General features: G+C 46.5%; 4 protein-coding genes across 8 annotated transcripts; 1 reads left to right on the top strand and 3 right to left on the bottom strand.

Moving 5' to 3' along the window:
* Positions 1 to 23,568: 23,568 nt before the first annotated feature.
* SPARC (secreted protein acidic and cysteine rich) lies at positions 23,569 to 48,471 on the bottom strand. Of its 2 annotated transcripts, none has more exons than XM_073355297.2 (10): positions 48,274 to 48,471; positions 35,461 to 35,530; positions 32,194 to 32,241; positions 31,369 to 31,453; positions 31,114 to 31,235; positions 30,688 to 30,808; positions 27,498 to 27,631; positions 26,963 to 27,111; positions 25,836 to 25,984; positions 23,569 to 24,278 (listed from the first exon to the last, which is right to left on the bottom strand). In XM_073355297.2, exons 2-10 carry the CDS (start codon positions 35,515 to 35,517, stop codon positions 24,250 to 24,252), a joined length of 894 nt encoding a protein of 297 aa, XP_073211398.1. In that variant the 5' UTR covers positions 35,518 to 35,530; positions 48,274 to 48,471; the 3' UTR covers positions 23,569 to 24,249. The 2 variants fall into 2 exon arrangements, with proteins under 2 accessions (XP_073211398.1, XP_073211397.1); XM_073355296.2 differs by having other exon boundaries at positions 32,194 to 32,244; positions 48,274 to 48,470.
* A 28,678-nt stretch (positions 48,472 to 77,149) lies between these two features.
* ATOX1 (antioxidant 1 copper chaperone) lies at positions 77,150 to 85,064 on the bottom strand. The gene is made up of 4 exons (XM_073355295.2): positions 84,883 to 85,064; positions 82,780 to 82,855; positions 79,403 to 79,578; positions 77,150 to 77,406 (listed from the first exon to the last, which is right to left on the bottom strand). Exons 1-3 carry the CDS (start codon positions 84,886 to 84,888, stop codon positions 79,454 to 79,456), a joined length of 207 nt encoding a protein of 68 aa, XP_073211396.1. The 5' UTR covers positions 84,889 to 85,064; the 3' UTR covers positions 77,150 to 77,406; positions 79,403 to 79,453.
* A 6,443-nt stretch (positions 85,065 to 91,507) lies between these two features.
* On the top strand, positions 91,508 to 128,113 carry G3BP1 (G3BP stress granule assembly factor 1). Of its 3 annotated transcripts, none has more exons than XM_073355292.2 (12): positions 91,508 to 91,621; positions 109,454 to 109,567; positions 113,775 to 113,856; positions 114,703 to 114,876; positions 117,757 to 117,847; positions 118,215 to 118,305; positions 118,685 to 118,889; positions 120,399 to 120,500; positions 121,135 to 121,246; positions 121,675 to 121,800; positions 121,898 to 122,028; positions 124,432 to 128,113. In XM_073355292.2, exons 2-12 carry the CDS (start codon positions 109,473 to 109,475, stop codon positions 124,636 to 124,638), a joined length of 1,416 nt encoding a protein of 471 aa, XP_073211393.1. In that variant the 5' UTR covers positions 91,508 to 91,621; positions 109,454 to 109,472; the 3' UTR covers positions 124,639 to 128,113. The 3 variants fall into 3 exon arrangements, with proteins under 3 accessions (XP_073211393.1, XP_073211395.1, XP_073211394.1); XM_073355294.2 differs by having other exon boundaries at positions 91,509 to 91,621; positions 121,919 to 122,028; XM_073355293.2 differs by lacking the exon at positions 91,508 to 91,621 and adding an exon at positions 91,730 to 91,876.
* A 16,077-nt stretch (positions 128,114 to 144,190) lies between these two features.
* Positions 144,191 to 212,128, bottom strand: GLRA1 (glycine receptor alpha 1). Of its 2 annotated transcripts, none has more exons than XM_073358120.2 (9): positions 211,210 to 212,128; positions 188,367 to 188,497; positions 177,736 to 177,803; positions 164,944 to 165,167; positions 156,642 to 156,724; positions 155,435 to 155,572; positions 154,579 to 154,793; positions 153,541 to 153,687; positions 144,191 to 144,749 (listed from the first exon to the last, which is right to left on the bottom strand). In XM_073358120.2, exons 1-9 carry the CDS (start codon positions 211,263 to 211,265, stop codon positions 144,459 to 144,461), a joined length of 1,353 nt encoding a protein of 450 aa, XP_073214221.1. In that variant the 5' UTR covers positions 211,266 to 212,128; the 3' UTR covers positions 144,191 to 144,458. The 2 variants fall into 2 exon arrangements, with proteins under 2 accessions (XP_073214221.1, XP_073214222.1); XM_073358121.2 differs by lacking the exon at positions 144,191 to 144,749 and adding an exon at positions 150,702 to 151,000.
* Positions 212,129 to 226,090: the final 13,962 nt, after the last annotated feature.

Raw genomic sequence — 226,090 nt, 5'->3', positions numbered from 1 at the left:
ACTGAACTCCACAGCTAGAGGCATGACGTTTTCAGAGGAGCTCAGCTTTAAGATTCATCTCCTTCGCTTGTCTGACGAAACTGGAGTTTGTTGATCTCAGGCCTCGCAGCCTGGTCTCATCTACCTCCTCAGGCTGCTTCTTGTAAAGTGGATGGGGAGGCGGCCTTGCATGTATCCTCGGGGTATGGGATTCCATTCTAAGCCAGCTTTTATCGGTTGTGTTCTCTAGCGTGTGGTGATTGTAATTTGCTGTAAACAGGCCCTGAAATGGAGATGGGTGCCTCCTTTTCTGAACCTTCGTAATGACTACATGTGGTGGCAATTATATCCTGGCTAAAGGAAAGAAGGCTTTTAAGGTAAGACAGTGCTGCTGCATTCTTACTTCTGGGGTAAATGTCAAGAAGGCCAGTAGTGTAAGCATAGCAACCTTGATAGGGTGCCATTAAGTCTAAAGGATAATTTAGGTTGGAGCTGGAGGCAGGGAAAGGCAGCTGCAGGAGCCTACATTAGAGAGACAAGGTGGGTGAGGTCATATCTTTTATTGGACCAACTTCTAAAAGAGGTGACCTCACCCGCCTTGTCTCTCTAATATCCTGGGACCAACACGGCTACAACAACATGGAAACTACCTTTGGCATTTTTTCATTTTTCTGCAATGTGTTAATAAAAGTTTGGTTTAGCCATTCCTGTGAAGAACAAGCTGTTGGCACCTTTTGTTTCCCACTGTCATGGGAGGTGCAGCGTTCTCACTGACTTTTTGCCATATGCGTTGCATGTATTGCTTTCCATTTTTGGACTGGTATCCTCACGTGAACAGTACAGGTGAGACTCAGCGCAGGACTGGCAGCCCTGGAAGTTGGAATGCAAAAGCAATCAACAGAGAGAGGCCAGGTGCACATATCCAGGCATTATGAAACGCAAAAAACTAGCATAGAATCATAGGACTGGCAGAGAACTCGAGAGGTCATCTAGTCCAGTCCCCTGCACTCATGGCAGGACTAAGTATTATCTAGACCGTCCCTGACAGGTGTTTGTCTAACCGGCTCTTCAAAAATCTCCAGTGACGGAGATTCAACAACCTCCCTAGGCAATTTATTCCAGTGCTTAATCACCCTGACAGTTATGAATTTTTTCCTAATGTCCAACCTAAACTGCCCTTGCTGCAATTTAAGCCCATTGCTTCTTGTCCTGTCCTCAGAGGTTAAGGGAACATTTCTTCTCCCTCTTCCATGTAACAACCTTTTATCTACATCCCAGTTACAACATTGCAGTAGTGAGTGCTCTAAACCCGACAGTTCCAAACGCCTTTGAGTCACATCTACTGGTGACATGTTTTGAAATTGGCACAGAGACTCAAATGTGACCACCTAAATACTGTCCCCAGGTCTCCTGGCTGGACACCCAAATCAGCACTGAGGCCAAGCAGTGTCACCTACATTTGATAATTGGGCCCATTGGTGTTCAAGGGCTAGCTCAAGAGGTGAAGACACAGGACTGGGTCTAAGATCATTATCTCTGGGGTTAAGGCAGAGATTTGCAGGTCATCTTGGGAGGGTATTTTTGGCACAAGGGCTTCAGGACTCCTCATAAAAATGCAGCTGATGTAAAATTCAACCCCCCTGGCACAGAAACCAACAGACCTAAGAGGGTAATTTCATGAAAAGTGTCGATTTACAAACAGTACATCTAATAGCTTCTTATATTTTGAGCGGGATCTTGCTCATTAATTATAAGGCTGTGGAAAGAAAAGTCTTGCTGGAGGGTGAGAGGAAGAAATCGGGTGGTTTCATGCAATGCTCTTGTGCTTCTGGAGCGCTGGGCTCAAAATGTGTGGCCTCAGGTATGAGCCATGTGAGCACGCTGGTCTTCAGTGAACTCCTTAGGTGCCATGCTGCAGTATAAAGTGAAATCGGAGGTAGCCCCAACCAGGGGCTGCCCATTAGAGTGGGGGTGCATCCCTGGAGCTGTGTTTGGGGAGCCGAGATAGCACTGATCTGCTCTGAGTCCGTGATCTCGGTCCCTCCTCTTCGCACGTGCTCCGGATTCGCTGAACTTACCTACAATGACTGACACACAAGCTCAGTGGAATGAAAGTCCCAGTGTTCAGTGGGGCAGCTGCTGCTCCACTCCACAGCCTGGCTTCATGTTTCTTGCTGGGGGGGAGCCCGGGCATGTTACTACAGTTCTGCCCTTACCACACACAAAATTAACACTTGCAAAATGAGGCAGGCAGAGCAAACCTCAGGACAAACCAGGACTCGTTCATATGGGGGAGCAGGAAAGGGCAGGAAACAGGACTGGGGTGAGGGCTGCATCGAGTGACTGGTCCACCCGACGTGGGCAAGCAGGGCCTGTCGCTGGCACCTGGCTTTTCCCCTCCTGTCCCATCTCCCTTGAATGGTGATCAAGAACACAGGAATCACTTGCAAGATTATTTTTAATTTCATACCAGGGCAAGTTGGGGGAAAGGGTGTTAAAAGAACCACAAGGGACCTAGGGGCCTTGCCCCTGGATGCTGATATATACACTCCTCCTTAGGAACGCCTCCAAAGGAGGTTGCTTATGCGGTTGCCACCCAGGATGCAGCATGTTGTTTCTCAGATGTCTAAAGACTTATCTGAGGAATGCTGTGCAGCAGTGAGGTCCCCAGTTTCCCCTTCTCTGTGTTTTAACAATTTCGGGGTCCCATTCCACCTGGGGTCTCATGCCCCTATGCACGTGCCAGGAAAACTCTGGCCGGGGAGGGAGCCGGGGCCTCTGAATCCAAAGAGGAAGGATTTTGCTAGCCCTCTGGGTATTCCAGGGCAGAGCCTCAGGTGCAAAGGGCACTTCCTGTATGTTGAGGTGTATATACGCCCTCTTATTCAGCAATGGTAAAGTCCTCATGCATTCCCAGCCCCGTACAAATTACTTCAGCTCCCTGTCTCTGGTTGGCATGATGCCCCTCCCCTCCCCAGGCTTCAGAGCCTGAGCTCCAGTCTGAGCTGGTTTGAAAGCTCTGTCTACACGGTTATTTTTAGAGATCCTCAGTAGGTCAAGTTTCAGAGTAACAGCCGTGTTAGTCTGTATTCGCAAAAAGAAAAGGAGTACTTGTGGCACCTTAGAGACTAACTAAATAAATTGGTTAGTCTCTAAGGTGCCACAAGTACTCCTTTTCTTTTTTCAGTAGGTCAAGTTGGTCAACTGGGGCTGGGAGGCTCGCTCCGGCTCGGTCCAAAATGCTGTGTAGACAGACCTACTCCAAAGCACTACCTCAGTGCAAATCAGTAAGAATAGCCATAAAAATAACAACATGTACTAACTGTCCTAGTGAGCCTAAGTATGTGGATTTATTAATAACAGATTTAATACAGGCTATAATAAATCAGGTGACTTCTTCACAAGAAGTTCATGTGGAGGATGCCAAGAGGTTCTGGGTAAGGGTATTTTGATAACTATGTCACCGCTAAGCAATCGTAATTGGCTGGTTGGGGAGGTTTGCTTCTCTTCTGATGGAATATTCCATGACGCCTCGGGGGCCATTCCCTCGCAAACGTATAATTTTTAAAAAATGCAAAGCAAATTGGTTCTGCAAAGAGACTAAAAATTGGGACCGTCTGTGTGAGCAATTAAGACAGGCCAAGGGCTGTGCTTCACTCTGCAGATGGCACCCCTTGGGGTGAGATTCACCCATGCAGAGAGACAGCACAAGATCTAGGTACCATTCACATCCCTTTTAAACCCTTCTTTCTTTCACCTACCTAGGGGAGTAATTTCTGCTTCAGCTGAGGAGATGGTCTTGTTGCTGGCAAACCGCTTGGATATTCCAAGTGCCGGAGTCAATCAGAGTGAAGGAATCTGAATATTCATAGTAGAGTGACTGAGAAATAATCATTGAGTGATTATAGGAAGCTCTGCATTCTGATTGGCCTTTGATGGGGGTCATGTGGGTACCTAGCTAGATGTCTGTTATCTGATAACAGGTGTCAGCGAAAGTAGACACAGAGATTTACCTACGGTTCAGATATTGTTGTGAAATAATCCAACAGCCATCTTGCAGATCAGACACAAGCAGTGTGCAGAGAATTGTGCAACGGCGTAAAGTAACTATACATATACACATCAGTCACTAAGGATCCCACTCCAGCCCAATTCTGCGTGACACACCACATAGCGTGCGCTGCCTTGACCAGAAGCTTTCATTTCCAGTTCATGTTCTTAGCTTCTAGACATCAGGGGACCGACTCTGGGCCCTGTCCCTTTGCACTGCTCTGATGGCAAAAAGGAGACAGAGAGGTGCCTTCACAGGGCAAGTGGAGATTCCCTCCATGCAGGGGATATCCTGGGTGGACTAAAGCTGGTGTAGCTGCCTCTATACCTCCTGCTCCCTCTTCCTCCTAACTCCAAGATAGGGAGCGCTTGGGATGGACATGAGGCAGGCGGGGGCATGTGTGTGGCATGCTGCACTCATGCAATCTCCAACTGGTCAAATGGTCCCTAGGGGATCAGTCTTGTCAGCATAATTTAGAGCTACCCATAGGCTTCTCTATTTTATGCTGAGGGCCAGTTTGTCCCCTGACTGGCTCCAGGCTTGTGGGGAACTCAGATGAGTCTAAGAATCGCTCCCCCCTTCACTCCCCAACCTTGGGATCCTGCAGTGAGCACAACTTGGCTGGATCTGGGTACCAGGCCCTACAATATCCTGTCTTTCATTAACTTATTATATAGAACTTTAATTGTAAGTCCTGTGTTTTGGAACTTTCTACTTAATATATCATTTTCGTCTGGCTTCCCGGATGGGTCAAGTGATGACTAGTCCTTAAACAGGCCTATACACAGTATTCACATTGCTAATATTGATCTTATTACTCGATAAACTAAGAAATAGAATTTATTTTAGAAGTTATTGTGTGCTCATCCAACAGTCTCATGGTGTACAATAAATAAAGTCACAATGTTAACAATGTACGGTATCCTTGACCAAGTAGGAAAGTATGAGGCAAAACTTTGCAGACCGTCAGCAGTTCTAAGGATTTTCTTCTGCAAGAACAAAGCTATATGTTAATGGGACAAATTATAAAGGGATTAGGAACAAGTGCAGTTTTGCTATAAAATGCCATCTGACAGGTAGGCCTAAATATAATAGGAGTTAGTCTTTTTTCTTGTGCGCCTTATACACAGTAACATGTAGGTACAGGATAAACCCTAGCACCAGATAAGAAGACCTATTATGAAGCTATAAAAACCTGAAGAGTTTCTCTCCAAATGATCCGTGTGCTTTAAAATCAAAGCATCACTCAGACACTGACCTTCATGGCTTCTTGAACCGAGGGAGAACTGGGTGCTGTGGAACTGACTGGGAAAGAAATCCCACGGCCCAGGAGGAGCTACAAATATGGAATATATTTTGGAATGCAATTACACATCAGGGGCCTGAATCTCAGTTATGCTAAGGGCCCTTTAAGCCATTGTGGAAACATCAAAGGGCCTAAAGTGGATGGAAATAGCCTCCTGAGATTATCCACTGCATAGGGGGCCTCTGTTGCCAATATAGACTTGGTGTAAGGGCCCAGTTCTCAGTATAAGGGATGAACAAGGGGCCTGTCCAAAGTACACTGAGCTATGACTACTATCTTCTTCCCAAGACCCCACAGGGAAATATAGGAAGCAGAATTAGAGCAGCTTTGAGGCTGCTATAATTTACATTAGTGTCATGGGTCCAGAATACAGGGAGCACAAAGGTGACTTAAAGCCCCCTTCCTCCCACCACCACTGCTGCAAGGAAAGGACAAAGTGAGCATCAGGCCCCAGCTCCTAAATAAATGCATGATAGAGACCGGGCCTGCGTTGTTAATGGAGCGGCCAGACCAAGTGGCCTAAAGCACAGCAAGGCCCTTTATAGCGGTTCCCATGCTGGTGACTTAAATTGCACAAAATGGGGGTAAATGCTCAGATTTTGGCTGAACTTGTTAATTTTCTGTTGGATGCGTGTACATGCAAACCACACACACAGTTCCCAAAGCACAGAACAGAAATATTTGCAATGCAGCTGCAGCTTCCAAGTTTTGGAATTCTGGTTCCTTTTTATTTTTTGTCAGAATGGGAGAGTATGGATAGTATAGCAAGCTCCGCTAGATCTAATTGATCTCTGCCCTCCAAATGCCTGAGATCATTCAGGAGAGGAAAAAAGCCTCTTATCTGATTGCTAGCCGCAGTGAAAGGGCCCTCTATATTGCCTTTGTGTTTGTAAATTCCAAGGTATTTCACTTCTCGCTCACCACAGAAACCACAAAAGTCTCCTGGAGAACACGTAAACAACCAGATGTACAGAGGACAACAAAGCTCACTCTCACATGGACGGTAACAGGCCTAGGCATACCCATGTCATTCAGAACATGGATAGACAATGGGCATGCAAGAATGTCGGTGTGACTGACAAAAATCCCACGAGCACCGGCGTGCATGTTCATACTCAAACATGTTTACCCAAATCTTCATACATAAAATGGCTTGTTCCTCATGCACGTTTATGCACGTGACGGTCACAGTAGAAATAGTGTAATGGCACAGCACCACCAGGTGGTGCTATTACACACAAACGGCTACATTCTCTTTCTTCTCATGCGAGCAAGTTTTGACTCTTAGGAAGACATGGTGTGTTGGTGTTCGTTTAGGGTTATGTAAGGTTTTGATGCAGCGGTAGCTTCAGGAGAGAGGGAGCAGCAGGAGAGTTTGCTCTCTGCCATGGGCTCTGATTGGAGTCGATTTGTGAGGCAGAGTGAATCCCTGGGAACTGGGCACTGGAATTGGGCTGAGATTCCTGGAAGAAGGCATTGCCCTGCATGCTATTTGACCATCTCATTTCAGGATTTCAGGATTGGGGTAGTGTGTGTAATAAAGCCAATCACACTTAGACTCTGCATCCTGATTTCTCCTCCACGAGGACACTGACATTTGCTGCCACTCAGCAGAGGGCTGACACTGGTGTTGGAAGAAAGGGCAGGTGTGTGTGTGTATATTTGTGTACATATATAATAGATATGTGTCAAGCTGGCTTCATATAAGGCTCATGAGGGAATAAATATAGGTTTTTGCAGTTATCTATGTGTGCATAAAGACACCTATCATGACACAGTATGAACATGACTAAGGACGTTTGTGCTAACACACACGAGTAAGGTTATGTGTGATTATACACTCTTGTAAACATGTCTTCGGAGACAAACCCAGGTACAGGGACAAACGGCTGCAGGTGTGGAGAGCCATATAAACACACAAATAGAGAATCACATCCCTAGAGAGCTGTTCAACCCAAGTCCTGGTTTGTTGAGGTTTTCTATGGATGTTTAATGTCTTTGGGGTAATAATTAGAACTCTGTTTGGATGGTATTGATCTCGGTTTTACACTAGTCTGAAAAATCTTTAAGCAGTTGGCAATTTGTGGCTAATGTGGGTGTCAAGAATGAGTGAACAAATCCGCATAGGAACAAAGAGATGATGCCACACAGCTCTAGATGCAGGTTGTCTTAGGCCCCCAGCTAAAGAGAGGCTGGTAGGGAGAGATAATAATATGTTACTTTCCACTTATAAAGTCCTTTTCATACAAGGATCTCAAAGCACTTGATAACTAGAAATGAGTTAAGCCCTGTCATGGTTCCTCCCCCACTCTGAACTCTAGGGTACAGATGTGGGGACCTGCATGAAAAACCTCCTAAGCTTATCTTTACCAGCTTAGGTCAAAACTTCCCCAAGGTACAAAATATTACACCTTGGACTGGCCGCTACCACCACCAAACTAATACTGGTTACTGGGGAAGAGCTGTTTGGACGCGTCCTTCCCCCCAAAATACTTCCCAAAACCTTGCACCCCACTTCCTGGACAAGGTTTGGTAAAAAGCCTCACCAATTTGCCTAGGTGACTACAGACCCAGACCCTTGGATCTTAAGAACACTGAACAATCCTCCCAACACTTGCACCCCCCCTTTCCTGGGAAATGTTGGATAAAAAGCCTCACCAATTTGCATAGGTGACCACAGACCCAAACCCTTGGATCTGAGAACAATGAAAAAGCATTCAGTGTTTTACAAGAAGACTTTTAATAAAAAATAGAAGTAAATAGAAATAAAGAAATCCCCCCTGTAAAATCAGGATGGTAGATATCTTACAGGGTAATTAGATTCAAAAACATAGAGAAACCCTCTAGGCAAAACCTTAAGTTACAAAAAAGATACACAGACAGAAATAGTTATTCTATTCAGCACAATTCTTTTCTCAGCCATTTAAAGAAATCATAATCTAACACATACCTAGCTAGATTACTTACTAAAAGTTCTAAGACTCCATTCCTGTTCTGTCCCTGGCCAAGACGACTACAGACAGACCCAGACCCTTTGTTTCTCTCCCTCCTCCCAGCTTTTGAAAGTATCTTGTCTCCTCATTGGTCATTTTGGTCAGGTGCCAGCGAGGTTACCTTTAGCTTCTTAACCCTTTACAGGTGAGAGGAGCTTTCCCCTGGCCAGGAGGGATTTCAAAGGGGTTTACCCTTCCCTTTATATTTATGACAAGCCCCATCCCTTTGAAGTAGGTGGTGTTACCCCATTCTGCAGATGGAGAAACACAGGCACGTCTAACCCTCTGCACAGCTGCAAAGAAACAAAGATGGAGGGGGAGAGAAATGGGATCAGAGGTGGAAGCTGTGTGAAGGGGCAGAGAAGTGAAGCAGAAAGAGGTAGCAGAATGGGGGTAAAAATTGGAGTGTGGGGGAAAGGGGGTAAAAAAACAAAGGGAGGAGGAACAAAGATGGAGAAAGCAGACCCGAGTCTTGACGAGAGAGCTAGGGACAGGGAGAAGAAAGGGAAAGGGTGGAATGAAGAAGAGAAGGTGGCAAGGAAGCAGAGGGTAGAGGAAGAAATCTGTGCAGGAGGCTGAACAAGGAAATGGGAGGAAGGAGTGGGAATGGACCTATTGTCTAACTATGAGAACAAGCCAAAACCAGTGCACCTGTAGCCACCGTTGTTTGCCGCAGCCAAGAAAGTTCTGCTCTGTGGTGCTCTCAAGGGCACCAGTCCTGACCACGCATCTGGGAGCGAGTTTGAGGAATGACTTGCCCGCACAAAGCCCCTGCCTGCTAAGCTCCTCCTGGCAGTAAAGGGGCCTACGTGGAATTGCGGGAGACACCTGTATTCTCTAGCGTGCACGTGACCCTGCCAGCGTGCTCTGACGCCATCCCTCCAGCAAGATCCTTTGGCTAACGTGTGTTCGGGGCTTGGCAGGGCAGGGCAGGTGACCAAGCAGCAGCAAGCAGATGGCTGAGAAACTAACACAACGTGCAGAAGACGTGGCTGCAATGGGATTGAGGCTGAGAAGCCACGTCAAGCTCTTGCCTCGGCAGTTTCTAAATATCACACATGCTGAAACAGGGTGTTTGGTAGGCCAGGCCCAGGGGACAGCAAGGCCTGGTGTGGTCAGAGGGTGGAGTTTGGCTTTTTATATGGCAAACATTTAAAAAGGGGACATGAGTGTGTACTGTCACGAAGAGCCAGATGTTGCATGGCTGGCTCCCTCCGAAGTGGAGCCACTAGGAGTTTTAACGAGAGAAATTAGCACCCGTCAAGCCTGCGTCTTTGTGGTGCTGTTGGCTGGGCAATAAGCAGCAACGCTTGTTTGTGGATTTCGAAGGTCAGAAGGGATGGGCGCAATCATCCAGCCTGATCTTCTGCGCAGTACAGGCTGGAGAACCTCTCTCGAGCTTCTGGCAAAGGAATACAAGTTATGAAAAGAGCGATGCCAACCTCGATTTCTTTGCTTCTCAGGCCTGGACTGAAACAGGTCAGGGGTCTGCAAAACAGTTTTGTCCTAAGCCCATGGTTTTGAGATGCATCCTTGTGGTGAAGGCAGCGGCTTCACAAACCTGGCAGAAGAACAGCCATGTCAGTGGCGACTTAAAAAAATGAAAATACACAAGAAAGTTCCTGAACCCACCTAGCAAGAAATCAAACCTTGAGAATGCAAAGGCCGGGGGAGCTGCTGGGCCAGACCTGTAGAGGAATTGTAGTTGAGGAAGGCTGGTCAGGTGATTAGAGAACCAACACTGGATTTGGGAGACCTGGGTTCAGGCCCATGCTCTGTTACAGATGTCCTGTGTTACCTTGGGCAAGTCACTTAGTGTCTCTGTGCCTCAGTTTCCCATCTGTACAGTGGTGATAATAGCACTGCCCTGCTTGACATGTATGTGTGAGGATAAGTGCATTAAAGATCATGAGGTGCTCAGATATTGTGGTAGCGGGAGACATAAAAGTACCTAAACTGGACAGTTACCAGTATGGTCCCGCCAAGTGGATATGGAGCTGTCATAGTACCTGGCAGCCCTGTGAATACCATGCTCGGACAAGGAAACATGCTGCTTTCTGGCTTCTGTATTGTCATTAGGTCATTTATTGGAGCTCCCCCAATCACACAGCGCTCCCTCCTACATTCAGTTCCGCCCTGCTGAGGACATCTGTGCTGGTTATTGCTACTGATGATTTCCCAAGAATGCCGAGAGTCTGATATTTTAGAGAGTGTAATTTGCCCCTTATCAATGGGAAGTATGGCTGCTCATCTCCGTGGATGGCTGGGAAGGTAAATGGAGGCATGAGGATCCTGGGTAGCTTTCTTCCCCAAGGTCAGGAGAATGTCAAGCAATTGGAAATAAGCCAAAACCAGAGGGAGATTTTGATTTCTGCAAGTCCCCATCGGTTAGATTAGTATTTTGCCAAATCCGAACCGGAGTGTTGTTGGAATCTAGGTTCCACTGTGAATAAATGGTTCTGGTTCTGGTGTCAGCCCGTCTCCAATCCCTGTAAGTTCTCTGCAACAAATCCTGCCACTTTTTGTCTTAAAGCCCAACCTAGCACATCAGGATCAAGCTAAAGCTACCTGGATGAAAGCTCTAATTCCACAGCTAATCCCAAATCTGACATACAGGAGCCCACATGTGCACAGATTTGAGCAGCTGAGATCCTTTAAAGCCGCAGTCATGGTCTCAGACACACACTTCCCACCCAGACATTAGACATCCTGCCAGCCGCAGGCTGAGAGAGGACACAGAAAGGCCATCGTTGGTAGAGCCATAGTGAAGGGAGCCTGTCCAGACAGTGCCAACGGCTGAACTACGGGGGGGTCAGGGGGACTGCAGGGGAAGTGAGACTCAACACTGTAATGAACACGCAGGCCAATTCAGGAACAGCCAAGCGGTGTGGAGTTCGGTGCCCTGATTACCTACAGGGCAGCAATGTGTGAGGAGCAATGATCAGCAGGGATGAGAGGGAATGTATTGCTGAGGTTGCATAAAGGGTTTCCAACTTGGTTTGGTCGTGTGCTCCCTCATGGCCCACTATGCAGGGCTCTGGTTACTGGGATTGAGAGCCAGAGACAGGGGGGCCTGATCTCCCCCCACCCAAGGGCTTTGGGGGTATGTGTGTGGGGGGGAGCACACTGTGGATCTGGCAGGGGGCAGGGCCTCCCAAACCTGCAGATCCGGGGATCTGTGAGTAAAAAAGATCACCCACCTTAAGTGAGCGGGGCTGGAGTCTGCAGGGCTGGCTGGGGGACCCTTCTGCACAGCCTTGACTATCTCCTCTTTCCCCCGCCAGCATGGCTGCCTTTGATTTTAATATCAGCCCAATGCAGTGCAAAGGGTTCACCCGTGGCTGAGAAAGAAGGTTGATGAGACTAAGAAAGAAAGAGGGAAAAGAGTGGGAAAGAGAAAGGGAGAGTGAGAGAGTTGAGTTAAAGGAGGCAGGAGAAGCACTTGTGGTAGCAAGAGTTACACGTGATGGGAACTATCAGGGTTTAAACTGGGGCCCTCCCGCACTAAAAACCCAAGTCACAATAGCTGAAGTTAGAGCCAGGCTCTGTGGCTGCCTCCCGGCCTCTGCGGAGCCGGCACAGAGAGGCTTTCACTGCTCGTTGGTCAACAGGAGAGTCCAGCGCACAGAGCTGAGGGCATCTCGTGCTGGGTTACAGCAGCCCAGGGGTAACTCCACGGGAGTGAAGGGAGCTGCACCAGGCCAGAATTAAACCGAATACATGGAATGAGTTCATGAGAAATGCCAGAGAGAGTGAGGGAGAGAATGTGCAACCATGTAAGTAAATAAACAAGAGGAGACTTGTCGGGGAACGTGGCGAGCTCCGTGTGTGTGTGACGGATTGGCAGCGGCAGGGCACAAACAGTCGGAGAAAGCAGAGTTTGCTGATACATTTCACAGAAAACAAGAGGAAGCGGTTTTAGATGAGCCCCAGTACAAAGGACACCCAAGGTGTTTTATTCCATCTTGCAGTCACCTTCTGCAGGCTCAGTCGCTGGCCGCACCCGATGCTCCTTGCGAATGAGCTTTCAGAATCAGAAATTACTCAAGCTGCTCCCCCCGCCCCACCCTCCAATGTCTGTTGCTCCCTTGCCCACCTGTTAGAATTGATTTCTTACTGGACTGTTGGCTCCTCCCAACTTTTCTTTTATGAATGTTTTTATTAGAAGGGGGCTAGGCCAGAAAACTGTGCCCTCCCAATGGCCTTATCCTGCAGTTCATCTGCTTCTTCCCTCCCAGATGGAACCTGCACCGCCTCCTTTGCCTGCAGCCGCATGGCACTGAGCAGCCTGCTTTTGCCCACACATGTTGAAGGTACCGCCAGAGGCGAAAAGCAGGAGAGCCAGCCACAGTTCTTGCTTGCAAATTGCACAGAGAAGGACCCAGTGCAACCATAAGCACAACCCAAGCTTAGAGCTCAGATTCTAGCAGTACTGTGAAATAGGTATCATCTGGCAGGGTATTCTGGGTCCTGAGATGTGTGCAGCCTGGGGTCTGCTTTGCTTTGCTATTCCAGTGCCCACAACACTTAACTTTTCAGACTGGAGCAGCATTGCTCGGGCCGAGCATGCAACCAAGGGTATGCGTTTCATTTTGCAAAGGAGCATGGCCCTGGTGTAGCAATTGCTCCTGCTGTGTGTGAAGAGGCTTTTAATGTGCTCGGTGCTAAAATGAGGGAATGAAGCCATTGCACTTCACGGGCTTGCAGGTCGGCCTGAAAAGCTGAGGAAACGGCTGAGTGGGAGGAGCTGCTCTGAATCTGATATCCAAGAGAGGATGTATTGGGTGCACCCGCTCCTGCCACAGGCATCAGAGTCGGGGTTTGCACCTGCAAATGTTTTATTCTGTGGAATATGAGTAGCTTCTCCCGTGGCCGCTCATTGGGCATGGTGCGGGGCCAGCTGTTTTAATCTTGCCCACGAGACAGTTGTGGAGTGTCAGATACAGGAGCTGTCTGTGGTCAGGCAGAAAAGCAGCTCAGGGGAGGAATGCAGGTTTCTCCTGCCTTGACTGTGCTGTATCACTCTATGCTCTTTATACTCTATTTGTACCACAGTGTTTTGGGAGGCCAGCTTCAAGGCTGGAGTAAATCTGTGAATTCCAGGGCCTGCGTTATGGTCAACACACTGAAACAGGCCCCTTGCCCCAAGGGAGGTGCAGAGCTGAAAGGCTCTGGATTACCCTGTGATTACTGTAGGGTATCCTCCTGCCACATATACCAAGCAGTCAAGCATCGGTCCACAGACAGGGCTGGGAAGGGGTGCAGAAGAACATAGCTAATTTAAAAAGCCCTGCTCAGCCCATGCTCTGAGCAGGTGGTAAGAGAAAGGAAGTTGCCCATTTCAGAGCAGAACAAGGAGTCACTGTAATTGACCTCCTCCAGCTGTCAGCCAGGTTTGAACCTGACACTTCAATGCTAAAAGCACGAGCCTCTACCACTTGAGCTAAAACACTGGGGCCAAGATTGTCAAAGGTATTTAGGCTCCTAGCTTCCATTGAGTTCCATAGGGTTAGGTGTCTAAATACCTTTGAGAATCTGGATATAAGTCCATTAGCCAGGAGCCATAGCAGCCTCCTAAGGCTTTCATGCATACCAACCACTAGAGAGGGACAAAATGCCCCGCTCTACTAGTGTAGGTCACACACAACCTCCATCGTTTGAAAGTAAAATCTCGAGACGTTGCGTTTAGCTCTTGGAAGGAGAATTCCATTCCTGTAGGCATCAGCAGAGCAGAATCTAAAATCCAGGCACTAGAAAAAGTGATTGATTATCTGTTGGGAAAATCTGGAAAAGAAATAACAAGAGACCCATGAACTCTCCAGAGACCAATTGAAACATCAATTAGAGAGACGATGCAATTAAGAAAACATATGGAGAATGCACATAAATAATGTCACCTAAGGCTAGTAACCTTCCCAAGAGTCACTGAAAGTCTTGGCCAAACGTGATGCTTCTGTCACGCTGGTTCTAACCTGGGGAACAACCACTGGCTTTGTAGCTAGCAGCCCTTGCAAGGGAGAAGCCACTTTACCTCTTTGCAGCTCAATTTCTCTATCTATGACATGGAGCTAAATAATTACCTACCTCACAGGGGAGTGGTGTGGGTTAATGAATGCTTGGGAAAGACTGTGGCCCTAGAATGAAAGGCACGATGATCTATAAATACAGCATTTAATTCTAAAATTAACCGGCATTGCATTTGGTGTGCTACACCAGCGTTAGGTGTCTGTGAGAGGGACCCAGGGGTAGTTCAAGATACATTACCGTTACCTTTACCAGTGCCGCTATGTCATACGTAGCGGACGAAGCATGGGAAGGACTGCATGAAAGCTCTTTGAGCGCCTTAGATCCTCCGGTGCTACATCAAATGCAAAGTGCTGTTAGATACATACAACCCACAGGAAGACGTGTACACTTTTAGGGGCAGAAATCAGCCCGTTCTGTGTCCGTATGGAGCCTAGCACTATGGGGTCCAGGCATGGATCCAAGGTATTACTGTAATAAAAATAAACTATATCTATTTAAAACAAACTACTGGGCCAGTTCCCTTGAGGGAGTCCCCTCATCACCTCCCACAAACACAGGTGCCACTATTCTGCAGTGCCCCCTTCTGGCCTTGAGTGTTCCTGCTGCACCCACCTCAATTTCCCTTCCCCCAGGAGCTCCTCAATAAATCTGCTGAGGCCTGAATCACATCCCTTCTTGGGGACTAGTTTAGTAACATACAAGAGCTTCAAACACAGTCTCCTTCCCCCTTCTCCCATGGGGCACAGGCCCTCTTTTCGGAGCTCTGTCTCTTTTGCGGCTCCAGTCGCAGTCTTTCTTCTCTGAGCTCTGGCTTCAATTGTCCCCAGCTAAATCCAGGATTTCAGCCCTCCCCGACTACTCCTTAATCACACAGCCCTTAGAGTCGGGGGGTCACGCCGGCCCCTCTTCATGGGCCTGTGCTCTCTGGGGGGCTCAGGCTGCTCCTTCCCCAGGAGCTGGGCCCCAGCTTAACCAACTCTCTCTACGTTTTCCTCCTACAGCCTAGGTTTGATTCCTTATCTGCATAGTTTTTGAGGTTTCTTTTGCTTATATTGTATGTTTTCCTTCCTTCCTTTCTTTTTTTCCCAGTGATTTATTTTCTTTGTGAAAACATAGTGTCTTCCCCAGCTCTGGCCATGGTAGAGCTGCCACGTGCCATGTCTACCAGCACGTGGTAAAGAAAAAAATACAGAAATGAGGCTGCTCATTATGCCAAAGGGCCCAAAGCACCCCTGGAGGAGCAACAGCGCACAAATCGTCAGCCAAATCCAGCTGGCACCAAAGTCCTGGGCTGGACGCTACTGTGTTAACCTGGAGATTTTGGTTCTTGGGATCCAGGTGAGGAAAAGAATCTAGTCAGGAATTAGCTGTACAAGTCTCAAGGGAGAGAACTGCACACATGGTAAATGTCCCTGTTTAGGAGGGACCATCCCTCGCTTTGGGCAAGATTGATCAGTGCCAGTTGCTTGTCCACTCTGGCCCCCCCACTAGTCCTTTCCTCGTGTAAGGTCCCTGTTTGTATGACAGAGCCCATGCTGGAGTCAGATGAGGGTGGAACTCCCCTGGTCCGTGCATTCATGTAAACTGAAGAGGAGAAACCAGAGCTGGCTGGGTTTCTGCACAGTCTCGGTACAGTTCCTGGGACTAAAAGAATCTGAACTGAGTCTCTGTTCAGGCCCAGATTGCACCGGGACCTAGGCACAGGCCAAGCACATGGGCTTCTGGGAGCCTAGCAGCTGCACAAGGTGACATGGCTCTGCCTTCCTCTGGGCCTAGTGCCGGAGGTAGGAGAAATCCAATGCCGCACTCCCTGCCCTCCTCGCTATCAGATGTGATATTAAGCACCATACTTCTGAAGACCCCATAGTTACAGCCTGGCAAATGTCCTGCAGTGCATTCTGGGTGCAGCTCTTTGCCCTGCTTTAGGTCTGTCTCCCAGGGGATATTTATTATGTCCTGAAACAGTTTTCAGGACCCGGCCCGATAGCGGGTGTCATAGTCCGGTGCCAGCCAGAGGATGGGCCTTCCAGTGCTTGCTTTCTCTCTGCAGCAGCCAGACACACATTCCTTGCTGTCTACTGACACCTTGTGGCTCCACAGGTCCTGAGTGATAGTTCAGTTCACCCAGCATGGCTGGCCCTGTGCATGTTTCCTCTGCTCCCTTGTTGCTCTCCTGGATCTTCTGGGGTCCTCACAAAGTGGCCGCTTTGCTTATGTTCTAGTTATTTGACAGACTGTTTATGGGCAATGCTCCTGCGTCTCTGTTCTATCAGCAGAGAACCTAGCTTCATCATGGTACTGCTCATGGACCTTGATCAAAACCAACCATAGATTTTATTCTTATTCATTGTTCTTTTAAGGACCACCTGTCTTTCCCCCTCTCTCAGAGATACGAAGGGCTCTGAGCATGATAGCAGTGAGGTTTACTCCAGATTTACATCAATGTTGCTGAGAGCAGAATTTGGCCCCATATATGAAGGACCAGATCCTCAGCTCATCTAAATTGTCACGGTTCCAATTTATTTCAACTGAGCTAGGATGACTTACAAATTATGGGCCACTTGTGTATCAGTTAAGGTTACTCTGAAGTCTTCGCTACACACAGAAGTTGTCCTGGGTAAACAAATCATTTTTTTCACTGGTGCAAAACCCAGTATGGACACTTTTTTCTGTTCAGGTGTGTGGTTTGTTTTGGTTTAGTTTAAATTTGTTCCTAACCAAAATCAGCCTGGTTTAAACCAAAATAAGTGTCCAAATAATTTTGCACCAGGCTTAATTAAATCCATTTAAAATGACACATTATGTTAAACTGGTGTGACTTTCCTATGTAGACTTGTTTTAAGATAAATTGATGTAAATCAGGTCTATATCATCTTAAGGGTGTCCACAATATCCTTTGCCATTGGTTTAACTCAACACACCTGAGAATCTTGAACCTTGAAGTCAATGGAGTTGTGTTAGCATAAAATTGCAGTAACAGTGGTGATCTAGGCTCCTTATTTTTTTTTTATTGCCTGAATTTTGATGGTTTAAAATGTAAAATTAACATTGCATTCATGTCAGATTTGTCCTGAATTTCCCTGTTTTATAAGGGAAAAAGAAAGAGGAGATTAGTGTTTTAATCTCTGTATTTAGTTTGCTCTAATTCCAAAGGTACACAGTAAAAATCTTATGCAGTTATGGTCATTCCCAATGGAATAGCAACTCAAAACTGCCCCAGTGCAACTATGGACAACTTTAACTCTGTGTGTTAATGTATTGTCCTGTAACTAGTAACATAACTTTGACGTCAGAGAAAATTTCATGCTGCATTTGTGCCAAACTGACATTTCCCAGATGTAAATATTGGTTGTTTTGAAATTTTTTTTCAGCTTATGAAGTTCAGCCATTTTTTTCTTCTTGTGCATGTACAAAAGGCTTTGTTTTCAGTAGAATAAGAAAAACAATATTCTTGTAAACCCTCCTCGCCTGTCTGAAAAAACAATCAATAATCATCTTTGGTGCAAGGCCAGCCATAAAGGTGACTTTTTTCGGAAAGTTGTAAGCAATTGAAAACTAGGGGCTTATAATGAAAGTCTCAGTGTAACTTGAACTGTGGCATTGACTATAATCCCATAATGGTAATGAAATTCACATGCCTTTTGCCCGGATATATCCTGCTGTGATTCTTGTGTCAGTGTTCAGACCAAATTCAGATCTGGTATAAAGCGATTACAATGCTATTGAAACCAGTGCAGCTGTACCTACTTACACCACGTCTGAATTTGACCCCGTTGTGTCATATTAGGCCAACGTCATGCATACATTGCTACTGTCAGATAAGGGCTGATTCCAATGAGAGACATGCAGAACAAAATGCACAGCCCTAGCCAACACAGCTACACCACCTCTGCATACAGGCCTAGCCAGGCCGTCCCTGCCCCGGCAATGGAAAGCTTGGCAGTTCTCATGGAAATCCCACAAGGTGGAGCCCTCTCGCTTCCCAGCACATCCCGGTGCTTTGGGTCAAAGCAAGCGAGGCAGACTCACATCCATCTCAGCCCTTGAAAGCTTTCCCTTGAATGGCTAGTGTGCGGGTTCTTGTTATTGGCTGGGCTGGATAAAGCAAACGGCGCACCCTTGGAAGGAATTCTCCCCTTGTTTTGGCCGCTGATCCAGGCCTGGCTTTTCTGGCTACGAGGGAGCGACTGGAAAGCAGGTTCTCAGAGCCAATCACTCTGTGTTGTCATCCGTCCATCTCTCTGTTTGTCCCTTACCCAGAACCCTGGCAAATATTGCTCAGGGATAGTGAGTGAGAGGGTGGCCTGCTTCCCAGCCGCTGCGGGTGCCTGGAGCTTTGTTATCCCAGCTGATTTTGTACATCTTTGTGGGGTGTTGGAGCTGGCTGGACCTCTTGGAAAGGAACAGAACTCTATCTGCTGGCCGAGGCCCATGGGGAAGGGGGTGGAGGCCACTCCCCCAAAGGAATCTTGGACCAGTTGTGCCATCTCAGTCCAGAAGGTGGAAGATGCCGTGGCGAATAAAAATGACAAGCTGTAGGGAGGGTAGGGGCAAGGGTGGCTCTTAACTGTGGGGAAACCAGCGACACGTAGTTGCTCATGGAGTCAGTGTGGCTTAGCGGCTAGAGCACTGGACTGGCATGCGGGAGACCTGTGCTCTGTTTGCAGCTTTGCCATGGGCTGGCTGGATTTCTCTGTGCCTCAGTTTCCCAGCTGTGTAATGGGGATAATACTGCACTCCTTGCTGTGAGATCTTCTGATGAGATGTGCTCTATAAAAGCTAGAGATTATTATTATTCTTATTACACTCATAGATTGGGTATTCTCACCCCTTCCAATGACCAGTGTAGACTCTACCCCGGCCCCCACTCCCCAAACACACACACTTGTCTTCGAATGAGTGGGTAAAATTGTATTTATATTCACCCTCAGCACAGCCAAGAACACCAGATGTTGCCAGTTGCCTTGGGAGCTTCCTATAGCATCGTAGATGCAGCCTGCCAAAGGAAATTGGGGAATTTTCTTTCTTAATTCAGGAATGGCAGCAATCCAGGAGCATGCCACTGATGTCCTTTGAAAGCTTGTAAAATACCTGGGGACAAACTAGATGAACCAATGGGTCTCCACGCCATCAGTCCCCCAGAAACGAACACACCTCCTCCACACTTCACACATCTCCTTGTGGGTCATTGCCAAAGATGGAAACACCGATGGGAGTTCTAAGCTTGAGAACCAGGAACTCGCTGCATGCAAAGCCAGCTTGGTATAGTAAGTCACTCTGAGTCAGGAGCGACCCAGCGCCCTGGTGCTCAGGGACACCCTGTTTCTGGAAGTGCTGTCGCTCAGATTAGATGTAAAACCAACATCTTGACCACCCACGGTCAGTGAAATCCCACTGTGCTTTTCAAAGGGGGAAGGGGCTTTCCCTGGCAGCCTGGCCCCATTCCCAAACCATGAGTTACTCCAGTCTGCCTACTTAGAATTTCCCCCCTACAGGAATTTCCCCCTGTGCTGTTTCATTTGAGGGTTGCTCCCCTGAGGTGGGATTGACTATGACTGTTCTCACCTGAGTTCTCCCATCTCGGCTCTGTCCCCATCTGATTCTCGTTCTTTCCCTCCTAGGGCTGATTTTCCATGTCCTGCTCAGATGGACTCTGGCTGTTGACTTATTTAGCTCCCAGAATTGCCGGAGAGGGAAGGCAGATGGTCCGATGGTTATGGAACTTAACTGGGAATGGAGCCCCCCTTCTACATGTTTTCTAGCCTTGCCTCTGTACATCATGGAACCTCACCGGGTCTCAGTTTGCTCCATGACAGAAAGGACCCTACCGGGTCGTTGTGAGCCTAAATTCTTTCAACTTTTCAAGGTGCCTTGAGATCCTCCGAGGGAAGGCACTGCAGAGTTGCACAGGGCTAGTGTTATCCAGGGATGCTGTCTGAAGAAAGTAACATTTTTGGCTTAAACGGGTCGACAGTGTCCCTGTCCCTTGGAGACACTCAACTCATGCAACTTTCCCAGTCACACCCTGTTAGTGTGCGACTGCTGCCTACAGGCAAATCTGCTCTGGAGGGAAACAGGCTATAACTGCAATCCAGTGGGGAAAACATGAGCCCGGGGTTATGGCTCCTTTTCCCCGTCCCTACCTTCTGAGGAATAAACCTTGCAGGTGGCATTGTACCCCAGGCACGTGGCTGGGTACGGAGGAGTTCTCTCAAAGCTTTGAGCCGAAAGCCTGGAGGCTTGGTTCCTTTTTTAAAAAATCCTTGGTTATTTACAGCTCTTGACTCAGTGAATGACCCAGCTTTGATGGCATAGGCCTACAGAACGCTGCCCGTCCTGGGAGACACCAGCCAGCATGTGTGCAGAACATTTCAGGGCAGCTTTCTGTAGTCAAAAGGAAGGGCGCTCCGACAGCTTTCACTCCTGACTAACTGTGGGTGATGTAATCATTTACCCAGGCCAACAGAGTCCCCAGCTACCACTCAACGACTCATATTTTTGGCTGTGTTTATTTTTATAACAGCGCTCTGTGAATTTGAGGGCTCATGAAGGTAAGGGGCTTAGATCTGCGACCAGGTAGGTTCTGTACAAGCTTCACACACACATGCAGCTTTACCAGGGCACCTCTGACCTGACCTGCATGCCTCTTACCTTCCCAGGCAGTGAGTATCCATCATGTTGCTCTCTGCTGTGGTTTGGATTAGGCTGAGACTGGGACTATTTTAACTTGTGACTGAAACTAGATCGGGACCCTGGTCTGGAAGGAAGGTTTGCTTGTATTTATTTAGCAAACATGGGCTCACATTTATGTTCAGATCTACTCACATGTGCATCTGTCCATGTTATCATGAAACTGATAGCAAGTATACTGTGTGTGTGCGTATGGTGGGGCGGTGCTATGTATTTACTTTAGGATTACCTAGATCTTATCCTGCCGCTAGATACAGTACCGCATGTACCTAAAAGTTTAAGCATGATCTTTAACACAGCTACTGCCTAGCTTTATTCCCATGGGACATCTACTGCTGGTACAATCTGCAGCTGTCCAGGTAGCACAGAAGTGATTACGCTGTAACTTTCCTTTAGTTCTGTCAATCTTGCATAGATAATCTCAGCACTGATTGAATGAGTCTTACTGGTAACTAGTGTCAGTGATTTCCTAGTTCCTACCAGCTCTCTGCACAAGCATCCTCTCTGTGGATAATACACACAGCACTAGACAAAGCTATAGCATCACTTTTGTCTTACTTCCATCTCAACCAATCCAACCGTCATGTTTGGTAGGGACCAGAATTTTACCTTCCATGTTTTTTTCCCCTTGCATTGGTTGGTAAAGTCCATGGCCAAGATTTTTAAGAGAGGTGAGTGGCTTTGACTCCCCCATACCTTTGCCGTGAAAATCAAGTCCCTTGACAGTCTTGAGCTAGGCATCCAAAATAGAAAGACACCCAGAACCCCTGATCTGGTGAGAAGAACTTGGCTTAGGTCACTCTCAGTTAAAACATTTCACATCAAAGTCTTCATTGTTCTCTTGTTCTAAAAATAATTTATAAAGGGCAAGGGGAGGGGGAACCCAACCACTAAAACCAACAAGAAGTATTGCCAGCCATCTAGCCCTCCCCTCAAAATAAGCCCGCCAATGACAAGGCCAACAACATGTCCATTAGAAAATAGAATTCACAGGGACTCTTCAATTCAACTCTGGTGTGCGTGTGTGTGTGTGTGGTGGGGATGGGTTCATGAAACCCATGTGTGTTTGGGGGGGGGAGGTGAGAGAGAACCAGTTTCATCCCACAATGTCAGCTGGTCCCTGCTCTAGAGAAAGGATGTGGCAGAATTGACTCAGAATAGCACGGGCTAGAGGGCTTTGGAAAAGAAAGAAATGCAGAAGATCCTGACTCCCAAGGAGGAAGAATGGGCGGGTGGAGGAGGGGTTTTGGAATAAATTGCTTACAATTTAGAAATTAATTAATTCTGTTAACTGGGTTTATCCTTGTACCTTCATAGAATCCTAACAAATGTTAACATTAATATCTCTCTGGAGAGAACACTCTGATGATCATGGTACTTTACTAATCGAGCTCAGTTGTGGCGAACCCCTGGGGAGCAGCAGCACCAATGGAGATCATTAATACTTTGTGACATCGGGTCACAGACGTCTAAACCAAGACCTGATTCCAAATCTAGGGCAAATAACCTTTGAATAACAAAGAGCAGCACAACCTTCCAACAACCAAGTGGTCAGGGAAGGCCACATTAGAGCTCCATGCACTCAGAACGCCCAAATCACACCAGGAAGGGGACTGAGCCTGGCACATGCCGAGCACTCGGGCTCTGATTCAGCAAAATGCTTTAAGCAGGTGAGGAGACCCGTTGCTTCATGGCACTGCGATTAGGCCCCAGCCAGAGGTGTGACCCACAGCCTGGGCTCTTTAAAATTCTACCGGTTCTGTAGAAAAACGGTTTCTTTATTCCAAGAACGTACTGTTATTCAGTGAGGTTCATCATGCAGCGGGAACGTTAAGGTCCAAGGTTTGTGACTGCAGTTCATGGGGGAATTAGCTTTCAAATGGCACCTGGCGTGACCTTCAACTCCTAGAAGTTGACCTGGGTGTTCCGCTTTGACCTCCAAATGAGGATGACAAGAAACAGACAGGGAGACCGGAAATAGTGTCAGCTCGTTTAGTGTCACGGTTTCAAATAATTATCTTTTATTACGAGAGACTCGTCAGATTGCTCACACTGTGGCAAGAATTTAATAATAAAAGGCACTGGGGAACATTCAGAGGTAAAAAGAGTTCTCAGCCTGCGAGATCTAACCATCTCCTGTGAGTCTGTAGAGACCCACTCCATTAAAAACCCCAACGAAAACAAAACAAAATCGAAACACCACAACAGCTTCAAAAAAAGCAAACACTTGCTTGTCTACGTCACGCGCATCTTTCTGAGCAGGAGCTTCGCCTCCACATTGAACAGAGCTTCCCTGGTGGAGCAGGGCTGGAATTTAAGAGTGGCAGAGGCTGGGATGGGAAGTGACATGCGGGGGACGTGAAATGTCGCGAAAGCCACAGAGACCATTGTCTTGGCTCCAGTGGAATCGCATCAGCAAGGTCAAATAAAAATACCACCACCAAACATGTCAGCACCAAAAGCTAACTTTAAAGCATGGAAAACACAAGAACAATACAATCACCGAGTAATAATAAAGCACGTAGCATTTTCAAACCTTTATTTTTAGAGGGGATTTTACATGATGGGTTTTAATTAATTTGTGCGTTTTTTAAAAACTATTTGTGCCCAATTATTAATAAATTCAAGCCCTGGGAATTTTGCCATTCTGGATCTTCAGTGTCTATCCCACTCCCTTCTCCATCCTCCCTAACAGGAACTAAAATCCAGCACTCCAAACTTTCACCACCAATTGCTCCGCTAAACTTTGGAAAGCCCAATCTTCTAACATCCTCTGGATACATCTGCCCTCACTTGCTGTCTGGAAATCAGGGAGTTAATCCTCTGGGATGGCTTTCCTTTACATTGAAACATCTGAAGAACATGTTAGTAAGGAGTTTGAAAAAAAAAATCCAAGAGCGGATACGAAGAGGGAGTAGCTATTTAGCACAGGAACAGGGCTGGTTATTGTAACGTCATTGTCGAATCAGAGAGCAGAGAAGAACACACCAAAATGGATGAGTGAGCAGAGTATTCTAGTGGTATTCATTAGGCTACTAACCATAAGTTGTTGTCTCTTTTAGCACCGTTAATATACGTTTAGATCTATATTAGCACCTTGTCCCCCTGGGAAAAAACAAAACAAAAAAGGTTTAAAAATAAAAGGAAACAGGAGGTAAAAAAAGAAAAGAAAAGAGGAGGCAACAGAGAAGGAAGCTGCTGGCTTAGATCACGAGGTCCTTGTCAATGTCCTCTGCAAAAGGAGAGAGAGAAGAAGTTAAAGTCTTCACTAGCATTCAGACTATGCTGTATGTAACCCAGGCTAATGCCGCGTGGGTCTTTGTCCCCCTCTAGTGGTTACATCGCACAGAGACGTTAATGACTACTACTGCCTTCAAGCTATCAGACTTTCACCCCTCTTCTGACTCCTTTCTTGTTCAGTAAAAAGGCTGGAAAGGCATGGAGGGGCTCCAAAGGAGGAGGAAGATTCCCCTGGCACATGCCCTTTGAAAGCTCTGGCACAGGCGTGCCAGGGGGCAGAGCTGGTCATGGAAGGGGCATGTTGTGGGAGGGATCACAGCATATAGCACATGCTTAATTTAAAGCCACTTCAGCACCCTTCTCCTCCTAAGGTGTGAGTTCTGTGCTGCTGAAGGCTCTCAGGATGGGTGCTTTTAGCTCATGGGGTAAAAGTTCCTCCTTTTAGACCTAAACTTCCCAGGGATTCCTTCCCAGGTTCAGTCTCCACGGCAGATGACCCAATTGGGAGTCATTCCACACCCAATTGTTTTGTGGTGGATGCAGTGATCTGCTGGGTTTTGGCAAAGCTAAGCAATGACTCCCAGGTATGTGGGAAGTTAACAGGCAGATATTCACTCAGCAACAATGACATCTAGGCAAGGTTAAGGGCAGGGGGGTCACTCAGGTGCTCTCTGAAATAGCAACCGTCATGTTTATTGCCTCTGAAGCACTGCCATCTATTCTGATATTCTTCACTAGCACACGCTTTCTTTGGGGCAGGCCTGCTATTTCCTACGTATTTGTACAGCACCTCACACAACTGGGTCCGGCCTTGAGGTGCTACCACAGTAGAAATGGTAAATCATAATAAACAAGGCCTCGGTTGAAGGCCTGGGGGTTCGTTGTGCTGGGGCTCATCAGCCTAATGAATCCTGTGCGGTTCAGGAGATACGCCATCTTTATTAAATAGGACTAGCGGGAATATGAACTAGATCCCTTTCAGTTTGCACCCGCAGCATTCACACGGGGCAGTTACAATGCAGCGCAGTACTGAGGGCTGTGGTTCCCTCCCCTCTACTCCAAACTGCAGGGCCATGTAGACAAAAGCCCTAACGCCAGAAGGGGAGAGCTGGGCCAACGCTGAGCACTGAGCACTTTTGAAAATCCCACCGCGGAGGAACCAATAGATCTTTTCCCCCCTGTCCCCATTGCCTAAGCTTCTAGGATTTTCTCCGCCCTGTTTGTGGCCGGGGCAGAGGTCACCCCAAGTAGGAGAGTGTTTTGACAAGCAAAGGCATTAATTCTATTCGTGCTGTTATTTGTTTAGTGGCCAAAGGGTGCCTGCCGCTTTCTGGGCTGACAGGGAAAGATGCCCCTCACAGATTAGGACCAGGCTTTGTAAATGATGCACAAATCACCCCCTGCCTTTGCTGCTGCCTTCTCTTTAGCCCTTGGTCAGCGAGGATCTCTGAGAGCTGTCTTCGGACCAGTCCCACCCTTCCCTGCATTCTGCCTGCCCCTTCCTCTACTGTCCCCAGCTGCCACCAGGGCGGGGACAGCAGCTACTTACTCTCCTTGATGCCAAAGCAGCTGCCCCATTCCTCCAGGGCGATGTACTTGTCGTTGTCCAGGTCACACTCTTCAAAGAAGCGGGTGGTGCAGTGCTCCATGGGGATGAGAGGCGCTCGGAGTGGGGCCAGCTCGGTGTGAGACAGGTATCTGCCAGGAGAGCCGAGATGGTCTGAGCCCCAGGCCAGACTCCCCCCAACAATGCACCACAGCCTTGCTCTGCTGATGGGGCGGGGAGCGTCGCTGCACCCTCCTTCCCCACCCCCCGTGTGTGGCTTCTGGTACGTGTGTGGCTCAACTCTGCATCCTCCCACCCGAGAACGCTCTCTGGACCAGCTCCAGGGCCCAATGGAGTTAATGGAGTCCATTGGCTTCAGTCTGCGCTGGGCCAGGCCTGGGCAGTGGGTCATGCGGCTGACATGGGGTCTGGCTAAGAGCAATGCCTTCCCTTGGAAACTGTCCACCGGGCGGTCAGTGACCTCATTCCCTCGACCACTCTCTGGCCACCTGAGCCGTCCAGCGCTGTCCCGACAGCAACTCAGACACATGGGTGTTTATCCCGTCACAGCCCAGTAAAGGCAGGCATGGAGCACAGAGCGCAGAGGGTTAATTCTGGCTCACAAATCTCCCCCTCCGCTGCATGTATTTATAGTGTCTTATCATCCTCATCTTCACGGCGGGGCTCGGCATCCTTTTCCTTGCACAGCCCGTTCCTTCCTGCTAGCCTGCCCGTGCTGTGATCTGTCGCCATCTGGATCTGAGCCAGGCAAAGGGCAGGCCTCTCCCCGGCAAAGCTCTGCTAATTGAGCCTTGAATACCTCAGCCCTGCCAGTCCCGAGCCCCAGGCCCGGCTTGCTGAGTTCCCTGCAATCCTCCCCTGCATCGCCTCCCGCCATGCCAGTGCTGATCCCCACCCGGCTGCTTTGCCGGTGCACCGCAACCTGAACCTACCGACGTCCTGCCCGCTGCTGGGCTTCTCTGGAGCACAGAACTCCTGCAACCATGGGGCTGGGATAAGACCGAGACACCCATTGCACTTGTGACCCGATCTGAGTGTGAGCCCAGCAAGCCGGCAGGGAAAGGCCAGGGAATCAGCCCGTAGCCCCGGCTGGGAGGGGAGCTCCGTACCCGTCAATGGGATGCTGGTCCAGCTGCCCGAATTGCCAGTGCACGGGGAAGATGTACATGTTATAGTTCTTCTCGAAGTCGCGGGCCAGCAGCTCCACAGTGTGGTCGCCGGCTTCCAGGCGCTTCTCGCTCTCGTGGATCTTTTTCACCTGTTAAAGCAGAGACCTCGTGAAGCTGCCTGGTGACTGCGGCTGGGAGCCCGCCTCCTGGACAGAGCCGCTGCGGGGCTCACTGTCAAAGGGGGGCAAAGAGGCTGGCTGGGCAGGGGCTTGCTCTAGGACGATGGAGTGCGAACGAGCAAGAGTATTACTGGCGGGTGTGCGGACGGGGGCGTTCTGAGTTGCTCGCTAGGGTGAGCTTTGGGTGCACACACCAGCCTGCAATTAGGCTGGGATTCAGGGGCGCACCACCGTGTGCTGGCTGGAATCCACCTTGGCATTAGCGGCGCTCCCTGCAGGCACCAGGGCACACGGGATTGGGTCACGGCGGGCCCCGGGGAGGGCTCCCCACACGCCCGGACACTGCGTCCACTCACCTTGAGCTTCTGCTTCTCCGTCAGCAGGTTGTTGGCCTCGTCGCGCTCGTACAGGGTGACCAGCACGTTCTTGAGCCAGTCACGCATGCGCAAAGGGAACTCGGTCAGCTCCGTGTCCAGGCAGGGAGGAATGTCTGGAACCCAAGCACAGAGCCATCAGCGCGGTGCCCGGCCCGGGCCTCTCCCCTGTGGGGCCCTGCCCAGCTTCCCTAGTGGGACCTTAACAGGACGCCCATTCAAGACAATGTCGCCTCCTCGGCCCTTGAGCCGCTGGGTGGGGCTTCACCTCGGCTCTGCTGTTTGCTGCGGCCTGCTGCAGTTTATGTATCCAGGCATTTTTCTGCTGTGTTCGTGGTTGCATTTCTTCCCCCGGAGCAGCACATGCTCTCTTGGGGACACCCCTACCTCCCTCGGGGCTGCTGGGATCAACCCTTCCATGCAGCCCCACTGGTGGGGACCCATGAACGATCCAGCCATGGTGGCGGAAGGGGAAGTCTCCTCTAATTCCACCATGAATCTGTGGGCTCAGTGCAAAAACCACCAGGCGGAAATCCTATTGCTGGAGGTCAGACTCGATGATCATAGCAGTCCCCTCTGGCCTTAACTTAGGAATCCATAAACCTGGTGGCTCTGTGCTGTTGTCTGCCACAGTCAAGCTAGCGTGAGCCTGCATTCTGTTTGCTGTCGCCCAGCGAAACCCCATCCCACCCCCTCTTGCTTCCCATCCTGCCACCAGAAACGGCGCCTGGGGCTATGGTTTAATCACTTGAGCTTTCTGCTGCAGCTACTATGAGACGCTGTGAAGGAATCTGTTGCCCGCACAGGACGGGGATGCTGCGGGAAGCAAAACACACCAGCCGCTGTGCTGATCAAGCTTGTTTTGGAAAGAGCAAACCACCGATTTATTGGCAAGCTGCAGCCATCTGGGCCGGGGGTGGGGGGGGGGGGGAATGGGAGAGGCGTCGGAAAACTCTTTATATTTAGAAACAATTCAACGGTTCTTCTTGATCAGCCCCCTGCTACCTGGGATGTCTTCCTGAATGTCTTCTCCTGCTTGAGGGGCCTGCCAGCTCCTGCCACCTATTTCTCACCTGGAGTCCAAACCCTCGGTCTGTTCCCTGCCAATTGATTTCTGTGGAAATTATTCCGTCGCCCACAGAGGATTAAGGATGATCGAGTAGGGAATAAGCAGCAGGAGCAGATGAAAATCTGATGGTATACAGATTCCATTTTCCTGCAGTGGTCCCTTGTGGCTAAAGAACATGCAGATAAATGTAGAGAACTGATCATCTGACATCTGGGTTTGTTGCTAAAGAGATTCAACATCCCTCCACCAGGTGTCAACGGCCCTACGTGGTTTACTTTACGTTGTCCTTAAATGCCCGTGAGTTTAGCACCTGGCTCCTGTGTAAAACGGCAAGTCCCTACATGCAGCCCGTGTGGGCAGCTGGTTCTTTGGGCACCAGATCATCACTTTGAAACTCCCACTATCAGCAGGTGGCTGGTGCTGCTCCTAGAAACCCCAGCAAATGCAAATCAAGGTGCTTTCCCATATAGCCCTGTACATGAAGGGTCTCTGCATGAAGCATTGTGTGATAAGCTGCTGTCTACAAGCCTTCCCACCCTTGCCCCCTGAATAACACCAGCTGCAAGAAATCCAGCAGCATGTGGCTTAAGAGAGAAGTGCTGGATAAAATACAGAGGCCTCATTGTCACCTGGAGTTCTCTGTTGAATCATACTCCTGAGCGGCCTCCTATCCCCTGCTAGGTGCTGTCTAGCAGAGACACCGTGATCACAATAAGGCTATTATGCAAGGAGAGCTCGGGGAGGGGGGCGGGGAGGTGGGCAGGTCTGAACAGAACCCGGCTTTGCATTTGAAATGGGCATTCCAGGATGAAACAATCTGCTCCTTTCAGGCCTCCCGCCTTTCAGAAGTGCTGAGCCAGCAAAACGCTTAGCGGTGGGGCTCATCTAGTGATTGCAATTCCCTCTGCCCTGGCAGCTCCAATGAGGCCGCAGGCCGCCTTCCCTTTGCATTACATAAGCTGGCAGAGACCCTAGGGCTGGCTGCACCGGTTGTGAGGTCTGGGCACGTGGGCCGGTCACGGGCCAGGCTTGGACGGTGGGACCAAATGGAGAGCTCCAGCCCGCAGGGCACGTTGCGCCGTTGTCAGCGCCTGTTGTGTGTGCTTATGAGATCAGAGGCGGGGGAGAAACGGTGCTGCCCGCGCTTGATCCCAGTGGCCTTCCCAAGGATAGATGAGCGGTAGGAAAAAGCACGACCCTTAAGGCCAAATTCTGGCTGTTTCCCTGGGAGGAATGCTGGCGCCAGGCTGTAGTGGCCACACAAAGGTACCTCAAGCTCTCGTGCCGGTGCTGGGCAGAGGCAGGCAGCCAGCTCAGGGGGCCCAGTCCAATGACACTTACTGCTGCTTCATAAATGAGTAGCAGAGCCCTGGTCACATCCCCAGCCTGGCTGGTGCTGCGCCTTGGGCCCAGGGAGTGCCACAGGCTGGCGGCATTCTACCTGGGCCAGGGCGGGTGCCCAGGGGGGGCTGAGGGACAAAGAGAGTCCCAGCACGCCCTTCCGATCTCCCATGCAGGAGTGCCCAGAAGGTGCTGATGGCTAGGTTGTCACGGTGGTGGAGCTGGACGCGGGTACCCATTTAGGACCAGGAAATGCTGCAGGAACGTACGTTCTCCTGGCAGTCCCTGTCTGCTTTTACACTGAGAACTGGGGAGAATTTCCTGACCGCAGCCCATTCGGTGGGGCAAGCCCCATCAAGGGCCTTAGGGGACAGGGGATGTGCTATCTTATTAAAAGGCAGGATCAGGAACCCCTGGCACAAACAGATGATCGGCCCTGGTCAGCCTTGACTGTGGGACCACTCCCCTTAAATGGTTACCTCCTCTCCCAGCTCATGGGTTCTAGTGGAGGGAAGAGGAAGGGTCTTTCCTGCAGCCCCTTTGCCCTTTCAGGATTTGGTTAGAAGGCAGCAACTGATCCTTGGCTTGTGGGTGCTCGGCACCGGGAGTCTATACTCCAGCACCATGGACGAGCTGCAGGGTTGCAAGCCAGACATTGGAGATAACTGGTTGTTGAGCAGCAAGTAGATGTGCCATAGACACCTGTTAGGAGCTATGTGGGGGCCGGTTGGCCTCCTTACCCCTGTGAAGGTGCAAACTCACATTTGCAGGGCCCGATGTAGTCCAGGTGGAGCTTGTGTCCCTTCTTGGTGCCCTCCAGGGTGCACTTGGTGGCAAAGAAGTGGCAGGAGGAGTCATAGGTCTTGTTGTCAGTGCCACACACCTGCGGGGAAGGGAACAGAACATTAGAGAGACTCACGGCGAGTCAGCCTGGCGAACTCTTGGCCCTGACGCCTTCCCTACAGGAACGAGAGCGAGGCAACGAACTTATTTCAGATGGGCCACCAGATTGAGGAATTAGTGACTGGGGCCAGAATCAAACCTGTGACCCCGGGGGAAGACTCCATCTCCTATGATCAGTCTCCTAAGCCATTCAGGGCCGCGGACTAGTCGCCATGTGACGTACAGGCAGCAGCTCGGCTTCTCCCATCCTTGTCCTCCTTAATAGCGCTTCATTTCTCGGCTCACCTTCTCGAACAGGCCAACGCTGGGTGGGCAGGTGGAGGGGTCTTGGCACACGCACATGGGGGTGTTGTTGTCGTCCACCTCGCAGATTTTGCCATGCTTGCAGTGATGGTTCTGGCAGGGATCTGAAAGGGGGCGGGAACGCAAAGTTGGATCTGAGCCCAATCCCCCATCAGGAGGAAGGGACAGATGTCTCTGGTCCCTGGGCTGGGATGCTGCAGAGCAGGGCGGGGAGTGGGCAGGTAGGGAGTCACTTACTCTCAGCGACGATCTCCTCCACGTCCTCGGTGGGCTCCTCGAACTCCCCAACCTCCACCTGGACGGGATTGACTCCGACAGGCTCCTGGAAGGCAGGAGACTGGCTCAGCCACAGATTGGCCAGTGGGATACGGCGCATGGTCACTATGGCCAGAATTAGCACGAGAACTCGGCCCCCAGTGAGTGGCCAGATTTGCAGTGCTGGGTGCTGAGCTTGCTGGGAAATCTGACCATGTGCCATTTAGCAGGTCCCACTGAAAGAGGGTGGGAGGGGTTCCACACAGAAGCCAAAGCTTGGACAGATAATTTACGGCCGGTGATGGGACACTCGATGGGGAGGGCTCTGAGTCACAACAGAGAATTCTTTCCCAAATGTCTGGCTGGTGGGTCTTGCCCACATGCTCAGGGTCTATCTGATTGCCAGATTTGGGGTCTGGAAGAAATTGTCCCCTGGGTCAGATTGGCAAAGATCCTGGTGGTTTTTCGCTTTCTCTGTAGCATGGGGCAGGGGTCCTTGCAGGTTTAAACTATTGTAAATTGTGGATTCTCTGTAACTTGAAATCTTTAAACCAGGGTGGGCAAACTACGGCCCATGGGCTGGATCCGGCCCACCAGTCATTTTAATCTGGCCCTTGAGCTCCCACTGGGGAGATGGGTGTGGGCCTTTCCAGCATGTGGGGGAGCGCTACGTGGCTCCGGGAAGCAGCGACATGGCCCCTCTCCAGCTCCTACACGTAGGGGCAGCCAGAGGGCTGCACGCTGCCCCCACCCCAAGCACCGCCCCCAAAGTGTACAAGAGAGAGGCAATGCTGTGTCATTTCATACCACGGTTGTAGGATCCTCCACTACTTCAATCTCATCTGGCAGGGCTTCCTGCTGGAAAGGAGGAAGAAGGGGGAAAGTGCTGTCAGAAACGTGACCTCCCCCACATCTCACATCTCCTGCCCCATGGCCCCCTTTTCACAGCCGAGCCCAGATCCTCGTGTTGACAGGTCAGCATCCTCAGGAAGGGGAACCCTGCCGGCTGGGGAAGCCATGAAACAGTGATGCCTTTTGTCTCTATTTCCCGCACCTTTGCACTTCTACACGCTCTGCCTGTATACAGAGAGGGCCGCCGTTTGGTACTCAGAGCTGTGCCTGGCCCTTGTTCGCTTCGTCAATGCACAGCGTCACTGGAGCCAAGTGGGACCTCTCCTGATGGAGAGAGGCAGCCATTCCCACGTTGTTGACATGGGACGCAGCCGTATCTCACCCCTTGTTGAGCTGCGGGAATTCTTGAGCTCTTGGTCAGCGTAATAGAAATGTTGTGTGGAGTCTGGTAGGGGCATGAGATGCCCGGTGGGCAGAGGATGAGCGGGGGTCTATGTCAGGGCTGTGCCAGATAAGAGTTTGGCTCGAAGAAAAGCCTTCCCCATCTGCTGCCCTCCGAGCAGCTCCAGCTCCACTCTTCAATGCAGAACAAGGGTACTCTTCCCAAGGGCCCCCGCCTGGGAAGAGGCATTTGGGGGTGTCAGTGAGGCCGAGTCCCCTCCCACACAATTATTAATTACTGTTATTATGTATTCATTCCTTGCATTGCAATAAGAGCCCCGGTCACGGAGCAGGATCCCATTGTGCTAGGTGCTGAACAAATGATAAGAAAGAGGGTCCCTGCCCCACAGAGCTTGCAATCTCAGCTTGCTCTTCACTTCCTCTCACTCAACCCTCTGGCAGCAGCTCCCTTGCTGGCAGTGCCTCACTGCCTGCATTCCCCCTGACCCAGTGGCAGGGTGGCAGCTCGCAGAGAACCTGTGCTTGCAGGCTAATGGGCTAATAACATTCATGACTCCCAATGTGCAGAGGAGAGAGGGGCACCTCCGTGGGCAGCTTCTCTTGGATCTTTGCTTTACTAGTGGAGACCCTCTTAAGATCTTCCCTACCTCTGACTTCACAAGGGGCATCAGGTTTCTCCAAGGGCCACTCTTGGAGCACCGCTTGGGCTAGACGCCCCAGTGGACTGGGTTACTGAATCTGAACTAATGTCTTAGGAGTTAAGCCTGGCTGAGGACGTTCCAGCTCCTTTGACTCACATTCCGGCTGTATTGGAATTTCAGGTGCCAGGCGTCTGATTGCTAAATTACCCTCCCTACCATGTGGCTACTGGGATCCCAAGTGGTACTGTTCGGAGCAGCTCCTGATGGAATGCGTGTTGGTCTCCTGGTCCCTTAACCCCTTCACCAGATGTCAGATGGCCCATAGCCATTTCTGGCTATCCAGGAGGAGCATTTTCTCTTCCTTCTTCCCTTCCCGGTTATTTCATTTAGAATCAAAAGTGTTAATGGCCATGCAGACCTACCTTTTTGGCCTCGGCCCTGATTTGGGCTGCACCCCCTGTGAAATCTCCTTGCCCTGGGGCGTGAGTTTGTGCAGGGGCTTAGAAGGCACATAATCAGTAAGAGTGCCATTCCTGTGGGATTCTGTTCTGTTCCCCCATGGGCACTTGTTCATGTTTTATTCTAAACCTCCCGCACAATGGCTCCATGGCTTTCTCCCCTCTGCAAGGGTTTACTGGGAGACAGAGAAGCATTTCATAGGAACCAGCAGATAAAGATCGGGCAGTGACCATAGTACCACAAGGATGTGGGTGATGGTTGAAGATGAGTTAGGGTCCCAAACCGGTGGGAAAATGGGCCATGAGGTTCACATTAGCTTCAGCAGCTGCGAAAAGGGGAGTCACAATGAGGCTGTTACAGTTAGGGTCAAGTCAGTGCCACGAAGTGGAAAAAACCCCACCCAATACAGGATTTTCCTGGGCATTTACTGGGGAGGTGTAAGCAGTGATGCGCTGCCAAAATCTTAATAACCGGTTCCCTATAGAATGTTCTCATGTAAGGGACGTGCCCCAGTATGTATTTTTTGTACCAACCGGGTGACCATACGTCCGTATTTTCCCGGGAGGAATTTAAAAATTCCTCCCGGACGGCGATTTAAGAGGCTGCAGGAGGTGCGGTAGGGGCTGGCTGTAGGCAGGGGGTGTGGGGGTGGCTGGAGGCAGGGGCTGGCTGCGGGCAGGGCAGGGGGTGCGGAGGTGGCTGGAGGCAGGGGCTGGCTGCGGGCAGGGCGGAGGGTGCGGGGGTGGCTGGAGGCAGGGGCTGGCTGCGGGCAGGGCAGGGGGTACGGGGGTGGCTGGAGGCAGGGGTGCTGGAGGCAGGGCAGGGGGTGCGGCAGAGGCTGGCTGCAGGCAGGGGGTTGCGGGGGTGGCTGGAGGCAGGGGCTGGCTGCAGGCAGGGGCTGCAGGGGGTGGCTGGAGACAGGGGCTGGCTGCGGGCAGGGCAGGGGGTGCGGCAGGGGCTGGCTGCGGGCAGGGGTGCAGGGGGTGGCTGGAGACAGGGGCTGGCTGTGGGCAGGGGCTGCAGGGGGTGGCTGGAGGCAGGGGCTGTTGCGGGCAAGCCAGCGGGTGCGGGGGTGGCTGGAGGCAGGGGCTGGCTGCGGACAGGGCAGGGGGTGCGGCAGGGGCTGGCTGCAGGCAGGGCGGGGGGTGCGGGGGTGGCTGGAGACAGGGCTGGCTGCGGGCAGGGCAGGGGCTGGCTGTGGGCAGGGGGTGCAGAGGGTGGCTGGAGACAGGGGCTGGCTGCGGGCAGGGGGGTGCAGGGGGTGGCTGTGGGCAGGGTGGTGGGTGCTCGCGGGGAGAGTGGCTCGGAGCAGCCCGAGCAGCAGGACGCAGCCCAGGCCCAGCAGAGCAGCCGGGGACCCACCCGGCAGCAGCGGGAGCCCCAGGGCCAAGGGTCGGGGGAGCAGCAGCAGCACCAGGGCTCGTGCCCAGGGCCAGGGGGCAGCCCACGTGGCTCCTGCAGTGCAGCGCCCCCGGCGGCCGGAGGAGGAATTACATCACTTCCCGGCCGGAGCCCATGAAAGCCTCAGCGCCCCCTGCAGGGAAGCGGGTTAACAACCTGTTCTAAAACTGCTCCAAGATGTAACAACCGGTTCGCGCGAACCGGCTCCAGCTCACCACTGGGTGTAAGTTAACAACCTTCTACTGGTGGCAGGCTGGCACAGCGACTGCCTATTCTGGGAAGGGAAGGTGGCAGGATGAGGGTCAGGCAAAATACTTACAGGTGTTGCCAGTGCCGTGCCAGCTAGGCAGAGAAGGAAGAAGATCCAGGCCCGCATCTTTCAATGAAGCCTGGATAAACAGGAGAGAAAAAGAACAAGGGTTAGACATTAGCATTACCGAGTAAAGCTTTATCACCTGCAAAATTCACGGCAGGAGGGCATCTGGGTCACTGATTCCCCGGGCTGGGTCTGGAGAGAGCTTGGATGGAAGGTGGAAAAGGCCTTCACAAACTAGGAGTCCAGCTAATAACCATGAACTCATGTCTGCAGTGTTTTTCATCTAAGGATCTCAAAGCACTTTATAATTATACAATGGCCAATTACATTTTTTTAAATATTCCTGCAAAAAAAAAAAAAAGTTGGCTTTTGGGTGCAAACCTGAAATCGAAAACTGTCTTCAATGGGGGGGGGGGAAACGGTTTTTGAACATTGAAAATTTTATGGGAAAAACATGGTTGCGTTTTTGGTTTCCATTGTTTCCCTTGAAAATTGCAGAAAATTTCCCAGAAAATTGGAATCAGAACGAAAATCTTCAGCAAAAATGTTTATTTGGGGCAAACAGTTGTTTTTCATTGAAAAAGATTAGACCAGCTCTAGGTATAGCATATACAACTTCATACAGCATCATATGTCGTTCCATTCAGAGAAGAGAAACTGGGGAACAAAAGAGAAAGAATAAGTCAGAGTGAGACCGGATGAGAGAGGAAGAAAGAGAACACTCCAGGATGAAGCTCTAACCTCTTGTGAACCCTATACAACTTTTCCAGGTGTTTTAGAAGTTTCAAGAAGTCCCAGAATTCTCTAAGTTCTCTCTCTCTCTACAGGTCATTAGGCCTCAAACCTACCCTGAAGATGTTTACCTTCGAGACTGCGGTAGAGCACTTTATTTTAAAAGTCAAGCTAATCAATCCTGACTCCCTGCACGATGCAATGTAGGCAAACCAATGTCCAACCTTTTGCCTGTAAAACATATTGGAGGATCTACAGTCTCTGCATCTGTCTTCTAAGGGGGCTCAGTGGACTTTGTGCGTGTATCTCAGATGAGTTCATGAAGGCTCCCACTTATTTCCCAGTACCGTTGCTCACTCCCAGGGCTTGTCTATGCAGTGATGTTAGTGCTCAGTGACCTAGGGTGAATTTGAAGCGCACTAACTGTTCTGTACTCCCAGTCTGGGCGCTCTCGCTGCACACTGGCGCTCCCTCAGATGGGTTAGCTCACTCCACTTCCAAAGAGCGTTAAGCTAATACGCACAAAGACGCTTGTAGTGCACAGTAGGAGTGTCCACACAGGAGTCAATGTGGAGAAGCTAGTGCACACCAGCTACTGCAGGCTTTTCCCCCCGTATAGACAAGCCCTTAGTCCCCTCAGTGGGCTCCCGAGGCACTTTCTGCTCTCCAGGCACCAGCACAAACTGACTCCCAGAATGAACTGATAGCCAAAAATGCAGGGACTCCAATATCCTGCCTGTGCAAGTCCCCTGCGCTATCAACAGGAGAAGCTGGGCCCAGAGCGGGGCTGGAATTCAGCTGCTGAGGACAATGGCAGGGCATTCTCTGCTCTGGACCTGCCTGCATTAGCAGCCAAACCATCTCCCCCCTGTTTGAAAGGACCCTGGTCAAAGGGGCTGGGGCATTGCCCAGATCATTGCCCAGATCAGGGCCTTGGTGTTTGCCGAGCATGGCTGCTGGTGTGTGAGCGGAGGCAGCTCACCCCGTCCCTGCATTCCCAGAGGGCTGAGATCTTTGTTGCCGCTCTTAACTTTTTATCTCCTGTTGTTGCATTCAGGCCTGCAACCTGCCTGGCCTTCCCCGGCTGAGTAGTGTCCCAGTCCTTAGACAGACAGACTGAGGGAAAGCCAGGAGACTGATGCCCTCTGTTGATCCAGAGACTGCAGCAGTGCAGGCTGCCCACACTGCCCTGCCAATGGGCCTCAAAACTGACTCGGAGAGACTTTGAGAGGACTCTGGGTTGTGTCCCGGGCCGGGGTGGGGGCTTGACACCAGCTTTGCACCCTGCAGAAACTGGGCTGCTCCAGGTACCAGAGTGGTGTAAGATGGAGCAGCCTGGTCTGCCGATGGGCCTTCATGACGCCCAGAATGTCCATAGTGTTCCATGCTATGGCCCTGCCCCCTCTTCCGGTCACTCCTCTGCCCCCAGCCCATTTCGTCACTGGGGCTTGCACTGGGGACAATGCAAGGCTGCCCAAGGCGACCCTATGTAATGCTTGCACTTGGGGAAGTCTCCCCAGGCTGCTTGCAGGCGCTTTGCAGCCCCTGTCCACCGCTGGAACGGAGCACAGGGGCAGGAGGAGGCGGCAGAATCCTTCCCCTTCCCCCTAGGACTGAGAGGGGAGATCAGGGTCTCAGGCCCATTCAGTGCTTGGGTTCTCTGCAGGGCCTGCCAATAGCGGGCCAGTTAGCGCCAGCTGCAGTGAGTCTTGTTTTAAATCCATCCAAAGCGAGAGTGGCAGCTGGGAAAATCAATCAATCCTTGTTTCCCCCCGCTGCTTCCTGTGTGGAGGGATCAAACCCCTCTGAGTGTGGAAAGGAGAGGGTGGAAAGACCTAGGCTGGGTGCTGAATATGCAGGCAGAGGCCTCACATATGACGGTGGGATGGAGCAATGGTGTGAGCGGAAGTTCTCGCCGTTGCCTCCCTCTTGGGAAAGCAAAAAAACCCAGCGTTTGTCCCACGCCTTCCAAATCACTTTCCCATCCACCTGTCTCTGCTGGCAGCTGTCTAGGCTGTGACGCTCTGAAAGAGAGCTCCCCCCTGGTAAGGGGCAGAGAATTACTCAGAATAAAAGTTCCTAAGCTGGTTCACAGCCCTTGTCTATATTGATGGCCACCATCTCTTCGGCAAATCCGCTAGAACCCCACATTTTCACTGCTGCAACCTAACCCTGCCTGTAACAGGGATGCACTGCACCAGTGCAAATCCCGGCTGAGAGCAGCTTTGCTTGTTTACACTGGGGGGTTGGAATGGTGTGTCTATACCAGTGGTAACTGGAGCTAATCCCCAAGGTAAGTGAGAGGTGAACAAGTCCTGTGTTTTAGGAGCGGCAATCAAGAGTCCTTCTCAATGTCTGTCTGTCTTTTAGCAGCTCAAGGATGACGGCTCCTGCATAGCCCTGCCCTGCCAAAAAGCTAACGGCCGAAGACCATCTAAGCAAGGCTGGCTTAACTCAGATAGATTCTATTGCTCTCTTCTTGCCTAAAACAAAATTGGAGCATCTGCCTTTCATAAGAAAAAGGAGATGGGAGCGCACAGAATTACACCGAGCTGTGCCCAGAAAGGCACTGCCTGCTATGGCTCATTGCTTAGCTAAATGTAGCTGCGTGACTATTTAATTCACCAATTACTCCAGCCAGGATCACTTCCCGATTGCATTGGCCAAAGGAGAATGCCCAATAGATTCCCTATGCACAAAATGATATCTCACCTAGCCACAGAGCGGCCTGTTTTCATGCTTTTTAAAATGCAGGCCGTTTTAGCTACAGGTACATTGAAATCTACCTAAAATAGCATGCGGGCCTGTAGCATAAGTGGGAAGACTTGCTGAGAATGTAATATTTCACAATTTATAGACCGTGACATATTTTACACAGGCGTGACAGATGTATAGATATACTCCCCGCCGGGATGCGAGAGAGCCGTGGTACCATGGATTTCGGTGAGTCTGCACGGTAGCCAATCTCTATAGAGCAGCCGCTGACATTTCGGTATCAGAGGCTCTTGTGCTGAGAAGCAGGGGGTGGGGGTGAAGGGGAAATCTATTTCCTGCAGTTTGGCTGCTGCTTAGTGCATACAGGGTCCTCCCTCCGCCCCCATCCTCCTGTTCCGTACACCAAGTCCCTTCCTCTCTCCTTTATTTGCTCTGGAGGCTGCTGAAAGCTCTCCTGGTTGCTGCCAAGACCTGAAACTGAGGTCACTAGTTCTTCCCCTTTTGATGGGCGTTTTGGGTGGAAAAGTACAGCCGATTCTGGCTGTTTCCTCCACCGCTGCCATCCCCTGGCTTGTGAGGGCTTCTCTTGTGTCTCTCTTAACAGGGGTTGTTTGGCTTGGAAGTTGCCTTTTGCTCCATTCTGTCCAAGGCATGGAAACTTCACCGTGCTGAGCACAGAGGAAGGGGGAGTTGAATGGGGAGAATGGGCTTGCGTTGAAAAAGTGCAGCCCCCCCAACCAACCTGGATTGCATGTAGATCATGTCCCCATCTCTAAACCCGTCCAACATCAGAGGATTGTGCTGAGCCGGGGTCTCTGAATCGGATGCTCACTAGAAGCCAGGAGACGCTCTGAGGTCCCACTGTTGTGTTTGGAGGAAGGGGGGACTTGAATAAACTCTCCAGGCAAACAAGCACTGCATAGATGTCTCGCGCCCAAGGCAGGAAAACAAGTTTATTTAAAAAACAAAATTAAAATAAACTCTCATAAACCCCCAGCCTTCGAGAGGAGCTGCACTGAGACTTTGCACTGAGGACTTTTCAGGGTCTGGAAGACCCGTGCTGCTTAGCAATGCGATGAATGGCCCTTCCTAAATGATGAGTGGGATGGATCACTTGATGATTACCTGTTCTGTTCATTGTCTCTGAAGCACCTGGCACTGGTCACTGTCAGACTGGGCTAGATGGACCTTTGGTCTGACCCAGTCTGGCTGTTCTTATGTGGTAATATAGCCCCTCGGCAATAGCTCCACCATGCTAGTGCTGTAGCAGAAGGTTTTCCACCATGGTGTGAGTCACAGAGGATACTTTCCCAGTTCTCTACCTACCATGGAGAGGACAGGGGCAGCACAATCTTCTTTGCAGGCTCTCAGGGTATCTATTCATCTCACCACGTCCAATGCATGTTCCTGTCTCCAGTAAGTTCCGCCCTGAGTTTCAGCAGACGGTGACGCTCGGGCAATGCTTGGGCAGCTGCAATGGCTTGTTCAGGTTTCCACTGAGTACCTAATGCCTTCCCAATACTACATCTTGCAGGTTGGTGCAATGGACAGAGACTGTGACCAGACTCTGAGGGCAAGTCAAGGTGAGGATGTCTTGAGAGCCCTCATGAGATGAGAGAGGAATTTCTGAAAAAGCCCATGGGATATCCCAGGAGCTCAGTGACCTAGGCTACCATGAGAGACTTGGTACCCCTGCCTGGGAACCCCTGGCTCTGACCCAGCTGTGGTTGGAAGTGCCTTGAACCAGCAGAGGAAGAGAGAGCCTCACAGGGCTCAGCATTCACCTCTCTGAAGTATTTGGAATTGCCATTGCTGGGCTCTGCTCTTGCACGTGGCTCTCCTCAGCCCTTAGGACCGGGCATTAGAGGCAAAGGTGAAGGGATGTAGCATAGGGATACTTTGGAGGGGATAAAACAGGGCTGGTGCTGAGATCTAGCACGTCGAAGGCTCCGTTCCTGCCCAGCCCACAAGGAACAAATGAGGAAAATGAAGCTGACCCAGCAGCATCACACATAGGAACAGCCTGGGTCAGATCTATGATCTGTTTGGTCCAGTATCCTCTCTCTGACAGTGTCCCGTACCAGTGTCTGTCTAGCCCAGTATCCTCTTTCTGACAGTGTCCTGTACCACAGCTTCAGGGGAGAACACTGACAACCAGAACCTCTCCTCTCCCCCCAGCATGGCTGCTGAACTCCAGGTGGGTCTGGGAAGAAGATGGGTGCACCTCCTGTGGATTTCAGTGGCTGACCCACATACAGCGCTTATCCAGGATCACCAGGCCTCTGATGCTCATGAACAAGGCTGGCTTCCTGGTAGCCGTGGTCATGACTTGCTGAGAGTTGCTTGTCCAGAACAGCTAGCACCGTTCCTACTATGTTTGAATATCACTGAAGTCTGGGTATAAACAAGCCCGACTCTGTGGCTAATTGACAAGGTGTTGGGGCAGCCAATGCTAAAAATGGCAGGAGCCTCTGGGTTAATTTATCCCCTGAATCTTTTCACAAACCTGCGTTTTGTTGTTACTGTTTATGGTGTTTATTACGGCGGTGAGCCGAGACCAGGGCCACGCTGTGCTGGGCCCAGTTCAAACCCAGCACAGCTGAGATTCCAGGAGCCTGATTCTGTGCTCTGCCTCTCAGAAGGTGCAGCCTGGGAGTGGCGGGGGGAGAGAGGATGGGCACTGAGGGTCAAATGCTGCGTTTGCACTGCCCTTATGCTGGGCTGCTCCTGGATCCAGCCAGGGCTATTCTAATTCACAGCAGCCGCCATGCCTGGCGGCCTATAATCTGCTCTGCAGCTCAGAATAGCCAAGCTCTGGACATGCTCCCACTTTCCATGACACACGTCCTCTCATCATTGGCCATGTCCCTGCCATGCCCTTATGGGAGCTGCACAGCAGGGCCACTTCCTTTGGCCTTATGCTGCCCCTGTGCTGGGGGGAACTCCCCTGCAGTTCAAATCCCCTGGCAGAAAGGTTGGGGAGAACCAGGGAAGGGGCAGAATCTGCCCCATTGTCTTTCAAATTGTTCACGAATTTACTGCTGCCTTCGTGTCGGGGATCAGAAATGTTTGTCGTTTGCTTGTCTGCCTTTCTCAAGTGGCTATTACTATAATATCTAGCTGCTCTGCATTATAATCCTGCAGCGGCCCTGTGTTGTCTCCCCCCTTGGCCTGGTTTAGTTTTTTCTGTGCTCAGCTGGCCCCATTTGGCCTCTCCAGGATTAGCACCTCCCCTCATCCTCATCTCTAAGGGATCCTGCCGTTCTCCTGACCCTCACCACCCCTCTTTGCTGGTGCCGCTGCTCCCTAGACTTTATTATTCTCCTACATGTTTGAACTTCGCCATCCATCTGCCACAATCCTGGCCCCAGGGGGCTGCACATTCCAGATACTTCCCTTTCTTTGTTTAGAGAAAGGCAGTGTGGTCTAGGGGCTAGGACACTAGACTGGGACCCAAGAGACCTGCCTGCTGTTCCTAGCCCTACTGCTGAACTACTGTGTGACCTTGGGCAAGTCACTTCACCACACTGTGCCTCAATTTCCCCTCCCACCCTATGCTCTGTGGGGCAGACTGTTTTCATTTAGTGTCTGCACAATGCCTAGTAAAATGGGGTCCTTGATCTCAGTTATCATAATATAAAGGATAATACACTTGTGTCATTGATAGCGGATCTTTTTTTATTATGGGGGTTTTATTTTACCAGCAAGAGTTGTGCATAAACCAGGATTTTGCTAGTGAAATATCATCACTGTTAAACCCTGAGTATGACCCCTAGTTCCTATCCTAGGAAACCTTACACTAATGAGGAACTAGGCCTAGATCCCACTTGTTCATCTAAAAAGACACTCCTATATTCCTCCCTGGGGATGTTACTTTAGGAACATAAGGGCATCAGGACTTGCTCTGCTAAACTCAGGAAATGCTGACTGCTCTGTATCCGCTCAATCAACCTCTAACATAACTCATCAGGACTAGCCATGAGCCTGTCTCCTCACCTTTCCGAAAACACTGAATCTCTCACTGGCTGTTAAACACAGCTGCTACGTTTCACTCCTGAGGTGGCTGCACTTTGCTGGTTGGCAGAGTGATTCCAATAGGTGCAATGCATAAAATCAGGTCATTAAATGTATAAAGCACTTTGGGTCAAATTTACCACTCTCTAACATAAGGCCTAGGCAACACTTGGCTCCCACTTAAACCCTTTCAGAATTCCCATTTGGATAGGAGTCACCACATAAAGATACGACCATCATTAGCTTAGCTCCCTCCTGAACCAATCACCTTTCACCACTGTTTGAAATATATGCATACTGCGAATAAACTTAGAAGAGCACAAGAGTTGAGATGGACAAGGCTTCCACTAAGTCAACTTTGTCTTGGTGTGAGGTCACCGAATTCACAGCCAGATGAGACAACTCTTCGGAGGCTGGCCTCTGCCTTGTTGGCGGGTTTGTGTTAGCTCATAGCAGATGCTAGCAGAGAAGTTGTCATGTTCTTTATCATCTGTTCTGTATAAGAGACCCTCAGACTGGAGGCCTCGGACAGCTGTAGGCACTGGGCCAGCAAAAGAGGTTTGCTGATGGAAAGGTAGTCTCATGGGCAGGAATTAAAACAAATCCACATATCCCTTCAAATTAGGCTCAAAATGGCAACTCCTTTACTGCTTTGAAGCTGCTCACTTTTTTAATTCTACGTTATGTTTTAGTTTCGTTGGTTTGTTGCTTTTAAAATAATCAAAAAGCTTTCCCCCCACCCAATTATATCCTGAAATACGGGGTACATTCTACTCTGCATTTATTTTATGTTGTTTTACTGTTTTCGGACAAACTAATTTTGCACTGAGTTCTTTTCAGAAGCAAGTGACTCTGAGGAGACAGAACCCAAATATCTTGCCCCCCTCTGCCTCTCCTCTCTCTGGATGTTCTCCTGGAGGATGAGAAGGAACATCTGGGGGCGGGACAGCTGGACAGCCTTACCAGAGGGGAGTCATTTGGAAGCTATGACGTAGTCCATGTGGCAGACGCCCTAGGCCAAGGTTACGTAAGTCCCCTAGGATGCCACGTTTAGTTTTGGGTGAGGGGAGGAGAACGGTGCTGCTCAGCCTATGAGAGGCTTCCCCCTGTGGTCCAGTTCAAGATATGCAGACAGGACAGAAAAGCCCAACCCTCCTCCAGCCTGAATCAGTTCCTCTATGTGATGCACCAGTTTAGTGCTTTGAATAAAATCTCTCAATGCCTGCCCCTGCTCCATTTACAGTCCAGGGGAGTTTTGCCATGGAGCTCAGTGGTAGCTGGAGTTGGCATGTGATGAGCCTGGAAATGATCGTCTGGCTGGGTTCCTTGACAAAGTATTCTGGGTGTTTTAGAGAGTCTAAAATGATCCTTTGTTGCTTTTCCTTTTGAGCCTAATCAGCAAGACCTGGGGCACCCCCCTCCTCCTGCACTCACATAACACAGAAGAGCCTGAGTGCAGGCTGGGGTTACAAGAACAGCACATTGCCACCTGTGGGCAGCAGTCTGCAGCTGATAGCTCGGGATCTGAGATGATCTCACAGCTCAGATAAAGCTGCTAGGGACTAGGAAAGCTGTTGGTTAATGTATGGCTTGATGGTGCCATTTTTTGCAAACTGGATGATCGATACATTTTAGAAGTAACTGCAGTTCAATTTCATCTGCTGAAACAGCTGAGAAATAGATGAATGTAAAGATCTATATCGCCACTCTCTGCTCGTGATGTCCTTAAGGAGTCTAGGCAGAACCTATTGCTATTATAGCATAGACTGCTGTTGTGGCTGAGAGCAGAGGGTGTGGTCTAGTGGTTAGAGCAGGGTAAGTTAGTTAGGTGATATGGGTTTCATTTCTGACTCTGCTCCAGATTAGTTTTGTGACTTGGGGCAAAATCACATGTTAACTGCTCTCTGCCTCAGTTTCCCCTCTGTAAAATGGTGATAATAATACTCACCTCCCTCTCTCAAGCTCTTGAGGGTCAACATATTAAAGGTGCAAGATATCATTGATTGTGTGTTACTAATATTGCCTTAGTATTTATTAGTGATCAAAGGCTCTGCAGCTTCTATAATAAATTGCAGCTCCTCAGATCAAATAAAAGGGGATGAGGATATCAGTGAAAAAAGGCCAGCATGTAGAAGTATAGCCATATACCAAGCACGTCAAGACACAGGAGGAAAACAACCATTACATAAACATAACGGGAGCACTGTGAACCCACTGCGGTTGCAGAGCCTGAGCCATGCAAACAAGGCTCTTTCTCAATTTGATTTAACAAATCGGTGCTGGGGTAAAACCAGGTTTTAGACTAAGTTGTTTGCTGTAATAAATGTGAAGTTCATGTTGAACAGTCTTTGGTTTGACAGTATTTTTGGTCAGGTCCCTGTTCAGATTCCGTGCCAGCGAGCCCAGCTGTTTCACGGGGGGCTGTCAGCATTCAGCACCAAATTTCAGGAGAGAAGAAGCTGGAATTTGGGGTTGGATGGAAGCCTGGATGGTTCCCAACACCTGCAGAAACTCACCTCACCTCACCAGCACACCCACACCTGCACTATACTTAGAGCCAGGTGGAAAGGCGGCAGCCACATCCTTAGATTAAGACTGACAAATGGCTTGTCCATAAACAAAAAATTGTACTGCCATAGGGATACCAGAAGAGTTAAAGTGGTACAAGCCCTCACGTGTGGCTGCAGGAATACTGGGATAAGGGTGCTTACAAAGGCATAGCTCATTCCTCTTTCCTTACAGGAGTAAGGTATAAGAGTACAAGCACCTTTATCCTGATGTAACTTTGTCCACACTCGGGGTTGTGCCGACGTAACTAGTTCAGTCGAAAATCACGCCCCCTTGTGGGAATAGTTAAATTGATCCCAAATCGGTGTAAGCCAGGCCTAGGCTATCAGTCAGGCGGAATTAACACCCACGCGGTTTAGCCCTGGCTCTTAGCTTAAGTGGTAATTGAGCCAATAGTGTCACAGCCACATGGAACAGTGACTTGTTAATTTCTCTTGGAACGCGATTGAAGAGCGGGTTTGAAAGCAGCCCAGGTCAGAGGGGACTTTCCATGGACCTCGGCAGTCGGACTGTTGCGTGCTCTCAGGAGGCTCACAACATCATGCAGGATGGAGCCCTCTGTGAGCCACCTCTCTGACTTGGTTGCTTCAGGAGGTAGGTGCAATCCGTCTGTCAAGCTCTGAGACTGCTAGGGCTAAATGGATGGGGGTTAGCTTGGGAGAGGTGGAGCCAACTTCAAAGGGAGAAGAGAGGGGTTGTGGTGAATTGCAAATAGTTAGCGCTACATTTCTGTGGGCTGGGTTCCTCCACCCCCTACTCACCGTGAGGAGTACTTTACTCCACCGTTCATTTCAGCGGGACTCCCTGTAGAGCAGGGCACTACCCAACCCTGAGTCAGGGGGCAGAATTTGGCTCTATCTATTTTCTGATCCATTTCTTGGACTAAGCTACCCGGTATAAGGAACCAAAGTAAAGTTGAATCCTTCCCAGTGAATTACTGCCCTCTGCCTGGGACACAGTCCCTGTGATGAGGCAGAAAATACTCTCATTCACTTGGGCTGGACTCCTGTCCTCATTCATACCAAATGCAGCATTCCTAGGGTGGAGGTGTCATTCACCTCAGAATAAGGATATTTCAGTGCCTATTGCAAAAATACCCAGGCCCTGTTGCCTCCTTAGGTGTTAGAATGTGACATCTGCTCTGAACCAGCGTACGCACACTTGAGAGGAAAAGCCAGGAGAAGACTAGAAAGGAGGAAGGGGAGAGACGAAGAGACGGCCCATTAAAGCCTTTTGGATGCTGCACAGAGACACCCTTGGACTTTGCAGCTTCTAGACAGGTTGCAAAGGCTCAGCAGAACGTTCCCCCAAGGTCCCTCTGAACATCCCTTCCCCGCCTTCAGCAGCTTGTCTGAGCGATAAAGGCTCTACATCCTGGCTCCAGCAGAGGACCCTGCAAGGGTTTCCATGGGAGCCAGCATTCCAGTGGGGTGAGTCATGTCAGAGGAGAGGTTTTTGCAGGAGGTGGGGCTTGCAAAAAAGTTTGAAAAGTTGGTCCTCCTCTTTCCCCCGTTTTCCCCCCTCCCCATCTCCTGCCTCTGCCTATGTGGCAGACAATGCTTTGTTTTAACTGTTTCACAGAACACTGCAGCCATTTATTTCCATTTAAAGCTATTTCTCCCCCCACCCCCCGTCTCTTCCACCCTTCCAGGAGAACAATCTGTTGCAGTTTCCAGTTTGTTCCTTTAGGTTTGTTTTGGGTTTTTTTCCTGGTGTTTTAACTTGATAAAGACAAAGTACTCAAATTCAAATTCACTGGAAGATCCTGCCCTTCAGTCTAAATGGGAATTTAGCCACCATCCAGCTGAATTTTCTTTTCTTTGCGGTAATAATGTGTCCATGCTTCTGAAACAAAGTTTTTCTTCTGGGTTGTGGGGGAGGCAGTTGGACTGCTAAGGCAGCTGCTGCCTTTAAAGAAAACAAGTGGTTTGTTCTTCTGGACAAACATAAATAACGGAAGTGTCTGATCCTTATTTTTAATGCCTCTCAACTGGGCTTTAAAAAAAAATAAATTCTGTTTTCTCTTCTGCGGTCCCTGTCCTTTACAATTTAGCTAGAATTAAACAAAACAATTAGAGGGATAAGAAGAACCTGACATAATTTCAAAAGCTGTTTGGAAGAAAAAGAATGAATAGAATATCTTTCTTTGAAGGGAAAAGAAAAGAAATGAAAAGGAAAAAAGAAGTGAATGTGGTAAAAGGTTCAGGAGAACAAAATCTGCAAAACTTTGTTTTTTCAAAAGCATGGGACACCAAGGTATCAAATGACAGTATGCTGCCCCAGGACTTAATTAATCGGGGCTGATTTATAACTAAATCTGATTCTCAGTGCAGTAAATGTGATGTGCCTGCAAGCTGGTACTTCACCTCTCTCTAAACAAATAAATCAACAGATATCTATTTGTAGCAACCGAAAAACAAAAGAAAGGAACAAGGATAAACTGAACCAGCTCAGAAAAGACTGCAAACTCATATACAGTATTTCTGATCACATAACAGTTAACACTGTTAATCTGCAACTGAAAGGTAATAAGGTTTTCAGCTCTGGAGGAGAAAGAATTCAGTGAGTTTTAGATAGATAGATAGATAGATAGATAAAGCACTGGTTTATCAACAGAACCAAGCATGCCCCCTCTATCTAGGAATAATGGGCAGAACTTTCTGTACAGTTAACAGTTCAGACTCCTGTAATTAGACGCTTTGCAGGAATTGATCATATTAGCAATAATGAAATGATGAGAAATAATTGAAATAGAGAAAGGACAGGGAGAAGGGTTTTGTGCCATACCTCGCAGACAGGGCAGTAGAGATGAGAAAACTTCAGGCTCTCTGAAGGTCTGAAGGAATCTGGAGGTTTTAGAACCAGGCAAGAGGAAACCGTTCAGTGCACTGGGCAGGGTTTCGGTCTCCCTCTCTCCTCCTCCTCTATGTTTTCCAAATCTGTCTCTTGCTCTGCTTCACTTTCTCTCGGGTGGGCTGTCCTTACTCCCCCTCTCCTCTGCTTCCTCCCAAAATGTATTCTGAATCCACAGCCTAAATTCAAAGGATAAGACCAGAGCAATCAGAGGAAAATGGGGCTGTTAGAGGATTCCCAGGGATGCCCATTGCCTCATTTTCAGCTGAGCTATTGCCTGCAGTGCTGCAATGAGTTTGCCAGTTCTCTGGGCAGGCACTGTATCTATGCCTATGTTTGTGTAGTGCACAGGACAATGGGGCCCTTATACCCCTTACAGCCCCTATATTCTACCGCTATACGAATATTAAATATTGTTAGAAAAACATTCCAATCTGGATCCGTTTGATGGCTTAGTCCATCCTTTGGGATACCTAATGGGATAGAGCATAAGGGTTCTGAGTGCTCGGACGGTGTTGTCTGTTCTTGTGGGCAGTTCTCTGAAGACATCTGCTCCTGTGCAGTGGCAGTCAGACAAGCTAACCATGCTGGGAACTACTAGGAAAGGGATAGAGAATAAGAAAATGTCATAATGCTACGATATAAATCCATGGCACAGCCGCACCTTGAATGCTGCGTGCAGTTCTGGTCACCCCATCTCAAAAATGATATCTCAGAATTGGGAAAAGTACAGAGAAGGGCAACAAAAACAACTAGGGAGATGGAACAGCTTCTATGTGAGGAGAGATTAAAGAGTGGGACTGTTCCGTTTGGAAAAGAGACAACTGAGAGGGGCTATGATAGAAGTCTATAACTGACTGGTGTGGCGAAAGTCAATAAGGGAGTGTTATTTACCCCTTCACATAACACAGGAACCAGGGGTCACTCCATGACATTAATAGGCAGCAGGTTTAAAACAAACATACTTCACACAACTCAGCGAACCTGTGGATCGTGTTGCCTGGGGATGTTGTGAAGGCCAAAAGTATAACCGGGTTCAAAAAAGAATGAGACAAGTTCATGGGGGATTGGTCCATCAATGGCTATGAGCCAGGATAGTCAGGGACATAGCCCCAGGCTGTGGGTGTCCCTAAATCTCTGACTACTAGAAGCTGGGACTGGAAAACAGGAGATGGATCACATGATAAATGCCCCATTCTGTTCACACTGCCTGAAGCACCTGGCACCGGCCACTGTTGGAAGACAGGGCACTGGGCTAGGTGGACCATTGGTCTGACACAGTATGGCCGTTCTTATTAACTCTGCTGTTATTGATACTACCGAAGGTCTATGGGGTAGGGGAGTGATACCCTTAATCCCAGAGCTCCTGCAGGGTAATCCCTGGCCATCTCATATACTTTGTACCACTAGATAAATACTTAATATGGAACCGCAGCCCCTAACATGTCAATGTTTGACTTCATCTACATCTTTCTTGGGCACCTCCCATTGGATCAGATGAGCCCATGTTTACTGGACAAACCACACAGGTTTGTATCCTGTAAATTACCGGGCAATTAAATTTTATGGCATCTCCAGGCTCCTTTCCATATTTTGATCCTTCAGATTATAACTCAGCAACAGCAGTAACTCACAGGCAAGGGTAAACTGACAAAAGGAGGTGCCTTCGTGTCCAGTATAAAGAGTGGCTTCTCCCTCCCAGTGTCAGACCACTGGCGCTTCCCTTCGTGTGGGCAGACTCCTTAGTTCAACTCCTCTTTCCCCATGCTTTGATCCAGCACTGCTTATGGCAGCCCAGGACAACACAGCCTTATTGGTCAGTTATGTCGCAACATAGGGAGAAAGTAAGGGTCAAGGGGCACTGTCTGCATTGATGTTAGGGTAATGGAGCTGAGTGGAATTGGACTGGTCCCTAACAGTACTATAACCTTATAAGGGCCCTCCTGAGAGCTTTAGACCAGAAGTCCAGGCTGGACATATGTACATAAGAACATAAGACTGGCCGTACTGGGTCAGATCAAAGGTCCATCTAGCCTAGGGTGACCAGATGTCCCAATTTTATAGGGACAGTCACGATTTTGGGGGATTTTTCTTATATAGGCTCCTATTACTCCCCACCCCTGTACTGATTTTTTACACTTGCTATCTGGTCACGCTAATCTATCCCAGTATCCTGTTTTCTGACAGTGGCCTATGCCAGGTGCCCCAAAGGGAATGAATAGAACAGAGATCCATTCCCCTTGATGGTGTGTCCTATGTGATGGTGCATTTACTTTACACGAGCCCTGGGGCTCAGAAGGGCCAATTAACCTTCACGGTTGCACCTGACTGGGGGCCCCGGGGATTTATAAATATTAATGGCTGATGAAGCCCAGCTGGGAGAGATTATGAAGTGAGGAAGTCTGCAGCAGAAAGAGGCCACTGGGGGGAGAGGCTGCAGTCACTGTCTGGGCACAGAGAGGTTGGTAGAAGGAAATCCAGAAGGAGCAAAAGCCCTGGGATCCTAGCCCTGCAGGGAGGGTTTATCCAGATGAGCTGTGGGAAGAAAGCCTGTGGAAGGCAGAGTAGGAAGAAGCCAGGGAAACTGCCATGCAGGTTCAGGCTGTGCGGGCCTTGGCTGATGATTATAGGGTCCCCAGGCTGGAACCCAGAGTTGCAAGCAGGTCTAGGTTCCCCTGCTAGCCACTGGGGAAGTGGCACAGGATTGGAGAAAGCAGCAACTAGACAGATGGAACAGCAAGATGTCAATGCCCCAGAAGGAGAAAACTCTGTAGTGTCCTGGTGGGAGGGCTGGGTCATGAAGCGAGAGCACCCTGAAGCCTGGAGATGAGAGGGGCTGCAGGGCAAGCGAGCAACAGAAAGGGACGCTAGCCCGGATGAGAACTGATCCCCAGCCACAAGGATATTTCTTTGGGAGAGCCACAGCAGTGAGTGAACCCCATTTCAACATAGTACAGCTCATTTAACACCCCTCAATAATACCAACTGGAATGTGAAGCTCCATATGTTTGTAACACCAAGCCTCCATGCCATGACTCTGAATGGCCCTCCCTCACTTATGGATAACACACACAGCCAGAGAAAGATACAATTACTCTTCAAGGGACCTTTGAGAATCAATATGGCTCATATCATCCGCTCTGGTGGCTAGGGTTGGACTTGGTAGAGGTAGCCCATCAGGTCAATGGGTACTAAGAGGCTTACAATAGACAGTGGGTACCAGGAACCTAATTTGGACAATACAACACAATGGTATGTAGCTTCCTGGTCAATCGTAGTATCAATTTAGTACCTAATAGGGGACTATAGACCAAATTTGGATGGAATGGACACCGTGACTCAATGGACTCTAGTAGTCCTTTTCTATCTTTGGTGCCCAGGAGTCTGTGATCTTTCATTAGCCTGGCTCAGATATCCTTTCTCGCAGCACTTTGCAACAAATGAAAGGCGCAGATGGGCGAATAAGCATTAACCGTGCTGGGGGAGGGCAGGGAATGGTGTCACAACAAAGCTTCAGTAACATCTCAAAATCAGAAAGGCAAGAACTCCAGTGTGGCGGAAGGTTTAATATTGGAACCCATCACTGAGGATGGGAGCCCTGGCCTCCAAGGACTTCATTTGAAACAGTGGGGCAATCGGAGAGGGATGAGATTCATCTAGGGGCTCCCCTTGAAGAGGTGGATATTAGGAATGTAGGGCCAGATTTTGAAAGGTATTTAGGTGCCTAAAGATGCAGAGAAGGGCCTAATGGAATTTTCAAAGCTTTGAGGTGTCTAATTCCCATTGAAATCTGCACTAGGCCACGTCTCTGCATCTTTAGACACCTAAGTACCTTTGAGAATCCAGCCCTTTGTGCTGACATGCAGATGTTAGCATCAACCAGCACCACTGGCAGGGCAAACCAGACCGACATTTTAGGGTTTGTGAGGAGGGGCTCGTCCAGATATTTACTACGATCCAGGGGGGCCAGCCTAGCATGGCCAACCACCCCCTCAGAATGTTGAATGTCTTTTGCCTCAGCCATTAATGTGGACAACTCACAAGGGGAGCTGGGAGTGAGATACCATGAGGAGATTTCATGCTGGCTCTAGAAGTCATTTTTTCTGAGCCTGCACTTCATTATCTTTGTCCCTGCAGAGTTGAATCTTCTCTGCACTGGATTGGTCATGCCTCTCAATGAGCGAGCGTTGAAATCATGCAGCTGTTCATACTTGTCCTGTTGAGATAAAAAACATCTGGAAAAAAATTTACTAAAGAAAAAAGAGAAGAAAGAAAGGCACCACCCCCTCTTCGTTCTGACAACGTGGCAACTGCTCAGTGCTCTCTATTCTGGCCTAAAGCTAAAACCTCCTCTAAGGAGAACCAAATGACAGAGGCAGTGAGATAATTATAATAGAGATTTCTTCATATACGTGGCGGCTAAATGCTGATCATGCACAAAAGCAAAAATCAACTTGCCCTGACTGTGCATTACATCAGAAAACATGACATGGGCTCATGGCTATAATGTCACAATGTTTGCAGTTGGAGTCTTAGCACACATGCCCGTTTCCAGCTGGTCGGGTTTGTCTAATGCAGGAAAGAAGCTCCATCCTCTGTGTAAATTGCAGGAGCAGAGTTCAGGATATCCAGCAGATATAATGCTTGACAGGCACATTGCTAGTCCTGGATTTATTTTATTGTATTGGGTGGGTGTGGATTGCCTTGCCCAGGAAGTGAGAAGTTGGCCGAACTGGCTAAACCCTCCAAGCTCACCAGCTTTATGAAGACCCGTGGACAACTCAGAACTAGCAAAGCATTCTTATGGAAATTTCTCAGGGGTATTGTAAGGCTTCCTGAGGCCACAAAATAATATTTTAGATGCGGGAAGGATGTGTCTGGCTCACTGAAGAAAGATTAGGTCTTCTATGTGGTAGAAGTTGCATCTTATGAGAAGGTGATCGAACACTCAGAGAACAAGATGGAAGAAATGGATAAAGCTGAGAAGCATTTTTCAATGGCATAAGAAGAAAGGAAGGGATTATATCAGTCTTTGGATCTCCTATATCTCTGACAGTGCAACTCATTCTGCTGTGTAATACTCTCTGCTGCTCCAGGCTTGAGCCCCTACAAACAGCATTGTCAATGCATTTCACTTTTAACCTGCAGCATCCCCTGCTATTCCTCTCCTGGGTCCCTACACAGCTGTTTGAATGTACCTCAGTCCTGACTTGCATCACTCCTTGCTGTCATAGCCCCAGCTTCTCCTGATCAGAAACTGTCAATCATTTTGAGAGATTCATGATAGAGCCAAATATCTGCTAGGGACTAAGATGGAAGACTCATCTAAACTCATTTTCACTCATAACCTGAGTCAGGATTTGAACTCAAGCCTCCAAACATGACAGTAACCCACAGCACTATCACACCTCCAGCTCTGTGGCATAACATGGCTCTGTCTTTACATGGATGGTGAGGATAAGTCCTGAGTGTGTGATAACACCACTCACTACTGCTTCACTAGCAATCCAATCAAAGAGGGCTTGGCTCCTTTGACTTCACTTCCCCTACTATCCCTCTTCTATCCAGATACCAGGCTGAAATATACAGCCAGCCCTTGACTTTTCAAGGGTTATGTTATTCTGAAAGATCTCCGTCAGGCTGTGATCCTTCCAGTCTGAGGGGCTGGCTCGGAGCCCTCTGTGAGGCCATACAACACTGGCAATAAATCACCATCTGTAACATGCGAAACAGTCTGTGGTTCGACCACAAATGTTTTTGCCTTGTTGACAGACAATTTCCATTGATCCCCTGTATGCAGAGGAACCCATGAGCAGACTCTTTGCCAATGCAAACTGGTTTATCTCCATAAAGGTCAATGAAGCTGTGCCGACTCACCCAGCTGACAATCGGATCCTTACCATGTACTCTTAGAGGGCTGCCCATAGGTTCTGGAACTAGAGGTGCTGGGGCTGTGGCAGCCACCCCATGGTGTGAAGTGGTTTCCATCATATACAGGATTTACAGTTTGGTTCAGTGGCTTTCAGCACAAATTGTTCCAGCACCTATGGGGCCGTGGGCCTCTCCGTCACAGCCCCATTGCAGTTCTTCAGAACAGTCCTGTGTGTGAGGCCATGTGGGAAGGGCCACAGGACAGAGAATAAAAAGGACGGACTCTCCCATTCACAAATCCACCAGTACAAGGAGCGCTTCCTTCCTTCAGCTTTGGAAGAATTTCCCTAGCGACTTAGTTCAAGAGCAAATGGAGTGACTGTCTCACTCGGCAGCCCATGAGTGGGCGGTATATAAGGCAGGGCATATATAAATAAATACAACACTTAGGGACCGCTTTAGGAATGTCATTGGATAGATCAGCCTCTGATTGACATGAGTCTGAACACTAGATGTCTTGCATACACCATGCAACCGTCCCAGAATAAATCATCACTGCTCAGAATGGTTTATGCTTGTCTGGTGAGGACCCATAACCCTGTAGATAAGAAAGAGATCAGAAATAGTAAATGCAGAACAGACAGGACTCTTAGAATCATAGAATCATAGAATATCAGGGTTGGAAGGGACCCCAGAAGGTCATCTAGTCCAACCCCCTGCTCGAAGCAGGACCAATTCCCAGTTAAATCATCCCAGCCAGGGCTTTGTCAAGAGGTTAAAAACCTCTAAGGAAAGAGATTCTACCACCTCCCTAGGTAACGCATTCCAGTGTTTCACCACCCTCTTAGTGAAAAAGTTTTTCCGAATATCCAATCTAAACCTCCCCCACTGCAACTTGAGACCATTACTCCTCGTTCTGTCATCTGCTACCATTGAGAACAGTCTAGAGCCATCCTCTTTGGAACCCCCTTTCAGGTAGTTGAAAGCAGCTATCAAATCCCCCCTCATTCTTCTCTTCTGCAGACTAAACAATCCCAGCTCCCTCAGCCTCTCCTCATAAGTCATGTGTTCTAGACCCCTAATCATTTTTGTTGCCCTTCGCTGGACTCTCTCCAATTTATCCACATCCTTCTTGTAGTGTGGGGCCCAAAACTGGACACAGTACTCCAGATGAGGCCTCACCAATGTCGAATAGAGGGGGACGATCACGTCCCTCGATCTGCTCGCTATGCCCCTACTTATACAGCCCAAAATGCCATTGGCCTTCTTGGCAACAAGGGCACACTGCTGACTCATATCCAGCTTCTCGTCCACTGTCACCCCTAGGTCCTTTTCCGCAGAACTGCTGCCGAGCCATTCGGCCCCTAGTCTGTAGCGGTGCATTGGGTTCTTCCGTCCTAAGTGCAGGACCCTGCACTTATCCTCTTGCTTATCCCAGGGAATGTTTGCACAGCCCAGGCCTCTTTGCACAGCAAGAGTGTGTCATTAGCTCCTGGCTGCGGGTTGTTTCCCCCTTCGCCTCATTTATAAGAAACTTAGCGGGCTGGGCAAGGAGATTGGCCGGACTTGTGAGAAAGCACACGGCTGCCCAATGCTCTCATCACACGATTGCATGTGCTGTCATCATGGGGACGGATGAACCCATGCTAGCCAGTCAGCTGGATCCTCGTATGGCTGGTACAAGGGGAACTGGCACGGCAGCATAATCACAGCAATTAAATTAAGGGGTGGGACAGAGCTACTAATCCACTTAGCCCATCCAGCTACCACTGCAAGATATTTTCTAGTGCTCGGTCCAGTCTAGTGAGAGCCTGAGGGAAACCATTGCTCTGCAGATAGCCTTGGGGTGGCATGCCAAGCATTAGGTTTTAAATTCTAATCAGAACATGGATAGCGAGCGGGGCTGCTGATTAGTTAGAGAGCGATGCAGCAAAATGAGCAGATGTTACTGCAACACCATAGGTTTTCCAGTGGCGTGCCAGGGGCTTGGGAGATGGGAGGGAGGAATCCAGCGGTGCATGACTGTGTGGTGAATCATGATCTTTGGAGAGACTTGTTTCTGCTGCTCAGACCCAGCTCCTCATTACTGCGGGATAGTTCACTTTTTCCATGGGGGGAGAGTCACAGCCCACATTCCTCGCTATGCATTCTACCCTGTAGCAGGGCAGATCTCTCATTTCCCCTGTCCTCTCCTCACAGACATGAAACATGGACATGTTTGAATGAGAAGGCTGTCTCTTCTCTCTCTCTCTCTCTCTCTCTCCCTCTCTCAAACACACACACACCTTCTCCACCATCTCCTTCAACTGCACCTCCTCTCCCAGCCAGGAGTTTTGTGGAGCAGCAGTTTGGGGGGAAGTTGGACCCATGTCCTCTGGAACACAGCAGATCTCAGAGCGGCGCTGGCATAAGACCCCCTCTGCGCCCACATGTTCAGCTCTAACTTCCTCTCAGCTTCATCCAGAGCCGGGTCTCAAATATAGCCAGCCATTAAACTCCTCCCTGCCATTGGGTAGAGACTGAGGTATCAGCCTCCCTTTCCAGGCAGTTATGGACCTAGCTGTCTGCTGACATAACTCCACTGATTTCACTGGAGTCACCCAGCGGGCAGTCAGGCCTGCAGACCTTTCGCAGGTCCTGTTCCTGGTAGGCAAATGTACTGTAAACAGAGGCTCCAACCCCTGAACTCTTCTGTGCAGCCTATAGACCAGACGGTGCTGCCCCCTGAGTGCCCACATCATGGCTGTGCGCTGCCCCCTGATTCATCTGCACAGGTTAGCCATACTGCAGACGCTTTTGTGGGGCGGGGGGAGCATCTCTGGGAGAATTTTGATAGCCCCCCCACCCCAACTATGCTTCAGGCAGGGAACGGGTGAAATCTTGATTTCTGTCCCTCCCGCCATGTACTGTCTAGTGCAGCTGTGCTGATGCGCCAACAGATATATGCTGAGCCAGGCATAGGGCTGGGGGAGGGCCTATCCCAGCCGAGACAGGAACTGGGAGTCACAGTCTGCTTCCTGGCAGGCTCCCAGGGCCGCGTGACCAGCTGCGACCCCTTGCTCAGAGCAAAACCCTGGTCAGACTCTGGGCTAGCACCACTCTCTCCCCTCCATGCCCCTGGCCTTTAAAATGGGTGACGAAGGCTCAGTGTGAGGGACCCAACAAACAGGGCAACGCCTGGGCAGCCCCTTCACCTGGCCCAGATTGGCCTGAGAGCCCTTCCAGGCTCCTCTGTGGACGCACGTACCGTACGGCCAGCATTTGAAAGCTATGACTTGGAGGCGATAAACAGGATACTCATTGAACGCCCTTGACGTGCATTGGACTAGGAGAGGTGTCTGGATGGAGAGGGGATAATGATATCTGCTGTGCCTGGATAAATAGGACCTGGCCCTTCTAAAAGGGAGGGTTGATGTACACACCAGGGTGGGGGCCATGCCTCCTCATAACATCCAAACATTGGCCACCCGGCCTCTGCCGGCCAAAGCGGCAGGAATAACAAGTAGGAACAGTTTAAGTTACAGAGTCTCTTGTTCTTGTGCTGGGCAGGCGTGTGCCTGACAGTTAATTGCTTGTCCTAGGGACAGCGGGTGCATGCTGTGACCAATCCTCACGGGTGAGAAATGGCAGGTGGCGCCTGTAATGAGAGGAGATGCCCTGCGGGATGGGGAGAAAGGCGGGCGATATTGAGGTGACGAGAGTGGTGTCCAGGAGAAACAATCAAGCCAACGGCTTTGGGACCTTGCAAATTTTGTGTTGGGAAGGGCGAGTCTCTGAAAAGACCAGCCCAGGAGAGAAGGCGCAGTATGTGCCCACTCCTGAAAGATGCTGCTCCCAGGTGGTGCTGAGCTCTCAATTCCCATTGAAGTCAATGGAAGCTGAGGTTGCTCAGCACCTTGCAGGACTGGTCCCTATGGGAGACACCACACATGTGTTGTGGCCTCTTGTTGCTTCCCCTTAGGAGTCCAGCTAGTCACAAGAACGGGGCCAAAAGTGCCTGTGTGAGCTTTCCTGCCAGGAGGGCAGTGTCCTGAAGTGAGGGATGTAGCTGCTTAGGAAGGAGCTGGTGAAAGAGCAAAGGCCTCCAGACGAAGGCTGTTGGCTGGGCCCATGACACCGACCCCCCTTTGATTCACTCAGGTCTCCCTGTTGCAGATTCCACAGTGACCTTTGCAGCCAAAGGCCAAGATTTGCCAAAGTTTCTGTTGCGCTTGAGTGCCTCCATTTTGGGGGCTGCCACTTGAGAGCCCTTAAAGGGGCCTGATTCTCAGAGGGCAGGTGCTCTGCACTTACTGAAGATCAGGCTCTATTTAAGGCCTCTCAGTATGCTCCCCCCCAAAAAAGCAAACAAACAAAAACCCACCCACCCACCTCCCAAAAAACCAGCAGCAACCCCAAATTACTCGAGACTTTTGGAAATCTTGGCCTAGGCTTGGAAGTTCTGGTTTCTTGTGGTGCTAATGGAGAAGTTTGCTGCTTTGAACCAGAACAAAACAGAACAGAAAACCTGTGTTGGGGCCTGTGCATTGCTGAAGACAAATGAGACTAGAGGCAGCTGTTCGGGGGATGTTGGGTGCGTGATTTTACATGAAAATGAAACTATAGCCTGGAAAATATAATAATTCCCTTGTGGTGGCTGGAAGGCGGGACTTTATTGTCCTTTTAATAACACTCAGCTTCAGTGAACGCTTGTTAAATGCTCCCCCCTCTCGCCTCAGCCTGTGAGTAGTTTAGCGACTGGATTGCACTGGGTGTCTCCTGTGTGAATTGTCCCCCACCCTCCCTCCTTCCTGTGTTTGCCAGCTGTACAAAATGGCTGCCCTGCAGCTGGGGACGGTGCATGTCCATATCCTGCCCAAGGGGCGTGGTTCTGCAGACGTGGTTGTGTATGCTGGGAGATACAGCTTAAGGGATCCCAGGAGGCCACGTCCCCACTGGCATCACTCACCGTCAAGCTGTTATGAGTGCGCACGGAAGGGTAACCGGTCTGTGCGTGAGCAGTAACGTTGGCTCATCCCCAGACACAGGCTCTGCAGCATGGTACACAGATTCGGGCGTGTGTGTGTGTGTTTTTACAAGACATACCACAGGCACACTGGCAGAGGGTGTTTTTATATCCGTGCATTATGTGAGTAGAATTTGTGTTGCTTATGTTACCGCTTTGGGCAAGTACGTGCTTAACCCTCTCTGTGGCTAAGCAGAATTTCCATCTTTAGGGCTGTCACACCAACATCTTTGGCCAATTAAAAGTGCTGAAAAAAACCTGAGATACACAGAGCAAAACATCCTGCTTCCGAACTCAAATGGCTCCACAAGTGGAGAGCAACTGATTGATTTTGGTCAAACAAGCTCAGCATATGTGGCAGGGCCCCACATCCCTGTTTAGAAGAAAGAGACTGAACACATTGTAAACACAGCACAAGCTGATCCCTCCGGTTAAAAAGGACCCCAGGCATCCTTGGAAAGCCATCGGCCCCTGGCTGAGTGTTTCCTCTCAGGCATAAAGCAGTCGGGTTGATGCAGAGAGCTGCTGCGTGCTCATAGCTGCAATCGAATTGCGAATGCTCAGTATCTCTCAGGAACAGACCAAAAACCAATAGAGTAAGCAGGAAAGCCCCGGCGTCCCTGTCCCATGTATCTTCAAGCTCTCTCGGGCTCTTCTCAATACTGTTATGAGCCATTATAAAATCTCTGGCTAGGCCAGTGATTCACGTTGACTTTCTAGTTGGGGAGAGAAAAGTGCGAAGAATTTGATGTGCATAAGAGTTCTTGTGCCTTTGGCAATCCATTGTTGTATGCAGTGTAGCTGTAATGGTGTCAGCCCCAGGGTATTAGAAAGACAAGGTGAGATATAATATCTTTTACTGGACCAATTTCTGTTGGTGAGAGAGACAAGCTTGACATTACCTCACCTGCCTTGTCTTCGGCCACCCAGATATTTATGACCATGCATAAATATTTCATTCCATGCATGGAATAATCAACCAAGAGACTACTTGCTTAATCCGAGTGGATTTAATTTGATAAGATTTCTTTGATAGGAAGGCTAAAGAAATCTGAAAGCACAGAAACATGGAAACTTAGTCTGGTTAAAAATATAATAACCCAATAGAATATATTAACACACATGAAATACTTCAGCTCCTTTACTATGGAGACAGCAACATTGGTTTTTAAGTCATTGATGATGCAGAAAGGAACCCGTTGAGTACTGGGTTAATGCACCAGCTCTTCGCTACTGCAATGAAATGTGTTTGGGTGGGTCTCAGACTAGCCCCTCCAGCAGCAGTTGTTTGCTCATATGTATCGGCAACCACCAGAGTGTGGCACGATTTGGCAAGACTGGTGCTCTGTCCATGAGATGCTTGGGACGGATAGAACAGGGGCTGTCGCATGCCTCGGGACAGAGGTGCCTCAGCAAAGCTGAATGTGTTTGTGTGGCCAGAACTGAAATAGCAAGGGTGCTGCAGGACTCAGCGGCACTGGTAGAGCTGTGTGAGTGGAAGTTTGCCCCATGACTGTCCATGCCGTGCCTGCCTCTAACTAACTCTGTGATCCTTCCATTTTAAGATTGCTAAAATTAACCATATTACACACTGAAATTAGTTCTTTGCCACTGGCATTGTCTCTCCTTGAAGCATCACTAAAATTAGGGTGACCAGATGTCCCAATTTTATAGGGACAGTCCCGATTTTGCAGTCTTTTTCTTATATAGGCGCCTATTACCCCCCCACCCCGTCCCAATTTTTCACTGTCTGGTCACCCTACTATAACCCATGACTCACGCCCTCCGCGGAGACCCTCCCTGAACTGATCACAGCTGGAGAAGTGCAGCTGTTTAAATAAAGTGTGTGTGTGTGTGGGGGGAGAAAATCCACTATGAGCCTGGCAAACATTCCGCCTCCATTGATCAGCATGTGAGGTGAAACTGGAGTGAGTTGTTAGCCCAGGTCCCAGAAGCCTGGTGAATTACCAGCAGAAGGAAATGCCCAAAGATCAATAGTAGCGGCTTCCCATTCCCCACCAGGAGTCACTGTCACTGCGTCTTTACCCATCACCATTTGCCAGTCCAGTCTGGAAAGAAATCAGATTAGAAGTGGGTCTGAACCAACCCACCTGCATCCAAAGAGCCCAGAGCTTTGGGGAAATTTGGAGCTAACTCCAAACTATGTGGCCTGGGTCCAGATCCCAAGTCACAGGACAAAGACTCCCCCCATGGTGAGCTCTCTTCCTGGCCCTGCAGGGATGGCTGCCCTCGCCCTGAAATTCAGTCTGGCAGCTGTTAATGCCTTGAATACAAGTGCTGACTCTCCGAGCTGTCCGCCCCCTGGCTCCCCACAATAAGGAGCTGCCGGGCCAGAGTTCAGCAGACAGGGGCTGCTTGCAAGTTATTTTTTTGTTTGTTTGTTTAAAATATCGGGTCCAAAGGGAGTTTTAGAAATACGGTTTTGACATTACGCTTTTGTAACAACAGGTTAAAAAGTCTCATCTGTAGAGTGGGAGCCTTCACTAGCCAATCAGAATCATCCGGTCCTAGTGTTTGTTCCTGTTCATTAGCATCAACTCCTCATCAGCTGAAGAATTTTTTTTTCTTGACTTGAGAGGTGGAAAATTTTGGCGGTGGGGGGGGGAGAGAAACACGTTGGTGATGTTTCTTTCCCCCCCCACCCCCCACATCCCCAGTTCCCATAAGGAGCAACCCCTCTGCTGCTTCTCTGGTCCAGCCCAGCCCCAAGAAACCTGCCTCATTCCCTCACTTGTATTAACCTGCCTGCCTGAGCCATGCTCTGAGTGCGAGAGAGAATTTGTAACTGGGATTGGAATCCCAGCTAACTCTGCCGGTGTATCACTGGGGAGAAGGCGCATCGCTAAAGAGGTAGGAACATACCAACTCAGCCTCAGAGGCTGGATGGTAGAGTCCTAATCTGCTGGGTTACACCCGTGTAAAACAGATGTAAGATCAGAATCAGGCCCTAGCTCTAAAGCAGGGCAGGTGCTCAAATCTAGGCAGTTTACGACCCTCTTCTAGAGAAGTTTCCCTTTCTCACACACACACAGACCTATCCAGAGACTAACTAGGCGTCCTTTCCCCTCCCAAATGAGCTGAGGGTTGGGCAATTGTGTTGGCTTGCTGGGATATGCCACAAGCTACCTGGCCCATGCTACCCTGTTCCAAGTGAACTTTACAGAGAGAAGATCCCAGCCAGCCAGCTCTCTGCAGTGTGTCCATCTTTACTGTGACATTAGTGATCTCAAGTTGCCGCTCCAACTTGTCGCCTTCCAGGGAATTAAAAATTGAGGGGTTTAGTGAAGAATCTGGGAAGGAGTTTGTTTTTCTGCTGGATGGCAAGTCAGAGATTAACCACTTTTCTGTCTTTGCCTGCCCCAAATCTCTCCTAGTTTAATGTAGTTCAATAGAGTTACAAAGCACATCCCCATTTTTCCCCCAGCTCTAGTCTCCCTGTTCTTAGCATTCCAGTCCTGGCACGCATGGGAGAGGGAGAGAGAGATTTCATCTCTCTGCATGTGCCTAGCGATAACTTGCATCTGGAATGAAAGCAGATCCCTATGATCACAGGCTGACGTGTCAGGGGGTTGACTCCCAGCCTCCTTCTGTTCCCAAAGGCAAGTTCTACCCTGCAAACTTTCTGACAACGCGTCAGTGATAACGAGGAGCCAGCCGAGAGATCCCTGCATGTTCCAGGCTCTGAGTCTCCCGTCCATTCTGCAGGGAGATGCAGGGCACGGAGTGGCTTTTTTTTTTCTGGCCTTGATTTTTCCATTAATCAGCAGCTCCCAGCCTATTGCCATCCTAGGCCTGGAAAGAAGAGCTGGAGAGGTTTTTTTTTTGCAATACACGCTAGGGACATGTTTTAAAATCACACACCCAAGTGTCCCTAATTCTTTTCCACCCAGAGAAAATAGATGATTCTCTAGTAGGGCCTGCCCATGTTCTCTCTTTCTTCCGGCATCTGTCCTTTTAACACAGTCCATCCATTAACCAATGTGCTTTGTAGCCAGGCAAGAGTTTGCATCTCTGCTGCTGCTGTTTGCTGTCTTCTTTGAATGCACCCCTCTCATGCTATGTAATAAGAGCTTGGTTTTCAGAGGGGCTGAGCGGCACACACTGTTCCCATGGACACTCTGAGCCCCGGTGGATACCTGCCCCAGTGGAGATGCTGACATCTTGTTGTGTAGATGGTGTAGGTCTCGGTGATGGGACAGAGAAGGGAAGCAGCTACAGGGGCAGAAGGAATTGGCAAGACTTGGTGCTGAAGATTGGAGAAGCCAGACAGGGTGGGAAGGGCCAGATCCCTAATTTAAGACAGCCATATACAGCAGTGGACAGGTGTCCACTTCTCCATTACCTTGCTGGAGACCAAAGATTCAGTGGGTCACAGAGTCTGAACTGCCGTCTTCTGGCCAGGACTGAGGGCTGTGGGCAGGACGGTGCAGCTTGGGGTGGCGCAATCGATATCACTGAACCTGCCCTGTGCCGAGCTTCACTCTCCAAGATGTTCAGTCTATCACCTCTTACCCTCACTACGCAAACAACCCAAGGCGGGCTGGGTTGCCCCTTCAAAAGCAATTGACCCTCCCCCAAGAAAACCCACCCTCGCCTCTGTCAGCTGTGTGTCTGCTTTCCTTGGCTTCTCCCCAGCAGCTGAATTAAGAAACCAAACGGAGAGGAAACCATGAAGTAATAACAGTGGCACTGTGAAAGGAGCCCCACACTTGTCCAGGACGGGCCTGACACAAGCATTCATCCCACTGAATACGGCCCTGGAAATTAGCTTTTTCCCACTGATCCCCCTTCTTTGTTATCTTTTGGCTGCAGCTCGGAGGGCACAGGTGTTTTAATACCGGACCTGGGGACAACATAAATAAGGGGAAATTACGTTAATTCCAACATATTTCTAGGAATTTTATCCATAAAAGAGAAACTTCAACCTCGTTTTTCGCTTGTAGAATAAAGCCTAGTGGGGTGGAGTTAGGGGCTGCGGGACAATACAATGGCATGGAAGGCCAGCCTAAACCCCACTCACCTGATTACTAGTCCTTTATCATGCAGCAACCCAATGAAATGGCGTTAGCCTCTCTCTGTATGTTGGTAACACGGCCCAGCCTTGCAGCTATTGCCAGACACCAGGTAAGAGAGACCACTCCCTGCAGAGCACCGTTTCTCAGCCCCTCGTGTGCTGTCACAGACAAGGCCATTTAAGACTTGGATCCTTTTTAAAAAGGTGCCTGTGTTAATAAGCCCAGCTGCTATTAGTAGCCCAGAGAAGGACTTTGGAAAGGCTATGGGGCTGGATCCTGGTCCAGTCCATGCTAAGGTTCCTTTGTGCCAGTAGAAAGGCTGCCCTAAATTGGCATCTCAAGATGCCCTCAGCATGGGGGATTCCTTGGCTGCCCTAAAGCAGGGGGAGCTAGCTCTACACCCCCCAGCTTGGGTGGGTACTGGGGGTAAGAAAGGGCATGATGGTTTTTCTGGATGAGTCTCATCTGAGTTGTTTGAGAATACAGCAGACCCCTCCAGCCAAACATGGGCTGTGTTGAAAAAACACCAGATGAAAGCCTGGGGCCCCCTCTCCCCTGCCCCAACAACATCCCACTTCCTTCATTCCACCGTGGGAAGGAAATCACAGGGCAATAAGCTGCCAAGATCCCCGTAGGCATGAACTTTGACAGAGGCCAGAGAGCTGAATGAATGATTATTATCCTGCAAGGAGAGGAAACCATAAAAAGCTCTTTGGGGAAGGGGGCATCTTTTTGGTCTGCATTTGTACTGCGCCTAGCTCAATAGGTGCTCCTAGGTGCTACCACAATACCAATGAATAATAGCTGGCTTTGCCTGTTCTGCACTTTCCCAATGTCTAGTGCCCCCCCCCCCCAAAGGGATTACAGTGAGAAACACCAGGAAAGGTCCCTAAATCTGCCTTCATCTGTTCCCTGACTGCAGGACAATCTCATTTCCGGACACTCCTGCTACGTGTTTCACTTTCACAAGAGACACAAGTGTAACAAACAGAGAATCCCCCTGAGACTGAAAGACTTGCAAGGACGCTTACAGCTAGTACCTGGCACGAGTCGATCAGGGCTTGTCTACCTAGGCCTGGCTTGACATGAGTCATTGGATGTGGGGGAGAGAGGATTAAGGAGGTAAATGGATCACCAGGGTGGAAACAGACTGTCTGTACTAAAATAAGCATTTTTCTGTCCTAAAATTTTCCACCCTTGGTGCCATAGAGTTCAGCTTCCCCCATAGCAGAAGGGATTAAAAAAATGGTAGTACCTTTCCAAGCTCTGCCTATAAAATAAACCCCACCTGCTGGAGATGCTGCTCAGGGTAGGTTATGTAGATGTTTAAAATATGATCACACAGGCTCTCTGGGCTTCAGAGGGCTTGCCTTGTGAGGTGAGATGGATGGGGCTGTTCACTCCTCTCAGAGCCAGGCCCTTGTTTCAGGCTCTCTGCAGGCAGACATGACTGCATTGGTTACACTCTCTTCACATTTTCAAGATTTTTTTTGGAGCCATGGCAACTGGAGACTGGCTTGATGAATTTTTCTAAGTGAAAGGTGAGATCCTGCTGCACAGGATGGCACTTGGGAGAGGTGCTAGTGTGCTCCTGCACCCTATGGTAGCAAGCCTGAGAAAGGAACCTCATTAATGGGGGTAAAGGGCTGGCAGGAAGGCAGGATTTAGGCATATATGCATCTTGCAGGTTTTCGGGGCATTTTAAAAATGATTCACCAAGATCGAAAGAAATTGCTCATCTAGGATCCCAGAACATCAATCCAGCAGTGCCTGATGCTTCAGAGAAAGGTGAAAAGCCCCATCATGTCTCTGGCCAGAAATGCAATGATGCCCATGAGGGGAAAATGCCTCCGGTTTCCTGTGGCAATCAGCTGATGGCCTGAAACCTGAGATTTCACTGTTCCCATTTTAGCACTTATTAGCCCAAGCTCTTGCTTTTGTTTCAGAGCTGAAAGCCAGCCGGGCTGGAATGCAGGCAGGAGAGGCCCAACTGTTGCCCTCCCAAAACAAACAGAAGATAAGAACTGCTCAGCTCAGGGAATTGTTTTCATTCTCCTCTGTCTGGCTCCAGCTAATAGAAAAGTGATTGAGTGGTCACACTTTGCACTCACTTTGCAATCTCTTTGCTTTACTCAGCTCCCGGAAAGGTGGATGTGAAGATCACAGTTTTTCAATATTGGGAAAACCAGGCCCAGAGAGCGTCAGTGACTTACCTAAAGTCACAGATCACGTGAGTGAGAGAGCCGGAAAGAGCACACAGAAATCCTGATCCCCCGCCCAGTGCTCTCACTCTGAGCGAAGCTCCCTCGGATGAATTAAATGCTTCGAAAGGCCTTTTTAGTTAATAATAAAAGTTCTTTTAGAAAATCCTCCCTTTCTCTGGTGTTAGAGAGGAGACCTGCAGAGAAGATTCTGACATGAGATGACCCTGCAGTTACAGACTGGATGCCCCTGTTAGTAAAAAGACAGCTGGCAAAGTTATTTGTATGGTCCCCACTACTGTAGCACTTGAATACTTGCATCATTGTTAATATATTTATCTCTACAACCCTCCTGGGGGAAGTGGAGCACAGGAGAGAGATTACTCACCGAAGGCTAGCCAGCAAAGCAGCAACAGAGCCAGGAATTAAACCCAGGTCTCCTGAGACCCACTCTACTGTCATATCCACCAGACCACACTGCTGTCTATGGTTCTTGACCTCCATTCCTATAGAGACAGCATTTAATATATTATTATTATTATTTATTATTATATCAAAGACAAAGTGGGTTCTGCAATTTGTTTGGAGCGAGGCAAGATTTGTGGTCACGCTAATCTCTTGTGGAAGTGAGTTCCACAGGTCAGGACCAGCTACCAAAGGAGCTCTCATTCCTGCATTCATTAGCCTCACCCTTGTTGTTAACAGCACCGTTCCTTCTGTCCTGGTGGTACAAACAGAAGGGGTCTTTTAGGTGAGCCATGCTGGCCCCTTAGATGGTTTTGAGGATTAGCACCATGACCTTGAATTTGACTCCCTGTTCCGTGCAGTGAGCTGAGTGCCAGGGTGAAGAGCTCTGAGTGGTGTGTATCATTTACTAGATGGGCTATCACATTCTGAACCAATCAGCGCTTTTGTCAGTATCCGAAAAGTAACCTACTGCCACATAGAAGCCTGGAGATCCCGGATGCCAGGATCCCTGTGGGCACGTCTGTATCTGTAGCCTCCTGACCAGCCCTAGGGTGAAGAAGGTCTTTTTAGCAGCCATGGGTAGCTATTTGAGTAACCACTAGCAATGATGGGTCCTGAAGGACCCCAGGGCCATGGACCATTCTGATGATCAAAGGCCAGATGCCCTCAGCGGAGGGTGATCTTGGATTGGTGGCAAGTTTTCTAGCAATTTTGCCCCACGTCTCTTTTGGCTAGGTTTGGCTTCAGCCATTTGCTCTGCATGCAGGTGCTGATATCTCCCAAACTCTATGGTTTGGAAAAGTCTATTAATATTATCTCATACCCTTTATTCATGCAAAATATGTAAAGGGAAAACAATGCAACACGGCCATATCTAAAAGCAGGGCATATTTATTTATTTCTGGCTATTATCTTGAGGCACCAATCATCTTAGCCGTAACAATAACATACTGTACAGTGTCTCCAAGCTATCTGTATGGAGAACCTTGATAACAAAGACCTCTTTTCACTTAGGGAGGTTGAAATTTACATCTCACTTGGTTCCTGTCATTTTCAAGGCTCTCAGAGCCGCTCCGCACAGCCCAATCCCGAGCAATCTGTGCTGTTATCCTCTGCTCTGCACTAGTCACTGTCTGTGTTAAGGCTGCAGTCAGGTCGCCCAGGTTTTTTAACACATTTCTGACCAAATCAACGGAATGATTCTGACAATAGCTGCACGCTTTGTTAGTGTCGTACGTGATGGATTAAACAAGCGACTCCTGTTTTGATTACTGGGCATTGTGCACCTAATCCCAGCCTGCATGATGTTGACAACAGGCTTTATGGGCCGAACTCTGCCCTAAGAGGCCTGTGGATGGCTAAATGGGACTTCAGTAAGAGCCGTACAAGAGCAGCTGAGCAGGGAATTTAGCCCTGGGATCTAATAGGGAGGGCATAATGTCGGATGCAATAGATTCCTCTTCCTCTCTTCTTCTGCAGGGGAACAAGCTGTATTTTCCATGCATTTGTCAACTCTCTATCTGTTTAAAATATGTGACTGGATCTCGAACTCGGAGATTGTATGGAAGAGATTGTATTGCCCCGGGAATTTTATAACAGCAGGGAAGCTGGATGGTTTTGTTTTAAGCATTGCGTTGCAACATTCCACTTACCGTTGGCTAAACTTTGCTCTTAGCTACCCACCGCAGCTCCACTGACTACTATTAGGATTGCCTGGGTGGAAGGAAGGGCAAAATGTAGCCCTACTTATCCGTAGTGTCAGAGATTGTTCTAAAGCATCTTCCACACACACCGGAAAGTGCTACAGTAATGAGTGCAATGTGTATGCATATAGATGGTAACATAGGAATTGCCAGATGGGCTCAGACTCGCGATCCATTGAGTCCAGCGTCCTGTCTCCAAGAAAAAAGAAAAGGAGGACTTGTGGCACCTTAGAGACTAACAAATTTATTTGAGCATGAGCTTTTGTGAGCTACAGCTCACTTCATCGGACGCATTCAGGCAGCTATAAAGGTGCAAGAAACCCTGCTGTAGGTAGCTATGGAACAGGCTATCCATAGAGAAAGTTTCTTCCTAAGTTACATTAGAGACTGTCTTGTGCCCTGAAACATAGCTAGATAGATAGTCCGTCTATGTATTGTATTGGTTGCAGTGGCGAACTTCCTTCCTAGCACAGCAGCAAAAGCTCAGCACGTTCCTTATATCCTGTGAAGCCTCCCAGAGAACTGAACCACCTCTGTGAGTCAGGAAGAGCGGGATGCTTGGCAGAGCACCCAAGGCTTTCGTGCCATTCATTTCTATTGATCATTCATGAGAGACGTCTCCCAAGCTGCTATCCACTGCCACCCGACATGCCACTTCCTGCGGCAGCTGCCTGGCCGTGAAAGCAGCCACGCTAATCAGCACCTGTGGAGTCAGATTCATTCTCTGTCAGACCAAGGACCAAAGAAGTACGGGGCTTTTACAAACGTATCCCGCCACAAGAGCTACATTTCTGCATCTCATTTTGACTTTGTTTGCTTTCCCTCCCCATCTGCTCTCAGCAAAATGGTTGAATAGCTTCAGTTTCCACAGTGGGAATCCGAAGCCAAGCCCTGAGCTAGACCAGGCCAAATTGCCAGAGAAAAGAGAAGCAAAACAACAGCTCTTCACGGTGCTTCTACATTCCACAGCGGCTGGGAGACGTGATTTCTGCTCTTTATTTTTAACTTGGCCCTGACCACCTTTCCTAAGCCTTTTATAGAGTCACTCTGAAATAAAATATTTGCACACTGGCTTCACTGGTGTGTGTGTTTCCATATTCTGACACCATTAATTAAGCTTGTTTAATAGATGTTCTTTTACTGATTTTAGCATCTGTTTGGGGGTGGGCCTGTAAGAGATGTTTGCGAAGTTGTGTCCTTGTTCCCCTCTTGTGCTACCATTCATAGCACAGAAAGCTGCCTGGAACGGTCAGAAGACAGTGCATTGGCATGGGCATCTTGGTATGCCGGCAATCTCATCTGGGATTCGTGTGAGCATCAGGTGCAGAGAGATAACTGACCAGGTCAGCATGATAAGGACATAAGAACATAAGAATTGCCCTACTGGGTCAGACCAAAGGTCCATCTAGCCCAGTATCCTGTCTTCTGACACTGACCAGTGCCAGGTGTCCCAGAGGGAATGAACAGAACAGGGAATCATCAAGTGATCCATCCCCTGTCGCTCATTCCTAATTTCTGGCAAACAGAGGCTAGGGACACCATTTCTGCCCCATCCTGGCTAACAGCCATTGATGGACCAATCCTCCATGAATTTGTCTAGTTCTTTTTTGAACGCTGTTATAGTCTTGGCCTTCACAACATCCTCTGGCAAGGAGTTCCACAGGTTGACTGTGCCTTGTGTGAAGAAATACTTCCTTTTATTTGTTTGATGGCAGGTAGAGAATATTCTGAGCCTGGTCCTGTCCTTGGATTGGCTCTTTGTACTCCTCCTTCTCTTAAGCCCTGGGTTCCCCCTTGTAGGAATGGGCGAACCTGAAGGCTGTGAAGTTCAGGTTCAGGTCAGAGAGGCAGCCAAAAGTTTTCCAGCCAGTTTCCCTGTTTGAACCCCTCCACCTGGATCTTCCACCGAGGGAACATGGACGTGTGTTTTGTCATGTTTTGTAGAGCAACCTGGACTGGTGTTTATAAATTATGACAATAGCCAGCAGAGGGAAACACGTGCCTCTGACTGCACATCTGTCCTGGCTGAACACTGCTCCAGTTCCAGAGGCAACTTGCCAGAGTACTGCTATACATGGCAATGCTGAAGCAAAGTGGGGAGGTGGGGGGGTTTGCGTGTTTGCCTGCATGTTGAGCATCACCCACCATGGTTGCTCCAGAGCAGCACTAGGGGGGCGGAGCTGTGAGGACAAACTGGAAGGTGTGAGCCTGCCTGTGTGTCACACTGAGCATGTTGTTTTATAGCATAAATTTAAAAGTGAAATTTTAATAGGCAAATGCCAGAAAATCCCGTCTCAGTTTAATGAATCCCGCATTGTAAAAGGCTGACACTCATTGCCTTTCACACCACGTGCCAGTTGGATTGTTACCAAAGGAAGAAAGCCTGAGATTCCCATAAGCCAAACCATTGCTCCTCTTTCAACAAGATCATTAAGAGTTTACAGTTTGCCCCATGTTTTCACTTCCAGACCTATCAGAAGGACCATTTGTCTGTGTGTCTCCTTCCTTTGCTTTACACAGAGGGCAATGTTATTTTGGAAACTCTCTCATTTCCTGCCTGTTCCACATGATCTAACTGCTCCTTGCCCTACACCAGACCCACAATGTCGCTTGTTAATTACAAAGAGTGGAAAATCCCAGTGTTCCTTAAACGGTTACAGAATAGCCAGTGAGGCTGGCTTTTGCCAATGCACGACTGAGCCCCGCACACATTTCCATCAAACAAAAACAAATTCTTGTTTTAAGACTGAAAGGTAAAAGGTTATCCACCCGCTGACGCCAGGATGATCATAGTGTATCTTTAGACTACACTTTTGGGGAAGGACAGGTATTGGATGAGCAATCCCGGGAATCCCTAGAGTAGTGGGTTATAAAATACAGTGGTTTGCTGGTAACTGAGACAGCGAGAAAACTAAGTTCCCACAAAGGCTTATTATCTTATCAGAAAGAACGCAAGGCGGCGAGGAAGAGGGTGTCCTTGTGGTTGTTGTGAGGACTGGATGAAATGCTCTGTCCCTTTGATAAGCTTGCAAGGTTGTGGGACCCTGGGAGCCGTCCCATTGTCCTGCAGGGCCAAGGCTCTGCTCGGGGTAGAGGTATGCAGCGAACCAGGCTTGCGCTTCTTGCTCTGCTCTCACATAAACATTAATCCTGCTGAATTCTTTGGGGATTTTACATGAACATGCTCGGAATGCCACCATGCTGCAGCGTGAGTTAACGGCCACCTGGTACGAGCCGCTCTGTGCTGGGGGGAAGGCCTGCTGGGCAGCATGCCCCCTCTGGGGCAGAAGGGGTTATGGAACAACGAGCCCTCCAAGTTCTGCTCCCTGGAGGCAGGAGGAGAGGGAGGCAGCGAGCAAGCAGTGGGAGGATCTATCCCTTTGCTCCTCCACCGGCGAAGGGCACATATTGCAGCGAAGGGACTGTGAGAGTGGGGGCTGTGCAGCCCCATGCCCCCTCTCAGCCACAGCTAGGCAAAGAACAGGTTACGCCTTGCCTGACTTGCTCGTCACACAGCCCCTTGGCGCAGGCTACACGCGGGGCCAGGGAAAGACCCAGGGCCTGGCAGGATCTGAAGTGCATGGGAAGTGAGCAACGGATGCCTGTCCAGTTCCAACCAGCCAGGAGCACACACCACCATTGGCAGAGTCTGTTCTCGATGGGCACAAACACCCCACTCCTCTCTCTTGGGCCCTCCAGTGGTGTAGGAGGGGTGACAGCCCTGGGGAGAATGTACTGCCTCTGCCCGCTCTGCGCCTACCCAGGCACGAGAAGACGCCAACCTCCGGTGCCAGCTAAGTTTAACACAGAAAAGCACGTCGCTGTGCAATGCAATTCCACCCACCAAAGGGCTGGGAGGGTTTGTCTCCATAGCAAGCTGCTGTTACCGGCATCTCCACTGGCACAGAGGCTGCTGCTGGAAGCCACCAGGCTGAGCGCAGCAGGAAAGTTATAGAGGCCGTAATGACAGGGTTTTGTTCTCCTTACGAGATAATAGCAGGGGGAAGAGAGCAGGGTCCGAGGATAACCGTCGCCTGCTACTAGACACATCCAGTGGCATTTATCAAACTCCAAAGCAGATAGGGGCCGGGGATGGGCATCAGCCCCGGGACATCGGTTCACTACAGTGAATTTTATGTTAACTGCATGCAGGCACCAATGCTGAGTCCGTCATGCACCCGCCGCTCCCAGCCGACGCTGGACCGATAGCGAGAAGTCTGCACCGTCTGGGGGAGTCAAGGAGTTGTTCCCAGCTTCACACACACACAGCAGCTTAACCCCAGTCCAGGCCTTATCTCCTGCCCCAAACAAGCCTACTGGCGTTTAAGGAATAAACCGGCTTCCCCTTGCCTGTGTTTTTAGCAAATGAGAGGCAGGCCTAAGGGGCAGATGTTAATGGCATCTGGGGGGATTGTGAAGTGCTGCAGAAAGCTGGGTAGTCAGAGAGCCCTTTGTATGCAGGGCACCCCAGAGTGCTCTGTAAGACAGGCCAATACTCGGTCTGACACATGTCACAGCCATGCTGTGCTCAGCCACCACTCACCCAGCCCCTCGTCCCTCTGAACCTGTTTTATCCACAGGGGGAGGCTCCCACTTCATTTCCAGTTAACTGGAGGTGCTCTGCACCTGGCTTCCGTGTACGTCTGCAAATGGGGGCCCAAGGAGAGCTCCCAAGGGGCTGCCCATCTCTCCGTGGGTGGAGGCTAGGCACATGGGAGCGAGTGAGGATGCTGTACCAAGCTACCAGCCACAGTGGCACATCAGGGTTCACAGAAACTGCCTCAGGTGAGCTCTGGGCAGCACTGAACCTGCCCACTGCCCCACTGGCATGGGGCACCACGCCACCAGTGCCATGGCACAGTCAAGCCCTTGCTGTGCCTTGTGCTTTTTGAGATCCACTGCTGTGCCGTCGGTACTGTAGACGGGACCCATAGGTGCATGGCCCTTCTCATGGTGGGCAAGAGCTTAGGGCAAAGTTAGACGCCTCCATCCACACGGACGTTGATGGGAGCGAGGGTGCCAGCATCTCTGGGAACCACCAAGGGGAGAGGAAAACAAAGGAAGAGCTGGGGAGTGGATTCTGTGGCCAGGAGCAAAGACATGAGAGAAAATTCTCTGATTTATAATGGGAACGCCCGTGACTTTCCTCTCCAAAAGCAGCAAGGCCGCAGCACCTGCTGGTTTGGCAGGGAGGGCTAGCTCCTTAAAGACTGCTGTTTCCACTTAACTACCACCGAGACAGAGCTGGTAGCTGTGCCTCCGTGCCACACTGTTCCCTTCACCTTCTTGCCAAGCTAACGCCAGACTTCCCCGCCCCCTCATAAGAGAAATAGCCAACGCATGTCCATTATGACTGGCTGCAAAATGAATGCCCAGCTACGTCTGCCATACCTAGGCAGGAAGGAAATCCAAAGCAAAGAACATCGAGTCAATAAATAAAGCTAGTTAACGTAAACCCAACGGTGAGGTGAAGAAACTGGGTGCGTAACGGGCAGGAAATTCCAGAAGGCTAGGTTTCACCCACTCAGTTAACATGGCTCCAGTGCACATCCTGTGTAGTTCTTAGGAAAGATTCCATAAATACTAGCAGTGTTCGTATTTGATCATAGAATCAATTATGGAATTAGAAGATTAGGGTTGGAAGAGACCTCAGGAGGTCATCTAGTCCAACCTCCTGCTCAAAGCAGGACCAACCCCAACCCAATCATCCCAGCCAGGGCTTTGTGAAGCCGGGCCTTAAAAGCCTCAAAGGATGGAGATTCCACCACCTCCCTAAGTAACCCATTCCAGTGCTTCACCACCCTCCTAGTGAAATAGTGTTTCCTAATATCCAACCTAGACCTCCCCCACTGCAACTTGAGACCATTGCTCCTTGTTCTGTCATCTGCCACCATTGAGAACAGTCTAGATCCATCCTCTTTGGAACCCCCCTTCAGGTAGTTGAAAGCAGCTATCAAATCCCCCCTCACTCTTCTCTTCTGAAGACTAAACAATCCCAGTTCCCTCAGCCTCTCCTCATAAGTCATGTGCTCCAGCCCCCTAATAATTTTTGTTGCCCTCCGCTGGACTCTCTCCAATTTGTCCTCATCCTTTTTGTAGCGGGGGGAGGGGGGGGACGCAATTGAGGAGGAAAGAGGAGGGTGTTTTTTTTAGTAAATAAAAATACAAGATGTGTGTCATGCAGCCAAGGTAACATTCTGGGTGGAACAGTTGGCTAGACACTCAGGGTACATCACTGAGACTCACCGCCATCTGGGTGGGTTTTTTCTGTTTGTTTGTTTTTTGCTGTGTAGACATACCCTTGGCAGCAGAGCTGGTGGTGGAAGTTAGGATGGCAAAAGTGGCTTTAACTCATCTCTGCATTTCCCCAATACTGGGACGGCTCTAAATTACACAGGCTACCCCAGCCCCAAGGAAGTCAGACCAACGCAGCGATTGCCAAGTGCAGGAGTCATCTGGCTGTGCCCACTTCCCCTGGGGAAGTTGCCCCTCATTGTGGGCTGGGAGAAGGGTGGTGCACAGGCAGCCGTGCCAGCACTAAGCCACCTAGAGATTCTCCTGCACTGGGGGAAATCCTCAGCAAGGCAGATCAGCTGGGCTCTGGCTGCTGGAGCGGCACAAAGCAGGAGGAACGGGGCAGGGATCTAGCCCTTTAGCTCTCCTGACATGTAGGTGCTTTATATCATAACTTTAATGTTGCATTAATATTAGTTTTCAGCATTTAGTTCCCATGGTTTTTTAAGAGGAAAAATTGGGCATCCATATCAGAGACATGCTCCTTAACTGAGGGCTTATAGCAGTTTAGCCACAGCTGTGGAATATCTTGGATCTGAGCTAACGTGCGTTAGAGAAAAGCCAGTGTTCTAAACCTCTCTAAACTTGGCGTGGTCACAACTCAACGGACACAAATATGCATGAACAAAAATGTCCATGACTTAAAATTCTAAATGGATTGCCTTCAAACTTGAGTTGATTTTCCTTCCTTGAGGAAGGCTGTAAAACAAGCCAAGTTTGATGTTTCCAGCTTCAGAGAATTGCCAGAGCCAAAAATAAGAACATAAGAATGGCCATACTGGGTCAGACCAAAAGTCCATCTAGCCCAGTATCCTGCCTTCCAATAGTGACCAATGCCAGGTGCCCCAGAGGGAATGAACAGAACAGGTGATCATCAAGTGATCCATCCCCTGTCGCCCATTCCCAGCTTCTGGCAAACAGAGGCTAGGGACACCCTCCCTGCCCATCCTGGCTAATAGCCTATCCTCCATGAACTTATCTAGTTTTTTTTTTTTAAACCCAGTTATAGTCTTGGCCTTCACAACATCCTCTGGCAAAGAGTTCCACAGGTTGACTGTGCACTGTGTGAAGAAATACTTCCTTTCATTTGTTTTAAATATCAGAACACATGGCAGTCTACTATACTCACTCCCCAGCACCAAAGTTCATAGAACTCAAAAGCAGCAGAACTGATTTTACTCAGAATTAGCTTTTGGCTGGAAATGACTGGAAAAAATGTCGGGCCAAGAGGAATTTCTTGGCAAATGCCATCAGCCTCTGAAAAGGGGCTCTTCGACTGGAAACTAGGGCTCAGCCTTAACTAGAGGTTCTGTTGCTGGTCAGAGCTATAAGAAGGGTTAATTCAGTGATGCTCACAGAGAAGCTGTACTAAAAGAAATGCCCTTTGCCCCAGGAAGACTCATGGAGATGAATAAAATGGCACAATGTGCTACAGGACCAGCCATTGACACACCATCCATGATCTATCATAGGCACTGGTGACTTTCTAATGGGTTCGGATGTCAGGAACTCAGCCACAGTGGCTGAAAGATGGTGCACAAGGGAGGTGCTAATGGCCAATGATAATAAATGCAGCTGGGAGGTAGCAGATGCGGGGAGGGGACAGACAGGTGGTGCTGGAACAGGAATCACAAAGGAAATCTCAATTAAACAGCAGGGGGACACTATTGTGGGTTAAGAAGCAATGTGGGCTAGTAAATGGGACACTGGACTAGCAACCAGGAGACCTGGGTTCTGTTCCAGTCTCACCCACTGACTTGCGGTGTTACCTGGAGTATGGGGTCTGTCTCTAAGCACATATATGTTCAGCACCGGGTCCTGATCTCAGCTGGGATCACTATGTGCTACTGTAATATAATTGTTCCCTTGGGATAGGGGGAAAATGATACTGTTCAAAGGAAGGGACTGATTCCACTGTCCAAAGGATCCACTCAGCAAATCTTGTGCTTCTCTCACATTTTGAGGCCCCGCTGCAAAGTCTGACTATAATCAAGGTCCATTGAGGCACCAACTCATGTCACTTATCACTTAATCAGCATTTGAACTCGGCTCTCCAGAGACATTATCTCAAGCCGACTCTGTAGCCAGCACACAGGGCTCAGTGCAAGTTCCCTGGAGAACAAACAGCCTGGAGATCCTCTCCTAAGTAACAAGCAATCTCCTGTTTCTAAGAGCCCTACCTATGCATCAGCCACCTCCCCCGGCTGAAGAAAACACCAGGCACCAGAAACATGTATTTGAAAATAGAAGCGGCTCCTTCGTTTACTGCAAGGCCAGAGAGGGAGAGCGCACCTGAACTCTCCATTTCAAGAGGGGAGTTTTACAAACTATGGTTCAAGTAGATCATGGTCCTTTCCCTCCGAGGGTCCTTCCTCCTCCCAGCCTTCTTCTTTCCAACAGCTGTCAGGGTAACCGGGGTCAAATGAGAGAGGGTGTCAGCAGATGTGTATACAGGCCATCTTCTCACTGAAGCGATCATGTTAGCGTTCCTGCAAAAACAAGGACAGTGAGGAGGGGAATTATACTGGGGTGCCCCCTGCTGGTTAAATCCTAAAGGAAACTCAGCAAGTTGACATTTAGTCAATTTCAAAATAGGAATTAAAGAGTTCCAGGTATTAACTTCCCCCAGGACTCCCCAGCCAGTGCATGTGGTTTCACAACTAGTACCCTCAATTTAAAGAAAAAAATCCTCTCCCTTCTTGCTGTGTGTAATATATGCAGGAAGTAACGGGCTGTATGAAAAGCACGGTGTCAGATGTAAAGCAAACTACCTGAAAATAGAGGAAAACATTTAGGGTCCTCTAATCCTCCAGCTACACTTATCTAAGAGGTTCGTTGTAACCAGGGTAGACAAAGGATTTTCTAAGAGTGATTTTCAAGGAGCCGGTGCCCATTTAAACAGCAACAAATATAACGTACGTGATCCAAGTCCACTCTCTACCCAGTGCTTTCAATTGTCAGAGTGCTATACCAAAGATAAGGGCCAGATTTTCAGAGGCAAAGGGCACATGCAGCTCCCACTGACTGCAGTAGGATGGGTCAGTGCTCAGCAATCCTGAAAATTTAACCGTAAGCAAAGAGTCCTCCAGGGTGGATCGATTTAAATCACCAACTGGAAAGCCTCAATTTAAATAATCAAGTTTGATCAACTTTTCCATTTGTCCTTCAGGTGCATTCTCATTGGTTGATATAACCACTAACACATGTTGATTTACAACTAAACAGAGCCTTTACAATAGATTTGGTCCATCTTTTTGTTACCTAGGAGGGTATGCTATAATTATGTACATTTATTTAAGCAATTATATAAGTAAATATTTTCCAATTCTTATTAGTTGTACATTTAGTATGTTAGAAAATAGTGACTGGGCGGAGTCATAAATATTAAGAATTTGAGGACTTAGCCAATCAGAGCTCGGGTAGGGAGAAGCTATAAAATAACAGTGTGAGAGGGAGACTGAGTCATAGAATCATAGAATATCAGGGTTGGAAGGGACCTCAGGAGGTCATCTAGTCCAACCCCCTGCTCAAAGCAGGACCAATCCCCAACTAAATCATCCCAGCCAGGGCTTTGTTCCCCTGTCACATCTCACATGCTGGCATGGAGAAGGGTGTCACTCAGAATGAGGGGCCATGTCCCTTCTGCCCTAGTATTAGACATCAGGAGGAGGAGAGAGCCCCTCTCAGCCTCATCTCTCCCCCTGCACACACACAGTTTGGTCATCTCGGGGTGAGAAAGGGAAGGAGCCACTCTCTGCTCCCCTGACACCCTGCTGGAGCAGAGTCCAGGGACACGCAACCCCCCGCAAGCTTGCCCTTTGAACGATCACACGTGGCTGCTGAAGAAGCAAACGGTGATGCGACCACAGTGGGGCAACTGGTAGTGCCAAGCTCACATTTGCAAGCTGGCGGAGGGAAGCCGACAGGTTTCCAAATGTAAAGTCTGTGCAAGCTTCCCCCAGGAAACAGCAACCGCTCTTTAACTTCCCTCAGCCCGGCCCTACACGCGCACTGCTGCGGGCGTGTCCACTCAGCATTCAGAGGGGTCAGTCTATAGGCTTCTGGCTGTGCTGGCTGGTAATGCTTCCTCCTCAGATAGAGATCCCATCCCGGATGGGGCCAGGGGCTGGTGCCTTTGGCTCAGGGGAGTTCTTAGTGCCGCTGCCCTGTGGCAAGGAGGGCAGGGGAGTGGGATGTTACGGTGGTTTTTGCTCCCGTGCCACAACTGAGCACAGGCCACACCTTCCAATCTCGACACTGGCAGTGACTCCCCAAGACCCACCTTGTTGGCATCACAGCTCAGCCTGCTGCCCAGCTCTTCACCCTGGAACGTGCCCAAACCCTGCTGCCACTGCACTGTGGGGGCTGCCCTGACCCAGCATCACTTCCTGTGGGACCTTGGGCAGAGCGGGTGAGCTCAGGGTTTCTCCTCAGCGTCTTGCATCCACTAGCTGTGTAAGGAGAGCCCTTTGGCAGCAGACTGACCTTCTTTGGGGTGTGGAGAAAGCCTGACCCTCAGACCCATCGGCTCAGGGGTTATTTCTCCCCCAGGTAGGAGGCACTCTTCCCGGTTTTCTTCAGTGTGGCCAGCAAGGTGTCGACGCTGTGCTCCGAATTGATGCACACCTTCTTGTTGGGCAGGTCGATCTCAAACTGGACACCTGGGGGAGGTGAAAGGATACCCCGCGTGTGAGAAGAACCCTGCAGCCTCCAACCAGAGGACCCGCCATGGCCACCGCCCCCTGACTCTGCCCCCTCCCTCATGGATGGGTTAGAGCTGATGCACTGAGTATCCCATTAAGAACCAGGTGAGCAGTCTGAAAACATAAACAAGACTTAGGTAGTGTGTGCCCATCCTTGCTCTGATGCAAACTCAGACATCACCCAACCACTGCTCCTGCTCGGACATCTCAGTCCTGCCCCACAGGTACAGCCCCCAGCCATGCAGCTTCTCATGCTGCTAACTCAGCCTTTTGACTTCACTGCAACATCAGGAGAGGGCACAAATACCCCTCTACTGCATTTCTTCAGCACCTTTCCTCCACAGGTCTCAGAGTGCTTTGTGGGGCTCCTTCTCTGCCCAGGCCTCCAACCACCAGAAGTCCTCGCCCCCTTGGTTTAAAGGGACAATCCTTAAACGTGCGACTGGCGAGGAAAGTGCTGAGAAGCGGGCGAAGGGTGCAGGGATGCAGGATTGAGCTGAGAGACAGGAATTTCGTTTCCAGCGGCCCCCCCAGAGCAAAGTCCCTCTCTGTCTGCTGGGGTCTGAAAACAGATGCTCAAGGCACACTGTTAACTAGAAAAACTACCCCCAGGATACATGGAGTACATCACACAGAGCGGGCAGTCAAAGGATATTCTGGTGACACAGGTTTTGTGCGCCTCCAGCTGGCATGTCAGCATATTACCACCACCAGGCAAAAACATTGCAGTGACCTATCCGCTCCAGAGCTCGCCTCCCGCCTCCTGCCTGGCCCTTCCCTTCCAAGGGAAGCACTGTCCGTGGCTCCAACGAGAGGCTAAGTAGCAGGGCTGGACTGATCTAGTTCTAGCACTGCCATCCTGCTCGGAAATGGCATTTCCCTGGTCTCTTCCTGAGGCAGCAGGGCCACACAGGGTGAGGGAGGGAGAGGCATCCATGAGAAACCAGAACTGGCATGAGCCACCGGCGCTGGGTGCATTCGCATTCATTCAGAGCGCTCTGAGGTTTCTTTGCCCTGTCAGTTATTGTTCCGCCTGTCATGTTGCTCGGGAGCGGCCATCTAGCTGTCCGGGAACTCCAGCGCGGCTCTCTTGGTAAATACAGCTCAGCGGACATCAGCGTCAATATGTGATTTTATTTTTGAAGTCTGTACTAAATAAAAGTTCAGCTCCAGCAGGCCCACTGGCGTGCCGGGCGTTTCCCTGGTGGTCTTAGCTCGTCAGCCGAAGCTTGGGCTGGCCCACTCTCAACCAAGCTGAACAAAGCTGGGCTTTCCATGAGGAGTCGCTCCTCTACTGCGTAGGGAAGGCAGCTGCCAACTTACCCACCCCAGGCTGACTCCACTCCTTTGTAATACAGATGGGGCATGGGGTTTATCGTTTGGAAGAGCTGGTAAAAGCACCTGGATGGAAAAGCGCAGGCTGCTTGATCAGTGGCTGGGAAGGTCATCCTGTTTCTCCATAGCCACGGCAGTGATTGATTCCCTGTGCTTGGCAGGGCCGCTGTTCTGACGCTGGCAATATCCCTCAGGGGAATCACGACAGCCATCCCTACGGCAGCAGTGCAGAGGCAGGAGTATGCTAGATGCACCAGGGGCATCAGGCCCCTGCTCCTTCTGCTCTCGGGGCCTGGTCCAAAGCCCAGCGGAGTCCGTGGAAAGACAGGGATGTCAGTGGGTTTGGGAGGAGGCACTGAAAGGAGAATAGAAACGGCTGCAGTCTGCTGACTGCAACTTCCTGTAGTCACAAGAGAGCTCCGAGCAACTTCCCTCCCCCCACCTCATCAAAGGTCACAGATTCCAATTAGACATCTTGCCACTGCAGATCAATAATTCGTTACTGACTAATCAGCTGCAGCAGCGGCTCCCACAGGAACAGGGTGGGTGGCTGGCTTTCAAGGAGCGGCTTGACTCCCAGCTCATCTGCAGGGGGAGGGCAAGACCGAGTTTGGAACAGGCAACCCTCCAGCCCCCAATCGCTCCTCTGCGAGCGTGGTTGGGCAACACCATGCTAAGCCGGCCAAAGTCCTTTCTGCTTCCCTCTGCCAGGAGTCTTTCCCCAGGCCTGGGCAGGCAAGTGCCCCAAGAATGGGCTTGAGAGGCCCCATCAGACTACAAAGGAAGAAGGATCTGGCTGTGAAATAGCCAGAAGGGGTGGGGCAGGGTGGATTTTAAAAAGGAACGGGCAGTTCGTGTTTTAAACGTCGCCCGCATCTTTGCCAAGGCTGCCCAGAGAGGAGCTGCACAAACCCCCTGCAGGGGCTCTGCCCCTCGCTGTCTCTCACAGGTACCGCATTAATGCCACTGCTTCACACCCCTTCTCCTGGCTGCCCGGAAATGCTGCTTTGCCCAGGCAAGTTTCTCTCAGGAGAAGATCACCTGGCAGACTCTTGTCTGTTGCCAGGAATGCAACCGGTCAGTGACAGAAGGGCCCCAACTGGGCCAGAGGTGCCAGCCTGAAGGTGTTCAGGTAGCAGCAAGAGTAGCCTGAATATTCCCTGGAACCAGTCCTGAAATGGTGCCACATGGCGAAGAGCAAACCGAATGCTAGGAACAAAAGCGGGAGCCGGTTTTGCAGAGAGGGGAGCAGGTGAAGGCTGTAAGTGAGGACCCAGTTCTTTAGGGAAATCATTTATAACATACAGGGTGAAATCCTGGCTCTATTCAAGTCAATGGCAAAACTCCCCTGGGGTTCAGCAGGGCCAGGATTTCATGGCTCTTCATCCAGGTCAGACAATCCACACTTTGCCTTGGCAGGGGCTTATGCTGGCTATGCCACCTGCCAACAGAGCAGCTCCCTGTTTGTGGAGGGCGTTGTCTGGCATGCCAGAGCCTCCCACGCAAATGCCACGGCTGGTCAGTCCAAAGCAATACTCCTCTCCTGGGGGGGTTGCACGGTCTCTTACCAAAGGAGGAGTCAGAATAACGAGGCCTTCCCTCACCCGTGGGGATTGAGAACTACCCCCAGCGATGGGTGACTTTGCCAGGACACATAGCTTGAGGCGGGGGCCCGTAGGAGTGGGGCACTTGGACTACAGTTTCCATTTCACTGCCATAGGAGCCGTTGGTCCCTTAAGGCTAGTATGGAAACTCCCACATCCGTGAAAGCTGTTTGCTGATCCCTGTGCAATTCTACACCTGGCTCAGAGCAGTGCCACTCACCTCCCAGCTTGTTGAGAACGCGGGTGACCGCATTGGAGCACCCTTCGCAGGTCATGTCAACAGAAAACTCATGCTTCTGAAATAAGGAAGAGAACGGATTGGAGACAACCAGGAGCCCTTCTTGCTTTGTCAGCAATTATCCCAATACACTGACCCAGGCCCTCTGGAGACCTGGATTTGAAACCCTCATGATGTCGCATACAAAATATGCTCTCACCCCAATCCTACCAGACACTGATCGTAATCCAAACACTGCAAACGTCCTCTAGCATAAAACCAAGCTTTCTGCAAACTCCAGCTTATCTAGTTACTTTATCTCATTGTTTCCTTGTGCTCCACAACCTGTCTGTATTCACCTACTGTGTTGTCTTAGACTCTTAGCTCTCTGAGGCAGGGGCTTTCTTTTTCTTACTCTGGCCTAGTGTAATAGGATCCTTATCCCTAACTGGGGCTCCTAGACATGCCACTGCAATACAAACAATACTACTGTACTTTTAAAACATGATTAAAGGGACATGACTGGCACATTGTTAGAAAAAATCACATATTTTTAATTATGATCCTAGCTGCTACTAAAAGAAACTCTATCAGTAACATAAAATGTATTTACCTGTGTTATTAATTAACATATTCAGTTATTACAACCAAAAGAATCCTAAATTTCTTTTTTCGCACTAACGCTGTATGTTCACTATTCAGATAAAAAAAACCAATCAGCTTCATTTTACTGCTGCTTCAAGGCCATGGGCTTGTTGATCCTAAAAAATTAGGTTGACTGAGTTACATCATTTAGGGGTGTGAAAAATCCACACACCCCTGAGCAATATAGTTATGCTGATCTACGTTCCTGTGTAGACAGCACTAGGTCAACAGAAGATTTCTTCCGCCAACCTAGCTGCTGCCTCCCGGAGAGGTGGATTAGCTAAGCTGACAGCGAACCCCTCCTGTCAGCATAGGTCGTGTCTACACTGAAGTGTTGCAGCTGTGTTGCTGTAGCGTTTTAAGTACAGACAAGCCCGTAGCCAGTTTATGTCTCACTCCCACTGTGTCTGAGTTCCCAAGGCTCCAAGGGAAAGTTTTCATCCAGAAAGACAACAACAATTTTGGTTCTCATTGACATTTTAAAAATTCATTAAGGTTAGTCTGATTTTGGGAGAATTTTCCCAAATGAAAAACTCTGGAAAATCCCCAACCCTCCCCCCCTAGAATTAGTGGATAAGGCCCCACCCCTTCTGTTCAACTGGGTACAAACAACTGGATGGCTGCAAGAGGTATAAATAAGGGGCGTGATGGACCAAGCCCTCCATTGGGCCAGGCGTTGCACAAACCCAGCCCCTGCCCCGAGGAACTTACAGTCTAAGTGCAAGACAAACAGAGAACACACGCTACAGACAGAGCGGGGAGCAGAAGGACCCGTTGAGAACACTGCTCAGCGCGATGACAAGCAGTGGGCTCAATACACCAGCAGCCTGGCCGTCAAGCCTTTTGCAGCCTCTACAGCAAAAGAGAATTTTAAGGGTTGATCTGGAGGAGGAGAACGAGCTAGTTTTGCAGATGTTTGGCTTATCCCAGGCGTGAGGGTCAGGATCCCCCCCCCCCCAAGTCAGAAAACCAGGTGCCATTAACCTGCGCTGATGACTCTCCCCCATAGGCCCCCTAGCCCCAGCAGGCCCGAGCGTGCCCCACTGTAGCTACTAGTAACAAGTGATCTGGCTTTCAGGCAAAAGCCCGGCCTACAACGAAGCGGTTCTCCCTGGTCCCTGCGGGGCGCAGCATTCACCGGCGTGAGCTCAGAGAGGGGCTGAGCCCGAACCGCTGACCCACGGCCCCCCACCCAGGTTTGGGGGGCGCCTGGATCCGCCTCTGAACCTTATATCCGGACCAACCCCCCCACCCCCGCTCTCTAGCGGGCCGAATTCGGAATTCGGCAGGCTTCGGGGCGAATTCGGATCAGGCCCCTCCCCACCCAGCGGGGCTCAAGGCAGGAAAGGGCCCGATTCGCAGAGGCGTGAGCCCGAGTCGGGCGAGGGGCCGCTGGCCCCGCCGGGGTCCGTGCCCCAGCAGCCCCGGGCCAGGCGCAGCGAGCGCGGCCGCAGCACCCACCGGCATGGCAGCGGCGCAGGGCGGCCGGTGCCGCTGCTCCTCTCCCGGCTCCGCGCGGACTGAGGCACTAGGGCGCCGGTACGTGCCCTGCCCAGCGCCGCCGCCTCCGCCTCCGCCTGCCGGGGGCAGGCTGCTCGCCCAGCCCCTGCGCGCCCCGCTCCGTGCCGCGGGAGGGCGCGGTGCGCGGCCGGCTCCCTGGGCGGAGGCGCGTCCCAGACCCGCTCCTGCAGCCGGCCCCAGCCCTGCCTGGCTTCCCCGCTCTGCCGGGAGAGGGTTTGCCTCCCCTCCACGCCCCCCGCCTTGTAGGATGAATATAATCCCCCGTGGCGCTTTCTCCAGTTCCCCCCCCCCCCCGTAACCCCACAGGCAGGCTGAGCCCCCTGCACAGGAGCCCAGTGACACTCAGCCATCCCTACTTAACCCCAGACTTGTAGGGGGTGTCTCAGGAGCATCCCCTCCTCCCCCAGCATTTTAAGCTGTGGGCACCGGGGCAGGGAAAGGTGAGAGCTCCTGCCTTCTTGGCTGCCGGCCTGGGGATTGAACTGGGGAACCTCCAGAGCTGACAGCATGGGCTGGCAGAGCTCCAGAGCCACCCTACGGGGGGCTATAACAGACCCATAGCTTCCGGGGCTGAGCACAGAAGGGGGACTTGTAACCCAGAGGAAGAATAACCCAGAGGAAGAGTAACCCAGGCAGGCCATAAAGAAAATGGAGAGCCCCTGAGCTTTGGAGCCCTGTAGTTGTCCAGATTCACTTAAAGGGAGATGCTGTTATTCATTTATGTTTAAGTGATTGTTACTTTTTGGTTTGGGACAGCTGAGAGTCTTGGGGAAGGCCCTTCACAGGCATGTCACTGTGTTCCCATCACCCTAAGGGGGCCCAATAATTGCTAATGTGCATCCATGCAAAGCATGGACTTGCCAGGAGTACTGGGTGCAAGCCTCACAGGCCAGACTCTGCCAAGCCAAGTTGCGGTGACTTCTGCGTATCTATCCCACAGTCCCTGTTCCTCTGCAGCTCCAGAAGCAGTGGATTCTGGGAGACTTTGCAATGCCACCACGACACCAGAGGGCAGTAGCCAGAAACCCTACGTGGAGGTTAACTGAACAGGGAGGACAAATCAAAAAGTTCAGGGCAAGGACGGAGATCAGAAGTTATTTGCTCCTGAGAGAGAAAAGGTAATTGTGGGAGGACTGGAGTTCTGGGATCAAATTGGTTTAGAGTGAGCTGCCCTGCATTTAGGCCTGCTGAAAGCAAATGTAATCCAAGCTATATTTGGCATGACGCATGTGCACTATTTGGAGCACTTTTGTGGAGGACCCAATGTTTCCTTAGTGTGCCCTAAGGGTATGTCTACACTATACCTAAGGTTAGGGGGGAACCCTGGTAAATTTCTTTAGTGTAAATGAGACCCAAATGTCACCCCACCCACTTCCATTTCTCCTCCCTTTTCTACAGAGCTGTGACTGGGACAGTAAATCAGGGTTTGGACAATTTAGGATGAAGGGTGAATTTTTTTTTTTAAATAATGAAAGAGTTTTCACTCCTAATTAGGAAATGGATTAAAGCTGATGTCAACTGTGCCGATACTGAGAATCTGATTGGGTTTGGGGAAAGGATATTTTCTCCCAGCTGGACAAACTGCTCCATAAGAATTTGTATGTGAGAAAGCAATAGAAATACCGGCTGCAGATTTAAAAGGGGGTTGTGGATATGGGCGGGAGTGTAAAAGAAAGAAGTTGGTGAAACAATTGGGAAAGTTCTGAATCAATGGTGGATACTTAACAGCTGTTGGGGAATTCCACCATCCTTAGCACAGAGCCACATGCACCCTGGAGCGATAGTCCTCAGCACTGGAATAAAAAGGGTGCTGGTGGCTGGGGGAAGGTCCCACTGGTGGGGAGATAACAGTGAGGATTAGATGCCTAATGGGCTGGAGGGAGCTGGCTTGGCTTGGGTGCATCAGGAAACCACCCTTCAGCCTATGAGTTGTAAGAGGTTATTGAAGTGTATAGGAGCAGGAGAACCCTCCAGCATGGGGTAGAGCATTGAGTGAAAGCCTGATAGATGCTCTGGTTTTTCTGCTCTAGAATAGGTCAGGTGAAATGACAGATAAAAATCCACCTGGGAACACTATCTCCTAGCCCCTCTGGAATTGCAAGTATCTCCCAAGCGCTGGCTAGTGAGGTGGTGATTCCTGGTTTTGGCCCCCATCCCAAAGCACTGCACTAAACTAATCTTTGGAAGAAATGGAGTGGAAGAAATCTGCTTTGTAAATCTGAGAGTAGGGTGTGATGTAAAGGAGGTGATGCACGGTGGGACTGAGAGGCATGGGCAGTGGTGTAGATAATCGATGTAGAAAGTGTGACAGATCAGGATTGAGATGCATTGGTAGAGCTGCCTGAGGAGCCCAGGACTGGAATAGAAAGGGATGCGGCAGGTCGGATTAGAAGAAATGTCTGAGTCGTGCATGGGGAGCTGAGGACTGGAATAGCAGGCCTGCTGCAGGTCAGGAATGAAGTGCGCTGGCAGAGTTGTGTGGGACAAGACAGGAAGTGCACTGTGTAGGAGGGAGTTACAGACAGCAACTGACCACTGTATGCCTGGCAAGAGCACCAAGCTTCAGTTGGATAAATAATCTGAATGGGGAGCATCTCCTGCAGGCCCTTGGCCAGAGCAAGCTAAATTGCTTCTTAAAGCAGTCATTCTTTGAATCAAACTTAACAGCAGGTTCCAGTTGCGAGTCATGACGTTCACTCTCCCTGAATTAGCTGGACATGGGCCCGCATCAAGGGAGGCAGGGTGGAAGATGATACCAGCCTTGAGGCCCAGTAGCACAGGGGTCAGGGTGGATCCATTTCACTGCACATGAAAATGTCATCTTGTTTCACTGCTGTAAAAGTAGGTGCTGATGTGATCCTTTTTATAAGAAGAGCGGTTATCCGAGAGACCACGCTGCTGCACTGTGCCTTGTGCCTCTCTCAATCTGTATCACAAGTGTCCCAACTGTGGGGCTGGGAGAGGGGTTATTTTACACGGCTGTCCGTCCCTTGGCTTGTATTAAACTCTGCAAGGGCCTTGCTACTGATTTATGAGCTGGCAGCTTGCAATGTGGTTCAGGATATAAATAGCAAAAAGAAAAAAAGGGAGGGGGGATATTAATGTTGGGGATGGCATAATGCCAGCTGTAAATCTCTGTACAAGAGAAGGGGGGAGGAGGTTTACACAATGGCTTCTTAAAAGACTGCCCGCTAGGGGAACAAGAGGCATTAAGTCCCTGCTATAGGGTCAGACGTTACCCTCGCTTCCACACCACCACTGATTTAGCTGGGTTTGCACAAGATGCAGGTGAAGGGAAATTTTGGCCCTTTGGAAGAAGAGTCAATTCGGTCCAAGCAATTGTCCGCCTCCTGGCCACCACCTCCACACAGACTTGCTGAGATACAGCAAAAACAAACACATGCTTTAGGAAACTGACCTCAAGCACTGACGGCTTTTACTTTGTTAAAGCGGGGATGTGGTATGAAAGCTGCTGTTACCTTATGGGGCTCTTTAACCCTTTTAGGTGACTAAAGGCAATGTGACTTGGATTTTATGTGATGGATCAGTACCTGGGCATCTCTTTCCACTTGGAGAGTGATATCTTTAGTGTAGAGAGGTGAAAAGGCAGTGCAAAAAAATGAACCCCAGGCTCATTTTGATGACTTGTTTCTTATCAAAACTCTAAGAGCAAGTTTTAGGTGGATGGATTTCTCTGTTTATTTTGGTAAGAGACTGTGAAAGAAGAATGCTAATGTACAAACAGGTGAACTAGGCTATTTGTCTTCTCTTCCAGGTGCTCCTGCACTCAACTCCGTTTGAGGTGGGCACAGATCTCCAGTCTGTGCTTTTCTCGCTGTGCATCGCGGGTGATCTTTACTGATCTGATATCCAAGTGGACTTGTCACTTGGGACGTTTGCTGGGAAATTCCCAGGATGGAGTTTTGTGTGTAATTGGAATGGATTTGATTATATTCCTATGCTGAAAATTCTTAAGAGCAGGTCCTTCACTTTCCCAATGGGTTAAGGGAGCAGTGAAGATCACGCACTCCTGCCTCACAAGCTGGCAGGGCTGTAAACTCAGGGAGCCCTGGGTCAGAACCATTTAGAGGATGCAGTATCAGCCCCAAGGCTTCAGTAATGATGGCACTGCTGAACCTTGATACTGCATTACACATTGTGGCAGCCCCAGGGAAATAAATGGGAATGGAGACGGTTTAGTGCTTTGCACAAAGTGGAGCAGCATCAGGAGTCTTCCAGGGAGACTGGAATGGTGGGGAAAAGCACTGATACACCATGATGATCAGTGCAGCACACATGCCTAGATGAAGACAGGTGGCAACAGTGGTGTGGGCCACACTGTGGAATGGAGACCAGGCAAGGCCTGGGCCCAGCGGGAGGCTGGCCGTGCAGGGTTCCGGAGGCTGAGGTAGGCAGGTTCAGCGGGTGACTGAGCCGTGCTGGATTTGGAGGCTGAGCAAGGCCGGGGCCCAGCGGGTGACTGGGCCACGTAGGGGTCCGGAGGCTGGATGCAACGGGTTCGGTGGGTGACTGGGTCGTGCAGGGGGCCGGCCGCAGCGGGTTCGGCTGGTGACTGGGCTGTGCTGGGTTCTAGGAGGATCCCTGGCTCTGTAGAGGCCCCCACGGAGCCAAGGGGGCAGGAGCCAGAGGAACTGGGGTCGGGACGAGCAGGCTCTGGCTCTGGATTCACCAAGGGCAAGTCATGCCTGACTAATCTAATTGCTTTCTATGACGAGATAACTGGCTCTGTGGATGAGGGGAAAGCGGTGGATGTGTTGTTCCTTGACTTTAGCAAAGCTTTTGACACGGTCTCCCACAGTATTCTTGCCAGCAAATTAAAGAAGTATGGGCTGGATGAATGGACTATAAGGTGGATAGAAAGTTGGCTAGATTGTCGGGCTCAACAGGTAGTGATCAATGGCTCCATGTCTAGTTGGCAGCTGGTATCAAGTGGAGTGCTCCAAGGGTCGGTCCTTGGGCCGGTTTTGTTCAATATCTTCATAAATGATCTGGAAGATGGTGTGGATTGCACCCTCAGCAAGTTTGCAGATGACACTAAACTGAGAGGAGAGGTAGATACGCTGGAGGGTAGGGATAGGATACAGAAGGACCTAGACAAATTGGAGGATTGGGCCAAAAGAAATCCGATGAGGTTCAACAAGGACAAGTGCAGAGTCCTGCACTTAGGACGGAAGAATCCCATGCACCGCTACAGACTAGGGACCAAATGGCTCGGCAGTAGTTCTGCAGAAAAGGATCCAGGGGTTACAGTGGACAAGAAGCTGGATATGAGTCAACAGTGTGCCCTTGTTGCCAAATGCCTTGAGGCATTTTGGGCTGTATAAGTTGGGGCATTGCCAGCAGATGGAGGGATGTGATCGTTCCCCTCTATTTGACATTGGTGAGGCCTCATCTGGAGTACTGTGTCCAGTTTTGGGCCCCGCACTACAAGAAGGATGTGGAAAAATTGGAGAGAGTCCAGCGAAGGGCAACAAAAATGATTAGGGGTCTGGAACACATGACTTATGAGGAGAGGCTGAGGGAACTGGGATTGTTTAGTCTGCAGAAGAGAAGAGTGAAGGGGGATTTGATAGGTGATTTCAACTACCTGAAAGGGGGTCCCAAAGAGGATGGCTCTAGACTGTTCTCAATGGTAGCAGATGACAGAACGAGGAGTAATGGTCTCAAGTTGCAGTGGGGGAGGTTTAGGGTGAATATTAGGAAAAACTTTTTCACTAGGAGGGTGAATGTGTTACTGGAATGCGTTACCTAGGGAGGTGGTAGAATCTCCTTCCTTTGAGGTTTTTAAGGTCAGGCTTGACAAAGCCCTGGCTGGGATGATTTAGTTGGGGATGGGTCCTGCTTTGAGCAGGGGGTTGGACTAGATACCTCCTGAGGTCCCTTCCAACCCTGATAGTCTATGATTCTATGGGCTGCGGCCGGGGCCCAGGAGGCTGGGGGGGGGCCTGGGCCTGGTGCTGCAGGCCGGGAGAGCCCTGGTGGGCTCAGTGGGCTTGCAGCAGCCCGGGACAAGATGGGAAGCAGGCGGCCCTTGCCTCCAGCAGGGGGGGCGCTGTCTACCCGGCTGGGGAAGGGCAGCCCCTTTGTTAGTGGTGCGTTTCCCTTTAAGTGGCTCTAATCTCCGGCCTGTCAGTCACGCCCAGCCATGCTCCCTAATTGGTTATCGCGCTCACTGCCGGAGTGAGTGCCGCCCCGACCGAAAACGGGGTTTACCTTGCTAGATTTCAAGGGCGCCGCTGGACGACGCAACCACACTACTAAGACTTAGTCCCCACCTCCTCCAACTCTCATCTAATAGCGAGAGGTACGTGGCCTCATTGGCCAGCGGGGGAGTCAGTTGAGCTTTGTCCCACCTCTGTGGCTGAAACGACAACGTCTGTTGGCTGGTACTTACGTCGCTCACTTTAACGTCCGCCTGCCTCAAGGCAGTGGGATAGGGTGGGTTGGCTGCCACTCCATAAGCACCGCCCCTTTTTCGCAGCACTGGCCAAACGGCGCCCGAGTAGGGAAGGGCGGCGCTCAGCGATTGGCTGGCGGGTTGCGGCGGGGTTAGGCTGCGCGCCGGATATATGTAGCCGGCGGGTGAGCACGCCGTTGCGTGAGGTCTTTCTATTTCCTGGCCGGCCTGCCTCCTGCTCCAGTCCCGCTCCGTCCGCAGGTAACGCGGGACGGGGCCGGCCGCGGCCTCGGCCTCCCCTTCGGGCTGCCGGGAGCGGGGCGGCTTCGAACGGCGTCACGTTCCTCCCGGGACGGTTGCGCCGCCTCCCAGCGTCACAGACGCGCGGGCCGGGCTCGCCCGGGCCAGGCTGAGCCGTGGGGCTCGGGGCCTCTCGGCTGGGCGGGCAACAAATGGGGAGGGGAAGCTGCTGTTCTCTCCCCCCCAGGCCTGGCAAGGTGCCCCCGAGGGGGAGCTGTAAGTCGCGGGGGGGGGCGGGGGTGTGTCTGTGGGAAGGGGGGGCGGCTCGGGGCTGCAAGTCGCTGGGGGGGGGTCGGGGGTGTGTCTGTGGCAACGGGGGGGTGGCGGCTCGGGGCTGTAAGTCACCGGGAAGGAGGGGCCGGGGGGGGGGGGGGTGGCGGCTCGGGGCTAGGAGGGGCCGGGGGGGGGGGTGGCGGCTCGGGGCTGTAAGTCACCGGGAAGGAGGGGCCGGGGGGGGGGTGGCGGCTCGGGGCTGTAAGTCACCGGGAAGGAGGGGCCGGGGGGGGGGTGGCGGCTCGGGGCTGTAAGTCACCGGGAAGGAGGGGCCGGAGGGGGGTGGCGGCTCGGGGCTGTAAGTCACCGGGAAGGGGCGGGGGTCTGTGGGAAGGGGGGATGGCCTGGGGCTGTAAGTCACTGGCGGGGGGACGGTGGGGTGGCCCGGGGCTCCCGCAGGTTCCTGACCCGCAAGGCTCAGCGGGCCCCATGCACACGCGTTAGAGACGGGGGCTGCCTGTGCTGGACGTGGGGATAGCGAACCTCGAGCAGTTTGGGCTAGAACAGCGAAACCGTTTTACGAAACGGTTCCTCTGATTTGAAAGCCCTTGTATGTTTGGTATCCGGTGAGGAAGAACCTTCCTCTAGCCCCACGGAAAGGAGTGACGCTATAGAAACAAGTGAACGTTGTTGGGATCGTGGAGGATAGTGTTCTCGCTGAAGGCAAACATTTAAAGGGAGGGGGGGCAGTTCCGAGGAGGGATAGAAACGGGAGAGAAGGAAATTTCATTGTGTGAGGCTAGATACAAAGCTGCAAGCTTTGTTCTGTACTTTACATTGCCTGTGTGTTCCATCAACTATGTAAAATGCCCCCATGTAGTAGCTAGGCTGCAGAGTTTCTTCCTGGGTTAAGGTGGCATGGAAAAATATCCACCTGAGACGATAATGCTTAGCATTTATGTAGCCTTAGTCACCTGTAAATCTGCATTGTACAAAAGAGGGTAAGTTTCACCCCTCTTTTGCAGATGGGGTAACATTCTCCTCTCTGTGGCATTAAATGATTTATCCAAGGTCACGCAGCAAGACAATGGTGGAGCTGGGATTAAATGCAGAACTGTGTATAGAACAGTGTGTCTGAAGAGCTCCCAGTCACTTGCGAGGCCCCAGACCTACTTGATTGTGAAAGCCCTACCTGTATTACTGTTCATCGCTTTGGATGCCTTCCATAGAGTTAGTTTGCAAGATTGTACTTGGAATTATTGGTACATGGATGTTATCTGTGTGGTGAGACGTCCGCATTAAGCATTGTGTCTGTAATGACAGGTTTCAGAGAAGCAGATGTGTTAGTCTGTATCCGATGACGTGAGCTGTAGCTCATGAAAGCTTATGCTCAAATAAATTTGTTAGTCTCTAAGGTGCCACAAGTCCTCCTTTTCTTTTTGTATCTATAATGTATTCCATGTGAAGGAAGTGGCATCTTCCTATTTAGATGTGAGGAGTGTTTGCACCAAACAGCTATGTTTCCAGTCTGCTATTTTTGTCAGGCCTATCCTTTCACAAACTAATGACAGCTTTAGGAAATGTAGAGAGGCAATCAAGTCCTGAACAGTAACCTCCAGCTGGTATAAATAAAATCATTTGGAGTGTATGTTAGGCCATTATGCGCATCTTATCAACCATGTTTCAGCTACTGAGGCTTACTTTCTTCTCTAGAAAATAGCAACTTCTATTCGCTAAATCAGTCACTTTCACTTATTCATGGGCAAAAGAGGTTAAGAAAACATGCCAGGTTCTCAAATAGGATTTCAGGGAAGATGAGAGTAGACTACAACATATTTGCTGACTGACTAGGATTCTCAGATGTTTATGGCAGTGTTATTGGCTGTGGTAGAATGTTCACACTCTTCACATTTTTCCAAAGATACTATGCATTTCTCTGCTGACCTGAAATAAAATCGAGTCATGACTTGCAGCAAAATGTCTAAAGTGCAGCTGCTTGTTCTACCCAGTTACACCTGAATGTCATATTAAACTGCAAGTTTACTTTAAGTATTTGGATAACTAAAGAGTTCCCTGAAACAGAGTAATACTATTGTGTGAAGGAGAAATTCATACATTTATGTTCCCAGGTATCAGAAGTGTGATTTAAACGTTAAAATGTGTCCTTCAGATTAATATGCCCTAAGAGCAATTTCTAAATATCTTATATAAGCATGCAAAATATACCTGTTTACTTATTTTCTTGTGTTAGAAGTTAGTTGTTAGAAAGCAGGAGTACATTTCAAGTTTCTTTTGATTAAATCGGTTATCATAAGGTCTTGGCTTAGTAGGAAGATGGGGAAACCTTCAGTGTCTGATTTGGTGAATTTACATTAATACTTAATGTAACCAACTTGAAAGCTAGAAGATGGAAGCAAGGAAAGGAAAAATACTTGCCACATGTGTTCCTGACATTCCCAAACTCCCTGGCAAAACGTGAATCTTTTGTAGGAGCCCTAATATGGAATGACATAGCAAAGAATCCTTTGTATGTACCCTTTCATGGTCCTGGGCAGCCACAAAAGCAGCGAAAGTAATAAAGGTACAAACATAGTGTCTTGTCTTATGTCTGTTAGTGACAAGAGGACATTTTTTTTGTATAATAGTTCACTAGTCTGCAATTGGCTATTTGTCCATTCTGCTGCAGCCATGGTATCATATTTGATGATGACTGTCAAGGATAGTAATGACACAAATTTGAACTTTTTGTCTGTTTTTAAAATCTACTAAAACTTCTGAAAATATTTTTGAGAAGTCCATTATTTACCTAGGAGCTGTAGTCCTGATATTCTTATCTATTTGTTAAAGTACCAAACCAGGCTAGAAGCTCTCTCAGGGGAAATAACTACACCGAACCCTCGCTAGAACACACGTCTATATTGCACAAATTCGCATGTAACGCAGCCATGGATCCCAAATTTAATTGCTTTAATTGGAATTCATTTTAATGTGGTCCCCGCTATAACGCGGAACTGCGCATGGATCCCAAATCTTGTGCTCTAGCGAGAGTCCGGTGTATATTCACTTTAGTCTCAAACTTCCATAAAGGTTGCTAGAAATAATGTGAAGTACTTTAAAGACTCACTGTATTGAGTCTACCTCCTTTAGCTCAGTGTTATCAAACAGCATTCTTAAGGCTGAAATTTAGACCAAAAAATCTTTTCCTATTAACATTTCGGTTCATGCTGCAGAAAAACATCTCCCAGGATGGCTTTAGCACATGTCACCTGCTGAGAATAGTTGAGAACTCCACTGAAAACACATGCTAATTGAGGTTGTTCTTTCCCCTTGCACAGTGTGTATACCAAATTATACACGGAGGAACACTGGTTAAAGAAAGTATAGTTTAAAAAAAACAAACCTGAGGGCTAGTTTCTCAAACTGTAGGACAATTGTTTGGTTTTTGGCCTTTAACCCTAGTGACTTTGAGAGAGAGCTGCTGAAATTGACATATGACAAGCCCTGTTGGATGAGTTAGGAAACACTTGTAAACTAACTGCTGCAGCTTTCCAATGACGTAATCCAAGCCTTTTTCGCTGCGTATTTTTAAGTGACATGGCAGGTGGGAAGTTGAAGAGGAGAAGTCAGAAGGTGGATTAAAATGGAGTGGGTCTCAGATCTTATGACAAGTGATGCTGTCCTGTGCACATACATGTCAGCTACTGAGTTTGTTGCACTTCATCTTTGGTTTCATTTATGTAATGAGACTTTTTTTCCCACAAAGTGTGGGGATGTGTACAGTTATTGACATGCATTTTAATCAAGTGACTGGTATTGAAAGTCTTTAGCATTGGATTAAAATATCAGTCAGAATTGTTTCAGCTAAAGCTGCTGTGTTGGAAATGTCTCCAGCTGCCTTGACTAGGAAAAAAGAGAGGTCGGATATTAAACACAAACTATTAAATGAATGGATCTGATACTACAACAGGGGTTCTCAAGCTCTTTTGAATCGTGACCCCCCAACTTTACAAATATTTTTGGAGGCACCCACAATATCCTACACATTTGTAATGATATGTGTAATATTATCCTTTAAAATCACCCTCTAAACTTTGGTCACTATCTTGCATCTTCTGTCATATCCCAGACCACTTTGGTTCCAATTTAATTTATTAGTGCTGTTGTGCTGACTATTAGATGAAGGAAAAAACAGTGTTAAGCACTGTGAAATTACCCAAGGTACAATCTGAACTGATGAACAGCTGTCTTCTCAGTTCTCCAACATGGGGAGCCTTTTACATTGCTTTGCTGTGAGAGCTACCACTCCTGGTTTGCTCACTCACAGACTCTAGCATGTTATTTACAGTTAAGAGTCTGAGTGCTATAGCCAGCCACTCATGAATTACACTGGAGAACAACACTAGGAAATTCCAAGTCCCAGACTTTCCCCAGAAGTGTATGTCTTATGCTATCCAGCTCTTTACTGGACAATGCATGCTCATGTAAAGTCGGTCATTTTAATAATAGAAAATGATTTGCACAAATCCAGTAATCCCAAATAGGGTTTCCCAAACATACTGTTTTAAATAAAACAAGTTTAATAATTACAGAAAGATAGATTTTAAGTGACTGCAAGTAAGGAGGCAAAAGAGTCGGAATTGGTTACAAGAAAATAAAAGTAAAATGCAACTAATGCCTAACTTAACAAGCGAAGTGAATTCAAAGCGGGAGGGGGGCTCACTATGTTTTGCAGTCTTACTGGCTGAATGTCTTTCAGTCAGAATCCCTCCCCCAGTCCAATGCTGCTTCCTTGTTCCTGAGGTCTTGTCGATGCTGTGGGTAGAGAGAGAAAGGGAGACAGAATTTGGGGCATCTGCTCTCCCTTTTAGTTCTTTCTTTTCAAGAATCATCCCCAGCTGAGGTCCAGGAGATACCGTCTATGTTGATGAGAGCCCCAATCTGTTTTTGTCAAAATGTAGATTTATTTTTTTCACTCACACCTTCTTTCCTGCCAAAGAACGGCCACTCAACGATGGTCCACCAGACTCCATTTGATACCTGACTGAGGTGTCAGTCACCCCCCTGTCTCCGTGGAGCTGGCCCATGACTGCTCTCCAGACCTGGAACATGTCCCAGCAACATCACACAGTAGAATTCTGCAGCACTACACACAATGCTGCCATACACATCCCACCAGGACAACAATGATCACTCTCAAATGATCTCTCACAAGGCACACCCTGCACAAAATTTATCATCTTGTAAAAGGGGTGAATATGGGGTACAGCCTGTCTCACATCCATTTCAAAACTTCTGGAATCCTGTTTTCAAATGACAAAAACATTTTTTCATGTCTAAAGTCATGCCAGCATTGACATGAGGACAAGAGCAAGATGGTCAGGATAACCTGCTTTTTTAAAGTGTGCATGTTGCCTAACATACTAAAACCTCTTTTCCATATGCTTGTCCAATACTAATTTTGTCAATATCTCATAGCATTCATACATAACTCTAACATTTGTATTGCTACTTAGTTCCCTCTTAAAGTGAAATCTGAGGGGCTACTTGTGTTAACAATAAAACAGGACTGAAATAAGACCCCGTGTCTATATTTAGAAGAAGCTGCGATGGCCCAATGAATCCAGATGGAAAAATTGTGAACCTAATGATGAATGATTTTTCTTCTCTTCATTGAGCCATTGTAGCTGCTCTTGACTGTCAAAACAACTGGTTATTATGACAATAACATAGCAATAGCCACTGTCACTTTGGTTGGTTGAGGGAAGTGCAGAAAAGGTAAAAATACTGAAAAAAGCTGACTTATAGGAGTATTGAAGTACTTTAATTAGCGCATGGTACACAGAAAATACTGACTCTCTTAATAAATTGATGCCTCATGCTTCTAGGCTCAAATATCTTGTGAACTGTCAGGACTAGAAACACTAGATCAGGGAGGTCAGACTATGGCCCACATGCTGGATCTGGCCCATCAGGGCTTTCAGTTCGGCCCATGGGATTGTCAGCCCTGTGGCGCAGCAGGGCTCAGGCAGGCTCCTTGGCATCGCTCTGCTCCTGGCACCACGTCCCTTCGGCTCCCTGGGTGGGGTCAGGGGCAAAGGGCTTGGTGCGCTGCCCTTGCCTGCAGGCACTGCCCCCCGCAGCTCCCATTGGCTGGGAATGGGGATCTGTAGCCAGTGGGAGCTTCAGGGGTGGTATGTGCAGGTGAGTGCAGCATGCGGTTGAGCCACCTGTCCCACCCCCAGGAGCCACTGCTGGACATGCTGGCCACTTCCAGGGTTTAGTGTGGGGCTCGGGCCGGCAGGGGGCCTGCCTTAGCCCCGCGGCCTGCTGCTGGCAGCCCGGAGCTGTTTGAGGTAAGCGGTGCTGTGCCAGAACCTGCACCCCAACCCCCTGCCACACACCTGCACACCGTACCCGCCTCCTGCACCCCAGCCCTACATTCATGGCCCTGCATACAAGTTCCCCACTCAGGTGTGGTCCTCGGGTCAAAAATTTTGCCCACCCCTGCACTAGAGAATCAGTACAAATGGTTTTAGGATCAGTAAACTTCTGCAGGCACTGGTCCAGTACCACAGATCAGAAGTTTCCTATGCCTGCACTAGGACCAGCATTTGTGGGGGGGATTGTGTCCTAGGATTTTACAAAACCTAAGGGTAATTGAAATTTCTATGAATTTTCTGAAGCTCTTTTACTCTTTCTGGGCATTTAGAAGGCAAATAGGGTTGGAGATCTGCTTTCATGTTGAGTTTACAGGGAGATATGCCAGTAAAAAAACCAGACATTACCCAGTAGTGTTTACAACACGTGGTACAGCCTTGTGCTAGTAGCAGGAGAACCTGAAAGTGAAACTTCTTAGTCTGTGGTACATCTCATTTTGGACAAAAAGTTCTCCTTGAAGAATTTGCCAAAAAAATTAACATTCTGCATACAATATTTTAAAATTCTATATATATTTTATATATCAAAATAACACAGAATAATGGGACTCCCGCTGCCAGCCCTGGGCAGGAGTACTGGGGGAAAAAATAAAATTCTGCACGAAACATTATTTCTGTGCAAATTATGCATTACACAGTGGTGCAGGATTCCAGCAGGAGTAAAAAATAAATAAATGGTGAAATAAACTGAGTCTATGAATTTTTTTTTTTTTTGTCTAGAGTGTAAGTAAAACCCAAACCACCTTCTATATAGCAAGCACTCAATTTTTAACTCTCATGATGTCCCTTTATTTGACCCCTTGTATCCAGATCTGCTAGGGAAATTTATCTTCTGGTGAAAATAACACTAAATATATTAGTCCTTTTTTGAGATTGGTTCTTTTGTTCACCTGCTGACTGACCATTCTTGTTGACTCCAGCAATATAGGGAAGAGTCTGTTTAGCATAGTAAACTAGCTTCCAACCTATTGTATATTTCTCTGAAAAAATGAACACTATGTAGGTTAGTCCTTGTTGTTTCACTGAAATATTGTAACCTCTAATACCACTAGTATCTCCAGCAGCACTGTATAGCAATGTGGTATTTGGGCCAGGGTATGAAAAACTTACTAGATGCCTATTAGGTAGAGCCCATTATGAAATGTCATGAGGAAGCTCAGTCAGTGGGGTCCAAGGGCAACATCTTGAGCCCTGCTATCCTCAGCTGCTGATAATGGGAGAAAGTTGGGATTTCTACCAGGTTGCTCTCTCTGAGCCCTACTTGTGTGGGACTATGTCTTTAATATAATCTGCCTTTAGCTAGTACGGGTGGTGATAGAGTGAAAGCTGCACCCTCCCATGCTCCTAGCTGCAGGTGGCGGGGGTGGGGGCGTGGATTTTTTTGGTCTGTTTAATTTCTTTCCTGCTAAGAGCTTCTCGGCTTCTCTGAGGGGAGCAGGTCTCCACTACTCTACCTTATCCTTCATATTCTGGGGTTTCTTCTCTTATGAACATCCTCCTATGCCTGCCTCTATAGCATGAAATTAACATTCTTGAGCCACTACTACTCTCGGATTCTAAATAGCAGCAATGAAAAGCACTGGTTAGTTTAGCTCTTGCTGCTTGTCAAAACTGCGAACAGCAGCACAGACACTGGGTTTTGTCTACAAACTGGCAGACAGTGCTGCATCTATTTACTCTGGGTTCGCATTTGGAAAGTTTATTAGCAACAATGATGACTAGAAAGTGTAACTTCTGTAGAATACAAGTCATTTAGGAAGTTTGGCTTATTTATTCATATTGTATAGAGGCCTGTCTGGGAAGGTTTCCCCTCTGCCATTGGCAAGTGGTGAAGTAGATCTCTTCCTCTTCCCCCCCCCCCCCCAAAGTATTGGTCGGGGCAATGCTAACTTTAAACTTAATTTTGAGCTGTTTTGCATGTGTTTTACATGTGAACTTTTTAGCATGTGTCATTGAGCAAAAAAGTTGCATCCCTATAAAAAAGATTTCTGTGTGGTACAAAGCATATTTTTCAAGGACCCTTTTTAAAATTTAGATTTTTTTTCCTGTCATGTTGGTTTGGCTATATTATTTCAACCAGGAAATATGCCTCTGGTTCAGACCCCTGCCCCCCAGCTGCTAGTGTGTGTGTCTGTGTCTGTCTGTCTCTCTCTCTATAGAATGTGTTTTTCATCAGATTTTCAATGCTCTCTACAAAGGAGGTAAGTTGTTATCCCCGTTTTACAAATGGGGAAACAGGAGAAGTGATTTGCTCAGGATCATCTAGCAATCGGTGTCAAAGCCTGGAATAGAACTCAAATCTCCTGAATCCCAGTCGATCGCTCTGTCCACTAGACTCTGCTGCCACCCTTCTATAAGTTACGTGGCTTTCCTTCTATAGCAGTGACTAGAGTTTATGGCAGACCTAGTGTATGGCTGGCTAAAATGTGTGAGTGCGCTGGTGATCCAGGTTAACTTTTTATTAGACACAGCTACATTTTGAGTTAAAATGTCCTTTAGTAATCCACTTAATTGTATTAATATACACTGTACACTTTTTAATTACTCTATGCTTGGTTGACTGAGGTTCACCTGCTGCTGTTTTTCAGTGGGCAGTCACTTATGGGTTGCATTAGTAGTATTTCATAGGAGAAAGTAATGTAACAGTTAAAATACCGATCACTCTAACTCATTACAAATCCCATTATTCATGGATAAAAGACCTTGCGTCAGACATTCCATCACTTAGCTTTGTGCACTTACTTCCAAAGAGATGAGGTTTTTGATACAATAGTGCAGTTTGTGCCCATTCAGCTGCTGTAGTTCATCTGCTTTACTGTAAGCTATCTATGCTTGGAAGGCCAGCTTGTAAGATTTTCTCACAGGCAGACCGTACAGTCTCCCATACAGTCAAAGTACAAAACAGTGCTAGTGTCTATAAACAGGTAACTTCCTATAATGCTCTCTGCTTTCCATCTGTCTTTATATAAAGGCTTTCTTTTTCATTTAGGGTTCTTGGCTTTTGAAATTTAATGCCTAAATGATATTCACCTTTTTTTAAAGGCACTCTTTATCTTTGCGAGTACAGTAGAACCTCACCAGAGTTACAAATGGACCAGGCAACCACACACCTCATTTGGAACAGAAGTACACATTCGGGCAGTATCAGAGACCAAAACCAAATACAGCACTGTGTTAAACGTGAACTACTAAAACAAAAAAAGTGAAAGCAGAATTTGTCTTCATAAGTAAAGTTTCAAAGCTGTATTAAGTCAATGTTCAGTTGTAAACTTTTGAAAGAACCAGCATAACCTTTTGTTCAGAGTTATGAACATTTCAGAGTTACAAACAACCTCCATTCTCAAGGTGTTTGTGACTCTGAGGTTCTACTGTAGTTATTCCCCAACTCATGGGAGACAGAACTTTGACATTAATTGCCCATGTTACTGATTCTAACTAATGCTTCAAGATTTCTGTACCTGAAGCTCACTGGGTGCTGGCCCCTACCAGTGCTTGCAGTCTTGCAGACTGGTTTGTCATCAAAATCTGTTCTTTTAATAGCCTCTTTCCCCGGGTAGTTGAGGGTGAGTTTAGTGGCCTTCCCATTCTTTCTGATCTCTGGTAGCTCAATATTTGTTACCTTTTTTGTGTTTAAATATGCATTTCCTTGAAAAGTTCACATTACTTATTCTACTTTAGAACAAGCTGGTCTGATGATATGCTTTACCAGCTAGGAGACCAGTGCTCTAGATTTCACTTAGAGATGCAAGTTTATTCTGCTTGTACCATGTTGTCTATCTGATCTGTAGTGTTTGTAACACTATAGTTTTCCACAGGTACCTACTTGCTGCTTTCCCCCACTCATTTGAGCAAACAAAGCCGAATGGATCCATCCGAAAGATATTTGAAGCAGAAGCTAACAGAATGGAATATTTATGCTATAATTAATAATTTATTAATTTCATTCGTCCCATTGTGGACTCATGTTGGACTGTGATTCTAGTGTAGGCTATTCTACAAATCACTGTTTATACTGAGCCATTCTCACACGAGCAGGTCATTCTCACCTGTTACTAAGCAACCTGGAAAAATCTGAAAATGGCACTTCATTACTGCAATTGTGATTACTAATGACTATATCTTAAATATCCAGTGTCCTTTTGGATTCAGTATTTATCAAGTATGGAATAGGATATACAACTTCTATAAATCTCTGTTACTGTGCAGGTTTTTATAAGCAATTCTTCAGCTTTCAAAGGGTAGCAATTGATAGAGGTTAAGGAACTACTCGGCTACCAACACAGTCAAGAGCTAGGGTATATAGTAAGTATAGTCAAACCCTGAAGTTTGCAAAAATCCTCACATAGAGAATCTAGTGAGTGCATGGTGCCAGAATGTCCCTTCTATAACTAGATAAGGCTATGGAGGTGAAAAAACTAAAAATGTGTTGTATTTTCTCAAGGCTATTGTGGGTGTCACTTAAGTGGTGTGACAGTGCCATGAGAATCCTTGCGCACACTTACCTTATGGTTACGAAGGCTTGGGACAGCTTTCCTCACAATTCTGTAAATTTACAGTAAGTCATAAAAAGCGGACTGATGTAACGGAGATATCAGAGGAGTCTTTATTTTTACATATGGTAACATTAGAAGATTGGGAATCAAAGACTGCTGCAGGATTATTCACTTCATTATGCTGCGAAATCTTCCCATCAAAAGAAACTAATGCTTTGAAGTGATTTAATAGTTTGGTAGATACTTTCTCTTCGGTTGAAATGTTGGCAAAAAGACGACGTGATGAGTTAGGTGGAAGATAAAGGTACAAGGGGCTATGAAGGTAGGCTATTTGGAAAACCTGTAGCCTGGTCCTAGTGTTTCTAGAAACCATTTCTTCCTCTCTGTTTTGATTTCAGCTGTGTAAAGCATCCTTCTGGTAGCACACTTGGTCGTACTAAACACAACAGCAGTCTCCTCAAAAGGGATGTCTGGAATCCTTTTGGTTTAAAATGTCAGTTGAACCTACCCCTCTGGGATCATTATGACAGATTAAATGGCTTTTGTGATCTGTAGCTGGGCTCGCTGTGAACCTGAACTCTGCATACAGAGCAGATAAGGATATCTGGAGGAAATGTGACACAACTAGGACTCTTGTTGAATTTTATAACTTCAGTCTTGGGTTATTGAAAGTCACAGGTCAGTTTATTTTGATTATATAGTAATTTGGGTGAATGTTTTAGAAAATGCTAATCAATTTTGGCTCAAACTAAGATGAAAGACCACCTATCTACCATATTTGGACTGTGACAATGTGGTGTTGTGACTCTAAATCTTAAATTTGTTGAATGCACTGTTTGCATAAATCAATTTTTAATTTCTATAACTGTACTTTGGAAACTCAGTGACGAGCACAGATTTTCTGCAAAGTTGTAGCATTATAACAGATAGTGGGAATTCCACCAACCAAGTGAAGACCAGTTTAGCTGAGGTATTTTGTCTAAATTTAATCTCTTGCTTTAATAAATGGCTAGGATTTAAACTTTGGTAGCAGTATACAGAATGTAGATAACCTGTTGGTTTTATATTGAGTAGCACTGTGTTACTCTATTCCAAAGTGGTGGTCCATGGACCAATGCTGGTCCACGAGCCATCGGCTGCTGGTCGCCATGCACATTGAGGGGGAAAAAAATGCCAGTCCCCCACATCAGATAGCTTGAGAAGCACTGAAGTAACCTAATAAGTTATTCCTTACACTTGGGAGTAAGGTGACCGAATGTTAGGAAATAATTCGGTCTCCAGCTCTTCTCTTATGACCCTCTCCCTCATCACCACTGCCAAAAAGATGGGTTTGTGATAACTCGGATACTACTGTGGTGTGGACAGTATAAAATACACTTTTACATTATCCTGTTCCTTGAACATAGGTTAATGGTAGCAATATATTCCTGAGTGGTGTGGAGCAAATATTCTTTCTGGAGAGATGAGGTTTATATTGTTCAGTTTGTTGGCTGGAGAACATGAGCAGATGGTTGCTGGTAGAAAAGCAGCAGGTGCAAAAGGAGTAAAAACAGATTGCTGTCCACCGATTAGGTCCTGTTGGTTTTTCACTTTTTTAAAAAAAGTCTGCTTAATAAGGGTTGGACTCCCTTTTATTGCTCCTTGCATGGTACAAGTCAGCAGTAAATACGAAAAGTCTATATCAGAACTAAGTAGCAAGTATTGAATTAGAATTGCCCTTTGCTAATTTAGTGTGGTATTTGTATGATAAAATCCATCTTTGATTAGCCGAGGTAGAAATCTGTCTTCAATATAGTAGTGGCCCAGTTTAATACAGCAGCATGCAAAGTAATGTGAACCCTAGTGGCTGAATGTAGATAGGAAACGTTCATCTATGAAAGGAAAAAGATACAAATCAAAGGGGGAAGGATTCTGATAAAATGTTCATGTTTTTTGTACAGTATATTCTGTTGGATTTGGGATTGTGTCAAATTCTATGGAGAATTCTGTGGTAGTAGGTCATGAAGGCTCTGTGAAACAAAAGTGTACCAAATTGGACTTCCATTCTGAAAGCAATAGAAAATGGTTACCTTTGTGTGTCTGATTCAGCTTCCTCTGAAGTGAGTGAAAAGTCTCCTATTGAGTCACTGGGAGTTAGATCAGGCCCTATATGTGGGTATTCCCAAATATTTTGTGTGCTACAAAAACCAAGCTTATAGGACAAACAAGCAAGTATTATGTCCTCTACTAACCTGGCATCCAGCTCATTTTCAAATGTAAACAATGAGATGGGCATGAAAAAAATCTATCATTCATGAGTTTGTTACAGCATCACTGTGATCTGTGCAGTAACTAAATGTTGCCTCTTTTCTTAAAGTGGGTATTGGATAGGACTTTACTCTTATTTTTCATCATTTGTAGTTCCACCAATTTAATGCATCCCCCCCTTTCTTTAATAGTTTGAGGTTATTTGCAGTGTCACCCAATGAAATTAAGTACCCAATTAAATTAATAGTGGATGGGGAGCTGGATCTATACATATGATTCACATTTGGAAGGCTTTTTGCATAACCATCATGGTGAGAAACTGTTTGTTTGTTTAATGAAAGCTGAGTCTACAGAATTGGAGTATGTCCTTTGGGCCAGATATGTGTAACTTCCTGGGTCTGTGGGGACTCGCAGAACTCTTGAGATTTATATCAAAAGGCTGAAAGCTATTCAGTTAACTTTGAGAGAACCTGATTTAGTTTTAGTTCTTGTTTAACACCATTACCTGTAGGACCTTGAAGAAAGGATGTGTGATTTTTGTTTTGTTTCCAAGAGTTGAAACACCAGCCTTTTCAATGAAAGGAACAGAAGCTCACAAATATGTATCCTCTGGGGCATGTCAAATCTGATCTTCCGGGATTTGGCATTCCTGATATTGCTAAAACACGAACACGTTTCTTAAGTCACATATTAGACCTCTCTCTATACATATGGGGGTGGGGGAAGAGAGCACAAATCTTCTTTTAATCCCTTGTAGGTCATCTTTAAATAGCCCTTCACAACTTAACCCTGCTTTACCTAGCTGATCTAGTAACAGTGTTTGAGCCATGCTCCTCCTTCAGTCTGTAAAAGTTTCCAACCTTTGCCCATCAGTAAGGCTGTTACTTTATAAACACTTTTGCAGTCTCTCCCACGCCACTGCCTATGTAGGCAAAACTCCTGATACAATCTGTTCAGCCATTCTCTTATCCTCTGATTACTTAAGATTCAGATGTGTCTCAGATGTGTCTACAAAATCCTCACTGCAGGTCATGGTTAGGCATGGCTGTTTCCCCACTTGCCTTTTCTGACTTCCCTCATGCTTGTTCAATCCTTGTCATTTTTCACCCTTCTCCACTCCAATTTAAACAACTGAATGTGTAACTTGCAAAGCTGTATCAAGTGTCAGCATATTAGTTTGCTTGTATGTTGTATCCCTGTCCCCTAACCTTTGTCTGTTTTGTGTCTTTTTGACTGTCTTGCAGGGCAGGGATTGTCTCCTACGTTTTCATAGTACCCAGCCCAGTAGCATCTTTGTCACAACTGAGTTTTTGGGTGCTACCATAATACTTAAATGTATTATTCATAAGTCCTGCCAAACAGAGAATAAACCTCATCTGCATGGTTTGGTTACTGTAGGTAGAGAAGGAGGCATCTTGTGGGCTATCAGACGTACAAAACTGAAATGTATAAAGAATCTGATAAGGTAGACTTAGAAATTTTGTGATATTCAGGATTTCCCTGTTTCTTTTTGGAGTTTGAAATTACTGTTTGTGTATCTGCTACATCCTCCACTGTGGCCATAATTTCCTTTGCATGCCTATTGAAACCATCAATATTTGTCGCTTACTAAATTGTTCTGGTGTTATCTTCATTACAGACCATTAGACTGCCACATGTTGTAAGCTTGATGGGGCTTCTTGCCTATAATTTGGGCAAAAACACTCTTCTGTGGCGGCATAGGGCCAGATCCTCAGGTATGCTGGAACAGACATAGTGCGTCTGGGCAGGGGACATCAGTAATTTTTTTTCACTCCTGAATCCAGAAGGTAATTTGGGGTAGTTCTGACTCAAAGTTGCACTGGGCTTCTGGATGTCCCTGTATGCAGGGCGGGAGGGAAGAAAAGTGCAGGAGCAGGTGTCGGAGCCAGCTACCTTAGCTTGGTTTCCCTGGATATTCTACGTATGGGGAGTACCCAGCTGGCTTTCCATCCCCATTGCATTGCCAGAGCAGAGCTGAGGCTTTGGCCCAGAATGAGATGGCATACAATTAAAGGCAAGAGCAATACTCTATATATGTAATTGTAAAAAACTCTGTAGGCTTGGATTAGATTTCGATTGTTGTTTGTGAGAGTCAAGCGACTTCTGTTCAGGACTGTTCATTAGAATTCTGTCTCTCGAGACCATCTCTTGCTGTTTCTCTTTTTGATCTCTCCTCCCACCTCCCTCACTGGCTCTTTATAGAAGACTGAGTCTTGTGCAAAACTTACCCTTGACTAATATCAGGGCATCTTGATAACTTGTCCTACTGAGAATGGGACCATTATGATCCCGTAACGGTCAAATTTTGTATGTCTGTGTTTGTACTTCTCTTCATCTGTGAATGACTTGTTTCCTTGCGTGTAGCTTTTATAAAACATGTGACTCAAGCAGTTTTTAGGATGCACTTGAAGTAACATGTCCTTAAAGTCAAACACTGAAGCTATTGACTTTCGCTTTCAGGATATTTCTGATTAATTGGTTTGTGATGAACTCCAATTGGTTCACTTTAAAATAACAAAACTAAGGGTATGTCTACACTGCCCATGTTACAGTCACGCTCTCCCGGTGATAAAAAATAACCACCCCAAACAAGAGGTGGCAGCTGTATTGCCAGGAGTGTGGCTCCCGGCAATAAAGCGCTGTCTGTACTGGAGCTTTTCAGTGCTTAAACATTTGTTGCTCAGCAGGGTGTTTTTTCACCCCTGTGAGTGACTAAAGTTTTCGTGCTGAAAGTGGCAGTGTAGACGCAGCCTAAGGTTGAGATGTCGTGCTGTACTTCTTCAGAGGTGCGGCACAAAAGATGTAGCCCGGGTAAGAGAGGGCAAAGTTGGCTGTGTACCATGGGCTACCTCCTGAGCTGGTGTAGCCTCCAGAATAAGTTAAAGCCGGTCCAGAGGCTGTTCTGACTTAGGGCAGCCTAGCCTGACCACTTACAGGCTGCTATGCATCGTAGAATATTCAGAAAGGATATTCTCTCTCTCTGTATACCTCCATGCTGGCATTATACCAGAGGGCAGAGTAGGGCTGCCTTTGTTGGTTCTGTGCTGTCTTTTGTGCTGGAGAAATTCCCCTGGAGGTTGTTATGGCCCCTTCAAGCTGTTGGAGACCAGATTCCAGCCCTGAAGCTATTTTTAGTAGCACAAATTTAAAAGAATGAAACCAATCTAAAATTCACTGTTGACCTACTTGGTTGTGAGGCTCAAGTTGAGTGATGGGTGTGGGGGCAGCAGGTTTGTCACATTTCTAAAACCCTGGTTGGCAGCAGGGAGAAGGGATTAGGGTGTCGAACATTGGGGAGAATGTGTCTTTCATGTGTCTTTTGGGTAACATCTGCTCGGTTTACTACGAACTTTTGCTATTTTTTTATTACTGCCAGCACTGCAGAGCTAGTATAGTATAGTACACTCGTCATGTATTCTGCCTTACATCAACAACAAAACTGTCAACCAAGCACTGATCCTAGTATCCATCTCTGTAATGGTGATGTATGAAGCAACAGTCGCCCAGCTTGAACTCTGGTACTGGTAGCAAAAAAACCTCTGGCATTGATTTATAATCTGCACCAATTTTATGTGAATAATTGAGGGGAAGCACATAGGGACCATGAGTTCTTAGATTCCTTTTTTAGACTGACCTAGACATTAAGATTTAGAATGTTTTGTGAATCTCTCGGCAGCAAAAATTTTCTTTTTATAATTCTTGATCCAGCAGGATTAAATAAAAGGTAAATAGACTGTCTGTGTCCAAGGCTGGGTACGCTGTAACTTATCTGTTGGATTTAGCTGACACATGATCAGCTAAGTGGGGGAAGATAGGTGGGAAGGAAGGAGTTTGCTTTTGTTCGTTAGGCTACATTAATACAGTCCAGTATGCCTGTTAAATTTGAGATTGTTAGAACTGCATTAGAGTCCTGTAGGAGTTTTGTGCTCTTGGAAAAGATGGGTTGGACTGACTTTTTAAAAATGGTCTTAATACAGTAGCATAGGCTTCACTTTAGAGTGTCATGGGTATGTTTTGTTTCTAAATTCTTCCTGTGAAGTCAGGTGAGGTAAATAGAGCTTGAATCTGCTGTGAATGACTTAACCCCTTAGGTTCTTCAAGAGGATTTCCTTACTTGTATGCTTGGTACCAGGATTTGTGGATGAAACGGGACAAAAATCCAGTTGTTCAAATGGAGTTCCCGTTGTCGTTTCCCCCCAGTAAAAAAAAAAAAAGTTGATAGTACAGCCTTATCAATTAAGTGGGTAACATTATTTTGTTGTACACACTGAAACAGGAGAGAAGATGAAAGGATAGAGTTACAATGAAAAGCACACACGGCCAGCTACAATGAGCTTGAACACAATAGTCAGCTACATTTTCATGGAGCTTTTGTTTTTCAGTTTTCAGTTGACCAAAGAAATGGTGATGGAGAAGCCAAGTCCCCTGCTGGTCGGGCGGGAATTTGTAAGGCAGTATTATACTCTGCTGAATCAAGCACCAGACTACCTGCACAGGTAACGCTCCTGAACGTTTCTCTTTGTTTTTCTTTGCATGTATTTAACAATACTTTTATGTTATAAACTGTAACAAACCTATGCCCTCCTTTTTGGCTTGCCAGATGCAAGATATGAATACTTTTTTTTAATGTATTAACTTGTGCTGGGTGGACACTAATCTTACAGTAAATTAATTCACTCCCAGCTGTGACCAAATAGAACAAAATAAAAGTAAAGGTTACAGCAGATAATTTTTTGTCTGTCTAAGGTATTTCTAATGGTCAGTACTTATATTTTGAGAACTGCTCTGTTTGCTGTTAGCCTGAAGCTTCTTTACTCATTCAGGTCTCATTTGTAAGACTTAGTATCATAACAAGGTTGGTTAAAAATCAATCCTTTTTTAAAAAAATTTTTAAATTAAATCTGAAATTTATGGCAAACTATTTTAAGGCCTAAACTTAATTTAATCATTTAAAATAATTTTTCAAAGGTACATTATATCCTTGAGCTGCTCCAAAAGTGTAAGGAATTAAACTGTTCTGAAATTTTAAATTGTATGCAGAATCAGAGGAAAAACATCTCTACTTTTGAGATCAACTCAAGCTTTATAACTCACAATGTCACTTGCTGCATTAAGTATCCATATTTTCAGTCTTTACAATGAAATGAATGCTGGTATTTACATTTAGGAAAATGTCTACTTCTGATTTCTGTTGTGCAGAAAAGTTTTTTGTCTTGATTAATTTGGGTTTCAGGTTAGCTAACAGGTACAGAGAGAATATTTTCATTTGGACTAATTCATTCAAGATAAAGCCTGGCCTTTTGAATTTTGTACACTTTTAACTGAACTCCAATTTCCATCCAAGTGCAGCTTGATGCATGCTCAGGGAAATCATTATCTAGTAAATAAGAAATGCATCATTCATCAGTTTCTAACATAAAGTAAAAATTAAGAATCTGAATTAATGTATGTTATAGTATATCTATTCATATTTACTTTAGCAATTATATTGCTTATCATCCTGGATATTCCTAGATTATAAAGCCAGAAGAGTCTGCTGTGTGATCATCTAGTTTGACCTCCTGCATAACACCTGTCCTAGAATTTTCCTGAATTAAGTCCTGTTTGAACTAGAGCATATCTTTTAGACAAACATCCCATCTAGATAATTACCAGTAATGGGGAATCCACCACAATCTTTGGTAAATTGTTTGAGTAGCTAATTACCCTTACTGATAAAAATCTGTGCTTTATTTCTTGTCTGAATGTGTCTAGCTTTACTCTCCAGCCCTTGGATCTTTTTACACCTTTGTGTGCTAAATTGAAGAGCCTATCAATCACATTTTTGTTTCTCATGTAGTTAGTTATAAACTGTGATAGTCACCCCATAACCTTCTTTTTGTTAGCAAAAAGACACATGAAGTGTAAACGCCAAGTATAAAGGGTATATTTGATTGGAAATCAACATGTTTTAATGGTTACACCAATCAGTGAACATTAACCTCTCTTTAGGAAAAGAAGAGCAAATGCTAAATACGGTTAAATTCAATTATTTAAATTAGGGTTTCCTGCTTGCTGACTTAAATAGGTGCACCCTGATGATAAATATATCATTCACTGAGAGACGTACGCTTGCTTAGGGTTATACTTTGCAACACTAGATAAGCTAAGAACTCCTACAATCCTGAAACCCCTCTTCATGTATAAATGTCACCAGGTATTGGGTGAAGATGATTTAAAATTGTTCACAAGTGTGCAGAATAGCTAACCCACGCATTTAGCCCAGACACCCTTTACTGCACGTGCTCTGGTTTTTATTCTAATCTAACTTGTACCTGGTGCTGGCAAAATTCTCTGCTCTGTAATACTACTGCTATTTTAGCAAATGGTAGAAGAAGCTGTAAAATGGAAGCTTCACCTGTAGTTTGCACATTAGTATCTCTTTAAGTCTCTAGGTTAATGAAATATCATTCTGATTATAATTTTTAACCAGAACTTGACTAAATATTGCCAGATGGCACCTGCTAGCCAAAGGACTAGGCTGATATGGCAGATGAGCTTTGGGCTTGTGGGAGAGGAGCACCCGAAGATCCTACAAAGCCTAGCACCAATCCCAGCTGCTAGAAAAGGGTGATAAGATTCTTATCAGCGAACTGTGGTGGACCATACTGGTGGCTCTGTCTATTGGGCAGAGGAAAGAACTCTTCTTTCACTCCCCAAATCATAGAACCTCCTGATGGCTGTAATGGTGGAGGGGGGTGTTTCCCGCTACTGTAGCTGTTTTTGGGAGGTCTTCCCTGAATACTTCAGTGCCTGCCTGTGCTGCTGTTAATAGTTTTCCAAAACAGCAGCAGCAGAGACATATTCGCATGGGCCCTGTCAGTTTCACGGCTGTCCATGGGGTTCTGAATAGCAGGAGTTAAACTAACCAACGTCTTGCTCATTATTCTAGGCAGCAGCGTGAAGCTGTGAGGCTTGCGGCTGTCTCATAAGACTGCATTGCATGGGCTCACACTTAGGAGGTTTATTTTGCAATTACCAGTGTTAAGAACTCTTTTAAAAAGCTGAATTTCTACAGAAATTGATAGATGGCTTGACAATCCCTTCAGTTAAGTGAAGGACACACAAGTGTCTAGGAAGTATTACTCGTATTTCTCAGAAATAGCCTTGGCAAACTGTACAAAGAGAACGACAGGCAAAGTTTATTTGTAGTGTGAATGTATTTTGTGGCACCGATTCCACTTAGCAGCACTTTGAATGGGAAGTGTCAAGGTACTTTCGACTGAAACAGGACACTTTTTGTGGGGGGTTCTCTCCCCCCCCGATCTCTTACAGATGACACTATTCTGTCTGTAAATCGCTGCATTCTCACTTTTGTGATGTTGTTCCTGCATACTAGGTTGCTAACTTCAGAAGGAAAATTAAAGATGAGCTGAGGTGCTTGTCAAAATTAAAATAAATCGCTCTAGTGGAGACATTTAGTATGTATAAAATGGAAGTTTCATTTTGCAAAGGATTTCAAGATACCAATCCCCCCCCCCCAAATCTGAAGAAATTGTTCTGGGTTGATTAAAACATTGTTTGATTTTTGACTTCTTTTAAAAATTTGTGTATGATATAAACATTTCAAAACCAATGTTGTTTGAAAACAAAAAATCAAAATGTTTCATTCTGAACATATTGAAATGGGTGTTGTCAGAACTTTTTTCTTCCAAAACAAAGTTCTGGCAAAATCATTTCACAAAGGATTTCAATTTTAATGGAACTGCATATTCCAGCAGAATATGGTTCTGTTAAAGTTTCTCCAACCAGCTCAAGTACCCACTAGGCTGTGGTTGAGATTCAGTATGCAAATGTGTTTAAATACCTTTTTAAAAAAAAAAAAAAGTCTTTGTAGGCTTTCTACAGTCATCTGGTTCCCTTTAGGGTCAGCGGAGCTCGGAGCTCTACTTGGGTAAATAGTGGTACTGGGGCTGGGATGGCTTGTTTGGTTTTTTTTGTTTAAGATAATTCTGTTTCCTCTTAAGAATGTAATAAGACCAATATAGTGTAGTTATGATCAGGAAAGGTCTGTAAAATTGGCAGTCAACAGAACCAAGTTCCACCTACAGATTCTTTGCTGAAAATGTCTAAGCCAGAAAGAATTCAACTTGACTTTTATATACTAAGGTGAGTTTACAGGGTTAGCAGTTAATTGACGCAAAAAAATTTGCTCAGCTAAAACTCTTGATCTAGAAATCACTGAAGCAATAAACATGAACACTGCTGTTTCTAGAGGCCACTTTCCAGAGTACAGTTGCATGTCAAAACTGGTGTCTTGAGTCTCTACCAGTGGTTTGAGTATCTTCGATGACTCCATTGGGAAGATGAAAGATTCCAGAGTACTGTCTTCCTAAAACCTATTCGGAGAACTTGGAATTGGCCAGGTGACTTCAGACACCCCTCAAATTCTTTTAAAAGAGCAGAAAACTTGATGGCCTGTTCAGTGAGAGTATTAACTTCTGACAACAGAAGAATTTTGGTTTTGAAGAACAAATACTTGCAAATAGGAATTTGGATTTGCATGCAGTGAAATTTTGGACTGAGCAATCTTGACCATGTGTTGTTACTAAGCCTAGGTTCAAATATAGTATTTTTATAGTAAAATACTGTCTTCTGAAGACTAGTAATATGATTCGACTTTTAATACAGCAAGGCTTAATGTATAAATTTCCTCTTTTACAGGTTTTATGGAAAGAATTCTTCCTACGTCCATGGTGGCTTGGATTCCAATGGAAAACCAGCTGATGCCGTCTATGGGCAATCTGTAAGCTTTTGTAAAACTGAGTGAAATACTTTTGCAGGGAATTAAATAGTTACAATTAGATTTTTTTTCTGATCTAAGGTCTTCTGGCTTGTTTAGTGTTTCAAGCAGATCCATCTATTAGATACGGAGCATATGTGTGTTCATGCTCTCTGGGGTGTTCGTAGTTTTACCTGGTGCAGTGTGAACATCTTGGACAAACCTACTCTGGGACTTGAGAATTAATTTGCAGTAATTTGCCATCCTTTTGTGCTTGATGGGCAAACTTGTCACATGTTTTGAAAACTATCCACAGCTATGAAATTTGGAGATGAATATTAAATACTGATAAGAACACCACATTAGAGCTGAGTGCCCTGGGCTATGCTGTCGCAGTGGTGAAGCATTTAATGGTATTCAAGCAGCGATATCTTCTGCAAATTAACGCAAACTCCAAGTGTCCTCTTTGACTCTTGTCTCAACTCAGAAGAAAAAGCACATGGCATGATTGCCTGGGTTTTTTGTTTGTCTGTCTGGGTGCTGCCTTGATGTGAGTTCATTTTATGATCAAATTTGCAAGTGGCACCAAAATTGGAGAGGGAGGGGGAAAAAAGCCAAACAGCAGACTGACCTAGAGAGATTAAAACAGTGAAGGCTGAAGGTATTGAGGAAAGTTTAAATATAAAGAACTACACCAAGGGGGAGTGGCTTTTGGTCTATGCTCTGTAGGGCTTTGAGGGCAACCCTAGACTGCAAACCTCACCCTGAACTTGATACTCTCTATACCCACCAATCTGCACTATAGAAGTCTTTCTGATAAACTGAATTAACTTAGAAAATGGGTAACTGATTCTTCTCTGCCTTTTGCAGGACATCCACAAGAAGGTGCTGTCTCTGAACTTTAAGGACTGCCACACAAAGATCCGTCATGTGGATGCCCATGCTACACTTAATGATGGTGTTGTAGTCCAGGTGATGGGAGAACTCTCCAATAACATGCAGCCAGTGCGCAGGTTCATGCAGACGTTTGTACTTGCCCCTGAGGTATGCTTTATTGTACTTTAAACGTGGGGTAGTACTGACCTGAAAATAGCTGCAGCTATTCAGCTCCACACTGGAATCTTAGGGTTCCAGTTGGAAAGTGTTTCTCGCACAAGAGCCCAGCAGTGGTGTGCTGCAAATGCTTTAAGAAGTTACATTACTTGAATTTGTTTATGCTAACATGGAACAGTATCAGGAGGGGATGTAACATTTTGAGTTGTGCCTAATAAGTATCATTAAAATGTTGCTTAGGTAGGTATTCTCAAAACATTGCTGATCCCCACTTAACAGTTGTATCTTGCAGCTGATACCTCAAACATCTAGTGTTGGAGAACAATGCTCTCCAACATTTGAAGACATGGATTCCAAGCTTTCTGATACTATAAAGTATTGACTTCTTGCTGCAGTTGCTTTCAAAATAGCAGTTTTCAAAATCATGTGACAGTTGAAAGTGGGAGTGAAGAAAGAGAGATGGTAATTGAGTGATATTATTTTTAACTTGGCAATTTCCAATTTACGTTTTGGAAGCTGTAGCTCCGAGTCTTTTTTTCAACTTTGGTAGTTCATAACAAATTGTTCTCTTCCCTGAGTCTTGATTAACGCATGGAAAGAGAGGTCCATGATGAGCATTATTGCAGCCCACCCATCTTATTTACAAGTACCTTGCTAGCTTGAGGATATGCTTTTGCTTCTGCATTCTAGAGGCTGTATAGTTGAGGGTAGCTCCTAATCTCCATGTTTCCAGCCTTTCCTAACTGGACTTAGTTTGACCTAAAATCCTGCTTTTGTGTTTGTGATCTATTATACTTTTTATATTTGACATGCGTCAAATACTACTTCTTAAATACAGCCCCATTAGGGAAACTATTACTATGCAGCATCTGAGCATATTAATAAATTCTCTAATGCTTACATAGGCAATATGACACTAGACCTATCCGTGAAGTCAGGATGTTTTCAGGTATTTCATTTAGATTACTCATCAGTCTCTTGGTATTCATAAAGAGCTGGCTGTTCTGTATTTGATCACCCTTTCTTCTCTGAAGTCCAGTCACAGACACATGAGCTATGGTGTGCTATCAAGATGCAGATAGATTACCAAGTGCTAACTACTTTTAGAAAGTGGAATGAACTTCTGACCCTTTTCTATTTGAAATAAAACTCAGTTGTGTCTTAAAAGTAGAAAATAACATGGACAAGGTGCAGCCAAATAGTTGGTATATACATGTCTATTATTATACACTTATCATCCTCATGGTAGTGAAGGCGGCCCTATCTTCTTCAGACACCCCAGCCGGTCCTAGGTTAGGTTTGCTTTCCCTGAACAGCTGCCTGCTCCTCTTGAACTAACTTTCCTCTAAGCTGTGCGGCAGCAGGGAGAGGCACCTCTCCCATGGCCCCCAGCCCCAGAACTTCCACGGCCGGGGAGAGGCAGCTCTTTTCCCCCTCCAGCCCCAGAGCTGCCGCGGCTGGGGAGAGGTGGCCACCTCCCTTCCAGCCCCAGGGCAGCCTGCACCTCAAACCCCTCATCCTTGACACCCATCCCAGAGCACGCACTCCCAGCCAGAGCCCTCATCTCCCTACACCCCAAGCCTCTGCTTGAGCCCCCTCCGCACCCTGAACCCCTCAGCCCTACCCCCGCCACACATCACCTCCCTATTGGTGCACATAATAAAATTAATTCCTCACATGCATGGGAAAAATTAGAGGGAACATTGCTTTTGAGTCCCCTTGTAAACTTCCATAGTCTTTGACTTTGATTTCCAGGCTTTTTACATCCTAGAATTGTCTATTAATGCCCCAGTGTGTTTATCATCAGGTGTCCTATCTTGAGCCATTCTGTTTCCTTCCTGCTTGTTTTCCTTCTATATTACCACAGTAAATATTCCAATTTACCAGGTAAACCAATAGTATTCATGAAGTATTGTAGAGCAGCTCCAAGCCCATAAGTCTGTTTGTAATTGTGATCTGTTGTTCTCAAGTTGGCCTCCAAAAAACTTTCTCAAATCCACAGCTAGATGCAGTTGCTAGCCTTTTGTTTGGCTTTAATTTGGCCTTATTAATCCTGTCAGCCATAATGAAGCAAGGTATAGCTGTTTGTTTGGCCTGAATAGCATTTTTCCTTTCTGCTTCAGGAATCCTTTAAAAAGCTGTACAGTGTCTCATTGCTTTCTGCTGAGTTTTATGGGTTATGTCATAGTCCTCTCTGTTGCCTACAGGTGTGTGCTTGCTATTATGGTAGAATGGCTTTTATGATTGCAACAGTAGTTCCATTTTGACAGGCGTGTCAAACCTTTATTTTTAAAAATTATATGTATGTCAAAGCAAATATGAACCTAGTACTTGAATTTTCCATATTGGAGATGAGTTTATAGGTTTTTCCTCATAGAATAGGAAATAGTTGCCAATCGCTGTGGCCCAGATCCCTAGGTTTGGCCAAACTGCTTAGTGCAGTACATGGAATGGGGGGTAAAAAGTGGTACAAAGCAACCTCTCCACTCCCTTGATCCTCTGCTTGACTGGAGGCCAAACCAGTCCTATCCTAGCTTAGGACAGCCTCAACTACAAATTTGCTTTAAGTTGCATCACCTAGTGTGGTGATTCTTTGGAGTGCAGCACATGCTAGTATTCTCCCCTCATGGCCTGCCCAAGAATGTCCCTTTTGCTTGGGGGCTGAGTGTAGAAGCAACTTGGCTGCTTTTTTGCCACCCAGAGGTTCCCTCTGTTGGGCAGTTGCTACTTCTGCACTGCCAGAGTGTCACAGGAGGGGCAGAACTGTGACCAGGATCTTTCACTGTGGCTGTAAACTCTTCATAATCATGGAATGTTTTGCTCTGGGACTGAATATAACGGAACCAACTTCTTATTCCTGCTTGCCTCCAGGGTTCTGTTGCAAATAAGTTTTATGTCCATAACGACATCTTCCGCTACCAAGATGAGGTTTTTGGTGATTCGGACACTGAGCCTCCAGAGGGTAAGTAAGTACCAGGAGCCTGGAGAATTCTACTGGTGGCAGCTTTTGTGGCATTAGTGGGCATAGTAAGCAACTCTCAATTCTCAGGCTAGAGGAGATTCTTCTGTTACGAGAGGCATATTTGCAGTAAATTCAAATTGTCTCCTGTGTTGTGTTTTTTTCCCCTTGTCCCTTTTCTACTGCTGGTACTTCAGCATGGGCTGTTGGAATACAGCTGCTGCAGTTGCTGTCACAGTCCTCCTTCCTACAGTGATATTCAAATAAAAATTCCCCCAAAATATATGTATTTATGAAAGAATCCCTTTGTTGAGCTTGGACAGTGTGATGGGTGTGACTTGAGTTCTCCTTCTTCCCTAACCCACTCTAGAATCTGAGGAGGAGGTGGAGGAACCTGAGGAAAGACAGCAGACCCCTGAGACGGTTGATGATCCCGGTGCGTACTACGAGCAGTCTGTCAGGTAAAAAGACTATACTTTTACTATGGGGAAGTCGAACCTTGAGCGTTGCGATCTCTTTAAGGACCAGGTCTGGAGTCAGATGTGAAGAGAAGTCAGGAATGAACATGTTTTATCTCTAGAAGTCGGGCTTCTGCTGCAGCAGCTGCAGCATCAACATTGTTAAATGATACACTATTAGCTGTGAGGCTGAGACTGACGTTCTACAGAATAACCTGTAACTCGCGTCCCCCGGAAGTATATGCCTATTTAAGTGAATTTTGCTATGCCCTAGTACTTTGCATTGTATTTTGCATACCTGGGTTATAAGCATGCCTTCAGTATGGTTCTTGATCCAAATTTGAAAAGCAAGATTGTTCCCATTCATGATGTTTTTCTGTAGCAATGACTTGGAGGAACAGCTGGAGGAGCCAGTAGTGGATCCAGAACCTGAGCCTGAACCAGAGCCTGAACCGGAGCCAGAACCAGAAGTGCAGGAAGAAAAATCTGAGCCAGTATTGGAGGAAACTGTTCCTGAGGAGACTGTGGAAAAGAGTCCTTCTCCAGTCCCTGCAGACCCTGCTCCTGTGGTGCAAGAGGATTCCAGGGTAATGAAATGAGTGACTTTCACTGTATTGTTTAATCAATAGAATCATAGAATATCAGGGTTGGAAGGGACCTCAGGAGGTCATCTAGTCCAACCCCCTGCTCAAAAGCAGGACCAATCCCCAATTAAATCATCCCAGCCAGGGCTCTGTCAAGCCTGACCTTAAAAACCTCTAAGGAAGGAGATTCTACCACCTCCCTAGGTAACCCATTCCGGTGTTTCACCACCCTCCTAGTGAAAAAGTTTTTCCTAATATCCAACCTAAACGTCCCCCACTGCAACTTGAGACCATTACTCCTCGTTCTGTCATCTGCTACCACTGAGAATAGTCTAGAACCATCCTCTCTGGAACCACCTCTCAGGTAGTTGAAAGCAGTGGTAGTTGAAAGCATATGTTCATCATCTTTTTTTTTTCCTTCTTCCTCTTCCTTATGTATAACACACCAAAATCTTTACTCTGGCAAGATGGGGGTAGCTGGATAAGAGGTATCCAAATTCTTTTGCATATGACTTTTCTCTCCTGCTCCTGAATTGTCCTTTTCACCTCAAATTGAGGTTCTCCACAGAAAAACAATGGGTCAATTAGCTGGTTGCTGGTATCTCAATAGGAGGACACATTATCAAGGCCCTCTGTTTTGTACCTGTTCAGTTTGCTCCAGAAACTGGCTTGAATTTGTCCTTGACTTTTTTTTTTTTTTCCCCCCAATAAATTGAATGCTTATGGTGAGGCTTGGAAGAATTATGTTTTTATTGGTTGTTAATAATCGAAATTTAGGCAAAGTAAGAAAAATACTGCTTGAGAACTTACTAGAATTTGATTTCAGCATCATTACTTTTGTGTTTTGACATGTGATATTGTGTGTTAACGGTTATTAAGCTTGAACTCTTTGAATCTCAACGTCTACTGTCGTTAAATAAGCGTCTTCCCCTTGTAATTTCCCACAACTGGGAACATTTAATTGGGTACAAGGAATCTTAAAATGCACTTTGTGCATTTGGGAAAATTTAATAAGCATCGAAAGGCACTAAATTTTTGTTTTTCTTTTGAAGTCAAACTCTGCCCAGCCAACTTACGGCTGTGAAGGCATCTTTCCAAATATGATTTAGGGTGTAACCCCTGCAGTGATGAGTCTAACAATAGCCCCAGTTCTGTGCTGCATCCCTGCCTATTTATGCAGTGTTCACGGGTTTGAAACAGCTTGATTCCCCCATTGTAGCAGGGGAGGGGGATCCATGGGTGCCACAAGTCTAGTATAGTAGCCCTAGGAATGAGACCGTGTGTGGCTCTAATGCTCTGCACTCTGTTTTTCTGAGTTGGGATGGTTCATAGGCAGCTGTGGGGAAATGGCTGAGGGCTGGATCCAGAACTCAGAAGGCTCAAAGGTGTCTTTAAAGCTGTTACCACCACCTCAACTGTCACTCCTGAGAGGCACAGTTCAGGGTCTGGGCCTCTTGTTAGAAGTAGAACTGCAGGCCTTGAGTTACTTAGTAACACTGTTCATTCCTTTAGACATTTTCGTGGGCGTCTGTAACCAGCAAGAATCTCCCACCCAGTGGAGCTGTTCCAGTATTGGGAATACCACCTCATGTTGTGAAAGTACCAGCCTCACAAGTAGGAATACTGCACGAATCACAGAATACTTGGGGACCTGGGTGAAAATATGCAGTAGAAATTCCCTGCTTATAGCATGGATTTTAGGATTCTTCATGGGGTTTTGCAATTGTTAGGGGTTTTGTAAATAACCATTTAAACAAAAATCACATTTGTAACCCTTGTAGCTGGAAAGAAAACCTCCATCAATATGGACCAAATGTGCTCACAGTGTGTATTGAGTATGTCTGCCTTGAAAAACATACGCAAAAATCTAGTGAGGGCAGTTCTACAGAGCTTGGGCAAACTTGCCAAGTTAGAGGTACTAAAATCTTTCAGCCATGATTAGGCAAGATACATTTCATCTCCCTTTCCAACATTATGTAGCACCAGGGTACATTTTATTGAATGAGGGATAACTATTAAAAGTCTAGCACTATACAATAAAAACAGAACAGCATTTCATTTTGAAGTTACAAGTATAACTTGAGCTGAAATGCATTCTGTTGCCACTGATGAAAAGAACTGCTAATCTTTTGCAAATTGGAAATTATCTCAGTATAATCGAAAATTTGATAGTAAGCTCTGAAAAATGAACTTTGCTACTAGCCTTGCCTGTTTTTACTTATCACTTATTGCTTGTTCATTTCTGCAGCCCCGTCCTGAATCCAAGCCTGAATCTCAGACTCCACCACAGAGGCCTCAGAGGGATCAGAGGGTGAGGGAGCAACGAACAAGCATCCCACCGCAAAGAGGGCCTAGACCAAGTAAGAAAAGCTAGAAGAGCATAAGTACTTCACTTTTTTTCCCATTTCTATCTCCTTTTAATTGCCTAAGGAGCCATGAAGCACTCAATGTACGATGTGCTGATTAGTGTTGTTTTTTTCAGTTCTTAATGATAGATATTCTAAGTCACTTCTGCTGCTGTTGATGTTTTAGCTGATCTGGTCCTGAACCTCTGATTTAGAAATGAACTTTCACAAATATAAAAAAGTTTGTAGTATTTAGATGGGTTTTTTTTTGTTTTTAGGTTTGCTCATCAGTGTGAGTTTCTAATGCATGGCTGTTGTGAAAATTATTGAAATTCCACTAGAACTTGAGACTGAATCTTATTGCTTGCCAGTTACTCTGATGATTAGGACTGTTCAGGTATTATGCATGCTGTTTGGCTTTAAGCAAGTTTGTTTGTTTTAAGTTCGTGAAGGTGAGCAGGGTGACATGGAAACTAGACGGATTGTTAGGTACCCAGACAGTCATCAGCTATTTGTTGGAAACCTTCCTCATGATGTGGATAAAACTGAACTGAAGGACTTCTTCCAAAGTAAGTTGCTGACTTTGCTTTGTTCACCACAAAGTTTTGGGGCTGCAACCATAAGCACATGTCTGTTTCTGCAGAACATTCTAATGTGTGACCAAAGAACTTGGCTCCTCTCTTGCAGATTATGGGAACGTTGTGGAACTCCGCATCAACAGTGGTGGGAAGCTCCCTAACTTTGGGTTTGTGGTATTTGATGATCCTGAACCGGTTCAGAAGATCCTTAGCAATAGGGTAAGGTGGCGGTGTTTGGACTAGCAGAGATTTGATTCTGCGAAGTAACGTTTTTGAATCCGTTCCTCTCTGTTAATGGTGGGCAATGTCTGTCTGTCCCTTAAGAAGAAGGGATGTTCTTTTAGCCCCTCTCTTCTTCCTCTGCTCCCAGTTTACGTCCATAAATGAACCACTCTGAATAAGTGTGATTTACGTGTTCACACTGTTTGGAAATTAACACATGCAGTTGGCCAAATTTAATGCTGAAGCAAACTAGTATTTTACAAACCTAAACAGTTAACTAGTAAGCATTAGTCTTATTGTTTAACCAAACCTAACTGTTAGCCCCCGGACCCTGCTGGCTGCCTGCCCGCCCAAGGCCCTGCCAGCTGCCCGCTCCAGGAGCAGTTCCTCTCCCTTTAATTGGTTAACCATTTAAATGACATAATTTTAATAGTTTAAACAGTTAACTTTTAAAATGGATGTTTACATCCCTAAAGCAAACCAAAAGAGAGAGAAAACTGCCATGGAGAAAACAGAGCCCAAATAAAGAAGCGTTGAAAAAGTGGGGGGAACCATGTTTGTGTTTGCTTTGAAGAAGGAATTTACATCCTAAACAGGCTGGGTGCAGAGTCACCTGCTCTCAGCCTGGCCACAGCCACTATGAATGTAAAAGGTTATAGCTAGTGACCCCATGGAGATTGTTGTGTATGTGGTAGATCTAAACACTTTGCACCCACGCACATCTGCGCCTGTACAGCAAGCCGTTAGAGAGTTCGCAGCAGTCGGGCACTTCTCTTCCTCCCTCACCCCTTTGGTGTGACCCCACACTTACAGGCTTTTGGAGAGGAGTGGCCAGTCCTTGGCCCTTTCTGTATTATATCTGTTTATATCATTTTGTGCTCTTTTCCTGCAAGTCTCAAATCTGCAGGCTCTAGGGAATGTTTGTGTCAGACTTAAAGTATAATTAACTGTGATGCTCTCCTTCTTGATAATATAAGACAGTAGTGGGGCTTTATGTGTATATTTAACCCACAGCTGAACAGTTCAAATATCTTTTACTTCTAATAATTCAGAACCCTTATTTTCATCTGTAATTTAACTTTAGTTATCTGTATTGATCTTCTCCAGCGATCATGCACAGTATGCTGGACACAAGCACGTTTCCTTTAATTCTAGACCGGTTCTTGCAACAATACGATCTCTGCTACATTACAAATACTGCGTATTGGAATTTAAAGATTACTAGTAATCTTTATCAACCAGAGAGCTAAACCTGCTTGCTAGCAGTTCCTGTGAAAGGGAGGCCCTGCCAGTGGAGTCTAGGGGCAAAGTGACAGAGAGCTACTTAAACCCTATTCCCATACCTGGTTGTTGGGAAGGGTGTTGGTACCCCCATGCCAGGGTATTGGCTCGGGAGCTCCGTGAGAACTGATCATCAAGTGGGAATCTTAGCTGAAAAGCTTTCTGCTTGTCACTGGCAAGAGGAATTCTTCAAGCCGCCTTTATATATTACAGCATCCAGAATAACTCATGGTCTCTAATGAGGTATAATTGATATATGTATGAAGGAACCTTCACTCTTGAATTTCTTAGCTTTTTGTAGACTTAATTCCTCAGCCTTATGTGGCAGTAGCTTATTTACATATTATGCTAACGGGGCGTGTGTTCTGATTGGCCTCTTCTCTCCTTCAGTGAAATTTGCCAACTCAAGGTTTGTCTACACAGTGAGTTACTGCGTGGCAAGCCAGGCAGCACACTGTGCGTTAACTCACCATGTGGACACTGCTGCAGCCCACTGAACGTCCCAAAGTGTGGCTGTGTACTGTGGTAGTTCTCTTGCTGCCATATAGACAAGCCCTCAGTAACTCCTCATCACAGCAATACAAAATGCTGCTATACTGAAAGTGAAGGATTTCACCAGATTGCATGGAGGGTGCAGTATGGGCCTCTGAGCTGCTTCAAATCAGAAGAAAAGTCAACCGGAACACTATAGCAGTGATCTTAATGGTTTTTTCATTGTATTAAAGTGTGTCAGTGAAACCAAGCTCATCTTATCTAACCACCTGCCAGGAAAGGTGGAGCATGTAAAGTGTTCAACTGCCTGAGAAGTCACAGTTGATCCATCCTTCCAATTGTTTGAACAGTCACACACCTCTCCTCCCCCCCCCCCCCCCAGCCTTCTCTTGCCACCCCCAAAAATGTGTGGCTGAGTACACAACTGAGATAGTGGGTTTTTTTTTTTTTTTTAACCTGTAAATAGGTAGCTGCCATGAGCTTTATTTCCTTCTTTCTTGTCTTGCTCCTGTTCCTAATACTAATCCCATTGAAGGGAACAGCATAAATTTACCCAGGTGAAAGGCTTTGTTGGAGAGTTACAGCTGCATTGTTAATGCTGGTAAATCTCTTTTCTTTCTCTTGCAGCCCATCATGTTCAGGGGGGAGGTGCGTTTGAACGTGGAGGAGAAGAAAACACGAGCTGCCAGGGAGGGTGACCGCAGAGACAACAGACCACGTGGACCTGGAGGCACTCGGGGAGGGCTGGGGGGTGGGATTCGAGGGCCTCCACGTGGAGGCATGTCTCAGAAACCAGGATTTGGAGCTGGAAGGGGCGTCGGGCAACGTCAGTGAATGCATCAAGGATGTTGGCATGGTGGCACAAACCCTTGTTCCTGCAGATTTGTGAATTTCAGCCTTGGGTATCTTGGAATGTGGCCCTAGCCTGTTATAGACTGCTACGTTTGATACTATTTTGGCCCCTTTTTGTTTGTTGTTATGGTTTTGTGATTTTTTTTTTCCTAGTCCTTGTCCCTGATTCCAGCTTTGTGGAACAATATTTTAGGAAAAGTGGATTTTAAAAAGAAAAGAACTGAAGTTCCTTGCTCACTGCAAACTTAACGGACTGGATTTTTTTTTTTTTTGTACCAGTGGTCTTTCCTAAAGGAATGTGTGGTTGGTTTTTTTGTTTTTGTTTTTTCCCTCTCTATACTGAAATTGTGTGCGTTTCAGTCAGTGGAATAATCTTTCACCTGCATGTGTTCAAGAGCCTGTAGGAAAACCTAGCACTTGGCAAGCATTTCAAGGCAGGAGAAACTATTGTTTGTCCCTTGAGGGTCATGTGCACATCCTCTGGTCTGGCCATGTTGCCACTTGGAAAATTGACATTCACTCTTCTCTCTGTGGCGCTGTAAAGTGGAATAAAGGGTATCCATAGAATCTTTTTTCTTTTGATACATGATCACGAAAAGGAATTCTAACTACTGTTTTACCACTTACAAATTTTGGATTGTGGGATAGGTTTTAATGTCTAGAACTTGACTCTTAAAACATTTTTCCTGAACTTGTGAAATTTTTTATTGAAATAGGGAGTTTTTTTCATGTTTTAGTTTGTATTTGTAAAAAAAGAAAAAAGGAAAAAAAAGAAAAAAAAAGCAAAATTGTTGTGCCTTCTATTTATCTCTCATTCCAGTCTTGGCAAATTGTTAAAAAAATAAAAAAAAGTCTAGATTTGCTTTATCAAGTGGAGTATGTTGGAATTCTTGTGGAGGGGTGAGTTTCCCCTCCATTCCTCCCATCACTATCTTTGTCGAAGATAACGACAAAATGTTCTTTGGAAACTGAAGCAACCTCTGCTGTGGCAGTAGGTAGAGATGTCTAATATTATAAAGCACGTTGGTGGTTGGCTGAATGTTTGCTTTATCCAGCTGACTGAAAAGTTACGTGATTTTGTAACAACTCCCATTGTGACTAGAAAACTGTGGTTGTGGATATCTTTATTGTTGAAATGTAAATGACCTTTTTAGGATTGTGTACGCTTACTCTGTTCTTTATTATGGGGGGGCTGCTTTTGCAGTTTGGGCATTAGTTTAGAAACTCCCCTGTCCCAGAGGTGAAACTACCTAGATCAGATGCAGCCTCTGACAATTATGCTAGAGGTGTGCTGATTGCTTATCAATTGCTGGTATATACTCCTGGTATTGAATAAGTATCTTTTTCATTCTCAGATTCAACTAAAATTGAAAATAAAAGGCAAGACTGTGTGTACAATTTTTATTACAGCAGTCTTAAAGGATTCTGGGGAACAGCTTGCTATTTTAGTAATTAACTTTCATTGTATAGAAAAACATCTGGAAGAAAATTGCAATCTTGCTTCCAGTTTAATACCAGAAGCCACTGCGGTCCGCTTAGAGCGGTGGCTCAATGCACCACCACCTTACATTGATATGAAGTGACTGGATGGTACATCAAGCTCATATGCCCCCTGCAGTATCTGCATCACAGTGGGCACCCCGGAGAGCTTATTAGTAATTGTCTTTCATGTGAACCAGGATTCAGTGTGTCTAAGTTCTGGGTTTTTTAATGCAGGATCTGTGCAGATGTGATGTAATGGCATATACATATCTCGTGGCCTCTGACACATTCCGCTTTACAAACTAGAACAGAGCTGTCTGGCCAGGGGGAGGTCACTGTAAGCCATACCAGAAAAAGTTACTTGTGAGAGTTGGTGTAGTTTAAACAGTCCAGACCTCACTAAAGTCATCGGAAGCTTTTGTCAGAGACTTCAATATTTGTTTAAAAACTGTTGTTCAACCCACCTCTCCTCAAACATTTTACGGACTGACTTGACTTTTTTTTCACCTGCTCCCAAAAGTATAGAGGCACGTCCTGGCACTTGAGTGGAGCTAACTGTAATGGCTATCCTGGCAGTGTGCCACCTTAGTGCACGGACATAAAGGAAATGTACAGTTCCCTCTTGCGGTAATAACTGGTAGTGTCTATTCTAAATGCTTTTCCCAACTTCAGATCAGGAAAACATAGTTTCTACCATTGCCAAGGGGTTAAGTGCAGGTCCTTTCCTGAAGTCTTCCCACTGGTGTTCTTTCTTTGCTTTTCATACCTACAGCTCCATAACGATGGGTACGTATAATATACTGCGGAGGGGAAGGAGAATGTCCTCTGCTGAGGAGAAATCAGACTCTAGCAACAGATACTGCACTTCAGATTATCAAAGCTTCAGTAAATAGCACCTTTGCCTTGCACATGCCAAAACTGTGAACACCTCTCCACTCGTTAAAGGAGTACTTCCTCAAAGGGATTTTGTCATGGCTTTTGACTCAAAATATAATTTCGGGAAGGCAGTGGAGAAGACTTGCAAAGCCTAAGTGATTTTGTGTTTGCTCTTTCTGTTTAGACAGCCAGTCTTCTGTGGTGTGAACCACGTCATTGTTATAGTGCGAGAAGAACACCAGGAGGCAAAACTGATCAGATATTTGTCATAGTCTAAGGTGAATGAAATGCAGAAATTAAGTCTTGCATCTTTTTCATGTGTTTTTGTTATCGGAGAAGTGTTACTTCTTCTTAAAAAGAAGTTTATGCCGACAGCATCTCAGACTCTCTGAATTCATGATTAAGGCTACAATTTTCACATGGAGGTCACGATATTCACAGTAACAATCAGAATGAAGTCTGTGATGAGCCCACCTTGCACCCAAGGTGGCTTCTGTCCCGTGGGTGTGGGTCCGGCTCATCCCTGTAAGTGTTGCGACCTGGTACGCGTTGCAGTGTCCCTCAGTTTGGGCGTGTCTGCTCCTCTGTTCATCTGTGGCAGGGTGAATGTGCCAAACCTGAGTGGCACTGTGACTGCATAGGTCTGCTCCCAATGCCTTTCTGGTAGAGAGGAAGTACTTGTTCCAAGTGAACAGGCCCCTTTGTTTAGTAAGGTGGCAGCAGGCCTTCATAAGCCCTGCTCTGAAGGGTTCCTGAGGTTCCAGACTTCTACAAAAATGAAGTGGGGTGTTAAACAGCCTTCCTTTCTCTAGGTTAGAGGTAACAAATGCATAGTCACTTTCCCAGGGAGCAGGCATTTGTGTAGAATTAACACTAGTGCCAAGAATATAAACGTACCTATTTTGCCTTCTACCTGCTGGTCTAGCCCATATGCATTTATCCCTGTACTATCAAGTCCCCATTGTAAGGAATGGAGGGCATGTCCCCATGCTTCAGTTCTAATCTCTGTACATAAATGTACCTGAATCAGAGCTTTCTAGACGTATCAGGAGGGGAACAGTAAATCCCCCAAGAATAAAGGTTTTTGGTCAACTCTAAACTCTCTCTTCAGTCAAATGTCTTGGTCTTTTGTAATTTTTTTCTCCTCAGCTGAAGGGGAAACATAATATGTTTTTTTTTAAACTAGCAAGCTATGCTCTGAGTTCGACTTTGAGTTCTAACTGAAGAGGGATGGAACTGATGACTAGCTAAAGTAGGGGTTTTCAAACTGGGGGTCAGGACCCCTCAGGGGGTTGGAAGGTTATTACATGGGGGGTTGCAAGCTGTCATCCTCCACCCCAAATCCTGCTTTGCATCCAGCATTTATAATGGTGTTAAATATATAAAAAAGTGTGTTTAATTTATAATGGGGGGGTCACACTTGGAGGTTTGCTGTGTGAAAGGGGTCACCAGTACAAAAGTTGGAGAACTACTGGGCTAAACGGTGTTTCTATAAATGATTCTGCTGTTATGAGCCTTAGTCTGCAACTGTGCTAAGGCTCTCTAGTATGCAGCCCCTGTTTTCAGCGGACAAGCATAGCCAAGAGGCTTAACCCCCTCTCGTATGCCAACAATTTTTGTTGGTCCCTTGAGTGATAAGATGGATTTCAGTGCATGAAACGCTGTCCCTGATTCTCCTCCTGAGGTCGGCTGTGCTGCGTCTGCTTGTAGAAGGTGCAGTGCCTTGAATGAATAGCGTGGTTGTCCTGAAGAGAAGCAGCTGGAGCTATAAAATCACAACGTGTGTCTGGCTGACATTTGTCTTGGCTCAGAAAAAGTTACTACCTGTCTCTGCGCCTTGTAGCATGAGCCTCCAGAGAGTAAAGAGCCAGCCATCCCTGTCATGCTTCTTGCCGCCAATGTTCATTTGCGGGGCGGGGACAACTGCAGCATTGAACTGGAAAGAAATAGCTGATCCTGAATATTCCTCACTTACCTCCTCCCCTTCCTGGAAAGGGTTTCTCTGTCAGGATGGCTAGTCATGGAAAACTTAGTGTCTGGGCATTCTATTTCCTCCACATGTCTCAAAGAGAGCCAGAAAATTTCCAGTTAAAGACTTGGTGTTTTGTAGCTTCATGTAGCTCTCCCTACATGCTGGTGCCCATGGCTGAAAATACTAGCAACTTGCCTAATCACTTCCTGTTAAAGCATTTCCAGCTTCCGCCTGTCCTTGTTTCACTTTCCAGCAATACCTTTCTCAGCCTGCCTGGTAACTGAAAAATTACCGCCTTAGGACTTCTGGGAAACTTACTTGAGTGTTCTCTGGTTAAGGCCGGCTACATAATAATTGGATTTCATAGTGAACTTCTTGACATGCCTAATCAGAAATACATTTTACTAAGTGGCATGTTTCTTTAACGTAAATAAGCTTTAAAACGGGGGGTGAGGCTGAAAATGGCCTGCATTGGGGAAGCAACAGTGCATTGTAGAAGCTGGCCATGGCCCTCTTTTTCACAGTTATTTCCAGTCTTGGTTAAGCATGTACCATGTACTGCCTGACGAATAGCAACTCAATCCTTAGTTGCCTTATCAAGCATTAAAGAGAAATATTTTGTGTCCCTCCTGTCTTGTTTCTCTCTGTCTCCAGTTTGAGGAAATTGCTTGAATCAGGCCTTTTAAAAAGCCTTAGGTGCTGCATGGATCGCTTCATCCAATGCAATGTACAAGCAGTGTAATGCAACAGTTCTCAGAAGGGTAGCTAAAAAGCGATTTCCCCCTCCTCCCCCCGGCAAGTCGGTGGACTATAGCGTCCATGCAGAAACACAGTTCCCTAGAACAAGAAGGTAACATACTGCAGTGCCAAGAACCATACTTCAACTCCCATGAGAACTTAGAGAGTTGAGCAATACGAAAGAAATAACATATTTCCTAGTAAATCATCTCTAAAGTATTGTTTTCAGGCTCCAGCCTATTCTAAAGGCAAGAAAAATGTGCCCAACCTGCCTTCTGGACACCAGTTGACGATGGTTGCAAAAGCAAAGCCATTTTGACACTTAACAGTACAGGGCACACTCACCTGTGTTCAACAGTGTAAAAAGTTACTCCTTTTAGTAGGTGCCCTAATAACACCTCATCCTAAATCCTGCTAGAGTCGGTTTGTGTGGTGTAAAACAGAGAGATTCATAGATATTAAGGTCAGAAGAGACCATTATGATCATCTAGTCTGACCTGCACAACGCAGGCTACAGAATCGCACCCACCCACTCCTGCGAAAGACCTCTCACCTATGTCTGTGCTATTGAAGTCCTCAAATCGTGGTTTAAAGACTTCAAGGAGCAGAGAATCTTCCAGCAAGTGACCTGTGCCCTATGCTACGGAGGAAGGTGAAAAACCTCCAGGGCCTCTTCCCTTTTCCTCCCTGACCCAAATATGGCAATCAGCTAAACCCTGAGCATATGGGCAAGATTCACCAGCCAGATACTACAGAAAATTCTTCCCTGGGTAACTCCGATCCCACCCCATCTACCATCCCATCACAAACTATTCCTGAACTGCTACAGCCCTACTAATGTCCAAAGCAGCAAACAAGGTTTGGGGATCTGGATAGTTTGGTTCTATCTGTACTGCAAGGGCAAACACTAGGCTTACCATTGTTGTTAGGAACTGCAGTGTAGATGAGGGCTCAAAGGGAAGCAGTATGAGAAGATTTCCCTCGCACGCACTCTCAAACCTAGAGTACACAATAAAATGATCCTACTTCTTAAATGTCCATGAAATACTAAAGGAGCGCAGCATTTCGCAGCTATTAGCACTGGCTTTAAAATGACATCTCGGGTACTAAAAATCCACCGAAAGCAAATTTCAGAAAACTTTTATTTTGTTTGTTTTTAATTGGAATCGGCATGAATGTATGGTTCAATAAATATATATATTTTTATATACACTTACAACAGAAATCTTACAGTCCATCTTCAAACGGCTGGAATAGAACTTTTTTTAAATTTTGTTTTTACAAGCCAAAAAAGTAATCTGCCATTGCTCATGTGCTCATGCAAATTGTACTTGTATAAGTTATAGGTTTGTTTTATCATGACGTAAAAATGTTACTCTTAAGGAAGCGGTTGCTTTGCACTCTGTGCCCTTTATAGCAAAACACGTCCTTAAATGGAGCAATAAGGCCAGACCAATTGTATCAATATAGACAAATACATTTCACATAGAAAAGACAGGGAGGTCACTTTTTTTTTCCTTTTTTTTTTTTAAGAGGGGCAGGTGAGAAGAGAAATGTATGCAAGCATGTTTTTTTCTGTCTAGACCAGTTTTCACTTCTTGGAAAACGCAGCCCCTTTCAGTGAGAGTCAGTACCTCTTACGGTATTTCTGTATTTCTCTAGTCCTGCTTTTGTTCTTGATGACAGCAGCATGAAAACTAGTTTCTGCTCCTGCTTGTTTCCTTCCTGACTTCCCACTTTGGGGCATTTGATTGCCACAGAGCCAGTGATCGTGCTACACCTGAGAGAACGGTTTCAGTGGAGGAAGGAGCTACAGGTGCATGGGCGTTGCTAAGTTCTGTTGCAGCAGGATGTTCAAGAGCAAACCTGAACTTCCTTTCTAGCACTAAGGAGAGTAGTTGGTGGCTGCCCCATTTTCTCTTCCTGCTTACCCGAGGTTGGGAGAGAGACCATTCTTCCTCTAGCCTGCCCAAAATCTCTTGCAAGAGGCTGATGGTATTTTCCCACCCACGTTGCTTCAGCTTTTCAAGATCTCTCGATTTGCCTTGGTCTTGCTGCCTTTCAAACCCATGTGCAAAGTTACATTTTTCCCAATGGCTCGGTTAGTTCATGAAATAGGTGGAGAGTTCTGGCCAGCGTGGGAGCTGTCAGTAATGTCATAACCAGGCCCAGGAACTGCCCACGGTCTGTCTCTGTTTTTCACATCTGAATTCAGTTTCACAGTAGGAATGAGATGCTCCGGGCTGTGCATTTCAGGGTAATCCGTGTACCTCTCAGGTGGATAAAGCTACTTACCCTTCAGCTTTGTGCCTTATGCCAACGTTTACGATCTACTCCAAATTCCCAGAATGGGCCTGCCTCTCATGCCTGACTGCATAAGCAGCAGAGAATGCAGTGTTAATGTACGAGACTGCCAGAGGCTACAGTGAGCAGCAGTCCGGCACTGCAGATAGAACTTAGGTGATGGCTCATTCCTACTACATCCCTGCCATTCAAGTGCTTACTGAGCACCATAATTCTGAGGACACTTCCAAACCTGACAGGCCCCCAAATTAACCTGCCTTCAGTTCAACCACAGGGGAACTGAGATTTACTGTGCAAGGATTTGGATAGTGTAGATATCCTGCTGGGTCTCAATGGGAGAAAGCCAGGAGACAGTCATGTCTTCCAATTGTCCCAACAACTTCAAGGGCCTGGGTCAGTGTTGGCGGTTTTTAAAAGCAAGACAGACCCGCTGGGGCCGAGGGCCATGAATGTTTCAGTAGGAAGTGACCATTTGTTTCAAACAATTTTTCGAATGTAGGGTAATTTAGGAGCTTGTCAACCTGGATGGTGTCCTCATTAAGCCCCACATTGTGTCTTGCTAACCACCTATGTTATCCCTGTATCTGAACAGTGCAACCTCTTCAGATTCAAACCCAGACAATTAATTGGGAATCTCGGGAGCCAAAAAAGGAAATAATGCAGACCTGCATGTCTACAAAGGAGGGCACTAAATTTCAAAGTCCTTCTTTTGTGGTTTCTCTATCAAAAGCTGAGAATGGGCGATCACTTGATGATTACCTGCTCTGTTCATTCCCTCTAGGGTACCTGGCACTGGCCACTGTCAGAAGACAGGACACGGGGCTAGATGGATCTTTGGTCTGACCCAGTATGGCCGTTCTTATGTTCTTAAAAGTCCTCCTTTAAGGCAATAGGCCAAACTCAGCTCTGGTTTAAACAGGTCATGCACACTTAAACCAGGGTAGCATTTGGCTCATTGGGAGTTAAGGAGCCAGGGACTAGGGAGTAAAGAGCTATTCCAGAGCTGGAAAGGCCTCCTTTACTCAGTTCCTTGCTCAGGCCAATTTCATGAGTCATGGCTACATTAACAATGATTCAGGAATGAGAAGTCTGGGGGGAAATTTGTTTTCAGCCCCACCTAGCTGGCTCATCTGGGGCTGGTGCCTAAAGTCTGAGATCTGCTTTCACTCAGGCTGGTAACTCACCCACTTTGCAGTAAGATTGCAGGCTAAGCCACTCAAGGGCTGAAAGTCCTCCAGTGTCTTCCCACATTTCCCCCCATGTGCACAGGACAGCTAAGCTCTCCCACAATTCACTGAGCAAGATTTAGTTGGGGATTGGTCCTGCTCTGGGCAGGGGGTTGGACTAGATGGCCTCCAGAGGTCCCTTCCAACTCTGTTATTGTGTGATTCTATGATTCTAACCCTAGAAAGGCTCATTTTACTGCAGCCCAAACAATCGTGGGCTGGGTCCCTAGAAGTCCTAGCGATGCAGGTGAGTGCAGCACCAGTGTGGGCCCCATGACTGGAGTATGGCTTTGCAGTGCAGTTGCTCATAACCAGGCTAAGATAACTCGGGTGCTCTGCAGTGAAGACATACTTTTATGGCTTTCTGTATGTACAGAAGATGCACTGATTTAGTTTAATCCCGGTTTATATCAGTTTAGCTCACTTCACCATGCATGTCAACAAAACCTTAGTGACAACTAGGTTTTTATACTGGGGTAACCCATTAACCATCCTATCAAAGAGCAGAGTTCTTTGCCAGCTATAGTGTAATGTAATGGATAAGCCCCCATGCACGGGCAGAAGGTGACTAGCAAATAAAAGACAGGAGAATGGTGTGGGGGAAGACACAGACTGCATATAAACAAGTGTATCAGGTTCTCATGACAGTTTCCCAGATACACTGCAAGTCAATTGCAATGATTCACGCGGGAGGTGTCAAGAAACCATAATGAAACTTCACTGAAACCACAGAAAGACCCCCACCAAAACCACGATGCTCCAGAGTAAGGGCCAAAGTTTTGTCTTTAACTTACCCTATGGTGCCTGAGCAATGTACCATTACGTCCCCCCAGCTCCAGAAACAACTCTAGCCTAAAATCTTCCTTAACTAAAAGCGACTGGAGTTTAAATACCTAGATACAACACGCTGAGTTGAGAGGGGGGATTCAATGTGAAGTTAGATTGTCAGCCTTAACATCCTAGAGTCTATTCATGGTCCAAATCCTTCATTTACATATTTTCAGAGCCTCATGTAGCACATATCTCCTTTCACCTCATGTTAACAGATGACCCTCAGAGCTGTTTGATCCCTGTTCACAACCCACAGACTCCACATAGATGATAGTTGTCATGTCCCGACCCATAGGCAATGAGTGTGGAGGTAAGAAACAAGCGTAGGAGAAATGCATCAGCACTATTTCTAGTCATGGCAAAAGCCCACACCCTAAGAGTTGTTTGGTGGTTTTCTGAGTATATGGAAAGGACCAAGTCAAGACCACAGACCAATGTCCTGCCAAATTTCATTAAAATGTGAATAAAAAAAAGTCCCTCTTGAAATCTGAAGATGCGAACGTGAGTGCATGTGTATAAAATATACAGTGGAGCATATACACTGAGAGTGTAGCTCAAAATGAAAAGGCAAATTTTCAGCCCGTAGTGGCTTTTTCAGGGTTGTGTTATAAATCCCTTGGCGCAGGTTTTACAATGGAAATGCCAGCAGACCCTGACCTCTCAGGAAATGAATAGGCACCATCCTGTCCTTCCCCACCACAGTTATTGGTAGGATTTAGAGCCCAGCTGGACTAGGTCCGGAGGGAATCGTGCTCTTTGTAGCCGGCATCTCCCTAGCAGGAGGTGAGCAGACAGCACCAGGAAGTTTTACAGACCGCGGGCAAAGTTCAGCCCTGGCGTATTCATTATTTGTTAAGTGCCAAGAAGGTGGTTAGGTAATACCTGCCCAAAGGAGCTAGCAATAACCTCCTGCCTATCAAGTTACGCCTGGACTGAGTTTGAACCGAGGAACATTATACCAGCACTCTAACTGCTGCCGCTACTGTGCAATGTTATACCTAGGACATCTCCCCTCCTCATCTCCACCACCTTATGGACTAGACCCACTTAAGTAACCACCTAAACACCATAAACGCCGGGGCAGAATAGGACTAGTAAATTGCAGATGGGAGCGTTGTGGCCCAGGATCCCAATGCAGTCTGCCCCTAGAACCCTGGAGGTAAAGTATATGATGACCAGGTTCGATCCTCAGACTGGCAGAAGCCTGGACATATGAATGATATAAAACAGAGTAGCATATACAAGCTACTGCCTGCACCCTGCCTGTTAATCAGAACATGACATTTCCACCTTTTGATCAGTCAGTGGCCAGTTCGAGTGCTTTAAATGCCCATGGAAGACAAATAACCGAACATGGAATGAAGAAGAGTCTCTCCGGTTTATCAGTTGTTAATGCATTCCCCCTTCTCATCGTCTATTAGGATGCTTACAGTTGTGTTACACCTCCTCGTCACCAGGGGAAAGGGCAACTCCCTACCCTAACGGCTGCAATCCTCTCTCTCTCTATGGCATTCAGATTTATTCCCCTGATGGATCCACATTACAATAGCCAACAGTTGGCATCAAAATGGAGTTATTTCCACATTGGTACAATGTTGTAATGAAGGTACAGGGGTGAGAGCAGGGAGTTCTTGAAAATAACCAAGTTTCCAGGTCTCATCCTTTTAACTTACGCTTGTAGTATCAGCAAATAATAAATACTACTAATAATTAAACCAAACTATCAGGCCCTCATTCCAAACCCAAAGACAATCCTTGCCCTGAAATCAAATTTTAATTGCAGGGCAAACAGTGTATGGAAGAAAAAGCCCAGATTTATGTTGTGTCTTCACGGCAGCAAAAGATGGGGTTTTACCTTGAGCTAGCTACACTGATGTAAAACCCTAGGGGTGATAAGGCACAGGTCATTTTTAACCTTGATGTAGCTAGTTGAGGTCAACACTATACTTCCCACTGGGGCTTTATCTTGACTAGATACATTGAGATAAAAACTCAAATGCTTTGTCGCTAGTTAGATTTTACTGCCAGAAAGCCAACTCAATGTGAAAACATACCATGCTTTGCAGTGAAGACAAAACCCTAGTGGAAAATCAAACCTCAGCACCTTGTTCCAGAAGTCACAATTCAAACTGAAAGAGTGTGTGTGTGCTGGGGGTGGGGGAGGAAAGGATGTTCCAAAGAGAGTGGTAACAAATCTTTGTGCCCAATCAAAGAAAGGAAGTGGTTCATTAAATTTAAAATGGAATTGCTGGGACATTCCTAGCTAATGAAGATGCCTGACTTGGTTAGATTTGCCCCACAGGATGGAGTGCCTATCAGATCCAGTAGTGACGTTACAATACCTTTCATCAAAACGCATGTGTCTTTGGGATTGTACTGTACACATGACATTAGTTGCTTAACCATGTTTCTTGCTCAGATGAGCTGATGATTAGTTTGGGATAGAAGAGAAAGTTCCCAGTAAGGAATTGATTTTTTTATGTCCTGGAGAGTGGTGAGGAGGGATCACGTGAAAGACTCGGAAGGCCATATTCTATTCTCTACTATCGGAGTTCATGATGAGTGAGAAGGGGTGACATCAAGGGACCTCTGTCCTTTTGTGTCATCTTCTTCTTGATCTTGCAAAGTCCTGGGTGCTCTCAACTCTCCGTGAGGTGAGGGCACTCATAACTTTGCAGGAGGAGCACTTCCCTCCGGCAGGTTTGGGACATTTGTTTGCTCTGTAAAACATGATGACCGTGGAGGCACACAGTAATATTCTGCGTGTGTGTGAAGGGGTGCTTGGACACAGAAGCGTCTCCTCCAGCCCAGCACACTCTTAAATTGAAGCCAACATAGCAACAAAAATTCAGGAAGAAAAGTTTAGCCAACAAATTAGAGGGAAAGTGTTCCTCAGTCTTGCACCAGGCTCCAGCAATCCTGTTTATTTAGATGCCCCTTGGCAGGTATTCTGTAGGTGAAACACGATGGTGGTATCAACCAATGGCTCATGATCAGTCAGTGTGAAACAATAGAAGGGACAAGGCTACGTTCAGCCACACGCTGAAGGCAATGGGGTCACACCAGGGATAAGCTGGGCCCTACCTGTCTCACACCGGGCAAGGTTCCACCTGAGCTGGAATTTGATACTGGGCTTTGATTTAACATGACACAGGGTCACTTCTGAACCTCCACAACTCACTGGCTCTCCAGCATTGGAGCAAACCATGGTGAGTTCAGTCGCTCTAGTGGGGGAAGGAGCTCTCCTCACCATACTCCCATGTCCCACAAGTCATTCCTAGATAGGCTTTTTGCGAGCAGTGCTTCCTTTATAGCTATACCTGATACAGGCTAACTTTACGCACCGCAGGGCTACCTGCTTGTAGGAGCTTTTTACCCAGCATGCCTTTCTGGGGCTGGCCTTTTAAATTGGGCAGAATCCAGCAGCTGCAGGCCTAATGGGATAATTTTCACATTGTGCTTTTGCTAGCTGCTGCTCTTCTAGATGCTGGTAAGTCCCCTTTAGCTGCTACTATTTTTCCCCTTTCTTATTCTTGCCCCTTCTCCCAGGGCCCTTGCTTTTCGTGCCACTTAAAGAGTGAGAAATATCAGCAGGAGAAAAGAAATTCATCTGCACATTCACTGATGCAAAGGTATTTTCTAACTGGGAGAGGAGCCATCCTCCGAGAGCTCTGCCAGGGGAGGTGGGTGAACTGGTTTGTCTCTGCTGGAGGGTAGGGGAAAGGAGAAGATTGCTGGGCATTTGCACATTGGCAAAGTGGAGTGATACCCTGGCAGTGGGATCTTCCTTGTGGGGTAGGAACGGCCTTAATTGAGACTGCTGTGCAAAGATATTATGCTAGTGTGTGTGCATCTTTCTTCTAGGTGAGGCACTCAGGCCAAGCTACAGTGTGACCCTGCAGGGTTAGTGAGGGCACATCCTGAGACAGTGGCAGCTGGAGGTCAAACATTTAGGTGGGACTCAGTCACTCTCCTTAACTTCCACAATGCTCCTTAATGAAAAGGGACTGCACCCCTTCTGCCCTGCCCGGACACTGATCCTCCAGCTGGAAGAGCTGTTTCCTTAAATCGATAGCTCTGGATGGCTCATGCTGGGGAAAGAAGGCATCTTATATTCTCTCATGTTCCTGTGCTGGGCAATGCCCCAGCTGCCTCTGTTGTGGGGCGACTGTCTTCTGAAGTGAGCTGATGGGTCTATGCGGTGTTGAATTACTTGATAGCTGGCCAGTCAGTGGATTGGCTGGTAGAGAAATCTGAGATTGGATCATATACTGATGCCCTGGGCTCCTAGGAGCTGGGAGGGCCCTTATGAGACATTGTGCAGGGTTTGGGTCCTCATGAAAGGGGTCATCTCAGAGGGCTCTGTCTGCAGCCATTCACCTCTGGCAAGGACAGCATTGGGGGTGGGTTCGGGTGAGAGAGAGAAAGATCTGTTTTGCTAGTGAGAGATTGGTCCTGACCCTTTGTGCATCTAGGGTCTGAGGCAGGTGTGGGAGAGAGGGAGAGGGGATGATTCCTAAAAGGTAACCGTGAGTTTGAGTGTAGCCCACTGCACAAACAGCGATTGAGCAGGGGAGGAGGGATCCTGTGCTGATGATCTCTCTTTTCTCCACTGACTGTCTTGTTTAATTGCATTCTAAAATGTAAAGCTTGAGCTCTGTGATTTACAGACACGTACTAAAACAGTTCTGTGAGAAGAGAGAAGGGCCAATAAAAGCCATGCCATGAAAAGGGCACTCTGAAAAAAAGGCCATTATTCTCTGAATATGAACTAAGCAAGTGCTTTTCATTCCCACATTAGTTATCTGAGGCTGGTTTGAAGCTGTTTAATGGGATTCTGCAGAATATAATTTCCATCAGAGGTTGGTTTTTTTTCTTACAAGCAATGTAATTTGGGTTGTTTTTTTTTTTTTGGCTTTGCTTTGTCTTTATGCTGACTTTGGGATCTAGCGTTCTATTTCAAATCGGAGGGAGGGTGAGGGAAATAGAACATGGAAAAATTGTAGCAGTGAAACAGAGGAACCAAAGTCACTGTGCAGACCCCCAGGAATAAGTAACAGCCTTCAGGTATAGATTAGTTTGAGAAAATGAGATGCATAACCCTAAGCAATGAAGGTGGTACTGATCATCAGTGGGAGAAAGGGGAGGGAAAGAGAGATGGCTAGTGGCCCTGGCTGGTATCAGAGGAAACCTTAATGATCCTAAAATTATTGCATGCTAATTTCCTCTTTGGTGCTAATCTTAATGCCCTCAAGAATGATCAAGTACCTTAATTATCTCTTTAACTAATGAAGTGCCTCCATTAAAAAAAAAAAAGGTAGAAATTGATTCAGAAAGAGGAGCAGCATTAGAGCTTCTTTCCACCAGCAAGCACAGCTTGGAAAGCTCCCTCATGGGAATAAGAGACTGCTAAATGCTTCCTGTACGGGATGAGAGCCGAATCCTTCTCCCATTCAGCTGCGTGGGTGTTTTGCAATGGACTGAAATGGGACCAGGACTGTGAAATAATAATTGTGAAATGCATGGAAACTTTACCACCAACTTTAAGAACCCGCAGGGTCCCTGGGACTGTAAATAAGACAGAATGACCATGCTAATTTGAACCACCCTGGCTCTGCCTTGAAATTGACAAGGCTCAAGCAGCACCGTGTGGAGGGAAAAAATGTTTGAAACGTAAATCACTTATTTCCTGTTGGCAGAAGAACTTTCAAAGTTCTCAGTGGTCTCAGGCTTCAATCCTGCAGGGAGCTGAACATGCTGGCCCCGGTTCAGCAAAGCTTTCAAACACATGCTTAACTTAAAGCACATGAGTGCTTCCCTCGAGATCAGTGGATTTGCTCACAGGCTTAAAGTTCAGCATGTGGCCTTTGCTGGATCTGAGGTCAGAATGCTCAGCACCTTGCAGGATCAAGCACTTTTACAGAATTACTTAGCACCTTAAGATACAGCTCAACTCTCGCCGATTTCCATGACCGCAGGATTAAGACCCAAAACGGACTCTGACTGTGAATTACAACCTAAAAAACATGAGTAAAGACAAATGAAAATCTATATTACTATCACTGTCTATATTACAATTATTTTTGCCCTTCAATGGTCATATTTACATGTGAGAACATTAATTCCTGATCATGTGATTATACCATTTCAGCCACATGTCGGGAAGAAACAATGGGAGACAAGGGGTGCCTTCATGATTTGGCAGTCTAAGTCCCATTTTCAAAAGAGATTTAGATGCCTAAGTCTCGTTTGAAAAATGTACCTACAGGTCACTATTTGTTTTTCTTGCCATTACATAATATTCTGATTTGCACTTAAAAAAACACCTGCTGACCCCAATTTCCATAAAAGGTTACCTGCTACAGTAGTGATATAGTTCACTTATGGCAGGGACCGACAGCGCAAATGGGAAACCTGTGGGTTATTGCTAATAAATATTGTTGCTGGCAATAATAAAGCTGTGTACTTTGGAGAGCTGGCAGTTTCTTTTAGTATATACAGGGTAAATACAGTATGTAGAAACACCCTGTGAAACCTTCCATAATTGTCAGTGGTTCGGTACTGCAAGGATGAGTACTGTAGAAAAAACTAAGGGCTTTTCTATATGTGGAACATGACCAGCAGAACTATTCAGTGGTAAGATTACACTGCTGTATTTCTGCCAGTCAGTTTCCCATGTAGATAGACAAGCCCTTAGTCTGAGATATCACATAAATATTAACTGGCTATGTAAGGAAATGACAAGAGACCTGATTGTGTTTACACTGAATGGCAAAACTTTGACTTTAGCATCACAGTAATTGGGTCCAGAATTTAGTCACCCATCTCTCCCAGTTTGGCCCCTACAAGGTGCTCCATCTGAGTGGATCGATATGGCCCCATGGAGCCCTGCTGAAGTCAGTGGGGCTCCATGCAGGTGCAGCCATCTGCCTGGATTCAGGATGTTTCAGGATCAGGACGTATGTCTCCTATTCTCTTCCGACATCCCAAACTAGACAGGACTGGAGATGACAGATGAACATGAGCTGCAAATTTGGCCATGGTTCAGATCTGGATCTGAACTTCCCCAAGTTTCAGGGTTGTTTGAGCTCAGTACCCCTTTCTAAGCTGGATCAGAATCCAGTTAATCAGAAACATGTTTTCCTGGCTCTTGTCAGACCCGAGTCCCCCGCCCCACCCCACATCATGCCCTGTACATGGGATGAATTGAAAAAAGCAAAGTAGGATGTAACAAAGTTATAACAAAAGATGTCACAAACTAGGCTCCAGATTCCCTAGTATTGCATACTGAGACGTGTGGTTTGTTAATCATCTAATGGCCACTACTCATAACAGCTAAGCTGTCACAGTGGTTCAGGAGAAAGAAATCTGCAGATGGGAACTCTCCCTAGGGGGCAACAGCTGACCCCTCCTGTAGTTCCCTTGAAGTCAGTGGAGTTGCAACTGAGATGAATTTAGCCCAAACTAGGAGTGTGAATCAGAATTTGGAAAGGGAAGGGAAAAATCATTATTTAATGGTCAGGATCCAAAATGTTAGTGCCAAGGATGGATCTAGAATCCATTTCACATGACCAAAGACAGACAAATGCAGGCAGGGCTTTCCCCTGTGTTCCTCAAAGGGAACACGTGGGGGTATGGGGTGTGTTAGCTGCAGAGTCTGCCCTGGTGTCAGACAGGTAGGAAATTCCCTCAATCTCCTCATTCACTTCAGGTCATGACAAGCTGTTGAGAGCGATTCCCCAGCACACAACTGGCACAACAGGCCATTCATGCCGCAGAGGGTTCAATAATTCAACAAGCAAACTCAAGCCAGCAGCAGTCTCGGTCCCCAGCCAAGACTCAGTCATCTTCAGATTAAACATCGGCTCTGCCTGACTGCTTTGTATTCCAGTGACTTCTCCCTTCCTGGGAACGCTCTGTTACCCAGCGACAGAAGAACAAAATCCTCAATCTACAAGATTTATGCTGCCTGAGTGGAGGGAGGGGGCTGGTATTTCACTCCCTGTCCCCATCCCAGCAGTGATAACGAGCCCCTGAAGCTAAGCGGTACCTCTTGCCAAGACTTTAGAAAATACTGCATTTTACCCTATTCTGTGCAACAGACCCACTTTTTTTTTTTTTTTTTTTGCCTTTTTTTCTTCTATTTTTAAATAAAGTGCATTTAGTGCTGGTGAAAGGTGCTGGCCTGGCAGCCCTGCAGACTGATGTCTGTCCACAGAACCGGTAGCACCTGGGCAGCCATGGGCAAGCTTTCCCCATCCTCGTCCCTCCCCTTCCCACGGTGCATCTGGCCTGTGCTAGAACGGCCTTCAGTCTCCACCCTTGGCCTCTCTGCTCTAAGGCTGGCCGCTGTGACACGGGCTTTTGGACTGGGAGCTGCATTTAGCCCACCAAACCCTTTCACCGCTTTCCCATCAGATGGCTGGTTGCGACTGACCTGGGTCAGATCCGAGTGGGTGTCCGAGGCGAGAGGCTCTCTATTCCGTCCCTGGTCCAGTAGACCTGTATAAAAGGGCTGGAGTTTTGCTTTGCGTTGCCTTGTATCACATGTAGAGATGCAACTCCTGAAATCGAACGCCTGCCTCCTACATGGATAGAAATGGATCAGTCCTGCCCCAGGCCAGTTGTTTCCAGCTGCTGAAAGGCAAATCCTGAGCAGGGGTGTTGAAAACCTCCCGAGGCGCCTCTGATCTGGCTCCCTTAGTTCAGCATCCCGGTCTCTACATAGCAATCAAGACCCAGCCTGGGTGCTTCAGTGCCAACTGATTGTCTCTTCTTTCCCATTCGCTGCTTCTCTTATCACCTGACACACTAAAGTGCGCAACAATAAATAAATAAAATACAGCCATGGCAGCTCGGCAGCCTGGCTACTGGATCGAAGATGGCCCCAAAGACAGGGATAGGACAGCAACTCTGCTCATCTGCACTGCTCCTGAGCCTGTCTTTGAGATGCCAGCAACAGAGCTGTATAAAATGCCCCCATCCCTACCCCGAACACTGACATTACGCTTGCATCACAAGCTTGTCTGAAGGGCAGCCCCCTGCCTATTTGCCAGCGTTTCCGTCCCCTCTTTGGATGCCTGGCTCCTGGAAACCCCTTTCCCACCCCATGTAAACATTAATGGCCTTCCCTTCTCCTCATCTGCTTGGCTTCCTTGGGCTCCCCCCGGGGACCAGATCCTTCCGCCAAACAACAGAGGGAAAAGAAGGCTCGTTCCTCTTTCCCTGGACGTCAGAGCTGAACGCAGCACTCGAAAGTTACAAAAGCATAGTTGGGCCCTCGACCCAGTTTCAATACTGTTACTGCTATGCAATGGCAGAAAATAATGATTGCCCTCTCTGTACAGCTACCGCTCCCCCCCACCCCAGCCTGCACCAGTACAAATCGATTTCTCTTATTTCTCTATCTACTTCCCTTCCTCACTGCGAGGCGCGGAGCATTAGAACGCCGGGATTTTTTTTTTAAAGCTCTATCGAAACACAATTGCTGTCTGTTTTTTCCCATTCACCTTCCACCCCCCCCCCCAAACAAATGTGGCATAAAAGGGTTGAAACACAAACGCTGTTTTAAAACAATTTTGTTACTTGTGCTAAGGGCAATTGCTGCCTCTTGAGATTGTCACTCTTTTGGTTTGCTGAAAAGGACAGCACATACTCGCACTTTCTAATGCCCTCGTGTTTTCAGATTTCTCGTTGGGCCAGCCTCTAAAGGGGATGGGGACTATATTTCCTTTAACTAAGAGAGACAAAATATTTGATTTTCAAATCCTTGGCCAAAAGAATGACACACAGCCTCTTCCTTAAAGTTCCCCCAATCCATCCCAACTTGAAAACACAGACACCAAACCTAGGGAAGCATAAATGACTCTCTTGTGTGTATGTGTGGGTTTTTTTTTTTTTTTTTTTGCGTGCTTGGCTGGAAACTTGTATGGCCTTTATATAGCAAAAGTCAGATTTAAGCATAATTGTAATATCTTCTGCACATGGAATCATGAATCATTCCAGTGGCTTTAGAATTTAAGCTGTTAATAGGCTAAAAAAAGGATTTTTTTTTGCATTATAATTAAGCATGAATATATATTTAATATATTACACTGCTTGGACTGCTGCTGTAGCAATCCGAACCTTCCTATGCTGTAAAACACCTAGCCCCCTGCAATCCCCCAATTCAAGTTTTGGAAAACTTCCTTCCCCAGCCCCTGGTAATCCTCAGTTTGTATATTTAAAAGTCCCTCCCCTCCCCCCGTTTATTTTAAAGTAGATATTGCCACATTCTTAAATTCATGCATTGCTGCATTGCTATTGCACATGTGTATAGAGGATTGCTTTCTCCCCTCTCATCCTGTTTGGCTCTCCTCTCTGGGCGGCCCTGCTCACTGGTTGTGCACGTCCTCCCTGCGGACGATCTTGTAGATAATCCAGTAGAAAATGTTGAAGATGAGAAAAGCCATAGGGAAGCCAATACGCGAGATCTTGTCAATCTTCTTGGCTCGCTGGATGAACAGCTTGCGCATCTCGTCGGGAGACCTGCAGGCGGCCGGGGCTGTGTTGGCTGTGTTGTTGTTGTTGGCTCCTTTGACCGAGATGCCGTCCTTTGCTTGCAGGCAGGCAGGGCCCATCCCATAGGCAGAGAAGTTGAACCTACCTTCTCCGGCTTCGTCCTCCTGAAACAGATTCATCATAGGGCTCTACTTAAAATAAGATGGAGACAATGCACCCTTGCTATAAGGCTCTCCACTGATGGCCTTCAGCTCCATTGGTGGACACAGCTCCCTTGATGTATTGGACAAACCCTTTGTCTTAGGAGATCAGCCTTATAGAGGGGTGCTATCTGTATTATGCACAGATGCAAATCAGGGGATCCAGCTGGAGTTGGAAGTGGGATTGACTTATCTTTCCTTATGGTTAGTCATTGGGTTTTTTGTGTGTTTTTCCCCCACACATCCCCTGTTTTGCTTCTGCCTCCCTCCCTTCATACCTTCTTTTTCTGCTTGCCCAGAAGGAGCGGGCTCCATGTAACTCATATAGTAAAAGCCGCAACATGAGAATTCCTATGGAGTTACATGGACTTGGCAGCGTAAAGGGCCGTCCATGAAAAGATCTCTGCAGGTGTTCTGGAATGAGCAATGAGCCCACCTTCCGTTTCTTTATCTGTTCCTGTAAGTCTCATCGTGGCCCTGATTCCCCTCTTTCTTGGGAAATATGTCAACCTGGTTTCATCTCCTCCCCATTTAAGGAAATAGTCATCCCACTTGAAATTCAGTAGTGCACCAATGTTTAGTGCTAGGCGACTGGCTCGCTCAAGAGTCTGCTGTACAATCCAATGACTAAACAACAATACTGTGTCCTTATGTGTCAGTCCTTTTATCTGCATCGCAAAGTGCTTTACAAAGGAAGGTGTTGGCCCTATTTCCCAAATGGGGAAACTGAGACGTGCAGTGACTTGCCTAGGGTAATACGGCAAATCAGTTGCTGAGTCAGGAATAGAAATCCAGGTCTCTTGACTCCTGGTTCTGTGTACTATCCACTAGACCATGTTACTAATGAACTGTAATGATGCTCAAAATCCAACAGGCAGCTGGTAAGTCCATGTAACCTCTGCCCTAAATCTCTGAAGAAATGCAGCTTCTCCCAGTAATGCTTTAGAGGGGCTTAATCTATAAAAATGCATTGATGTGGCACCAGCCAATTCCAGTTCCTCCCTGTTCTTTCTAAAAATGTCCCCCATTCCTGCCCCATCAGTCCTCCTTTGCAGAGTGTCTTTTATGGATGGCCCCTACCTTGGGCATGTAGCTGCACGGCATGGGGGAATTACACACTCACAGCTGGGTAACCACACAGTGGAGCCAAGAGCACGTCAGCACATTTGAGCAAAAAATGAAATAAAGCCTTGCTTTTATTTTTTAGACAAGCTTAGTAAGCTGGCGAGCTGTTTGACTTACTGACACGATGTACCTACTCCCCATCCCTTGCTGGGTTCCTTCTGTAGGCCCTCACCCGCATCCCCTCCTCTCTTCCTGGGGTGGGGGTGTGTGAAGTCTATTTATAATGCTCCCATTGCTGTAGTATCTGAATGCCTAGTTATTACCCCCATTTTACAGATGGGGAACTGAGACCCACAATAGCTTGCCCAAAGCTGGGAATTCAACCCATCTCCACCAAGTCCCAGGCTAGCACTCTAACCACTGGCCCATCCTTCCTCTTTTGTCTCAGGGCTGTGTTCTCTGCAGCAACATTCCCTTCTTTGATACTCCACTTCATGCCATCCCAGTGGACCCCTCTCCATCATTGTACTGCTCTCTGAAGTGGTACTAGGTATCTCCTATAGGCCCCGAAGCTCCTGAATGTCCAGCGCTGAGAGAAGAGGAGAAACCTCCTCGGTACCATGCACATTGTTCCCAGACAGAAGTAATCAGAGATGAAGGAAACTTTCCCAATGCCTGCCCCCTGATGTCGATTCAAAGGAGCCTGCACCCACATGGCTCTGTGCTGGGGTCAGGAAGATCAGCAGGGGGCAAGGCACCTAGAATCAGAGAAATGTCAGGCTGGAGAGGTCATCTAGTCCAGCCTCTGGCACTGAGGCAGGACCAAGTAAACCTAGAGCATCCCTGACAGGTGTTTCTCCAACCAATGATGGGGATTCCACAACCTCCCTTGGATGCCTGCTTTAATTCTAAGTTTTTCCTCGTGTCTAACCCATATCTCCCTTGCTGCAGATTAAGACCTGGTCAGTTGATGCTGAAATCCATGGGAGTTAGGGTTGCCAATCCTCCAGGATTGTCCTGGAGTATCCAGGAATGAAAGATTAATCTTTAATGAAAGATTGTCATGTGATGAATCCTCCAGGAGTATGTCCAACCAAAATTGGCAACTTTCGTGGGAGTGAACAGGCCTGCGCAATGGAGGCCTAAGAATGTAGGTTTTCAGGGCCAAATCCTTTTGTTTCCAAAGGGGTAAACTTCTTCCTGAAGTCAATGGGAGTAACAAGGGACTGAATAAGGATAGACCTTAATGCGAATCAGCTCAGGTATGCTGAGGCCAAATGCTCTGTTCTAAATCAGCCTTTGATTTCAGTTGAGAGGGTTTGCTTCAGTGCTGGGAGTTTTGCCAGTGTAAAGACCGTAGGCCAAATTCTCCTCTCACTTACCCTGGTGTAAATCAGGAGGAGCCCCACTGGAGTTGGGGGAGGTACACTAGTGTAATGGTGGGCAGGATCTGAACTGGGTGTTGAGTCAGAACATCAGGCTCTGGCTCATGGTCATTTATATCAAAGCCTAGAGGCCCCAGCTAATATCAGGGCCGTATTACGCTAGGTGCTGTATGTACACCTTGTGAGATACTCCTCCCTCAGCTCAAGCATTCTTCATGTTTGCTTTGGGAAGTTATGTTGATACTTTTGAAGACAGGGATTCCTGAATCATGGTAGTACCTCCACTTGTCCCTGTCTGTCCCTCCATCAGGCGGGGGAGAGATGGAGGGAGGAAGTGAAGACCTGAGCCAACATAACACACAAGCCAGGAATGAGTGAATCTGGGAGACAGTGAGCAGCAGAAACCCGCCTGAGGCTGAGCTCGTTGCAGGGATAACCCTTCATGAAACCCATCCCGACTCTCTGTAGAGCCCATTAAAATCTCTGTGTGCCACCCCTTGGGCATTTCTGTGCCTGCGTAACATTGGCCTTAATTAGAAACAAGAGAAAAGGAAGTTGATAGTTCATAGAATTACTATTTCTACCATTTTAGTACCAAAATAATAAAATAAAAATCCAATTTGTTTGCTAGGCAGATTTAGATTATGGAGAAACTGGGAAACATGGTTTTTCAGCCAGCAAGTGGATTTTGCTATTTTAATCTACGTGGTAGAGGATGCATCAGCAATTAGCATTGAGTAGAAACCAGCGTGACTGGTTTCTGAAGTGTGGGGGCCACTTTTAACCTCCACATGACCTGGTGCCTCTCTCAAGTCAGGGAGCTTCTCTGTTCTCCTTTGCGGCAGATAGGCGACTACTTCCTGCTGTTGCCAGCAGGTGGCAGGGAACCAAAGCAAGAAAGCCGGGGCTGCCAATTAGCACCTCGAGGGACGTGCTCCAAGTGCGGGCGAGGCAGATGTCAAGTACCTGATGACCCACAGGTGCAGGCCTACACCTACAGCATCTCAATGAAGACTGAAGTGGAAATCTCAATACAACTAGCATGCGGTACAAACACTGTGTGACTGATTTTCAGAGGTGCTGAGAACCCAGACCCCTCCTCTAATAATCAGGTCCACGGTGCAAGACACATCTCCGTCTTAACTTTGGAGTTCGGACTCCATCGCCATTACAGGTGTGTCAGGCAGGTACAAACACACATGCAGATCAAACAATTGTGAATAATATTCATTGCAAATGTACTCCTTTTTGTTCTTTATGAATCATTCACGGGCCAGTCTTGATTTTCTGCGAATTTATTCTTCATTGGTGAGCGCCATGTCTTCAGGGCCAAATCAGCCAATCGTGCCTTTTTAATGAACTAAAATGACTTTAACTGAATGAGGATGGGCAACAGCAAGAATAAAACCCACAAAGGGACCAAGCGGGCATTATCCTGTTCAGTCTCCAGCCAGCTCCAAGTGGAAATGATGAACAGGTCAATAGTGCTCTGTGAGACCAGAATGTTCTAGACCTTGAAGGGGCAGTAACCATGCATGCTCATCACAGCTTTTAAAGCTGCATACACCATGGTACGTAGTTGCCAAAGGGGGCTTGGACAGTCAGGCTGTGGCAGTGGTCCCCAAACTTTTCAAGGTCATGCCCCCCCTTACCCCTGTCTGCCTCCTATCCCCCTAGAGCTGAGAGCAGGGACAGGGGTTAGGGGCCAAGGCTGAGGCCACAGCTGGGGGTGGTTCTGGGTCCGGGGATGGAGTCACGGGCTGGGCTGGGACCAGGGCCAGGTGCAGAGCTGGGCCATAGTCGGGGGCTGAGGCTCGGGGTGGGGCTGGAGCAGAGCTGGGAGCGCAGTGGGGGCTGGGTGGCGCTCCCTTTCCATCCCCATGGGGGTTGGCCTGGGCCCTGTTGCGCGCCCCCCCCAAACATTCCTCCATGTCCACCTAGTGGGGTGTACCCCACAGTTTGCGGACCTCTGGTCTATGGGGTGTTCACAAGTTGTTGCCTTTGGCTGTTTGCTGTTCATTATTTGTGCTGTGTAACTGGTCATATGATATTGCATCTGCTCCCTGATTGGCCATCTCTCTTTCTCTCTCTCACACACACACACACATATACACACACGCAGGCTCGCTGAATTTCACAAAGTGCATCCCTATATAAATTGTGAAATTGCAAATAGTAATGGAATGAAAATGTCCCTCTTACACTGATTGAGCCAACTTCTCTCTCTGCTGCTGGCCTTGATTGACACCTGCGGAAACGCACAGCCCAGTGCTTCCCCCCCGTTAGAAATGCGCCTCCATCCCATTTGCACGTGCTCTTTGCGTAGTGGGGGGCTCAACAACGCGATCGGCACGCAGATATGCTTTTTTGCAGGTACAAAACAATTGACTCGGCTTTTTTCCTGACTGAACGTCATGGCTGAAAACGTGGCCCATTTAATCACTCAATGCATATTTTATGGGCTAGTTATTCGACCTTTTGTGAGGTCAATTGTACCTTCTAGTTCCCATGGAAGGACTCCAACATGCAAGGTATAGGGGGGTATAAGTCTGCAAGTAGCTTTACGGGCGAGTTGAGTCTCTCACACTCGTGCATGCTGGGGAGAGGGTGTTACGAATGTAGGGGTACAACAGGGGTGAAGGTAACTTAAAGGGCGGCCAGGCTCCTGGGCAAGGGGGGGAGGGGCAGGGCCTTGGGCAGAAGGGGCTGCTGCCGGGATCCCCGGGCCCTTTTAAATCACTGGGCCCCGGGCAGCTGCCCCTTTTGCCCCTCCCTGCCCCCGTCAGTGGCCCTGCCGGTATGGTGCTTAAAGTGCTCCCGTGGCAGGGCTTTAGCGTTGACTGTGTACCGGCCTGTACCAGCGGCCACTTTCTTGCCCGTACCAGCTTACTTTCACCTCTGGGTTTTAAATGAAATCCAGAAAGAAATTTTTTGTGGGCAAGTGCCATTGCAGACAGGGAAGTCTAGCCAAGTTATGTCGGCCGCTAAGTAAAATGAAAATCAAAATGAACAGAATATAGCCGGTGTGTCTAGATTCACTTATGACAATACATCACTGAAGCACCTTGGTCACATGATATGAAGGGGAGGCAAGGGGCTAGCAAGTTTTGACCTGAACAGCCAATCTGATTGCTCCTTTAGTGTTGCCCATTTTAATACATTATTTCATTCAGTGTGATATGTCAGTGCTTAGAAGAGAGACATCAGAAGATTCCAGGGCACCGGGATAGAGCCATCAGGTTCTCCAGAGCTGTACAATGTGCTTGGAATACACGCAATCAACCGCAAGTTTTGATGAGCGTGCAATCCCCGCTTACTGGGCGTGTTTTTATGTTTGTGCTTTGTTCCAATTAAAGTTGCTGTGAGATTATGCAGGGATTGTAACAGCAGCCTTGCGTTTGGTTGAATACCTCTGGCAAACAGATCTTTTGAAACGTTCTAACTAGAGTTTTTATTATTAGTTTGTCAACAGTACGGCAGCGCGAGCTGCATGCAGCAGCGTGGCTCAGTAGAAAGGGATGCTTGAATCTGGACTAGAGGATAAAAGCACAGTGAGGCACCCGGGCTGGATGGCTGCAGCTCAGACTGGTTTAAGCAGGCAGTTCTCACTCCCTCAGAACCAGAATGTGCTAGTTTTCTCTCCATGACGTGGCCTGATCGTGCACAACGGAAGTTAATGGGAGCTTTGCTGTTGGTTCCCATGGCCCATAGAGCACTTGTCTTTGTGCATGTATATGGCATTCTTCATCCAGAGATCTGAAAATGCTTTACAAAAGTGAGCAACCATTATCACCCATTTTGCAGATGGGGAAACTGAAGCACAGGGTGAGAAGTTGGTTGTCTAGATGTTACAGAGTTGTGAACAGAACCCAGGTCTCCTGGCATCTTATCCACTAGATCATGCTGCCTCCTGAGAGTGCAACAATTTCTCTGGCATGTGAGGAACCATTGTGCAGCTAGAAGTCCAGTTGCTCCGTGGTTTGACCTATTTTCTAGCCTTCTGGGGTGATTCTTCGTAACAAATTAACTCTTGCTATAGGCCAGTGATTTAGGGAGGGTGCTGAAAATCTGCTGCTTCTGAGTTCATTGTCCTAGTTAATGGAGTTTGCAGCACTGGTGTGGCCCTGTCGGTCCCAGGATATGGAGAGACAAGGTGGGTGAGGTCACATCTTTTATTGGACCGTCTGCTGGTGGGAGACAAGCTGGGCAGAGCCAGACCCGAGGAAGAGCTCTGTGTAGCTCAAAAGCTTGCCCCTCTCCCCGACAGGCGTGGGTCCAATGAAAGCTCTGACCTCGCCCGCCTTGTCTCTCTAGTTAATTGAGGCATTTTTACAAGGGGCCTCTTAGTCCTCTGCTGAGCTCTGTGTTGAAGTTGCGGCACCGCGTTACATTCAGGCCACTGCTCTTTGAGCCCCCTACAGGACAGTGCCTGGCCCAGTGTAACTGGATGGTTCCTAAATTCTTGTCTATGTCTTTTAAATGTTTACAGTTCTTGGGAGAGTCCCATGGCACTTCATCTAATAGGCTGTCTTCCTCTGCTGTAAGGGATGGGCCAGCAGGAGAGGGGGGTGTAAGACAACCTCCTGGAGAGAAGAGACTGGGAGAGGCGTGGTTCAGCCAAGTGCTAAATCTTCCGGTCTATGCATAGCAAGCCCCCTGGGCTAAAGCCGGGGATCCCCGAGGTAGGCTGGCACTCCCAGTCTGAAGCAGTGGTCAGCACCACTAGGAAGTCGGGCTGATAAAGGTGAAAACAAATAAATCCCATGCTTTAGAGGGTCAGATCCCTGGTCTCCACTCCCTTCCACTTTGCACAATGGGAAAACCCTAAGGGGCAGCTGGAATTCCCCTTGTAGAGGAGAATCCCTGGGTGATGTCATCCTGGCAGAGCCAGCTGCATGCTATGCTGTCCTACTCCCTGCCTCAAGCTGCACAGTGAGTGCTGAGCGGGTGGGTGCAGAGAATGCTGCATTCTGCAGATCCTGAGCTGGCTGAGTGGCCCCTAGGAAACTTGTTCCAGGCAAAACAAATTAAAGCAGCCCTGAGCCAAATCATCCCCCAGCACTGGGGAGGTGGAAGGCGGTAGAAAGGCAGCCTTTCCTAGTAGGTATGAAGCTGTTCAAAATCCCAGCTGGTTATAGGCTAGGGATTAGTGCATGTGCAATGTCATTGCAGTAATGCAGTGACAAACCCTTAGTAAGCCACTATACACCAACCCTTAGAGCAGTCCTGGGGCACAGAGACAGCTGCCCCTCCCAGAAGGTTCATATGGAAAATGGAAGGTGAACACTGTTGTGCGAAATGCTGGCGATGATGCGTGGAACTGGGGTGAAGGTAAAGTGCCCGGATTTATTCCCTGAATGAGATGGTGCACCAATGGCCGAATGGCCTGTAATCAAGGCAGGATCTTCTCCAGAAATAATTACGCACTTCCTCTCTAGGACCTTAATACCTACTGTTGAGTTGTTCTCTCTCAAGAGAGGCCGGGCACCTGCCATGTAGGAGATGACTTCCATCTGCTTATGAAGCTCAACTTCTTTAGTATCTATTCATCTCTGCATTTAGAGCCAGCCTGAGACAGCTATTTATATTCCTCTGCCTCTAATTGTATCTACTATTATATTTCTCTCTCTAGTTCATTATGTGGCGTAGCATCTCTGCTGTGGGCACATTCCGAAGGGTTCCAAAGCTACCGGCATACAGACTGTAGATTTCTACCCAACACAGACATGCTCTGATTGATTTCAGTCATGGGGAACGTGCATGGAGCTTGGCTAAGGACATTTTAAGGGTTTTTTTTTTTAAAGACTATTTTAGAGAGGAACATCACAGTAAATCCGAGCAGCAGATGCTTCTGAACGTCACGATATTCGGCAAGGTGGCAGATACAACAAATGTGTCACTTACCTCCATGCTATGGTAAGCTGCCTCACTAAGTTATGCCATTCCATGATAGACCCGCTCCCACCACCCCCCAACCATCAAAACAAGCTGCACTTCCAAATCCGTCCCTTTGGAAGTCACTCTTGGGAGAACTGTCTTTTTGGACATAAATCCCTGAACAGGCATAGTAAACAAAATAAAGGAGTTTGGTACACCCCAGAAGCAAGCTGAATATTGGAGGAGAAACCAGAATCAGCAGAGCTGGCCATATAGCTCTGACACTTGCCCCTCTGTATCTCCCTGTATGTAAAGAACTTCACTGAGCGCCACTTGCTAGATCCAGCTGGCCATTGAGTGACCCTCTAAGGTTCTAGAGGGTGGGGACTCCTTGGGTCCAGCTGTGCTCTGCATGACTTGTGTATTACCTTGTGGTGCCTCCTCTTCCTTCTGAATCTGAGCAGCTCTTTGTGCTGCCGGGACACAAAGTTGACAGCGGCATACTCCAGGAGAGCTGAGAACACGAACAGCAAGCACACAGCCATCCAGATGTCTATGGCCTTAACGTAGGACACCTGTGGGTTAGAGAGGGGGACTGAGAGACCTTGTTCCAGCACTTGCCTTTCTTCTCGCTAGTCCCCCAAGCTCTTTGGAAAGTGACAATGAAACAATTGAGGCAGCCATGATATGCTCAGCAAGAGCTCACGGGCATTAAAACCTGTCTTACCGAGCAAGGGAATGTTGTCCAGGACCCGACGTTAATCCTGAAAAATAGTAGCACATACAGAATAGGAAGAAACCCAAGTTTCAGTTGTTCTTTATGTCCACAGAAGGTAGGACAAAAAGTAAAGGGCTTAATCTTCGGCAAGGGAGATTTAGGTTTGATACAAGATAAAACTTTCTAACTGTACAGGTGGTTAGGCTCTGGAATGGGTTTCCAAGGGAAGTTGTGGCATCCCCATCATTGGAGGTTTTTGCGAACAGGTTGGACAAACACCTGTCAGGGATGGTCTAGGTTTACTTGGTCCTGCCTCAGCACAGGGGGCCAGACCTGATGACCTCTTAGGTCACTTCCAGCCCTACATTTCTGTGATTGTATCTTAGTGGGCCAGATTCAGTATTAATATTGAATGTCAGAGATACACTGAGTATATGAACTAATATAATATGCATGTTAAGAATTTGTAGGCACTTAGGGCATGGCCTGAGAGTGCTGTTCTCTGGCTTAGAATGATGCCTCCTAGGGGGCAGTTACTCCTAGTGTAACTTAGCGCAGCTCAGCTTTAACTTGCGTTGAGGCTGGACTGGCCACTGGCGGCCCACAAATTTGGGAGCATACAAAGGTAATGGAAAGCCCATGTGCAAGTTTGTTGACTGGAATTCTGGACATATTTGAAGATCTGGCCCTAACTGTTCAATACATTGGTATGAAGGAATTTCTTCCAAGTGTCAGGGGTGCTTTGTACCTTGGGCAATGATGCTCGGGAACCTGAGCTCTGGGTGGTCATAGTGAGCACAGTGGTGATGCCCAGGCCAACACGGGCAGGTGCAGCATCCATGTTGATCCAGAAGGAGATCCAAGACAGGATGACTATCAGAAGGCTGGGGATGTACATCTGAATCAGGTAGTAGCCCATCTGTCGCTCCAGGTGGAAACGTGCTTCTATGCAGGTGAACTTGCCTGAGAATGACAGAAGTTAAATTAGAGGGTTACTGGTAGGAGGCATGATAATCTCATGGCATCCAACCTCAGCAAACAATGGCTGCCTGCAATTTCCACTCCCTGGCTAAGAAACGGTTCTTGCTGGGCAAAGGGGGCATGTGGTAGGGGATGGCTGAGTATCCCTAGGGCTAGCACATGCATTTATAACATCAGCATAACAACACCATGCGTCTCCCTCTGACATCTTTTTTAACTAAACAATAGTGAGTTTGTGCTAGTGAAAGGTGCCAGATTAACAGCCCTGTAGACTGAAGTTCCCCATTGAGTTCTAGAATAGACACACCATGGAGATGAGCTTGGTGAGAGGGTCCAAATTAAATACCCCAGCAGATGCAGAGACTTCTGATGAGTACAAGAAGGAGACATAGGTTTTGGGTCTGTTAGCTTCTTGCTGGCAATACATTTGTGTGAAGATTATATCTTCAGCAAGCCTTTAGACAGGTTGTTCTCCAGGATATATTTGTTAGATAAATGCGGCTAGCATGCAACAGATGATGTGTGGCAAATATACAGGGCCAAATTCTTACTGCAAGGAGCTTAGCGAGTAAAGGTAAGTGGCACTGAGGATGGGAGACTGCGGTTTATGCCCTGTTACTGACCTGTGTTGTAATGCTTGGTGCAGTACCGTAAATCTTTTTCTTCCTTCAGGATAAACTGAGGCAAGGTTAATCCATCAGCAACCTGCACAGCTCCTTTCTCTTGCCATTCAAATATCAGATCATTCATTGTGTAGCCAACTGTTGAGAGTAGGGAAGAAATAGGACACATGAGCAAGAAACCAAACTGTGTCGAAGACAGGTGCTCACAGGGATGGTGTTGTGGGGAAGGGAGTCCTGCACAGATGCCGGGAGTTAGACCAGATCACCCATGATAGGATGGGTTTCATGGCTCTCCACTGGTTCGCACAACAAGTTTGCTGAGGCATACCTGGTGATAAAAGCTTATATATATGGTATAGGTGGGCAGTGATGGTTATAGTGGTGAACTTTATGGGTCACAGTGGATTCCTGTCCAATAAATCAGATATTCTGCTGGCTTGGGCTATTCTTTTATCATAACTTAGCTGAGCCTTTCAGCCCCAGGCTCTTCCTCTGCATTAAGTTAATCATTGGATTTCTTTCCTTTTAGTTAAGGAAGCAGGTAGGGGTTCCTGTAGGTGCCAGCATGCATCGTAAAGGGGGAAAAAAGCCCCACTTGCAGCTTGGAGAACCTTCACCTTTCTCCTTCAAAGCAGGAGGCCAATGCAAATGTAGATAAATTAGAGCTCCCCCTTTAGGAGTTCAGCAATTGCTTGAACCTGGCTCAAGCTAAGAGATGTCAGGTAGTTTCCTGGAAAACTGAGAGCTGCTCCCTGAGTGAGTGCTAGTGGCAGGAAGGAAAACCATACTGGCAAAACTAACAAACAAGATTGCAGGGATCACAGGGACAGACAGGCTTATGTCAGCATGTCTGGGCTCTTGGGGGGACCGATGCAAGGAGCGGAGGGATGTGGACCTCTACTTTGGCTTCTGATCCCTGATTTAAGAGCCCTCCCCTCCCCAGCTCTGAATGCCTTTTGCCTTTGACAGGGGCTTTATTCCTCCAACACAGGCTCAAGAAGTAGTTGTTGGTAGAAACTAGTGCTAGGCAGGGCTGTGTGGGTGCTGGCAGGGAAAGGAATGTGAGCAGAGGATCGTGCACATGCCAGGCGGTAGGTCCTGGTTTTATCCCCCTTTGTCTTTCTTAATCAGAGAACCAGCTGAGAGCTAAAGCGGGGCAAAGGAAAGACGGTGGTTATCTTTAGAGGGGAAACCCCTCAGGACTCACAGCTCTCTAACTGCATGATGCACGTCTGCACGTCCATGGGGAAATTCTTCAGATCCATGGGACAAGCCAGCGTTAGTGTAATCCTGGGGCGAGAAGACAGACAGGGGAATTCCAGACGCATTCTGAACACTGACAAGTAGTTACATTACATCTGAACTATTTAGGTGTCCACTAGTGTATAGATAGGCTAGTCAGCTACCTGTGCAGTGCCACACCTACCTGGCTGGAGGCATTGCCTGGATTATTTGCATCTTCCTTGAATGTAGTTTCAAGTGTGACATTGCAGCATGTCAGAAATACCGAGCAGCGGGGCCTGTGATTTAATCCCCAGCTGCCTTTTACAGGTGGAGGGTTGTGATAACAACACTTCTTGGATTGTGTAGCGCAGAAGAGTCCCACACCAAACTGTCTTGCTGCTTCGATCTTTATTTCATGCCTCAGGCTCATAACAATCTGGACCTATCTGATATCCTGGATCCACCAAATAAGGTATTTCTAAAGGCTAGCACCGGTTGGAAAATTTCAAACAAAACATTTTCCGGTTGGAAAATGGGGCTTTGTCCAAATTGAAATTTGCTTGGGGGCGGGGGGGAAATGATAGATTTCAACAAAATTTTCTGTTGGAAAAATTGAAACAAAATATTTTGGGTTAGGTCAGTTCAATCTCTGTCTGCCTGAGCCGCTTCAGTGCCTCGTGGGAGTTGTAGTTCCAGGTCCCTTGTGCCCCATTGTCTCCTCTAGCTGATGCCTCCTGGTCAGACTCCATGTCCCATGATGCACCACCGTACCTCTCTGCATTAGGTTCCATGCTCATAAGAATGGCCAGACTGGGTCAGACCAAAGGTCCATCTAGCCCAGTATCCTGTCTTCTGGCAGTGGCCAATGCCAGGTGCCCCAGAGGGAATGAACAGAACAGGGAATCATAAAGTGATCCATCCCTGTCGCCCATTCCCAGCTTCTGGCAAACAGAGGCTAGGGACACTTCAGAGCATGGTTTTGCATCCCTGCCCATCCTGGCTAATAGCTATTGATGGACCTATCCTTTATGAATTTATCTAATTCTTTTTTTGAACCCTGTTATAGTCTTCACAACATTCTCTGGCAAAGAGTTCTACAGGTTGACTGTGCGTTGTGTAAAGAAATACTTCCTATTACCAGCAGGACAGTGGGGTGGGAGGAGGTATTGTTTCATGATTTCTGTGTGTATATAAAGTCTGCTGCAGTTTCCACGGTAAACATCTGATGAAGTGAGCTGTAGCTCACGAAAGCTCATGCTCAAATAAATTGGTTAGTCTCTAAGGTGCCACAAGTACTCCTTTTCTTTTTGCGAATACAGACTAACACAGCTGTTCCTCTGAAACCTGTCATTATGCAAGGCACTGCATTTAGCCGTATGGAGTGGAAATCTATCAACTGCATGAAGAAACTTGTACAGATACAGACAGACATCATCTTCCTTTCCAAATGCAAACAGATGGACATCGTACCAAAAGGACTGAAGGTCAAAAATCCATTACAATCTACATACCACACAGACTATGCTGACAGCTTGTGCCTCACGCTCTCAAAGAAACTGCGGAATCACCTGATCAAGATCCTCTACAGCAAACAGGGAAAGATTAAGAATGAGCTCTCAAAAATGGATACTCTCATAAAGAACCAACCTTCCACACAAACTTCCTCGTGGCTGGATTTTACTAAAACTAGACAAGCCATTTACAACGCACACTTTGCTTCTCTACAAAAGAAAAAATACACTAAACTTTCTAAACTACTACATGCTACAAGGGGCCACAGCAATGGTTCCCTCACCCCACCTAGCAATATTGTTAACCTATCCAACTATACTCTCAGCCCAGCAGAAGCAGCTGTTCTATCTCGGGGCCTCTCCTTCTGCCCCTCCACCCCCACGAACATGATACAGTTCTGTGGTGACCTAGAATCCTATTTTCGACGTCTCCGTCTCAAGGAATATTTCCAAAATACCTCTGAACAACATACTAATCCACAGAGGTCTCCCTGCCAACACTACAGAAAGAGGGATTCTAGATGGACTCCTCCTGAAGGTCGAAACAGCAGACTGGACTTCTACATAGAGTGCTTCCGCCGACGTGCACGGGCTGAAATTGTGGAAAAGCAGCATCACTTGCCCCATAACCTCAGCCATGCGGAACGCAATGCCATCCACAGCCTCAGAAACAACTCTGACATCATAATCAAAAAGGCTGACAAAGGAGGTGCTGTTGTCATCATGAATAGGTCGGAATATGAACAAGAGGCTGCTCGGCAGCTCTCCAACACGAGTTTCTACAAGCCATTACCCTATGATCCCACTGAGAGTTACCAAAAGCAACTACAGCATTTGCTCAAGAAACTTCCTGAAAAAGCACAAGATCAAATCCGCACAGACACACCCCTGGAACCCCGACCTGGGATATTCTATCTACTACCCAAGATCCATAAACCTGGAAATCCTGGGCGCCCCATCATCTCAGGCATTGGCACCCTGACAGCAGGATTGTCTGGCTATGTAGACTCCCTCCTCAGGCCCTACGCTACCAGCACTCCCAGCTACCTTCGAGACACCACTGACTTCCTGAGGAAACTTCAATCCATCGGTGATCTTCCTGATAACACCATCCTGGCTACTATGGATGTAGAAGCCCTCTACACCAACATTCCACACAAAGATGGACTACAAGCCGTCAAGAACACTATCCCCGATAATGTCACGGCTAACCTGGTGGCTGAACTTTGTGACTTTGTCCTTACCCATAACTATTTCACATTTGGGGACAATGTATACCTTCAGATCAGCGGCACTGCTATGGGTACCCGCATGGCCCCACAGTATGCCAACATTTTTATGGCTGATTTAGAACAACGCTTCCTCAGCTCTCGTCCCCTAAAGCCCCTACTCTACTTGCGCTATATTGATGACATCTTCATCATCTGGACCCATGGAAAAGAAGCCCTTGAGGAATTCCACCATGATTTCAACAATTTCCATCCCACCACCAACCTCAGCCTGGTCCAGTCCACACAAGAGATCCACTTCCTGGACACTACAGTGCTAATAAACAATGGCCACATAAACACCACCCTATACCGTAAACCTACTGACCGCTATTCCTACCTGCATGCCTCCAGCTTTCACCCTGACCACACCACACGATCCATCGTCTACAGCCAAGCTCTGCGATACAACCGCATTTGCTCCAACCCCTCAGACAGAGACAAACACCTACAAGATCTCTGTCAAGCTTTCTTACAACTACAATACCCACCTGCAGAAGTAAAGAAACAGATTGATAGAGCCAGAAGAGTTCCCAGAAGTTACCTACTACAGGACAGGCCTAACAAAGAAAATAACAGAACGCCACTAGCCGTCACCTTCAGCCCCCAACTAAAACCCCTCCAACGCATTATTAAGGATCTACAACCTATCCTAAAGGATGACCCAACACTCTCACAAGTCTTGGGAGACAGGCCAGTCCTTGCCTACAGACAGCCCCGCAACCTGAAGCAAATACTCACCAACAACCACATACCACACAACAGAACCACTAACCCAGGAACTTATCCTTGCAACAAAGCCCGTTGCCAATTGTGCCCACATATCTATTCAGGGGACACCATCACAGGGCCTAATAACATCAGCCACACTATCAGAGGCTCGTTCACCTGCACATCCACCAATGTGATCTATGCCATCATGTGCCAGCAATGCCCCTCTGCCATGTACATTGGTCAAACTGGACAGTCTCTACGTAAAAGAATAAATGGACACAAATCAGATGTCAAGAATTATAACATTCATAAACCAGTCGGAGAACACTTCAATCTCTCTGGTCACGCAATCACAGACATGAAGGTCGCTATCTTAAAACAAAAAAACTTCAAATCCAGACTCCAGCGAGAAACTGCTGAATTGGAATTCATTTGCAAATTGGATACTATTAATTTAGGCTTAAATAGAGACTGGGAGTGGCTAAGTCATTATGCAAGGTAGCCTGTTTCCTCTTGTTTTTTCCTACCCCCCCCCCCCCAGATGTTCTGGTTTAACTTGGATTTAAACCTGGAGAATGGTCAGTTTAGATGAGCTATTACCAGCAGGAGAGTGAGTTTGTGTGTGTATGGGGGTGGGGGGGATGTGAGAAAACCTTGATCTATGCAGGAAATAGCCCGACTTGATTATGTAAAGAGTTGTCACTTTGGATGGGCTAGCACCAGCAGGAGAGTGAATTTGTGTGGGGGGGTGGAGGGTGAGAAAACCTGGATTTGTGCTGGAAATGGCCCACCTGTTGATCACTTTAGATAAGCTATTACCAGCAGGACAGTGGGGTGGGAGGAGGTATTGTTTCATGATTTCTGTGTGTATATAAAGTCTGCTGCAGTTTCCACGGTAAACATCTGATGAAGTGAGCTGTAGCTCACGAAAGCTCATGCTCAAATAAATTGGTTAGTCTCTAAGGTGCCACAAGTACTCCTTTTCTTTTTGCGAATACAGACTAACACGGCTGTTCCTCTGAAACCTTCCTTTTGTTTGTTTGAAACCTGCTGCCTATTAAAACATCCCTTCTGGCTGAGAAGGCCTGGATGAACCAATTGCAGACCTCTTCATTGTTCCTTATTCAGCCAGTCGGGCTCCTGTGGAGCACTGTGACAGGGTGTCAGAGCAATGCCTGGTTCCCAGTCAATACAGGGCTGACTCTGGTTCAGATGGCCCTTGCTGTATGAGTGTCTGTTTGGAAGGCAGAGGGGAGTGAGAAGATACCTTTGAGAAAGTTGGCCTCCACACCCAGGAGTCGTCAGACTGAGCTGATTGGGGATTAGCTGATTTACATTCCGGTTGCGGTCACATATTTTCCCTTTTGTTGGTAAAGAGAAACCAGGGGTAACAACTTTGCTTGGATATTGCTGGTATTTCTTCTGCTGAGTCATCCTACCATCTTACAGAGTAACTCCAGCACTGCAGTGACTCAGCACTCCACCTTTGGACCCTCCCAGCCCCAGCCAGAGAGGGACCATCCTGAGGACTCAAACATGTGTCTCTTGCCCATCAGCGCACAACACTAACTGCTAGGTCACCTGGTACCCTTAGCTGCTGGCTGTTTTATAACATGCACACTGTCAGTGGAGAACAGTTTCAAACAGCGATGTGATTTAAAAAGGCGGGGCAGGCATCAGGTCTCCAAACTCTGCCGACACGTTTGGCAGTTTTGATTACTGCTTTGGCTTGCTGTCTGCCATCTGCACTGAAACCACCCCCCATTTCTGATGGTGGCTATCTGCATTTCAGCACTGCCTGTTTATTTTCCATTCCAGAGCACCACGCTGCCACCGGAAACATGAGATAGCACAATGGGATGCAACTGCCACCTGCCTTTGGGGATTGTAATGTGAGGTTTGAGTGACCTGGAGTTCACAGTGTAACACAAATCCACACTACGAAGAAGGCAAAATGTCTTTGGGGTGTCTTTTTGGCTCCTTTCCCCCCTAGCATTTTTAATAAAACTGCTTGTTCTTAAATTTATTGCTTTAAAACACCAGGGAGAGTGGGGAAATGGATGTTTTCCAAAGGCGAATTAATGCAAGTAGTACAGTTCCACAGACGTGTTCTGGATCCCTATGGCAAATGAGTGACCCTGAGGAGTAATGCTGGGAAACGGCTGTGAGGTTCTGGGGTAGGAAAATACCCCCCTGTTCGCCCTCCCAGCTCTCCTGAGTGAAAACCACACAGGAGAATGGAATAAAGAGGTTAGGAAACCAGGTGATCCCCAAAGCAATGTGAGTTTGTGGGGTTTCAGTGTAAACTCTTAACTCGCACTGGGTTTCTTGCTGTGGTGCCCAAAGTTGGGTCAATTACCTGGGCCAGGTTTGGAGCAAAATCTGGGTAGATTGATGGTTCTGGGAATCCAAATCATGCAAATTTGCAATATCACTTTGTTTCAATGCAGTGGCAGAAGAAAATAGTCCTATTTACCAAGGGTTTATTTATACCAGGAGTTTGCCTTAATTCAGCAATCAGTGGTCAGCTGCAAAGGTAGCAAAGCCCTAGCAGAGACAAGGAATAGAGGGCTGGGTATTGTAGGTTTTGTTCATGTAACACTCCCATTGACCTCAGGGGAAATAGCATATATTTGAAAGCTGCAGGATCTGGTTCTTATTTAATTTAAATCTAGGAAAAGTGAAATGCTTGAATTGGGGAAGAAAGGGATTATCTAGAAACCCCCTTTACCTGGCTTTCCCATCCCAGCCCATCCCCTCCTCTGTCCCAAAGTGCAGCTCTAGCAATAGGTCGGGATCACAAAGCAGAATCCGCTCCTATCCTCTGCTCACTTCAGTTCGAGTACTGAGTAAGTGAGTGGCTTTCATCCACCTCCCTTGTGTTAATGTGATTTCCTTCTCCACCCCAAATGCAACCTTGTTTCAGGAAGCACTAATCCCAGCTACAGCCCCTTCGATGTAGACACGGGGGACCGGCCATCTGTGATTGTGGAGGGACCATACCCTAACAAACAGAAGTGCTTTCTTTGCCTGCCACTCAGACTGCCCTGCACACGCTGTGCTTTCCCCATCCATTTCAAACACAGCGCCCGTGTCGGAGCTTCCAAACTCTCTGTGTATCATATCTCGGTAGGAACTGGGTATATTTAAAACAGAAACACTTAGCGTTATTAGGAGTTCTTCCTGCCTGACTGTCTTTCTTTTTATGGCTGCAAGGAGTATTGTTATGTGGTAATCTTAATTGTCAGCGTGCCTAGAGCTTTTGGATAGGTATCTAACTACATAAATCTAAAGAAAAATGATTTTATTCATATGCTTTTTTTAAAGGGACCGTATTAATATGGCTAGGCCTTGAAGCTAATGTGTTCTGATAGTTTGCCCTATGTAGTTACATTCACCTTAAGAACTGCATTCATCTGTTAGTTTTAAGATGAATACTGCTTCAGCAAGCCTATGTGAGCAGTTCTCCTGTGCTGGGGTGGACAGTTTATGTGCTGACTTGTTCATGGGTCACTGGAACGTTCTTTTTTAAGTGTACAAGGCCTGCTCTTCAGAAACGGACACCTACATTATATGTGCTCATGCAAAGTGCCAGACTTGCAAACTGGGGAGTTGTGCACTTAGAAGTCTATGTGCGCATGTAAATGCAGGATTCGTGGGCTCGGGTTAGGGGGGTACTTTTTGAAAACTGGGCTGATAGCAGCTGGAGCTATAGAAAGGATGGAACTATTTAAAAAAAACCCCCAAACTCTGGATAGTGCAGTCCTTAAGATAGAATCCACATAATGAGACAAATGTCATGTTAGCTTAACATTATGATAGAACAACCTTGACAATACCCCTTTAAGTTTTTCATGGCACGCGGTACGTGTATATAAGCATTTAGATGTATGTCCATGTAACATACATTAGAGTGTATATATCTATGAGTGTAGATAAAATTGGACCAGTTTTGAGTATATTAGGTTACCTCCTTTGGCGTGTAGACACACAATTGGTTTGCACACAGATATATGAAATGGGTGTGACTTCCAGAAGGTTAGTGAACAGAGCTTCATTCAAAAAGGGCAGAACTCTGACCACCAAGGGAGATGTTAGTGTTTGTAGGAGCAGGGAATGCAGAAGAGAACAGTTTTATTCTCTGTATCTGCACAAATCCTTGGCAATTACTTCAGTGTGGCCTCTTAATTTCCTCTTTCCTTCAGACCTGGATAGCTGGGGTTTCTGAGGTTTCTCTGATATTCAAAACCATTTTGATTTGTAACAAATCTGTGGCCGTTTAGGAAAGTCGCTACTGGTGACCATGGCCACTTGGCTTGTAGGAGCAGTGAGGACTGAACCATCCATCTACTCCAAAAAGCACATCTCTTAGCCTAATGGAGAATCTCCTTGTTCTGTTAGGGATGGAAGGTCTATGACACACAATTGAGAAGTTCTTATGTTCTCCAGTAGAAGGCCCATCCTAGCCATTTTGTGAGCATCATGTGATTGTAAATTGAAACTTGTTTACAAGACCTGAGCTAGAGAGTGAAACACCAGTATTTGCTGCTGCGTCCTTGCCATCGCAGGGCTGCCATCTTGGATTTTACCTCAGAATTGTGAGGATGGAATCAAGTCCGTTTGCTGGGATTTGAACCCAGGGAGTTCAGTGGTTTGAAGGTCAACCCCTAATGCTCTGTTTATTTACCAGCTTCTCAACTCAGCCTCAAGCATGCTTAGGTCCTTAGTCCCACCAGCCCCTGCCCCCTCTCCCTCCCCCCCCGCCCCCAACCATTCTCTTTAGCCATCTCACCTGATACTGTAGAGGACGTTGCCATTTCTGGAAATGCGCAAAAGTTTGTTGTCTGTGGTGATCTCATGGAAATGGGCCCCCTTCTCGTTGGCAAAGAACAAGTCAGGCTTCCAGATGGAGTCCAACATGGAGGGGTCCAAATCCAGGGAGTCATCGGGGTACTCGTTGTAAGCCAGCCGCGGGTCATTCCACTGCTGCCGCAAGAAGATGTTCACCCTGTAGTCCTGCAGTGAGGGTACAAGAGTTAGCAGCGGGCACAAAGTTAATGGTGCCCAAAAGACACTAGAAGTGGCCAGAAACTGCTAAGTGCAGAAGAAAGGGACACTGAAGCCAGCTGGGTTGAAACAAGCAAACAAACAATGTCTTCGCCATGACTAGGACCGCACTCTTACTCTGTGACATTCCCTCCTGGCATTATTTCTCAAGGAATAACTTGTATTTTTGGCTCTGTAGCCAAGAGACACCTTGATGGGCAAACAGCTGCTCTGGTCCACGACACCTGCTCTGTTGCAGTGATCTCCAAATCCATAGCATGTCAGGATTCAGCCTCACCCGAGCTATAGGGCAGTGGTTTTCAACCATTTTTTCATTTGCGGACCCCTAAAAAATTTCAAATGGAGGTGCGGATCCCTTTGGAAATCTTAGGCATAGTCTGTGGACCCCCAGGGGCCCGTGGACCACAGATTGAAAACCACTAGTATTGTGCATTTAGCTTGGAGAGAAAAATTCCATTCAAGTGTCTGAACCTCTACACTCACAAAGTCTCCAGGGCAGCTAAAATATTGTTCATTTACTGAGTGTGTTGAGGGCTGGAATTATATTTGCAAGATGCACCTTGTGGAGGATTAAGGGGAGGGCACAGAAAGCAAGTGTATTCAGTATTCCACCTGCTTGTTATTTGTAGGCATGCTACCTCCTTGCAGAGAGGGAATTCACCAGGACCCTGCGTTTCTCCCCTTTTTACTTTGTCATCACCATCCTCAAAGCCTCCTGGCTCCATGCCAACCCTTTCTTTGACCAGAGTTTACCACCATCCTTAGCATTGATAGTGAATGGAGGAAAGGATCACTTAAGAACACAAGGTGCCCACCCCTGCAATGTCTGTAGGGCTGAGACTCTATTTGTAGTCCCCCTTTTACATACGTTCTCTGTAGATATTATCCATTTTATTATGAATCAACATGGGTCTATCAAATTATTTGTGTTGAGGCCACACTAATCATGACCGGAACCCCACTGCACAGACACATGGTAAGAGACAGCTCTTCAGGGTAGGGAAGTTCAATCGAAATGGGCAAGATGGGCAAAGGAAATAGCATTGAGACAGAGTGAGATGAGTGACTTGCCCAAGATCCCAGAGGAAATCTGTGTGACAGAGCTAGGAATTGAACTCTCATCTTCTCAGGCCCAGACTAATTCCTTAACCATAAGACTACCCTTCCTCTCGATGCTACGGCTCTTTAATTGTGGAGGGCAGATAGGTCTCCACACCCAGGGCTCCAGGATTTGGGCCACGCAGGGCGAAAACCTGCCACTCTTTCTGACTAGGATGATGGTGGTGACAGAGGGCTGTCTGCAGCATGGCAGCAATTGGCAATGGGATCACAGAGGTTGCAAATTCCATCTCCAAAAGGACATTTAAAAGAGAAAAAAGCACAACCAAGATGTTAGTGAGAGCGAACGAGCACTAAAGGGGATGATCCATATTCCATGTTCATAAACATTAAAACTCTGTCACCAGACAGTCTCAGCCAATCTTCCTCCACACCTTTTGCTCTGAGACTTTCTCCTGTGAGGTGGGTGGAGGGGCAGCATGGGGGATGATGTCATTTGAGACCCCTCTCTAGCTCCTAAGCTAGTACATTTGGTTCTCCTCTCCAACCATAACACATAACGAATGGTATCCATTTTATAGGCTTGGTCTGTGGTTTCGTGTCCCACTAGCAATATCATTTGTCTCATAACCTCACGTCTTACAGCTATCCTGGGTTCTCCGGACCAAACTAGTTGTTGATCTCTAGCTCACATTCATGACCTGTTCTCCTGGACAATAATGGGGTAACATTCGTTCTCTGTGTCTGACCCAATGGCTTCCCAAGGCCATCTGTCCCGTTCCCTGCCTTTTGCATGAGAAAGGAAGCAGATTAAAGTGAGCGAGAGAGAACCGATTCTCAGGTGGGCGATAAAGGCTCCAAGTACCTTGGCAGACAGTGCCCGAGGAGTGACATGTCATAAACCAATTTCACTGCCCCTGGCCAAACTAATTGTTAGCATCTGGGTCATGGTTTTGTTTAGTGCCTTTCTTCCTTGAAGTAGCCTGAAGCATTTTACAAAACTGGGAGTCAGACACTGGCAATGAAGTGACTGTGTGCGCACCAGCCATTGTGAGCTCATCAGTGTTTAATACACAACTTGAACATTTGCATCAATTGGTTTGTTTTTCTTCTCCTGAAAGGCAGTGTTTGCCAGGACTGTGGGGTTATTCCATGAGTCTGCCATCTGTTCTTTAAAACCCACCTGTAGAACACAAGGATCCTCCATTAAAGATTGCATCTCTGACAATGCAACAGCCCAACTTGCAGTGTTGGGCCTAAAACGGAGTACTGATCAGAAATCTGAACAGATATAATCACTTGTCCCAGAGATATGAATGCTACCAAATGAGCCAACTCAGCATGAGGGACCAGCTGCTATTATTGTGTAAACATGACTTGCAGTCTGATTATCCTGGGGCAAGATTAGAAGATGACACAGTGGGTGTGTCCTATAGTTTTGATTAGGGCAGTCAATTACCAAAGCTCTTCTAGAAATCAGTTTTAAGACTCTGCCCCATATACACCCTTTGTGCATAGAAACTACTAATGGCCTTGTAATTTTGCCAACAGCACACAGGCCAATGTCTTGATTAAGTTAAAGGGAATAGATTTCTGAATGTGAATAAAATTCTATTCTTTCCCCTTCTTCTGAGAGCCAGGATGTCACCTTTACAAGTTCTGATGGGTCTTTCTCACTTAATTATCCATCTCCTTCTTCCCAAGAGAATGTGTCTCTAGAAAAATGGCGAATAGCTGTGGCCAGCTAATAATGAGGGGCCTTGTGCAGAACTAACTTTGTAAATCTGAAAGAAGGAAAGAGAGACAGAGAGGAAAAGGAGAAGCGGATAGAAAATAGCCCTGAATTCATTGCACACAGCAGTAACTTGAACAAGTTGCATACATTGATTCCCCCCCTTTCTGTTTGTAAAGACCAGTGGTGGTTGCAGACAGGGAAAATCAATGTAATTGGTCTAATAGGCAGAAAGCAAAAGGCTGTTTTGCTTATTCAGCTGCAAACCAGCAGAACGCTAGCAGGTCAGCTCCATCTTGGCGTCTATTTCATGTACAACATGAATCAAATCCATGTTTGGAAGGAACTTCAGCAGCAGCTGCCCAGAGTGTGCTCAGCCTTGTGGAAAATGAACCAAACCCCACAACAAGGGCTTGTGTTACTCAGAGTTCATGCTACCGGGCTAAATTCATAGCTGCAGCTCCAAAAGTCGCCAGGAAGAAAGGAAACGGAACCAAGAATGGCTTCAGACTAACTGTCCAACGGATGCTACAGGGTGGGAGGAGGCTGGATTGAAGGATCTGCTATTCCCCAGATGACTGGTGAGGTGGTTTTATAGGCAAACTTGACCATGAGCCAAATGAAAATGAATTTCCTTTTATGGAATATAGTCTGGATATGACAGGACTTGGCAGTGTGATGGAGAAGCCTCACCAGAGAACAAAAAATTCCATGATGCCCTAGTTCTATTCTATATAGGTTCTTATTCCACACTCGTCACTGTCCTCCTTGTAGTGCATTAAGTGACATGACTGACATCTGTTTCCCATCACTTCTCTCTGGGTGCACCCATCCAGGAAAGACTCAGACCATTTCAGCTCCTTGCTGTGGGTCCAGGCCACCTCTCTCATATGAGAATCTCAGCAGTGCTGAATCCTGCAGAGAGGTCCAGGAGGATGAGAATGGATGTCTGCCTCTCTATCTATTGACAGCAGGAGATCATCTATCAGTGCCACTAAAGCTGTTGCCTTCCCATGTCCTGGCCTGAATCCAGATTATATTGAGTCAAGGTACTGGTTTAAATTAGATAAACTTTTAGTGGGTCTTTGGCTAGCTTTTCTCTGAGCTTGCTCAGGAATGGGAGGCTTGACACTGGCTGGAACTGACATATCTAGGGTGGGAAATAACCAACAGCAACCAGTTAGCTTCCTGCAAGGGAGTTGGCTAAAGCTTCCAAGCAATGACTATGTGTCTGCAGCTTCAAATAGCCTTATTTAAACATGACAGTCCGGATTCTGCCCTCAATTAAACCTGTGCAGTGACTGGCTCTACTGGCTTTTCTGGGTCCCTGCTGGTGTTTTGGTTCCGTGACTGAGGATGAGGCCCAACTGGGGCTCATTAAACTGATTAGCCCTGCTGACAGGTATCAGTGGAGGGAGAGGAAAGGAGTGGCCAGCATGGAAGAAGGCTGGACTCAACTCAGGGAGACGTGTTGCTGTCCTGCTTGGACTGGAATGGGCTCCTGGCACCACTAGGCAGGGGTTACAGCACTCCCCAAAGGCAGTGCATTACCCACTTCTCTCTTACTAGGTAGTGCGCCTGAGGAGGGTTTCTTTTAATGCTGCACATTCATTATAGGTGGCAAAATTCAGTCCAAGGAAGTCATGAAGGCCAGTGGCAAAGGAATGCTCAATGAGGCTTATAAAATTATGGATACTAGAAAGGAATAGAAACCAGATAAAGTTGCCAAGTTCAGGCTACACCTGGATATTTGGGCATGTTTAAGCCAAAATATTAGACACCAGCTTGTAAAGTTAATGATCTTTGCACAAGAGTGCACCTGGTTATAGTGTCTCACACCCACCTCCTTACTGCTAAATGGAAGGACACTTTTCCAGAGCTTAGAGTATAAGCCTGGGAGTTCAGGACTTTCTATCCCAAGACTGAACGAGAGAGAGACAGAGCCACATCTCAGAATAGTCAATAGCCCAGGGGTTTGGGCCTTCACCTGTAATGTAGGTGACCTAGGTTCAGATTCCTGCTCTGCAAGGTGAGTGCCCTAAGCAGCAGTCTGTAAAGTCACACTCTCTCTGGCCCAGTGGATATTTATACATAGTGGAACAGCTCCTACAGGGGAGGGAGGGAGAGCGTGTGCGCGTATGTGACTGGCTTTATTGCCCAGTTGTGAGCACGCTCACCAAGGATTCCGAGGTTCAAGTCCCAGCTCTGAATCTGGCACAGCTAAGTCTCCTACATCCCAGGTGAGCACTCTATTGTGTCTCTAACTCAAGAAAGCTTTTAGATGAAAATTTCATATGGAAGCTGGTCCATCGCCAGCCACAAACCACTTTGGTTTTGACGAAACAGCATTTTTCAGTGAAAACATTTTGTTGATTTTTTTTTTTTTCACCAGCTCTACTCTCTAGCCAGATCTGCCACTAGTTTGCTGCGTGAGTGTGGACAAATCTCTATTTGTACTTCCCCAACAGTAACATGGCTAAAAGTACCTTCCTCCCAGGGCTAATCTGAGATTTAATATTTGCAAAGAGCGTGGGGATCTTCAGGTGAATGACCCCATCTGCTATATGCACAATCAGCTGGATGCATCACTCCAATGTGTATGTAACACAGTAACGGTATACCTTTGGTCTCTTTCTTGAAATATCTGTGCTGTGTCAATATTATTTACTGCCACTCGTTACATCAAATAGAATCATAGAAGTGTAGGATTGGAAGGGTCCTCAATAGGTTATCCAAGACTAAATAATAACTCGACTATTTCCAACATGGGGTTTGTCTAACCTGTTCTTTAAAACCTCCAATGATGGAGATTCCCCAGGGAGCAACAGCAGTTCATGCCGCGTGATACAATAAAATACTGTAGCCCCGGGCACCCCCAAAAGGTGTCAAGACCAGTGAGACTCCTGCACGGCATCAAGCATTTCCTGCAGAAGCGGAAGAAAAAATAAAAAGCCAGGCTGGCTTGTATTATTTGGATTTTATAAAAGAGAGTCCCGCGGTGACACATCTATCTGACTTCAAGTGCAATGGGACCGATTAGAGTGAAGTCATCTAAAGAAACCCACAAATCTGCTTCACTCTACGAGACCAAGCTGCCTATACTTGGAATACAGTGTTGTTATAGCTTTGTCGGTCCCAACATATTAGAGAGACAGGCTTTTGGGCTTACATGGTGCTCCTCCCACACCTGAAGCAGAGCTCTGTGTAAGCTCGAAAGCTTGTCTCTCTCACCAACAGAAGTTGGTCCAGTAAAAGATATCACCTCCCCCACCTTGTCTCTCTATAATTGGAATGGCATTTTCCACTGAAGCAGCTCAGGACTTTCATTATAATTTGGCCACGAAGAAAGTGTTACTGTATCTAAATTCACCAGGTTCTAGACCATTGACCCTGGATCCCTTTCCTGTGAATTTCAAAAAATGTGATCCCCAATTAAAACTATTCCCCATTCCCACCATTGCGGCATTGCTCTCCATCAACCACCCCAGCACCCCTACTGTAAGCTCTTGTGGTTTCATCTATGGCTGTAAAATAATGCAGTGCTTTCTTTTTCAATATATGTAAGAGAAGGGCAGCCTGACATGGCCTAACGGGCACCCGATCCCTATGTCCTGTGGGCATGGCCAAATCTGTGGCTGCAGTGGAACAGGTAGGAGAGAAAAAAGGATGGAGAGGAGGCGAAGAATGTCTGGAGTACACAAAAGGCATGTTACAAAGTGTAGCTCTGAACAGTCTCATTCTGTGGCAATGTGGGGTTGGGGGGGGGGAGTGGTGGAGCTTGTGGATTCAGAACTAGGTAGACCCACAGACTATTCCCAAAGCAAAGTGGATGTGGGGGAGCCCCAGGAGTGGCCCTGCAAAGATTCCTCCCTGGTTACTCAGGCTGTGAGCTAGGGGCAGGATGTATACCTTATGTGTCTCACTCAAAAGAGGCTCTTCCTAACCTTGGCTTTTACATTAGTAAATATCTTTTTTCTAGTAAAATTGGAGGTGCAAATCAGTATATTGTGTAGAGAGTTGTCACTTTGGATGGGCTATCACCAGCAGGAGAGTGAATTTGTGTGTGGGGGGGTGGAGGGTGAGAAAACCTGGATTTGTGCTGGAAATGGCCCAACTTGATGATCACTTTAGATAAGCTATTACCAGCAGGACAGTGGGGTGGGAGGAGGTATTGTCTCATATTCTCTGTGTGTATATAAAGTCTGCTGCAGTTTCCACGGTATGCATCCGATGAAGTGAGCTGTAGCTCACGAAAGCTCATGCTCAAATAAATTGGTTAGTCTCTAAGGTGCCACAAGTCCTCCTTTTCTTTTTGCGAATACAGACTAACACGGCTGTTACTCTGAAACAAATCAGTATGGTATCTTGTTGTAAAGAAACTGTAAATACAGAGCTGAAGAGATATTACTGATATGAAAAAATAACCTAAACTCCTGGTGTAAAATGCAGAGGCGTATTTGAAAGATTTCACTGCACCCTGGTAATTCACTGAGCTAGTAACTCCAAAAGATTACATTCACTGTGCAAAATATTCACAGCAAAACTGGGGAGCCCTCCGCATTGGTGGTTTTTGCATTTGTTTGTGATTTTCATACAAATAAAATGATTGACTGAAAAAAAAAAAACCTTTTGAGAGTTCACCATTCCTGGTTAGTGAGAAATGATCCTATTTTCAAATGAACCCCTCAGCATTTTTGACATTTTGAATTTCAAAATTAGAAATCTTGGTTTGGGAAGGACTAATATTTTGTGATTTTTGAATGTCCACACGTTTTGAGTAAAAAGTTCCAGTTCTGGACATATTTTGAAAAATAAAAATGTTGCATGGACGAAGTTGAAATTGGGGAAAAAAAAAAAGAGAGAGAGAGAAATGTCACAAAATGCTCTTCACTGGTTTTTCACTGCCCTGCTTGTTCCATGTGCAACTGAGCCTCGTTCTGTCTGCAGATACTCATAACTCCTGTTGACAGGAGGCTGTGGATCTGACCTCAGATCACAGGCTGTGGATCTGAGGTCAAAACACGGCCCCTGGGTCAGTAATTTCTCCTGCTGTTTCATCAACAGGGTATGCTGGATTGAGGCTGGTGAAGTTGTAGTGGCTTGTTTAAACCCATTTACAGAAATGATTCATTATCTGATTGGATAGTTCTTGTACAGATGACTCCAAACAACTATATTACAGTTGGATGGTTGCAGCCTCCAGGTTCCTGTGCCCTTATTAGATACTTGCTTAGTGGATATCGCAGTTGGCTATAAGGTTATGGTTAGTTTGCCCTTTTCAAATGGGATGAATACGGTGTGCAATTCCTTTAAACAGTTGAAAAATATATATATGGAAAGGGCGCTGCGGAGAATCAGAATCCCAAATGTCAGAGCATGCTCTTTCCCTTTAAACTCTCATTTCTAACTCATTACGAAACTCGGCCCACTCAGCTGGGAGACTCAGTTCATGAGGAGTTTGGTTTCTATTTCCGTTTTGAATGAGATATTTGCTGTTGTGTTTAGATTCCTCAGTCCGCAAATGCTGCAACATTCAGTAATAAAAATGAGCTGGAGGAAAGGCGCATCTCCTCGCTTGTTAACTGGAATTCTGTTGCAGTGTTTCCGGACAGAAGGGGGCCATCTAGACCCATCCGCCCTTCTGTCTGCCTCTTGTACCCTCTAATGTTTTTCTGCTCGAAGTGCTTGTTTTATTCTCTGTTGAATATGTTCCCAATTGCTGCTTCTCTTATCCTGGGGCTGGATTAAGAGCAGGGTTGACGGAGCTGTGATACAAACATCAAGCTGTAAGAGGACCCAACCTCTCACACGATAAGTGTCCCATCAATCACAGGGCATTGTGTATGGATACTTTTCATGGGGTTCCGGTTCTGCAAGGTGCTGAGAGCCCTAATCTACGACTGACTCTGAAGGATCATGCCCTTAATCTGGCTCTGCCTCTGGGAGCCATTCTACACATTAATTTCCCTCTACGCTTTTTCCTAACCTCCTTGAACATTTCAACCCTGCACTTTTGCTTTTCTTGTTCTTTGAGCCCCCATTAGAGAGTTCACAGAAGGTTGATTGCTGTTCAAATGGTCTGCACCTTTATTACCTTCCTTCTTGCCACTCACTTTTCTAATCAATGGAAAGCTGAGTTTCACAACTTCTTCATGTAGCCAAACCCTGCCCCTATATCTTCTTTTCCTTGTTGCCCTTTTCCATACTTCTTTGATTCTTCTCCTCTGCTATGGTGCCCTCAGCCCCTGAACTGGTGATCTCATTAGCGGTATGCATGTTGACAATAATGATCCCCACTGATTTGTGCACTATGGAGCTTGTTGCTAGAGTCTTTAAATGCCAACAGTAATGGCTTATGCGTGAACGAAAAGTCCCAAAACATATTTTAAAGATCTCTCTAATTAAATGAATTGATAGATCTCTGTGATTATGCTCCCCTGGGTACCAGTGATGTGGTTACTTCTTACAGCATGCTAGAGTGATCCAGCCATCCAGGAGACTTTAGCTGTAGCGTCTCTTGAACATTGAGGTCTCTTGTTTTGTTTGGCCAGTGATTCTGCAATGTTACTATAACCAGTCCTGTTTGGGTCAGCAGTGGGATTTGAACCTCTGACCTTCAGGGCTAAAAGCTCTAGCCTCCACTGCTCCAGCAAAAGAATCAAGTCCCGGAGCTGGAGTCAGGGCTGGTCAACTCATTTACTTTGAAAAATGGGGTTGAGTCAAAAATTGAATTTTTTTTTTCATGAAAAAAGTTTACTGATATTTTTGGTTTTTGAAAAAAATTTAAAAATGAAAAATGTTGAATTTTTTTAAAAAATATTTTGTTTCAACACAGTGGAGGGAATTCTTTTCTCGTTTATTTAATTTTTCCCATTGGAAAAGTGGTGGTTTTTTTAAAGCTAATAATTGATACTTTCTCTCAATTTTGAAACCCCCCCCCCCCGACACCTTTGCCCAACTCCACACTTTTCTAGTGTGAAAAAAAGGGAGTAAAAAGAAATGAGAAAAAAGGGGGGGAACAATTTTTGTTTTCTTTCCAAAATGTTTGTTTTTAATTCTCTGTTTCTGCTGGGGGGAAAAAGTGAAAAACTTTGAATGAAATTAAAGTGATTTTCTTTTGCAATTTTTCAGGGAATTTCCCCCCCTGCCCCCACCAGCTCTAGCGGTAGCGGACTCCAGCCTCCATGTGGACCAGCCTCTGGATTGGTGACAAAGAGCCACCCTTTCCTCATGTCACTTACACTGTCACCATAGAAGGGTGCTGGGATTTGAGCTGCAGGTCTGGCAAAACCCGTCCCTCGTTCATGTGGCAGCTACCTTAGACTCACCCAGTCACAAGCAGGTCTCTATAGTTGTTTTGAGTAGAGCTGCTTGGAGAAATTTTGGCGGAACCATACTCTGTTGGAATACACAGTTCTGTCAAAACTGAAATGCTTCACGTAATTGGGTCGATTTTGCCTGAATTTAGTTTCAGAAGAAAATTAGTCGAGGGGGAGGAATGTTCAGATCGCATCAAAATGTCTCGTTTCAACATTTTCAAAACAAAACATTCTGATTTTGCGTCTGGAAGCTACTTTCCATTTCAAAGGGTTTTTTGTTGTTGTTGTGATGAATTATATTGCACAAAGTACAAAAGCTGAAATCAAAACATTTTGGTCGGTTTGAAATGAAACACTTTAGCTGACCACAAGTAAGTTTTTGACTGGCATTTTCCCGTGCGGAGAACTGTGAAATTGTCTGGCTTTGTACTGATTCAGAATAAGCCGCATTTTGAAATCTCAGAATCCTCTGTGAAATGGAACGTCTGTCCGCACAGCTCGAGTTCGGAGACAATGCCGTTCATGCAATCCAGCTAATCGGCTACATTTAAAAAAACAGCTGTAGGGGTGGGGGCCAGCTTATTAGCAGGGCGATGGGGAGTTCTAACAGCTGCTCTCCGGTGCTACACTTCTGTTTTTTGATGCCTGAATGGGAAGAATCAGCATCTGTTGCCTTGAGTTCTCAGAGGCACTCAGACCTACGCTTTCCAAGTGGTAGTGGAGATTTTTTCTTCAGAGGAATGGGTTCCAAAATGGTGGATCCTGCAGAACAGAGCAGATCCCCACAGTGTGTTCATGAGCTCTGCATTGTATTTCTCTTTGTCGGGCTAGGCTTAAGACGCACTTGTTTTATTGCATATCCAGTTCACCAGGATGCCTCGGGATTGTTTCAATGGATCGTGAAATGCCTTGGGGAGCAATATATAACAGGTACGGTTTGGGAGCAGGCTGTACTGCATGATATCTTTCTGTATATTGCACAGGGAGGTCTACTGGGGGCTTGCCCCATCGCCCCTGCCATTCACTGGGATGGCTCCACTGAATTTTATGGAGACAGGGTCCACATCATGATTTGCTTATTGCACATCACTCCCAATGAAGTTATCCAATAAAATAACACATTAGTAATAGTTCTGTTCTCCAACTGATGAACAAATAGAAATTTCTAGGTATTTGTAATTTATTCTACAATTGAATCTGCAAACAAATGTGGTGAGTTTAGGCACACAACAATATAATGTGTGCTTTTAGGATTTCAGATGTTATTGACAAGTGCTGCCCTCCAGCTAAGGATTTTATTTCCTTAAGAATTTAGACCAAATATAATCAATACCAACTTGTGCCTATTAATAGGACTAAATGTACATTGCATTAGAAAGAATAGTAGGCTACAAATTCTGCTGTACTGTAACTAAGCATAGATAGCGTCTGATTCTCCTCTAATTTCTGGTGTAAACCTAGAGTAACTCCACTGAAGTCAATTAAAGTTTCACCAATGTAAAATGCTGTCTGTAAGACCGATAAAATCCTGTTCTAAATGCACAGGACAATTGGAGTTGGGGAGTTTTACATACTTCAATCAACATCCTTCTTTAGAGAGAGACTTACAAAAAGAGTAATTGAACATCATATTTCTGAATTATCTTTAATTAATACAGAGGGATGGCATTGTACCTCCAGAGCTTTGTTTTGCTGTTCACTGATTATGTCACAACTGATCTTTAATTGCTCCATCTGAAGACTATTATCTCTTTTCCTCATGATTGTCTCCTTCTAGCTTCTTACAAATTGGATCCAGCTTTTAGCAATGTTCATTAATTTCCCCTGAAGATGGTCTGAGCTTGCAAAACCTTGCAAATGTTGATTCTGATTAAATGCATTTTAAGCTTTTTGTGCGGACACTTGCTCCAAAGAAAATCCAGATGTGAAAACCCTCTCCCATTCTGGGGAATTTGAAGTTTGGTTCAGATTGGATCTGGATTGAGCTGCTGCCCCATAACTCTACAATGGGCTAATTCAAAATCCCGGATCTAAATGCTCTTGAATTTTTGGAAATCTTGGGTGCATCTCTGAACTATGTGGCTTGGTCAAGCCTTTTGCAGGGGGTACTAGAAACAATTTTTTCTTGTTTCCTTACTTCTATGTACCCTTCTGAGAACTTCAGCCTTTTATTGTTGTCTATTCAAATGCCTGTATTTATGTGCAGATGCATACAGATAGTACAAGATCTTCGTCTTTGAACAAGAAAGTCTTGTACGCTACAGCCTTTAATTTAATCGCCCTTCAAATGCAATCCAGGAACAGAGGCGCAATCATCTCCTTTAGCAGAATAAGAGCCGTGAACACCCCATGCACTGGAAGTAGAACGTGGCCAACAAGTTGAACAGCCATATTTAATTTTACTTACCATAGTCGTTTCTGCAATAGAACCAAAGCTGTTGATGAAAATGTTGCAGCTGACGTTTACTGGAGGGCCTGCACAACAAATTAAGAGCTGATCAGTAATCCACCATATGATCACTGGCAAGCATACTTCCACACCTCAGTGCTAAATCCTATTGGCGTGGAAGTTTAGCTTTCTATATGGCACTATAACCTCTACACTGCCCTGCGGCTGTCTGAAAATCTACGTGGGTCATACGTATATCCCCTGGGTCATATTCCACACTTTTCCGTGTTCTGTAGGGCCAAATCCTGGGGTCCTTCTTTGTATTTTATTCAGTCAATACTTGGGAAAACGTAGCTTGATGCTGGCTGGAATTTGCCTGAGTAAAGATCTAGTATGCTGGTTTTAAACAATAAAGCTCTAAATGGATGAGACTGTGAGGGACAGTCTTATGGAACTCTGGGGGGGAGGGGGCAGGGGGTCGCCGCAAGCTGCCCCCGCCTGCAAGCACCACCCCCGCAGTTCCCATTGGCTGGGAACTGTGGCCAGTGGGAACTGCGGGGGCGGTGCTTGCAGCCTGCAGAGCCCCCTGTGTCCCCCTGTGCTGCTGACTGGGAGATGCTCGAGGTAAGAACTGCCCAAGGGAGCCCGCACCCTTCACCCCCCTCAAGCACCGCAACCCCAGCCTGGAGCCCCCTCCTGAACCCAAACGCCCTCCCAGAACCCGCAACTCCTGTCCCAGCCCTGAGCCCACTCCTGAAGCCAGCACTCCAAACCCCTTCCCACACCCCAACCTCCTGCCCCAGCCCTGAGCCTCCTCCCAAACCCAAACTGCCTTCCAGAGCCTGCACCCCTCAGCTCCCCTGTACCCCAACCGCCTGCCCCAGGCTCAGCCTGGAGCCCCCTTTCGCACTCCAAACCCCTTGGCCCCATCCCAGAGCCCTCACCCCCTGCCGCAACACAACCCCCTGCCCCAGCCTGGTGAAAGTGAGTGAAGGTGGGGGAGAGTGAGTGACCAAGGGAGGGGGGATGGAGTGAGCAGGGCGGGGCCTCAGATAAGGGGCAGGGCCTCGGAAGGGGTGGGGCAGGGGCGGGGCAAGGGTGTTTGGGTTTGTGTGATTAGACAGCTGGCAACCCTAAGTTGCGGGCATGTCCACGTCTTGTTGGCATGCATCATCCAGTTCTGTACCCCCTCCCATAATACACTGAGGTGGGGGGGAAATCCCTTCCTGACCCTCCTGCTGGTTGGCCCGAGGCAACTCTGAAGCATGAACTTTTAGAAACATAAGACAAACTGGAAGTGAGCCCAGGGCTGTTGAGCCCTGCCCCCCACCATCGCAAACAACCCTATCATTGGAGCAGGAGTTGCAGGTACTTTTCTGTGCCCTGACAGCACTCCCTGCGTAAGTCATTCACAGACATCTAACGTGTGCTTTTCTGGTTTCTTTAAACCGGGCTTATTTTCAGTCTCCACTGTAACTGCTTCATGTGGGGCAGTCTTTGGGGGGCGGGGGGGGGGGGGAAATGGCATATGGTGGTTGTGGGTTTTTTTTTAAAATCCCGATTGGCTACCAGGATGATGCATCAGCATTGCAGATGTTGTCCAATGGCTTATACTTGATGATAAGGAGGGGAGACGTGAAGCATCAGAGGTCACAGCTGCGATCTAACGGCCACTAAAAGATGAAATGCTCCTTTTTGGCCCAATGATTTTAACAAGAGGCTTGTGGTCTGTAATCAATGTAAACTCCCTGCTGTGTAGAAATTAATGGACTTTCCTGATTGCAGAGCCTGTTGTTTTCTGTCCTGTCCCCTTTTAAAGCTTTGTACCTGTTACTGAGCAAGGCCACTTTGCAGAGACACCTCCACCTCGCTTTGCATAGGTACTGTGCAGCATCATTAGGAGTTTCTTTGTAACAATTCCCAGAAATCCAAATGGTTGTCTTCTTGGCAGCTTCTGGACAGCTCTCTGCCAACTCAGCAGCAGCTCTCAATCTGCACAGTTCCCTCTCCAGACTAGTTAATGCAGGTACAGGCTCGAACATCACATGCAAACAAGTATCCTTTCCCTGTTACCAGCCCCTCTTAACCAGTTGAAACAGCTGGCATCCCAGTGTTTGAAGGAGCCCATGTGAAATGGCCCTGGAGATAATCGACCCTTTAGTGGTTGGGTGAACTCACTATGCAAAGCACATGTCTAGTATATTCCCCTTGCCATTTGTTGGCACTCACTTTACTTCTTCTGTAATGCTCTGATTGGGTTGGGAAGTGAGTGACTGGTTTCCCAGAATCAACCTCAAGGGCATCTGTAAAAGAACAAAGTGTGTGTGTGTGTGTGTGTGTGTAACTGCTGTTAAAACACCAGGCTCAAAAGTGTAGGTGATGACATTAGCAAATAATCCATAATATCTTGTGTGTGCATGGAGCGTTTCATCCCAAAGGGGGCTGCACGTGAAATGCTAAACTGACATGATAAACGACTGTATGGGCAACATTCTCCTCTGATGTACATGAAGGGTTTCTGCTCTGCTCTTCGACTCTCGCCAGTCCACGTGGAGCTCCTCACCGACACGTATGTGCGGCCGAATGTAAAGCAACATCTACCCTCCGGATCTGAGAGAAAATTTTTGCTTTCGATGGGTTTGATTTTCAGAGGTGCTCAGCACCTGCAGCTCCAATTGAAGCGAATGAGAACTATGAGTACTCAGCACCTCTGACAACCAAGCCCTATATGGATCTCTTCACTCAGCACTAAAATGCAGCCACCTCTGGGGTGGAATACAGCTGTATAGGAGTGCAGGCCTGGAACAGCAGGGAAAGGTACTGCAGTTCATGACCGAGGTAAGGCTGTGCGGGAAAGGAGGCGACAGATGGATGGAAAGGGGGCGATGTGGGGAAAAGGGTGCAATGGATCTAACTAGCACTGTCAGACTCTAACCTTCCAGGGCTGGAGCACCCATGGAGAAAATTAGTGGGTGCTCTGCACTCACTGGCATCCAAGCTCTCCCTGCCCCACCTCCTCCTCCCCCACCCAAGTGCGTCGTGTCCCCACTCCTCCACCTACCTCCCAGTGCTTCCTGCCCAGCCACTGCCAAACAGCTGTTTGGCGACGTGCTGGGAGGGAGAGGGAGGAGCGGGAACTTGGCGTACTCAGGGGAGGAGGCAGGGAAGAGGTGAGGCTGGGGCAGGGATTTGGGGAAGGAGTTGGAATAGGGGCAGGGAGGGGGCAGAGTTGGGGTTTGGACTGTGTTCCTGTTGTCCAATAAACCTTCTGTTTTAGTGGCTGGCTGAGAGTCTCAGTGAATCCCAGGAAGAGGGGTGCAGGGGGTGAGGCCTAGTGGAAGGAGTGGAGTGTGGGCAGGGCCAGGGGCAGAGGGGGGTTGAGCATCCCCCAGCAGGAGCAGAAGTCGGTGCCTATGTTCCCGGGTACTAACTTTCTTCCCCCAAATTCAAACAAAACTCAGATGCTACTTCCTATTCTCAAGATGGAAGTGTGACTTCAAGGAGATGTCCAAACTTTATGTGGCTCTTCCATAATCTTCCCCCTTTTTAAATCTTAACCTCCCCAACAATCGATCCGGCTAAGTCTTGGTATTATTTTCCATCGAAACCATTAAAATGCCTTCATGAGTTACTGCCAGTTAATTTAAATGACGTGCTCAGAGAGCTACAACCCAAAGCTCTGCGGCTGTGACTTCCATATGAATTGGATACTGATTTATGTGAGGGAGACTAAGCTAGTAAACTGCCCCCATGGGGAAGGTGTAGTTCATTGAAATAAATCTGAAATTAAATTATCCTGAATAAAATTACAATACAGCAGCCTTCAGCAGAAGGATAATGTATATATTGCATTAAATATTAAAGTTTAATTTCTTTTGTGTGTGCACCATGGTGGTAAGATGTTCCAGTGATGCATTTTTTAACCCTCTGTTGCTTCACTGGAAGATGTTGCATTTCGCTGGTCACCCCAGCGATGTTCTTAATGTGAGCATCTGAATGTGAAAACCTGGGACAGAACCTAGTGCTTGCAACTGGACTGCAGGAATTGTTGCAATGACTAATTGCTTGTAGGAGTTTTGCATTATCATAGACCAGTTATTCCTGGAGAGAAGAAAAGACCTGATGGTAAGGGACAAAAATAAGCAACAGAAATTAGAATCTAACCACAGACAGTGGCTTTGCAATTGCGGGTCCTCGTTTGTCTCGGGGAACAGTCAAGGAGAAAGCACCTGGAAAGGAGAGTTTAGAAATGAACAATAGCCACTGTAAGAGCTGCATGGGGAGCTATTCAGGAATATTTATTGGGATGAGCGAATAACGGATTTTTTTGGTTTGGGGGCCAAACTGAAAAACCTTTGGCTCCATGGAAACAGAAAATGAATTTTGAAAATTTTTTCAAATTTTTTATTTTGAGTCAAAGGAAATATTTTGGTCAGCCCAAAACAAAGGGTTTTGTGTATTTTTTTTTACGTGAAATGACTTTTTTTAAATTACATTTTGTGGCTTTCTTTTTCCCCTTTTTATGTCCATTTTTCTGGTGATTTAACCCCCCCCTTTTTAAAAAATAATGCCTTTTAAAATGAAAAGCTAACTATCTGCTGAGATGTTTCCCCATCTCTAAGAATGCCTTACTCTGACTTAGTTTACAAATGGACTAAGCTATTTCACAAGTAACTCTTATTTCTGAATGAGAGCATCCACGCAGAGAGTTAAGTAGGAATAACTATTCTGCTTTAAATTCAAACACCCTATCTTAATCTGAATGAACTTTCATGTGTAGATAAGCCCTTAGAAGAGATGTTTAGAAAAAAAATCTAACAAATCCCATAATTTATGGACCAATTCACCATTTCCCAGAACCTTGGGGAGTACTTGCACGGGTGCAAAGTCGGTGTAAAATGCTACAATTTGGAATCGGTGGCATTTTGCTCTGGTATAAATGACTACACAATGCCCAGGGCAGTGGTGAAGTGGGCCCTTAGTATCTAACACTGTTTCTCTTTAAGTCTATGAGCAAAGCTCCCATTGGCTTCAATGAGGGCAGGAAAGTGACCCTTCCTGAGCTTATGAAAATGTAGCCAGTAGATTGGAACCAGAGAGTCAGCTGAGTGGCTTTGTTTTTATCATACAGGAGGCTCGGGTCCCAGGCTGTCATCCACTGGGCTGGTGGCATCCATCTGTCTAGCCATTTATCCCACGTTCCCTACCTTTGTATCTGAGCACCTGACTTGAGAGGCAGCTCAGCTGAATTATTCTTGGCCCCTTGTAATGAAGATTTGCGGAACCTGCTGCTGGGAGACCGTTCTGATCCTCAATCCTATTCTTTACTTTATTACCTGGGTGTCGTTCTTACAAGGCTCATTCCGGGGAAGAGAGGGATTATTTCTTGTCTGCTGAGCATCAGTAGTGTGCATGGTGCTGCATGCAACGAAGAGGAGACAAAATCCTACTATCAAGGAACATAACTGAATAGCAATGGCAGTGCCCATTTCCTGAACCTCTCAGACTGAGGCAGGGTCCGTGGGATTCACGCCCTGCAGTCAGTGAGGGCTCCAACACAGCAGGGAGGAGAAGTTGCTACAGTACAGGGCAGTTTGCTTTTGAATAGCTACTTATGTTGCCGCAGGACGCACAGAAGATATCATTCCCCTAGGTCATGATGTCCCCTCACAACCTCTCAAGTCATGTCACAAATTGGCTTGAGGGAAGCAGCAGCTGCAAATTCATAGGGACCATTGTGATAATCTAGTCTGATCTCCTTTGTGACACCGGCTATAGACCTTTCCCAAAATAATCCCTAGAGCGGAGCATTTAGAAAAACATCCAATCTTGATTTAAAAATTGTCAGTGGTGGAGAATCCACCAGGACCCTTGGTAAATTGTTTCAATGGTTAATTACTCTCATTGTTAAAACTTTACATCTTATTTCCAGTCCGAATTTGTCTAGCTTCAACTTTCAGCCATTGGATCATGCCATACCTTTCTTTGCTAGATTGAAGAGCCTGTTATTACATATTTGTTCCCCATGTAGATAATTATAGATTGTAATCAAGTCACCCCTTAACCTTCTCTTTGTTAAGCTAAATTAATAGAATATCAGGGTTGGAAGGGACCTCAAGAGGTCATCTAGTCTAACCCCCTGCTCAAAGCAGGACCAATCCCCAATTTTTGCCCCACATCCCTAAATGACCCCCTCAAAGATTGAGCTCACAACCCTGGGTTTAGCAGGCCAATGCTCAAACCACTGAGCACTATCCCTCCTCTCAAGTCTATCACTATCAGACATGTTTTCTGATCTTTTAATCATTCTCGTTGCTCTTCTCTGAACCCTCTCCAATTTATCAACATCCTTCTTGAATTGTGGACACCAGAACTGGACACAGGATTCCAGCATTTGCACCAGTGCCCAATAAAGAGGTGAAATAACCTCTCTATTCCTACTTCAGATTCCCCTGTTAATGCACGCAAGGATTGCATTAACTCTTTTGGTCATCTCATCACACAGGGAGCTCATGTTCAGCTGATTATCCACCAAGACCCCAAAATGCTTTGCAGAGTCCCTACTTCCCAGGATAGAGTCCCTCACTTTGTAAGTATAGCCGACATTCTTTGTTCCTAGATGTATACATTTACATTTAGCTGTATTAAAATGCATATTGTTCTCTTGTGCCCCGTTCACCAAGCGAGACAGATCACTCTGAATCAGTGACCTTTCCTCTTCATCATTTACCACTCCCCCAATTTTTCTGCCATCTTCAGACTTCATCAGTGATGATTTTATGTTTTCTTTTGCATCATTGATAAAAATGTTAAATAGCACAGGGCCAAGAACTGATCCCTGCAGGACCCCTCTGGAAATACAACCACTCAATGATGATTCCCTGTTTACAGTTACATTTTCAGACCTGTCAGATAGCTAGTTTTTAATCCATTTAACGTGTGCCAGGTTAATTTTATGTTGTTCTAATTTTTTAATCAAAATTTCTTGTGGTACCAAATCAAATGCCTTACAGAAGTCTAAATGTATTATGTCAACACTATCACCTTTATCAACCAAACTTGTAATCTCATTAAAAAAAAAGATATCCCATTAGTTTGACAGGATCTATTTTCCATAAACCCATGCGATTTGCATTAATTGTATTACCCTTCTTTAATTCTTTATTTATTGAGTCCCATATGAGCTGCTCCATTACCTTGCCCAGAATTGACGTTAGGTTGACAGACTATAATTACCCCTGTTTACTCTTTTAAAAAATTGGCACAATATTAACTTTCTTCCAGTCTTCTGGAACTTCCCCAGTGCTCCAAGACTTGTTGAAAATCTATACTAACCGTCTAGCCTGCTCCTCAGTTAGCTTTTTTAAAAATCTTAGATGTAAGTTGTGTGGACCAGCTAATTTAAAAATATTTAATTTTAATAGCTTCTGTTTAACAACCTCCAGAGATATTAAGTGGAATGGAAAGAATGTTATCACCATGTGATAAGACTATATTATCTGTTTTTGTCCCCAAATACAGAACAGAAATACTTACCGAACGCTTCTGCCTTTTCTGCATTATTATTGGTAATTTTAACATTTCCATAGGAATGGACCAATACCATTGTTAGGATTCTTTTTGTTCCTGATACATTTAAAAAAACTCCTTATTGTCCTTAACTCTGCTGGCCATAGACTTCTCCATGTGTCCCTTGGCTTCCCCTATCAATTTTCTCCAATTCCTATTTCTGATTTATATTCATGACTATCAACTTCCCCTTTCTTCCATTTGTTATCTATTATTTTTTATAGCTGCCTTCAGTTCCCTTCTAAGCCAAGCTGTTTTTTTAATCAGTACGGCCTTCTTCCTCAATTATGGCTTTCTGGGCATCTAATAAAGTGTTCTTAAATGATTCCCAGTTATCATTCTTTTTTTTTTTCTGATTAAATTCTTCCTCCCAGCTCATTTGACTCATAATTGGCTTTGTGAAATCGGTCCTGTTAAAGTATATGTATAAGTATATAATGCATATACATTACTGGTCTGGACTTTATTCTGCTTGCACATTATAAATGTGATCAAGTCATGTTCGCTTGTGCCTAAGCTGCCATTTATTTTTAGTTCTATGATCAGTTCCTCTTTATCGGTTAGGACAAAGCCTAATGAAGTCTTCCCTTGTGTTGGCTGCAACACTTTTTGAGAGCGCAACTCAACTGGCATCTGGGGAACCAGAGTTTGCGTGGGTGGATCCTCAAAAAGGTTTGATGGGACAGGGTTCACTATAATACTGGTCCACTCTATAAGGTGAGGAAACAAGATCTTTCCTGTTTAACAGTTAGGGCCTGATTCTTATTTACATTAAGGTCTTTTTACACTCTTTGCACAGTGTACATTGCATTTACACTTACACTGCCAGTGTAAATGGGCCCTTGTCTAAGTGAGAATCAGGCCCTTAATCTACTCCTGCTGCTGCTTCTCCACTTGAAATCACACCGCTCTGCCAGTGCCGTGACGGTGCATTTCCACGGTGATAATCCTACAGCCAGAGCAGTGGGATTGCAGGTGAGGTGTCAGAGACTGGAACCAATGAAATCTTAAGCTGCAAAGAGCCTGTTTGTGTCTGAATATCCCCAATAACAAAGAAGGACGGGAATAAATGAAATAAACCAACCACACAGGGGGGATGTGATATTAAATCAAATGCAACAACACGCCTGTGTGATTACTTCTGCCTCTCAGAGGGACTCTCCTGTCCTGCATTTACCAGCTGTAAACCTCCGTGCTTATCACAAGCAGTAGGTGGCGCTCCTCCCTGTGGTTCAGTACTGGGCTAATAGCTGAGGATAGGCTGGTGGCTTATGAGGCTGGGGCGGCTACCTTGCTGGTGCCAACTTTTAGATAAACCGAGTGACCAAGGTCCTGACCCCTCTGATCCTTTGGGAAGTCCGTGACGCCGTTCACAGAAGTGTGTGTCTACTTCACAGTTCCTCTATAATACCGTGCCCCCCCCTTTCTGCCAGCCCCACACTGCACATAGGGAGCTATGGCCACCCCTGTGATAAAGAGTGGGATCCTATGATCCATCTATATTTTCCTGCAGCTCACTTCTCTGCCCACTAGCCCATCAGCCCTGGGATTTAGTCTAATTTGCCAAGCCCCTCTGCATCTGCAAATAGCTCCCTTTAAAAAATCATCCTGCCACACAAAGCTTTTCTTATTTCCCTCAATGTGGTATTACCCGTTCCTCACCATAACAATAAAAAACCTCGCACCAGGACAGGAGGGATGCAGTCTTGCATCACGGATGGCTTTTCTCTTCATAAAAACATCATGACTTTAATGGCTGCAATCTTGTATCCTACAGAGCTAGAAACAGGACTTTTATTTTGACAAAGCCCTGGCTGGGATGATTTAACTGGGAATTGGTCCTGCTTTGAGCAGGGGGTTGGACTAGATGACCTTCTGGGGTCCCTTCCAACCCTGATATTCTATGATTCTATGATCCCCTTGGAAAGGGAGATTCCCAGCTTCCCAATAGGCCCAGCTGTCACTCCTAGCCCTGGAAAACCCCACGGTCTATTGGGCTTACAAGCTGCAACACTGAAGTTGTTTTTAGAGGTATTTAAGGCTCCTCTGAGCCTTGTTCAGACAGACTGTCTGAGTATGTCTACACTGCAAAAAACACCTGTAGCAGCCTCGGTCTGGCAGACCTTGCGCTGTGGGGCTAAAACTCGTAGTGTAGACATTCTTGTTCCGGCTAGAGCCCTGGCTCTGAGACCTGCCCTCCTTGCTGGGTTTTGGCGCCTAGGTTCCATACCAAGCCTGAACATCAACACGCTATTGTTAGCTCTGTAGCGTGAGCCCCATGAGCCTGAGTCAGTCGACCCAAGCTCTGAGATTTATGGCCGTGGGGTGTTTTTGCAGCGTACTCATACCCTCTGTAACCAAGGCACCTGGCTTTCCAAGAAGTGGGATGTGAAAAATAATCCCACTGATTTTTTTTAAACTCTAAAATAATAATTCTGTAACATGGGGCAGGTATGACATATATGATGCTTGACACGCATGATGGGGAAGCGTGGGCGAAAGGCTTCTATCAGGACAACCCATGTAACTCTCTTATGGCTTCACCACTTTTGAAATAACTTAATCATTTCATACCCATTCTCCATATGTATTCCAACACCATGGTTTATAGCCCTTTCTATAAAGAGACCCTGTTTCCATTCCTGGACCCTCTGCTCCCATTTAGCTGGCATCTAGACAGGCCCCCTTTCTTGTTTAGTAATATGGGGATGGGTAGCTTGGTTATGACTCCATGATCTAGGGTAGTTATATTTTGCCCACCTAGCTCTCCTCTGTAGTTTCAATAGGGTGTAATTTTCATCTTCGTGCTCTACCTTTACCTGGTGTTCAGTGTTGCTGAGTGTACTGCTGAAAAGCCATTACATTCCACTCCAGGGGTAACAGCACATCAGCTGGAAATGAACTGATTCCTTGACATACAGTGCTATGACAAGTTAGTAAATGGCTTTTGGGGGTCCCGAAGGATGGAAGATGTACCTAGGAAGTATTTGTAGTTCATTTTCAACTAGGAAGACAGTCATGGGGTTGCATGTAAACTTTGTCCTGAAACAAACAAAATGAAATAGCTGGGTTGTGCCTACCTTTAAAATTTGGTCTGATTCTGGCATCGTATCCTGAGGTTCTGCCCATCAACTTATCCAGGAAATCCGAGGGGGACATGGGTTTGGAAGTAGACCGTGCCGCTGCTTCGGCTTCTTTGGAAGCTGCCAGGCTGAGTGATTGGAAAGAAAGGAAAGGTTTAGTTTGTAGCATTTATAGAGACTGTTTACCTTGTTGTGCGGGGCTGGGGCTCTGTAGGCAGAGCAGTCAGTGCCTCATTCCCACTGCAAGATAGGCCAGATATCTCTGTGGATTCTTAATGAGGCTGGTCTCTGCTAATTTGTTTGCCAAGCCCAAACATCTCTGAATATAAAATCCCAAGTACCGGAGAGATGACGAATGAACAAAATCCTTTTGCTAATGTAGGTACAGCCCCTTGGCATCTGACTAAATCCGTAGTGTGAACTCCAGCACCGAATCCCAGTGGGAAAACAAACTCGGAGATTAGCCTAGTTTTATTACAGGCCGCCATATTACCATGTAATTACATAGCAAATAGCACAGGAGCACGTACGGTGCTCTGACATTCTTTGGGGAGATCTGAGCTGCACGACTCTCGCTGGCTTTAATAGGTGTCACATGGCTTCATAGTTCATGAAGAACTCTGGGTTGGTAGGGGAAGGGACTGTGTTTTCTTCCACACTTTCTGGCTAAAGCAGATGAAGTTCTCTGCAATGCAGGGATCTGAGTTGGAGACAGCCCCATGGTCTTTCACTGCCAAGCTAGCAGGGGCCTGGACCATGGCAGAGTCTAACACTGGAATAATACTCCTAGCAAGAAAGGACTTTGAGGGTGAGGAAGGCAAGGACCACAGTCTTATTGGAATTTAAGAGGTGTGCAGGTCTTGAAGGCTTAAGTGGCGTTAACTGGTTCATAGGTCTTGGGTGAGGCCACTTATGGACAACTTGGTGACTTCCTAGGATGGAATAAGTGAAGTCAGCAGTTGTCCCATAAAGGGTGAAATTCAGCCCCAAGAAGAGGCCTAGCCCAAGGCATATGCACCAGTTAACTCCATTTAAACCTTCAAGAGCTGTATACCACTGAAATCCTACTGAAGTTCTCAGGATAGGGCTTAAGTGGTACCTAGCCCTTGTTGCTGCCATCCACGCAAGGATGAATTTCACCTAGAGGGAATAAACCTTAGAATCTACACTTTCAAGTTTGCAATAGGATTTAGTTTCCAAGATAGAAATGAGCTAATATTTCATCCTAGATGCTGCCGTAATGTGCCCTGTATTCCTGTGCACAGTATATCCTTGAGTTCTGTATTTTGACATTAGGGGTTGTCTGTTTTCAAGGCAGTGGGGAGGGAATGTGGCACGCCAGGCTGGTCCTGATGCGGGGAGAGCTGCATGTTCATCAGAGAATCCTGCTTTCCAAAGGAGGACACAGGTTGGGACTCTGAGAGTAATGAATGAAATTTACCCCCATAGAGAGGGCCTGTACCACACAAATGTGCCCCTTAAATGCCCTAAATAGAGCTCAATGGGTGTCTGGGTCTTGTGCCGACCCTCTGCGCAGGGCTGAATATGACCCCTCAGTAAGCTAAATGTGGCAGTAAGGCACCTCCTACTGGATTATTAGTGAAAGGGGCACGCTGATGGGAGGCAGTTGTCATTGGTCCGGTGAAGGGAAAGGACTGTGGTAGTCGTTATGTCCTGTGCAAATCTAACTGTTTTCCAGGGTCAGGATGTAGACAGGGGTTGGTAGTTACTGTTATTTTTTATTTTATGATATATTTATAGAGGGGGCATGATTTTTCTCTAAGCTCAGGGGGACTCCTCAACATTTACTCAAACTGAGTGAGGGTAATTCACCAATGGAACTATTGACCAAGGGTCATGGTGGGTTCTCCATCACAGGCAATTTTAAAATCAAGTTGGGATGTTTTTCTGAAAGGGCTGCTCTAGTTCAAACAGAATTAGTTCGGGGATGTCCTAGGGCCTGTGTCCTGCAGGAGGTCACGCTAGATGATCACAATGCTCCCTCCTGGCCCTCGACTCTATGAAGTACTAGATTGGGCTCTTAATCTGATGTTTGAACGCCCCTTGGAATGGTGCCTAGAAGTCTCTGTGAACATAAAGTCTCCCGTTTCTTTCTGCTCGGTAGCTGACATTACCAGACGCTAATATTAATGGTAAGTTGGCTGCCATCTTGGTTGATACACGGGGGATTAGACCTGGGATCTCCAGAGCTAAAAGTACGAGTATCTGCAGCCTGAGCTAATGAGCCAGTTCTGTGTCGGCGGGCTGTCACAGATGCAAATCCTTTGAGGACTGGGCATGGTGGGGCGGCACCAAGGTGGGTGGTACTGGCCAGTGGGTTAAATGGTTACAGCACAAACCATCTTTGGACTGATATCTCCAAAACTAACACTTCTAGATTGGCATGGTGTGAGGTTAATTTACTATCATTACCCAGCAAAAAAACTGAGCTTTACTAGCATCTAAAACAACATGATATATATACTGATGGGTCAGAGGTCACTGGTGATTTAAGGTGCATATAATATGCCTGTGTATAAGGGAAGATTGCATTGCATTGACTCACATCTCTAATGGCTGGCAAATAATTAAGAGCGGGGTTTCAGTTTCTAGGCCCTTAACCTTCATGAACACAAAGTTTGATCTCCAGAAGATTATAAATGGAATAATTTTCTGCAAATTGCGATGGCTGGGTTTTTTTCTCTGTAAATTTGTTTTTGTTCTATTTCAGCAGTAAAAATGTTGGTAGGCTGACGGGGGAGAGAATTTATGACCAGAAGTGATCTGGAATATGAAATTAGGAGGTTGTCTATCTAATCTCTGCCTTCACAGCCTCTCTGCTTTAATTGTCTCTCAGTCTAAATCTAACCTGAGCTAATCTGCACATACACATTTTACAATAGAGTATATCTAGTTTTTATATATTTCTGACTAAATTGTCTGACCCTGATTCCCATATCTGATCTAGCAAATTGCCCCACCCCAAACCAAGGTTTCAGAGGAGATTGGACAACAGGATAGGTTGCTTTACATTTTTTTTTAATCCTTGATTTGCAAACTCAGTAGAAAAAGTGTGTATGGAGGGGGTGATCAATTCTGGACTATACATCTGCATTCAAAAAGAGCCTCTCCATGGAAATTAGTCTGGAGAAAAAATTTCAATTAAGCAGCAAATGGCTCAGTAACCAAAGAATCCTGCCATTTCAGCACAGAGGTGCCAGCTAGTGCAATAAACTGATTTCTTCTCATTAACTATGGGCTTTGGGGAGACTACAGGGAGAAAAATGCAATACAAATCTAATAGGGTTTTTTTAGGTATAAAAAGATTATTAAAAAAACCCTTCTAGTTCCATTGGAATTTACTTTAAAAATGAGATGACGGAGCGGAGAGATTGAACATACAGGAAAACTGATAGCTAATAAAGCAGTCTTGGTTGTGTATATGTACAGAAGGAGGCTTTAATCTATTGCAAATGAATGAGTACACTAGCTTTTAATGGCTGCAGTTATTCAGATCCCTTTAAGCCACAAATGAAACAAGTTGTCTGGCCTCAGCGCACATGCAAAAATATCTTTTCTAATATGGTTGCTGCAATCATTCACATGCAAAATCTAACAATAGTTTGCCTAATCTAATAATAATACTGAGAAATAATTGAATTTAGCTAGATACTTTTATGGCTCCGATGCAAACACAGCATAGTTCCCACAGCAGCTCTGTGAAGGAAGGGTATGTGAAAATGGACATGTTATGGCTGAGACAGGGTGGGAGAGGTGATATCTTTTATTGGACCAACTTCTGTTGGTGAAAGAGACAAGCTTTTGAGCCCTCCAGAGGTCTTCTTTAATTCTTTCACCAACAGATATTACCTGTATTTGGAAACAATATCATGGCTGGTATTTCAAAGGGAATTTAAGGGAGTTAGGCTCATTGAATTTCAATGGGATTTGGATATCTAGCTTCATTAGGCTCCTTTAAATCCCCCCACACTCTCAGGATAAGGAAACTCAAGCAGAGAGAACTTTAATGATTCGACTAAGGACAAAGAGTGAGTCACTGGCAGAGATGTGAAGAGAACCCAGAAACCTAATTCTCAGTCCCTTGCTCTAACCACTAGAAAATGGTCTTTCGAGTTTAAAACGTGTCAAAACTGACCACTTTGCATAAAATTTAAAATATACACCATGGCCTAATCGATTTGAAACGCATTTACAGATCCATGTCAGGAAACGAAATGATTTGCTTCTGCATGAGAGTGAGGCATTAGGGTGAAAGTGATGAAAAATGGACACAGCATTCTTCCGCACTGTAGCCAGTGATGGTGCATTGTGGTGAGGAGGCTCAAGAGAGAAGTCTAGATAAGATCTCAGGGCTGGGCCCAGACAGCAGAGGATAAATCGTGCTTGGCATCCAGCTGCCCGAACAGTAAAGAAAACGCTGTGACTTAGCGTGTAGCTAGTTGAGTCTGGAGCAATCGGATGGGTGGAGGCAGGTGCTGCTAAATGAGAGAGCTTCTACACAGCTGAACACGCATTCCGATAGTGGACATGAAAATGGAGAGAAAGTGTAGGTGGCAAGCTGCTGTAAATTGGGATAGCGCCATTGACTTCAGTTGAGGTGCCAGCCCTGTATTTTTAAAGCTTGCTAGACCTGGAAGGCAGGCGGGAGAGAGAGAGCCCTTTAACTGTTTGCCTGCCCTCTGGAGCTTTAGTGTGCATCCCAAAAAGTAGCTTCTGTCTCTCTGTTTGGACACGTCAGAATTGCCAGTGGCATTTTGGGCAGGCTGTTAGGCACCTGAGGAAACCTCATCGCCCCTCTGTTTTGCTGCATGTAATATTTAGGAGGTTAAGGAGCACTTGATTGGGCTACTAAGTGTTGCCATGTAACCAGTGGGCTGGTGTGCGCTCCAGGAGATCACCATTACTAGCACGGGCTATGCCAACAGCTGCTTCATATCGGGTTGCTATGGGCAAACGTTGCATTGGGGGTTCAGATAAGACAAGCCCCTGCAAGTCTGGTGGTTTCCTGAACTCTGCCTGAGCCTCTTGCGGCTAGAGATGGCTTGAGAAGAGGCTTTCTTGTGCGATATCTGGGATTTCCGCCTTCCATTTGTGCTTGGAAATGCCACCCTAAGTGACCCTTTTATGGTTTGTTTCAGAACCTCTGCTTAGACAGCACTGCGTCCTCCAGATACAAGTAAGGGAAAATCGTCCAGTTACTCTAAAGTTATTGAAGATAAAAAAAAAAAAAGTGAACTTCAGGGCTGTTGTTGGGTTACCCAAACCAGCTCAGCTTCCCCTCGTAAACAGAACCATGGCACTGCTTCAGTTTCATCAGCACCATAACACAGAGCCTATTAATATTATTTATTTGTACTACATTAATGCCCGGAGGCCCTACCGACGTTGTGCTAGGTGCTTCAGTACACCTAGTGAGACTGGCATTGTCCCCGACAGTTTACAATCCAAACAGACAAAGGATCTAAGAGAAATCATACAGAATGCAGTGTCTATAATCACAGTTCGGTCTGCAGGAAGATGGAAGCCTGCTGCGTTTTAGTACCGGCCCAGGGACAAGAGGACAAAGGAATGCTCCTTTTATTTACACGGCTGCAATCCCAGGTGAATCTGGCCCAGAGCTGCTGTTAAACAATCCTAACAACAAAAAGGGGGCACATCAAAGGGTCAGTGAACCAGCGTTATCATTTGTGAGATTAAATGCTAGTGCACAGGGAAGACGCAGGCTCTGAGCTTTACGAGTTCCAATCAGCAGAACACATCTGAAGGTGAACATTACTGGAAGATGAACTGGGCTGGCTGGGAATTCGAGGTGTCCCATTTCCTAAAATGGACTACCCAGGCTTTCTGAGGCTTCAGTTTTCAGAACCCTTTGGCATAGGCTGGCATCTGGCGGCTGTGTTACTTGATTGTTTTCTTTTGCTAACAAACAGAGGGAAGATTCTTATAACAAGGTATCTGAGTTCGGAAGCGGCTCTCTCCCAAAGTCTAGACATGTCCCCAGTCCAGCTGCTTTCTGTCCTTTTCATTTATTTGGCCACAATGACATATTTTGATGCTTGTTTGTGGTTGTGGCTGTGGCTGTCCCCCTGATTAAATCCGACATCCCAGAATCTCCAGCTATGGTGGAATGCTTGTGCAGAAAACTATCAGTTCTCTCCCCACAAAGAGGAAAAGCCTAGGAATGGGATCAGCACCCCGCTCCTCTTCCCCCATTAAATAGCAGGAAGGTAATTGTTAATTCTTAATACCCAGAGCAACAATAATAGTTGGCAGCAGCTGCACAAACTAGTGCAAAGCAAGTGTTTGTGGAGGGAAATGCACAGCGAAAGTAGTACATGTTAGACAAATGGGGCCAGGACCCTCCTCTGGTGTAAATCAGCATGGCTCCATTAACTGCACTAGAGCAACCTTTGATTTACACCAGCTAGAACTTGGCCCCAAGGTATCTGGACAATTCAGACACGTAGTACAATGTGCATCTAATATGTGCTACAGGATCATTTCCCACAGGTCAGGGCTGCGTGGGAACAATGTCTTGGATTTTGTTAAACAAGAAACAGCCATGCAGGGCGGGGGGTGTGTGTGAGTGGGAATGTGTGTGAGAGAGACACACACTTGGGGTTGCTTTCGACTGAGGCAACTCACATTCCTCTTTTCCGTTAGTCTGTGTTTATAGCAGAGAGAGGCAGAAGACCAGGTCCCCAGGACTGGCCATTTGGTGACCTGCACACAGCTTAGGGGAGGGTGTTAGGCCAGGCCTGAGAAGTAGCATAATGCAGCAGCCTAGCAGCTGAGGGACAATGGAGCAGAAGGTCCCTCCAGTCATCCCTGTGCCCCAGGGTCTCTGAGAGGGGAAGTGCTGCAGAGCTGTACCAGCTCTATCCTACTGGAGGATAGCGAGCCACTCAAGCTGACTTCGAGTCTATGTGCCTCTGGAGCAGCGCAAACCAGACACAATGGGGGCAAGGTTTTGGCTCTTAATATTTATTTGCAATAAAATCTGCACGACGAAGCAAATCTTTCCCCTCCTACTTGCATGGACGCAAGAGATCTGGGATGCGGGAAAACCAGCGTGGGCCTGCTGGTGACTGGCAGTGAGAGTTAGGCCCCTAAGGCAGTATGACACAGCGTGAGCATAAACACGGGGTGCAGCGATATAACTAGGCCTGTAAGAACTAGATTTTTATCGGCAAATGTCAATTTCACCCCCACGCGCACAAGTGCATGAAAAAATATTTTCATCAGTGATCATCGAAATTTACGGAGAGGCAAAGTCAGAAAAATGCTGCTTCGGAACTTATTAGAGTTCGATTTGAGGAGATTTGCCCGGAGTGTTTTGACATGGGATGCTGACAGTTTGTGTTTTGCTGGTTATAAAAGCTGTAATGGTTTGAATCTCAGTGTTGACTTTCATGACATAATTGTTGCCCAATGCCGCCGGAATTGTGAACATTTAAAATGGAGACAAATAGAAAAAAAAAATAAGACTTTAAAAAAACATAAACATTATCTGTCAAAATTACATAAACATAAAAATCAAATTCTGCCAAGCTTAGCTACGATGAACAGTGAAAGGCAAGTTATCCTCAGAGTCTTTATTTCTATTTAATATGAATATTCTGTGCTGTGTGTATTCCTCCTAGGGCAAATTCCTGCTTTCAGTCACACATGGTCAACCTCAGTGCTGCAATGCCTGAGTATTAACTGAGAACAGAATTTGGCCAATTATCTGTAAATGAGAAGAGGACTAGAATTCCGATATAAAACACCCAACTAAGGCTGTAACCCATTTTAAAGTGAGGAAGACAGGAGGGTTCAAAGGATGGGGAAGTCCTTAGAGAAATCAGGATGATAATACTGCTCTCATGGCACTACTCGGAAGACACCACACACTCTCCTGGTGTGAAAGCATAGCTTATAGATGGATTTCCCTGGAACTTGGCCTTAATTAATGTGTAATTTTTTTAAAAAAGTGCGATTTCAGCCCAAGCTAATTGAACGTACAACGGTGGGATGTTTAGTCCCATGGGCAATTTATTTTTCTGCTTGCTGCAATCCAGAGTTGTCTGGCTGCTAATTTTCTGAAGCCCCAGAGAACTAAGACTGAGTTTGTTTGTTACCCTCTCCACCTTGCTGCATTGTAGCCTATTTCAGAGGTGTGTGGTGGGGAGGAGGGAATCTTTATACTTCCTGATTCTGCTTTTGACCGGGAGACTGGGAAACGGACCGAGATGCTAAACTCATTTCATGCAGGCCGGTGAATAATTATGGAAAGAACTTTCGGGCACCACAAACCTCAGTTGGATTTCGAAACATGACGCAGAGATGCAAGATTTTTAGCTCACTATTAAGCCCTTGAGTCATCTACGAGCACCTCTTGCAATATTCTCTGTGCAGCGAGTTATAAACAGTTAAAAAACAAGTCTGTATTTGGTGTTGTGTTATGTGTGATAAATAACGTATGAGCCCATTAGCCAGGAGGACCTAGGCTGTGTTTCCCAGTGGGTGTCTGAACCCTAGAGCAGACATACCCAATTAACTGAGCTACTCGCTCCCAGTCCCATGACTAGGTCTGCCATGCGTGTGTGTCCTTCACGTTACAGTACAGGAGCCTGATCCATAGACAGCAGCTCTCCCCAGTGTGCCAGTCCCGAGCTGAACGAGTGAGTGCCGAGCTAAGCATCTAGCTTTAGGTTTCTCTCATGTAGCTTTCACAACAGAAGCAACAAGTCCATTTCAGGGGATTTCACTGTGCACCCAGTCTGCGCTTTTGCCGCTGACGGCAATGCCAGGCTGGCTCCCCTTTGATTGGCTCACAAGCCACAACAGCTACGCTGGGCCGCAGCACTGTCCTGTAGTTAATGTGGAACCGAACAGGAATTACACTGTAGGTCTGAGCTAAATGATACACTGTCACTGGAAGTTTAGTGTGCCAGACTCCTGTCACATACTGTGCCATACATGTTTGCCCGAAGCCCCTTCCACATCCAGAACCTGGAGAGCAGTCGTTTAAATGTGGCAGGTTGAATTTATTTCCCTGCTGGCCAAATAGGGTTTCAAATCACTCAGGCAAGTGAGATGTTCTATCGTGGCAGATTAATCAGGTATATTTTTCTTGGCTAGCATCTCTGGGCTGGACAAGGAAGCCACCAGTGCCTTTTGGAGTGTCAGCCTGGGGATGGTTCCTCAAGATCAGCCTGAGTTTGTCTGAGTAGTCCAAACACATACACACGAAGCATCAGTGAAACAGTTTAGACAGACCTCCCCATCTCATCTTCACACAGTCTCCTTTAACTGTCAGCTATTTTCTTTCTTTCCATCATTGCTGATTATCATCATACTTGTGGCTTAAAAGCTTCCTCCTGTCTAATCAGCCTGTTCTGCCGACCAGATTTATATACAAATGTCACAACAACAGAGCGATGTATCTAAGACTTTACACTCTATGTATTGCTCTGTTCTGGGGCGGAGTGGGGAGAAGTCCACTTGGATTTCCCCATTTCCTCGATGTTATTCCCCCTCCAGCACTCTTAAAAGCCCCATGTCACAGTGACCTTCCCTGGGACCCTAGGGAGGCTGGCCAAGGAAGCCACCAATGCTTTTAGGAGCATCAGCCAGTGGATAGTTACTCAAGATTGGCTTGAATTTGTCTCCAAAGTCCCGGGGGACCAAACTCTGACTTCCAGATGGCAGCGCATGGTGTCCCGAACATACTGCTGGCCGGGGCAAACACAGCGAGCGCTGATGTCATGAGGGCCCCGCGGAGGGATTCAAGGCAGGGGAGCCAGCAGTTTCTGAAGGAGGAGGCTTCTGTTTGCACGCTGCTGTCTTGATGGAGAAAAGAAGCACAGGAAATGGCAGGGTGGCTTCCTGAGTGTGCAGACTGGTTTTTTATTTACTCAGATGTGTGAGGGCCCTTCAAGGGTCACTAGGCTCATTCTTGGACCACTGTAAGACAAGAAACACTGACCCCTGTTAAGTGACAGGGCTATTAACCTTTATAGCCCAGAGCTGGGTCAGGAAATAAACACAGGCTCGTACCAGCACTCCTGGGTGTCACACCCTTATTAAACTGGACCCTTACAGGAGGTGTAAATATAAACAGAGCATTGGCATCCATTAGTGACAGAAATACACCCTAGGGACCTGATATTAGCTATAGAGATTAGGACTACGAGTGGCCAACTGCCACTAAAGTGGCACCTGGACTCGAACAACAGGAATGGGCTGCATAAAAGAGGCTGGATTCAGCCTCGCCGCGGGCCCTTCCGTCAGCCACCATATTGTGCTCCCTGCCTGCCTGCCCCTTCCACGGAAAGAGGGCATTAGATTATTTCTAGACCAGGCGAGTTTGCCACCTCGGCCCCGGCATGGCACTTTTCAGGGACCTCGGCTTCTGATTAGGAAGTTGAATCCAGCAGGCTGGCACCCCCTTCACCTCAAGATAAAGAACAGTCAGCGAAGAGCTGCTAACAATCTCCCTGGAGCCCTTCTGAGCGGGTTTGCACGGCCAGTTCCCTTCCCTTTCACCACTGCTTGCCTTCTGCCTGCTTCCCCCTTGTCTTTCTCACTGGTCCCATCCTTTCTGCTGCCAATCTCAGACCTGACCCCTCCTTGAAATATGTGGTCTCCTCTCCCACTTCTTCCTTCCCAGCTGCTCCCCATCCCTTATCCCCCTCCCCTTGCCCTCCGGCAGTCTGGTCACATTTCCTCCCATCCCTACCGTCTCAACCCTCTCTCCCCAGTTAATTTCTCATCTTCTTCCCTCATGTCTGCTGTGACTGCACTCCTCCTCCTCAGGAGCCAGAAAGAGGGAGGCCTAGAGTCTGAAAGAGGAAGAGGGATCCTAATTGTTGCGTCAGGTCATCCCTGATTTTTGCAGCACGTCAGCACTAGGTCCTGTGGCAAACCGTCAGACAGACAGTGGCCTGGAACGCTTGGAAAAACCCTCCACAAGCAGAGGTTTTTATTAGATTAAATACTGAAATGAAGAGCACACTCAGTATTTATATGTAATTCAATGAAAAAGAGCCACACTCGTTTTCTGAATGTTTGTCTCTGCAAATTGCATTGCAGGAATTGAGGACTCTGATGCTGAATTCTTGGGCAGGTGTGCCTCAGAGTACACAGAGCTCTGAGTATCTCTCTCTCGCTTCATGCACAGTGTCATATAATGCTTCACCGGTGATTGTAGCCCATGCAATGCAGTTAACAGGTGGTGGTTACAATATATCCTGCCGGTAGCAGCTGTGGAGGTGATGGGGTAAGGGAATGGACTTGCAAAGCCAAGTTTCAAGGAGCATCTGAATTTAGTATTTTCATTAAAGAGCTGGGTAAGAATCACAGGCATTGGTCTTGAGATAGGATGGGAAGACAATCAGGTACAGAAAGGCAAGGAGGATGTTGCTGGCATGAGGACTGCAAAAGAGAACACATTAGATGCTGCCAGGGGTTCTGCATGCATCTCTTAGTCATGCAAAAAAATTTCACCTGTGAAATAATTTCATCTTTGTCCTAAGATGCTGTGCAGTATTGCTATGAGCTGTATAAGCAGTTTCTGTGTTTCACCCCAGAAGTGGCTGCATTGCAATAGTGGCAGAGTTTTAAAATCACGTTAGGATTCTTTAAGATGCAAGGGGATATATAAATGTAAATTATTACTACATACTTGCATGGGTGTATAACAAGGATGGAGAAAGTTTTCCACTTGGCACCAGTAAATTAACTCTCCAGGGAATGTTAATATCCACTGGGAAACCAAAGACCCTCTAGAAAAGGTAGAGAAAATCATTTTCAGGCTGCAGCATGCAGGTGTCTACGTCCTTCAATAGCATATCCCTGCAGCCACATCTCTTACTTCTTCCTGCAAAGGGCCTCATCCAGACCTGTAAAGTATCCCAATAAAACTAACTGAAAACCAAGCAGAGCCACCAGTGGCTGGAACAATCTCTACAGAGCAACTTGAGAGCGGGTCCAGGTGGCCAGAGCAGCAGAAAAAGCAACCATGGAGCAAAAAAGAAATCCCTGGGCTATATACAACTTCAAAACAAAAGGCACAAGGAAAGGGGATGACAGATTGTATGGGACAGGTCCTCTGTTGCTATCACAATCTTCACTCTCGTGATTAATGACATTGTCCAAGCTGCTTTATATTTACCATTTTAATTCAGTGTTGCCTGTTATAGTTTTTCTCTCACTAATGAACACGCATTGTCACAGTGCAGAAACAATGCAACCTTCTGGGGGAGAAAGGGGTCCCAGACACACCATAATAAACCAGGAGCTACCTCTCTGTTCCTAATGATGTGTATTACAGAGATATATCTTTTTAACTGTTGCCCTTGAATTGATATTGGTATTATTTTCACTTTAATTTGGGTTTTTCTCCCTATTTGAGACTCACTTAAATTATGGTTGTGAAGCTACAAACTCTCATTACAGCCTGTCTGATGACATTCAGACTTCTCCATGGTAAGTTTGTCAGGACAGGGATAAAGGTCTTTGTGTCTTGTGCAGCACCGGAAACACTCTTGTTGACTTTCAATAGGATTTGCAATTCTAATTTGCATCTCTTAAAAATCCCTCTCTTAAAAAAATAATGAAGAATAATAATTCAGAACTTCATACAATATTGTTTTTAATTGGCCGTGAATTAGGAAACAAATCCAATAAATCCATGTGTGTGTATACACACACACAGAGATTTAAAAAATGTTTATGATCACTTCTTCATATAGCAAAGCCTTTAAAATCAATGGGACTATTCACATGCTTAAAGTTAGGTATGTGCTTAAACATCTTGCTCAGACAGGGCTACGGTGAATACATTTCAGCATGTACATAAGCCTTTGCAAGGCCAGGGCCTCAGACTCTAGGTAAGTATTGTTTCATCGTTTATATGTGCTTTCTGGGCTTGGAATCTGTGAACCTATTTATCTCACAACTAGGACATTTGGGGCCTTTCCTTTGACTTTGGATCCAGCCCTTCATTTCTAACAGCTGTCAAATACTCATCTGAACATAAGGACATAAGAATGGCCATCCTGGGTCAGACCAAAGGTCCATCTAGTCCAGTATCCTGTCTTCCGACAGTGGCCAGTGCCAGGTGCCCCAGAGGGAATTAACAGAACAGGGAATCAAGTGATCCATCCCGTGTCGCTTATTCCCAGCTTCTGGCAAACAGAGGCTAGGGACACCATTCCTGCCCATCCTGGCTAATAGCCATCGATGGACCTATCCTCCATGAATTTACCTAGTTATTTTTTGAACCCTGTTATAGTCTTGGCCTTCACAACATCTTCTGGCAAGGAGTTCCACAGGTTGACTGTGCCTTGTGTGAAGAAATACTTCCTTTTATTTGTTTTAAACGTGCTGCCTATTAATTTCATTTGGTGACCCCTAGTTCTTATGTTATGAGAAGGAGTAAACAACACTTCCTTATCTACTTTCTCTACACCAGTCATGATTTTATAGACCTCTATCATATCCCCCCTTAGTTGTCTCTTTTCCAAGCTGAAAAGTCCCAGTTTTATTAATCTCTCCTCATACGGAAGCCGTTCCATACCCCTAATCATTTTTGTTGCCCTTTTCTGAACCTTTTCCAATTCCAATATATCTTTTTTGAGATGGGGCAACCACATCTGCACACAGTATTCAAGATGTGAGCATACCATGGATTTATAGAGAGGCAACATGATATTTTCTGTCCTATTATCTATCCCTTTCTTAATTATTCCCAGTATTCTGTTTGCCTTTTTGACTGCCGCTGCACATTGAGTGAATATTTTCAGAGAACTACCCACAATGACTCCAAGCCCTCAACATTATAGATGTATGGCTGGGATTATGCTTTCCAATGTGCATTACTTTGCATTTATCAACATTAAATTTCCTCTGCCATTTTGTTGCTATCCTGCCTGTGTTCCTACAGTTCTAGAATCACTTGCATTTACAACAGAACAGCATATGTAGAGAGTTCACTACAGATGCTTTTTAAAAATAAAACCACTTTCAGTTTAGGAATAGTTAACATTTCTTAAGACTGGGTAACACTACTACAGTTTCTGTTTGTAATGAATCATAGATTAAATAGAGTTCCTTTTCATTAATAGAAATCTAACATCCACCACAAAGAGCCTTTTATTCTGTGAAATTACACCACAAATATTGTGAAAGGCACCCCAATACCAGACAAAGTCCATTGCTTATCTGTGAAATTACGCAGTCACTACTGTAACATTGGAACTCCACTTGAAAATTATATTGTATTGAGGTAAAATGAATTTACTGAGAAATAAATTGAATTCTATCAAAAAATAATCCTAACCATTTAGGGCCCTTTGGGCTCATGGAGAGCCCAGGTGAATTAAAGCAGGGTTGGAAAGCTAGATGAGAGAGAATACCTTGCTCTGAAAAGGGGAACTGAAGGTAAATGTTTCCTCTGCAGTTTCTGACTCCTGGTGTAATTAACCAGTTTATTCATGATCTCTAACAAAATGTAACTTTGTAAATGAATGGTGAGGCTTTGTGACACAACTGTGAGAGCTCTCCACCCTGCTTCCCTATGCACTCTCCAACTTAGATCTGTGCAGTTTCCTGACAAAATCATGTTTTCATTCCTGCCAGCACTGCAGGGCCAATGCTGCTGTGGAAGAACAAGCTGTGTTCGACTCAGCTGCACACTTTGACAGTGCAATTGCCGGCTAATTTCTGATCCCAGAATCTTAATGGCAGGGGGCAATGGATGGAGCAAAAAGCATGGGAATGGCTTTGATTTTTGGATGGCAGGCAGAGCTTGTGAGGATGATGGCTGTGGCTCGGGGTGGGGGAAGGCCTTGTGTCGATTCCTAAACTGAATCGATCTGATCTAGGAGTCACTGAAAGGGAGACTATGGGTTTGCTTTACTGGAGTAAATCAAAAGGAATTGCAGTGAGCTTGGCAGAGATGCCCTAGTATAGAAGTGGTGGCATTGACTGGAGAATTGAGTCGTGTGTATAGCCACCAGAAGATGTCATTTACAGTCCTTTCAAGTGCTTCAAAGTAGACTTTATATGGCAGGAAAGGAACCTCATAGCGGGAATTTGACATGTGTTCCCCACTCCTCCTGCCTCTGCCGCAGTCATAAGTGTCTCCCATGGGTACCTCTTTGTCTTTTATACATCTCGCACACTTTTTTTTCTATGTGTTAGGCCTGATCTTGTGAGGAACCGAGCACCCTGTCAGAGCTGCGGGGTGCAGTCAGCTGCCTTTCTCTCTTTATTGTCCCCAAGGTGGTTCTACTTTCCCCACCGCGATGGCGTCTGAAGAGTTGTGGGTGCTCGGCACTTTGCAGGGGTTTGCTCCGTACCGTCTCTCTCAAGACCACAGCCAGAAAAACAAAAGAGCAAGGGTGGCTGGGAGGCGATGGAGGGAATTTTCTAGCTATGCTGTGCTTCACTGTTGAAATGGGCCAATGTTTTAGGCGTCCAGACTGCCATTGATTTTTGCTCCAGTCCTGCTCAGTATTTTCGGATCTGCATTGTTAATGAGGACAAGGACCGTGGGCCATTGTCTAGGGAGAAAAAATGTCTTTGATTTTGGTGTATCTCGGGTTGCTGCTGCCAGCTTGAGTCTGAAGGCAACGTGTGCAGTGATTGATTGCACTGTAAGCACCACTGTTCCACACATGTCATTCTTCGTCTTGGCAACCCCTAGGTTATTCTTCCCCCCTGCCCGCAATGAGGCACTGATAAATACAGCAGAGCCCACTGTAGGCTGTCCGATGAGGCATTTTATTTATGGGCTTTCCTTTTTCTAGCGGGCAACAAGCCAGAGAGGAATTGGAGGGGTGAGGAGGAAAAAAGGTGCAAGAATATGGGAGGGTTTCTTGTTTTGTTGCTTTTGCTTTTAAATCAAAATTCCATGTTGGTAAATTAAGGTTTCTCAGGCTTTTTGCAATTGGAATTGGCTGTGATCGAGATGTATTTATACGACGCCGGCTATGCCTACGGACCAGCCAGATGTGGTGCAGTAAATCGGCAGCTTACCGTGGCGCAATATATGGAATGAATAATTGTCTGCATCATGGGCTGTGCTCCATACGTATAGCTGAAGAGTGCGTCTATTTAGATCTGCCTCTATTCTCTGCAGGATATTTCTGTGTGTGCTTTGGAAAACAGGCTGCTTCTCAGAATCGGTGTGTCAGTCCATTGAAGCATCAGGAGCATTTCAGAATGTGTGTATGTGTAATCTGTAGCAGCGGGAGCAGAACATCAGCTTGTGTAAATCAGCATAGCTCCACTGAAGTCAACAGAGCTAGGCCAATTTGCACCAGCCGAGGAGCTGGTCCATGAGCTCTAAGAATTTAATACTGGTGTAAATCTCTGTCGTGAAAATGACCTTTCTCCCCTGGCGGTATATAGACACCAGTGTATTTTTTAAGGTGTCAATTGTTAGGGGAAATGCACCCCTGAGCTCAGCAATGCAACATTTTACTGTGTAAGGTTTGATTAAATGGATGCTTTTCTTTCTCTCTCTTTGAAGACAGGTATAGCAGGCACGGGAGGCTAGCTCATAGACAATATGGTGACGGGATCTCTGCAAACATGATAGATAGCGATTTCTGTCGCATATAGCAGGACGCAGCTGGCCATTTCTCTCTAGTAGAATCGCCTCTTCCGATGCCCCTAGCTTTTTGCTAAACCACCATGGAATGATGGTATTAGCAGCTTTTTATAAAACTAATTTCCCCAAATCACTTGAGGTGGGTCATTACAGTCACAGCTGGTGAGTGAAGTCATTGTGGGGAGGGGAGAGTGGCTTAGAAAAATAATATATATATATATAAAGAAAAGCCATGCATGATTAGATATGGGGAGAACACATGTAACCTTAATATCTAAGGGGAAGAATAGAAATGATTATGCCTACACCCACAGCCAAAGGCTCTCAGTCAGTGGAGAGGATGTAAGTCAAACTGTCTAAGGTAACAATAGGTTTCAGAGTAGCAGCCGTGTTAGTCTGTATTCGCAAAAAGAAAAGGAGGACTTGTGGCACCTTAGAGACTAACCCATTTATTTGAGTATAACCTTTCGTGAGCTACAGCTCACTTCATCGAATGTATCTGATGAAGTGAGCTGTAGCTCACGAAAGCTCATGCTCAAATAAATGTGTTAGTCTTTAAGGTGCCACAAGTCCTCCTTTTCTCTTTAAGGTAACAATAGCAAATTAAAAGGGTTACTACTGCAAAGAATGAAAAAAAGTGATTTAATGTGCCTTCCTGCAGTCTATGAGAGCTGATGCAAACAAAACAGAGAAAAATCAAAGCTCCTTAGTGACCTAGCTATCCTTTTAATATCAGTCACATGGGGTTTTTAAAGTAAGTTGAAAAATTTCCATGAATGAATAACTGAGATCTGGTGTATGAACTTGCTCTGACATGGTCTGATACGGCTACAGGGTGATTTTTGTAAGTATTTAAATAACAGTTATATTAATTAGAAGGTTTGGTATTATGCTCTCAAGTGATTATTAACAATGGAGTTTGCAGAGCCTTGTTAACCTGCACTCCGGGTAGAAATGAGATCAGACTTCTCAGCTGGTTTTACATCTCAGATTAATGACCATCAGTCAGAGTTAGGATGATAAAGTAATTTCAGTCCAGTCATTGACTAACATCGAGTTCAGATGCTGAGAACATTCATTTTATTTGACCAAATTCACCCTGTGAGAGTCTGGCAATATGAATTTCATGAGGCAACCCAGGAGTATGGGAACGGCAGCATGCTGCTTCTTACAAGTGCTTCCATTCTGGAGTTGAATAGCTTTGTGGCTCAAGTAACAAACCCCTTAGTCTCCAGGATGGTTGTTCAAATCCCATATGCTTTTAAAAATGAATTGGAGGGCTGTTCTCCTCTTACCTCTCAGTTGCAATGTTAACTCAAATGCAAGGCCTTCTCCGATACAGACCCCTTTTCTCCCGGGGCGTGGAATTGGGAACATCCTGGACACTGACTCAGATGTTGACCTTGAAGAAGGTCTTGTTTTCAGCTAATCCCTGGGACCACAAAAGATTTTACCTGCTCATCATATGTAAGGGTCAGATTCTGCCATCTGGACTCTCAGTGAGTGTTGCCTTATTCTGCAGGTAGCCCCGTTGAAGCATCTGAACTTAGTGATGCACCAATACAGTTGAACGGCTTGCAAAATGAGGAGAATAAGGGTGGCAAAAACCAGCTGTTAGTAACTAAACAGTGGACTGTGACCATACTTTAGAAACAAGGCTCTTTTTGGTGGGGACGGGCAGGGGGTGGTGGCTTTTCTGCAGCATTCTTTTCAAGTGGCACAGTTACATTTTCCCTCTCCCCCATTTAGACTCTTAAGAAAACATGGTTTCTGTTTGGACACCTATCGATCCTTTGGATTTTGTCTGCTTTATAATGGGGTTTCCTTTGGATTTCACCGCTAATCAAGGAGATAACCAGTAACCCACACAGTTGCCATCCTAGGAAGTGATGCCGGTGATTAGCAGAGAGGCATCAGGATGCAGCCTGTTACATATTATAAAGCATTCTGTGTATTTTTAAAATGACCTTTTCTTTCCCCCCATCAAAATGAATATTACAAATCTAATTCAAAAAATCTCTATCAGACAACAAGCAAAAGTGCCTAACGCTTCTAGCAGGGGTGATTCCAAATCGGTCTGTTCTAGTGGAATGATTTGTAAAGGTTTCTTTGGAGAAGCTGTCCACCTCATCACACTTTTAAGCTCTGAAAATGTAACCCTTTTAATGGTCTTTAATGGAGCTATTGTAGGTCCTAGACTGAGTAAGTTAAAGAGCCTCTTTAGAACCAGTTATTTTAAGGTTTTACTAAATATTCTTCTTCGGTGATAAAACAAATAATCTCAGAACACAGACACAACAGGTCTTGATGCAAAATTTTCAGTATGTTGTTTTCTTTAGTTTGTGGAAATTGCTCCTTAACTTAAAGAAACAGCAGCTCATCTGTTCAGGCTATGACTCGAGAAGCCTTGTTTCCTGCCCTGCTCACAGATTTCACTGCAATGCTATCCAACACTGCAGAGGTGTGGTGGAAGTTTGGATGTATACCCCCCTCCGCTGTATTTTCATGAAACAGAAGTGAGTGTCTCAAAGTGCATATTGCTGTTAAAGTCCATAGAGCTAGAGCTGGAAGACAAATTTGGGTGCCTTGGTCTCTGCGAGGTTAAAGGGGATTTCATATTCAATATGGCAACTTCTCATTGTGTACAAATACATTATTTAAAAACATTTTGGATACTTTGAGATGAGTAGGAGATGCAGGTAGGAAAATATTGGATAAAGCAGTCCAACAGGGTTTTCACACGAGCAGTAATTTTCAGCATTCAGATTACTCAGAACCGTAATCTAATATCATTCCTGCTAGCCCAAAGCACTCTCTGTTCAGGCAGGGCCTGAATCTGATTTTGTATACACTGGTATAATTCTGTTGACTTCACTGGAATTACTCCTGATTTACAGCAGTATAAGTGGGATAAGACTTGGGCCCATGTTATTTTAGTGGATCATTTCAAAGCAATGCCCATCTCAGTAAAAATATATTCCAGGTTACCCTTATTTTCTACCCCATCCCAATGTAGACTAGGTGCATGAACACTCTCTGTTGACATCTAGAGTGATCTTTCTGCATCACTAGGTTTAGTGCAGTGGTACAATAGGCAGGAAATACAGGCAAGACCATTACGGGTCAAAGATAGCCTCTAAATTTGGGTTTTGCACGATGTAATTTGCAGGATGTGCGCATGCAATTTAGACAGTTTGACTCCTAGACACATGATTTTAATATGTCTGCATAAAGGTAGGCACAGATTAGAGGGTGTATCTGAAAACGTGGCCCTATCCATTATCAACTCAAGAAATATTATTGCCCCTTACGGAGGCCAGTTTAGAGAAATGTTAGAAAACAAACCCAACAATTTGTCTGATACAAACACCACTCCGTTCCGTCTTCCCTCGAGACTCTGGAATTGTCTGAGTCACAGTAACGTGACTGCAGTCTGCGAAGGCAGGTAGAAACATAAAACACCTTCTTCCATTAAAAAAAACCTCCAGATCAAGCTGCTTATGGCAAATCTTACTAAAACACCCCAACTATAACGGAAACAAATATTATATTGGCAATAGCTTAATGTTTGCAATCAGACACCAGATGTTCTTTTCCCCCACAGGATTTTTTTGGTAAGGCTGGCAGAGGCCTTATGGCTAAACAGCAGATCTAATTTTATTTTCTGTATCTGCTGTGTTCATTCCGCCCCCCCCATCTGTCTTTATTGTTTTTTTCTTTATTATTATTTTGCAATTGACATGATGACACATTACAGATCCTCTTTCCACAATATTTTTGACAGAGTGACGATAAAGGTGGGCACACCATATAATTCAATGTCATGCATTCTTTTGGTTTGGATTTTTGGATTACCCAATTGGTTTTTGTTGGCTTACACTATGCATGACTTCTGCATGGGTAGTTGGCATATTAACTTTGTAAATGGTGGTTAATGGAAGTTATCTTATTACATCTATTAATCTTAAATTATCTTATTACAGATGAAACAGCAACACTATTCCTGCCTTGAAGGGCTGGGGGATTTTAGCCTGTAATAAATAAAGTGTGTGTGTGTGTGTGGGAAAGATATGCAGAACCTACTCTGTACAGGAATTGTTGATTTGCTTCTTATTTGGAAAATAATTGCAGGCGACAGTTTAGTTTCAATTCAAATAACTTCTGTTGTTAAGGATAATTGTCAGGCATATTTTAAAATATTTTATATTACACCTAATACTAAAGTACCCTTTTTGTATGAGTGACACAGGTACAATTATGTATGTAATACCCAGCATTATATATTAATATATATTAACATAGGAGCCTGGTTTTCAGAGGTACTGCATACCCAGAAGTCCAGTTGTAGTCAACAGGATCTGCAGATGTTCAGTGCCTCTGAATATAAATCCCACCCCCCCCACCCAAACACACACCCTGTGTGATACATATCAAACATAGAGTGTGCAGAATTTGTTTTAGAACAAGATAGGTGAGAGGTAAAATGGGTATACACAAATATGTCTCTTCTGAACCTCAGTCAGATTAGGAGAAACTGTCATTGTCTGTGATATTAGGACCACATCAAACTTTGGTTTAGGTGTTTTCTTCTGTTCTTGCCATCTAGGGTTCTTCTCCTTCTTCTCCTTCTCTTTCTTCTTCTTCTTCTTCTTCTTCTTCCAGAAAAGGGTAGCTAGCATTCCAGAAAGTTTAGGGCAAAATGGGAAGAGGTGTTTATATTTAAGTAATCTTGTCTTTCATCTTTCTGTTCAATGTTGCCTACTGCTGGCAAAATGAAGGATTTAATTTGCATACAAATGTTACCTATTTGCCCACCTCCACCATGCTTTGCAGTGCCCCCCCATGGGAGTTGAAGAGAGACATTTTAAAGTACCGAAGGTTGGGTTGTTTTTGAGTCCCTGAGAAGTTGTTTCCAAAGTCCTTCTTCCTTGATCTACGTTCTAAATACCCCATTATGAAGCACTCTGAGCTTATGCTGGAAAATTGCTGTCCATTTTCTGCATAGTATTAGCAGGTGAACTGTGGTTTCTTATCAGGGGTTCCTTATCTTTAATTCTGATTGTGGAGGAATTGGAAAAGGTTTCAAGTTTTATGTTTGGGAAGACCTTGGCATTCGTAGGGAAAAGCCAGTTAGCAAAATCTGGTAGATAATAATTGTTCCACTACTATTGTGAAAAAAACCATAATTAACAATGACCCTGGCAATATACATTATGCCTGTAGAGAATACTATTCACTGTCCCTTATTAAAATACAAGACTGGGCATTAGTATGTTTAAAACACACAGAGGTTACCACAGGAGAGCCATGCAATTTCAATGACGTGTAAGATTGATGAGCCCTGCAGGTCATAAAAGAAGAATGATTTTCCAAATGCATGTAGGTGACATCTATCATTACCATCAGAGCCGATTGCATTATTCATTCAGATACAGCAGTGCTGTTATGTGCCAATATTGCTCTTGACGTGTTTAATAAAAGCATTCATAGGAGAGGTGAAACAGAGTCCCTTCAGAGAGTTAGAGTGCCCATTTTCTCCTATCTTATTCTTTAAACAAGATATAGCTTCAAAATAGAGCTGATCAAAATCAAGATTTAAAGGGCATCCTATGGCAAAATGATCTCATTAATCGCTTGTGTGTCCCCCCCCTAATTTTAGGATTTTTTTAAAAAAAAAGTGGTCTGTAGAAAGTTTAGGAAAAGAAATGATTTTACTCCTGTGTGTCCAGGCGGCGTATCAATTACAGGCTGAAAACCAGGAGGCTGATTATTCCATGAGCAGCAAGAGGATTGTTTCTAAAGATACCGTGATAACTGAACACGGAAACAGATCCCACTCAAGCCCGCAATTTTAAGAAGAAAAGGAACTATTTCGACGTGCAAGTTCAGATGCACCATTCTCAGCCACCACTAGTTGTCACTCTCCTACCAGTCTGAGGACCTGGGGTTTTCAGCACTGCGGTTAGAGAGAGCGAGAGAGGGAAATGCAGTGCTAATTAAACGGAGTAACTCCTAAAGCTACCTAAAGTCTCTAGCCTTGGAATGTTAAATAGTCAGACCCAGGGAACAATCAGAAAGGAAAAGGGAGGGGGGCGGGCAAGTGATGGCTGGAGAATCTCAAGCCCAGGTATTAACCCCAAGGAAACATCAGCACATCCATCCATGCAAACTCCGACGCACGCAGCCTAGCCCAGTGGGCAGCAGAAAACAGCCTACCTGAAGAATACTAGAGTTTCCCAAACGTAGACTCCAAGCGCATTGACGTTAAACATTGTTTCCGATCTGGTGATTTGTAGTCCACGAGTTTAAAAATAAAACAAAATAAAATCAGCCAATGGATAAATTTCCACTTAAAAAAATAACAGCGACGGCGGTAGTAAAAACCAAACCCCAAACCAGGCGGAATAAAGTGCTGGAACTTCCTACTTTGTCATTTTCAGACAACCCTCCTCTGAGAGAGTTGCGGCGGGGATCAGGAGGAAAACGCTGAATCGGAGGCTGTGAGTTCAGGACCCTGGACAGAGACCCCCCCCCCCCGGTGGCAGCACCTTGGAGAGAGACTTGGTGTTTAAACTCCGCCGCGGATCTGTTTTCCACCCCCCCACACTGCAGTGTGGTTTGGTTGGACGAGCAGATTCCTGCACAGAAATCTCCTTTCCCTTCAGTGGGATCCCAGTCCTGGCATCGAGTTGTTGGAAGAGGCAAGGTGCAACCAGAGTACATTTGCCATGGGGGAAGGGGGATGGGGGGGAAAAAACCTAAAAAACCCCGACCCCCCCCCACCAGCCCAGCGCTTTGACTCTCCTCTGCGAGCCGGGGTGTCTTCTCCAGTTAAATCCAAGGGAATTTGTCAGTGCTGGGCATTTGCTGGATTGTCCCGGAAATCTTGCTCTCCTCCTCGAGCGTTTGGCTGCTGTTGATTCCTGCTTTCTGGGCTATTCCCCCCCCGGAGGAAGTTGTTAGTGCTGGGGGGAAGGTGTCCCATTGCTTGGGGCTCAAGTGGAGAGGAAGCCGAGGGCAAGTTTCATGGGTCTGGGACTCCCCTGGGGATCAGAAAGAAAGAAAAGTACCTCAGTGGCCTCTTAATCCATTGCATTGCCCTCCTTGCCCGGATGGAGCTCGCCAGATCTTGGGACTTTCTTGCTGCATTAATTTACTAAACAAAACAAACCCAAAAATGGGGGAAGGAGGGGGGGCAGCATCCTAAGCCCTTCCCACGGGCTGCACTCATTGGTCAGTGTGCTGGAAAAGCCACTCCGGGATGTGGTTGGATAAAACGCGAGTTGGTCGGCAGAGGGTGTTAACCTTTAAAGCGCTGGCCCGGGTTTTCTTTTAAATGTATTGTGTTTTACCCCCAAAGCGCTGGCTTTTGAAGAAGCCTCTGAAACCCTCCTCCCGTGTCACACGCCTGGGCGTAGCGGCTCTTTGAGAGGGAGCCGCTTTCCCCCCCTACCCCTCCCGCGGTTTGACCAGAGGGTTGGCAAGCCGCAGAGCCCGCGACCCCCGGGCAGACAGGTAAGGAGCCCGGGGCCGATTCAAACCGCAGCGCGACGGCTCGAACCCGCCTCGGCGCCGGGCACTGCCGCGGGGTTGGTTCTGCAGGAGGGTTTTCTTCGCCCCGCAGCCAGGGCGGAGATCAGCAGAGCCTGGGGTCTGCTTGCTGCTCTGAGCGAAATTTACAACTCGATGGAGTGAATAGGAACCCCCCCCCCCACGAATGAAACCGGTTAGCGGCTGGCTAAGTGTAACCAGATTTGGCCGCAGGCTCTGCCTTGTTTCCCCTCTCCTCTGCTGCGGACAGCGGCAAAGACAGAGCCAATTTCTGACCCCTCGGTCAGGGTTTCTTGGAGCGGAGCCTTTGGAGTGGCTTTGCCCCGCTAGTGCCCGCAGGAATGAGGAGGAGAGAGTCTGTTTATCTGGCCGTCGCGCCTTCTTTCCAGTCTCGGAAATAATCAAGCCTCTCTTTCTCCGTGGGGAAGATCCCTTTGTAGGGCTGTCTCTTAGGGGGCATCATTTCTAAAGCAACCTCCACTGCAAGCTTTCAGTCCTTGTGCTCGGAAAAGTAATGTCCTTCTTTAGACAAGCCCAGGGGCAAAATATCCCCTTGCTCCTGCCATTCAAAAAATAGTGAAATCTGGTAGGGATTCCAGGGGGGAAGTAGGTTAGTCAGATTTACTCTAGCTATTCGGTTTCTGTAGCTGGCCTTGATTAATAACCTGCTCTGATCTGAACTGTCAGTGGCTCCTGGGGGTGTAACTATGTGCAAGGGCATCATGCATGCTGCTTGCTGACTCATGAATATACATTTACCCCTATTATCCTTCTGGGATGGGTTAGCCAGTGTCATGAAGCAAACTTTCCTCTTTTGTCCTGGAGTAATCTGAAAGCACTAGGGTGGAGTTCCAGGCAGGGAGTGTTAAATAGATCGCCAGTTAACAGTTAAATCATATTTATGCTGGCTTTTGGTGACTGCAAAGGAACAATAGCAGAGAGGGACAGGGTGGCTTTTGATTTGTGGGCCAGATCCAAGGACCAGCAAACCCCATTGGATCTGATTCCCCAGTAGGACTGAGTATCTCTTGGGATTTCTCTCAATATCCATAGATTCACAGAGGTCCCTTCTAGCCTCATAATCTATGCTCATCTAGTCTGACCTCCTGCATAATGCAGGCCCTGGCACGTCACTGAATTAATTCCCCTTTGAACTTTTAGAAAAAAAAATCCAATCGTGATTTAAAATTTAAGATCAAGTTCAAGCAGCAAATCAGTGCTAGAGCTGGGAGTTGAATCAGGGGGACAAATTCAGCAGTGCTGTCTGAGTGGTGTAAATTACACCCCTGTTCATTAACAAGGCCCTTGGCAACCCAGACAGGGAGGGCATTCACCCCATCAGAGTGCTGGTGGCAGGTATCTCCACTGTCCTGGCCTCAGGTGTTCCGCGTCGGGTGGGTGAGTAGGGAAGATGGCTTTCGTTTAGACTCCTTAGGAGCCCTGCTGGTGAAGGTTGTTGAGGGGTTGCTCTGGATCAGTGTTTTTCTTGCTTGCCCCTTAACTAGCCAGAGCCACCCACTTTTTGAACTGTTTTATCTTCCCGCAGTGCCCTTGGGAGATTTCTGCCTCTTTATATCAGTGAAACTTTCTCCATCCTCCACTCTCCACTCGAAGGCTCTCCATTTCAGGGCCCTCTGCCAGAGTTTTCTCCAGTATAAGCTAGTAGTAACCATGGGTGAATTTGGCCCCAGGTTTCATGACTTCCAGTCCTGTGCTTTAACCCAGATGCATCCCCAGCAATTCTGAAAATAGCTCCAGGGGAAAAGGGAAGTGGCCATAATGCAATTATCCAAATGTTTTTTGGACACTGTGTTTTGTTTTGTTTTGCTCTCCCTGAAGGCGAGGGCAGTGAGACTGGAAACTGGAAACCTTCTTCAGTTTTATGTAAGGAAACATGGTTGGGAGAAAATCTAATCCTGACTCCAAGCCAGTTCTTCGAACATTAGAGTAAGTAACCTTTGCTGTCAGGATTCCTTTCCCCAGGTTTGTCCTTTGTTACTCTTCAAAATGTGTTTAGAATTATATCCCATTTCTGTGTGATCCATTTGGAGAGGGTCAGTTGTCCTAGTTTTCTAGTAGATTCAGTTGCTCAAAATGCTTTTGAACGATATTTTTAAAAAAATCTGTCATTGATGACACATGCATGAAAACCCAGGGAAGTTGCAGGGGGCAAGAAATATACACAAGAATATTAAAAAAAATCACAATGGTCCATCTAGCTCAGTATTCTGTCTTCTGACAGTGGCCAGTGCCAGATGCTTCAGAGGGAATGAACAGAACAGGGCAATTTCAAGTGATTCATCCCTGACTTCCAATCCCAGCTTCTGGTAGCTGAAGGTTTAGGGACACCCAGCTTCTGGTAGCTGAAGGTTTAGGTTACCTCCCTAACCATCTTGGCTAGTGGCACTTGATGGATCTATTCTCCATGAACGTATCTGATTCTTTTTTTGAACCCAGTTATACTTTTGGCCTTCACAACATCCCCTGGCAATGAGTTCCACATTGTGCATGTGCATTGTGTGAAGAAGTACTTCCATATGTTTGTTTTAAATATGCTAAAACTGAGGAATTCACATCAAAGGCAAGGGAAACAACATATATAGGGCAGATTTCTTAACTTTGCGGTGGTATGGAAAACTGATGCTGGGTAAAATTCACTCCCATGCATGGGGGAAATACAAGACCTCTAGCACCACTTTGGCCCATAAGAGACATAAGTGGTGCCTACGCTTTGTGCTTTGGCTATTTGTAGGGAGGATTTTTTTACTCTTTGGGAATAAAACTAAAAATGATTTTGGATGAAGGGATTGCTATTTAATAAGACTTTACACTTGTCTAGGACCTTTCATGGAAGGATTTCAAAGAGCTTTACCAACTCCTCTGAGCTAAGTACTATTATCGCCATATTACTGATGAGAAAAATGGAAGGCAAAGTGATTTGTCCAAGATCACAGAATGCATCAGAGAAAGAGCCAGGAATAAAACCTGGAAGCCCCTGCTTGAGCGGGTTCTCAGTCCCCTGCTCAGCCAGGAACCCTCCCTTCCTACAGAATAACAGCGAGGTAAAAAGTGCATTGGAGAAAAAGACAGAGCTGAGAAGAGGAGTGCAACAAAAACCTTAGGAAACCTGACATCTGAGGACAGGTTAAAATGGGCATGGTTAGTCTTGAGAAAAGAAGACTGAAGGGGGACCTGGTAATAGCCTTCAAACACTATCAAAAGGATGTGGAGAAATTGGAAAGAGTCCAGTGGAGGGCAACAAAAATGATTAGGGGGCTGGAACACATGACTTATGAGGAGAGGCTGAGGGAACTGGGATTGTTTAGTCTGCAGAAGAGAAGAATGAAGGGGGATTTGATAGCTGCTTTCAACTACCTGAAAGGGGGTTCCAAAGAGGATGGAGCTCGGCTGTTCTCAGTGGTAGCAGATGACAGAACGAGGAGTAATGGTCTCAAGTTGCAGTGGAGGACGTTTAGGTTGGATATTAGGAAAAACTTTTTCACTAGGAGGGTGGTGAAGCACTGGAATGGGTTACCTAGGGAGATGGTGGAATCTCCTTCCTTAGAGGTTTTTAAGGTCAGGCTTGACAAAGCCCTGGCTGGGATGATTTTCTTGGGGATTGATCCTGCTTTGAGCAGGGGGTTGGACTAGATGACCTCCTGAGGTCCCTTCCAACCCTGATATTTTATGATTCTATGTTAATGGCTGTTATAAAGAGGATGGTGATCAGTTGTTCTCCATGCTCACTGCAGGCAGGACAAGAAGGAATGAGCTTAATCTCCAGCAAGGAAGACATAGGTTAGATATTAGGAAAAGCTAACTGGTACTGAATTAGGCTTCCTAGGGAGGTGTTGGAATCCCCCTCACTGGAGGTTTTTTAGAACAGGTTGGACAAACACCTGTCAAGGATGGTCTAGGTTTACTTGGTCCTGTCTCAGTGCGGGGTGCTGGACTTGATGACCTCTCAAGGTTCCTTCCAGCCTGATATTTCGATGATTCTATAGGAGGAGCGAGTGGGATTGGGGCGGGGTGGGGGGAGAAATCAGGAGAAAAATGAAAAGGCAAGCAGTTATAATGAGGGAATAGAGACAAAGTGAGAAGATGAAGAAGTAAGAAGAAAGGGAGCGGAGGGCAGGACAGCAGTAAATGATTATACAGTACCAAGGCTCCTCTGTGACACAATTACAGTGTGAAGCCACCTCTCATGATGACATTTAGAGGAGGGAGAGAGGAGTGCTAGGTACCTAGATAGTGATTTGCCAGGCTTCAGTGATTCTTTGTAAAGAGAGATGATAGTGGGAGTGTCAGTTAAGGGTTGGTGTGGCCAGCCTGGTTGTTATGAAGCATTCTGATTAGTTTCAGAGTAACAGCCGTGTTAGTCTGTATTCGCAAAAATAAAAGGAGTACTTGTGGCACCTTAGAAACTAACCAATTTATTTGAGCATAAGCTTTCATGAGCTACAGCTCACTTCATCTGATGCATACTGTGGAAACTGCAGAAGACATTATATACACAGAGACCATGAAACAATACCTCCTCCCACCCCACTCTCCTGCTGGTAATAGCTTATCTAAAGTGATCACTCTCCTTACAATGTGTATGATAATCAAGTTGGGCCATTTCCAGCACAAATCCAGGTTTTCTCACCCCCCCCCCCACCTTTTCAAAAAAACACACACACAAACTCACTCTCCTGCTGGTAATAGCTTATCCAAAGTGACCACTCTCCTTACAATGTGTATGAAAATCAAGGTGGGCCATTTCCAGCACAAATCCAGGTTTTCTCACCAGAAAACCTGGATTTGTGCTGGAAATGGCCCACCTTGATTATCATACACATTGTAAAGAGAGTGGTCACTTTGGATGGGCTATTACCAGCAGGAGAGTGAGTTTGTGTGTGGGGGGGCGGAGGGTGAGAAAACCTGGATTTGTGCTGGAAATGGCCCACCTTGATTATCATGCACATTGTAGGGAGAGTGATCACTTTAGATAAGCTATTACCAGCAGGAGAGTGGGGTGGGAGGAGGTATTGTTTCATGGTCTCTGTGTATATAATGTCTTCTGCAGTTTCCACAGTATGCATCAGATGAAGTGAGCTGTAGCTCATGAAAGCTTATGCTCAAATAAATTGGTTATTCTCTAAGGTGCCACAAGTCCTCCTTTTCATTCCGATTAGTGTGAGGGTATATGAAGGCTAGCCTGAGGGCACCTCTGTGTCTGAGATCACTCCTGGCTTTCTCACAATATTAGGATGGCTTCCTTGGTTTGCAAAAGGTATTTGTTACTGCGGTAAGCCACCTACTAGCTCATGAAGGAGGAGGTATTTGGTGGCCTAGCAGGGGCAAAAATGTATGGAGTTTGGGCAGGATTTGCAGATTTGGTAGTTTAAGGATGAACAGAAGAGGAGAAAATATGAACACGGTTGGAAGAGCTACAGTACCATGTAGTGTAGGCTGGTAGGACTACATTTCCTTCTTCAGTTTCCTTTTACAGCTGAGGCTGTATTTGATTTTCCTTTGTTTCTTTTTACAATTATAATAGCTAATACTTTTCTTGAGTGTCCCCCCCCTCCTGAAAACACCCATGCTCGTTTCCACATTAACTATCTCAGTCATGCAGAACTAAGGGCCTGAGGCAAAGCCCATTGGGATAGTTCTAGGAAAGAAAGTCTGGATAGGGCACTGGATTGTGACTCAAGAGAGCTGGGTTCAGATACTGACTCAGTCCGATGTGAACTTGGGAATGTTACCTAATCGATCTTCTGCTTCCATTCTGCATCTGTAAAATGGGATAATACTTCTGTACCTCTCTGGGATATTGTAAGGACAAAATCTCTTCTGTAGATATTCTTATATTGCTATCACTGGTGTGGTACCTTCCAGTAGTGCATTAAACTATGAGTAACATCTGTCACATGTTTGTTCTCTCTTCCTCTCTCCATGGGGAGAAATATTTGGAATGGATTTGTTTTGGATCTTTGAAATCATATATATATTTATATTAGGGCTGTCAATTAATTGCAGTTAACCCATGCGATTAACTCAAAAAATTAATCGCGATTAAAAAATTGTGATTAATAGCACTGTTAAACTATAGAATACCAATTGAAATTTATTAAATATTTTTGGAAGTTTTTCTACATTTTCAAATATATTGATTTATATTACAACAGAGACTACAAAGTGTACAGTGCTCACTTTATATTATTTTTGATGACAAATATTTGAGCTGCAAAAAGATAAAAGAAATAGTATTTTTCAATTCACCTCAAACAAGTACTGCAGTGCAATCTCTTTATTGTGAAAGTGCAATGTTAAAATGTAGAATTTCTTTGTTACATAACTGCACGCAAAAACAAAACAATGTAAAACTTTAGAGCCTACAAGTCCACTCAGTCCTACTTCTTGTTCAGCCAATCGCTCAGACAAACAAGTTTGTTTACATTTACGGGACATAATGTTGCCTGCTTCTTATTTATGTCATCAGAAAGTGTGTTCATATGGCACTCTTATAGCTGTTGTTTCAAGGTATTTACGTGCCATATATGCTAAACATTCATATACCCCTTCATGCTTTGGCCACCATTGCAGAGGACATGCTTCTATGCTGAAGACACTCGTTAAAAAAATAATATGTTAATTAAATTTGTGACTGAACTCCTTGGAGGAGAATTATATGTCTCCTGCTCTGTTTTACCCGCATTTTGCCATATATTTCATGTTATAGCAGTCTCGGATGATGACCCAGCACATGTTCATTTTAAGAACACTTTCACTGCAGATTTGACAAAACGCAAAGAAGGTACCACTGTGAGATTTCTAAAAATTGCTACAGCACTCGACCCAAGGTTTAAGAATCTCAAGTGCCTTCCAAAATCTGAGAGGGATGAGGTGTGGAACATGCTTTCAGAAGTTTTAAAAGAGCAGCACGCCGATGTGAAAACCACAGAACCCGAATCGCCAAAAAAGAAAATCAACCTTTGGCTGGTGGCATCTGACTCAGATGATGAAAATGAACATGCGTTGGACTGCACTGCTTTGGATTGTTATTGAGCAGAACCCCCATCAGCATGGACGTATGTTCTCTGGAATGGTGGTTGAAGCATGAAGGGACATATGAATCTTTAGCACATCTGGCATGTAAATATCTTGTGATGCCAGCTACATACGAACACCTGTTCTCACTTTCAGGTGACATTGTAAACAAGAAGTGGGCAGCATTATCTCCTGCAAATGTAAACAAACTTGTTTGTCTGAGCGATTGGCTGAACAAGAAGTAGGACTGAGTGGACTTGTAGGCGCTAGAGTTTTACATTCTTTTATTTTTGAATATAGTTATTTTTTGTATATAATTTTATATTTGTAAGTTCAACTTTCACGATAAAAAGACTGCACTACAGTACTTAGTATTTTTCAATTAATCTAATACTTTTCTTTTGTTTTTTACAGTGCAAATATTTTAAGCAAAAATAAAAATAGTGAGCACTGTACACTTTGTATTCTGTGTTATAATTTAAATAAACATATTTGAAAATGTAGAAAACATTCAAAAATATTTCAATGGTATTCTATTATTGTTTAACAGCAGGATTAATTGCGAGTAATTTTTTTAATCATGCAATTAATGGAGATTAATTTTTTTGATTGCTTGACAGCCCTAATATCTATATACCTCATCATTGTCATACGTGAGCACCTTACAACCATTAATGAATTGCAGTGTTGTTGTCAATGTGTTGGTCCCCAGGTATGAGAGAGACAAGATAGGAAAGGTAATATCTTCTATTTGACCAACTTCTATTGGTGGAAGGGGACAAGCTTTTGAGCCTCACCCACCTTGTCTCAATAACTAATGAGAAAAATAAATACACATGTTGCTACTCTGTTTCTGTTAGAGAAGGTGTCCCTGATTTGTTGCCCTTGGAGTAGAAGGCTGCGAGGTTTGTGATGGTCCTTAGTGCTTGGGGAGCTCCTTCCACAGTCTTGGGTCAGCCCCTAAGAAAGCTCTGTCTCATGAAGGGTTATGAGATGCTCTGATTCGACAATGATGAAGGCCAGGTAGTACCTAGATCAGTGTGAGTCTTTCCTTTGATTTTAATGAGCTTTGGGTCAGTCCCTACATCTTTCCCAAAGAGACGAAGTAACAGAACATGCAATAATAAAGCCAGAACATGTACATAGTATAGCCTTTCTGCTGTTTGTTGATTTGGACCATGAAATGGGGGTATAAATGGGACTGGTCAGAAATTTTCCATCAAAGTAATTTTTGATAAAAAATTGAGTTGTTGACAACAGTGTTTTGCAGAAAGTGCCTGTTTTCCTAGAAAAATGGAGTTTTTTTGGTCAGAAAAATCATATTCTGTTTTGTTTTTGATGAAACCATCCACCCACCCAACCAACAGCAAATTCAATTGTATTTAACTTTGCCACGGGGGTGGGGGAAGCCCATTTTCCAACCACTTCCTTCTGTGCTTCTGTCATGGCTATGGTGGTACTGAAATTCATGTTATTGAATCATTGAGATATGAGTACTTGGGAGGAGAATGTCCTTGGAAAGGATTAAATTCAGAAAGTCATGACAAAAGAACCTTCCAGAAGAACCTATCAAACTCAGACCCAGCATAATCATTAACGGGGTCTGCAAGAGCAAGCAGACCCCCTTGTTTGGATGGAGCATCAAACAAGCACTGGACTAAACTGTGCTCAGTATTGAGAACAGAAGGAACCATGTGGTGTGGGGCAGGGTGATATGGGATTGGTCTGGGGGATTTTCAAGCCAGTAGACTGGAGAGAGATTTCTGGCAACAGGTGCTGGACCCACTAGAATGCCAACTTGAAATTCTTGCAAGTGGAATTACCTGTGTGCAGCTTTTCTGTTGTTTTTGCTAACTCCCATTCAAGGTGAATGGGACTTGTGTACGTATTGTGAGTGACGTATACTAGGAGGAAGATCCTGGGTCTCTGTGTCATTTACTTCATTCCTTGGGAGGAATGGACCAAACGTAGTGTCTGTCTGTGGATGGGGCTCAGATATTGCAATGATGGGCATGGTATAAGGTCCACAGTAGAATAGAATCAGACTACTGCTTTCAACTGATCAGCCACCAGGCAATATCTAGAGCCTAACATTGAGGAGCCCGTATATGTTTTAAACTTCATAACCCACAGCAAGATGTGACTGGCACATGAACAACTAGTCATTGGCACACCGAGCCAAATTCTCTTCAGTGCCATTGATTATGTCAATGGTCTTGAGGTCATTGGGTTGGCAAGGAGGGAGCCTGTGAATTGTGTTCTGTGAGGCAGGGCCATGTGTCAAGTTAGCCTCAGATACTTCAGCAATCTCGTGGCTTTCCCCTCTTTGCCAGCACCTCTGAATTTGTTTCTTCTCCTGTTCCATTACTAATGATGACAATGCCAACTTTCCTGACACCAGTGATTGTTCACTACTTAATCATGATGGTCAGCGTATCTGACATTTAGTGGCATTTCTCTTCACTTTCCCTTTAGTATTCAATTTGGGCAACTAACCTTTTGTTTTTTAAGTGGGCACCAGTGTCAGAGTTCAAGGCAACTTCCCCCCTATTCCCTCTCCATGGTCCAGCCAGGGGACCCGCTGTCAGGCTTCCGGCTCCCCAACTGTCACCTCTCTTGGGTGGAGACACCTATCTCTTTCCCTACTGACAGGGGTTTTCCAGGCTGTGCAATTCCCTGCCTGCATTGTGAGTCCCCTAGCAAGTCTGACTGCTTAAGCAGGCTGCAGAGGCTATGAGCAGTGTAATTACCCCCAGTTATAAGGTACCACACAGCTTTTCCTAAGCAAGCACATTTATTCTTAAGGTGAAAGCATTATAGCGAAAACGTATTAAAAACAATTCTAAGAACCTAAACTTATGCTAATAAGCTTACCAGAGATCACCCCAGATCTAAAGGGGAGCTGGTTCCAATACTTCAAACCCCACCAACTGGTTTTTCTGTGGTTGCATGTTCCTAATCACCTTGACTCAAAACAAGAACACCCAGGGATCTGTGAGTGGCTCCTTTATATAATTTGGGCCTCCGATCTTATCCTCATGTAACAGGTGATCAGAGGACAAAGGACCCCTACTCGGGGTGAAGCTTCAAAAGGCCGAGTTCTTGCATAACCATCAGGGGTATATTTGCATACACCTCCCCCTAGAGATTTCCTTGGAAACCCATCCAACTTTGTTTGTCCCATAAGTTTCTTCTTGTCTGGCACATTGTTTCAAACTGGTCATGTCTCCCAAGTTACAGACAAGTCTGAAGTAATGCATAATCTCTGCATTTTTAATACAATGGACTCCAAAGCTACTTGAACTCAATTCAGTCAGATTTGTCAAAGATATTGCAGAAAATGGCCGTATTTGTCATGACCACTGCTTATTCCCCACCTGATGTCATAATACTCTATGACATCACACTTAACTGCTCTGCTAATGATTGCTGTAATAAGCAGAGGTTTGTGACTTAAATAATTTGGTGGCTATTACCTAATTCCTGGGGCTGCTCCTACCTTTCCTTTCTGCAGACAATGGTGTAAGAGAGATCATCTCACCTGTTCACCTTCTCTCCCAATCCCTAACGACGTGCTTTTCACAGTGCCACTAAAAGGGGCAACACAAAGGGCTGGGTTGTATGGGAGATCCACAGACCACATTTTAGAACCACTGACTAGGGACTTGGGTTGAAGTTCCCACTAAATATGCTGTTGCATTTTAGCAATGCCTCATTTCCTCTACCAGACAATATGCTTTCCCTATGGCAAAGTCAAGAACATAGGAAGAGGACATTTTATTCATATCTCTTCTCATTCAGCAAATCCAGAAGCCTGCAGGCATTCCAAAGGGTCGCTCTCAGCATAGATATTTTAATTACGCCATGTAACTTTAAAAAGGAATTTATCCACAAACCAGAATACAGGCCTCATTACTGCAGTACTTCTGTAAAAGCTAGAAGTACTGGTTTGGGGCTTAATCGTGCCCTAAACAATTTAATGAATGAATGAACAAATGAGTACAGGATAGTGTGGATCTGCATCATTGCAGCAGGAGCATTGGGAGGGCTGATGCTTTATTATGAGCATTATTACTTATTACAACAACAAAAAACACTATGTTAGAAGTCAAGTAAAATCAAGCATTCGTATTAGGAAATGCCAGAATTAAGGTTGCCCGTGCAACCGTGCATACCGTGCAAGGTATGCTTAATAATGGGCAATAATGCTGCCAGCCGTGTCTATAATCCCACAGGAGCACTTAGAAATCCCAAACGAGAGTGGGGCTGTATTGTGCTAGATGGTGTACAAGCTCATAGCAAGACTCAGTCCCTGTCTCAAAGAGCTTGTGCTCTAACTAGAGCAGAGTGGCAAAGGAAGGATTATTATTCACATGGGGAAATGAGACACAGGTCAATTCAGCGATTTTCCCAACCTCACACAAGGAGTCTGTGGCACAGACAGGACTTGAATACTGATCTTCTGTGTCTTAGGTTAGTAACTTAATCTCAAGAGCTCCTGTGGTGGAGAGAATGTACCGGCTTTGCACCTGCATTGTGATGCAATAGAGACTGTGGATTCCGTTCCTGCTCTCTGCTCAGAACAGCGCTTAAATAACAGTCGCTGATGGGGAGTTGGGGAAACAAGCATATGAGGAAGTGATTAAGGGGATGCTTGTCACATGAATTTGTAGGGCCATGAAGTGTTTTAAAATAATTTTATTTAGTCTGTCCTCCCTGTCCCCACCTACACTGAGGCCCTGAGCTTTATGTTTCAAAAGGCCCAGTAGTTTGATGTGTCCAGTGAGGCTGGATCCTCTTGCAAAGCCTCTCCTGGCCCGGGAGACCTGTTGATTCTCCAGCTGAGTGAGCAGAAATGAATCCTGTTTGAAATAACATCAAAGGAAGAGATCATAGTCACAGGATAAGGGTCTCCTGGCACTGCAGGAAGGCTTAGGCATTCACATTTAATGTAAATATCATTGATCTTGTGACTAGTATCCCATTGCAATGACTTTATTGGTGTCGCACCCAAGGGCTGGTGAAGACATAATCATTGCACCGGATGGATGGATGGAGGAGCAGCAGTGTCAATTGCTTGCTGTGTAGCATTCTAAATAGCTAAGAGAATGGGCTAACTGGGTTAAATTCATGCCTCTTGTAAATGAAGAAAGCTCCTATTGGCTCCAGTCAGAGTGGTGCCCACTTACTCCATTGCTGAAATCCCCCTCCCTTCACCGCCCCGTGTAGCAGGCAATCAGAGAGCAGGTTATGCATAAACCTACTGCTTCTGAAAATCACATGCCCTGGCTTTTTATGAAGAAACTGGTTTGCAACTTTTTTTTTTAAGGAAAGCAAAACTTCAAACTTATTGTTGCGTAATAGTCAGCCACCGGCTTAGCAGTCTGGTCCAGAACAGCTCCCATTTGGAGAAATTAAAGGAGGATCAGAATGAGTCACATTAAGCTTTTGGCTTTGATCGTCTTCTTAACCAATAGCCCTGCCATGCTTGTGTGTGTGTGGTTTTTTTTAATCCTTCCAAACAAGTGTAAGGAGGGATGGATCCTGATGTTTCCAAGAAAAGAGCAGCTGCTAACCCCCCGCATCTGACCCCTCCCTGTTGCTGCCCTGGCCTGGGGGAGAATGGAGCATGACCCCTTCCCTGACATACTGACCAACGACCAGCCCCCTGCCCCTCCTGCAGAATTTACCAAGGCCCTGTGCCCCCACTGAAACCTCACACTTCAAATCTCTCTCCCACATGCCCTGTCACTGACCCCACCCCTCCTGCATCCCCACTGGTGGAAGCAGAAGCAAAGCAAAGGTCAGCTACATTACTCAGAATCTTGTGCATCAGCCACGCATGGGAATCAGTCTTACTCACTGACTCAGAGAGCGGCTGATGTCCATGTGTGGTTGGCACATATTCTGGGTAATATAGTTTCTATGCAGGAGATGACCTTATTAAATCGGGAGTTGGGAGTTTTTTGTTTGCCAGTGAGAGTCCCCCTTGACATGCTAAAAGATTTGGTCAGTCTGATCCTAGGATTGCATTTGCCTTTTTTGCCACCGCATCCCATTGGTGGCTCACAGTCATCCTGTGATCGAATAATGCACCCAGGTCTTTCTCCTCTGTCACTTCCAGCTGATGAGCCCCCACCTGGTACCAGAAATTCTTATGATTCTATACTAAGTGCATGATCTTGCACTTTGAACTATTGAATTTCATCCCAGTAGTTCTTCTGACTGTGGGGTTAGACTGCTCAGGACGTTGTGAAATAGCATCTCAAATTATTGAGTCAGAGTTGGCAGTAAAAGAAACCAATGTTATGATTTTAGAGAGGGACATGGGGCCTGATCTTGACTCTGATTATACCAGTGCAACTCCATTGACTTCCGGGATTACTCCAGATTTGTGCTGGTATGAGTGAGAGGAAAGTCAGCCCAGGGTTTATTTATAATTCCAACCTAATGTTAGTTTTGTAGCCTGGTGTCTACTGAATTGTTTGTGCTTTTTGCCTGTTTTCTTACT

The sequence above is a fragment of the Lepidochelys kempii genome, chromosome 8 (genome assembly GCF_965140285.1).
Source record: "Lepidochelys kempii isolate rLepKem1 chromosome 8, rLepKem1.hap1, whole genome shotgun sequence".
NCBI lineage: Eukaryota > Metazoa > Chordata > Testudines > Cheloniidae > Lepidochelys > Lepidochelys kempii.
This window is presented reverse-complemented; position numbering and strand designations above follow the sequence as displayed.

Bases quoted from the DNA above. Each gene is read 5' to 3' on its own strand.
- SPARC (XM_073355296.2), bottom strand. From the start codon at position 35,517: ATGCGGGCCTGGATCTTCTTCCTTCTCTGCCTAGCTGGCACGGCACTG. The intron at 25,985-26,962 runs GTACGGAGCTCC...CTCTCCTGGCAG, and splicing joins GACCAGCATCCCATTGACGG to ATACCTGTCTCACACCGAGC. The intron at 24,279-25,835 runs GTAAGTAGCTGC...CTCCTTTTGCAG, and splicing joins CTGCTTTGGCATCAAGGAGA to AGGACATTGACAAGGACCTC.
- GLRA1 (XM_073358120.2), bottom strand. From the start codon at position 211,265: ATGTTTAACGTCAATGCGCTTGGAGTCTACGTTTGGGAAACTCTAGTA. The intron at 156,725-164,943 runs GTGAGATGGCTA...TTCTCGCCCCAG, and splicing joins AACGTCCTCTACAGTATCAG to GATTACACTAACGCTGGCTT. The intron at 144,750-153,540 runs GTAATACACAAG...AATCTGTTTCAG, and splicing joins GGAAGAGGAGGCACCACAAG to GAGGACGAAGCCGGAGAAGG.
- ATOX1 (XM_073355295.2), bottom strand. The intron at 79,579-82,779 runs GTGAGTGGCACT...CACCTCCCCCAG, and splicing joins CGTTCTCAACAAGCTGGGAG to GTGTCCAGTTTGAGATCGAC.
- G3BP1 (XM_073355292.2), top strand. From the start codon at position 109,473: ATGGTGATGGAGAAGCCAAGTCCCCTGCTGGTCGGGCGGGAATTTGTA. The intron at 121,247-121,674 runs GTAAGAAAAGCT...GTTTGTTTTAAG, and splicing joins GCAAAGAGGGCCTAGACCAA to TTCGTGAAGGTGAGCAGGGT. The intron at 122,029-124,431 runs GTAAGGTGGCGG...TTTCTCTTGCAG, and splicing joins AGAAGATCCTTAGCAATAGG to CCCATCATGTTCAGGGGGGA.